This window comes from Scyliorhinus canicula, chromosome 11 (genome assembly GCF_902713615.1).
Source record: "Scyliorhinus canicula chromosome 11, sScyCan1.1, whole genome shotgun sequence".
In the NCBI taxonomy this organism is placed as follows: domain Eukaryota; kingdom Metazoa; phylum Chordata; class Chondrichthyes; order Carcharhiniformes; family Scyliorhinidae; genus Scyliorhinus; species Scyliorhinus canicula.
The window spans coordinates 156,384,439-156,672,796 of NC_052156.1; the positions used below are offsets into that span (position 1 = coordinate 156,384,439).

Here is a 288,358-nt window from a genome sequence, read left to right on the forward strand (position 1 = left end):
ATTTGGTGGATTCAAGTCCCAAAGTCGGCTTGGACACGTAAATTTAGTCAGTGCTGGCATGTGGCAAAGGAGGCCGCTAAACTCTGTGCAGCCCGCTGCCACAAACAGCAATGTCATAATGACCAACTAATCTAGATTTGTGATGTTTGACTGAGGGAAATATTGTTGGTCAAGATGCCAATGAGAACTCCCCTGCTCGGCCCTGAACCAGTGCTGTGGAATCTTTTACGCTCACCTGGAAGAGATGGGGCCTTGTTTTGACGTCTTATCGGAAATACGGTACCTCCAACCATGCAGCATCCTTAGTACTGCACTGGAGGGTACTACCTCGAGTTTCCCTGAAACCAAAAGCCCTTTGACTCACAGGTGAGTGTGGTCCCCACGGAGCCATTTTCTGAAGAGAAGGCTGTTGACCAGCCTTCCTCTCTCTCAGCGCCGTCAGTCAACTCTCTGACTTGTGGAACCTTGGCAGATCCACAATGGCTGCCAGGTTGGCTCGCATGACATCAATTACTCTGCGTAGCAATTCACCCTGTCTCCAATGCTTGCGACAGTTCCTGAGACGCAGTCAGATGCGATTTCCTTCTCTTGTCGTCACAATAAATAGCGGGCGCAGTAAAGTCTAGGTTACGTAGCTGCCTCTGCACATCTGCTGTTAAGTCTACCATACACACGCTGGAGGAGCAGTGGAAGTGATGCGGGAGCTTTTTAAACCACTGTACAAAACGCAATCTGAGGAAATGCATGACATCTAGCTCAGAAAATAAAATTTCTTCCCTATATTAGTCCACATTAGGGGCAGCACGGTAGCATTGTGGATAGCACAATCGCTTCACAGCTCCAGGGTCCCAGGTTCGAGTCCAGCTTGGGTCACTGTCTGTGCGGAGTCTGCACATTCTCCCCGTGTGTGCGTGGGTTTCCTCCGGGTGCTCCGGTTTCCTCCCACAGTCCAAAGATGTGCAGGTTAGGTAGATTGGACATGATAAATTGCCCTTAGAGCCCAAAATTGCCCTTAGTGTTGGGTGGGGTTACTGGGTTATGGGGAGAGGGTGGAGTTGTTGACCTTGGATAGGGTGCTCTTACCAAGAGCCGGTGCAGACTCGATGGGCTGAATGGCCTCCTTCTGCACTGTAAATTCTATGATTAGTCATCACGTAAACCAATCCCAAAATTCGGTAAACATCAGCCCACTCATTGGGGTAGGCAAATTGGTAAAAAAGTTGACTCCATGCCTGACAAGTGCAGATTTTAATCAATAAATTACTCTTTATTGCTGTTTATGCATGATTGTTTAATTACACTTGGTGCCGCGTTCCACAGGTGTACAGGTTGAGGGGCGTTCTGCCCAATTTACACAGGCCGGGCATACCCCAGGTCCCAAAGCTGCTCCGTGGTGAGGTGGCTGGGGTCAGCAAGGATAGCATTTGGGGAAGAGAGGAGGCAACTGAGCCAGTAATCCCGCTCTGAATTATTATTCCATGATGTGTGTGTGTGTGAGAGAGAGTCTCTGCAGATTCCCCTTTATTTAAATAGCCTGACAGTGATCAGGAGGAATGGCCAGCAGAGGGCAGCAAATTCTCTCCTGCCTGGAAACCCAATCCGGACAAGTGGCAGCACCTTCCTGGGAGGAAATGAGGAAACAGGATGGACGGTGAAAGTTGTACAGGTGGAGCTGTAAGTAAGTAATGCACCAGAGGAGGCAGTTATGAATAATGCAACGATCAGCTTTCAGACCAGAAAACATTGTCGATGTAATGAGCCTGTTTTTAATTGAAAGATAATTGTTTGTCACAAAGGGACTTCTGTACTTGTTATCAACAGTTGTGTACACAAATAACAACAGCAGCTAATAAAAGAATTCTTAAATTGCTTTAAACTCGAATATCTACAAAGTAGGTTAAGACTATTTGTTGTTGTTCTTGTCAGGCCAAGTCTGGACCTGGCTCCATATGAGCAGAAAACAAAAGACTTGCATTTTCCGAGTAACTCTGCTGACAGTCTGTATAAGAAATGTTGGGAGCATCAAGTGAGAGGACGATGCCTTCAATTGCTACTTGAACAGGTTAATAAGACCTGGATTTTCAGGGAAGGACTCCCAATAATGCAGCTTGACTCTGCCTGCGACACTGTTGCTTCTGCCCAGCTGCAGAGCCTGATAGAGATTCCTACAGCGCAAAGGTAATGGTCTCGGAACCAGAAGGAAACAGGAAGGCAACGTCAAATTTGCTTGTCTGCTCAAACCTAATGAGGAATGACATCGCCTCCAAATCAGTCTGGCATTTTGCAGATGCTTATTGTTGGTCAGGAGCAGTTTTCTGCTTCTGTGACCTAGACAATTTGCCACGGGAATGGGATGGGATGAACCAAGGGACAATTATTTAGCATGGCCAAACCACCTAACCTGCACATCTTTGGACTGTGGGAGGAAACCGGAGCGCCCGGAGGAAACCCACGCAGACACGGGGAGAACGTGCAGACTCCGCACAGACTCGAGGCTGGAATCGAACCTGGGACCCTGGGAGGCAGCAGTGCTAACCACTGTGCCACCTGATGTGTCACGATGCTCATTTGGAGAGCCCATGCAGCCACTATAGGCCGATCCACCTCCTTCTGTGCTGTAACAATTCTGTGATTCTGGTTTCTCTGTCAAGGGGACCAGGTCACCCTGAAGATGTAGGGGGGGTTAGAGGGCCATTAAGAGGAAATGCGAGGGTCTATGAAAGGGGGGTTGGAGGATTGCAAAGAGGGAGGGGATCTCTGTGAAGGGAGGTAAAGTGTCTCTAAAAGGGAGGACATTTTATTATTTAGTCAGTCAGTCACAAACTAAGAATGTACGGAAATGAACATAGAACATACAGTGCAGAAGGAGGCCATTCAGCCCACCCAAGTCTGCGCCGACCCACTTAAGCCCTCACTTCCACCCTATCCCCGTAACCCAATAACCCTTACTAACCTTTTTTTGGGGCTCCAACGGCAATTTATCATGGCCAATCCACCTAACCTGCACGTCTTTGGATTGTGGGAGGAAACCGGAGCACCCGGAGGAAACCCACGCAGACACGGGGAGAACGTGCAGACTCCACACAGACAGTGACCCAAGCCGGGAATCAAACCTGGGACCCTGGTGCTGTGAAGCCACAGTGCTATCCACTTGTGCTACCGTGCTGGCCAAATGGAAAGGAAAAGATCCTCTGATTTTTGCTATAGAGTTACAGCACAAAAAAAGGCCCTTCAGCCCATAGTGTCTGTACTGGCCATCAAGTACCTATCTATTCTCATCCCATTTTTCAGCACTTGGACCGTAGTCTTGTATGCCATAGTTTTTCAAGTGCTCATGTAACTGCTTCTGAAACGTTGTGAGGATTCCTGCCTTTACCAACCTTTCAGGCAGAGAGTTCCAGATTCCCAACACCCTCTGGGAGAAAAAAGGTTCCCCTCAAATGATAGAGAAGGTATCGGTATAGAAAGCGAATGACTGCGGATGCAGGAATCTGAAACCAAAAGAGAAAATGCAGGAAAATCTCAGCAGATCTGGGGGAGAAAAGAGCTAACGTTTCGAGTCCAGGTGACCCTTTGTCAGAGCTAAAAGACAGAGAAAATGGGAGATATTTATACTGTGGGGTGAGGGAATGAAAGATGAGTCATAGCCACAGAAACCAAGGGAAGAGAGGGCTAATGGCAGTCCCCAGAGAGAATAAAAGGTGTGAAAGGCCAAACAGCAGAGAAACTAAAATCAGAGGGTAAACTGTGACAGATGTAGGGGGGGAAGCAAGGGGGAGAAAAGGTAAGGCGAGGAAAGAAGGACAAGAAAGAAATAAAACATGAAAGACAGTTAAAATGAAATGGAATGAAAACAAAGGGGTCGAGGTGAGGTAGAGCTCATCATCTGAAGTTGTTGAATTCGATGTTGAGGCCGGAAGGCTGTAGCGTGCCTAACCGGAAGATAAGGTGCTGTTCCTCCAGTTTTTGTTGAGCTTCACTGGAACATTACAGCAGGCCAAGGACAGACATGTGGACATGGGAGCAGGGTCCTGTGTTAAAATGGTAAGCAACGGGAATCCTGAATGCACACAGTATCGGTATAGAAAGCTTCTGCTCCTCTTGAATAACACAGCAGAGTGTTTACCAACGGCTCAGAGCGCCATTTTGAAAAGAAGCATTCAGCTTCAATAGTCTGGGTAGGACCTTCAGAGTTCGCATAAGGGAAACTAGGTCTGTTTTTCTTAAGCTAAAGGTTAATATAGAAGCAATTGAGTTAAAGTATCAATGCTTTCCTGGAGATTTTGATGCGAATTACTGCTCACCATTCATAGACACAATTATCCCTTCAATCAATCAAAGTGGGTGAGTCAGGTCATTTGGCCCATCCAAATCAACGATCCTATCACCTTCCTCGTCATTGAAGGGAAGCCAGGTAGACACAAGGGAGAAAAGAACGGAGGTTTATGCTGATGTGGTGAGGTGAAGTGGACAGGGAGGAAGTGTGTGTGGAGCATTGACCAATCGGCTTGAGTTTTTGTGCTGTACAATCACGTGGTTTGGCTATGATGGTGATACCCGGGATTGGCCAGTTCCGCTCTAACACTGGTACCAGCTGGAAAAGGGTAGGACAACAATGGGAGTCCCAGTAAGGGCGCTGCTGCTTTGAGCTCCATCTCTTTCCTCTCTCCCTAGTCAGTGATATCGTTTGTATTATATAGTTTGCATATTATATTACATAGTTTGCATCTCTTTCCTCTCTCCCTAGTCAGTGATATCGTTTGTATTCGCTGGAGTTCAGAAGAATGAGGTGGAATCTCATAGAAACCTATAAGATTCTAACAGGACTAGACAGGGTAGATGCAGGAAGGATGATCCCGACGGTGGATATGTCCAGTCTGAGGACACGGGTAGATAATTTAGGAATACGATGACGGGAAATTTCTTCCTCCAGAATAGTGGTGAGCCTGTAGAATTCGTTACCACAGGACGTAGTTGAGACCAGAACATTGTTTTCAAGAAGCAGTCAGATATAGCAATTGGGACAAAAAGGATCAAAGGGTATGATGGGAAGGCCGGGTCAAGGTATTGAGTTGGATGATCAGCCATGATCATAATGAAGGGCAGAGCAGGCTCGAAGGGCTGAATGGCCTCCCTCCTGCTTCGATTTTCTGTTTCTATTGATGCTCATCTACCTTTTCCATATTGTTTATTATCCTGATTAAAGGGGTCTGTAACCTGATAGCCTTGCTGGCACTTGGGCTTTCTGTCAATTAGTCAGCGTTGGTAAACAGAAATTTCCATCCTGCAAGACTAATACGAGACGAAGTTGCCCCAAACATCATTGCCCCTGTTTAACTGCAACAAAGTTGTGAACAGTACTGATTCTGTGCTCACTAGTTATATGTTGTAACAGGTTAACCTGACAGTGATTATGCAGAACCTCCAAGGAGAGAAATTACAGCACAGAAACAGGCCATTCAGCCCATTCAATCTGTGTTAGAATTTATCGTGCACATGAGCAGTTGCCCCGGCCTCACGTGCCCTGCCTCTTTTCAAATTGCTCATTTCCCCCAGAGGGCTGTTTGGGGAATATCGGGAACTGGGAACAAAATTAAGGAACAGGTCCTCAAGGATTATAATCTCTGGATTGCTACCCGAGCCACGGGCAAGTTGGCACAGGGATGAGAAAATGAGGGAAGTAAACACACGGCTAAAGGAGTGGTGCGGGAAAGAGGGGTTCCATTCCGTGGAGCACTGGCATCATATCAGGACAGGAGGGATGTGTACCGTTAGGATGGTCTCCACCTTAACCGATGTGGGACCAGTATCCGAACGGAGAGAATAAATAAGGTGGTCACAGAGACTTTAAACTAGTATATTGGGGGGAGGGGGGAGGCCTCAGGGGAAGTCAAAGACAAAGTAACAGGGCAGAGAGTAAAGAAATAGTCAAGAACCCAACTTCAGGAACCGCAGCTAATGGCAAAACTGCAAGTATACTGGTTAAACCAGAAGAGAAAAATAATAAACAAGTGGATAAAGCATCAGTGCTGAGGGACAAGGTTAGGGGGGTAAAGCCCAATTAAGAGTTTTATCATAGAATTATCGTAGAATTTACAGTGCAGAAGGAGGCCATTCGGCCCATCGAGTCTGCACCAACTCTTGGAAAGAGCACCCTACCCAAGGTCAACACCTCCACCCTATCCCCATAACCCAGTAACCCCACCCAACACTAAGGGCAATTTTGGACACTAAGGGCAATTTTGGACACTAAGGGCAATTTATCATGGCCAATCCACCTAACCTGCACATCTTTGGACTATGGGAGGAAACCGGAGCACCCGGAGGAAACCCACGCATGCACAGGGAGGATGTGCAGACTCCGCACAGACAGTGCGGGAATTGAACCCGTGCTGCTGGCCTGCCTTGGTCTGCTTTCAAAGCCAGTGATTTAGCCCAGTGTGCTAAACCAGCCCCTTAAAACACTTCTGGCAGCGGTGGGATTCGAACCCACGGCCCCGCAGAGACTGGAGCCTAAAACCAGCGCCTTAGACCGCTCGGCCACAATCGTACACAGACAGAAATTAAGTTAGTGTGTAGCAAAGGCAGAGTAGTATTAATGGGGGATTTGAACGGACACATGGATTGGGAGAGGCAGACAAGCACCTGTCACAAAGGTAGAGAGTTTCTGGAATGTGTCCGAGATAGTTTCCTGCAGCAAATATGTTCCAGTTGCAACAAGGGGACAGGCAAATCAGCTGTGGATGTCCAAGTCACAATGCTGTGTCACTTGGAGATACTCTCTCATTATTGCTGCCCTTGAACGTCTGGGCGGTGGAGGCCATAATGATGCTGCCAGAGCAGCCTTGGGAAGTCAGAAGGAACCACCAACCTACAGCTCACTCTTCCCCGTCTAATTCTTTGCCAAGAACAGAATGTATTCTCTGCAAAGAGGAAGCCTTCCTGCGGGGTTAGGTGTTGGGTGGGGTGTGTGGGGGGGGGGGGGGGGGGGGTGCATAATGAAAACTAATGGATTAGGTACCCCAGCATCAACGCTTCCTGGCAGAAATCAAACATCACTGCTTCCCAACTGATGTGAGGTCGGGACCAGCAAAGAGGTGCATGTTTGCAACTAGGGGATTTTCACGGTAACTTCATTGCAGTGTTATCTAAGCCTACTTGTGACAATAATATAGATCATTATTATAAATAAGTAGGCTTTATACCCATTTTGCAACTGAGTTCAGCATAGCCACAGCTACCAATGGGTTAACTGGCTGTGAAAAGTCTGCTGCAGTGGCACAGGGTGATTAGTGAGGCTGCTGCGTCTTTGATCTGATCAGCTGCTCTAACAGCAGCTTTTTGCACCGGCTGAAGAGGAGGAAAGGAAATGAGCCAGGCAGACCAACTAACATTCAATCATCCGAGAACATTCTCTCTCCAAAGTGCATGGATAATGGAGGCAAGGTCTCAGTGGAAAGCAGAAAGCGCCGTATATTTTAGGACACGAGGTGGCACTGTTCACTTCATGGACAACATGCTGAACATCAAGATCTGCCCTCCAATAATTGTTTGAAGCTTGCTTTCCAAAAACATGTTCATAAAAATATCCGCTGTAAACTAATTTCTCCTTTTATCTGGTCACCGAGCCGCAACATTATCAATCTTCCTTGGAAAGAAACTTGAAATGGATCCTTGTGACACAGATATCACAGGACATGATTCAGAGGGAAAAGCTTTGCAAATTATTGGACGCAATTAAAGGGTGGAATTCTCTCCCCCCCCCCCCCCCCCCCCACGCCGGGTGGGAGAATCGCCGGGATGCCGTGCGAGTCCCGCCACGCCGCCCCAGCACCCGCAAGCGATTCTCTCCCCCCCCCCCCCCCCCCCCCCAAACCAGCGTGGCGAGAATTACAGGTGGCCGCTCGGAGAATCGCCGCTCGCCGTTTGCAAAAGGCAAGCAGCGATTCTCTGGCCTGGATGGGCCGAGCGGCCGCTACAACACGACAGGTTCCCGCCGGTGCTGTCCACACCTGGTCGCTGCCGGCGGGAACGCTAGGGGGGTGTCCTGTGGGGGGGGGGGGGGGGTTGTTCCTGCACCGGGGGGCCTCAGAGGGGGTCTGACCCGCCATCGGGGTCCACTGTTCAGCAGGGCCTCTCTAACGGAGGACCTCCTTTCCTCCGCCGCCCCGCAAGATCCGTCCGCCATCTTCTTGCGGGGCGGCCTCGGGGAGGACGGCAATTGCGCATGCAACTTCATTTACGCGGCGCCTCTTTTTACGCAGCTCCAAGGCCCAGCGCCCGTAAAATACACGACGCCACTCCCGGGGGCAGGAGAATAGGGGGCTGGGTTGGGCTCCGCGCCAGTGGGAAACACTCCAGTTTTTACTCCGGCATCGGGACTTTGTCTCCATTTCGGAGAATCGCGCCCAAAGTGTTTGGCAAGCCAGCCATCGCAGTTAGAAGTTGAAAAGGTGTTGAATGCATTGTCACATGTGGGACTTATCACCAACAGCTTTTCACCGTAACTTCATTGCAATGCAAGCCTACTTGTGACAATCAAGATTATTATTATATTATTGTACAGTTAGTGATCAATGAAAACGGGTTTAAGGTTGGAAAGCACCAGATTAAAACTGGGTTCCGGTTTGGATGAATGCCAATTGGAATTGGATAGAAAGCTGTGCTGCATTCCTTGCTCAAGCAGTTCCCAAGGATAGGGAGGGAGCTACATGCAGCCTACCATAACAGCATTCGCAAAGGGCCTGGCTCAATTGTACAAATGGGTTGAGATGTGGTTACTGGAGCTCTGTGAACTGGAACAGGAAACATGGAACACCCGCACACGGTGCAGAAGTAAGTCAGCGAGAAGGATCTGGATCTCATTCCTCGCCCGAGTATCCAGGCAGCCAGGGTCAGCAATGCTGAGCGCAGTGGAAACCGACCTGCCTCTCGAGACGCCATCAATTTCCAATCCTTCCAGCTTTCTTGATTTGAAACAAAGTTCGAGATCCAACTTGAAACATTTTTGGATTGCCCGAGTTACAGTGTGTCCGCCGGACGTCCTCTTGTCTGTCACTGTTGTAAAGCTTCTGTTTTATACTGGGTGTCGAAGCAAGAATGAAATGGTGCAGTGCTTATTGATGCTCAACGCCCCATGCGCCCCAGACTGGCCCACAGCCCCTTTATAATAATCTTTATTGGTGTCACAAGTGACATTACACGAAGTTACTGTAAAAAGCCCCCAGTCTGGACAGAGGGAGAATTCAGAATGTCCAATTCACCTGACAAGCACCTCTTTCCGGACTTTGTGGGAGCACCCGGTGGAAACCCACACAGACAGAGGGAGAACGTGCAGACTCTGCACAGACAGTGACCCAATCCAGGAATCGAGCCCAGGTCCATGGCGCTGTGAAGCCACAGTGCTAACCACTGTGCTAGCATGCCACCCACCAATTCCTTACGTCTGTGTACCGAAGTGCAAAACCAATTTAAAATTATTGGGCTTGGACGTCTCCAGCTCTTTGGAGCTGAAGGATTTGAAATGCCGTCCATTCACTGAAAATTCAATGACCTTCAGAAACCACCGTCAGGCTGGTCCTGAAAAATACACAAAGTTTACAATTTCTCTAGTATTGTGCAGATTGGATTGCTGCACTTTAAATAATCTGCCACATTTGTCTGCTTGTGCATTTTTGCACTTACGTAATTCCAAACAGTTTGAAGCCAGCAGATGAAGCCAAAAATGGGTTAAAAATAAAGTATAAGGACCTATATCTGAATGCACTTTGCATTTTCAGCAAAAGGATGAATTGTTCGCACAGATAATGATAAATACATACAACCTGATGGGCATTATGAGACATGGTTGAAAAGTGGCCAAGACTAGGACCTGAATGTTTGATGGGGTATTGACATATCGGAACAGGGAACAAGGAAAAGGTGTCAGGGTAGTTGTGTTAATTAAGGGTGGCATCGGTTTAGCCAATGGTTTTAGCCCCCAAAGGGGCTGGTTTAGCTCACTCGGCTAAATCGCTGGCTTTTAAAGCAGACCAAGCAGGCCAGCAGCACGGTTTGATTCCCGTACCAGCCTCCCCGGACAGGCGCCGGAATGTGGCGACTAGGGGCTTTTCACAGTAACTTCATTGAAGCCTACTCGTGACAATAAGCGATTTTCATTTTTCATTTCATTGGTTCAGCACGGAGGAAGATCTTGGCTTGAAAGACGAAGGTGTGGAAGCAGTTTGGATAGAGAAAGGAAATAGTTAAGGTAAGAGGGGTCATTTATCAGCCTCTGAATGTAGTTACACTAAGACAGAGCACACAGGAAGAAATAAATGGGGTGCGAAGAAGGTACCATGATAATCGCGGGTGACTTTAAACAGGTAGATTGGGGAAATCAGGTTGGCAAAGGTAGATTGTCAAACAGGTTCAGAGTATTTTCAGGACAATTTCTTTAGAGCAGTATGTTCTCGAGAGCCAACCAGGGAGCAGGCTATCCTGTACCTGGCAATGTGACAGGAATAATCCATAACCTCATAATAAAGGAGCATCTAGATGACAGTGATCACAACATGATAGAATGTCATAAAAATAAGTGAAATACCCCAGATGCTGGAATCCGAAACGAGAACGGAGGAAGCTGGAAAAACACAGCAGGACTGGCAGCATCAATCAGCAGAGAAACAGTTAACCTTTCAAGTGTGGATTCATCGGAACTGAGAGGGAGAATATTCAAACAAAGGAAACTGGAACAAAAGGTTAGGCCAGGGATGGGTTGAGAGCAGGGTGCTGAGTTAAAACGGCGCACAACAGGAAGGTTGGGGTCATGCTTGCGGACTGAGTGAAGGTGAGGGTCATGCTTGCGGACTGAGTGAAGGTGATCTGCAAAACAGTCACCCAGTCGGCGTTTAATCTCCCCAATGTAGAGGAGTGTGGCAAATGTAGAAATTGTTATATAATAGTTCATATTTGTGGCAGTAAGGTTAAAGATCCTGGTTTAAAACATATACGGCAGTTTGTCTACTAAAGCAGTAATTAAGGTGCTGTAAAAGGTGAGATTATCATTTATTCCAACCACTTGGTTACAGATAGAGCTGATGGAATAGTGTTTATGTTTGGATGGTTAACTAGAGTGTACTAAAAAACCACAATTTGAAGCGAAGACTTATCTTTTGACTTTCATCCTGATAATCTTTACCCCTTTCCACCTGTGTTTGTCTGTCTTGTGTGTAGTAGGCTTGTTGTTATCCAGTTGTATTTACTATATAGTTTCCATTATAAATAAACTAATTTGGTTTCCACCAAAAAAGTTGGTGACTGTAATTATTGGGCAGCCAAGGGCCAGACTTTGGGAATTTCTATAAGAATTATTGATTAATTCATTTGTGTTGCGACTCTGGGACAGGTGGGGCTGGAATTGACTGCACACTTGCCCAGGGCGTCGTAACAAGAGTTGGGGTCTGGTCCAGTATCCTGGGAGCAGCGAATACAATAAAATACAAATTGAAAGAAGGACAGCAAAACACTGCTTAGCCTGAAAGGAGTATTTGGGGCCTTGAATGGTGAGGAGGGAGGAGGTGTTTCGGCTTGTGTGATTGCAAGGGAAGGTGGTGTGGGAAGGGGATGAGGAGTTGGGCACGATGGAGGAGCGGGACACAGGCGCTGTTCCTCAGCGCATCAGGTTAACCTCCCCCAGCAATTCCAACATCTTCTAGTTGCGTTTCGGATTCTCATTTTGATTTTCATCCTTACCGAGACTAGGCCCGCAGGCCAAGCCTGGCAGCTGCTCTCCCAGTCCTGCTTGCCCACCCTCCCCCGCCAGTACTGCACTCACTGAAACATTCCAGCAACGGCACACTGAGGCATAACAGCTGGGAACTACTGTACTCGACTAATACCCGGGATGAGCGGGTTGCATTGTTAGGCTCGTGTCCACTTGAGTTTAGACCAAGTGGTGACTTCATAGAGACCTCCAAGATCCTGAGGGGTATTAACACGGTGGATGGGGAGCGGACGTCCCCTCATCAGAGAATCTAGAAGTAATAAGGAGTCGGCCACTTATGACGGAAATTAGCAGAAACGTTTTGAGGGTCGCGAGTCTCTGGCTCTTTCTTCCTCAAAAGTGGAAGCAGAATGTTTAAATATTTTTAAGGCTGAGCTGGATAGATCCTTGAATAACAAAGGTGATCAGGGTAGGCAGGAATGTGGGGTTGAGGTTACAATTAGATCGGCCACCATCATATTGAATGGTAGGGCAGGCTCAAGAGGTCAATTGTTGCTCCCAATACGCATGATCGTATGTAAAGTCCCCAGGACCCAATGGCTTGCATCCTAAGGTCATAAAAGAAATGGCGGCACAGACAACATTGGTTATAATCTTCCAAATTTCCAGAAAGGTTCCAGCAGATTAGAAAATAGCTAATATAACTTTATTTAGGAGAGGAGGCAGAAAGCAGGAAATTATAGGCCAGCTGGCCTAACGTCTGTCATAGGGAAATTGTGAGAATTCATTATTAAAGAGGCTGTGGCAGAATAATCACCGTTTGATCAGACAGAGCCAACATGGCTTTGTGAAAGAAAAATAGTGTTTTAAACGAGATTTTTTTTTTTTTTTTGCTGAAGTAACAATCAAGGTGGATAAAGGGGGACCTGTAGAGGTGTACTAGGTTTCGAAAAGGCATTTGATAAGGTAGCACATGAAAATTTACTACACAAGAGCACATGGTTAACTTCAGAGGGCAATATATTGGCATGGATATAAAATTGGTTGGTTAACAGGAAGCATAAAGTAGGGATAAGTGGGTCTTTTTTTTTGTACGTAGTGGAGTGCCACAGGAATCAGGGTTGGATCCCCAACTATTTAATGGATATCAATGATTTGCTTGACATGATAGCTACATTTGTTAATGACACCATTTTAGGTAATACAGTACGCTGTCAATAGGTATAAATGCAAGAGTGAGTGGGAAAAAAATCAGCAGATGGAGTTCAACACATCAACTCTCTCACTTTTGCAGAAAGATTGGAAAAGCAGTACACTATTTAACGGGAAAAATTTAAAAACTCTGTTCCAAGAGATCGAGGTGCCCTGGTACACGAATCACAAGTTACTTTGCAGATACGGCAAATGATTAGGAAGACAAATTAAATGTTGCCATTTATTGCAAGAGGAGAGGAATAGAATATAAAAATAGCGAAGTTTTAACACAGCTGTACAAGTCCTCGGTGAGGCCACATCTGGAGTACCATGTGCAGTTTTAGTCTCCTTATTTAAAAAAATAAATCATTAGCAGTTCAGAGAAGGTTTGTATTAAGAAAAATTGAACAGATTAGACCCATACCCATTGGGGTTTAGATAAATGTGAGGTAATCTTATTGAAACATACAAGATCCTGAAGGGACTTGATAGTGTTGATACATGGGAGGATATTTTCTCCCGAGACCAAAACTAGGGGGCACGGCTTAAAAATAAGGGCCTGATTTCTCTGGGCGTTGCGATTTATTGTTCCTGCCAGCAGAATCTCCCTGCCCGCGACGTTTCCCGGCACGTGTGGGGCGGCTTCAATGGGAAATCCCATTGACAAGCGGCATGAGTTGTGAATCTCGCCGCCATGGAATGGTGCGCCGACAAACACGGGGCTGGGGGAACCAGAGGATCCAGCCCCAGAGGTCTCCCTTTTAAGATAGAGCGGAGGACACACTCTCAATCTTCTCTCTCTCTCCCGCCCCCCCGCCAAGGGTAACTAGTGTGTGCAATTTTATCTTCTGCAAAGTAGTGGAAAGTGGACCTTTGAACTTATTTTAAGGCAGAGCTTCACAGATTTTTGTCAGGCAACGGACTCGAGATTTGTGAGGAAGGGGAGCAAAGACAGGAATGTTCAGACCACAACCAAATCAGTTATCTTATTGAATGGAGGCGGTGGGTCAAAAAGGGCCAAATGGCCTACTTTTGCTCTCATGTTAACCTGTCGACACCGATTTGAGTTTATTTTCTGCGTCTGAAAGTAATAAGGTGGAAATTCCACCCATTCTCAACTTAAGGATATCACAATGATTGATGGCTAATTGTTAATCCCAGGAATGCTACGCTATTTAGTACATTTATTACAAGGCCCTTTACAGCAGACAGCAGTTCTTATAAGCAGAGTATGTCAGCAAATATTGTACAGCACGGACTAATCATCATCAGTAGCTGGCACCTCAGATAGAAGATCAAATTAAAAGGCCCCAAAATTATAATAGTTAAGGATTTACCAATTTCCCAGTCAAGCTTTTAATTTAACGGTTTTGACCAAACAAAAGTACAAATCTTTCAGGGTTTTTTTTATTAAGAAACTGAACAAAATACAGTCTTTTTTCCATATGTACATTACATACAACATAATTCTACAGTTGCATTTGTTCACTGAGTCTACACATTCAGTTATTCACAACAAGGTAGTGCATAAATTGTGTACATTTCAGCAAATAAAGATTGGGATCTTCATAGTTTAAAAAAAAATTGGAAAACACACACCATTTTGGTTACCTCACAGGTTAAGTCTGCCCAGTTGAACCTTCTAACTAACCCACAGGTTTGCTTGTAACATATGGTCTGCTACAGAGGTTCATGATGAATCACCGAACGACTGAAGGGGAAAAAACATCTTCACTGGACCCATATTCACAAATAGCCCAAAGTATAACAGGAATCTGTACATGATGTATTGTATTGCATAAAATGTTTATGAATACAGGCCCCTATCAGGATCACAGACACACAAACATGAATAGCTGAAGCACCAAACTGGGTTCAAGACCCAATATTAACAACTGAAAGCCTCTTCAAAACTGCACACACACACTGCAAAATCCTTTGGCCAATCATTTTCCCGCAATGGTATTCTGGTTGACTAGCTGACCATACTTAATCACCATATACCGAGGGATGTATCAGCATGTTTTGTTAACAGGTCTACATTTTGTTACGGTTCTTTGATTGTATGCCGAGTTGGATCATGCACATGCAAAATTATTGCAACTTATCCAAAGCAACAGATTCAAACTGGAAAAGGCCCATATTCTTCAATGATCTTCGGTCATTTCCAGGTGGAAGATGTAGCTGCATTACTCACCAAACCAACACACTTGTATCCTTCATTAGCAATAGTCAGTTAGACCAGGGCAATTCTACACTGATTGAAAGCCTCCTCTGATTGGAATGCTGAGAAATATTAGTGCTCCAGCCTAAAATACCTTCTTTAAATATTTAGTAATGTTTATTTTTTTTGATACCCAATGACTTGTGATACTCTTCCCTATCCTAGCTTGCAACCTGGGTGGAGAGCTGGTAGAAAATGCATAACTGCAATCACCAAGTTTACATCACAAAATGGCTGAAAAATAAGAGCTACAAAAGGCATTTAATCGCCGGTGGCCAACCACTGACTTTGGAAACATCAGTATCTACCGCAGCAATATTTGTTCCCCACCCAACAAGGTCACAAATATATACTCTACAGTGCATTTAACAGTTTGAATAGTGCTGTTTATTGACTGGATTCGCAGGAGGGAAAGGAGACAAAAATTCTACTTTCAGAATGCTTTAAATTGTTGTGGCCATCAACCTTTACTCCGAATTATTACAGGTAGAATTATACAGCGACCGATATTTAATGGTGAACACATCATCACGCAGGGGATATTATCTCTTGTTGAATTCTGCCCTATCCTCAAATTCTAGTCAGCCGTCGGAGTTTTTAATTCTTCAGAAAAGGGCATGTTCAATGAATACAATTTCTCTGCACTTGCCAGCTTGGACAAATTAAGTTCAGCGTGTCTATGCAAATGTCACTTTAAAAGTATTTATATTCAAGCTTACTGGATATCGGTAAACGAGTGCCAGCCCTAGGGTGGAATTTGTAAATTTATATAAAAGTTGCGTGCGTGGTGGAAAATTAAAATTATTTACCAAGTGTGAGCAAAGGCAAAACAAGAAATATATTTGGTTGAACAGGGGATGATATCAGGTATTAGGTAATCCTTTTTAAAGAAGAAAAGAATAATGCAAGTAATCTGCTTGATCAGGCTGGAAGATATACAATAATCACCAAAATACATTTAAAAAGTAACGTATGAATAATCTTGATGTGGGGAAAGAAACTTACTGTATTTAGGACTTGCAACTCAACTACAATTCTCATTGTTTACTCACAAGAGGCATGGGCAAGGTGTTTGCCGTTTAAAAAAAAGATCTTCAGTCAAGGGACAAAAAATTTCAACTCTCCAAATGGTGCATTTTTCTTTTCGCCTGATTACTGAGCTTTTTATATTCCTTGTGCCTTATAGTATATCCGAATTATAGAGTTGTAAAACAAAGACGATGGAAATATTAGTTTCAAGAGGAAAAACTGGTTATGTCGGAATAAAGATCCTTCGTTACAAGGTGTATGCAAGTGATGCAGGGTTTGTACTCAACATTAACCAATGCATTTTGGTTTTCTTTCGTTTCCAATCTACAGCACTTTCAGTTTATTTTATTTAATCTGTACACTTGATTTATCTCTGCCCCCCAAAGAGGGAACTAATTTGGCCAGCAACGGTGTCCTTTGGAAACCCCTCCTTTGGTTCAGAGAAGAGGCTGAACTTTTTAACATTGAACAATGGAACTAATTTAAGTTGTCACATTCTGCTTCCTAAATCATAGCCTTTTTAATATTTTGACAAACTACTGCACTCAGGATGTTAGGAGCACCAGACATTTCCCCATTTCAGACACCAGGAAGTCAGCTACAGGACAGGTCACTTCCCTTAAAGCCCCCTCTGCTCAAACTCCCATGTTCGTTACCTTTAACTTCAGAAATCATTCAACTGCAGCGTGACCCGTTCCCACGTCTGTTAGCCTTGTGGCTATGGACTGTGGTTGGCCAATTTAGGGGCAACTTTGTGTTGTCAAAAAAATAATTCCGACAAAAATTGCTGCGACAATCCCATCAGTCTGGGCTTTGAATTCAGATTCCAGAACTGAAAGTAAAGTGTGCTCACCCACTGACAGTCTTTTAAACTGCAACACCAAAACTGTTCAGGCAACCCTCACTGTACCAATAGTGCCCACTGAACACTCATTTCAGTAAGGTTGCAAAGGAATGCTACTTGGTCTACTCAATGGAATTTGGACGACTGATACAAGTCCGAAGTCTCATATTCCAATTTGTCCTTCGCGGAAATGCTGTTAGAAAGATAATATTAAATTGCTTTTCCCTGCTGAAGCATAGTAGAACATATTTTGGGCTTTGATCAATGTCAACTCCCAATCTGTTTCTAAAATGTAAACAGAAAATTACAATACATCAATGCTTATGGGTTTGAAAACATGCAGAAATGTGGCGTCTTGTCCAAATTGGGTCCGAAAGATATTGTAAACACCAACTTACTTTGAAGGAATAGACCAATATGTAGATTATTTTTATTTTTTATTTTTTTTACAGGATATCCATTCTCTTGCTCCGCCACTGAGTATTCATCCAATTCAGCAACGCATCTGCAATTCATTTAATGCCACTTCCATACTGTTATTTATTTATTTCCAAAAAGGGTCACATAACCACCTTTGTGATTATTAGGGGACACAAAACTAATCCAGTCTGTTCAAATTACACTCCCCGTTCAAATTTGGCTTTTAACTAGAATCTTTTCTTTTGAGGATTCCCTCAAACTAAGAACTACTGTTGGGAATTGAAACCTGAAACCTCTCCTTCCAGACTTTCAACACAGCATGCTTTTCACTGCTCATTTTCTTTTGGTTTTTGTTTTGCTTCACATCCATTCTGCTTCATGCATCTTCATCCTTCTTTTCTCCACTTTAAAAAAAATCAAATGTCCAAATCGGATTTGTTCCAATATGTCAGATGAGCACAACAAAAAAATGAAGACACCCTCCAGATCACCCCTTTCCAAAATCCCAATTCCACCAGCCTCTCATTATAACCTGCTCCCAACCATCCTTCCTGTCCTCTGCCCAACCATATCCTTTACATGCATGGGGTACCCAGATCCTTGAACCTGTTTAACCATTTTAATTAGATCACAGCTGATCTAGCACATCAACGTCACAATACTTAACATGTATCCTCACCAGGTTATTACATCCAAGGTAGATCAGGTCTATAATTAACAAAACGTTTCACTGCATAGGAGATGGACTGATTGTGGAACAGCATGGTGGTGAAATTCAAAGCAGAACCTGGTCACTTTATTTTACAGGCAAAATAGAGCTGCCCCATGTTTAACTTTCTAAATCTAGACTGTTGAAATAAAGCAAATCATTTCACCTTCGTGTTCCCATATCTTAACTTTTCAACGAAGCTCGTTTAAACAACACTAATTCTCCCCTATCCCATCCGAAAATATATTTTTGAGCACGCAAAGCGGGTTCAAAGATATTTGGGAATGGGATCAAAAAGCTCTCAGGAAGCAACATTAGTAATGGGGCCAAGAAAGTTCCACCTTTTACACAGTCAACATTAAGTACAGTCTGAGTTTAAAGCAATCATTTACAGTGTCCCACTACATTCTGAAATATGCCCATTACACAGCTCTGAACCGTCCTTAACTTTCTGGGAGAGATCTTCGAGAGATGCTAATTTAGTGACACAATTCTAGACAATGTTATTCAATGAACCCCAAAATCAAGACCAACCAATTCCAATTAAAGAGTACGTTTCCTCCAGTTATTCTTTGTGGCCCAGTAAGGTGAAGGATAATGTTCCAACAGACCTTAAAACAAATTGAAGACTTGAAAACGCATTTAAAATTAAGTAGAACAGGTATCCTTTGAATAACCAGCTAACTGGATAAAGAAAGCCAACACTTAAATAGCACCTGATCAGGTCATCTCAAAGTGCTTTACAATGAATTACGTTTTGAAGCAGTTATTGTTACACAAACCGTGCTGTACAAATATATAATCTTGTGAGAGTTACAATCGGGTATCTCACCATGTCAAATCACCTGTCCTAGGTATCGGCAAGATCCCAGAACCCAATCTGAAGACATTGGATTTATATACCTTAACAGGTGCAAAACCACTTTCTGCAGATGCAAACATCTGATGGCTTATGAACTCAGCAGAAATTCCAGCTATTATGGTACTGCTTCAATTGTAAATGTCGAGAACAATTGATTATCAAGCTGCAAATCTAGGCAGCAGGTCTCATCTGACAAAGAAAGAAAATTCCAGCCATAAAGTACATGGAGCCAGTAATGGAGTTTTAGAGCAGAATCAAGCCCAAGTAATTTAATACTCCAAAACCTGCCCTATGCATTTGCACTTTCCTTCTAATTATAAAAAATAATTCATTTCGAACTGAATGAGTCAGCCAGGTTTGTTTCACAATCATGGTCAACAATTATTTCTCTTATTTCAGCTGGTTAATTAAAATATGAACTAGATGAAATTGGCCAGTGAGAGTAAACTGTCTAAGGTATTAAAAAGATCTGCAAAGCTGCCTGGTTTAAATGCACTCCAGTTCAACAGGAGTAAGCTCGACACATTAGGAATTACCGTGCCACTGTTTGGGCTGTACGTCAAAGAACTATAATCCAGAACACCAATTAGCATGAAGCACCAGCCATATTAATCATGTGTATCTTCCAATAAATTCTTACGTGAACCTTAGTGCCAAATTCCGGTCAGTTTTCTGTGCTTCACAAGTAGAAGTTAGTGGTAATTCAGAATAATAGCAGTTCAAAAGAAATTGTTGGAAGTCTATAACACAAAAATAGACCCGGGTACACGAGACAGAGTTTTCAGTTTTGACTCAGCAGGTACTTTAATCAATTTTTACCTTTTCAGATATTGAGCACCTGGTTCTGTATTCTAAGCATTTTATTTTACTTCACATAACTGGAGTTCAGAAGGGATAGTTGATGCCCACCCAACCATGCACATGACCAATCATTCCGACTTGGCTGTGAAGCACTTTGTGATGCCCCATGGTTGCAAAAGGCATTTCATAAATGCAAGCTTTTACTATTTTTCTTCTCTTCCAATGAGAAGCCACCATTATGATACAGGATGTTTCAGCTTTTCTTTGGTTAACACCAGTGCTTTTGTTCTCATCATGAATGCTTTCTAGTATTTGCTACGACACTTTCAACACTATCACCAACCCCCACAATGTTATACATACAAAATAACTATGCTAGATCATATTAACAAGAGCATTAGCTGTCAAGGACAAAGGAAACTGCTGAAACACACTTTGAAGTCTACCACTTCTCCAAATATTAAACTGCAGAATATTTGGACTGAACTTTTGTTGGGTCCAATTCTTGACTACAGCACGATCTGTAGTTATAACTTAAAATCATGGAATCTGGTGCACACCAGCTTATAACTTCTGGAGTATCAGCAATGTTTTGAGTCGGAATTGTTGGTGTCTGTTTAAATAGGACAAACTAAATCAAGTGAATATTTTTCTCAAGTCTGTATTTCCAACTGTCCTGTACTCTATTAGCCTTTGGTCAAGGACATCAGGTCAGGTTGGTCATCAATCAAATGTGACCTCAATGCAAAAATATCGGGAACAATACGCTTTGGCCAAGAGTGAAAAATTTTTGCTTCCCTTTGACAGCACAGGTTACAAGGTTGGATTTTACAGAACTTTCCTTTATACAGTTCTTACCAATAATGGACAGGTATGGGGAATGGGAGTACCTGGCATTGTAAAGTCTTAACTGAATACCACTGATTATTTGTACAGCAAATGGTCCATTTTGCAAGATGGTAGGTAGTGGCGACATTGAGCAATATGTTTGGCCAACATAGATTTTGACTTGTCCTGTGAATGCGTTATATACACAGCTGAAAGATGTTCCTTCATTTCAATTCTTCAACACTCCTGACTCTTCTAAACAAAACAAAAGACAATCTCACACCAAGCACCTGTATAGTTATAAGACTGTGGAATTTACCAAAACAAAGCAGATTTAATATCCCTGGGGCCATGTTTCAATAAAGTAGGGCAGCAATGCAAACAAAATCCTGACTCACTAACAGTCTTCCCAGCTATAGAAGAAATCAGAATTTCCACAGTGGTGCAGAGGCATGAATGCAGCAATGGGGAGAAAAATCTTCATTCAACTCTACATTTTTGAATAAAAGATACTCCTTTTTGGACTTGGGAGTATGTTGGTGTCATTCGTGGAAAAACAAATTTAAAATTTTCTGTAGAGGAAAGAAACGGGAAAAAACCTTTGCCTCTAGTAGCCGAGCACAAAAGCAGCATAAATCAGTGAGGTAAAGTAACATAATCACATGCATTTCTAAGACAAGTGAAAGCCTTTTAGTCACTGCTAACTAGTAATGGCTCTTTAAAACCTTTGCCGTGACCATCCTTCACACAAGATCATTATACGAGGAATTGAAATCGAACGGTGCCAATGGATTAAAAATACATAGGTAACAACTGTACAAAGAGGTACAATTTAGAAACTTGCATCAGCAAAGATCTTCCACAATCTCCTCAACAGCAATTACAACAAATCGGTTCCAATTCTTAAAGATGTGAAAGAGTTAAAATAGTTCATCTGAGAAGCTTATTAAAAATTAAAATACTGTAACAAAGTCCCCATTTCCTAGACAGTTTCAAACATGTATTTCCAATCGGCACACTTAATTGTATTTCTCTATCTTTGGCAGCGGAGCTGGATTTTTTTCATATAAAAAAAGCACAACATACTTCAAGGCATCACCTTTACATGTTCCAAGAAATGACATTACAACTGATGACTAAACTTCACAACATGCCCGACATCGTTGAGCGAGGATGATAAAAGAAATGAATGCAAGAAGCAAGAAGTTAGTCTGAGCTTCTTTGTTATTAACGGAAGCCAAGAGCCAACTGCAGAAAGCATCCTAAACCAGACCTTCTGCAGTGTAGAGCAACCATCTCAAGAACGCAGAGAATCAACATATTACACACATCTCATCAATATATCTGATGCTTGAGAAATAAAGTCAGGGACTTTGTAAGATTTAGAGGGAATATCGACCATTTTGTTTCAATTAAAATTTTTTAAATGGGCAATGTGGACGTCGCGCATTCTGAATTGCAGCAGGAAGTGGGGGGGGGGGGGGGAGAGGAGGAGAGAATGTAACAACAGTCTTGCTTTAATAACAAAACTAGCACACTGCACTTTCCAGGTGAATGTACATAAAAGCGGGCTTCGGAAACTGACCATCTGTGCATCACACTCTGGGCTGGCTGCAATAGAAAGGCAAAGTGCTGATAACCACAATTTTGTGAAAGCAATTGTTTTGTTGGAATCATCCTGCCCCAAGTGGAAAAAGACCATGCTGGAACTGTCATACCTTTTAAAACAGCCAGCTCAGCAGCAAACATTTCTGAAAGCTGGAGGTTTTTCTCTTTTTTGGGGGTCATGTGATCAAAAACAAAAGAGGGAAGTGTGAAGATTAAAGTTAGTCCCGTTTAAAATAGGGCTGCAACGGAAGCGCAAGAAGTAAATTAGCAGTAATATGATCGACTGTGAAGTAAAAACACATCCCAATAAAGGCAGCAAATTTACTCTGCCGGCTGAGAATTCCAGTGACAGCCACCCCACAGGGCATTGCTCAACACTGCAGTCACAGTACATTATGCACAGCACTCGAATCAATGTCAAAAGTATAGTTGCAGCTTTTTAAAGCAGTTATTAATATTGCTATAGAGATCAAAGAGAATGGTAACAGCACATAAAACAACACCATGTGATTTCAAGGGTGTGGACTATTAGACTGATAAATGGACAAAGGTGGACTGAAACACTGCTGATGAAATGTCATTGCAGCATTATTCCAGGAAGCAGCCGAGACATTAAGAACGTCTACCGCGTGTTTCTCTCAACACTCCGGTGGCAGGATTATTAAATGTCAAAATAGTTTTAAATATTTACCAATGCAGCAAAGGACGTAACCACACAATGGGGAGCAAACCCATATTCACAAAGCTGTCACCTGCTCCAACCCAGTTCTATAGTCTGCATGAAAACAGCACTGAAATTGGACACGCAAATCAAAACTAGATGAAGGGTGATGATAAAAAAACCATCTTTGCCAGCCAAAAATCATAAGCCGATCTAGCCCGCACAAAACAGGAGATCAGATTTGTGATTCACTTCCTCTTCAGCCAGAATCCATCAATTGCTGTTCAGCTACAGTGTGATGAGGTCAACCAGGTTGCCTTTTGGAGGCGTCATACTATCAGGAAAGAAGTTTACCAGCGTATCAAACAGCAGAGTCCTCTGGGCATACGTCTGGTCAACGTCTGAAAAACCTGTCGAGGAGAGAGACAGATGAACACAAAGTGAGTGCTTTCATTCTGCGACGCTCACAGAGCAAGAGTAATGGCACTGGTGAAATAAAGCATAGGGTGGCACAATGGTTAGCATAGATGCCTCTCAGCACCAGGGACCTGGGTTCAATTCCAGCCCTGGGACTGTGTGTGGAGTTTGCACTCTTTCAAACCCCCCCCCCCCCCCCAAAATGTCTGCGTGGGTTTCCTCTGTGTGCTCCAGTTTCCTCCCACAGTCCGAAAAGTGCAGGTTAGGTGGATTGCCCATGATAAATTGTCATTCAATAGGTTTATGAAGATGGGGCAGGGGTTGGGCCTGGGTAGGATGCTCTTTCAGAAGATCGGTGCAGACTCGACGGACCGAGTGGCCTTCTTCGGCACTGGAGGAATTCTATAATTCCTAAGATGGGGCATTTAACCAGCTTAGATTGAATTTGAGTTATGGGGAAAGCGTGGATCCAAATCGAAACTGCACCATCACACACAACTAAATATCTACCCTGCTTTTAATGGGCCTCATTATTGTCATATCCAGTGTTATTGCTGCCTCCAATTCATCAATTATGGGCTCAAACCAACTGGAGGACATCTATGGGCGTTGAGATGTTATCAGTAGAAAAGGATGCATTCTAAGCTTTAAACACAACACAATGGACTCCATTCCAGCTGAAAGGAAACCATGTCACAAACCCTTTCTACAATAGCTCAAATGAATTCAAAGTTTAACACTGCAGGAGTACAAATGTGCCAAGCATGTTTTGGTCTACTTATTTCCATATTTTAGCTAAATTGATTCAGGCCTCAATCCTGTGCTGAATTGGTCTCCAAGAGACCAGGCAGAGGAGTGATCGATGCCACATTCCCCTCCCTGCCCCTAGTGGGGGGAAAGCTCTCTCTACAGTAAGCCTGCTCAATGAGGCAGCCCATTCCTGCTGCCAACATATTCTGCCTGCCACCTGTATTCAAAAATTATAGTTTTATTATCCGGGAATCTAGTGCAGTTGTTCAAATTCTACAGCCGAGAAACTAAAAGTGCCCCAAGGACGTTCAAGAAACGTGCAGGGCAATAAATAATGAAGACTTGTGCATCCAAGCCCTTGACAACTCTCATACTGGATTTACTTTTGCTTTACGGCGTTAACTGGAATAACATAAAATGTTGGAAACAAGCATGTGCAGAGAGTGGACAGTAGTTGCAGCTTAATGATCTTCCCCCAGAACCCTGGAGCTTATTCACCACACAAAGGCTTTCAGATTATACCATCAGATTTGAACTTGGAAACCATTTGAACAGCTACTTTTCCAGTAGACACAGAATACACAGAATTTCACTGCATAAAGTAGGCCATTTGGCTGAAGAGATGTTTGCTGATGTTTATGTTCCATGTAAGCCTCTTCCCACAATACTTAATATCACCCAAGCACATTCGTCCATCACTCTCTGCCTTATGTACATCTAGCCTCCCCATAAAATAATCTATGTAATTTGTCTCGACCACTCTACGTGGTAACAAAGTTCCAAAATTCCCATCACTCATATCAATATTAGACATGTAAATGTTATACAACCACTTACCTAATGGGATGAAGTCTGAACTCGATTTAAAGAGTGCTTGAGCCAGTAACTGAAACTTAAGAATAAAGAAAGCACATTAGTTACAAATGCAAAGTAAAGTAATTGGTATAAATCGCAGCTGTGGAAAATGCACCACAAACTCTTAATAGACGGCAGGGCAGAGTACTGCGGATGCTGGACAGGCGAAACAAAAACAGAAAACGCTGAAAATACTCAGCGGGACGGGCAGCTTTTGTGGCGATAGAGAGAAACAGAGTTATGGTTTCAGGTGGATGACCTTCAGAACTGGGAAAAGTTAGAGATGTTTAGAGAAAGGGGTAGGTGGGACAAGGGAGAAATGAAGGTCCGATATAAAGGCGGAGGACAGGCGAGATTGAATGACAGAAGAGGCAGTCCTACAGGGCTCAGAACGGCGATGGGGCAAGGAAATAAAAGTCGTGCCGAGGGCAGGCGTGCTTTTTTTCTGAAGCAAAGATAGGAGATAAACGGAAACATGCAAAGAAAAGTGAAAGTCAGATTAGGTTGGTTGAAATAGTTGAGTCCAGAAGACTATAAAGTGTCAGATGGAAAGGTATGGTGCTGTTCCTCTAGCTTAAAACCCCATTACATCTTGAACTATTCCCAGTTCTGATGAAAGGTCATAATCAGATTGTTAACTCTCCACAGATTCTGTCTGATCTGTTGAGTACTTCCTCATTTGATTTCATAATAAATTAAATGGTATTCTATTAGGTTTACCAACTGAAATTCAGCTCCGTAACAATGCCCAGTAACAGCTCAATAACCTGTTTCTTGGGGGGGGCGGGGACATTACAAATGTAACAATGAAGAAAATACACATAGCTAAGGAGTAAATGGAAGGCTGATTCCAGAAATTGTTCTGAAAATAAAAGGTAGTTTTAAGGGATTTCTATTGGTAAACATAGAAATAAGGTATTGTTTTCAGTGGGTTTAATTTAATGTTTTTATGCCTGGAAGAGAAAAATCTATAATTAGATTTGTGCTGGATAAAGGTGTTTGTACGTGTGGGGGTTGGTTTCAATTCCAACGGAGATTCTCTTGCACTTAGATGAAGAATAAATAGAACTAGAAGGGGTTACTTAACAACTAGAGGCCCTTATAAAAGATTTAAAAAAGTTTTAAAGTTTTAGCTGAATTTGTTGGCAGTTGGAGACGGGACCGCAAGGAGTGAACGTTTCTCAACTCTGCCTGAAGAAAAACTGGACAGGACAGGAGCTGCAAAGAGGCAGGCTTACTAAAGTTATAGTCCAGATCGCCAAGGAATTGGACAGGAATAATGTTCAAGGCAACTGGAGTTAATTTAACAGAGATTAATGTACTGTTCAGAAGAATTCAAGAGTAAACAAAGTCTTTGCAGTTAAAAAGGCAATTGCAGATTTAAAGTGGGACAGCAGCCTTCAAAAGGTAAATCAAACATCAGAAGAAATTTTAATACAGTCTGGGAATCGAGAGTTAAAGCAATTGTGAGCTGGCTGCCCAGCAGTCAAGACAAATAAATCCTAAACGGATCAGTGTAAAATCTTGGACTGGAATCACCGTTAAAAGTAGAGTGGAAGTTTTGTTTCAATTATCATTTGGAAAACCTGGTCTAGATTTTTGAATGGAAAACACTAAGAACAAGCATAATTATGAGAGAAAATTTGAAAGCGTGGAGTGGAGCTTGGAAACTCTCACGTAACAATCATCTGGAGGGGGGGGGGGGGGGGAAAGAGATTCTGAGGAGACATCCACAAGCAGTCACTTTGGGTTCAGAGTGCACTTGGAAGGGACTGTGTGGTAATGAGACCATTGTAGATTAAGATGTATTTATATCATCAGTGTTATTCCTAAAATCTGTGTGTAACTGTTTTTGGGGGGGGGGGGGGGGGGGGGAGAAGAGGTGAAGGCATATATCATAATCCAATTTTTTCATGTTTAATAAATGTTTTTTCTTGGTGTTAAAACTAATTAGCAGTCATGTGACTGCCTCCTGATTTTATAAATAAATAAAAGTTCCAGGTATTTGAGCCAGAGTTCCACTCTGTTTTCTTCCTGTCCAGTTATAACATCAACAGCGATCGTAACAAAATGCACACCAACGCAGAACTCCAGCAGTGTCAATTTACATTTGAAAATTCCCAATCTGTACAAGGTAGACGGGCAAAAGAGAGAGCAAAGCTGGACACTTTAAAGGAGTGGAATGGAAAAAAGAAAATCTGTGGTGTGTCATCCCAGATCAGCATTGTACATCTGATGGTTGATTATAGAGTAGCATTGACAGAATCCTGAACCCAAGCTGTTCATCCATCCGCCCCACGCGAAGGGAATGGTGCATGGGGTAGAAGGGTCAATCAGAAAGCAAAACATCACACAGAAATACAGGATAGCGGTAGTCAAATCACTGCACATTTACTGGAAGACTCTGAACCAAGTGTAAATATCAGGGAATTCCAGAGCAAACATCTCCCAGTTTTTAAAAAAATAATTTTTATTCAAGTTTTCTAATAACAATACCAAATTTTTCCCACAAATTAAAACATACATATCGTGCTTCCACACCAAAGCTAGAGCAGAACTCACCCCCCCAAAATAAATAGTAACAAATAGCAAATGGTTATACAAAAAAGAACAGAAAAAGAAAAGAACAGAACGAACCCACCGCTGCAAAATCGAACCTTCCGACCATCCCCAAACCCACCCACCCCTGCCCCCACCCCCCCAGGTTGCTGCAGAGACTGATCTCTCTCTACCCCTTCGCCAGGAAATCGCCACCGCCGAAAACATCTCCCAGTTTATCAGTCATTTAGATGAGGTACAACCTTCAAACATATATTTTGCTACAGTAAATGCAGCCTTTTAAATAGCCATTAATTCCAATAGTAGCCAAAAAGGACAATAAATAGCAAGATATGTCTTAATGTAAGTCTGCAGCTTGAAAGACCATTGGATTGGTAAATGGGGCTAATAGCCCAAGACTTCAATAACTATTTGTAAATACACAGAAACCAGCCTTGCACAGAAAGCACCAACTCTGCACAAAGCTGTCATGCTCAGCAGCAATGCAGGACCCCACACGATGGTCTAATACACTGTAATTGGTTCAGCGGTCAGCCACAATCTGTTTCCTGCTACTGATCTGAAGATTGAGATACAAAGTGGTACACACCCCGCTGAGGCACAGCATACCCTGACTTTTAAACAGGAGATGAAACAACTCTATAATCACCATGGATTATAGAGTGACTGCACAGAGTCATGGCTAAGCAACAGCCTATATTTAAACAGCACCTTTAATATAGTAAAAGATTCCAAAGCACAGGGCTAAATCACTGGCTTTGAAAGCAGACCAAGGCAGGCCAGCAGCATGGTTCAATTCCCGTACCAGCCTCCCCGAACAGGCGCTGGAATGTGGTGACTGGGACTTTTCACAGTAGCTTCATTGCAGTGTTAATGTAAGCCTACTCGTGACAATAAAGATTATTATTATTAGAGGAGAGTTCTCAAACAAAATATGACAAACCATATATGGGGAGGGTTGGGAAGGTGACCAAAGGTTGATCAAAGAAATAAGTTTTAAAAGGACAGGGGAAAGGGAGAGAAGCAGGGGAGTTTGGGGAGTGAGTTCCAGTGCTTAGGGCCTATGCAGCAGAAGACATTGCCATCATTGGTGGAGAGATGAAAATCAGGGATGCCCAGGGGACAGAATTGGAGTTCAAGCAGATTCCAGAGATAGCAAGAGGCAAAGTCATAGATGGATTTGAAAAGGAGGATGCAAATTTTAAACGAGTATTTGTTTAATGAGAAGCAAAAGCAAGTCAGCAAGTACAGGAGTGCTCAATGAACAGGAGTTGGTGCAAATACAGACATGGCCGACAGAGTTTCCAATGATCTCAAATTTACAGAGGGTAGAATGTTGGAGAGGAGCCAGGAAGGCACTGGAATAGTCACATCTGGAGGCAAGAAAGGCATGGGTGAGGGTTTCAGCAGCAGATGAGGTGAGGCAGGGGTAGAGATGATCACGGTCATGCGATGGAAATAAATGATTTAAGTGATTAAATAGTGGTTTGAAGCTCTTCTCGGGATCAAACAGGAATCCAAGACTTCAGAGAGTCTGATTCAGCCAGAGACCTGCCAGGGAATAAAGATTATGATAGGAATTGGAGACCGGTCGCCTCAATATTTTGGAGAAATGTCTGCTCAGCCAATTAGAGATGTCAGACAAGCAGTTTGAACGTTTGGAGATAGTCCATCCTCTTTAATAGGCACGCAGCCACAGCAGCTGTGGTGAAACATTGGATAAAACAGGAGAAAAAGTCAAGCAGAAAAAAAACACAAATGTCACATGTCAAAATGCAAGTCATCAGGACGCCAAAATATAATTGACCACACATGGAATACTGTGTTACCCTATTATAGGAAGGATATTGTTAAACTTGAAAGAGCGCATAAGAGGTTTACGAGGATGCTACCAGGACATGATGGTCTGAATTATAAGGAGAGGCTGGATAGGTTGGGACTCTTTTCTCTGGAGCATAGGAGGCTTGGGGGTGATCTTAGAGAGGTCTATAAAATAATGAGGAGCATAGAAAACGTAGATAGTCGACATCTTTCCCCAAAGATGGAGGAATCTAGAACTAGAGGGCATAGGTTTACGGTGAGAGATACAAAAGAGACCAGAGGGGAATTTCTTCGCACAGAGGGTGGTGAGCATCTGGAACGGGCTGCCAGAGGCAGTTAGACAATTACATGGGCAGTGTGGGTGAAGAGCAATATGGGCCAAATGTGGGCAAGTGGGGCTAGCTTAGTGATAAGAAACTGGGCGGCAGAGACAAGCTGGGCCAAAGGGCCTGTTCCCATGCTGTAAACATTCATCAACTTCGCTTCCAGTTTCTACCCCTCCATCACTTTCACCTGGTCCATCTCAGACACTTCCCTTCCCTTCCTTGATCTTTCTGTCTCCATTTCCGGCAATGGACTATCCACCAATATCCACTACAAGCCTACTGACTCCCACAGCTATCTGGACTACAGCTCTTCGCACCCTACACCCTGTAAGGACTCCATCCCTTTCTCTCAGCTCCTTCGCCTCCGTCGCATTTCTTCCGACGATGCCACTTTCCAAAACGGTGCTTCGAAAATGTGTTCCTTCTTCCTCGACCATGATTTCCCACCTACAGTTGTGGACAGGGCCCTCAACAGTGTCCAGTCCATCTCCCGCGCCACTACCCTCACCCCCTCCACTCCCTCCCAGAACAAGGATAGAGTCCCCCTCGTTCTCACATTTCATCCCACCAGCCTCCGTATGCAAAGCATAATCCTCCGTCATTTTCGCCAACTCCAGCGTGATGCCACCACCAAACACATCTCCCCTTCACTCCCTGTGTCAGCATTCCGCAGAGACCGTTCCCTCCGAGACAATCTAGGCCACTTCTCCACCATACCCAGAACCTCTCCTATCACCCATGGCACCTTCCCATGCAATCGCAGAAGGTGTAACACCTGCCCCTTTACCTCTTCCATGCTTAACATTCCAGGCCCGAAATACTCATTCCAGGTTCAGCAGTGTTTCACTTGCACCTCTTTCAATCTGGTCTACTGCATTCGCTGCTCCCAATGTGGTCTCCTCTATATCGGAGAGACCAAACGCTGACTGGGTGATCGCTTTGCTGAGCATCTTCGGTCTGTGCGCATTCAGGATCCTGACCTTCCTGTTGCTTGCCATTTTAACAAAAGACCCTGCTCCCATGCCCACATGTCTGTCCTTGGCCTGCTGCAATGTTCCAGTGAAGTGCAACGCAAACTGGAGGAACAACACCTCATCTTCCGGTTAGACATGCTACAGCCATCCGGCCTGAACATCGAATTCAACAACTTCAGATGATCAGCCCTACCTCGACCCATTTGTTTTCATTTCATTTTAACGGTCTTTTACCATTTCTTTCTTTCTTAATATACATTTAATTTTTACCCCTCCAAACTTAACCACCTTTCCTGCACCTTTCTCCTCTTTGCTTCCCCCTTCCCCTCCCCCCACACCTACAGTTCATCCTCTGATGTTAGTTTCCCTGCTGTTTGACCGTTCACATATTTTGTCCTCTCTGGGGACTGCCATTAACACTCTTTCCCCTTGGTATCTATGGCCATTAGCACCCAGTTTCCCTGGGTTTCTGTGGCTATGACTCATCTTTCATTCTCACTCCACAGTACAGTAGTCCCCCGTTATACCGCGCTCCGCAATACCGCGGTTCGCGATATATGGCGGGGGGGCTTATGGACCCCAACTGTCAGCTTCCCTCTCCGGATCAAAGTGAGCCTGCCGCTGAAATTGCCACTGCCGGCTGCGCTCTCCCTCCAATCAGCCGGCAGTGTCAATTTCAGCGGCCGGCTCACTTTGATCCGGAGAGGGAAGCTGCTCTCTCACTGAAGCAATCAGCCGGCCGCTGAAATTGACACTGCCCGCTGATTGGAGGGAGAGAGCAGCCGGCCGCTGAAATTGACACTGCCGGCTGATTGGAGGGAGAGAGCAGCCGGCAGTGTCAATTTCAGCGGCCGGCTGATTGTTTCAGTGAGAGAGCAGCTTCCCTCTCCGGATCAAAGTGAGCCGGCCGCTGAAATTGACACTGCCGCAGCTCTCTCCCTCCAATCAGCCGGCAGTGTCAATTTCAGCAGCCGGCTCACTTTGATCCGGAGAGGGAAGCTGCTCTCTCACTGAAACAATCAGCCGGCCGCTGAAATTGACACTGCCGACTGCTCTCTCCCTCCAATCCAACTTTTAAGTTGTTAAAAATGCAGCAGTGCTCGTTTTAATTAGATCCACGATGGGGGTTTTAAATTTATTTAAAAATCTACGCATGCGCTTCCCATTGGGGGTCTGACCTCTCCCCCCGCAGACTCACAATGGGAAGCGCATGCATAGATTTTAAAATAAATTTAAAACCCCCATCGTGGATATCCGCGGCTCGGATGCAACGCGGGTGGCTGTCTTGGACCCCAACACCCGTGTTATAAAGGGGGACTACTGTATAAATATTGCCCACTTTCTCTGTCTGTTAGCTTTGACAAAGAGTCATCGGACTCGAAACGTTAGCTCTTTTCTCTCCCTACAGATGCTGCCAGACTTGCTGAGATTTTCCAGCATTTTCCCTTTCGTGACTTTGCTACACATGTATTTCGGAAGAGTTCTCCAGAACTAATTGAGAAACTCAATTTCCAACAATAAGACTGGTTACATCTGCTCAGATTACAACCATCTTTTCTGTATCCTCAATTCATTACACTCGAAAATTCTAAAGTGAATTTAAATGCACTATTGCATTATAAGCAGCAAATTTGGGTATCGGGCCTATTTTGACCATCACCTTAGAAGCCAACTCAGAACTTAAGTCGCAAGATCCAGGAACATCTTTCATGGCTGGATAAGTAAGCAAAGTTGAGCGCACTTTCAAAAGTAAATCCCAGCTTGATCACAAGGAAAGCCCGTTGGACATTTCAGTCCATCCAGACGGAGAATCCCCACAGTCCTCCCATTCTGGCAACCAAATCTTAAAACAAACCTCTATTACCTCAATCCGAACCATTTGTTGATCACTGCATATGCAGAATTTTTAGATATTGGGCAACACAGGCGGAGAAGGTAGTCAAGAAGACATACGGCATGCTTGCCTTCATTGGCTGGGGCATGGAGTATAAAAATTGGCACGTCATGTTGCAGCTGCATAGAACCTTAATTAGGCAACACTTGGAGTATACTGTTCAATTCTGGTCGCCACACTACCAGAAGGATGTGGAGGTTTTAGAGAGGGTGCAGAAGAGATTTACCAGGATGTTGCCTGGTATGGAGGGCATTAGCTATGAGGAGAGGTTGAATAAACTCGGTTTGTTCTCACTGGAACGAAGGAGGTTGAGGGACGACCTGATAGAGGTCTACAAAATTATATGGGGCATAGACAGAGTGGATAGTCAGAGGCTTTTTCCCAGGGTAGAGGGGTCAATTACTCAGGGGCATAGGTTTAAGGTGCGAGGGGCAAGGTTTTGAGTAGATGTACGAGGCAAGTTTTGTTTTATACACAGAAGGTAGTGGGTGCCTGGAACTCGCTGCCGGAGAAGGTGGTGGAAGCAGGGATGATAGTGACGTTTAAGGGCCATCTTGACAAATACATGAATTGGATGGGAATAGAGGGATACGGGCCTGGAAGTGCAGAAGTTTTTCGTTTAGATGGGCAGTATGGTCAGCGCAGGCTTGGAGGGCCGAAGGGCCTTTTACTGTGCTGTACTTTTCTTTGTTCTTTGTTCTAAAGTTTGTCTTGCAATATTCTGAACCCACATCTCAGGCTTGTAGTACAGTTTGAAATATTTCTGTGATTGACATTTGCGTACCCGTTTCTACCTGGTGTTTGATTTTCTATCGGATTTCTTGATGTGATTCCTAAAATGGTATTTGGGTAGGAGAACCATGGTCAGACAGACATAAATGCCACTGCAGCCAGTCATCATAAGCAGGCTGACCAAAACACCACAACATCCTACCATCAACGTTGCCACTTCCGATAGCTAACTGTCTGCCTGTCATCCTTTTTTTAAAGATAGACTTTGTACATATAGCCCAAAGCAGGTTTCCTTGTTCAACAGGAACTGCTGAGGTACAGGCCATGGGATCTCTGTTGCCTCAACCAAGTGGTCACTCCTCATGCCAGAACCTGGGCAGTGAATGCTAGTTTCACAGCCAAGCCCAGGTATGTCTTCAACCACAAGTTCACATCCATGCATTTTTAACCAGGAATTAATGAATAGCAGCAAGCACTAAGCTCTGGTCGTCATTCTCACCTTCCTAGTCAAAGGGCTTTGAGGTCAGCGCCCTGCCTTCCATCACCCACTCCATTTTCCCTCCGTTTGAGATCAGCTAACAAAATACTCCACAAATTGAATTTTAAGCTTATTTAATCCAGAAATGTCCTGACAACAGTTTTGCGTAAACAGATGAAGCCAAATTCAAGTGCAGCCTCCAGACCTCCATTCTGGTAATTATTAAACGATATCCATAAATTATATCAAACATACAAGTAGTAATATCAAAGTGGACAGAGGAATGATTAGAAAGTTTGCAGTCCTTACCTCTTTAGTTTCTTCTGGGTCCGAGTGATCCACAGTAACATACAAGTCGTTCTGTAAATATTTTAAAGCACTTAAAGGCTCTGCTCGAGCTTTCTCCTCAAATCTAGAGGGAGAGGAGTGAAGGAAAGCAAGTTAACAAATTTACAGGGAAAAAACAAACATTAAGTTACATTACACTATATCTGTGTGACAGGAAGGTCTGCAGTCCTCCAAATCCATGGCACTAAAGTTCAACAGTATAGCATTGGATGGAAATGTGATTCGGAAATTCAGACGTCTGACATTTCCGGGGCGGGGGGCGGGGGGGGGCAAGCTTGTTCGAGGGGAAATCAATTTCACTGCTCTTTCTCGTGGCCAGTTGCAAAGCTGCACGGTCAGGTGTCCAGACATGTGAAAGTTGTTTCTCTGCAGTACAAGGAGACTAGGAAGGAGTAATCAACTAATTCGAGAGCCTTGCGAAAACAAAACACCAAGTTAAATAGAAACTGACCGCTATCCTGTATATAACAATCACTTTTCGCTACATTTCACAGCATTCCAAATAAATCGCATAACAAAGAAAAATTGGATGAGGTTGGATAAAATTAAATATCACACAAGGGAAATGCACCGTTTAACCATTAAGTACATCCTTCAGCTCCGCAAGTTTCCAATATATCTGATTAAGGACTGTAACACACAAAGGTCAGTGAAGCACAACTCAGAATAATGCTATTCATCAGATGAAACTAAGCAACTGAGAACTAGGGATTAGCAAGAAAGCCAACAGCTGAGCTTTTAGCACCCATCCACTGACACAGTTTACACTCAAGCCCCCAGTGGTAGTTAAGTGCTATGCTCTATTACCTCTGTACATTATTGAGAGCTTTGTTCTTGCATACCTGTGTCTCCTGATGAGGTATCTGCAATGTCTCAAGAGGTAGTCCTTGGAAGGGCGGCAAAGCTTCAGTGACCAAAAATCATCCAGTCTCATTTTGGGTGAGCACGACTTGCCAGGATTTCCACCAAACAAGTAGTGAACCTGTTCCCCAAAAATACAGGAGTTCAGTTGTTACATACACAAAAAAAGTAAACATCCGGTCAACATTGCAAAAGCAAACATATTTAAGATCTACATAAATGGTGCAAAATTGCCCAAATCTGATGCACAAATTCATTTGGACCAAATACCTTCTGACTTAGCTTTGGAGCATGTAGCAGATGAGTGGGGTGGGGGAGAAGAAATGGAGGTTGGCAGAGATATCAGTGTAAACTGGGCGATGCTTTGTCTTGAAATACCAAGCTGCTCGCCATATTTTCCCATTCTACCAAATGGGCACGGCAATCATTAAGTGAGGCGATTATTTGATAGTTTGGATACCTGCATACATAGATACATACATAGAAGATAGGAGCAGGAGGAGGCCTTTTGGCCCTTCGAGCCTGCTCCGCCATTCATCACAATCATGGCTGATCATCCAACTCAATAGCCTAATCCTGTTTTCTCCCCATAGCCTTTGATCCCATTCTCCACAAGTGTTCGATCCAGCCGCCTCTTGAATATGTTCAAAGTTTTAGCATCAACTACTTCCTGTGGTAATGAATTCCACAGGCTCACCACTCTCTGTGTGAAGTGTCTCCTTATCTCTGTCCACAATGGTTTACCCTGAATCCTCAGGCTGTGACCACTGGTTCTGGACACAACCATCATTGGTAACATCTTCCCTGCATCTACCCTGTCTAGCATGAGTATTTGGAGGTCACCTTGTGGTGCAGTGGGTAGCATCCCCGACTCTGAACCAGAGGCTCCGGGTTGGAGTCCCACCCCAGGACTTGATGGCCAAGGAAGATGAGTTCATAATGCGGCAAAACAGGTTGCGTGCATCAACCTGCAAATCCTTCCAAACACGTTAATGGTTGATAATGGGAGCAGTCAGCCATGATGATTTAGAGTGGCGCCCTTCAAGTCTCTGTTCTGGGATTACTAGCTATGGAAGTCTGCCATAGTGCATCACTAGGTGTGGGAAGAGAATTGGAATTATTTCCGTGCGTGAACTGCCTTCTAACAATGCAGAATTGAAGTGTGAAAGAAGGAAGGGTCCATTTATTTGGAACTTAGACAGTGTTATCACTAATTATTCCTTCCCACGGTGCACAACAATTAAGAGATTCCTCGAATGTGATTCCTAGAATGTGGCCCCTCAGTCTTGAATGATGCTAAGCCTCCACTGACTTCTGGCTCAAGGGAAAATAACCTTTATATGTAGGATTACAATTCTCATTTCCCAAAACACTGCAGCACAATGAATTCAGAGACAGTGTTATACGTCAATGAAGAGAAAATGATACATTTCACATATGGAATTAATGTGTCACTGTGCTGCGGGATTAGAATTACGGAGTTATTTTAAACTGGAAGGCATGGAAGATTCTCACTGGAATCTCACGATTGCTCGAAGGTGGTGAAGACACACGTGGGGGCAGAAATAATGTAAGTTTATTACAACGTGTATGCAGAAACAAGGTATATCAATAGATGAAAAACAGCATTTAGTTTGGACTGAGCCTTCAAAGTTTTCGCAATCGTAATAAAAAGTATTTCAAGGTTCAGACACGCTTTCAGAGTCCTTTAAATAAATCTTGGTTGAAAGGAACAGGGGGAACTTGAATCCACTGAGTTACACGTCATCACCAGACCACAGAAATAAAAAGTTGGGCTGAATAAAGTAAGGAGATGGCCAACAGCTTGTTAAAGTTGTTCCAGACAGAGAGGCACCTGAACAAAGTTGCAGACAAAGCCAGACTAAATGCATCTTGGAACATTTTGAAAATGGGACTATTTGAGCAACTCACCTCAATTAATGCCTTGGTGAGGTGTATAATCAGACTAGTCCAGCCACTGGCTCTCTGCAACCTGACTGATTTCCAAATCAAAACACCTAGCCTGTGTGAAGATTGATATTCATTTCTGATGGTTCAGTCTGGGTTAACTTGCATTCTTGGCCACCTGACTGGAATCCACAGATAAACAACCATTGTCCTTCCAAGGATCCATAATTTGGTTAAACCTCAAACGTCACCGCAGCTTCAAAACAGACAACTCCGCTGCACATTCCAAGCTGCGGAAACAATAAGGTTTCTCGATAGAACCACTGGCTACAGTCATTCTTGGTTCAGCTAGAAATTCATATGAACAAATACGATGCAGGAACATTTACAACACAATGCAGAATTAAACCAGTGCCTGATATATACAGAATAGGACAGCAGGCAAAAAGCAGGGTACAGGAACTTCCAATCCGCTATGCAGTCTAACACTTTTTAAAATGTTTGATTCAGCTTAGGTCCAAAGGCTGTGCAAAAGATTAATATAAAATAAAACCGTTGCTGCAGTGCTCCCTCTCTCTGGCACGGGAACCACCTCAGATTTCCAAAGTTATAAGCCAGTCATTAAAAAAAAATACTGCCAAACAGAAGCACACAGAGACCCGTTGAGATAATATGGCATGTCAGAATGCCTATACAAGCTGCAGGAACTATGGCTCAGCAGGAAATGGTCAACTTTGTCTTTATTTTATTTCTTCTCGGCCTTTTGGCTAAGATCAAGCTTCAGATCAAGCCCAAGATGAGGCGCAGTGGCTTTTCTGGTCAGCTTGGATCTTGTATGTCTCCCTTGTGGAGACAGTGAATTGGCTTTTATTTGAATTTGAGTTGGCTTTTGGAGCAAGCAAGGGTTTGTCCTGTCCATTGGCTTTGTAACTTTAAGGATGGGATTTTAAAAAAAAAAATGTTTTTAAACTTTGTCATTCTTGGGGAGGCAGTGGTGTGATGGTATTGTTTGTCACGCGACTAGTAATCCAGAGTCCCAGGGTAAAAAGCTCTGGGGTCCGGGTTCAAATCTAAAATTGAATCGAATAAAAATCTGGAATTAAATGTCTAATGATGACCATGAAACTATTGTCGATTGCTGTAAAAATCGATCTGCTTCACTAATGTAATTTAGGGAAGGAAATCTGCCTTTCTAGCCTGGTTTGGCCAATGTGTGACTCTAGGCCCACAGCAATGTGGTTGACTCTTAACTGCCTGTTCAAAGCAAATGCTGGGTCAGACGGCAAAGACCAAATCTCATGAACAAATTTTTTTTTTTAAATATAAGCATCGTCCCGTTCAGAGGGCATGATATTCCAACACTGGTACTTTGCACAAATCTAAGTGACACAAAACAATGAGGTGCAGCATCTCTCGTTTCCTGATTCACGAGGCCTTGGCTGAAGCAACAATTTGTGTGGTGCTGCTAAACAGATTGCTTAGAGTTAAGAGAATTTGAAACCTTGATGAGAATGCAGATGGGCACAGCAACATTAGAGCCGATCTATTTACTGCTCGGTCTTTTAATCACTCAAGGCAACTTACTGCCTACCTTCCCTTCCATTCATTCTCACTCGATCTACCTCCTACAGCAATTCAGATAGGGAGTTAAGAACTCTGCAGAGAATGGCTTCATCAGCAAGCCAACACCATTAGTTATGAAGACAGGCATGCAGCCGCTAATAAAGAGTGGGGCCACGAACCTTCCCAAGAGGGTCACCTGAGGTAGTGCAGCAAGATCACAAATTATTTACTCCGAGGAAGTCACTGATCCACTTCAGTCATTGAGCATTTATAAAGTGACCAACCCTCAAAACATTTAAACTTGTCCCCATGAATTCACCAATGCATCAAGTAGCAATTCACACTTTTTGAAGCAGACATTTTGTTGATTGTAGTCCCACCAATTAGGAGGTTCTCATCAATGCCCTTATAACATCCCAAACTGTTCTTTGGAGTTAAGATACGTACCAAATAACCATTTCGTCTGATTTTGAAACAAAGTGTGGGGACCAGCGGCCGACCCAGAGGGGGAAGGCACATAGAACTCAGAATAATACAGCACAGAAGGCAACCATTTGGTGCGTGGTGACTGTGTCGGTCTTTGGTAGAGCTATCCAATTCATCCTACTCCTTACAAATATTTCCCCTCCTATATGAATCATAACTCACTACATTAAAATGTAATCTCATCTCCTCTCTGGTTCTTTTGCCTATTACCTTATATCCATACCCTTTGGTTGCCGATGCCCTTGCCAGTCAGTAGAGCAGTGTCTCGTTATTTATCTGGCTGCTTCTATGTTAGAGGGTGTTTTCCCCCTCACATGGACAGTTAAAAAATGAGCTCAACAAAATCAGAATAATTCTAGCTTCTAAAACAATATTAAATTTAGCTAACTTTTTTTATTCCAAAAAGAACTGTAATTTATTTACAGTACCATTACATCCATAAATCACACAAACTTCACCCTTATTGTTCTCATATCATCTAAGCCCCCAGAAATGAATCGCAGCCATGAAATTCATCCCCAGCTAATCAAACGGTTAGGTGTTTGCAAGGGCTCAATGACCATTCGCAACACTGCTTAATAGTTCCACTAATTGGAGGTAAAATACAGGTTGCAATTTCAAACTTCTGGGGCAGAAAGTAACATACAATGGATATTCACTGTGGTTACACTGTTGAGAGGATCTGGGATCAGCCAGTTTTGCATAGTTAAACTACGTGGTTCGTGGCACTGCAGTCCCTCCTTCAGGAACTTCAGCAGACAGGTTGTTCTGCCTCTGCAATCACTGAATTATATCAACTTGCTGCACCTACATATTCCATATATAGCTGCAATCCCACAACTCAAACTGGATCAACGCTGCTCCATTGTTAAAATGCTTTTAGTTCTTTTGTGAACAATTACTAATAATTTGATGCTGCTGACTTGTCAATAGACAATTCCTATTTAAATGTATAAATACTGTGTACTCATTTGTGCTCGTTTCCATTGGAACACCCCTGAAATGTTTGAGCAATTACCTTTGAAAGCCATTTGGTTCTGGTTATGTTCCACTTTACAGCAAGTGAATTAGGTTGCATTAACTTGCTGGAGGCATCATAATCTGCTTTAATAGAATGAAGTCCATCCAGTTATCCAGTGGCTCTTGTTGGAGATTATTTTGTGACGGGGTTGCTTCGTTGGCTCTTGTTGGAATGCACATGGTAGAAAAATGCTGCCTCGATGCATTCAATGAAGCAAGCACACTGAACCGCAACAGGTTTATGCCCGTGTTGAAATAGAGGAGGGGATTGCTCGTTTCCCCCAAAGGGGATTGGATTTTCTGGGCTGTTTCAAATTGAAGTTTCTCCTTAGTGGGCTAGCAGTATCAGTTAGTGTGTTGAAAAAGGAATCTTGATGGACAAATTACATATATATGAGCAACTTATCAAATCTTTCACATGCTCCAAAATGCATCCTATACAAAAAAACGCTTTGCAGATGTATTGTGCAGGTTCTGCTATTGGAGTAAAGACAGTAGTCATTTGGCACACAAAGCTCTAAAAACATCAGGTGAATTTATCTCTCGTGATATTAGAGAAAGGGAGAGCTTTGGTCAGGACATCAAAAAGCTCTTCCATAAAGAATCAAATTTGTTGGGCGTAGCGGCTTTTCGCCCCATTTATAAATTGGTTACGATGGCAGGACACAAGTCGGATTGTTCTTGCAAAATGCATCAACTTTCACTCATAGCAGCTCTCAGCCGATCTCCTAACTGTGCACTTGAGGCACACGTTCAGAAGGCAAAAGATGTTGAAGTTGGGAAAGAGAAAAGAAACAAAATATAAGAGTGAATGAGGACTAAATGCAAGATACCTTATGCATATCGTCGTAGACGAGCTGGTGAGCAAATCTCGGACATGGCTCCTCTTCTTGAAGGCTCTTGTTCAGATTATCTTTTTGAGACTGATCATTTTTGTAAACACAGGACCTACGCCACAGAAAAACATGCCATTATAGGAACATAGGAGCAAAGGAACAGGAGTACACCATTGAGTTCCTCTCGCCTGTTATACCATTCAACAAGATCGAACCCCACATACCCATCTTTGCCTCGTGTCCCTTAATCCTTTGGATGACAAAAATCTATCCACCTGTGTTTAAAAGTAATTCTTGCATTTACTGCCATTTGCTATATTTGGACTATGTCACTCAGTCCAAAGTTCCTAACCAGTCGAAACTATCAGTGCACCATTCACTTTAATCAAGCATCATTCTAAAGTCCAAGTACAACACATCAGCCCTCTCTGCACTTTATCAAAAAATTCAATCAAGTTAGTTGAACGTTATTTGCCTTTTGGCAAATCCACACTGGCTTTCCTTAATTAATCCACACGGCCGAATGCTAATTTTGTGCTGATATCTTGAAAACTTTGATCAAATCAGACATTAACCTTCTAAATGACCGGAAATACATTTAAAAGAATGCAGTAGGCATTATTCAGATGGAGATCGTAGCCCCGAATGAAAACAAATAAAAATAAGCCTTGAAAATAGAAAATGTCGGAAACTCTGGCAGCATCTACTGGGTATTGCCAGCACTTTGTTTTAATTTCAGATTTCCAGCATCCTCAGTATTCAGCTTTTCTAAAAGTAAGACTTATTGCTTTCAAGTCAATACTTTGTGTGCAAGGGAGCAATGAAGCGCGTAAGGAAGTACCACAAAACACAGAACACAAAGGCGCACTGACGAGAATTGCTCACCATTGAAGAATTCTCACGACACCTGGGACAAAATTAAGTCACTTGGATAAATGTGGATTAATCAAGGAAAGCCAGCACAGCCTTCTTAAAGGAAAATAGATTTTTACTAACTTGACTGAGTTTTATGATGAGGTAACAAAGGGTTGAGGAGTGCAGTTGTGATGTGCCTGGACTTCCAAACAGGGTTGGCAAGTTTGCTACATAGAAACTGGAAGCCCATGGAATAAGAGACAGTAGCAGCAAGGATACCAAGTTGGCTTGAGTGACAGGAAACAGAGCAGTGATGAATAATTGTTTCTCTAATGGAGGAGGCTCCCAGGCTGTCAGTGCCAGGACCAGCAGGTTTTGATATACTTTAACTTCAAAACATGCAGGTGACAGTCCAAAGATGTGCAGGTTCGGTGGATTGGCCATGCAAAATTGCCCCTTAACGTTCAACGTTTAGGTGGGGTTAGGCAGACTCTATGAGCCGAACAGCCTATGCACTGTAGGGATCCTCTGACAGAAAACATGGAGGCTCTGGAGAAGGATGGTGATGGACATCCAGAGCAGTGCTTCTCAAAGTGTGGTACGCGTACCGGTGCCGGTACACGAGCCATCGTCTGCCGGTACTTGGAGTGTTTCCAGAAAAGAAAGAGACAGTAATCCTGGATTGGCTTGTTTCGCTCACCGGTCCCTGGCACATTGAAAAAAAAACTGCCGGTACGCCACATCAGATAGTTTGAGATGCACTGATCTAGAGGATTTTGGCAGAGTGGTGGTATGAGTAGATGTGTAGGACAGATTAAATTTAATGCAAGCAAGTGTGAATTGATATATTTTGGTGGGGAGAATGAAGAAGAGAGGCAATGACGATAGGTAAAGGGCTGCAGAACAGAGAGAACTGGGCTATTTTTGCCCAAATTGTTGACGGTGGTAGGGCAGATTGACTAAGTGGTTAAAGGCAAAAGGTTTCTGGGCTTTATAAAAAGATATAGAGTACAAAAAAGGTCGTACAACATTGGTTTGGTCTCAACTGGAAAAATGTGTCCAATTCTGGGCATCACACTTTAGAAAGGATATGTAGGCTTTAGAAGGGATGCAGAATAGATTTATGAATAATGGTTCCAGGGATAAGGAGCTTCATTTACACACATAGATTGTAGAAACCGGGGTGTTGGCCTTCTAGGAGGAGGAGAGAAGGTTTGATCAGAGAGAAGGTTTGATCAGAGGCGTGCAAAATCATGAGACATTGAAACAGAGAGTGAGGGAGAAACTGTTCCCATTGGTGGAATGGGCGACAACCAGACAACACCAATTTAGGGCGATTGGCAAAAGAAACAAGGGCAACATGAAACATACCTATGCAGCTAGTGAGGATTTGGAATGCATTCCTCTAGATTGTGGTGGAATCGGATTCAAGTGTAGTTTTTCTATAGGGGAACTGCAAAAGCACCCAAGAGACGAAAGGATTGCAGGGTTTCAGAGAAAGGGCAAGAATGGAACCAGCCACCATCTTATAGAATCATATACAGGGCACAAAATGGACATGTTGGGCTGAATGGCCTCCTTCTGTCTTGCAACCATTCCATGTTATACAACGAGTAATCAGTGTTGAAATAGTTTGGGTTTCTAGAAGAATCCACATTACCAGTAATTGCATAAAATAATTGAACAGAATTTGCTACATCCCTCAAAGGTCAAGGTTAAAATCAGAGCAAAGATTGCTACATCATTTTTAGTCAGAGTTGCCAGCCAAAACTCCAATTCCATCATGAATAAATGGAGCAGGAATATTAAAATATATTTTCTAATTTGCAGTTCAGGTAGGTGGTTGAAGTGCCTATAGCCCAAGGCATGGAGCTCATGTATTCCAACGCATTGCATCAATGATGGACAGAAGCATAAACTTTTATGACACAGGCCATTCAGTCCATCATTTCTGTGCCAGCCCAAAAAGCTATGCAGCCTAATCCCATTTTCCAGCTCTTGGTCCATATTCCATTATGTTATGGCACTTCATTCAAGTACTGACCGAGCCAGTGACATCCACATCCGTAAATTAATTTTTTAAAAATGCCATCAAGGTTTCAGCCTTTACCACCATTTCAGGCATTGAGTTCCAGGTCGGTGTGTTTGGGGTATTTCCAATTTTCTATAGTTGTCACTCTCATTGATACTATCAACGGTAGACATGAAACAGAGACTGGACACTTGCTTGCAAGTAGGTACAATGTGCATACACTATAACTAAAGTTCATGCTTGGCAAGCACTGCTCCCACACAGCGCCAGGGACCCAGGTTCAATTCCGACCTCAGGTGACTGTGTGCGGAGTTTGCACGTTCTCCCCACGTCTGCGTGGGTTTCCTCCGGGTGCTCCAGTTTCCTCCCACAGTCTAAAGATGCGCAGGTTAGGTGGATTGGCCATGCTAAATTGCCCCCAAGTGTCCAAAGGTTGGGTGTGGTTACCAGTATAGGGCAGGAGATTGGGCCTAGGTAGGGTGCTCTTTCGAAAGGTCAGTGCAGGCTTGATGGGCCAAATAGCCACTGTAGGGATTCTATGATTCATTCTTAAACGGTATATTTGTGGAATGAACTGAAAATTAAATAGACTGAAGCTATGTCATAAAACATTGAAACACTTTTAAAAAAGACCAAGATAGATGGTCACGTTATACACAACCTATTCAAGCCTCAGTCGTCAATGTCACTGACTAAGTGGTGCTTTCCATTGTCTTAGTCAGACAAGCACAAGGACATATACGAGAACAATGGAAGGTCAGGCAAGATTTGCGTCAACTACTTCTGGGGAGGTAAGCAAATGAGGATAATAAGGACAGTCGAGCTTCTCATTCAAATCTTAGACGATCAGAAAAGAGGCAGCTGCTCACAGTTATGACTATCTAGGGGAACTGATAAGAAAAAGTTCAAGTACGCAAATGTAATGGTAAATACGGAAACTAAAAATGCAAAGTCGTGCAACTGCAGTTTTGATTTCTTCTTTCCAAATAGCAGACCCAGCACAGACACAAGGGGATGCATCACCTCTTCCTGTGCTGCAGCAGTTGTGCAATTCTATGGTAACATTTATAGGCACTGCAGGGTTTCCATCAATATTAGCATTGTGAACAGCACAATAAAGTGTCCGATTGTTGAAACCACTGGGGAACTCCAAAAATGGAAGAGCTTTGTGATCAGTACTCGGGAAATGTTTTGCTTCAGAACTTACCAGTTATTCCGGGCGATGTCATAAATCCAAAAAGAATTCCGAACATTCTCTTCCCGCTTGTCCTTATCTTTACTGAGGCCCGAGAGGACATGAATCTCATTCAGTTCTGGGTCAATGGTAGCCCGCTGAGTGAAACCTGTCATTGGAACTAAAGAGTGCAATGACTCAGAAAATTACTTATTCAAACCAAATATTTAGACAAGTTGTAAAATGTGTTCAGTGACACCATTTTTGGATGGTCACTAAAACCTATACCCACCTTGCAGTTAACTCAAAGTCTAATAAAATATTAATACATGACAAAAAATTCCCAATGTTCTCCTTTTCAATGGCTTGAATCAAGATGAGCAAAAAAAAGTTATTTTCACATCTCACATGCTAGACAATACTGAGCAGCCCAATCCTCTCCAGTTCTTTGCAAAACAGATGCCCCCATACTGCGCAAAAGGCAAAATCCTATAGTGGACTTAAACTACAGCTCACTTTTTCTCTCGGGCTGTTAAACAATAAAAAAGGGAGGGGGTTATTTCCCCGATCCATCTTTGAAAAAGCAGGTTGCTCCTAGGTATATGTGTATGCGAGAGAATGCATGAGAGAATGATGGCGTATGGGGTGAGGACAGCGTGCTTGAGCGATCATTTTATACCACCCTCCACTAGTCCTGTTAAATACTGTCCATTTCTAATATCTTTCTGGTCTGCGGAAGGGTCTTTCCAAAAGGCCAACTAATTTATTCCCTAGCACCAGATGACGTCTGACGTCATTTAATAAAAAAAGCATTCCTATCCTTATGAACTCCGATGGCCAATGAAAATCATATCAGCTTAAGCATGTTAAAATAGGAAAATAAATGGTTCTGATATAAGTATTCAGTACTCATTAGGCTGTTGAATTGACAAGTAGTTTCCAAATACATTTTCTAAAAGAAAAGTTGGGACTTCTAATGAGGCATTGGTAGTTAAAATGCCTCATTAGAAGTCTAATTATTTTATAATGAAATGAAGAGCAGCTGGGGAAACAGACCCTCTTTTGACACTTCATAATACTTTTCATCAGTGAAGTTTCAAAGCTTCTTACTGAAGTATTGGACAAGCCAACATCTCTATTCTTCAGATCCTGTGTTACTTTGGGACAGCATCAAGGGTTTTCAGTATTGAGGAGGCTTCAGTTAGACTTAAACTTGGTTGAAAAAGTATTTAAAGTCCAATTAAATTTGTTGAAATTATGAAGCAGTGTGCCCAATCAAATCAGAGCAATGATCACAAGGCAAACATGAATCAACAAATAGCCAACCGAAACAAGAATGATTAAATTGCACAGTTCTCTGGTAAAAAGCAGACCTTAAGCAGTGTCCAGTTCGTTGAAAAAGGCATAATGGTAACAACAAACAGCCCTCATACTGAGCTTTAGCACAAGATTGAGTTTTGAATTTTAAAAAGTTGGAGATACTTGTTTTTGTTTTAAAGGAAGCAAAACTCCTGAAATCATGTGTAGCATGGGTGTACAATCTCCATGTACCATGATTGACAGGAAGAGGAAAAGAATCGACTGTTCTCAATGGATGAGCTAAAATGGAGCCAATAGTATTCCTCATCGAGGTGAATATGTGATATAACGTACAATTCAGGAGGACAGTAGAAAAGTCTTCTATTTATCAAGTCTAAATGGTTTAGATATAGGTTGGCACTGTAAAAAGGTTCAGGGATTCCCCAACTATAGGCAGGAGCACTGGAATTTAACCAGCTGAGCTGAACTTTACTAGCACAAAGCAAAGAGTTTACTTCAGTCTGCCCATTCGCTTCACCCATTAGGGTACTGACTCAGGGCATCAATGCATGATGCAGAATGGTAGATGTACTCCTGCATAACCCATTAATGAGCCAGGATTGCTGGCTAGTCATCAATAGTGTCTACTGATGGAACAAGCATGAGGGAGAAAATCATTCAAAGAAGCAAAGGGTTCAAATAATCTTTCACCAGTCTGACTCAGGTACAGGATTACTAAGCACCATGATCAGAACATTTAAAGACATGTGGAAAAAAGTACCAAGGCAGGCCGTTGAAGAAAACAGTGTAAATGTGTTAAGGAAGTAACGAGACAAGATTCTAAGGAATAAAAAATGATTTGAAGATAGTGGAAAAAGTCAGTGGATGGGTTGCATTAAATCAAACCCATGGTATGATTGTTTCTTTAAATACTGTTTTCCTGAATTATTCCAAAGAATCTTTGCAACCACTCCCATCATTCAGGTACTTAACTGGGAATGCCCCGACTGTTTGCTAAGAATAGCTAGCACAGAAACACCAGCTGACAGAAACACAAGTGGGATGCTGCTAAAATAGGGCACAAAATCTAAATGGCCAACTTCTTAAGTCAGTCTTTGATAAGGAGCTGCAGTAGAAAGCTGTTCATTATACTGGGAATTCAACACACAAAAAAAAACTCTACCACCTCATATATGCAAAAGAACACAGGAGAAACAAACAAGATACAAAATTCAGGCTCGGAGTGAGATCAGAGCAAGAACTAATTGCTTCCGGAGCTGCAAAACAACAGCTTCCATATGTTTCCACAATGCTAAGTTTGTTTACCAATCGGATATTATTAAATATCCATCTACCGCTGGAGCTGCTAATGATAAGTTTACAACTGAAAGCAGCATTAACTGTTGGCTTCCTGCTCTTCTAGCTATCACTTCTGGTGTCTTGTTAAAATTGTCTCATGATCTGGTCACACTGCCTTTGGTGGAAACAGATTCAATCGCCACTTTTAAAAGGGAATCAGAGAAACTGACATCAAGAATTGGATGAGTTTCAGTTTTTGTTTCTAGACAAACACTGGCAAAACCAGAACAATCATCTTCAATCTACCAAACATATTCTGTGCCCTTATGGGCCAACCCTTTCCCTACCCTGCTCTCATTCTTTGCAACCTTAGTACTTGGATTAGTACTTGGAACTATGATGTTGCCATTACAGAGACCTGGTTGAGGGAAGAACAGGATTGGCAGCTAAACTTTCCAGGATTTAGATGTTTCAGGCGGGATAGAGGGGGATGCAAAAGGGATGGCGGAGTTGTGCTACTGGTTAGGGAGAATATCACAGCTGTACGACGGGAGGACACCTCAGAGGGCAGTGAGGCTATATGGGTAGAGGTCAGGAATAAGAAGGGTGCAGTCACAATGTTGGGGTTTACTTCAGGCCTCCGAACAGCCAGCGGGAGATAGAGGAGCAGATAGGTAGACAGATTTTGGAAATGAGTAATAACAACAGGGTTATTGTGATGGGAGACTTCAACTTCTCCAATATTGACTGGGACTCACTTCCTGCGAGGGGCCAGGACGGGGCAGAGTTTGTAAGGAGCTTCCAGGAGGACTTCTTAAAACAATATGTAGACAGTCCAACTAGGGAAGGGGCTGTACTGGACCTGGTATTGGGGAATGACCCCGGCCAGGTGGTAGAAGTTTCAGTAGTGGAGCATTTCAGGAACAGTGACCACAATTCAGTAAGTTTCAAAGTGCTGGTGGAGAAGGATAAGAGTGGTCCTAGGGTGAATGTGCTAAATTGGGAGAGGGCTAATTATAACAATATTAGGCGGGAACTGAAGAACCTAGATTGGGGGAGGACGTTTGAGGGTAAAAAACATCTGACATGTGGGAGGCTTTCAAATGTCAGTTGAAAGGAATTCAGGACCGGCATATTCATGGGCGGAAGAAGGATAAATACGGCAAGTTTCGGGAACCTTGGATAATGAGAGATATTGTAGGCCTCGTCAAAAAGAAAAAGAAGGACTTCCGGTGAAAGCGGGCGGGAGGCAGCCACGCGTTGGAGGGCTCCCGTTCAGGAACGGCATTGTCGGGGATTGACACCCGGTCCTAGGGGCAGCGAAGGCGGTGAAGGTCAGGAGAAGATACAGGGAAAGTAAAAAAACGGCTGTGAAAACAGCTGAAAGTTCGTCGGGGAGAAGAAAAGTCACCGCGGGGTCGGTAAAGAAAATGGAGTCTGGAGCACCAGGGGAGGCCGCATTGCTTACAGCTGAAGAAATAACTAAGGTGATGGCTGAGGAATTTAAAAGGCAGTTTACAAAATACATGGAGACAATGAGGAAGGAGATGAGGGAGGTTTTGAGTGTGCTGGTGGAGGAGGCGATTTCCCCGGTGAGGACGGCGTTGGCAAGCGCAGTGGCGGAGGTGCGGAAGCAAGGGGAGGTGCTGAAGGATGTGGAGGAGACATTATTGCAGCACGGTGATCAACTTACCTCGATGGGGAAGGAGACGCGGAAGGTGATAGAGATCAACAAGGTTCTGCGTGGCAAAATGGAAGACCTGGAAAACAGATCCAGGCAACAGAATTTGAGGATTGTGGGGCTGCCCGAAGGAGTTGAAGGGCCGAGGCCGACTGAGTATTTTGCTGCGATGCTGGCGAAACTATTGGGGGAGGGGGAGGATACCTTCCGTTATGAACTGGATCGGGCTCATCGGTCGTGGAGGCCTGTACCAAAGGCGAGCGAGCCGCCAAGGATAGTGACTGTGCCTCCGTAGGTACAGTGTGAAGGAGAAGGTCCTGTGCTGGGCCAAGCAGAAGTGGGTGGTGCAGTGGGCTGGAGCTGGTATACATGTCTACCAGGACCTCACGGTGGAGCTCGCGAGGAGGCGGGCTGCTTTCAACCAGGTGAAGAGGGCACTGTACATTAACAAGGGGCAGTGAGGCATTGTATATCCAGCGAAGCTGAGGGTGACTTACAAGCTCAAGGACTTATTTTGGAACGGCGGAAGCAGCGGAGGAATTTGCGAAGGCAGAAGGACTGTGGCAGAACTGAGAAATTGAGAAATGGCCATGTGCCGATGTAACCTCATGACTGTATGTTCTTCTTTTTTTTGTTTCACAGCGTGTGGGTGTATGGGCTAAAGGAGCCAATGTGGTATATATTTCGGCAAGGGAAGTGATGGGACTTTCACTCGAAGTGAGAGCTCTTTGGGGTGTAGGTGGATATGCGGGGTTTGTGTGCTAAAAGGGGATTTCTGGGCAAGGGGAAAAGGGACCCGGACGGGGGCCTCCACGCTGGCCGGTTTAAGCCGACCAGTGAACGGGAGTCAGGTGGGGGGAGGGGCTGCGGCCATCGGAGCCTGGCAGAACAGGGTCCGAGTGGTCTAGCCGGGGTGGAAAGTTGGGGGGGAAGGAACAGTGGTTGGGGGGAGGAGTTTCACAAGAGGCAGTGGACGGGAGGAGTTGGGGGGGGGGGGGGGGGGGGGGGGGTTTACAACTCTTGGGTATCATGCATGGTACTCTTTCAGAGGTTGGACGGCGTTGTGTGTGTGTGTGTGTGTGTGTGTGTGTGTGTGGGGGGGGGGGGGGGGGTTGGAGTGGACTCTATAATGACCATGGGCAGTCCCGGACTCCTTATTTCTTTTTCTCCATTGATTTTTGTTTCCACCATGGGAGGGTTTGTTTTATTGGATGTATATATCGACAGGTGGGCGGTTGTTTGGGGTGGTGGGAGGATGGGATCATTGTTATTGTTAAGGGGATTGATTTTGTATTTGTTACCGTTTACTGTCTGTGGGTGGGGTGTAAACTTTGAAGGAAAATGTAAAAACGGAGAATAAAAACATTTATTAAAAAAAAGAAAAAGGAGGCATTTGTCCGGGCTAGAAGGCTGGGAACAGACGAAGCCTGTGTGGAATATAAGGAAAGTAGGAAGGAACTTCAGCAAGGAGACAGGAGGGCTAGAAGAAGTCACAAAAAGTCATTGGCAAATAGGGTGAAGGAAAAACCCAAGGTTTTTCCACGTACATAAAAAGCAAGAGGGTAGCCAGGGAAAGGGTTGGCCCACTGAGGGTAGGCAAGGGAATCTGTGTGTGGATCCAGAGGAAATGGGCGAGGTACTAAATGAATACTTGGCATCAGTATTCACCAAAGAGAAGGAATGGGTGGATGTTGAGTCTGGAGAAGGGTATGTAGATAGCCTGGGTCACATTGAGATCCAAAAAAGAGGTGTTGGGCGTCTTGAAAAATATTAAGGTAGATAAGTCCCCAGGGCCGGATGGGATCTACCCCAGAATATTGAAGGAGGCCAGAGAGGAAATTGCTGAGGCCTTGACAGAAATCTTTGGATCCTCACTGTCTTCAGGTGATATCCTGGAGGACTGGAGAATAGCCAATGTTGTTCCTTTGTTTCAGAAGGGTAGCAAGGATAATCCAGGGAACTCAGGCCGGTGAGCCTTACGTCAGTGGTAGGGAAATTACTGGAGAGAATTCTTCGAGACAGGATCGACTCCCATTTGGAAGCAAATAGACGTATTAATGAGAAGCAGCATGGTTTTGTGAAGGGGAGGTCGTATCTCACTAACTTGATAGAGTTTTCCGAAGAGGTCACAAAGATAATTGATGCAGGTAGGGCAGTGGATGTTGTCTATATGGACTTCAGTAAGGCCTTTAACAAGGTCCCTCATGGTAGACTGGTACAAAAGGTGAAGTCACACAGGATCAGGGGTGAGCTGGCAAGGTGGATACAGAACTGGCTAGGTCATAGAAGGCAGACAGTAGCAATGGAAGGGTGCTTTTCTAATTGGAGGGCTGTGATGAGTGGTGTTCTGCAGGGATCAGTGCTGGGACCTTCGCTGTTCGTAGTATATATAAATGATTTGGAGGAAAATGTAACTGGTCTGATTAGTAAGTTTGCAGACGACACAAAGGTTGGTGGAATTGCAGATAGCTATGAGAACCGTCAGAGGATACAGCAGGATTTAGATCGTTTGGAGACTTGGGCGGAGAGATGGCAGATGGAGTTTAATTCGGACAAATGTGAGGTAATGCATTTTGGAAGGTCTAATGCAGGTAGGAATATACAGTGAATGGTAGAACCCTCAAGAATATTGAAAGTCAGAGATTTCTAGGTGTACACTTAAAGGTCACTTAAAGAAGCAACACAGGTGGAGAAGGTAGTCAAGTAGGCATACGACATACTTGCCTTCATTGGCCGGGGCATTGAGTATAAGAATTGGCAAGTCATGTTGCACCTTCTATCGGCCACACTTGGAGTATAGTATTCAATTCTGGTCGCCACACTACCAGAAAGATGTGGAGGCTTTAGAGAGAGTGCAGAAGAGATTTACCCGGATGTTGCCTGGTATGGAGGGCATTAGCTATGAGGAGAGGTTGAATAAACTCGGTTTGTTCTCACTGGAACGACGGAGGTTGAGGGGTGACCTGATAGAGGTCTACAAAATTATGAGGGGCATAGACAGAGTGGATAGTCAGAGGCTTTTTCCTAGGGTAGAGGGGTCAATTACTAGGGGGCATAGGTTTAAGGTGCGAGGGGCAAGGTTTATGATTTAAGTTTTTTTTACACAGAGGGTGGTGGGTGCCTGGAACTCGCTGCCGGAGGTGGTGGTGGAAGCAGGGACGATAGTGACATTTAAGGAGCATCTTGACAAATACATGAATAGGTTGAGAATAGAGGGATACGGACCCAGGAAGTGTGGAAGAATTTAGTTTAGACGGGCAGCATGGTCGGCACAGGCTTTGGAGGGCAGAAGGGCCTGTTCCTGTGCTGCACTTTTCTTTGTTCTAACTTTGTTTTTTTTGACCCGAATGGAATTCCAACTGCATATCCTCTCCATCATAAAGATCACCTACTGTGGTATCAGGGATGACATGTGCGCAACTTCATATTCAACTTTCACACTTCATGCCTCCAGAGTTAGTTATTCCGATGTTCTCCCAGATTGCCTTCAAACCTCCGCACTCCTCTAAACTTCAGTTTGCCCAGAACTCAGCTGCCTGTACAACAGTCAGCATCAATTTCTGCTGGTCATTCACCCAAGTCCGTGCTGACTTACACAGGCTGCCTGCTCCAAAATACTTCCAATATTTAACATTTACATCCTAGTGTTGAAATTCCTCCATTACTCTACCTTAGAACATAGAACATAGAACAGTACAGCACAGAACAGGCCCTTCGGCCCTCGATGTTGTGCCGAACAATGATCACCCCACTTAAACCCACGTAACCCAACAATCCCCCCATTAACCTTACACTACGGGCAATTTAGTTATCTTTTCTCTGCCAGCTCCCTCCAATGTGACATGGCTCCCTCAAATCTGTTGTTCTGACTCTGGCCGCTTGTGCACAGTCAGCTACTGGCAGCTGCTCCTTCATTTACTTAAGCCACTCCTAAACTCCTCCGTCTCCCTCTTCAAATGATCCTCAAATTGACATTTTCAAGCAAGCTTCTGGCCACTTTTGCAAATATCTCATTATTTGGGGAGAACATTTCTTTTTTAAGTTTAAAGGCAACGTAGAAGTGCTTGCTGCTGTAAAACCTTGATACTTTTTTTAAAAATTCAAACTTCGCTCTAAATGCAAATCAAATTGAGTGAACGCCACAACACTTGGCAGATTTAGCAACCCACAAGTACAGGTTGTAATAACCCGGGCTCTCCAGATCACACTGTTCCTTCAGCTTGGTACATAGCTTCTTACACAATGTTTGCAACGCAGTGCATCACCAGTTTGGGATGATGCAAGTGTTTTCTCTCAGAGTGCTAGCTAGCCAATTTAACCGCAGAAGCAAAGTAAATGATTAGATTGATGAGATTAGCTGCTCATACTGGATATGGAGGTTTATGGATTTTCGACCCGGGGTGGAGGGAAATAGGGAAACTGAAGCCAGGCTGATTTATCCATTGAGTTGGACCCAGCTGTAATGAGGAAAAAGGACGAGGAACCATACAAACATGCAAATTCGGAGTAGGGCAGTTGAGCCCTCACGCCTGCTCCGCCATTCAATAAAATCATGGCTAATCTGATTGTAATCACTACACATTCCTGTCCACATCCAATAACCTTTCACCCACTTGCTCATCAGCACTCTATCTACTCTGCCTTAAAGGTACGTAAAGGTACGCAAGGTCTCTTCCTTTTGAGGAAGAGAATTCCAGAGTCCATCAACGCAGCCCCGAGGTCTAGATTCTCCCACAAAAGGAAACATATTTTCCACATCCACCCTGTCAAGGCCTCTCAGGGTCTCGTATGTCTCTTCCCGATAACCTGGGTATTAATCCATTAAACCTTCACTGAGCTGCTACCAATGCAATTACATCCTTTCTTAAATGAGACAATACTACACTGCACAAAAGGCTACTGAATAAGATTAGAGCCCATGATGTTAGGGATAGTACATTAGCATGGACAGAGGATTGGCTAACTGATAGAAGCTAAAGTTGGGATGACAGGGGCATTTTCAGGCTAGCAACCGGGAAGAGCGAAGTGCCACACTGAGCATTGCTAGGGCTACCATTATTTACAAGATATATTAATGACTTGGACGCGGGAAGTGAACGTACTCTTGCCAAGATTGTGGATGACACAAAAATAGCTGGGAAGGAAAGTGGTAAGGATAACACAGACTCTACAGAGGGATATAGACAAGTTAATGAAGTTAGCAAAAACTTGGCAGATGGAACATAATGGAGGAAAACTATGAAGTTATGCATTTTGCTCGGAAGAATAAAGGAACTGAATATTATTTAAATGGAGAAAGACTGAAGGAAGCTGCAATACAGGGTCCCTCCTGCATCCATCACAAAAAGGTTGCATGCAAGTTCAGCAGGTAATAGGGAAGACAGATAGAACGTTGGCCTTCATTTCAAAAAGGATGATGTACAAAATAGGGAAGTCATGCTAAAACTACCAAGGAAGTAGTTAACACCTCGAATACTGTGAACAAGGAAAGATATACTGGCATTGGAGGCAATTCAGAGGAGAGTTTGAGTAGGTTGGGCCTGCGCTCAATGAAGTTCAGAAGAATGAAAGGTGACCTTATTGAGACATCTAGGATTCTCAGGGGGCTTCACACCTGACACTTCTTCAAAGAACTCCAGTAAATTGGCTATTATTATTTTCATTTCACAAAACCAGGTTGATTTTGCCTGATGGCACTTACGTAAATCTAAGCTAAATAACTGCTTGAAACATTTTCTCTACAACAGATGTTAAGGTAACTGACCTATAGTTTCCTGCTTTGTCTCATTTCCCCTTTTTGAACAGAGGAGGTACATTAGCTACTTTCCAATGTAATGGAACCTTCCCCAAATCTAGTGAATTTTGGAAAATGAAAACCAACACATCAATAATCTCACTAGCCACTACATAAAAATTTTTTTTAGAATACTCAATTAATTTTTCCAATTAAGGGGCAATTTGGCATGTTCAATCCACCTACCCTGCACATCTTTGGGTTGTGGGGGTGAAACCCACGCAAACACGGGGAGAATGTGCAAATTCCATATGGGCAGTGACCCAGAGCCAGGATCAAACCTGGGACCTCGGCGCCGTGAGGCCGCAGGGCTAACCACTGTGCCGCCCCCTTTGCCACTACTTTTAAGACCATAGGATAAAATCCATCAGGACCTGGGGACTTGTCAAACTGCAAGTACCACTTCCCTGGTGATTGGAATTTTCTTGAGTTCCTCCCTCCCAATTCCGGACATACTGCCATTTATTTTTTCTTTTTAAATATTTTTATTCTCCATTTTCACATTTTTTTCACAATTTACCCCCCATCAACAAACAGTAAACGGTAACGAATACAATGTCAATCCCCTTATCACCAACAACAATCCCATCCTCCCACCAACCCCCAAACAACGACCCACCTGACAATATAAGCATCAAATAAAACTAAACCCCCAAGGTGGAAAAAAAAAGGAAAACAGAAAAAGGAATCAGGAATCGCCTATGTAACCCCTCCCCCCACCTCACTCGCGTTCACTGGCCGGCTTAAACCAGCCAGCGTGAAGGCCCCGCCCCAGTCTCCTTCCCCCTTGCCCGATCCCAGGAAAACCAAGAAATGCCCTTTAACACAACCCCTGCATACACACCCAAGCCCCAAAGAACCATCATTCGAAATTAAAGTCCCATCTCTTCCCGTGTCCATAGGTCGACTCATTTAGTACATACACGCAGTGAAAATAAAGTTACATGAGGCTACATCGGTACACGACCATTTCTCAATTCTGCCACAGTCCTTCTGCCATCGCAAACTCCTCCACTGCTTCCGCCGTTCCAAACTTTGTATATCACCCTCAACTTAGCTGGATATACTATGCCGCACTGCACCTTGCTGATGTACAGTGCCTCCTTCACCCGGCTGAAGGCAGCCTGCCTCCTCGCCAGCTCCACTGTAAAGTCCTGGTGTATGCGTATACCAGCTCCAACCCACTGCACCACCCGCTTCTGCTTTGCTCAGCGCAAAACTTTCTCCTTCACGCTATACCTATGGAAACAGTTACTACTCTTGGCGGCTCACTCACCTTTGGTATAGGCCTCCACTATCTATCTATGTATCTTTACCTGAACAACATTTAATGAAGGAGCTTCAACTGCTTCACTGGGCAAGGAATTCCATAGATTCACAACCCTAAGCTCAGTCCTAAATCTACTTCCCCTTATTTTGAAGCTATGCCCCGTAGTTCTGCTTTCACCCGCCAGTGGAAACAACTTGCCCGCATCTCTCCTATCTATTCCCATCATAATTTTTATGATTCCACCATTAATCCCAGTCCCGCAGAACAGGGGGATCGGCGCGCTCCAACCCAGATATAACCGACAGCAATGCCTGATGGGGATTGTAGTTTCCAGAGTAGGATCGGTTTCCCAGGTCCTTCCAGGTTTTGGGATGCTGGACAAGGGGTCCGGTACCTATATCAGGCTAAAATCATAACAATAGGTAGCGATAAAAGGAAAATACTGCAGTTGAATCGGAAAAAGGACAGAAAATTATGGAAATACTGAGTAGGTCAGGCAGTATTCGTGGAGGAGAAAAACCTGCTCAGCATTTCCACCATTGTCTGTTTCTATTTCCGATAAATCTGCAGCATTTTGTTTTTTACTGCTCAGCTATCAAATTCGACAATGTTATGCACTGTCCCCATCTCCTTTTAATGACGGCAGTGTTCTGTACTATGGCCGTAAGCTTTCATTTTGACTTCTCCATTTTGGCTGTACAGAAACTATGCAGTTCTAAAAATAATAATTATTGCATTGAATGCTGTGCATATCGTTAGCTCAAGTAGTTCGCTCAGGGTGCCATTAACTTGGATTCATGCGGAAGATGGATTTTCTTTCTTTTTCTTAATAAATTTGAGTACCCAATTCATTTTTTCCAATAAAGGGGCAATTTAGCCTGGCCAATCCACCTAGCCTGCACATCTTTTGGGTTGTGGGGGCAAAACCCACGCAAACACAGGGAGAATGTGCAAATTCCACACGGACAGTGACCCTGAGCCGGGATCGAACCTGGGACCTCGGCGCCGTGAGGCAGTGCTAACCCACTGCGCCACCGTGCTGCCCCAGAAGATGGATTTTTTTTTTTAAAAGACAAGAACACCTGGTCACATGCCAGTGTCATTATCAATCACTTTTTAAAATCTGGAACCAGACGTAGGAAATAGAAGTTTGCTCTCTAGTTGGAACTGAACCAGGCATTTGCCTTACATGGGAACCAGCAATGGACAGGTATGATTTACCAGCTTGCTATCTGAGACAGAGCACAGAACCATCTCCATGTCTGAGGAATGCCTAAAGGGATTATCTGACCATATGCTTAGAACCAGAAAAATACATTCAAAGTGCAGATAGGGAACAGATCCTCCTTGCAGAAGCAAAAAGGAGCCATTTTTTGTGCATTTGAGCAAAGCCAGGTGAAAGTCCGTACAGAAATATATTCTTCACAGTGAACATGGAATATAGGATTGCAGAGTCAACCGAGATGCTTAAAATCAAAACTGAGACTTACCTGGGGACTATGGTTATTATTGGAAATTGCAGAGTTGTGAATTGACACAAAAGCATTGCTGCAGCTAACAAAATAGAAATGCCGGTTTCAAGGGACAAAGGGCCTAAAACCTGCTCTTAAATTTCTGAATGTCAAAAGTAAAGGCCATTGACTGGTACAAGTTTATCATCGCAGAACAAAATATTCCAAAAAAATGTATACTGAAGTTGCAACTAGAAAATCTTCAGGTGCACATTCAACTGTGATGAGTTATGGTTGATGTAGATTTCCCCCAATACAGATGCTGTCAAACTCTGGAGTAAGAGCTTTTGCGAAATATATTGAAAGATTCCACACCTTACTGCCCAAAAATATGGTGGCTTAAATAAATACCACTGCCCGATGTTGAGCTTTTCTTTACAATCTTATTGAGTGGCTGTATAGGGTACAGCCAGCAGCAGCTATGACTAGGAAAACATCTCAAATCTGACTTTGGCTGGAGTCAGGAGCACAAGACAACAGCTGAGGCCCAAATGTGCAAGTCACCTATTTTTCCATGGTTACGTCAACAACCCAGTAAATGAAAGTTAATTGCAGATTTGCATTTGTGCATACAAGGGCCAGTCTCAGGGGTTGAGAACACTACACAGACAGCAATAAGTGATACGTGAATATTTATTACTGGTAATTCATAGATTTGTTTTCTTTTAAATCAGCATGTCAAGAATACTATGCAGCTACACTAGAAAACCGAATGCTTGTACCAAAAAAATGCAATCACCATTTTAAAGGTATGACTAAAAACAAGTGGGCAGCTTTGGCAAAGAATCATCGGACTCGAAACGTTAGCTCTTTTCTCTCCCTACAGATGCTGCCAGACCTGCTGAGATTTTCGAGCATGTTCTCTTTTGGGCAAGATATAATCATGACGTGGCTGAAACTAGAACAGGATAATGTGGGACAAAGCTACCATGAGGGACAGGTATGTTGCAATGCCAGATAAAGCACATTGGTCAGGACTACTGCCCAAAATGTTTTCACGTTTGTTTTCTAATTCTCTTGGATGGCTCGAATTCTGAGCTACCTCTCATGCTTGTAAGGATTCAAAATCAGTTCCACATCAATGGAGTTTGTTCACAGTATACAGCAAGTTGAACTACTCAATTTTCTATGCAGGTTGGAGCAATCAACTCTTGCTGAGCAGTTTTAATAAGCTTAGCTTGGTTTGAATGGAATTCAACTCCAACTTGTAGTGATTTTTCTTGTTCAACTTCTTCAGATTTACAGAAGGAAACTTAACGGAATACTATCCAATTGTGATATTCATCACAACATCTAAACCAAGTGGGGGCAAAGAATATTTGCCCCAAAACTAACACTGGGCTAGATTCAAGGGTGAAAATGAGGTCAAGCAGCCTCTTTATCAATGTACCTCCATTTGGAAATCACTTGCCCAAACAACAATGATTTGTACTTGTAGGAAGAACAGAGACAATATAAAACAAAAAGTAAAATTCTAATGGGAGGCAGGAACAGAGGGACGTTGGTATATATGACCACAAATCATTAAAGGTGGCAGGACAGGTTGAAAGAGCAGTTAATAAAGGATACAGTATCTAGGCTTTATTAATAGGGGCAGGAAGTACAAGAGCAAGCTGGTTACATTCAACTAGTTTGTCCTCAGCCAGTGCATTGCGCCCTGTACTGAGTTCCGTCCTTTAAGACGTGAAGGACTATTTTCCTCAGAGAATAGGCGGCCGAGAGGAGATCTGATAGAGGTAATCAAGTTACGAGTCTGGGGTAGATGAGGAGTACTCGTTAAAGGATCGAGAACAAGCAGACAAGATTTAAAGTAACTGGTAAAAGAACCAAAAGCAACATGAGGAAACAAAATTCACACAGCCAGAGGCAAGGTCTGGTATGCGCTGTCTGAAACTGTTGTGGAGCAGATTCAATCGAGACATTCAAAAGGCAATTAGATTGTTATCTAAAAAGGAAGAATGTTCAGGAATATGGGGAGAAGGTAGGGGAATGAAGGTAGGGGAATGAAACTAAGTGAATTGCTCATTCATAGAGCCAGTGGAGGTAGGATAGACTGAATGGCTTTCCTTGTGCGCTGTAACAATTCTGCAAATTAAGATTTTGAAAAATTTATGAACAGATCTCCAAATACTTTTTTTTAAAAGCGAAAGATGAGCCCGGGGGGGGCGAAATGGGGGCAAAATATAATCAATGGAAAATAGTTTAGGCAGACTTCTGAAGGTAAGCAAGATGACAGCCAGGGGCTAGGTGGCTGAATGAGTTCAAACTGTTCTATGGACTTCAATGGAAAGAAAATCAATCACGCTGAAAAGAAATCAGCTGCCGATTTGCTGTGTCAGTTCCATGCTGCTGGTGTAGTCCAATTTCACTGCCTTAACCTGAGGGACTATGCTCAATCAAGGTTCACAACTGTACTATGCCCGGTAGCCAAAGAGGTGGATGGAGTCTGTCCACACTCAAGTGACACAGAGGTGCTGGCAAGCAGCCAGAGAGAGTTGGCTTTGATATTAAACTGAAAGAAACCACAGCCCACCCAGGTGTTAAATGTTACGAGTTCTCAAGTGTACCAATGATGGAATCAGTGCAATCAAAGCCTAATGTCATTTGGCACATGTGCAAGCTGACGCCATGCTTTCAGAATATTTTGCCAAGGGGCAGCATGTAAAGGTGGTCCTGGGCTGGGGGGGAAAGAAACATTGCGGCACAGGTCACTGGGTCAAAATCCTGGAACTCCCATCCTAACAGCACTGTGGGTGTACCTACACCTCAGGGACTGCAGTGGTTCAAGGCTGTAACTCACCACCACCTTCTGAGGGGCAACTGGGGATGGACAATAAATGCTGGCTCAACCAGCAGCACCACATCCCGTAAATTCATTTTTTAAAAATGCATTTACTTCAGTGTTAAGAGGCAAGATTGGAAGCATGACAGAGCAGTGACATGGAAGGGAGACAGCGGAAGTAGCGCAATAAATTGTACCCCACTGAACTGTTGCCCAACATGCATTGGCTTCCGGGAGTGTTGTATAGTTTCCAGACATACAGAATAAATATAAGAGGGACTTTCAAGCAATTGAAGACAAAAAAATTACACACATGAATTAAAACAGCTTACACAACAGATGCTACCATGCCACCTTGCAATTGCACAGCCTGAAAAGATGCCTTTTGGAACCCTTGCAGCCACATGCTGCGTAGGTGGAATAGAAGTGTCGCTCAGAGCACTGCTCACTCAATTTGCTTCAAAAAACGACTATTTTTTTTTGCAAGTCACTTCGAAATAAAACAAATAACAAATTCCAACATATTTACAACCTGTGTTATCCTTAATGTGTATAACCAGCAAGATTACCTCCCTGATGAGTTCTTAGGGAGAGCTATACCTAACTGTCTAAATGAGAATCACAATTTAGAACACATTATTTGCTGCCGTTCTAATAAAGGTAATATTTCAAAAATCCTTGCTCTAAGTTTTCAATCCCATTTTGCCTGGTTTAACAAGTTCAGGCAAGAATTTCTAAATGCTCAGAGAGGTTGTCGTCGAAATGCCCATGGCAACAAAATACTTTGTACTTATAAACATCAATACAATCGCACAAAATGCTTTTAAAACATACCGGAAATTACTAGGCTTGCAGAATTCATCAGTTGGCAGCATCGCGTCTCTGAGATGGAATCAGGTGGCTATGGGTTCAAATCCCATTCCAGGGCTTGAGCACAAAAATGAGGACCGAAATATCAGTGCAGTGCAGTACCGTACCAAGGAAGTGCTGTATTATTGGAGATGCTGATTTCAGATTAGATGTTAAATGTCTGCCCTCTCAGGTGGATGTAAACATTCCCATGGCACTATTTCAAAAGCACTACATAAACACAATTCTGTCTTTTTTTTCATCTGCACACAGAATGGCTACGGCAGCTGTGTCCGCTTTAATGAGGTCAAACGCTGCTGGCAAAGAATACGAAGGTGGCTGGTAAGGTACTAGCCTGGTGAAGAAACAGGAGTAGTAGCTCAGTAACAACAGACTCCAAGCAACTGAGTAGACAGTCAATTAACGACATGTATCCTCAGGGTGACTGACTAATCCAAAAGTAGCACTGAGAATCTGTCTCATTTTCCTTTTTTAATGTTGGTATCCCACACTGGAGGTCAGTGGTGCAGTTCCAGCTGGCTACTGCAGAGAATAAAAGCTCATGGTGTAGGGGCCTATTGCCATGGATTGCAGATTGTATAGCTAACAGGAAGCAATTAGCATACGTGGTCTTTTTCTGTTTGGCAGGATGCCATGAGTGGGGTGCCCCAGGGATCAATGCTGGTGCCGCAACTTTTTACAATTTATATAAATGACTTGGATGAAGGGGCTGAAGGTATGGTTGCTAAATTTGCTGGCGACACAATGATCGGTAGGGGAGTAAATCGTGAAGAGGAATCAAGGAGGTTGCACAGGGACATAGATAAGTAAAAACTGGAAAATGGAGCTTAATGTGGCGTATGTGAAATCATCCATTTTGGCAGGAAGAGTAAAAGAGTTTATTATCAAAATGGTGAGAGATTGCAGAGCTCGAAGGTGCAGAGGGATCTGGGTGTCCTACTGCATGAATCACAAAAGGCTGGTATATAGGTACTGCAATTAAGCAGGAAAGCTAATAGAATGTTATCATTTATTGAAGGGAACTGATTATAAAAGTAGTGGGGTTATGCTTCAGTTATACAGGGTATTGGTGAGACCACAGCTGGAGTGTTGTCTATAGTATTAGTCTCTATTTAAGCAAAGATGTAAATGTGTTTGAAGCAGTTCAGAGAAGATTTACTCAACTAAAATAGGAATGGACGGATTGTCTTATGAGGAAAGGTTGGCGAGGTTAGGTTTGTGTCCACTGGTCTGGAACAGTAAGAGGCAACTGAATCAAAACCTTTAAGATCCTGAGGGGCATTAACAGGGTGGGTGTGGAAAGGGTGCTTCCTCTTGTCGGAGAATCTAGAACTGTTTAAAAATAAAGTGTCACTCATTTAAGACCGGAGATGAGGAGAATTTTCTTTTGAGGGTTGAGAGTATCTGGAACTCTTTCTCAAAAGGCAGTGGCAGTAGAATCTTTGAATATTTTTAAGGTAGAGCCAGATTGATTCTTGATTGAGATGGGGGTGAAAGGTAATTGGGCTAGGCAGCAATGTGGGATTGAGGCTCCAATCAGATCAGCGCCGGCCCTAGGGTTGCTGGCGCCCCGGGCAAGCTGAACTTCGGCGCCCTTTGGGGGGGGACCCGAGGGGGGTGCGGACCCGAGGGGGGGCGGGCGGACCCGAGGGGGGGCGGGCGGACCCGAGGGGGGGGGGCGGACCCGAGGGGGGGGGGGGGGGGGGGGGGGGGGGCGGACCGGGGTGGGGGGCCGCCCTGGGGGAGGGCGGCCACCGCAGGGGAGGGCAGCCACCGCGCATGTGCTGGTTGGCACCAGCCCAACTGCGCATGCGCGGGACCCGAGTCTCTGGCGCCCCCTAGCACATGGCGCCCCGGGCGACTGCCCGAGTTGCCGGTGCCTTGGGCCGGCCCTGAATCAGATCAGCCTTGAGCTTATTGAATGGCAGAGCAGGCTCAAGGGATCAAGTGGTCTACATCCAGGCATCACTTAGGTTCCAAGGCTAAGAGCAGTGAAAGCAACTAAGCTACTTTAGTGCATATCAACTGCAGGCAAGAGCAAAACTTTGGCTGCAGTTATAAACACAAATCGCCTTGTTCCTGAAGCAGCAAAAAGCCATTTTTCTACGGCTTTCACACAGTGATGCCAGGGTCTTGGCAGCCCCATTTCGGCTTGGTAGAAATCTTCAGCAGTAACAGTAGAACTGGGAGGGAAATGTATTATCAACACAAAACAAGTGCTGTAAATCAAAATCTTCAAGGTTTTTCAGAAAAGGTGACACTGTGGTTCGATCATAAGTATTCAGTGATATCCTGTCTTTAGTGAATGGATACCAATGAATAATAATTTAGTTTGTTTTGTGGATCAAGTAACATTAGGCGACACGGTGGTGCAGTGGTTAGCACTGCTGCCTCCCAGCGCCAAGGAACTGGGTTTGATTCCCACCTTGGATGACTGTGTGGAGTTTGCGCATTCTCCCCATGTCTGCGTGGGTTTCCTCCAGGTGTTCCTGTTTCCTCCACAGTCAAAGATGTGCAGGTTAAGTGGATTGGACAAGCTTATTGGCCCTTTGGGTGAGGTTACAGGGCTGGGGATTGGGCCCATGTAGGGTGGTCTTTCAATGGGTCAGGGCAGACTCGATAGGCCCCTTTGTACTGTAGGGATTCTATGATTTAATATTTTTTGAAGTTGTTAAGGATAGTAACAACATTAATTATGACGTTTATTAAGTCTCTTACAGTAAATAAAGGACCCTATCAACTCTGAAAACAAGGCGGAGCTAATGACTTCCTTTGAATAAAATTAAACATAGAGAACAACAGATTTGCACAAGTGCAAAAAGTGATTATGTGGCCTCATTCACATAACTATGAGAAGTGTTATTAGTGCAAGTTATTAACAGGGAAAATTGCAAATTACAATTTTCTCCGGTGCTCCGGTTTCCTCCCACAGTGCAAAGATGTGCAGGTTAGGTGGATTGGCCATGATAAATTGCCCTTTGTGACCAAAAAGGTTAGGAGGGATTATTGGATTACGGGGATAGGGTAGAAGTGAGGGCTTAAGTGGGTCGGTGCAGAACGTTCGGTGGCTTGAACGGCCTCCTTCTGCACTGCATGTTCTATGTTCTTTATCTTTGCAGTTCTTGATACCCACTCAATGTGTCACTGAGGCACATCTGGTCATACAATCAGGAAGGTTTCAAGTTGAGGTCGACTCCAGGGCTTGATTGTGTAATCTAGAACACTTCACAGCAATGAGGATGTGCAGTACTGTCAAAGATACCATCCTTTGCATAAGACATTTAATCAAGGAATAATTTGCTGGTTTAAGTAGATGCTAAAGACCTCATTGCACAATTAGAAGTGTGACAATTTTTCCCAGTGTTCTGGTCCCAGCTCCACACATTTTCCATTTTGCTACATGGTTGAATTTTGTTAGTGTGTAAAGTGTCACTTATTTCACTTGACAAACTGCCATTGCATTTCAAAGTAATCCATTGAATGCAATGATCTGGGACCTACGGTTGTGATAAGGGGCCTACATAATGTAAAATTCTTTAATTAGCAACTAGGCAATTCTGTTCCAGTTACAACTGGTCCTGAAAAAAGTGCCAACATATCAAACGCCTGCTCTGTGAGCAGTCTTTTAACAATGCTAGAAATCCTGCCTCCTCTAAGTTTGGACTGCCAGTGACTCCTGTCCTGCTCTGAATGTCTGCTGATCATCGAGGAATTTGCAATAAACACAACTCTGCACCGTCCCCATCCAGAGAACAAAAATAAACACACTGCAAAGAAATCCATGCAAGTCGCTCAAGTTTGTCTTGTATGAAACGTTCTTCATTCCTTTCATAAAAATGAGTCCACTTATAAAATTCAAAACAATCCACTAGTGGTGGAAATCTTTTGGACCACAAATCTGATGTAATCTATTCCTCCAATGCGTGCTACACTTACCATTGATCAGACTTCAAATTACTCCTGTATTATTCCCAAAATGTTATTTTCTGAAATAAATCCCTCAAGTACTGTGAGCTTGTAACAGTAGCTGGACCTATTCATCAAAGTGGTTTAATAATTTTGGGGAACTTGGCAGGTCATCTGGGATGTGCATCTTTTGAGTATTGGGTTAGGTGCCTTAAAAGTGTTGCCTGCTCCTCGTGCACACCGCTTCACTAGCGAGACTTTCTGAAGCTAGCCACTCGGAAGACCCAAATCCTAACCAGGTCTTCCCAATTGCTGCCCTCTGGCCGTTTACGCTGGCACCTGAAAGATTGTGGTACACGAGGTCTTTGGGCCTGTCGTACTAGCATACGTTGCAAGCAACATCAAAGCATCTTTTAGCATAGAAGCACTGTTTTGGGCACTTCACAGGGGAGACACTGACGTTGCACTATTGAAAAGTTAGATGTGGGTAAGATTTCAAGGGGCATTTGAAAGTCTGAGAAGAGGCAAAGTGAAAGGCAGGGTGAGGCAAGGTTGATGGCTGAAGGCTCTTTACACAAGGGTTTAGTCAGCATCTGAAAGACTGATGTATTGAAGCCAGCCAGCTTTTAGTGTGGAACAGCTGGACAAGTGTTGTGCATTTCTTTGCAGCATAACAGCCAGATCAGAACATTAGCTCTTTGTCCCATTTTCAAAACTGCAAATGACTCTCATCTCAGTCTGTAAATGAGGAAATGGCTCAGAGTTGTTTATTTACATCGCCAGACAAGAACAGCAAAGATTCGTAGAGAAACATCAGCAGTCTGTGTCATACAATCTTTCCATTCATTTTCTAACAGCAGTCATTGTTTCTTCATGCCACCAGTACTCAAGGGAACCTTACATAATGCAAGGGCAGAACATGACATTTAGGTCAAATACAATCAGAATGTTAAGGGAATTGTTTTGTCCTGTTTTAGTGATAAGCACATCCAAGTGTTTAGTACATCACACTGGTACCAATCCTCCTTTCCCTTTTCACTCTTCTAAATCCAGGTTCCAATGGATGACCCAAGGCAACTATATAGAGCTAGATTTGCTGTTTATCAGAACCGTAATGTTCTGTCCCAAGAGTATTGTGTGCAGCTGTGGTGTCTTTATCAGAGGAAGGATGTTCTTGCTATGGAGGGAGTGCAGCGAATGTTCACCAGGCTAATTCCTGGGATGGCAGGACTATCATATGAGGAGAGACTAAGTCAGTTACGATGATATTTGGCGTTTAGAAGAGTGAGGGGGAATCTCATAGAAATTTATAAAATTCTAACAGGATTAGACAAGGTAGATTCAGAAAGAATGTTCCCGATGGTGGGGGAGTTCAGAACCAGGGGTCATAATTTGAGGATAAGCGATAAGCCTTTTAGGACTGAGGTGAGAAGAAATGTATTCCCACAGAGAGTGGTGGATCTGTGGAATTCACTACCACAGAAAGTAGTTGAAGGAATTAGAGGGAAATGTAGGGGGGAGGGCAGGAGCAGGAGGCGGGTTAGGGTACTGAACTTGATAATGAGCCATGACCATAAGAGTGGTGGAGCAGGCTCGAAGGGCCTATGCCTGCTTCTATCTTCTACGTTTCTATGTTTCTATGTTAAGAGTAAGGTTAAATAGCAAATTAATTTTACAGAAGAGACACCAAACCAAGAATACAGATCTAATTATGTGCAAACTTAAGTACTGACGAGAAAAAAGACATGCTGTCAGTTTTTCATCTTGCATTTATTACGGTACCTCAAGAACTTTACAACAGTAATGGGGGGGGGGGGGGGGGGGGGGAGAGAGAGGAGAGAGAGAGAGAGAGAGAGAGAGAGAGAGAGAGAGAGAGGGGGGGGGGGAGAGACAGAGAGACAGAGAGAGAGAGAGAGAGAGAGAGAGAGAGAGAGAGAGAAACAGTTTATACTACATGTGATGAGTGTGCTAATTGGTTGGCAAGTAGACTCTGATTGGTGGAGGCATTACCACAGAGAATGTAGCATGGAACAGTCAACTGTCCAGCTTAGTTCAAATTTAAATCGGGCAGGTTAAGCCAGGCTGGACAAGGCATTGTGCTGGGGAAAGAACCAGGAAATGATCAGATCCCAAGCTTCTGTTTAGTTTCAAAAAATTCAAAGTGTACACTTGTGCCTTCAATCTGCAAGGGACAGGGCCCTGTGTGCTCCCTGTGGCTCCCAGCATTCATGAGTAAGCTGCACTGTAAGCCTAACTGAATCTTAAGTTGGTTTTCAGTGCAAGTCTCAGCACCATCAGGATTGTTTAATTCCAGAATCACATCGAATACTGGACACGGTTTTGAGTGTTGGAAGCACAGACAGGTTGGGTACAGTCAATACCTTGCCTATTGTGAACAGCCGAAAAGATGTGCTGTTTGATACAATCCAATCATCAGGATGTACAGCGTGGCATCACAAAGGCATTGTAATTCATATCCCAAATTGCTCATTTGTGATAGGCAGCTAGACAGCATCACGATGTTGGTGGAGAATACCCACTCGTGTTGCTACTGTACAGTAACAAGGTGCAATGGCTGTCTCCACCTGTTGCTCAAATTTTGAGACACACCTTACCTTTCTAGGGTACTCAGAGGTAGATGGTGCACTCTTCAGGACCTAAAGTGGCAGCCTTCGGCCCAATTCAGGAGTTTGCGCGATATGCAGCAATCTGTTGTGTACCACCAAGTGACTTTTTGTAAGCAAAAAACACACAAACCGACTAAACTGTTCGACCTTCAGAGCATTACAGTTGCCACAAAAGGACAGCGCAACAGCTGCTCACAGTATTACCCTACTTGCACACGTGCTAGTTCAATCCCTAAAACAAAACCAAGAACTGGAAGAGCACTAAAATTGGGTTTACCACATCAAAAACAAAGGGAGGAGAAAAAATAGCAAGCATATGCATGCGGCGAAGCAATTCCTCAAGAAAAGATTTACACAGGTGGGCAGTGAACATCAGCAGCCGTGTATTTGACCCCTTCCAAGGGCAGCATTCACTGTCCAATCTCACAAATGAAGAATGAGATACTTGGCTGAGGTACAACATAGATGGTCAACACTTCTCAGCCTTAACCTACAATGAGTTACAAAAGGGGAAATGCACAAGGTAGAAGTAGTAGCTTCTTGAAGATGCTGCCTTCAGGTAGATCTAGCACTGCTCACCAATTACCTGGAAAAAAACAAAACCGTTTCTCATCTTCTTGAGATTAGCACCACATTCTATTGGATGCAGAGGGCTAAATGAAAAGAAACACCATGCCCCAGCTCACAAATTTAAACAGGAGTCCGAATATCAAGACAAAGTGGAGCCTGTGTGTTTTGAAAAACATTCAGTTAAATATAAATCAGTCATGGCCAAGGGACCCATGAGTCACATCATTTAGCTTTATTGCTCTTCCCTCTGACCTAAAGTGCCTTCACTCCCACCACAGTCAAGTTACTATTGATGTCAGCAACTCAGAATAAATGCTTCAAGATTAACCACGAGTGACAATGCTTTTTAAAGTCAAGACCAAGAGAAACGAAACATTGTTAAATGACCCAATTATAGTACACTTTCCCCCCTCCGCCCTACATTTTACTGTCCAATGGATCGGCCGCACCTTCCTCAGATTGGAGTGATGCAGTTACATGGTGAAGTGGCAATTTAGTGCTTAAAAAGTGAATAATCAGATAATTCAAGTTAAGAGTGTAGCTACCTGGGGTGGCCACTTCCCGATTCCAAAATGAAGGCCCGCAAAGAATACAGGGAAAATTGGCCAGCCAAAGGAAAACAAGCAGGTGCAAGGTTTCCTGTGTATTAAGACTTGCAGAACCCAGACAGAACCAAAACCAATAGCCATCTACATACTAATGATCAATCCCCAGGAACAATTAGAAACATTGAAGCGATCGGGACCAAGACAGACTCCCCGGCGCCAGCGGGAGCCAGGACACATAGGAACCGCCCAGCGATCAGGGAACAGCTCCAGTATTGGAGAAATCGATAGAACCGATTGGGACATGGTCCAAGTAATTGGGACCAGGTCCGGGGTCCGCCCACAAGGGCGCGAAACCCCTGGGGACTATAGAGTCCCCAAGTTCAGTTCGCTCTCTTGGCAGTTCTCTCTTGGCAGCTCTCAAAGAACTCTTGACAGTGACTCTCAGCGAGAAGAGACCTGCCTAGCAGCTGCACCAACCAAGTAAGTCTCCAGTCAACGCACGCTACGAGATAGGCGCTCCTAGCTACTATTCCATACCAGCTTGAAGCCTGCAGACTCCGAACCGGACAAAGTCCATTGTTACTCTGACCTGGTGGGCTATTCGAAAGCTAAGTATAGGCCTTTAGTTGTAGTGATAGTCTAGTAAGTAGAGTTTTACGCATGAGTAGTGATTGACTGTGTGTATAATAAATGTGTTTTGATTTGAAACTTACTAACTGGTGTATTGAGTTATTGATCAGCACTTGGCTTTGAACCTCGTGGCGGTATCAGAAAGATACCTGGCGACTCTAGAGCAAAGGTTATTAAACAGAGCAATTAAGTAAAAGCAACACCTAGCAACAAGAGGTACGTTGATTGATGGTGCGCGTCTTTTATTTGTTTGCAATAAATGTTGCAACTTGAAGTCCAGCGATAATATCGGCAATTTACGCAGTATAGCTGTATCCCAGCTCATGGCTAATTACAACAACCTAAACGAACACAATTCTCAGTTTATAAATTTTTAGTTCGTGAAATCAAAGTGGCAACACAATTTATTCAGAAATGTGTAGGATTCAGACTCCTGTCTTACCCATACCAGAGTCCTTCTTTGTGCCATCAGATATTATTTCCACGTGATCACTGTCCACGTCATAACTGAAGAAGTCATTCAGATAAGTCTTTGACCTCTGCCCACCAAATACGTAAAGGCACCGATTTTTCTGAAACAGAAAAAAATACTCGTTTTTGCATAACGATCATAGTGGGAAACGCCACATCTCATGTGCACATACCTTTCAAGGAAGGGGGCTAAAAGAAAAAGAAAAAAAAGAGGACCCAGCTGCTTGTCAAAAGCTACAGAAAAACATTACATACTTGTACAAATCTAAAACAGCACATGGTGGAAATGGTTCTGGAATTGATGACAATTCAATCCAAGACATGAGGGGGAACACAACAAAACACAAATGCCCACCCAAGTAGGTATAAATCAAGCCCCACAGCTTCAAACGTACACAAAATGCACTCAATACAAATCACCCACCCTCAGCGTTTCCACAAACGGTAGACACAATCTCAGCAGTACTGCAGAGTTTGACAAACAGAAGTCGCCCCAGTTCGGTTCCTCTTTCATAAAACCAATTTACAAACAAATATTTCAGCACAAAAGACCTCACGATATTGCTATTCAATTACCTCTAAATGTTCGAACATTATACAGAATTATACAGATTTCTCATTAAATGCTGGTTAGAAAGAGACTGCTGTTCAATTCACAGGCAAAACCTTTTTAACTAAAGTGTTTTGAGAAATGCTGCTGGTCTGTTCACAGTCAAATATTTAACAGAGTTTCCCCAGAAACTAATCTGTGCACAGACAGATCTTTAACTGAACTGTTTTGAGAGCACAATTTTTTGTCTGTCCATATCCCAATCCAAAATTAAACAAACTCCAGAAACTGCTTTAGCCCCTGGCTCCTCACATTAGCATCTTACTAAGCTGACACACTGTCTCTAATTATCTACCCTCCAGAGGACCCTCTTTTCTTTTCTGAAAAATATTTTTATTCTCCATTTTCACATTTGTTTCAGAATTTACCCCCCACCAACAGTAAACGGTAACAAATACAATGTAAACCCCCTACCAACAACACCTATCCCATCCTTGCACCCACCCCCAAACAACGACCCACCTGACAATATAAGCATCAAATAAAACTAAACCTGCGGAGGAAAAAAGAAAAAGGAATCAGGAATCGCCCCTGGTCACCGTTGACACATATAGTCCACCTCCGAACCCCTCCCCTAATATTCAATGCCATCCAATCCCCGAAAGAGTACCGTGAATGACACCCATTAATTGTGGACACCCCCCACCCAGACTCCCCCCCCCTCCACTTCCTCTTGTAAACTCCTCCCCCCCAACCCCAGTTCCTTCCCCCAACTTTTCACCCCGGCTAGACTCACCAAAACCTGTTCCATCAGGCTCTGATGGCCGCAGCCCCTCCCACCACCTCACTCCCGTTCACTGGCCGGCTTAAACCAGCCAGCATGGAGGCTCCCGCCCAGGTCTCCTTCCCCCTTGCCCGGTCCCAGGAAAACCAAGAAATCCCCTTTAGCACACAACCCCCGCATACACACCCAAGCCCCAAAGAACCATCATTGCCAATGAAAGTTCCATCTCTTCCCTTGTCCAAATATATACACCGTCGACTCATTTAGTACAGACACCAACACGCAGTGAAAAAATAAAGTGACATGAGGCTAAATTGGTACACGACCCACTCCTCAATTCTGCCACAGTCCTTCTGCCTTCGCAAACTCCTCCGCCACTTCCGCTGTCCCAAAATAAAAGTCTTTGGATTTGTAGGTCACCCTCAACTTAGCTGGATAGAATATGCCGCACTGCACCTTGCTGATGTACAGTTCCTTCTTCACCCGGCTGAAGGCCGCCCGTCTCCTCGCCAGCTCCACCGTAAAGTCCAGTATAAGCGTATACCAGCTCCAGCCCACTGCACCACCACTTCTGCTTTACCCAGCACAGGACCTTCTCCTTCATGCTGTATCTACGGAAACAGTTACTACTCTTGGCAGCTCACCCGCCTTTGGTATAGGCCTCCACGACTGATGAGCTCGATCCATTTCGTATCGAGAGGGATCGTCCCCCTCCCCCAATAGCTCCGCCAACATCGTGGCAAAATACTCCGTCAGCCTCGGGTCTTCCACCCCTTCAGGCAGACCCACGATGCTCAGATCCTGCCGGCTGGATCGGTTTCCACGTCTTCCATTTTGGCTCGCAGACCCTTGTTGGTCTCCATCACCTTCCGCAACTCCTTCCCCATCAAGGGGAGTTGATTACTGTGCTGCGATAATACTTCTTCCACTTCCTTCAGTGTCTCACCTTGCTCGCACATCTCCGTCGCTGCGCCTGATACCGCCGCCCTCACGGGGCAAACGCATCCTCCACCAGCACTTTCAATACCGCCCCCGTCACCGTAAGTCCCCCTCCAGAGGACCCTCTTAACATAAACAAAATTTCATTCGTCCAACTTTAGCAAACAATACCCCTGGCTGGAATGAATTAGGATTTTACTTTTACGATTATTTAATTGCACCAGTCTCCAAAAACCTTTCCAACCAGGATTTCTGAAAACATGACTACAGCAGTCATTCACACACTCACCCGGGCTTTTAACCCTTACTGCACCAAATACATATAATACAACATATATCTGAAATTCCTACATTCATCACAGTGCTGGTTTATCTTGATCTCACATCTGCATTAAGATCTGAAACAATAAATACAAAACATAAAGATTGCGGCGGATGTGAGAAATTTTCATATTTCAAAGTTCGTATTTAGTGTTTTTGCTGTGATTGAAAAGGGAGAGAATCATTGATTTTTGCAGGGGCAATGTCACCTTTTGTAACAAGTGTGGTGGGCTTTTGGATTGCAGATGGCATAGTTAATGGGAGGGACCAGGTTTGTCAGTTGCTTCTGAAATACCAATCTGGACAGACAGGGTTCAGTTTGGTTCCCTCTCCCAAAGACTGTCTCAAGACAAGCAAATAAAACCGGATTGTTAAAATTATTCACTAGTGGTATTTTAATAAATATATATGTATATAATATATATATGGGTTTGCTTAATTGGAAAATATATATCTGTATAGAGCAAGGGTTAGAAAAGAAGTAAAATGTTTTAACGGTTAAATGGAAGCTATTCCTTTGTTGATATCATGTTTAATTCTGTGTTTAAAGTGTGTTTTACCATCAATGTTGTCTGGCCAGTATTATGCGCTTATCACCACATTTTTACAAAGTGAAAAGTTGGGTTCTACTTCAGAATACAAAGATTGAGGTTCTAGTCAAGTCCAAACAATAGACCAATTTTCGTTTTCACATTTTCTCACTGTATGAACATAGAAAAAACATAGAAAAATACAACACAGAGCAGGCCCTTCGGCCCACGATGTTGTGCCAAACCTTTGTCCTAGATTAATCATAGATTATTATAGAATTTGTGCTGCACTTATTACACTTCTCCGGCTGCTTTAAGTTGGCAGTAGGTTGTCTCTTTGAACAGCAAAGTGGTGTTGGTAAGATTAAAATTCTAGTATTTTGACCCAGCAATGAAGGAATGGCTAGCTCTGTAAGTCTAAGTCAGGATGGTGTGTGGACTTGGAGGGAAGCATTATTGCTCTTATCCTTCACGTGCTGGAAGTCACAAAAGGAGAGCTGTTACTGCAGCAACTAAGCAACTTGTCACTGCGCATCCTTCAGATGAACTCTGACGAGTGCCAAGGCAGCGGATGTGGAGTTCAATGGCAACAATTAAGGGCACTGGTGTGTCCTGATGGTGCTCAATGCGCAGACATATTCAGCATTCCCAAGCTAACGATCTACAAATTATCTTCAAGTCACCAGACGAATTTCAATCTGGACCTAGGCAGGCAAGTATTTTACAATGCTCCTGATTTGACTTGAGAGAACAAAGGGATGTGGCAAGTAGTCAGGTGGTGAGCCACTCGTGGCAGAGAACCTCACTACCCTGTCCTTTTAGCCATGGTATTGACATGACTACTTCAATTAAGTTGTTGGTCAATGATTATGTCCAAGATGTCAATATTGGGCATCTTAATTGTAGAGGCACCATTGAAATTCAGGGAGTTGACTGGGACATTAAAGTTTGAAATGGTTACTGTCTGGGACTTGGGTGATGTAAATGTTCCCTGCCATTTTCTTAGGTATTGCTTCAGTATTTAAAAATTTGAGAATGGAGCTGAAAGCCGGACATCGTCAACAAAGAACCATTCCCAAACTGAAGTACAAAGGGAGCACCATTGATGAAGAAACTGTAAAATGGCCGTGTCAGAGACAGTCTCTCCAGGAACTCAAAACACTGATAATCTGGAACTGTGAAGACTGGCACCTGAAATCATCGAATCCTTTTTTAGATCACAGGAAGCACCCTGCAGCATGCTCAGTGCAAATGCAAACCATTTCACTGATACAATACACCTGATTAACAACATCCCATACTCCTCAATTGCATTGCAAGAATAAAACACGAGAGCTTCCAGACACCATGCAAAAGAAAAATGAATGAAACCTCACTGAGCTGGGAAAAGTGTACGGGAAGGGTGGTGAACATATTGGCAGAAATTGCAAGTACAGAAAATCATGCAGCTTGCTTTATTGTATAATATGTTTTTGACATTTTACAATGAAAATAAGTTAGAAACGGTTATCGAATATCCAGGATCTCGGGTTTCTCCGTTTTCGCAGCCTACATTCTGCTCTTCGTAGACACCAAGAGGGGAATAGTCGAAGTAAAGAGTGAAAATGCCAATTACTTTCTGCCGTTTTCACACGATTAATGCATTTGTTCGTGGCATTATGTAATTTTTGTCAAATCCCATGAATTATTCGTAAGAAATAGAATTCATATTAATTTACAATCTGAAGATACTAAAATACTGTAATCCACTCTGACAAATGTACATATTTTTGTTGGTCACTTCAAACGAACAGCAAATCTTCAAACAACATGTTAGTTCATATGGCGGTTGGCCTCTGATCCCTTGTGATAAAATGTCACTGCAAAGCACAGTGTTCAACACAGATGATGCATGTTTACAGTAACAGTCCTGGGGAATTCAATATGTAAAAGTTCCCATAGCATTGCAATCTAACACTTTTTTTCCACAACCTTCCGAGACTGGCAACACCAAGAAGGATGTACCAACATGAAAGTCACAATGAGTTTCCCAAAAACACAAGATAGTCAATCCTGATGTTTGGCTGTGCAGCTGTACAATCTCCATTGTTACCACCCTTGGGGCAAGTTTTAAATTGAATGGAAAAGTACTGTAACGTTGCAGCTGTTATCAAAACCATGCAGAGTTACTTGAGGATTCCTACCTGGACTGTACTTACGGCATTATTGAAATTACAGGATTGTTTTAGATGATTTAGCTGCCTCTGATTGGTGGATTCTTGGTTACTGGAATGGGTGACCTATCTGCCCTTAGATAGACTGTAATAATTCAATCCCTTTTTCAGTGCCAATGTAAGTACAGCTAAGCTGGTCACAGAGTAGGCATCTTGCTCCTGAACATTGCAACTCACGAATCTGTCTGTCTCTCTATTCCAATTTCAGTCTTCCTCTATAATGTAGATAATATATTTGGGAGGAAGTATAGCTTGAGAGTTAAATGCATTAGATGAATGATCAGTGACAGTCAGTCATGTGACAGACACGAGAGACAAAAGGAAAGAGAGAGAGAGAGAGAGAGAGAGAGAGAGAGAGAGAGAGAGAGAGAGAGAGAGAGAGAGAGAGAGAGAGAGAGAGAGAGCGCGAGCGAGAGGGAGTGCGCCCGAGAGAGAGAGAGGGAGTGCGCCCGAGAGAGAGAGAGGGAGTGCGCCCGAGAGAGAGAGAGAGAGAGAGAGAGAGAGAGAGAGAGATGATGGAGATGGCGAGGCAGTGCGCCCGAGAGAGAGATGGAGAGGGAGGCCGCCTGAGAGAGAGGGAGGGAGAGCTCCCGAGAGAGAGGGAGGGTGGGCGCCCGAGAGAGAGTGCGCAGAACGTGCCTGCGCACACTGCCCGCTGTGATGCTCCCACATCTCCCAGCCAAGTATTCGAGCCCAGTGGTGGCAGCCACACTAAGAACCTGGAACCAGTTCAGAGACCATTTTAAACTCTAACATGTCCGACGCTGCCCTTATCTGCAAAAACCATCCCGGCCAAAATGGACTGCATGTACAAAATCCGGAGAAGGGAAGAAGGGGTGCGGAGGGTCAGAGATCTAAGTAGATGGTAGAATAGCAACTTTGGGGAACTAACATGATTTTCTCTGGCAAGGTTGTCTACCTTTACTGCAGATTTAGCATAATTTTTGGTCCACAGTAAAGAATGTGCCAATCCATCTGGTGCCAGTTAACCAATGAACGGATTCTCTCCACAACCTTGTTCCTAAGATCCACTCGGTGCCAGAGAGTCGGGCTTCACCTTTCCAAAATACAAAGCCTGGGGACACAATGACCTGGCAAGCAGGCTGTTTCAACCTGGAGTCTTCTACTTCGAGGCATACCCGAATTGTGGGTCCATGGACCAAAATAATTTTAAAGAAATTATTAAAAAGAAATAAATTGGAAAAATGGAAACAAACAGGAAGGACTCTTGCATGTCCCATTATTTATTAACATGAAGTAAAAAATCTCCATTGCCAAGCCTAAGAGAGGGCATTAAAGTACTTACAGTATGAAAGAGCATGCAGTGTCCAATCCGTGACTGTACATCCTCGGGCCCAGCATTGCAAGAGTCTTCCCGAAGTAGCTTCCAAGTATTAGACAGACAATGGTAAGCAAAAAGTCCACTGAATTGCGGCTCATTGGCTCGAGTGTCATCAACATTTCCATTGCAAGTTAATATCCTTCCGCCAAACGTGTAAATCATGTGTTTTTCAGAATCCATACACATCTAAGAAGAAGAAATATTTTGTTTGCTACCAAATTTATCAGAATAAAAATAAAATTCACTGTACGTTGGTTTTAATTCTGCCCCCATCAAAAGAATGGATTAGTTTAAATCTTATAATAAGTACGGTGTCACAGTGGTGAGCGTGCTGTGTCACAGTGCCTGGGACCCGGGTTCAATTCCCCGCAGGGTCACTGTGGGGAGTTTGCCCTTTCTCCCCGTATCTGCGTGGGTTTCCTCCGGGTGCTCCAGTTTCCTCCCACAGTCCAAATATGTGGAGCTTAGATGAATTGGGCATGCTAAATTGCCCCTCAGTGTCCAGGGATGTGCAAGTTAGGTTATGGAGTTACCGGGTGGACAGGGGAGTGGACATGGGTAGAGTGCTGTTTCAAAAGGGTCGGTGCAGACTCAATGGGCCAAATGGCCTCCTTCTGCACTGTATTCTATAAGAAAAAGAAATAGGTTATCTTAACCCATCACAAGCATGCATGTTTGATCACAGATGAAATGACATTAGTGATCTCCACGAATAATCTCCCTCAGGTCACTTTCAGGTGAAGTAACTGGAGAGAGCCACAATTTAAAAAACCCTTAGAACAGCAGACCTTTCAAATACTTAAGTCAAGCTCAAAACTGACATTCACAATGAAGACAGGTTAATAAGTGCTAGTAAATGGAGTTTCAACATCCCAGTGTATCATACCTGATGATCAAACACCAACTTTGGTCCGCCATCAGTAGCCGTATCTTCGCTTAACAATGTCCATTTATTAGTATCTATGTCATAGCGATAGAAGTCACTCTTCAGAGACTTACTATTCCTCACCGAAGAATCTAAGTAACGACCTAATGTATATATCTGTCTCCGTGTTGTGTCAATACACATCTTGTGGCAAGACCTAGCACTTGGGCCACTCTAGAAAAAAAAATGAAAAGGGATGGCAAGTTAAAGGCAGGGATCCAGGAAATGCTGTATTATTCTAAACAACAGATTGAAAATGCATTCATTGCAAACACTACAAATGCTGTTTAAATAATACAAGTTTGAAGAGTACACAAGCCATCATCTTTAAACATGGCAGCCTCAATATTCTAAACAACAGGTTGAAAATGTATTCATTACAACTACTACAAACAAAATGTTGATTTCTACCTTGGCAGTTAGTTGTTTAATGCTTACCAGTATTCTCGTTTCAACTTTCAAACCATTAGCAACGTTGAACTTTGACAAAAATGATCACAAAGCTGCCAATTCTCTGGCTTTATGCCACAGGATCAGGCAAGTACAAATGGCAACAACTACCTTCACCGTCACGGAAACTCTACTGATCCACATGCCACGCAAGCACCATCCTCCATAAATTGTTGACGCACACGGTATCAAAGTCTGAGCGGATGTGGAATCAAGAAAGGTATGAACCAACTTCAGGTCACATTTTTTTTTAAAATGGGGAACTATTTTAGGATAATCATTTTGTACACATTCCAAAAATGCCAGTCTCAGCACACGATTCTTTGAATTCACTACATTAAGTGTTAGCATAACTTTATTTGGCAGGTAACTGCTTCACATTGTACAGAAAACGCAAGTGGAGAAAAGCCCCGGCTGACTCACTCTCTTCCAATTAATCTGAAAAAACACGGATGAGGGTTTGAGCAGCATGGGGCTGGTAGCAGGACTACACCCACTGGATCTCTGTACAGCTGCCTCCCTGAGGAGAGGGCAAAACCTCACTTTAACACCTCATGTAAAAGGCAGCACCACTGAAAATACACTACGTTCTCTGTACCCCAGTGAATTATCAGTCTCAAAGGGCCCAAGCAACTATATCATGGTCACGATGCTGCAATTCTGACTTAGTTGGCCTGTAGTTTTATCCGTTACTACCTATTTCTTTGCCGTGAGGAAATCAGGAGAAACGATCCGCAAATGGGGCTGCCAATATGAAGCATCTTCATCAACATGCTTACCCTCAGGAAACTAAGGAAAGTTGGCATGTCTACATTGATTCTTACCAACTTTTACAGGTGCACCATATAAAGCATCCTATTTAGCTTCATCATAGCCTGGTATGGCAACTGCTCGGCCCAAGACTGGAAGAAACTAGAGTTGTGAACACAGCCCGGTCCATCACACAAACCCACCTCCCATCGCGACTCTGTCTACACCTCCCGCTGCCTTAGGAAAGCGGGCAGCATAATCAAAGACCCCTCCCACCCGGCTTACTCATCAGGCAGGAGATCAAAAGTCTGAGAACACGCACTAACAGATTCAATAACAGCTTCTTTCCCGCTGTAACCAGACTCCTAAACGATCCTCTTATAGACAGATGGACTGATCTCATCTCTTCACAAACTCTTCACCCGATGCCTGTCTCTATGTATTTACATTGTGTATTTTATATTTGCCCTATTATGTATTTTCTTTTCATGTTTGATTTGATTTGTCACATGTACCGAAGTACAGTGAAGTATTGTTCTGCAGCCGTGGGAACGTACACAGTACGTACATTGTAAACAAAAGAATAAACAGAGAACATTGACAAATGGTACATTGACAAACAGTGATTGGTTACAGTGCGGAACAAGGGGCCAAACAAAGCAAATACATGAGCAGGAGCAGCATAGGGCATCGTGGCTAGTATTCTTACAGGGAACACATCAGCCTGAGGGGGAGTCATTGAGGAATCTTGTAGCTGTGGGGAAGAAGCTGTTCCTATGTCTGGATGTGAAGAAGCTGTTCCTATGTCTGGATGTGCGAGTCTTCAGACTTCTGTACCTTCTACCTGATGGAAGGGTCTGGAAGAAGGCAATACCTGTGTGAGAGGGGTCTCTGATAATGCTGTCTGCCTTCCTGAGGCAGCGGGAGGAGTATACAGAATCAATGTGGGGGTGGCAAGTTTGTGCAATGCGTTGGGGCTGAGTTCACCACACTCCGCAGTTTCTTGCAATCTTGGACCGAGCAGTTGGCACACTAGGCTGTGATGCAGCCGGATAGGATGCTCTCTATCGCACATCTGTAGATGATTGTGAGAGTCGATGCAAACATGTCAAAGCTTCCATAGGAAGTAGAGACGTTGTTGGGCTTTCTTGACTGCTGTGTCAACGTGAGTGGACCAGGGCAGACTGTTGGTGATGGTGACCCCCAGGAACCTAAAGCTATCGACCATCTCCACTTCGGAGCCATTGATGCAGACGGGAGTGCGTATGTGTACGGAATGATCTGCACGCAGAACAATACTTTCCACTGTACCAAGATAGACGTGACAATAAACAAATCCAATCCAAGTGGTGTTTCCAGAATCCATCAAGCCAGAGTACATTTTCAGAGAAATATCAGAGCTTGTGCAAAATATATTTGATATATCTAGACTGATATGTTCCCCTTTCTGCTCTGAAAAACAAGTGCATTGGCAATTCAAACATATTTACTTTTCTTAAAAGGAACAATTAATTCCATTACTTAAGAGGCTAATAATAGCAACTCTTAGGATAGCGCACAAGTCTGCTCAGCATGTGTGGAGATGAGTGTAAATTTATTTTATACAAACATTGAATTTGTGGCAAACATGTCTTTATAATTGAATGAGCCTTCGAGCAACTAGCAGTTAGGAATTATTTCCAAACACCATGCCAGGATTAATTCAACTTTAAAACTGAACACGACAAAGAAAAAAGTGAACTACAGCTTAACCAATCAGAAAAGGATTATTACGCTTATTCTGAACGGAATCGGATAAGAGAATTTTACCCATGCCCATAACTTGTATCTCAATGAAACAAGTGACTTGTCCACAGAGTTTGCATGTGGAATCAGCTTTTGAATTGCAGGAGAAATCCAAGATTTATATCAACAAACAAATGGCAAATAGCAACAATCAAATAGCAACAATGAAAAATGTGCACTATCGCCTAGCACTGGTACCAGTATGTTGCTGGATGTGAAGAGGTTGTTTTCATTAACGTTGCAATGCTTTTGAACAATCCCTCGTCAGGGACAGACTTGTAACTGCATGTACTATATAGACCAATTTGCCACATAGATGTAACATAATTTAAGTGTCTATAACCATACTCCTGGGTTTTTCCCGTCTCAAAATTAATGTCATGGCAATATTATATGCCCACCACTGTACTTGGCTGAAATTTTGCAGCAACACCTAGCTAAAGTTATATCCATTGGTCTTATGTTTTTAAGTAGGGGATCTTGATGCTAAGCAACATACTTACTTTTGGCACTCAGTATTTAACCACACACAGGTCAGGGAATAGCAGACAGCTACAGAGTTGTCCGGTCTAATTTTGATACCAACCTCAAGCGCAGAGCACCAGCATCAGATTTTCCATTCCATGCACCAACCTTCCTTGTGGTACAAGAGACAGTCAGTTTAGTGGTCAATTTTGGAACCTTTCTGCTGTGTAACTGCATGAAATGACTTGCATTTACTCAGTGGCTTTCATCGCCTCAATTCATCCAAAAACACTTCAGTCAATTAAGTACTTCTGGAGTGTAGCCACTGTTGCAAGTTTAAGAAATGCAGCAGTCAATTTGCCCAGAGCACTCCTACAATAAAGTAATGTTGACTGAAGAATCAAAATTAGCCAGGAGCAGGAAGGGGATGGAAACTGCCCAAGCTAATTTTGCAAACTCCAAGAATGAGCAGAGAGATTTGGAGCTAATTTCGGGAACTGATGGGAGAAAGGGGTATCCAATTTGGAAAAAGACCAAGTGCTTCACTTGCATTCAGTCCTCGCAACGTTCTGTGTAAAATAATCATGTAGGCAACACACTGTTAATGTTTTACAGAATCACAAAGACAAAGCTGTACTTGCAAACAAAGAACAAAGTGAAGCATGGTCACTTGTGGTCAGCCTGTTGGTTTGAGTTGTTGCTACGACAAAGTTATAATCACAGGCAGATAGACTGCCATTTGAAGATAATAAGGTGAGCAAAGAAACCAAATCAATGCTGTTTAAGCAATGCTACCAGTGTTGCTTTCCAAACTGTTACAGAAATACACGAAGTGTTTATGAGGGGAAAGAGACAGGGGGGAATGGAAGGAACCATCAAATTATGAACCCAGCAGCTTCACAATTATTTAGGTCAAGTGCAGCCAGTCCTTTATCAAAGCTATAACTACTGCAGATCTAAAAGCTCAAAGTTAAATTTCAGATGGCCACAAACTAAATTAATTGCATTTTGTGTTGTACTCAACACAAGACAACTCTAGATTGGAATAATCCAAACTTGCAGAAAGCATGCAGAGTTGTTTTAGAGAGACCAGAAGCAAAAGGACAGCATGCTCACTATACATCTTGTATTAGGAATTTTACTAATCAGTTGGACAGCTTCTCAATAATGGTGCAGTTATTTCGGGAGCCACTAATATTCTTGTGTGATCGTGGAATGGAAAACCAGATTGGAAATTATGATAAAATAATATTTGTGAAAACAAGTCGACCAATAATTATTGCTCAAAACAAAATCACCAGAGGAGATTATCTGGTAAGAAGCTCATTGCTGGGATTCTGCTGTCTGCAAATGAGCTGCCATGTTTCCTGATACAGTAGTGATGAGGATTCAGAAGTACATTAGAAGAAAGTGTTTTGTGACGTGCTAAGAACATCAACAGTGCTGCATTAATTCAAATTTGCTGATTAACCTTTAATGTACACGTTTAATTATAATTTGTGCAGGAACTATTAATGACTGAGCACAAGCATCGCAACATTTCTGCCAACATTTTAAACATAGAGTGACTGGCAGATTTAGGCCTGATGGTGGTGCCCAAGCATTATAAAACATGAGCAGTTCAAATAAGAATCTGCAGCTGCCCTGATGTGGGGAACTGTGCTGGTCTCTGTGCCATGAAATCAAATAGATCATCTAATCTGAATTTCAACCCTACTTTGCCCAATCAGTTTTTGCTCCCCCTCCACCTCCAATGAGAAAGCATGTCTGTGGGCAAGTGGGTGATGTAAGTACTTGATCACCTTGAGTGTTGGGGGTAAGAGGGTGGAGTGAGAGAAGGAGAAAGCCAACTGGCTCCACTACTGGATTGGGCAACTATTAGTCAGCACATTCAGGACAGTGGAGTGAAAAATATCCAAGTTAGCAATTCCTTAAAAGTTTAACGGCTTCAGTATTTGCCATTGATTGACGTCAAACAACTTAATTGCTTGCGAACGGTGCCAAGAAAATACGAGAAATGAAATGTTCCTTTCTCTATCTTTGTTATGCAACATTATCCAGGATTTCAAATAGGCAAAGCTAATTGCCCTCCCTGAAGTTCCTGATCAAAGGATTCTATAAGCACCAAAAACCTAGCACCACCGGGATAGAAAGAAACCAAGTTTTTGAAATAATTATCCTGCAATACAAAATACAGCACTGAGCTTTCACTCTTCTACTTGAAAGAAGTTATTTTAAAATCCGCTCTGACAGTACTTTAATGGAGCTTTGCAGAAACAGAGGTGCTCAGAATAATCCTTAGGTCCTTGCTTTAAATTCATCAGATTGTGCAGAATTGCCTGAGGCATACAGGAGTGCCAACACGGTTTCTCTATTAGGGTAGCTTTAAAATATATATATATTTTTTTAAATCAGGTCATTCACCAAGGCTGAGCTAAAGCACATTCTCGCTCAAATGCCATCCACTCACCCAAATCTGCTCCAAAAGGTGGACTACGTAACATATTGAATTTATAAATATGTGCTATAAAGCTCCTGAACAATTCTCAAATTTGTGAGCCATTTCCTTTCATAAGCTCTTACATTCAAAAATGTTCTCTTGAGCATATATCATAGAATCTCTACAGTGCAGAATCAGGCCACTCGGCTCATCAAGTCGGCAGCGATCTCCAAAAGTGCACCCCACCAAGCCTAATCCCCAGCCTTATCCCTGTAACCCCATAACCCCACTTAATCTTTGGACACTTGGGGGCAATTTAGCATGGCAAATCCACCTAAACTGCACATCTTTGCACTGTGGGAGGAAACCTACGCAGACACGGACAATGTGCAAACTCCACATAGACAGTCAGCTGAGGTCAGAATTGAACCTGGATCCCCAGTGCTGGGAGGCAGCAGTGCATACCAGGCTACAACCAGATACAATATCTGCTTAATTTTCTAACCTTGAGCAAATTGGGGTCCCATAAATTGCCATGCCCCTGGCCTTAAGGTAGGTAGGGGACAGGGCTTTTGCAAAGAGTTCAGCCAGGAATCCTGCTGAAAATATTAACCACTGACGCCTTTGAGAAATGATGTGGAGATGCCGGCGTTGGACTGGGGTTCACCTGAGGAAGGAGCAGTGCTCTGAAAGCTAGCGTTTGAAACAAACCTGTTGGGCTTTAACCTGGTGTTGTACGCCTTCCAGAAAAAGAATGCAAATGGATCTGAACATTGTGTTCAGCAGTGATGCCCAGCATTATCAAATAGTCTACCAAGTTTTACTGTCTGGGCTCCCATGCATTAAATGGGCAATACTGCATCCCTACCATACTCAACTCGTTTGGGCCAAACTCACATTCAGACATGAAAACAAAAGTTGCTGCAGAACTTGACAAATTTATATATTTGTGAATTAATACAGCTACGCTCCATCATAGAATACCAAATGAATAAGACATGCCCTATCTTGCAGTAATGTTGAGGTCTGTTTGCAGCTATTGCAAAGACAAATTTGCTAATCTTTTCCATCAATCTGCCACTTTCAAAGGCAAATGTAGCGTTTGTGTGATCCAAGGGACAAGTAAAGGAACAAACTTACATTTATGCCTTTCAGAAGCTCAGGACTGCTGCCCACTGTGTTTTGCAGTGAATAAAGTACTTGTTTGTCCAAAATGTATTAACTGTTGAAATGTCCCAGATGACCATAGGCTGCTTTCCCCTCTTGAGGGGAAGCGCTGACTGGTGGTGACTTAACCCGAGGATCACCACACCTCAGGCGAGGGCAGGGTCCAGAAGGCAGGGCCTTCATGAATAACCTCAGCCGGTACGGGAATTGAACACGCGCTGCTGAACCTGCTGTCCTGCCAACTGAGCAAAAGCGGTCCCAAAATGCCAAAGTAATTACTGTAGTAATTTGGTCACAAGGTCCCACACATTGTGAGAATGACCAGACAATCTGGTTTAGTGATACTGGTTGTGGGATAAATATTGGCCAGGATATAAGGGACAACTTCACTCTTCTTCAAAATTATGTCATGAAATCTTTTAAATCTATCCACAAGGGCAAGCAGGGCCTTGGTGCAACATCTCATCTGAAAGATTACCCTTCAGTTTCATTAACTTCAGGACTTTTCTGGCTCCCACACTTGGTACACAGGGGATCCCTCCAGCACATAGGCATTTCAGATCACCGCGTTACACAAGAACACAGTTCTGGCTAGTGTTGGGACTGCCCTTTCTCTTTTAAGGTCTTGGCAAATTTGTGTGCTTAGCATATTATAGGTTCAGTTCCTGTATTTGCAATCTCTCCAGTCATAATTTTTCACATGCATGCTAATTGGTCTTCCTTGACCATTTTCAATTTTCTTTCAATGAATTTCAAATGCCTTATTATGGCAACCTTTGTACAATTACCCACGCATTTCCATTTCTTTCAAACTTTTCAATAGCCTTTTTGCTGAACTTGTGTCCATTGACTCTTCTATCAGGTTTTTCCACATTGTTGATTTTTGTCGGGAGGGTCACGGAGCCATCTGTCACGACGCTCCCGATCGTGCAAAACCGCGCACAACGGCCGCAGCAGCCAGCTGTTAATAACGGCGGCTGCAAGCGGCCTTCAATATGTCGGCAAACATGTTTTTTAAAAATGCGGCCGCACTGCGCATGCTCGCCGATGATCAGGCACGCATGCGCAGTGTGGCCGCATTTGTTTTTTAAAAACGGTTGCAGCTTTTTGTTTTACAAGTTCGGCGGGGGGGGGGGGGTCATTTTATTTTTATTTTTTTCATTTATTTTATTCTTTTTTTTCCCCCAAGTTCAGGCTTCACCTTCATCCAACAGGTTCCATTGGAGGAGCGTGTATGAAGGCCAAAGGGACCCAAAACCTTTTCCTCCATTTTTGTCAGCAGAAAACAAGGTAAGACAAAATGGTGGGTCGCGAAGGTCGGCTGGCGTGGGTCCCAAAGGGTCGCCAGTTGGTAAAAATGGGTCCCCGGGAAAAAAAGTTTGAAAAACACTGCTCTATCAGGTCGTCCGTCAACACCCGTCGTTCCAGTGAGAACATTCAACCTCTCCTCATAGCTAATGCCCTCCATACCAGGCAACATTCTGGTAAATCTCTTCTGCACCCTCTCTAAAGCCTCCACATCCTTCTATTAGTGTGGTGACCAGAATTGAACACTATACTCCAAGTGTGGCCTAACTAAGGTTCCATACAGCTGCAACATGACTTGCCAATTTTTATACTCGATGCCCCGGCCAATGAAGGCAAGCATGCTGTGTGCCTTCTTGACTACCTTCTCCACCTGTGTTGCCCGTTTCAGTGACCTGTGGACCTGTACATCTAGATCTCTCTGACTGTGAATACTCTTGAGGGTTCTACCTTTTACTGTATATTCCCTACCTGTATTAGACCGTCAAAAATGCATCACCTCACATTTGTGATGCATTGATGCAAAACTTTCAAAACTACTCAACAGACTACAGCAATAGAGTGCAGGAAAATCCTTTGTGAAGAATTTCAGATGGTCCACACCAATCTGGTTGGCAAAGTCATTGGTGTATGGCAGGTCAAATACACATTTTACATGGAATTCATTCTTGATACAAACAAAGGATGGCCAATTTACTGGTTGGAAACCACTGATTGAATTTTGAAAAGATTAAAGCCACATTCTGATGACTTCAAAATCACAATCAAAGGTGGCTGCACATTTGCATCACTGCCACTTCTAAATTCCAAAGCTACTGACAGGGAGACACACCATCAGCAAAGCCTCACCAGGACCAATTGCCTTGGAGTATGAATGGGAGCCATTTCCTACCCCATTGCCAAGGTATCCAAACAATTACCTGGATACCCATCTGGGTGGAAATAAACCGTTAAACATAAACACTTGGACAATAAGTCCCTGGTTATGAAAGGAATTTGCCCAGACATATTCTAAGAAAAAATCCAATCCATATCTTGGTCACTGGGTAGCGAGAAAGGGGTTCATGTTTAAGATGTGTTGAAATGCCCGCTTTCTTTGCAGGCCGGAGCACAAGAAAACACGATGAAGAAGCAAGGGCTACCTTCACTCTCTCCATCTAACTTTTGAACCTTGTCTACTTATTTTTACTATCCTCGTGCGGCAGAGTTTTGAAAAAGAACTCAGCAGCTACGGTCTCCAGGAAAAAAGATACATTGCCTGCCTAGATCTTTAACCCCTCGATGCTGATACCAGCAGGACTAGTGAGACTAGCCTGTATCCAATGACAAGAAGCATATAATTTTTTATATTAAATGAATTTGAAAATATCATTAATCTATCCACTGCAATTCTGTCAAAATGACACCAAAGCAGGAGAAAGTCCACGGAGTTTCCTGGTCACTATAACAGCGTTAACAACCTCACTGGAAGGAAATTCAACGGTCACTCCTCTCTTTGGGTTGGAACAATCCTCCATTGAGGGAACGAAGAGTGGATCAGGTTGTTTGGGGAGGAAGCAGGAAGTACTTGAAACTATTAGATTGCTTTGGAGAAGGTAAAATGCAAGATTGATTCTTTGTGAAAACATCAAGGACCCACCAGTGTGCACACTAACTATTGCTTTATTTTTTTTCAATTTGAGATGGAAAGCAAAGAGCAACATGAAATCCATGCACAGCAAAATACATTTTCCAGAAATGTACATTTTCCTGAAATGTACCAAGTATTGGACAATAAAGTAATGTTGGATGCAGAGGCTACTTTGAAGGGAAGAAATAAACAACTCGCCTTACAAATTTCACAGGGGCTTTGTTGCAGGGGCAATCAGAAATGCTAACTTGCTGCTCTATGGCAATAGGGGCTTCATGGCCCATGGGCATTTCCAACTAGACTCACGTGGAGCATGAACGTTGGCAGGGGTCTGTTTCTGTGCTGGAATTAATTTTTAGCCAGACATTTATTTCCATTGCACACAGGTACAGTCTAGCAGATAAATAGTTTTTTGTTTAATCTGAACAAAACACATTTGAACGGAGGAGGAATTACAATACAGGTAGGGTAGGCTGGAAATGTCGCGAATGCCAGAGTTTTCAGAGAGAGCACCATTGCCAACCAGCCCAGGTTGACAACACTGCTGCAACACAATGGACCAAATACAAATTTCAGGTCAGGCCCTATTAATGAATTGTAACAAACAAGGTCACGGGGATACAACCCACCCACCTCACTAAATAATTATCACTGCTCCTGAATTTAGGAACCTCTACATTACACCCCTTTAATTTCCAGTTGAACATTTATTCCAGATAACTGCTACCCAACATTATACTTGCCTCTTTCTCAGTATCTCTTGATATACAAGTCCACTGGTTTTCTTTAACACTGTATGCCCAGAAGTCTGCCAGATCCTGTGTTCCATCCCATCCACCAAATAAATATACTGTTTCTGCAAAGAAGAAAAGTCATTATTGGGAGATTTTTCCACTTACAACATTAGCAACCAGTTTTATTCGGGGGGGGGGGGGGGGGGGGGGTTGGGAAATGAAAATCACTTAGTCACGAGTAGGCTTGAATGAAGTTACTGTGAAAAGCCCCTAGTCGCCACATTCCGGCGCCTGTCCTGGAGTTTATTAACTCCAGGATTTGCGTGTGAATTTTACACTGATAGCATAGCTTGTTCATTACAATATATTATTTTTTTTTTAAATTTAGATTACCCAATTATATTTTCCAATTAAGGGGCAATTTAGCATGGCCAATCCACCTACTCTGCACATCTTTGGGTTGTGGGGGTGAAACCCACGCAGACACGGGGAGAATGTGCAAACTCCACACGGACAGTGACCCAGAGCCGGGATCGAACCTGGGACCTCAGCGCCGTGAGGCGGTTGTGCTAACCACTAGGCCACCGTGCTGCCCTCATTACAATATATTATTTTCTACAGTTGCCTTCCAACACTCAGCCAACAATACTCCTCAGCAGGAGGAGAACAAGAAAACTGGCACGGTTTCTGGTGCAAGGATTCATACTAACAGAAAGGAAATGCAAAGCTAAAAACAATGACTTAAGGATCACTGCAGTGTCTTTGTACTATATTGAAATGGACTTTGCTATACAATCCAAGTCAGTAAAGAAATGTGGCTGGTTTATCTACAGGAACACGGGTGGAGTTCAGAAGTGAAATTGCGGGACTTCCGGTGTGCATCATGAAGTGAGTGAGCACACAGAGGCAGCTCCTGCCTAAGGTTGCAGAAAAGAGCTCTTTTTTGGGCAGCACGGGTTGGAATTTCGATGAAAAGGCGTGGGTGAATGTTCAAGGAGTATTTTCCCCCAGGAATAGGATGTTTCTTGGTTATCAGACCCTCAGAAACAGTGCAAGATTTGTCTGAACAGCAACAAACAAAAGCCTCTGCAAGCATGCTAGCGGGGGAAGGGCCAGCTTATAGGTCTCAAGCTGACCTGAGGGCCTTTATGAAAGCTGAATTCTAGCAGCAGAGGGAAGAACTGTGAAAAGATCTCACCAAGGCCATTGAAGAAGCAGAGACGGACTTCCAGTAGCGGTGATGCGGAGCTAAGCCGCACGTTCAGTGGCTCCCACTATTTGCAGACTTTGGGGCTCTTTTAAGGGCTCATAGGGGTGCTGTTTGGAATTTTCCCCGTGTGGGAACACTCCTTCTCAGATTCTCCACCGGTGGATGGCCTGGACTAGGAGTGGAGCGGTCAGAAAACCGGCTTTGCAGGTGCGGCTAAGCCGACCGCAGCTCCCGCTATTTAAGGACTTTTGGGCCGATTTGAGGGCCCCAAACGGCACTGTCTCGACGAATCCCGGTGGGGGAAGGTGTCTAGAGGAGCATTCCCCATAATTTATGGTGCTCACCTGGGGTGGGGCAAAGGAAAAGGCTGCAGCAGCTCCACAAGAAAAGCGGGGGCAAGAAGGACAAAATGGCGGCCGGCGGAACACCTGAGGACTGGTGGAAGTGGGCGCAGGAGCAGCAAGCTGCTCTTCTGCGCTGTTTTGCGTAGCTGAAGGCTGAGTTGCTGGACTCACTGAATGCGACTACCAACAAGCTGCTTGGAGCTCAGGCGGCCCAGGAGGTGTCTATCCGGGAGTTGCAGCAGCAGGCCGCTGAGCGGGAGGAGGAGGCCGTGGTCCTCGTGGGGAAAGTGGAGTTGCACGAGGCACTTCACAAAAAGTGACAAGACAACTTGGAGGAGCTGGACGTTCGCACGAGGCGAATGAATTTGAGGATCCTGGGCCTGGCGGAGGGGCTGGAGGGGTCGGATCTCCCGTGGTACGTGACCACGATGTTGAGCTCGTTGATGGGAGCGGGGACCTTCCATTTGCCCCTGGAGCTTGAGGGAGCTCTCAGAGTGCTGGCCAGGAGGCCCAAGGCAAATGAACCCCCGCGGGCGGTGCTGGTGCGGTTCCATCGATTTAGTGACCGGGAGTGTGTGCTGCGCTGGGCCAAGAAAGAGAGGAGCAGCAAGTGGGAGAATTCGGTAGTACGAATCTACCAGGACTGGAGTGCGGAGGTGGCAAAGCGGAGGGCCGGGTTCAACCGGACGAAGGCGGTGCTGCATGCCAAGCAGGTCAGATTTGGAATGCTGCAGCCTGCGCGTCTGTGGGTGACATACAAGGACCGGCACCACTACTTCGAGTCCCCGGAGGAGGCGTGGGCCTTTGTACAGGCGGAGAAACTGGACTCGAACTAGGATCTGGGGACACACTATGGCCGTTGCTGTTTTCGCTGTTGCTGTTCTTCAATTTTGACAAATGTTTTTTTTTATGCTGCTTTTCTTTTTGCTCTGTTTCCGGGTGGGTTTGTCTGTTGGGTATGGGTGTGGGGTATGTGGGGAACGTTGGGGGTATGTGCTTTATATGTTCTCTTCTGTACGGGGCCGGGGGTTGGGGTGAAACGGGATTTTGAGGAGCTGCATCGGAAGGGTGGGGTGTGGCAGTGTGAAAGCGCGGGCTTTCCTCTGGTTGTCCACGCTGCGGGGCAGGGGGGGCGGAGCTGGAGGTGGGGGCGTGGCCTCTACTGGTTCTCTTTCCCGCGCTGAAGCGGTGCCAAGGAAGTGTGGCAAGAGGGGGATGACCCCATGCCGGGAGGAGATGGGTTTTGGCAGGAGCTGCCGGGTCAGCAGAAATCAGCTGACTCACGGAAGTACCATGGAGGGTGCGTCGCGGCTAGGAGGGGTCCTAGCCTGGGGGGGTGGGGGGGGATACCGGGTTGCTGCTGGAATGGCCAGGAAGGAGCTGGCGTGGGCCAGGGAGGTAGAGGAGAGGCGTTATCGCCATGGGGAACGGGCCAGGCGGGGCGAGCTGGCCTGGGGCGAGCAGTCGATAAGCTATGGCTAGCCGGCGGGGGAGAGGGGCAGGTTGCTCTCTGATTCGGCTGATTACCTGGAACGTGAGGGGGCTGAATGGGCCAGTTAAGAGAACCAGGGTATTTTCTCATCTGAAGGGGCTGAAGGCGGACGTGGCTATGCTCCAGGAGACCCACTTGAAGGTGGCGGACCAGGTTCGTCTGAGGAAGGGGTGGGTGGGGCAGGTTTTTCACTCAGGATTGGACGCGAAGAACCGGGGGTTGGCGATCCTGGTGGGGAAGAGGGTGGCGTTCGAGGCGGCTGAGGTGGTGTCGGACAAGGAGGGCAGATATATTATGGTGAAGGGTAGGCTGCAGGGAGAGAAGGTGGTGCTGGTTAATGTATATGCCCCGAATTGGGATGATGCCGGCTTCATGAGGCGCTTGTTGGGCCGCATTCCGGACCTGGAGGCAGGGGGCCTGATCATGGGGGGAGACTTTAACACAGTGCTGGATCCCCCACTGGACCGGTCCAGTTCAAGGACGGGTAGGAGACCGGCGGCGGCTAGAGTGCTGAGGGGGTTCATGGACCAGATGGGAGGGGTGGATCCCTGGAGGTTTGGGAGGCCGAGAGCGCGGGAGTATTCCTTTTTCTCCCATGTCCATAGGGTCTATTCCCGAATAGATTTTTTCATCCTGAGCAGGGGATTGATCCCGAAGGTGCAGGATGCAGAGTATTCGGCCATAGCGATCTCAGTCCATGCTCCGCACTGGGTTGATCTGGAGATGGGGGAGGCGCGGAACCAGCGCCCGCTCTGGCGCCTGGATGTGGGGCTGCTGGCTGATGAGGTGGTGTGTAGGAGGGTCCGGGGAAGTATTGAGGGGTATCTTGATACCAATGATACGGGGGAGGTCCGGGTGGGGATGGTCTGGGAGGCTCTGAAAGCAGTGATCCGGGGAGAGCTGATCGCCATCCGGGCCCATAGGGAAAGGAGGGAGAGGAAGGAGAGGGAGAGACTGGTGGGAGAGCTCCTGGATGTGGACAGGAGATACGCGGAGGCACCGGAGGAGGGGTTGCTGGGGGAACGGCACAGTTTGCAGGCCAAATTTGACTGGTTGACCACCAGAAAGGCGGAGACACAGTGGAGGAGGTCGCAGGGCACGGTATATGAGTATGGGGAGAAGGCGAGCAGGATGTTGGCGCATCAGCTCCGCAGGCGAGATGCGGCTAGGGAAATTGGTGGAGTGACGGATAGGGGTGGGAATGTAGTGCAGAAGGGGACAGAAGTAAATGGGGTCTTTAGGGACTTCTACGAGGAACTGTACCGGTCAGAACCTCCGATGGGGAGAGGGGGGATGGAGAGCTTCATGAACAGGCTACGGTTCCCAAGGGTTCAAGAGGAGCTGGTAGAGGGGCTGGGGGCGCCGATAGAGTTGGAGGAGCTCGTCAGGGGGATTGGACAAATGCAGTCAGGTAAGGTGCCGGGGCCGGACGGGTTCCCGGTGGAATTTTATAAAAAGTATGCGGATCTGGTGGGCCCCTGTTGGTGCGAGCTTTCAATGAGGCATGGGAGGGGGGGGCTTTGCCCCCGACGATATCGCGGGCACTGATCTCTCTGATCCTAAAGCGGGATAAGGACCCCTTGCAGTGTGGATCATACAGGCCTATCTCGCTCCTCAATGTTGACGCTAAGTTGCTGGCGAAGATCCTGGCCACCAGGATAGAGGACTGTGTGCCAGGGGTGATACATGAGGATCAGACAGGATTTGTCAAGGGACAGCAGCTCAACACGAATGTGCGGAGACTGCTAAATGTTATTATGATGCCGGCAGTGGAGGGGGAGGCGGAGATAGTGATGGCGCTGGATGCGGAGAAAGCGTTTGATAGAGTTGAGTGGAGGTACCTGTGGGAGGTGCTGGAGCGGTTCGGATTCGGGGAGGGATTCATCAAATGGGTGAGGCTGTTCTACATGGCTCCGATGGCAAGTGTAGTTACAAATGGAAGGAGATCGGAGTACGTTAGGCTCTACCGTGGGACCAGGCAGGGGTGCCCCCTGTCCCCCTTGCTCTTTGCACTGGCGATTGAACCTTTGGCTATGGCGTTGAGGGAGTCAGGGAGATGGAGGGGTCTGGTGCGGGGTGGGGAGGAACATCATGTATCGCTGTGGACGACCTGCTGTTGTATGTGGCGGATCCAGAAGGGGGAATGCCGGGGGTGATGGAGCTGTTAGCGGAATTTGGGGGCTTCTCGGGCTATAAGTTAAATTTAGGCAAGAGTGAGGTATTTGTAGTACACCCGGGTGATCAGGAGGAGGGAATTGGGAGACTCCCATTTAAGAGGGCAGTGAAGAGTTTCAGATACCTGGGGGTGCAGGTGGCCAGGAGTTGGGGGACTGTCCATAAGCTTAATTTTACCAGGCTGGTGGAGCAGATGGAAGAGGAATTTAAAAGGTGGGACATGGTGCCGCTATCGTTGGCGGGTAGAGTGCAGTCCGTCAAAATGACGGTTCTCCCGAGGTTCTTGTTCCTTTTTCAGTGTTTGCCCATCTTTATCCCTAGGGCCTTTTTTAGAAGGGTTACGAGCAGCATCATGAGCTTTGTTTGGGCGCATGGGACCCCGAGGGTGAAGAGGGTCTTCTTGGAGCGGGGTAGAGATGGGGGAGGGGCTGGCGTTACCCAATCTCTCGGGGTATTATTGGGCGGCCAATGTGTCGATGGTGCGCAAGTGGGTAATGGAGGGGGAGGGGGCAGCATGGAAACGATGGAGAGGGCGTCCTGTGGAGATACAAGCTTGGGGGCCCTGGTAACGGCGCCGTGGCCGCTCCCTCCTACGAGGTATACCACGGGTCCGGTGGTGGCGGCTACCCTCAAGATTTGGGGGCAGTGGAGGCGACATAGGGGAGAAGTGGGGGGCTCGATGGAGGCTCCGTTAAGGGGGAACCATAGGTTCGTCCCCGGGAACATTGATGGGGGATTTCAGGGTTGGTACAGAGCGGGCATCAGACAGCTGAGGGACCTGTTTATTGATGGGAGGTTTGCGAGCCTTGGGGAGTTGGAGGAGAAATTTGTGCTCCCCCCCGGGGAACATGTTCAGGTATCTGCAGGTAAAGGCATTTGCTAGGCGGCAGGTGGAGGGATTCCCTTCGCTTCCCGCGAGGGGGGTGAGCGACAGGGTGCTTTCGGGGGTCTGGGTCGGAGAGGGGAAGATATCTGATATCTACAAGGTTATGCAGGAGGCGGAGGAGGCGTCAGTAGAGGAGCTGAAAGCTAAGTGGGAGGGGGAACTGGGGGAACAGATCGAAGACGGGACATGGGCTGATGCCCTGGAGAGGGTTAATTCTTCCTCCTCGTGTGCGCGGCTTAGCCTCATCCAATTCAAGGTGCTGCACCGGGCCCACGTGACTGGGACAAGGATGAGTAGGTTCTTTGGGGGTGAAGACAGGTGTGTCAGGTGCTCGGGGAGTCCAGCGAACCATGCCCATATGTTCTGGGCATGCCCGGCGCTGGAGGAGTTCTGGAAGGGGGTGGCGAGGACAGTGTCGAGGGTGGTGGGATCCAGGGTCAAGCCAGGATGGGGACTCGCGATTTTTGGGGTTGGGGTGGAGCCAGGAGTGCAGTAGGCGAAAGAGGCCGGTGTGTTGGCCTTTGCATCCCTAGTAGTCCGGCAAAGGATCTTGCTACAATGGAAGGATGCGAGGCCCCCAAGCGTGGAGACCTGGATCAATGACATGGCGGGTTTCATTAAGCTAGAGAAGGTCAAATTCACCCTGAGAGGGTCGGTACAAGGGTTCTTTAGGCGGTGGCAACCTTTTCTCGACTTTCTGGCTCAACGATAGGGTACGGGGACAGTAGCAGCAGCAAACCCGGGGGGGGGGGGGGGGGGGGGGGGGGGGGGGGGGGGGCCAAGGTGGGGGGGGGGGGGCGGGGGGGGGAGACACACGATGACTATGTTTGTTTATTTAATTTAAATTTATTTTGAAGTTCTTTTGTTGTTCATTGGGGTTGGGGGGGTGGGGGGATGTGATACATGCGTCGATATGGTCTGGGGGTGGTACGGTTATTATGGGTTATTTTGTTGCCTTTCATTGTTTGTCGTTATGTTTTATATTTTCTGTAAAAAATTCCAATAAAAATTATATTTAAAAAAAAAAAGAAGTGAAATTGCAATTCTTCCCCATCAGTTCCATAGTTGGCGGGAGGGGTTGTGATGAATGTAGGCAATTTCTATATCGATTTCCTTATTTCTGCTTTCTTTTATTCTTGCCCCAACATTTTTGATCCGTGGCCATGTGTCTTTGAGGCAACCTGTTTCGTTAATTCACCAGAAGGAAGCAGAGACCTGTGCTAAATTCAAGGAGAGGCAATCCGGAAGGCTGTGCTGTTTTAGACAGGTGATTGCAGACTGGCCAATGTCAGTGATAACTCAGTTTGATTGATTTGGCTGTGCTCTGCCCGGTAACAGGTGGTGGTTAGATATTATCCCACTGAAATATTGTCAGAGTCACGAGGTTCCATTTTGGTTTCACTTTCGATTCCACAGCCTGGATGAAGGGATCTAACTAACTCTCTCCAAAAACATCCAACCAATTCTCCATTAGGCTACTATTAAGGCTGACATTCTCTCCAGCAAGTTTGGGTCTCATTCCCTTGAGACCGAAGTCCTGAGGTCAAACCACGAGCTGAAAGCAAGGTTTGATGTGAAATAAGTGCGTCTATGGAAAGATATAGGCCTGAAGGTGAACCTCGAGCTGAAGGCCCAGTGCAATAAGAAATAAACCTTCTCTCCAGAGAAGGTGCTGCCTGTAAGTACTGTATTTTCTAACCTGCCGTGACCCTGAATGAATGACTCTGCAAGGAAGACCATTACCAGCTGTAAACCAGGGATTATGATCAACCAGCGTGCTGTGAGGAAAGCGTGCTTAAAGAACCACCGTTTGAAACATAGACTCTTATCTTTTGACCTTCATCGTTATTATTTTTACTTTTCCACTCCTGTGTTTGCTCGTCTTGTGTGAGTGGAGGCTGGGACAGCTAAATGGGTTAGTTAGGTATTAGCTTATTGTTACCCAGTTGTATTTACTGGATATTTCATGATGGTTCTTGTTAGAAATAAACAATAATCATGTTTAAACTTACAAACCTGTTGACTGTAAATATTGGGCAGCCAAGGGCCAAAGACATTGTGTATTTTTACAAGATTTATTGGCTAGTTCACTTAATCTGGGACGCGTGTGGCTGGAATTGACTGCATACTTGTCCAGGGTGTTGCACCACTGTTGCAGTAGCGTTATTAAAAGAACCCCTAAAGCAGACTGATTAAGGGGTTAACAGCTGGGCAGGCTGTGCTGTCACTCATGGGAGCTGCTGGGTCTGTTTTTCAGTTTCATTTCAGCCCTGCCCAGTATCAGTTTTTAGTTTCATTCTGGAGCTCTGCTCTGGGTTCTGAGAAAAGGGAGTTGTGTTTCTCAGATTGACATCTGAAATCGGCTTTCCAAAGTCTTTGTGAATAACTCTGTAAGCCACCAAGTGTTAACTTCATTGAAAAGCGATATTTGACCTGTTTGTGGACTTTGCTTAATTGAAATTTTAGAAGTAGATGGGAAAGTAAGCTCAAAGATCTTTCTTTAATTTTGTTCCAAGAACTGTTTAACTGTTAATTGAAAAGCTGTTTTTTTACCTTGGATGTCAGTGGGGTTAAATCCCGTGTTAATACCAAAAAAAAATCATTATATGTCAGTGGAATCACTGCTAGGGGTGAAGTATGCTTTTCTCACAATTTACAAATGGAAAAATTGTTGGTGTCTTGCCCAGTTTCCTGATATAAATTGGGGTCTGGTCCGGTACCATAACAGGAATGGCCAGTGGATTTCCCACCAAGCAGAAGCAACAAAAGCAATGGCACTTGTTATAAATAATTAGTTTATGGCTCTCAGCAATATTTAGAGGTAATTTTTAGCTCTGGGAAGATCAAGCTTTATGAGAAGTGCAACTAAAGCAGCTTGAGGACCATTACTCTTAAAAGGTTGCAACCATGTTGACTAACGGAGAAAGACAAGATCATAAAACAGCAGGAGACCTTACTTAGCTGGAGAATTGGAGGCTGAGTGTTTACACTGCTTATAAAGAAATGCAGCCCAGAGAATGGTTTTGCTTTGGGAATTAAAGCTACAATTCATTTTAAAGCATTCTTAAGTCCTGGAAGACAACATTGCCATGGAGATTGGGCTGTTGCACCACTGTTGCAGTAGTGTTATTAAAAGAACCCATGGTTTCAATTTATCTTTGTGTTTTCTGAGGGAGTGACTGTTCTGCAGTAATGAACAAGGCCATGCTGTTATTAGTAGGCTCCAAGCAGTAAACATGCTGGCTCTGTGTAGTTAGCCTTCAGAAAGTCCAGGAGCCATTTGATAGCTCTTTGTGCAGTTACAGCTCAGGAGAGGTTGCAGGAGCTGAGAAGATGGCTAACAGTCATTGGCTAAGAAAAAGCCGCGAGAGCCATTTGAAGTTTGGAGTAGCTGGGGAGATTGGAGCTTGGTGAAGCAAAGGGTAATGCAGGCCCAGCCCAGCGAACTAAAGAGTTGAAATTGTGCAGTTAAGAGACTGGGGTGCAGGCTTGGTAATCCAAGAGAACAAAGTCTCGGGTGATGAGACGGCAACCCTGGGAGGCGGGCAGTCATTGAGGTAGTCAAGTTGGAGTGGAAGCTGTGAGGAACTTGAAGTGTGAACGGTCTGGCGGTCCCTCATGAGGGAGAGTTTCAATGAGATTGGCTGACTCAGTGTTTACTAACATCTGGGTGGTTGCTGAGAAATCTGTGGAATCTATCATGGTCACATTTGCTATTCACGTTAGTGTCATGTTTTTGTCCACAGCTTGCCTGTTAATTCAAGTGTACCTCAAATTAACCCCGAATGCTAGAATGCAAGTTGAAATATTTAATATTGTAAATTGTTTCATCTTTTTGACCTAGTAAAGTTGATTTTTGTTTGTTCAAAACTAATGGAATCTTGTGTCTTTATTCTGAGCAAGTGCCTTAAATCTCAAACTTTGTCTACTTTAAACAAAACTTTATTGGTCCCTAATCGGATCGGTCCCAAAAACACGGCACTCTGGTCTAGGATCATAACACAGCTAAAACAAAGTATTTATGGCTACAGAATCTCCTCCATGAAAATATTGAATTTCTTCAAAAATGTTATTAAAATAAAAAAAGTGATGTCTGCCCAAAATGGTGGAGGATTCATGTAAATTGAAGCTCTGTTCCTTGGGAGATACAAATTACCAGTTTAGGATGAATATCTGGATAGAAACTAACCAGCTGAAAGAGAAATAACTCATTCAAATATGAAGACATTTACAATGCATCTATAAATAACTGCACCATAACATGAAACGCCGCACATGGGGATTACCATAGAGCTGTAAAACAGGAGAAGGAGGCCACTTGGCTCATCGGCTCTGCTCCACCATTCAACGAAATTATGACTGATCTGATGTGACAATCCTCAACCTTGCCATATCTCAATAACCCTGGATTCCCTTACTGATTACAAATCTGTCTACCTCAGCCATGAACATAGTTAACCACCCAACCTCTGCAGCTCTCTGCGGTAAAGAATTCCACAGATTCACTTCCCTCAGAGAAGAAATTCCTCCTCATCTCTGCTTAAATGGGTGACCCCCTTCCTCTGAAATTATGCCCTCTGGTCCTAGACTCTCCCACAAGAGGAAACACCGTCTCAGTATCTACCCTGTCAAGCCCCCTGAGAATTCTATATGTCTCAATAAAGTCACCTCTCATTCTTCTAAACTCCAATGAGTACGGGCCCAACCTACTCCGTGCCCAGGATCAAACAATTGAACCTTCTCTGGATGGCTCCACGCTAGTATATTCTTTCCTTAGGTAAGGGGACCACACAGTATTCCAAGAATTAAAACAAGATTAGCATTGTACAACATTGGGATCTATAAACATAATAGGTCTCGTGCTCCTTGACTTCAGTTCTGCATGTCTGTGAGCTATTTCAGAAAGGAGAGGGGAACAAAAAGCTTGATGATGTTTTTCATGAAGAATAGCTGAAGCCCATTTATTTGATCCTTTTCACGTGATGATTTTTCTTTTCCCCAGTAAGCAAACTAAAAGGGAGGGGGGAGAAACAGAAACACTTGGCTATCATTGTATTTTTAAATAAGGTTATGATAGTTCATTAACTCCAATTACCCTTCAATAATAGACTCACTGTGTTTCAATTTAGAGAGTCTTCTATGTTCATAAATTCTCACAGCTCACAGAAACCATAACATCACAACAGCCTTATTGAACACAAATCTGGCACAATCCTCACTTCCTAGCAGAACTGAGCCAAACAAAGGTCAGCAGACCACACTCCTCCTCTTCCGCTTCCCCCCCCACACCGTCCAGACTGAATATCAAATCAGTTTGGGATCACCTGCAACTGTTTCTTGTAAAACTCTATTATTCTGTCCATTCATTTCCTGACAGTACTGTGAACCAAGCAGTTGCAGCCTTTTTTTTAATCCCTCGAATATCCATTTTCTCCCCTTCCTGTGGCGATAACAGAGTCATCCTTGAATACTTCATGGACATCAGCAGCAACCTTGTGCTATATGACGTATGTCAGTGGAACTGACTGATGCAATTTGCAGAAATATCCTTTCATGCTTCCAGAGTTCTACAACACTCAAATAATTTTTTTACTGAAACCATGAAATCAGTATCAGTCAGTCCCACTGAGACATCATGTTCTATATTACTCTTGGCGTCCCCTTAAAGCCAATTTGAAAATCTTATCTCATTTCAGTCACAAGAGTCATGATGTTTTACAGCACAGAGGGATTCTTGGGCCCATCGTATCTGTGCCCGCCATCAAGCACCTATCTATTCTAATCCCAATTCTCAGCACTTGTCTGCAGCCTTGTATACTGCGGCATTTCAAGTGCTCATCTAAATGCTTCTTGAATGTCGAGTGTTCCCGTCTCTACCAAAATTTCAGGCAGCGAGTTCCAGATTCCCACTGCCATCTAGGTGAAAACATTTTTCCTCAAATCCCCTCACCTTAAATCTATGCCCCGAGTTATTGATCCCTATATTAAAGGGAAAATTTGCTGCCCCCCTATCTACCCCCCTCAATTTTGTACCCCTCAATCAGGTTCGCCCTCAGCCTTCTCTGCCCCAAGGAAATCAACCCCAGTCTAACCAGCCCCTCTTCATAGCAGAAATGCTCCAGTCCAGGCAACATCCTGGTGAATCACCTCTGCATACTCTCTAATGCAATCACGTCCTTCCTATAGGGTGATGACCAGAACTGCACACAGTACTCTCGCTGTGACCTAATGAATGCTTTCTACAGCTCCATCATAACCTCCCTGCGCTTTGCTATTCTATGCCTTGGTTAATAAAGGCACATATCACATATGCCTTCTTAACCACCTTATCTACCTGTCCTGCTGCCCTCAAGAGATCTATATCCCAAGGTCCTTCAGGTATTCTGTACTTCATAGCATCCGACCATTCATTGTGTATTCCCTTGCCTTTTTTTAGTCCTCCCAAAGTGCACCACATCACACATTGCACTGTTAAATTCTATTTGCCACTATCCGGCCCATCAGACCAGACCGTCTATGCCGTCCAGTAACCCAAGGCTTTCTTCCTCACTATTTACCACACCACCATCAAGACCATTAACGTGCACTAAAAGCAGCAAGCAACCCAACACCGATCCCTGCGGTACACCACTGGATACAGGCTTCCAGTCACAAAAATAACCTTCAACCATTACCTTCAGCCTCCTGTCACTAAGCTAATTTTCGTCCCTTGTTTCTCCCCAGTTCTGCAATCTGCTGCAACTTTGATTGCGTTAGGCTAAATGTGAATTTCACCCTCCCTTTGACCAATCATCAATCGTGCAGCCTTATCCATGCTCTCTGGAACTTCCTTCTTAAATCACTTCACTTTAATTTAATAGAAGGCTGAACAAAAGCAGAGGCAGAATGGAAATCTAACTTGTGCAAACCTCCATAGTGAATGTGGACAGTAAAAGAGGACATCACCGGAGCAATAGGTCAGAAGGTGAAATAAAATTGAGGGAGAAATAGGGAATAGGGCCAGTATGGCTGAGGAAGAGCAGACAGGGAGATGTTGCTTAAAACAGCGGGACTGGTGGCCTTAAGTACAAATGTTTTAATGCAAGAAGTATAACAGGTAAGGCAGATGAATTTAGAGCTTAGATTAATACTTGGGACTATGATGTTGTTGCCATTACAGAGACCTGGTTGAGGGAAGGACAGGATTGGCAGCTAAACATTCCAGGATTTAGATGTTTCAGGCGGGATAGAGGGGTATGTAAAAAGGGTGGAGGATTTGCGCTACTGGTTAGGGAGAATATCACAGCTGTACTGCGGGAGGACACCTCAGAGGGCAGCGAGGCTATGTGGGTAGACATCAGGAATAAGAAGGGTGCAGTCACAATGTTGGGGGTTTACTACAGCCACCCAACAGCCAGCGGGAGATAGAGGAGCAGATAGGGAGACAGATTTTGGAAATGAATAATAACAACAGGGTTGTTGTGATGGGAGACTTCAACTTCCCCAATATTGACTGGGACTCACTTAGTGCTAGGGGCTTGGATGGGGCAGAGTTTGTAAGGAGCATCCAGGAGGGCTTCTTAAAACAATATGTAGATAGTCCAACTAGGGAAAGGGCTATACTGGTCCTGGTATTGGGGAATGACCCCGGCCAGGTGGTAGAAGTTTCAGTAGGGGAGCATTTCGGGAACAGTGATCACAATTCAGTAAGTGTTAAAGTGCTGGTGGACAACGATAAGAGTGGACCTAGGGTGAATGTGCTAAATAAGGCTAATGATAACAATATTAGGCGGGAACTGAAGAACCTAGATTGGGGATGGATGTTTAAGGGTAAATCAACATCGGACATGTGGGAGGCTTTCAAATGTCAGTTGAAAGGAATTCAGGACTGGCATATTCCTGTGCGGAAGAAGGATAAATACGGCAAATTTAGGGAACCTTGGATAATGAGAGATATTGTAGGCCTTGTCAAAAAGAAAAAGGAGGCATTTGTCAGTGCAAGAAGGCTGCAAACAGACGAGGCCTGTGTGGAATAGAAGGAAAGTAGGAAGGAACTTAAGCAAGGAGTCAGGAGGGCAGAAAGGGGACGCGAAAAGTCATTGGCAAATAGGGTGAAGGAAAACCCCAAGGCTTTTTACACATACATAAAAAACAAGAGGGTAGCCAGGGAAAGGGTGGGCCCACTGAAGGACAGGCGAGGGAATCTATGTGTGGAGCCAGAGGAAATGGGCGAGGTATTAAATGAATACTTTGCATCAGTATTCACCAAAGAGAAGGAATTGGTGGATGTTGAGTCTGGAGAAAGGTGTGTATATAGCCTGGGTCACATTGAGTCCAAAAAGACGAGGTGTTGGGCGTCTTGAAAAATATTACGGTTGGTAAGTCCCCAGGGCCTGATGGGATCTACCCTAGAATACTGAAGGAGGCTAGAAAGGAAATTACTGAGGCCTTGAGAGAAATCTTTGGATCATCACTGTCTTCAGGTGATGTCCCAGAGGATTGGAGAATAGCCAATGTTGTTCCTTTGTTTAAGAAGAGGAGCAAGGATAATCCAGGAAACTACAGGCCGGTGAGCCTACGTCAACGGTAGGGAAATTACTGGAGAGAGTTCTTCGAGACAGGATCTACTCCCATTTGGAAGCAAATGGACGTATTAGCAATAGGCAGCACGGTTTTGTGAAGGGGAGGTCATGTCTCACTAACTTGACAGTTTTTCAAGGAGATCACAAAGATGATTGATGCAGGTAGGGCAGTGGATGTTGTCTATATGGACTTCAGTAAGGCCTTTGACAAGGTCCCTCATGGTAGACTGGTACAAAAGGTGAAGTCACGCGGGATCAGGGGCGAGTGGCAAGATGGATACAGAACTGGCTAGGTCATAGAAAGCAGAGTGTAGCAATGGAAGGATCCTTTTATGATTGGAGGGCTGTAACGAGTGATGTTCCGCAGGGATCAGTGCTGGGACCTTTGCTGTTCGTAGTACACATAAATTTGGAGGAAAATGTAACTGGTCTGATTAATAAGTTTGCAGACGACAAAGGTTGGTGGAATTGCGGATAGCGATGAGGACTGTCAGAAGATACAGCAGGATTTAAATAGTTTGGAGACTTGGGCGACAGGTGGACGTCGACAAAATTATGAGGGGCATAGACAGAGTGGATAGTCAGAGGCTTTTTCCCAGGGTAGAGGGGTCAATTACTAGGGGCCATAGGTTTAAGGTGCGAGAGGCAAGGTTTAGAGGAGATGTGCGAGGCAAGTTTTTTTTTTTTTACACAGAGGGTAATGGGTGCCTGGAACTCGCTGCCGGAGGAGGTGGTAGAAGCAGGGATGATAGTGACGTTTAAGGGACATTTTGACAAATACATGAATCGAATGGGAATAGAGGGATATGGACCCTGGAAATGCAAAAGATTTTAGTTTAGGCGGGCAGCATGATCGGCACAGGCTTGGAGGGCCGAAGGGCCTGTTCCTGTGCTGTACTTTTCTGTGTTCTTTTTTTTTTAAATTTAAATATTTTTATTCTCCTTTTTCATCCTTTTTCACAATTTTTCTCCTGAATTTACACCCAACATCAATAACCAACAACAAATATCTCAAACCCCATAACAGTAACAACGATCCCATCCTCCCACCATGCCCAGACATCAGCCCCCATGTTAACATCAACAAATGACAAAGAAAAAAAAGGAATCAGAGATTACCCATAGCCATCTTCAACATACACAGCCCCCCTCCCCCAAACTAATGTTCAATGTTATCCATAATAAATATGACTTGTAGATGTCATATTTATAGGGTGACTTGTAGAACCCCTCCGAGCTTCCCCTCAGTTCAAACTTAACCTTCTCAAGGGTCAAGTATTCCAACAGGTCCCCTCGCCACGCCAGGGCACAGGGTGGAGAGGCCGCTCTCCATCAGCAGGATCCGCCTTCGGGCGATCAACGAGGCGAAGGCTATGATATCTGCCTCCGCACCCGTTTCCAACCCTGGCTGATCCGACACCCCGAATATGGCCTCCCGGGGACCCGGGTCCAGCTTCACATGCACCACCATGGAAATTACCCTAAACACCTCCTTCCAGTGCTCCCCAAGCTTTGGACAGGACCAGAACATATGAACGTCATTAGCGCCCCCCCCCCCCCCGGCAACGTTCACACACATCTTCTACCCTTTCAAAGAATCGGCTCTTCCTTGCCCTCATGAGGTGCGCCCTGTACACCACCTTCAGCTGTATCAGCCCCAACCTCGCACACGAGGTGGATGCATTCACTCTCCGGGACACCACACACCAGACCCCCTCCTCTATAACCTCTCCCAATCCTTCCTCCCACTTTGCTTTGATCACCTCCAGTGGTGCCTTATCCTTTTCCAACATAGCTCCGTATACTGCTGACACTGTCCCCTTCTCCAGTCCACTTGCCACCAGCACCTCCTCCAACAACGTGGAGGCCGGTTCCTCCGGGAAGCTCTGAATCTCCTTCCTGGCAAAGTCCCGAACCTGCATATACCTAACCACTTCTCCCTGCTCCGGCCCATACTTCGCTTCCAGCCCCCTCAATCCTGCAAATCGACCCCGAAGAAACAAATCTTTTAGAGTCTTAATTCCCTTCTCTTCCCATTTCTGAAAGCTTCCGTCCCACCTCCCTGGCTCAAATCTGTGGTTCTCCCGGATCGGCATTTCCCTCGACCCTGCCCCCAACCTGAAGTGTTGGCGAAACTGCCTCCAGATTTTCAATGAAGCTATTACTACCGGACTCCCTGAGTATTTCCCCGGAGCTATCGGGAGCAGCACTGTTGCTAATGCCTTCAGTCCCGACCCCCTGCACGAACTCTCCTCCATTCTGACCCACTGGGAATCAACCCCTCTGACCCAGGTCTGCACTGTAGCCACCTGGGTTGGCCACTTCCCGACTTTAAAATGGAGATTCGCTAAGAATGCAGGGAAATTCAGCCAAGGACAGAGAAACAAGCAGGTGCAAAGTTTCCTGTATATTAGGACTTGCCGAACCCAGACAGACTCAAAACCAAAAACCATCTGCATAGTAATGAGCGATCCCCAGGAACAATTGGTAACATTAAGAGTAATCAAGACCAAACCAGACTCCTCGGCGCCAGCGTGAGCCAAGACAAAGGAAGGCCAACGGACACTTAGGAACCGTCCAGCGATCAGGGAACAGCTCCAGTATTGGAGAAATCGATCCAAGTGATCAGAACTCAGTCCAATCACTTGGAACCAGGTACGGGGTCCGCCCAAAAGGGCACGAAGCCCCTGGGGACTATAAAGTGGAGTCCCCAAGTTCAATTTGTTCTTCTTAGCAGCTCTCAAAGAACTCTTGACCGTGACTCTCAACTCGGAGAGGCTTGCCTAGCAGCTGCACCAACCAAGTAAGTGTCCAGTCAACGCACACTACGAGATAGGCGCTTCTAACCATTAGTCCATACCAGCTGGAAGCCTGTAGACTCAGGATCGAACGAGAGGCCAATTGTTCCCCTGACCTAGTGGGTCCCTTTTCCAAAGCTAAGTATTGGCCTATTAGTGTTAGAAATAGTCTAGTGAGTAGTATTTTATGCATGAGTAGCGATTGACTGTATATATAATAAATGTGATTTGATTTGAACTTTACTAACTGGTGTATTGAGTTATTGATCAGCACTTGAACTTGAACCTCGTGGTGGTATCAGAAAGATACCTGGCGACTCTAGAGCAAGGTGATTAAACAGAGCAAATTAAGTGTAAAGCACATTTAGCAACAGCACCGTCTCCACATTCGCCGCCCAGTAGTAGTACATCAGGTTCGGGAGACCTAAACCTCCTGCCTGCCTTCCCCTCTGTAGCAGCACCTTCCTCACTTTGGCCACCTTCCCTCCCCATATAAACGAGGTAATCCTCCCTTCAATCTCCCTGAAAAAATACTTTGGCAGGAAAATCGGTAGGCATTGAAAAATAAACAGAAATCACGGCAACACATTCATTTTAACCGCCTGCACCCGACCCACCAGTGACAGAGGGAGACCACCCCACCTCGCCAGGTCGGCTTTTACTCTCCCTACCAAACTAGTGATGTTGTATCTGCAAAGCCTTCCCACTCCCGGGCAACCTGCACCGCCAAATACCTAAAGTGAGTTTTTCTTTGCTCTTTATCACAAATGAGTAACTCAACAGCTTGAATTGAGGGACAATCATCTTCTTGCAGTCCCCTTGCCTAACCCAAAGACTTAATTCTAGAATGGTATTAAGTGTTCATTTTTTTTAACACTTTCTGAAACAGACTAAACCAGTAGCAAAATATACTGACTGTCCAGCAAGAATCAATCCATAGAAAGTAACTATCTAAATATCAGATGCAGTTGCAATTCAACTTCTTATTCAGAGCAAATAGATCACTTTCTTGCCAGGTACAATAGCAGTTTTTCAGAAGTTAATTTTTGGAATATAATTTCCACTGAATAAATAAATGCACACAACCATATGCAACAGTGAATGAAGGCGCCTCAGGAGAAAAAACAAATAGAAAGGTGATGCATAAAATTTGACTGATCAGAGAGGTTTTGAATAAACTGCAGAAGTTGAAGTCATGGTGAGATAGAAATCATAGAATCCCTCCAGCTCAGAATCCATAGAATCCCTACAGTTCAAAGGGAGGCTATTCAGCCCATCGAAATGACTATACCTTGGTGGAAGCAGAGGTACTAACATTAGCAAAAAGTACAAGTCGCTCTGATAATGGGAAGTGTAACAAGACGCAGGAAATTATTTTTCGCTGAAACTGGAGACAATGAAATCACTTTAAGAGGGAAATAAGATGGTCCTTAGGACTGTTACAAGTCTTTGTGAAACAATAATGGTGCATTTGAAGAGTAGAAGTGAATCTCTAAAGATAACTGTTGTCATTTTGCGTGCTTTTCAAATGTAAAAGCTAAAATCCACTGCAGGAAGAAATTAAGTGAATTCTGCCAGGAGCACAAAGACAAATCTTTTTGAAGATGAAATGAGACAATTCATTAATTTGATCAATAATAATGAGCTCCATGTTTTGAGGTCACCAGTTTATTTGTACAGACTTCTACATGGTTTTCAGGCAACCTTTCCAAATGTGGAAACCATTCTGAAAATATTTTTAACAATACCTGACATAGATGTACACGGTGAACTTACTTTTTCTGTATTGAAGAGTGAAAAATTATCTGCAAAGTAAGCGGAGTCAGAAAGATTTGACAAGTTTAGCAATACTGACGATTGATAGTGTCTTTACAAGATTTTACCTACGATGGTGCAATTGACGATTGTGAAAAGTATAGGAAAAAAAGCTATCTAGTTTTCCATGCCAACAAGAGATGAAGCAAGAATATTTTTAAGCTCTGTCCATCTTCCATGTTCTCTTGATTAAATTGTTTTTCAAAAGGGACCAGTGCTGGTCTGATAATGGATGTAACTGGTTATACGTTTCTAACCTTCAGCAAGTCTCTTCATAAAAAAGAACAGAATCCTGCAGACGCAGAGCCACTGACATTGGGCTTGGACTCACTGGACACTCCACTCTCAAAATAGCAATAATGTCTTTGATTTTGTGAGGAAGGAAGTAAGTGCATTTTAAAAATTGAATGAGACTCTGAAATATACTGATTGGTAGCATGTGCGTCATGTTGATTGGAATATTTGCTCCTGTACTAGATTGCCTCATTCTGCCCTACACTAGCCTGCGCTGCAGTCATGTCATCGGCTGATTTTTCTATGTTATTGCTCTTCAGCAAGTTCCAATTTGATCGCCTCAAGACACACATCGCAATATTGACCATCCTTTACAGTCATTCTGGCAAGAGGCAAGCTTGGCTTTCAATTCAGCAATTATCAATACAGGTGGGTTTTTACAAGTCGGAAAGCATTAAAGGCTTGCACCTTTGCATTCAGAGGAAAGAGGGTGGGTGGGTGTGCCGTCATGGGGGGGGATCACTGAGGGGGCCCATAAATTAAGACGAGCACGAGACCCCACAAAATGGCAAGTCTGCCGCTGTTTTAGGTCACACAAGGCACGAATATTGTACCTGCATCATTGTGTGAAGAATAAGATTGTAGCAGTAAAACATTTTGAGAACAGTTACATTATTTTCTGTGCCAACACTTTGGTCATTGTGCACTGATCGTTGTGCACTGATCCCTGTTCTGCTATTAATATATTTTGCTATATGACCATTATGTCATTATTAGCACCTTCCTTAATCTTTAACACTATCATTTCCATTTCCTTTGTCTTGTGACCAGGTCAATCTTCTTCAAATCTATCCTGAGCTCCCACCTATCCCGGACCACCTTCTTTGCTCCACTCCTTCTCCTACAGAATAAAGTCATCATGTTTTATACCTCCCTCCAAAGGTACTGACAGACCTGCTGGGTTTTTCCAGCATTTTCTTTTCTTATTACCACAGTCAGTCATTATCTTGCTCTATAAACAACTTAAATCCAGATAGCCAATAATATCTGCTGAAGTCAGGCTTTTAAAAGCCTCGGTTACGGCATATATTTGTTGCAGTGATATTAAAGAACCGAGATTAAGGTATCTGGACTGTGCCTGCTAAAGCTGTAATCAAGAAGCAGTAAAAGCTGAGATCACAATTTATTCTAACCATTTACTTGTTTACCTATAGAGGGTTAATGGAATTGTATTTTGATTGCTAGAGATTACCAGAGAGCAGATAATTTATGGGGGGCTGGTGTTCAGTCCTAGCTAAGCAGGTTCTGGAACTTAGTGGTATAGATGATGTAATTCACCGGAGGAGCCAGATCTGTCTGTAGTTTTGCAGTTTGCCATAGGATTTGAGTATGAAAAGGCAGAAGGATTTTAAGTTGAACAGCAGTTTTGCCAAATGCTGCTAGGTTGAGCAGAAGTGTATAAATCTGCTCTTGAAAAGGACCTCTTTGCAAAGGACAACACAATTAAGTAATGTGTTTGTTAACTTTACTCATAAGTGGCATTTGAACTATATTGGATTGCTTAATTTGAGTTAGGCACAGGTATAGACAGTAGGTTTAAGTTTTTCCTTGTGTTTAATAACTGTTTAACTGATAAACTGGGTTTCTTGCCCGGTATTCTAAAAAATGTTTGGGTCTGGTCCGGTATCCTCAGAGTCACTCTGTATCTTTATGCCTCATGAACATTACTGGTAGGTTTCAGTTTAAATATAAACAACTTAAATTAACATGAACCATTAAGTTTCAGGAGCCATTATGAGTCAAGACTAATTAAAGATTTGCACAAAGAATGACAATAAAGAGATCAATGCAGATTGAAAAGATCAAATTCCTTTGTTAATGGACAGGACAAACTGGGTTTTGGAAGAATTCCATCAGGCATCTTATTCGTCCCAAAACTACAAGCACATTATGAGCCCCATAAATTAGAGACTTGCTCAGTATTGCCTGTACAGCAGCTGGCTAGAAGATTACATTCCTCAGTGTACAATTCAGAGAATCCAATCCTGGCTGCATAATGCATTGCAATCAGCAAGCATTCTTTTACAAATTGCATAAGAAAAATACGCACATTAGTTAGCACTTTCGATGCCTTTCATTTTTGAACTAAAACTGTTCATTCCAATGGCAGCCCTTGCAGACTATGCAATCACTCCCCCTTGCTGCAAGTGACGTTTGTAAGGCACTGTTGCTATTGGCACAGTCAAGCTCTTTCTCGGCCTTTCCAGTGATCTTGTCATTACTCTAAATGACCAGTAGGACCAGTTTTGAAACAAACCTAATTTATCTTCCCCGATTGAAACTATTATACATCATTTCAGTTTCGATAACCACTGCATTCCATTAGTACATTCAGATCAGAAAAATGCCAGCTATTTTGATTATTCATGACCTAAACTCGGCAATTTTAGAGGAAAAGGTCAGAACAACTATCACGGTGGTTCGCACGGGTTGCTTCACAGCTCCAGGGTCCCAGGTTTGATTCCCGGCTTGGGTCACTGTCTGTGTGGAGTCTGCACGTTCACCCTGTGTCAACGTAGGTTTCCTCCGGATGCTCCGGTTTCCTCCCACAAATCCCGAAAGATGTGCTATTAGGTAATTTGGACATTCTGAATTCTCCCTCCGTGTACCCGAACAGGCGCCAGAATGTGGCAACTAGGGGCTTTTCACAGTAACTTCATGCCAGTGTTAATGTAAGCCTACTTGTGACAATAAAGATTATTATTTTGGACTGTTGAAGAACCTTCTACTTTTCACTTGTGTATGTCTTCACTTCTCAAGTCAGCCATTCACCTTGGCAGCCAATTCATACGTTGACGTATCGTGGTACAGGCAAAATTATCAGCATCTCAAAAGAGACAACACAGTGAACGGCACAAAGCATTTTTATACAATACACGGATTACATGCCACCTCCCCATTCCACCCCCTCCATGCCAAAAGTCCTTCAAGCTAAAATTATGTCCTGCTGTCATACATAACCTACAATTACAGGTACAAAATTGCTTTTCATTCTGAAAAGCGTTCACATAGCAATTTCCAGTACAGATAATAGCTTAATCTTCGGTGTTGACATGGATTAGCTCTTGTATGGAACAAACAACAGGATGTTATTAGCCCCTTGACAACACTTTCACAGATTGAAGAGTTTATGAAAGTGGTTAATTTCTGGTCCGGTCTTTTGTTTATCAACTGCACACACTATTTTTGTTTCACTGCTTAGAAATCAAGTTATTTTAACTCTACCCGCCTGGTTCAATATATTAACTTCCTTACCTGTTTGAACGTCAATTACCATCTGATGACCTCCTCTCATTCCAGGTCTGTTGTCGTCTCCATCACCTGGATGAAAATGTAAAATTCTTTGAACTTGTCTGAAGTAGCATCAGGATCACAGTGTCAGCATCGGAACGCAAAGCAAACTTGAACAAAACATCAGTGGGTGCAAATCAAGGCATTTTCAGCAAACAAATTTGGATCAATCAAGCAAAGGCACTCTTGCCAAAGCAGGCACCTGGAGGCAGGGTTCACTTGGCTGAAAACAGTCAATACATTGCTGCACCACTTTAAAAACAAAACTGAATATTTTTGAAACTCAATGTACTTATTATTGAATAATAATAACGGGCAGCACGGTAGCACAGTGTGTAGCACTGTTGTTTCACAGCTCCAGTGTCCCAGGTTCGATCTCCGCACTGTCTGTGCGGAGTCTGCACATTCTCCCTGTGTCTGCGTGGGTTTCCTCCGGGTTTCCTCCCACAAGTCCCGAAAGACGTGCTTGTTAGGTGAATTAGATATTCTGAATTCTCCCTGTGTACCTGAACAGGCGCCGGAATGTGGCAACTAGGGGCTTTTCACAGTAACTTCAATGCAGTGTTGATGTATGCCTACTTGTGACATAAAAGATTATAAAAGCTCCAAATGTCAAGGAGGATTTCCCCCCCCCCCCCCCCCCCCCCCCCCCCCACAAATCTACACTGTACAGCCTTTGCAAATATGGGTTTTTTAAACCTCTCATGTATGAAAATGAAAACTGAAATGAAAATCGCTTATTGTCACGAGTAGGCTTCAATGAAGTTACTGTGAAAAGCCCCTAGTCGCCACATTCCGACGCCTGTCCGGGGAGGCTGGCACGGGAATCGAACCGTGCTGCTGGCCTGCTTGGTCTGCCTTAAAAGCCAGCGATTTAGCCGAGTGAGCTAAACCAGCCCCTTAAAATACTCTCATGGATGGATTGCTGCCCAGTAATTTTAATGTCGAGGTCTAAATAAGTTTTCAGGAAGTCACCCGAGCAAACAAGGAGCAGGCGTGTTTGGTTAAGTGGTTTTAGGTTTCCTCCTTCCTGTTTGAATTTAAAACCATGAATCCATTTCAAATTACGACTGGTTCCTTTAGAGGCTAAGAACTGCTTTTCTCTTGTTTTTAAAAACTGCCTCTGCTGACCAGGAAGGCTCTTTTGCATTGCACATTTTACACTACTTTTGAAAATCTTCCATTCAAAACCAAACCACAAAATCCAAGTTGACTCAATCACTAAGTTTGCCACCCACGTGTGAGGCTCCATCTCGAAACTATTACCAAGAAGAATTCATCTGTTCATTAATTACGGAGTGAAGCACATAAGTTTTCATTTCATATAATGGTGTTTGAGAGTAGTTGTATCCGGGGGGGGGTGTTTTAAAAAACCAAAGACATGACTCCCTACATCAATGAATGCTAAAGATTTAATGGTGCTATTTAAAGGACGTCAATGTTCTTCCTGCTGCCAATGGCATAAAAAAGCTGCACTGGGCAGTCATTCTCTCACTCTGAGATCCCACTGTACAAGATAGCTTACTGCCTTTGTTTACACAGACGGTCACTGCACTTCAAAGATGCTCATCATGCCCCAATTGCTTCAAGAGATTTGTGGAAAATTTGACTAGGCATATGAATTGAAAATGCATAGTTCTAGCTTCATCCACTTAACTTGCAGACAAACATCTGCTGAACAGCCCAGTTCAAATCAAATTCGTACAATTTTTGTTAAATGCGACTTGTTCAAATTATTGAGGGGAAAACGTAATTTTTTCAAACTGAATTCATCATGCCAAAACAATTCATTAAATCCAATACATTTCTGCAGCATTCCTTACCTTTGCTGCTTTGAGGAATGATCTGAGTCCACCTGGGCTTGTATTCTTGTTGACTGATATACTGATTAAACAAACCATCTGAAATGGAAACACATTTTTGGATGTTACTCCACAGGCAGAAAACAAGTACTGCTTTCTTGGTTTCATATTTTTAACATCCTATTTGCACTCCTCTCTCCTTCATTTACACTGGCACATCAATTGCCTGGTCAAAACAGCAACATTATTTTTAAGAGAAACACGTGGGTGTCACTAAATTAATTTCACAAATGGCATATGTGGAATGCAACATTTAATTTGGGATTACAGATCACATGTCCATAAAAACACATCCTTCCCTATTGTGTAAAGCTCATTTGTCATGAGAAAAATATAAAAACCACATCAGCAACAAAAAACAAGTTAAATGGTCGAAAGCAGAAATGGCAGGAGAATTTAGGTTTAGAAATTGTTTGATAAAACACCCCAGTTTAGTAGGCCTTAGACGAGTCCAACTCGAGTAGGTGAAAAGAAAACTATGTTTATTGCGAGGCAATTATATTTACCATATACATCAGATCCCAGCTGGGTCTGCTCTGTTGGTTCCTACCTGGCCGACTTTATATAGAAGTCAATCATGAATGTCCTTGGGTTCCACGCCCCCTCAGCAGGGGAGCTCGTACTCGGGGGAGACTCGGGGGAGACTCGGGGGAGACTCGGGGGAGACTCGGGGGAGACTCGGGGGAGACTCGGGGGAGACTCGGGGGAGACGGATTGCTCCAACCTCTTGCGTCTCGTGCACGTTATAACAAACACCGACTAGGTTTAGTACGAAATGACTAAAATTGAGAACTCAAGCATCCAATTGAGGCAGCTGACTTATTTAGTCAGTTAGCAGAAACACTTTCAATTTTAAAAAGCAGCTTTTAAAAATACAAGTTTTGGGTGAAACCTGGACTCTAAGGCTTCCCGATCTTAATGCATCAAAACTGAAACTTGCAAACTGTCATGGCAACTCTATAGGTTAGCAGCAAAAAGAACACATTTTGCCTCTAAGAGAAGTAAATATGAGGCTGATCTTCAACAGCAAATGTTTCCCATCCCTATGCCTAGCCCTAACCTATCATCAATTGTAAAACCTGCTTTTGTTAGCTCTTCCAAATTCTGGTTCAAGGGAGAGGCATATTGATATTCCCAGTGGACCAGTAATCCAGAGCCACGGGTAAAGCTCTGCAGACCAATGTTGCATTCCACAGCAGAAAATGAAATCGGAATTCAATAAAAATCTGGAATTAAAGATCCAATGATGACCATCAAACCATTGCCGATTGTCACCCCCACAACCTAAAGATGTGCAGGCTAGGTGGATTGGCCATGCTAAATTGCCCCTTAATTGGAAAAATGAATCGGTTACTCTAAAAAAAATTTTTTTTTTTTTTTTTTTTTTTAAATCATCACTCAATCATCAGTGAAGTGAGGGACAGGGTGGTCAACAATGCTATCAAGTGGCACTTGTTCAGCAATTACCTGCTCACGGGCACTTAATTTGGGATTCGTCAAGGTCACTCAGCTCCTGACCTAATTAGTACCTTAGTTCAAACAAGGGCAAAAGAGTTGAACTCCAGAGACGAGGTGATTTGACCAAGTGCAGCATCAAGGAGCCTGAGCAAAACTGGAGTCAACAAGAATCATGGGGCAAAAGTCTGAGTTGGAGTCATACCTAGCAGAAAGGAAGATGGTCGTGGCTGTTGGAGGTCAGTCATCTGGATATCACTGCAAGAATTCCTCAGGGTAGTGTCCTAGGCTCAACCATCTTCAACTGCTTCATCAGTGACCTTCTTTCCATCATTAGGTCAGAAGTGGGGATGTTAGCTGATGTTTGCACAATGTTCAGCACATACCAAACACTTCAGATATTGAAGCAGTCCATGTCCAAATGCAGCAAGACCTGGACATTGACCAGAAACTTAACTGAGCTAGCCAATAAATACTGTGACTACAAGAGCAGGTCAAAGGCTAGAAATCTTGTGCTGAGTAACACATCTCCTAACTCCCCAAAGCCTGTCCACCATTACAAGGCACAAGGAGTGAGTTGGATACTCAAGTTTTGTTGGAGAACCTCGTCCAGGCAACTTCAGAAGCTTGACACCATCCAGGACCAAACAGCCCATTTTATAGACATCCCATCCAGACATTCACTCCCTGTACCTTCAATACACAGTGGCAGCAATGCACACTACCTGCAAGATGCACTGCAGACCACCTGCAAGATGCACTGCAGTAACCCATGAAGGCTCCTTCGACAGCAAACCAACAAAGCAACCACCTAGAAAGACAAGGACAACTGAAACCTGGGAATGCCACCGCCTGCAAGATCTCCTCCAAACCACTCCCAATTCTGATTTGGAAATAAATCGCTGTTCCTTCACTGGGTCAAGATATGGAACATTCTTCCTAACACGGCAGCATAGTGGTTAGCACAGTTGCTTCACAGCTCCAGGGTTGCAGGTTTGATTCCCGGCTTGGGTCGCTGTCTGTGTGGAGTCTGCTCGTTCTCCCCGTGTGTGCATGAGTTTGCTCCGGGTGCTCCGGTTTCCTCCCACAGTCCAAAGATGTGCGGGTTAGGTGGACTGGCCATGCTAAATTGCCCTTTGTGTCCAAAAAGGTTAATTGGGGTTCCTGGGTTAAGGGGATGGGGTGGAGGAAGTGTGTGCTTGAGTGGGGTGCTCTTTCCAAGGTCTGGTGCAGACTCGATGGGCTGAATGGCCTCCTTCTGCACTGTAAATTCAATTCTACGAGTCTAACAGCACTGTGGGAGTACCTAAACCACATGGACTGCAGTGATTGAAGAAGGCAGCTCACCACCAACTTTTCAGACAATTAGGGATAGGCTAACCCTAACCCTTGCCAGCGAACCCCATATCACACAAATCAATAATAAAAAAGATTTTAAAATAGGTTCTCAAAGATATACCGTTTATGTAAAATTGCCCCATTAATACTACATGAATGAAAACCAATATCAATGATTTTCAGAGTCACAATGTATTTAAACTCAGTTTAGGAGAGCCCTGCAAGCAGACAACACCATACTAGAATGGGATAACTTGGGCCACAGACCAAGGTGCAAAATAAAATTATTCATTTTGATCAAGTTAAATAACTTTGTCCATTAAGAAGCATTCCTGCAATATTTTTTAATAACTTCCATTATTCTTTGTTAAATCTTTTACAGCTATGCAACCAAATCATTCATGTCAGCGTATTAATATTTCCAAGTAAACTGGTTTTCAATCTGCACATTTTTGTTCGAAAACTTCAGCTCAACATAAAAGAGAACAGATGGAAACCTTTTCCTAATCATTATTTTTCTGAACAAATCATTTCTGTAGACAAATTGGGGTAAAAGTCAAACACTGAAGATGCATATCCATGTTAACTTTGTGTAATCCTGTTAATTTTTTTCTAAGTGTCCTGCTATCGCATAGAACATCGAACATAGAACAGTACAGCATTTTCCCTGCTACTGCTGATATGCTAACCAGTTTGTAATTTCCTATTTTCACCCATCCTCCTTTTATTAAATAGCAGGGTTACATTTACCATCTTCCAATCTGCTGGGACTGTTTCAGAATCTACAGCATTTTGGAAAACGTCACCCAATGGATCCACTATTTTCATGGCCACCTCCTTTAGTATCCTGGGGTGTAGATTATCAGGCCCTGAGGATTAATCGACTTTGAGTCCCATTAATTTCACCAGCACTTTTTTTTTTAAGAATACTAATTTCTTTCAATTTCTCCTCCTCACTAGATCTTTGGGTTCCTTAGCCCTTCTGGGAAGTTGTGCATCTTCCTCTGTGAAGATAGAATTAAAGTAGTTGTTTAATTGCTCTGCCATTTCCTCATTCTCTATACTATAAATTTGGACTGAAAGGGATCTACATTTGCAGTAATCTTATTTTTTGCAGAAGGTTTCAATTAGTCCAATTCACCGGGTTTTGATTCAGAGAAGGAAATCTGAAGGAAAGCCAATTAGACACACTTCATGTTCAAAAGTATATACAGCCATTCATTAAGCCACCCACGCTTGCCTCCTATTATACAAATAGAATTCCATGTAAAAATCTGTAACTTTGTAATGTCCATCATGCATTTTATGTGAAACAGGCAACACTGCTTTAAGCACAAACTAAGTTGTCTGTGGGCATAGATCATTCTTATCCACACTACACATCAGAATGAAGTACAAGATCTGTTATGGAAAACATTGCACTGGATTGATGGTTTTATTTGCTTTGGTTGGACGGAAAAGCATCAAGACAATGGGCACACTCACCAGTGACAGCTTTTTCAATCAGTCCTTCACAAGCATCAAAGTCACCTTTAAGAACCAGCTTGTCGTGCAGTTCAGTTAGCATTGGATGCTCCAATGCAATCTTTGTTTTCTTCTGCAGTGACTCAAAGGCCTCAGTGTAGTTGTGCTGGCGAAAGTGTTTCAGGCATAACCTAATTGCTTCTTGTTCACGGTACTACTGGAACATAAGGAAACAGTGAAAAAAACATTTTTATACTATGAAGTTTTGGTCTCCACACTTGCTCCACAATCACACGAACAGACTAAATAAAAGCAGAAGTAGGCCACTCAGCCCGTTGAGCTAGCTCTGCCATTTAATAAGATATTGGCCGATCGGCTCGTGTTGCTAATTCCACATTCCTATCAAACCCCGATAACTTTTGATACCCTTGCCAAACAAAAATCTACCCACCTCCACCTTAAAAATGACCCAGCCTCTACCGTCTTGAGGCAGAGAATTCCAAAAGTTGCACGACTGTCAGAGGAATGAAGTTCTCATCTGTCCTAAAACAGAGCTCCTAGTTCTGGACTCGCCCACAAGAGGAAGCATCTTTGCAGCATTCACCTTGTCAATACCATTAAGTATCTTTTATACTGCAAACAAAGAACTCTTCTAAACTCCAGTGGAAACAAGCTCAGTTTATCTCACCTTTCCTCATAAAACTTATTCCAGGTATCAATCTATTTTAAACCACCTCCAATGCATTTACATCCTGCTTTAAATAAGGAGGCCAAAACTGCACACAGTCCTTAAGATGCAATGTTCAACACCCATGAACATCAATTTGCTTCACTAAATTGAGAATCAGTTTGCCTTTTAGAACCCGGAGGGGGCACGTGCAGGGCAAGCAGCATCCAGCTCATGAAACATAGCACTTGATTGTCACAGTACTTAATCATACCATTATATGGCTAGATATTGGAGACGGATAAACTCAATCGTAAGTACACTGAGTTCTGCTTGCAGAATTGACCAAAGACAAAGAATCCAAGTGAACATCTTGAAGACATGAAATTTTTAGTAACTACATGAATGCAAAATAAAGGTGTTTTATCAAGAAATCTTAGTTACAGTTGACAAATAAAATTCAAAAAGGTTCTGATAAATATCCAACAGTAATGCAACAGAATAATGTGACTCAATGCCTTCTTTCTGCTGTGATGTGGAGATGCCGGTGATGGACTGGGGTGGGCACAGTAAGAAGTTTTACTACACCAGGTTAAAGTCCAACAGGTATGTTTGGAATCACTAGCTTTCGGAGCGCAGCTCCATCATCAGCTGAGTCTTTCTGCTGGCAACTTAATGACAAGAACCACATGCCCAAATCAGAGATTTGAAAATATACGCATAATTATAGTGGCTGCCAGCAGAGGGCGGCATGTGCCCGACAGCGAGGGTCACGCTGACACACGGATCGCACCGCGGTGCGAATGTGCAGCAGGTAGGCAGGCTTTTAGTCGGTGAGAGCTCAACTCTGCCCAGCCTCTTGGCATCACCTGAGCCTGAAGGAAACAGGTTTTTTAAAAAAAATAATTTAATATCTAATTTAAGGATGGACAACTGCAGCATACAGATTCAAGGCCCTGGGGTCGGAGAATAAATTTAGTTTTTTTAAACTTGTGTCACAGAAGATTGAAGATGACGACTTGTTAAGCCATAAACAGAAGTTGTAATGCACCGCGCTCATGTGTTACTATTCTAAACAGGCAAAGTGCTCCAATATTATATAGCTATTGATTTAGCTTTATATTGCAGTACTGTTAGGTTTTAGTCTTTGCATGTTAGAGGAATTTAGGTTTCAAATTGTAATATCTTCAAAACGATTTCAAGTGTATAACAATTCTAACTTGGTGTCACTGAACTTCACAAGTGACTCTTGCAACACTTGCGGATTAATATGAAGTGTCCAGCTGCTGACTAGAAGTGTCCTTCTATAATGGATCCCAAGTTTCAGAGAGCTGTTATCAATGTTCGGAGTGCATGGACTCAACCAAACATTTATAGGTAGAAAGTTTCACATGTACATCAGAAGAGAAATTGTAATCAGATACCTCAACGGGGTGATGCACTGATCTTTGGTCCAACAGAAAAAGCTGGTTGGTAAGGAAGTCAGCGAGTGAACTGAAGCTACAAATAAGGTGCAAGTTTCAATTAGTTTCTCCATATCAGGAGTTCTTACCTTTTGATGTAACTATGCACCAGTCACTTAGGGTAAGCATGCACATACAGCAGGCGGTAAATGGTATATTGTATATCAAGAGGATTAATGTGCAGGAGCAGAAATGTCTTGCTGTAGGACCTGGCTGAGGCCACACCTGGAATAGTGTGCGCAGTTTTGGTCTCCTTATCGGAGGGGGATGGATGTTCTTGCTATAGAGGGAGTGCAGCGAAGGTTTACCAGACTGAATGTAGATTCTAACAGGACTGGACAAAGTAGATGTAGGAAGGATGTTCCTATTGGTGGGTGTGTCCAGAACCAGGAGTCTCAGTCTGAAGATACGAGGTAGACCATTTGGGACGGAGATGAGGAGAAATGTCTTCACCCAGAGAGTGGTCAGCCTGTGGAATTCATTACCAGGAAGTAGTTGAGGCCAAAACATGTGTGGTAATCAGGAGGGGGTTTCCTTGCTCATGTTTGATCTGATGCCATGAGACTTCAAGGGTCCAGAGTCGATATTAAGGACTCCAAGGGCAACACCTTCCCAACTGTATAATGTGTCCTGTGGTAGGACAGGACGCAGCCAAGAATGGAGATGGTTGTGTCTGAGGCAGTGTCTCTCGGGTATGATTGTGAGCATGACTGTCAGGTGGTTGCTTGACTAGCCTGTGAGACAACTCTCCCAATTTTGGCACGAGCCCCCAGAGGCTAATAAAGGGGACTGTGCAGGGCCAACAGGGCTGGGTTTACCATTGTCATTGCTAATGCCTAGGTCAAGGCTAGGTGATCTGTCCAGTTTCATTCCTTTTTGTACGTGTCATACCGGTTGGATACAACAGAATGGCTTGCTAGACCATTTCAGAGTCATCCACATTGCTGTGGGTCTGGAGTCACATGCAGGCCAGACCAGATGAAGATGACAGGCAGTCTTTCATCTCTAAAGGGCATTAGTGAAGCAGATGGCATTTTATGATAATGGACAATGGTTGCATGCTTCAATTCAAGATTTTAATTGAATTCAACTTCATCATCTGCCATGGTAGCAATGTTAAAGTCCATGGGATTACAGGGTAGTCACAGTACGGGTAAACATTTGGCTAAGGGACAGAAAGCAGAGAGGTTGTGGATGGTTCTTTTCCAGCCTGGTGAGAGGTGGACATAGAATTCCCAGAAATGGCAGGTATATTGTTTGTCCCCCACTCTGGTTGTTTTGATTTCCATCAGTGACTAAGACGTAGCTTTACAGAATATAATTACAAAGTGTGTAGAAGACGTGAAGCTTGGAAACGTATGATGATAGCAACAGACAGAAAAACAGAAAATGGGAGAAATGGGTGGACAAGTTGCACATGAAACTCCACATTAAACTGTGGAACAAGGAGGCAATATAAACAAAATGGCATAATTTTAAAGGGGAGTGCAGGGGCAGAGACTTGGTGGTTGGGGGGATGGATACAAGGTTGATTGATAAGGCTGCTTTAAAAAATGGGTTTCTTGTTTCATTTATGGAGAAAGAGCAGATGAAAAACAAGATAAATATACCAACTATTTCTAAACCACTGGTTCAGCCTGAAGCGGAGTATCATGGTAAATTCTGGATACAACATTTTAGATGTTAAGATCTTGGAGAAGGTGCAGAAGAGATTTCCCAGAATGATAACAGGAATGACGAGATAAACCGAGCAGGTAACGGTTAAAGGGTGGGCGGCACGGTAGCACAGTGGGTAGCACTGCTGCCTATGGCACTGAGGACCCGGGTTCAATCCCGGCACCAGGTCACTGTCCGTGTGGAGTTTGCACATTCTCCCCACATCACCCTCACAATCCAAAGATGTGCAGGGAAGGGGGATTGGCCACACAAAACTGCCTCTTAATTGGAAAAAATATAATTGGGTACTAAATTTATTTATTTTAAAAAGAGAAACGATTAAAGGAAGATTTTATAGAGGTATTCAATATCATAAAGGTTTTGATAGAGTAAAGAAACTCTTTCCAGTGACAAACAGGTCAGTAACCAGATGACGCTCAAAAAAAAGTGAGTTGTTGAGATGTGGACACGGCCTGAAAGAGTGGTACAAGAAGGTTCAATCGTAATATTTACAAGAGAATTGAATACTTGAAGCAAGAGATTTTACAGGGCTCAGGGAGAACAGGCAGTGGAAATAGTTTTATAGCTCCATCAAAACAGTCAGTACAGGACATCTTGGTTCAATGGCCGCCTTCTGTGCTTATCGTTCTATGATTCCAAGTGCAGTCATTCAACCCGAGATTCCAAATTTACTGGATGCTTTGAACAAGTGTGACTGGATAAATATTCATTGGTAAATGCAGGAATAAGAGAGAGGTGCGACAGCTATAATTAAACAGGTTTTGTAATTACGGTAGGTGAACAAATAATTGGCCTCAGCTGCTGTGAACCTTTTGGAGTAAATTCAACTCCCACTCAAACAAGGCCTTTAAAATGACTACGGAAAAAAAAGTCAGCACTCTGCAAACAATTAGAATGCGTCCCCTGCTCTCAAATACTGTTGAATGTTCTCGACTGAAAAGCACTGGATGCTAGGCTCAGCTTACATCAACATTTTCTGTACGCATAACATTTTAGCAGTTAGAGTCTAAAATCCTGGGAACAGACTGCAAAATCCAGTGAGCAAAGGGAAATGGTTACTTCTATGCTGCTCACCTGATATATCAGTTACTGATCACTAAGATATAGGAGGAAGCGGAAATTTTCAGCACAATGATGGTGCATTTCAGAGGTTCATAAAGTGACCATTTAACATTTTCCAGTAAAGGAGAAATGCTGAATCACGGAGAAAATGCCTGACAGGGAGGGGCGGAGGCGGAGAGAGAGCGAGAGCGAGAGCGAGAGCGAGAGCGAGAGCGAGAGCGAGAGCGAGAGCGAGAGCGAGAGCGAGAGCGAGAGCGAGAGAGCGAGAGAGAGAGAGAGAGAGAGAGAGAGAGAGAGAGAGAGAGAGAGAGAGAGAGAGAGAGCGAGAGAGAGAGCGAGAGAGAGAGAGAGCGAGAGAGTCCGGCAGCACGGTAGCATTGTGGATAGCACAATCGCTTCACAGCTCCAGGGTCCCAGGTTCGATTCCGGCTTGGGTCACTTGTCTGTGTGGCGTCTGCACATCCTCCCCGTGTCTGCGTGGGTTTCCTCCGGGTGCTCCGGTTTCCTCCCACAGTCCAAAGATGTGCAAGTTAGGTGGATTGGACATGATAAATTGCCCTTAGTGTTCAAAATTTTCCTTAGTGTTGGGTGGGGTTACTGGTTTATGGGGTTATGGGGATAGGGTGCAAGTGTTAACCTTGGGTAGGGTGCTCTTTCCAGGAGCCGGTGCAGACTTGACGGGCCGAATGGCCTCCTGCTGCACTGTAAATTCTATGATCTATGATCCCAAATCTCATCTGCAGGCCTCCCGAGCTTGGTGGATGTGAGTGAATGAGTGGGATGAGCGCGGGGCGCGAGGGAGCGCGGGGCGCGAGGGAGCGCGGGGCGCGAGGGAGCGCGGGGCGCGAGGGAGCGCGGGGGAGCGCGGGGCGTGAGGGAGCGCGGGGCGTGAGGGGGAGAGACTGCGAGAATGTGCGCCGCTCATTCCCAATCTCAGGATTTTCACTCGCCCTTACACCCACTCAGTCGGTGAGGGTGATTGAGCGAGCAATCTGAGCCAAACACACACACTCCAAGGGTCATCTTGATTCAAGGCTCATTTTTCTTATCAATTTTTTGCTTTGACATTAGTTTTCTTTGCTCAGCAAATTATGAAGAGGAGAAAAATTGAAATGTGGCCCCTCAATCAAAAAACGGTGGACAAGCCTGATGTAAAGGAACACAAGTGGGATAAAGCTGATAAATCTATTGTGTTCAGTTCAATCTAGGTGATAAATGGGTATTCTCAACCATTTTAAAGGTTTCTATGCAGTTCAATAAATGAAACAATAGTTAAAATTAAATTTTGGAACTAGTTACTTCCTTGATTGAAGTGATACTGAGTACCAAACATTGCTGCTGCAGAAACTATTACATAATAGATTATAAAACACAACCCTTCACATGTTTAATACAAGTTATCACGGTAAACTCAATTTCCTCATGATTTGGAATACCTCTATCAAACCTCCTCTCAAACCTCTCTCTCCAAAGAAAGCAGTCCCAACTTCTCCAATCTTTCTACACAAGTTCCTTGTTACTGAAAGCATGCTCATGAATAATTCTGCACTCTCTCTCCTGCTGTCACATCCTCCCCAAGTAATGCCCAGAACTGAACACAAGGCCAAACTAGTGTTTTATACAGTTTAAATGTAACTGCCTTCCTTCTGTAGTCTATGCATCTATTTATAAAGCCCAAGATGATTATATGCTTTATTAATCGTGCTCCCAACCTGTCTTGTCACCTTCAATAATTAGTGCACATATATCCCCGGTGCCTCTACTCCTGCACCCACTTTTAGAATTGTACCCTTTGTTTTATCTTGTTTCTCTGCTTTCTTCTCACGAAATTGAATCACTTCATACTTTCTGCATTAAATTTCATTTGCTGCATGTCCGCCAACCAGCATCGCCTTTTGAAGTTCTACAGTTTCCTCATGGTGCTTTGGTTTTGCAACTTAAGAGCTAAATTAGTTTAAAAACATTTAGTAAAACCCATTTAGTTTATCAGATCAAAAAATAAATTGTAATTAAGGAATTCAATTAAAAGATCAGTTTAGAACAGCCTAGAGCAGGTTACGTGGTCACGGATGGGTGAAGCTTAGAACAGCTCTCTGGTTTCACTTTACCTTGGCGTCTCCCGAGGGAGGTTTTTAGTTGCAGTTTTAACCTCGCGTTGTTTGCAGCTCATCAAAAGAAGTTTGTCAAAATATTTAAGTTAGACAGGCCTGCACTATAAGCAGGGTAAAACGCTAACTTCAACATTGACCACATGGAAGGTGCAAGAGACTTAATCTCAGTTTGGATCTTTGTGAGGAATAGAAACTGGATGTTTGCCTAATTTGAAGTTAGTGGGACAATCTACTGTAGGTCTCAGGGTCTTATTGCAAAAAGAAGTAACCAGATTAGCTGTGTTGTTTACTTTGCAATATGCCCCCACAGTTAAGAGGCAGCAAATTAAAAATTGACCACTGATACTAGCTAGAGGAGAGGAACATTTTTCAGAGAACTGTGGTATACCTATGACTGAGCGACCTTACAGAAATAAGAAAGCTTCACAGCAAGGAAGGCGGCGATTGCACTGAAGAAGGTACAGAGGAAATTCACCAGCATGTTTACTGGGATGGAGCATCTGAGCTATAGAGAGATTGGGTAGGCTTGGATTGCCTTCTTTAAAGCTGAGAAGGCTGAGGGGGATATGATTGAGGTGCATGGGATTAGGATTGGTTTTGAACACTGTAAATAGGAAGCAGCTGCTCCCCTTAGCTGAGGGGGTCAATCACAGGGGGCATAGTTTTAGGGTGACGGGCAGGAGATTCCAAGGGGGATTGAGGATGGTGAGAATACATCCAATTAGGATGGCAATACTTCATTTGAGAGCCAGCTCCTCTCAAATCAGCAGTGCCACATAACTTCCGAGGGGCGAGTATTTAGATTTCACTGACAATCATCTTATTACAATTACATTGCATCAAACCGTGTGTGCTCTCAGCTAAGGTGGTCCGCGATATTAAGCTTAGCTCTTGCTCCATCCATACAACACCTGCAGCATAAAAAAGTGAGGCTTTAAATTCAGCATCGGTATAAAAGTGAAAATAGGTCACATAAAATACAATACAGTACCTACCTTGCTGTACCAGTTAAGGCACGGTTGTACAATGTCTGGTTCATCTATTCCATGTAGTTCAACATACCAGATGCTGAAGTTAAAACTAGGACCCCAGGACATTAATGGAACTATAAGGAGAAGGATGGAAAAAAGTTGAGACTGTTTTTGGATATGCCTAAAATATTTTCATATAATCTCAAAAGTAGCAAAGTACATCATTTGTCATTTAATGACTACCCAATGTTTTCTATATAGATTTAATGTCATCAAGATATATTTGGCTGTTAAATTTGTCTTTTTAAGAAATGTTTGTCTTATCACATGGCTTCAGTGATGTCATTGTGTGGGTGGAACTGGGCTGTGGCTCTGGGAGTTGGTTTTACTTTCGCTTTGCGTTTGAACTGGTTTTGTTCTGCACAGGTTGAAAGGAGGTTTTTTTCTCTATCTGCATTTTAAAAGTTGTTTCCAGGCTGCTTGATAACTTGAAAAGAAATAACTTGTTTTCGGGAAGAAATTCAAACCTGCTGTTTTGGAAAGGCAACAGGAGCATCCATACCAGGTGCTATGGTTCCCCAAGGGCCACCCCTTTGAAAAGGGGTGTGTGGTTGATTTGGAACAGCTAAAGAGGGAATTTATTAAGGGTACATAGAGTACTGTAGCATGTTGGCAGTTGATAAAAATGCTTACTGTGTATTTAGAAAAATTATAACTAAATCTGTAGAATAAACTTTGTTTTTTGATTAAAAGTGTTTACGGCTTCTGTTGAATAACACCGGAAAGGGACCTTGTGCTCATCATAACCAAAATCAATAAACAGTTGTAGGTCAGGTGAACTCCATGATATACTTTGGAGTTTGCGTAACCCTAGCCCAGAACAAATTGAAATGGTAATAAACATGGGATTAAAGAGGTAGAGTGTACAGAGGGTAAACAAACCAGTTTATTCATGACTGCAAAGCTTCCTATAGAACAAAGAGAAAGGATTAAAGATCGGTCATTACAGAATGAAATGGCAGCACATCCTTCACTTGCATACTAAAAGTGGGACTAAAGAATGTTTCCCACTATCTCCAGATGGGCAATGTACAGACTAGCATTCCTGCGGAGCTTTGCATAAATCAGTATTTTGCTTTCACCGAATGTGCATCGCATCAAGCTTTAAAGTAGTTTAGGTTATGGTCCAAGACCTGTTCTCTTCAAATAATAGCATTGCACCGAATTAACGCTTTATTCTAACTCTGCAATATATTACTTGTAGCACATGCTCTTCAAGGATAAGACAGCTAATTAATTGAAACCATTTGTCAAGCGCAGGATTTTATGATCATTAATGACCAACCAAGATTATCTCTATACAGGTAAAAGTAAGTAAACTCGCAATTGTCCTAGATGACCACAGGCTGTTTTCCCCTTAGAGGGAGAGTGTTGACTGGTGGTGATTTGACCTCAGACGAGGAGCACGGTTGAGAAGACTTGCTCAGCTACCTCCACCAGTACAGGAATTAAACCTGCATCTTTGGCCTTGCTCTGTATCATGAACCAGATGTCCAGCCAACTGAGCTGAACCATATATGTGTCTATAAATGGCCGTAATAAATATGCATAACTAGATTATCTTACCCATTGAGGATTGATAACAGTTCAACTTTTTAAATTTACAGTTTCAATTTACAATGAACAACAGCAATTGCGTGTGGTATTATCATACATGAAGACAATGCAAGAGTTAATGAAATGTATACAGACAGCCACTAGAGGGAGCTAGTCCTACAAGTATTTAAGGGATGATGCTAAGCCTTTCGGCACAGAAGGTTGGAGAAGGTGGTAGCAGAAGGAGTGAGGAGTTAGCTGGAGACAGACTAAATGAAGATAGTGAGAGAGAGCAGATAATAGTTTAAACTGGCAGTGAGTTTAGATGTAGACGAGAGTAGTTTGTGTGCCATTTATCAACTGTATGTTTCTGTGAGATAAGTGTTGCATCCAGTTAGTAGTGCTAAATAAATTAGTTTTGTTTGTCAACAAAGCTTCTTGTTCTTTGATCAACACTACGCATTAAAGCAATCCGGGTAATGTAAAGCAGAGAACAACACATTACAAAGTTATAAAATGTTGATGCTTGGTCCCTTTACAAAATGCATTTTAGGAACCAATTCCAATAATCCATTTAAGTCTTGGCAATAACAAAGCAAACTGACTCCCAATAGCATGGAGTTTAAAAAAAACAGTAATATCAGGCAGCAGAGAAGAGGCACTTCACAAGAGTGAGAACTACAGGTTCATGCCCCCAAGGCGGTCAGACAATCAAATCTACCAATTACAATGCTGTGCTCCAAAAGGGAAAATTTTATTCCAGTCCAATACTTCAAATTTAACAAAAACATCCTGTTTTGAATTCCTCTCTTGAAAAGAATATCCCTCCTCCTGATTTTTGTTTTTTCAACCTCTTTACACTGGGTTGAGCACTGAAGTGTTATTACTGCAAACTTGGCTTGCTACTTGTGAAAAGGGAACAACATAACGTTCCAAAAAGGGAGAAAGAGGCAGCATGGAGGCGACCCTTGAACTAAGGGGAACAACTGCTCCCTATCCACCCTGTCCATGCCCCTCATAATCTTGTACACCTCGATCAGTTCGTCCCTCAATCTTCTCTGCTCCAGTGAAAACATCCCAAGCCTATCCAGGGTCCCAGGTTCGATTCCCCGCTGGGTCACTGTCTGTGTGGAGTCTGCACGTTCTCCCAGTGTCTGCATGGGTTTCCTCCCACAGTCCAAAGACGTGCAGGTTAGGTGAATTGGCCATGATAAATTGCCCTTTGTGACCATAAAAGGTTAGGTGGGGTTATTGGGTTACGGGGATAGGGTGGAAGTGAGGGTTTAACTGGTTCGGTGCAGACTCGATGGGCCAAATGGCCTCCTTCTGCACTGTAAGTTCTATGCCAATCCAATTTTGCTCCATTAATGTTCCATCCCAGGCAATATCCTGGTGAATCACCTCTGCACCCCCTCCAGTGCAATCACATCCTTCATATAATGTGGTAAACAGAATAGCATACAGTTCTCCAGCTGTGGCATCACCAAAGTTCTATACAACTCCAACATGACCTCCCTGCATTTATCTTTTTCACCACCCTATTAACCTGCCATTCTGCAGAGATCTATGGACAAGCACGCCACAGTCCCCTTGTAGTTTCAGGTCATTCAGTGAACACTAGGGAGAAATAAAACAAGCAACAGCATACAACGCATCAAGAAGCAGTGGCGTATCTAATGTGAATGGCTGCAACTCTTACTGAAAGTGAACTGGAAGGGGTCCAAAGTTAAAAGGCAGGGGAAGATGCACAAAATGGAAAAACGTGAACTACTTTGAAGCATAGACGCAATAATTTAGCCACACACTAAACAAGGTATTTTTAAATTAGAGACATATTTATAGTTTTGATGGCACTAGAGATGACTATTTAGCCCATCTTCCCAAAAAAGTGTGCAATCTATCAAGGTGCAGTCTTACTGCATCTACAAACTGAAACAGGACTTTTGCAGACACGTAGAAAAACTATAAATGGAATAAGTAGCTAAATTTTAGTTTGAAGTCTTCATTTTTTGAGTTCCAAGTCTCTATTCCTCGCCAGTTATTTTCATTTTCACCTTTTCCCTTGCACATATGTATCTGCCAGAAGCAGCCAGAGACTTTTCCTTCATGCCAATCCTCACAAAGTAATCTGTGTATTCAAATAATTCATTACTAGAGGAAATTATCCAAAAGGCTTCATTTTGTGATCACTGTATTGATGTGATCCTTCAGCCAATTTAGTATCAAGTTAGAAATGTAAATACGGAGTGAAATTGAATTATTTTGCCTCACGTTTCAATGTCACACAAAGCCAGGGCCAACTTGACGCAAACCACCAATACTGAGTAATCATCGCATTCTGAATTTTGATGGGCAGCTATTCAAACTTTAATACATTAATGTAGTTGAATAACTGGATGATAAACGGGGAGTTAAATTGCAAATGCATATAAAATTATACATTTGGTGGTACATTTTCTACAAATACCAGATAATAAATAGGAGTACTTGTATTATCGAAACATTGCCCAAAGTATGACAGATTGAATCCTAGTTGTGATTGCAAATGAGAAAATTAGCAATCAATTTAAATTTTAAGGGTTCTGTTCGGTCTAGATTAAATTCCACATCACATTTATACTGTAGTTGTAACAATCAGACGGAACTACTCGGTTGCCCCACTGTGCTACGCCCTCAATGTTATTCATAAAGTACAATCCACAGACTTATGGAGTATACCCTGCAATAACATCTCATTTCAAACATTTGCTAATATGGAATACGAAGAAATTACTCTTCGCTCTCGAAAGGAGAAGGTTCCGAGATGACCTGTTCTTCAAAAATTCGGTAGGGGTTCGAGACGTTCATCATCTAGACGTTCATCATAGAGAAGTTGGAGGTGAAAATGGCAACACCAGCAGTAGGAAACTTCAGCCAATCTTTTTTCCACCGAAGTTCACAGAACAGCAGTCCAAACTCCAATTGGATATTTATTTCCTGGTCTCGGTGTCACTTTTATTCGACTTGAAATTAAAACCTTGGCAATATTTTCCAAGTGAATGGGAAATAAAACCAACACGGTGGAAAATCCAGCAGCAAAATCGCTCCAAGCTTGTTTTTTGCTGTAGCTCAATTTCACCCTCAAGATAATTCCACTCGCAGGGGGAGTCTAAGACTAGAAGCCATGAGTATAAGCTGGTCACTCATAAATCAAGTAAAGAACTCTGAAGGAACGGATTTATTCAGAGTCCTGAGAATGTGGAAGTTGTTAACACATGGAATAACTGAAATGATGTGCACAGATCCATTTAAGGGGAAGCTGGATATGTGCAGGAAGAGGAAAAGGACTAGAAGGATATGTTAGTACAGCAAAATGAAAAAAGATGGGAGGAAATTAGTGTCGAGCGTAACACCAGCATAGAATTGATGGACTAAACGGCCTATTTCTGTGCTGTAAATACTATGAAAGCATGAATGTAACGGATGGACTGCCATCCATGCAGCACACTGGAGGATTTCAAGTTAGTTCCAAACGCCAAAAAAGCTTCAATTATTACTTCAGCTGTGAATGAACAAAAGAAAAATCGTTGCAACAGGCAGAGATATCATATTGTCAATGACAATGTTCCATACTATCCCTAGCCAGCTCAGTTGAAGATTGCATTTGAAAAAAAATGAATTTCTCAATCCATTGAGGGGCAGAGCAGAGGCACTGTACAATGTCCCAGGAACTGGATGGTCAAACAACACAAAAATTTATTTGCCTATGAAAAGAACAGAATGCCAATTAGTCCCAACTCTATCATATTTCGGGAACCAGTGAGCAGATGGTGCAATTATGTCATACAGAAGAATGTTAACCAGAAAACTTTATGGAATGTATTTGCTCATTCCTAATCTAGATAAAACTGCACTTTAAAAGCTTATTTAAAAAAAAAAGTTTTCATGAAACAAAAAAGTTTGAAACTGTTTGAGAGATCTCCAGTGATTCAGCTGGTGTATACCAAGCTGTATGGCTCTGAGGTATTGTGAGGAAATGTAGAAATGGTTATATAGTATATTTCATATTTGTGACAGCAGTCTTTTTTTTTTTAAAACCTCAATTTTAAATACCTATAGGCACTGTGTACACTAAAGCTGTCATTAAAGAGCCATTAAAAGGGAAAGTAATCGTCCATTTGATGTTCATTTGGAGAACCAGCAGATACGGTGGGTTGAATGGCCTCCTTCTGCACCGTAACATTTTGTTGGTTCTGTAAAGTATATGTCCAGTTGCCTTTTGCAAATTACCATGGAATATGATACTATGGGCTGAATTCTTCCACCCCACCCGCTGCAAGAACGCCACGGGTGGGACGCGGACCACGCAAAGTTCCATTGACATTGGTTGTGAATTTCCGGCCGGACGGCGCAGCCAGAAAATCCCGCCCTGTGTCGTTATTGCAGTGCAGCCCAAATCTTAACACTGGCAGAATGCTCGTCGTTATTTTGTCTCTAGTTCTTTTAGTGATAATTTTAAAATCTATGATCCTGCATTATAACAACCCACTTGAGAGAAGGTGGAAGTTCTCCCTACTAGCTTTGTCAAAAGCCCTCAATTTTGAATGGATCTTCCCCAAATCGTTTTTGCTGCCCAAGAGAGGGCAGCACCGTGGCTAGCACTGCTGCCTCGCAGCTCCAGGATGTTTAATTGGAATTTGTGGCAGGTACAGATAGCACTTTCAAGTTTTTCCTTTTATTGAAAAAACTGTTTGATAACTGTAATGCTATTTCTTTGATGTTAATGTGGTTAATTCTGTGTTTAAATTAAAGTTTGTTTAAACATAAAAGATACCTATTGTTCAGAGTCATCACTCTTTGGGTGAAGAATCCTGTCCACAGTTTTATAAATTGAAAAAATAGTTTTGGGTGCTCATCCGGTATTCTAACAGAAGTTGGGGTCTGGTTTGGTATCCTTCCACTCGCTTTGACAAAGTCATCCAGACTCAAAACGTTAGCTTCCCACAGGTACCATCAGACCTGCTGCGATTGTCCACTATTTTCCGTTTTTGTTTAAGATTCCAGCAAACACAGTAATTTGCTTTTACCTTTGTGTTTAAATAGTTACTCTGGAGTTAGACGTGATTTTTTTCTCTCCCCCCCCCCCCCCCCCCCCCCCCCCCCTCTAACTCTTTCAGGGTAACTATCAGGGTAAAACTGGCAGAACCATCTGAAGATAGCGATTCTAACACATTCTCCCTTTCTTCCATTCTGACAAAGTGTCTAATAACTCGAAACGTTAACTCTGTTTCTCTCCTCACAGACGCTGGCAGACCTACTCAGTTTTTCCAGTGTCCTCAGTTCTCGTCAAATTTGTCAGCCATTTTTCAAATTCTGAAATTGTGCTTCCAATTCCAGTGCCCAAAATGTTTATAAAACTGATAAACAACAGTGCTTCCAACAATGATTCTTGTGGAACACCACTCCTCCCGCTTTTGATGGTCTGGATAATTACTTTCACCTCAAGGCTCAGCTTTGCTTTGTATACAGCTCGCTATCCATTCTGCCACTTGTTCCATCTCCATGTGTGCTGACTTTAGTCATGACCCGACAGTTTTGAAGTCCAAATATATTACATCTAATACAACCTGAATCTAGCATTTCTGTCACTTCAATAAGGCTGATCAAGCATGACCTTCTCTTTAGAAATCTGTGCTGACTCCTCATATTTTCAATTCCTATGTTTGTTAATAAATCCGTTTTGAGTAGGAATTTCATCATCTTTCCTACCACTTGGTTCACTGAATTCCCTCGATGACTTCTCACTCTCAGAAACCATATTATTTGCCATTCAATCTTCCAGCACGATTCCCTTACTTATTTTTTCACTGGATATAACTTCTGCTATTTTTATATAACTTCTTGTGGTATGCATCGATGCAATCCATCTAGGCCAAGCTTTTTATCCCTTTATTCAATATCACAAAGCCAACATTCAAGTTGAAAAACCATCCCCAGAATTCTATATTCCACCCCCCCCCCCCACACCAAGGAAAGTGAATAAAAAACATATTCAAGGAAACAATTACAACAATCTTTCCATATAATAATATTCTTTATTAGTGTCACAAGTAAGCTTACATTAACACTGCAAGAAGTTACTGTGACACAGATCCCGTGATCCACTCAATAAATGGTGCGCTCACTACAGGGCATGCCAGCATCCTTGATGAATAGGTTGTTAGTCCATTGAGTGTCCTGCGCATTACAGCAAGAATTTGAGTCACAGAAGAATCCCTCATAAATAAACAAGTCATGAGGTACGTCTTTTTTTTTAAAAATCTCTCTACAATTGCCTAAAGTAGGTCTCTGAGAAAACGAGCAGCATTCACATTCTTTGCTAATTGCTCAAATGCCACCTTCAATAGAAAATTATTGAAATTAGCAATTTGTTCCATTAAAATGGAACTCCTTTGTAAACATTTGCTCATGGCATATTTCCTACGTCACCACCCTACAGATGTTCATACACCTGCCCTACTCAACTGCTTGTACAGCTGATTGAATTAATTTGTTTAATCAGTAAGAGACCTTACCTATTTTAATGGAATGACAGGGGAACATCTGATCGTCAATTTTGTGCTTCAAGGTGAAAGTCTCCTTGTTGTAATCATTCTTTAAGCCGCTGTGAATAAAAAAAACAAGTTTAGATATCAAGGGATTAACCACCACCATTTGAAAACAAAACAGCACTGGCAATATAAATGGAAAATGCTGCAAACAAACTATGTCCCCTGAAAAGCAGTTCATTTTGTGTCAGGATCTTTTGAGATAACCCCAGAGGGGGGTGGGTGGAAATGACCACAGATCACAAAGCAGTTTCAGCATTTTGTTGCACCATAGGACAGACCCAGCAAACCAATTAGTCATCATCTCTTCACATCCACTGAATTCATTTCCTCAGCTGGAAGCCATCTTCTTCCAACACAGCACCACCCCCAACCTTGCCCAGTCCCTCCACACCCTTATCTGTGAGTCATTGCCAATTTCAAATTCGCCTGCCATAGCAACTTTTGTATCTTTGACCTCTACCCTCTGTACACATCCCACCCACACAAAGTATTCTCCACTGCTGGTGCTTCTTCCTCAAGAAACCCGGCCGCTTCCAATCCACCACAATACCCTTCCTGCTACTCGACCTTTTGTCACCTTAAACAATCTCCCATTTAATTCCTCTGCATCCCTCCAGCATAGGGTTACCATGGAAATCCATACAGCACAGTGCAGCACAGAAACAGACCATCCGGACGACTGTGCCTGTGTTAGTCCTTTGAAAACAAGTTACTGAATTAGCCTCGTCTCTTCTTCCCCGCCCTCGTCTCCCCAGAGACTCTTTAAAAGCCCAGTAAGCGTCTCTTACTTAAGTATCAGATTTCCTTTCAAAATGCGCTATTGAATGTGCTTCCTCCATCCAGAAGAAGTGCATTCCAGCATATCTTCACTGCATGACAAAAAAGCAAATTTTTATCTGGCTCTTTCCAATTATCTTAAATCTGTGCCCTTGGTTAATGTCCTTTCTACCAGTGGAACCAGTTTATCCCATATCTATCAAAACCTCCCATGGCTTTGAATGCCTCAGTGGCCAATACTACATTCCAGTTCTATTTGGGTTTAGATCTATTGTCATGTGTACAGAGGTACAGTGAAAACTATTGTTCTGCCAACAGTCCAGACAGATCATTTCTTACATGAAAAACATAGGACATAGACGATAAATACACAAGTAAATACATAGACCGGGTGAAGTATATGGAGTGTAGTGCTACTCAGTAGAAAAGCTGCATGGAGAGGTCAGTTCAGTCCATAAGAGGGTCATTCAAGAGTCTGGTAACAGTGGGGAAGAAGCTGGTTTCGAATCTATTAGTGAGTGTTCTCAGACTTCTGTATCTCTTGCCCGATGGAAGAGGTTGGAAGAGTGAATAACCCGGGTGGGAGGGGTCTTTGATTATGCTGCCCACTTTCCCAAGGCAGCAGGAGGTGTAGTCAGAGTCAGTGGATGGGAGGTGGGTTTGTGTGATGGGCTGGGCTGTGTTCACGACTCTAGTTTCTTATGGCCTTGGGCCAGGCAGTTGCCATACCAGGCTGTGATGCAGCCAGATTGGATGCTTTCTTTGGTGCATCTGTAAAAGTTGTGAAGGGTCCATGTGGACATGCCGAATTCCCTTAGTTTCCTGAGAAATTATAGGCGCTATTATGCTTTTTTGGATGTAGTTTCAATATGGATGGGCCAGGGAAAATGGTGATTTGCACACCTGGGAATTTGAAGCTGTCAACCATCTCCACTTCGAAACCATTGATGCAGGCAGGGGTGCGTATGATACTTCGCTTCCTGAAGTCAATGACAAGCTCTAGTTTTGCTGACTTTGAGGGAGAGATTGTTGTCATTCCACCATGCCACTAGGTTCTCTATCTCCTTTCTGTACTCTGACTCATCGTTGTTCGAGATCTGGTCCACTTGGGTTGTGTCATCAGCAAACTTGCAGATGGAGTTGGAGCCAGATTTTGCCACACTAGTCATGCATGTATATGGAGTATAATAAGGGTCTTGCAGGGCCCCCGTATTGAGAATTATCGTGGACGGAATCTTGTTGTTTATCCTTACGGATTTTGAACTCCTTATTGATTCTCTTTTATTTAAACTTCTTCTACTTCTACTTTGCATGCTTTATTTGCAATTTCATCCTCAACTTAAATATTTTTAATTTATTGGCTTTGGTCCTCAATCTAAACAAAACAGCAGTGGTCAATATACAAACACTGCACACATCAAACCATTTTATATGTACACTAATCAATTGGCATTATAGAGGAGAGGCTTCAGCTTACTGGAAGCATTCTCACCCGAGTCAAAAGACGCAGGGCTCAAATCCTGCTCCAGGCAATCCAGGCGAAAGGAGACCAGAGTCTTATCAAGATATTTAATTAGTACGGGAATGAGGAGTTATGGGATAAGGTGGGGAAGTAGAGTTGAGGATTATATAGATCATTCACGATCTCATGGAAAGGCAGAGCAGACTCAATGGGCCGAGTGGCCTACTTCTGCTCCCAACTCTAATGGTCCAGTTTCAGCTTTAAATTCTGGGAAAATATCCGGTTGAACAATCACGTCCAGTGGGTGTAGGAGACCTTGTTCATCTTGCAGGTTGTGAAAGTCCATAAACCAGTCGAATAAGACATAAGCGCCCTACCATTTTAAGATGGTTATGGCCTGGAGAGAGAATTCTCGCTGTGGCCCATCAATGAATTAGTCTGTGAATATATTAATTATGCCACACTGTCCTTCAAAAGTAAGTGCAGGTGGACATAAAAAACAAACTGAAATATCTAAATACTCCCATCATATCCCTTATGCAGTAATTTGCATATTATCTGTGTATTATCAAGTACTTCAAAGTGCAACTACTTAGACGAGCAAATGTACACAACGTCTCACAAAATAGTGGGGAAAAAGACAATAATTGACTTTGGCTGACGGCTGTGATGTGCTGTTTCTGGGCCAGGGTGAGCCGCAGGGCTATGAGCAGTTCGCTCACACCGCAGGGGGGTTTGTTGTGATGTCTGACCAACTCACTTTTTACTGCAAAGTAGACCCCAACCCCATAGAGATGCCGTTATTCTGCTGGTTTGCCTTTCCAGAAGAAGGTAAATCTGCACCTTGTTTTTGAAGCTGGCCATCTCCTGCCAGTCGTGTCTCGCTCAGGACAGCGATGTCAATGCTGTGAGGACGGAGTTCCTGGGCTATGTGGGCGATATGACGTTCAGGTCTGATAATGTTAGGATTGTCCATGAAGGTCCTGACATTTCAGGTCCCAAAATTCATTTGGGTGGGTGGACGATGCTGTACGTGGATTCCTTTTAACGTAGGGTGCTCATTGGATACCAACCATCACGGTCCCAGCAGAGCGAGGTCCTGGACCAGTGGCAGGGAAATCTGAGATGACTGGTGAGCAGGCTTCACTGTAGGACGGGGAGTAACACAAACATGATGCTCCGCTCAACTGCCTGGCAGTGACGTCATAATTAAAGCGTGATGAAAGACATGCTGGTTAGGTGAATTGGACATTCTGAATTCTCTGTGTACCTGAACAGGTGCCAGTGTGGTGACTAGGGGCTTTCCACAGTAACTTCATTGCAGTGTTAATATAAGCCTACTTGTGATACTAATAAAGATTATTATTTTCACTCCTCCCTCATGCCTTGCAATCTCGCCCCCTGCCTGCGCTGCTCCTCTCGCACCTTCTTGAGCTGCTCGTATCCACGGACCAATCAACTGCTTCCTTTGGCCCCACACCACTTTCTGACGTAATCTCAGGAGCTCCGCCTCGGAATTCAGTGAGGGTGAAATAATACAACTAGTTACCAGAAAGTGATTCTGGTTAGGTAGTGAAGGTACTCAGGTGTCTTGTCAATTTATAAAAGATATCAGAAATCCTCAATTGAATCATTTGTTTATCAAACATCTACAGAGTGACTGATTTCCAAACCTCTCGAGTAACCTTCTGACAGCTAAACATGGAAGAAAACAACAGTAAAAGCAATTATCATAACACCACTGTTATCACTTGCCTCGACAGCAGTTCAGTCATGTTCTCTTCACTCATTCCCCCATAAACTTTGAACTTCTTCAGGTTGCAGACATGGGTTTTTTCATACTTGCCGAAGGTAATGCTCTGAACTATTGCAGGTCTCTCAAGTTTCAGAATCAAGTACTGGAGGAAAAGAATCAAACAATTCATAGGGAGGCTAAGAATATCTTTTGAGCGAACTTGTGCGATCATATTCAAAGATAAGCGATAACTGGAAATATAAACTAAAGAACAACACTGGCATAACAAAAACGCTCATTTAAAAATTAGACAGACAATGTTCGGCAAAAGAATCAGTATAGCTTAAAAATTGACACGCCACTTCTTTAAAGCAGAATGGATATCCTTAAAATGGTGACCAAAACCATTATCAATGCTTTCTGTTGGGTAAAAATATTTTGTATTTCAGAAAATACATGGCAAAGTTCCAGGGCAAAACTTCTATGGGGAAAGTATACAGGATCAATGGCATTATAGTTATGAAAATGAAATGAAAATCGCTTATTGTCACCAGTAGGCTTCAATTAAGTTACCGTGAAAAGCCCCTAGTCGCCATATTCCGGCGCCTGTTCGGGGAGGCTGGTACGGGATGGTTAAAGTTAGATGGAATAAGAACTGGCCTGGGAATAGGGAAGTTATAAAAGCACAGGGTATTAAGTTTGTGTTAAGTTGACTTTTAGATTAGTCCGTTTGACCCTAATCTTTTGAATGTTAAGTAAATGGTCAAGAGCAGTAGAGAGTGGTTAGCACTGTTGCTTCACAGCGCCAGGGACCCAAGTTCAATTCCCGCTTAGGTCACTGTGCTGAGTCTGCCCGTTCTCCCAGTGTCTGCGTGGGTTTCCTCCAGTGGCTCCGGTTTCCTCCCATATGTCCCGAAAGACGCACTTGTTAGGTGAATTGGACATTCTGAATTCTCCTTCTGTGTACCCGAACAGGCGCCGGAGTGTGGCGACTAGGGGGATTTTCATTGCGGTGTTAATGCAAGCCTACTTGTGACAACAATAAAGATCATTACAGTACTATGTTTAATGTAGGTAATCCAATCTGGTGTCAGAAATATCAAACATAATAGATGGGTACATAAAGCTAATGAAGATTTGGATGTGCCTATTAATTTTAACTTAATAACTTAACTGTGTTCTGGGATGCAATGCTATTTTCAAATCTCGATACATGTGGATACTAGCTCTGCTAGGGAAGGGGCGGCACATGATCTGGCTGCACTTGGGCATTCCTAAATTTGGTTAGCAGTTAGATTTTGTCCCACCGGGAGAGAGAGAAAACGCAGAGGCCTCTGGTCTTGTCAAGAAACATGGCATTCGGCACAACAGGAGGAGGATACATAGTGTTTAGCTTAAATGTGCGAAGGAAACTGGGGTTCAAGTTAATGGTGGCTTTGAGGTCAGACGAAAGCACGAGGATGCTGACACATTGATGTCTACATTTCGAGAAACAAATGTCTGCATTTTGTAGTTTTGTCTTGGACTGCTATCAACAATTGGAATAATTCCACTTGCTAATTTTCGTTGCGAAATGCAGTTTTTCTTTTTAAAACAGAAAGGAAATAACAAATTAGAGCAAAGGAAAGTATTCGGTTTCCATGTCTCCCATTAAAAAATCTCAGAGTCTATTTTAAAATGTACTTATAAACTTGAACTTCAGTGTTTTTGACTTTGTCCAGCTAATTGCAACTGACCCCTTGGGGTCAACTGTGCAGAATCAACGGTCTACATCAAAGTCCAGGTTATTGTGAGAGGATGGAAAGGGAGGGAGGTACAATGTAACACAACAATTGTATTATGGAACACAGCAATTTATTTGCCGCATCCAAGTTTTATGCAAGACTTTATTCCCGACATGGGAAATTTCAGTTACTGAAAGAAAATTAACAGCATCAGAAAGTTTGCCAGAAAATCGAGTGATTTAATTAGTTTACCACTGCCTTTTCAAGATGGTTCTTTTTCACCTGAATTTTTACTTGTCTCTGTAAGCCTATATGATTGCCCTTTGCAGTTTTTGAATGATTGTTGCATTTTGAGCCAAATCATTAAAGGATGACATATACTTCACATTACAGACAAAATTGCATCAGTTTAAATACTTGCTAGATACTTCACATAATTCCTGATTTTACTCAAACTACCATACTAGAAGATTTCATACAGAAAATGGCCAGAATTGCTTATGGCAGACCCAGGCAGTTTGTTTGGCATGCTGCTTGCACTGGGAGTAGGATAAGCTGTGAATAAAAATAAGCTGTGCTGTCGTTCTATCAGATCTAGCGTAGGTTATCTGGCCACAGTGTACGCATTGGGAAGGCACACGGTGACTGCACACGAGTTCCATTAGAATTGTAACAGGTTTTGGATTGGTTATCTGCTCATGGGATCTGTGTGGCAGGTGAATGGTTACCTGTCACATTCTGTACACCAGAAGTGGGACAGTCTGCGAATGCATGGTATTTCCACTGCTCTCATGTCAGGTCTGCAGTACTGTGCACACAGAGAAGGGTAGGCAATGAATGGAAGGGAAGGGGCAATTCACACTGATACAAGATGACCTCCGGCTTTCAAAGCATAGGCATTAAATGGATAAGCATTGATATATCTATGCCCACATCTCTTTTTTTGTTCATTCATAGGATGTGGGCATCGCCAGCTGGGTCAGAATTTATTGCCCATCCCAGAGGGCAATTAAAAGTCAACCACATTGCTGTGGATCTGGAGTCACATGTAGGCCTGACCAGGTATGGATGACAGATTTCCTAAAGGACATTCCCGAATGGACCGCCACTTCCAACTCCTGTGGGAGGAACACTAGATACGAGGGCAGCACGGTAGCACAATGTTCAGCACAGTTTCTTCACAGCTCCAGGGTCCCAGGTTCAATTCCCAGCTTGGGTCACTGTCTGTCCGGAGTCTGCACGTTCTCCCCGTTTGCGCGAGTTTCCTCCGGGTGCTCCCGTTTCCTCCCACAGTCCAAACATGTGCAGGTTAGGTGGATTGGCCGTGATAAATTGCCCTTAGTGTCCAAAAAGGTTCAGCGAGGTTACGGGGATAGGGTGGAGGTGGGGGCTTCAGTGGGGTGCTCTTTCCAAAGGCCGCTGCACACTCGATGGGCCGAATGGCCTCCTGCGTAAATTCTATGATTCTATGAAATGTACAAGGCTCAGAGACCTGACAGATGATCATTCATCTGTCCCCAAATATCTGAAGCGGAGTCTAAACATAGTGATGCACAAATCAAATCTTCACTGCACTATGAACGAGTAATGCTTTTAGAATCTTTTTTGGCCTACCTATACTTCATTTCATTTGACTGCAAATTTAAATAAAATCCAGTTCCCAATATAAAATAGGTAACGCTGCTAACTGTTAAGTAACGTTCTATACATCGCAAGCAGTGCAAAGATTTGGAAATAACCACGTATAAAATATTGATGTACACAACAGTATGTGGTACTCTTTAAAAACTGCCGCTGGAACATGGTATCTCCTGCATTATAGATCACAAGCAGGCAAGAGCACGACACTGTTAGAAATTAAGCTGATTGAATTTCACATTTTGTTCCACAGTGCTGAAAATCCTTTGCAGCTTTAAAGTTATGCAAATTTCTTCAACATACTGCAGAGTTTTTCATAAATTTCCAGATAAATATATTATGGAGAACACAGTACTTTTGATTCTCAGGGGAGTCCATATCAAAGCAGTACAGCTGCATCACGCTCTTTTGGTTTGGAAATTTCAGTTCTATTTTACATTCAACGTCAATTAATATTTATATATCTTTTAATATGTATGGATAATTTGCTTCCATTCCATGATATGGGCATACAACATACACAAAGCATCAAGCCAGGTACAACCACAAATTCCCCCAAAATCAAAAAGCAATCAAATGCAAATGTGTGAATGGAACTTGAATGAGAGTTAGGGCACTAGCAACAGAACTTTGCATAAGTTCATCTATCTGGAGGGAAGAGCATTGGACTAATGGGAGTCTGTGAGGTGGAAGTAAATGGTCTTTGGAGATGGAGGAAAGAAATGCTTTAGACACTCAGTTCAGGAACAAATTAGAAGACAAGGATGTGAACAAGCTCGTTTCGCCTGAAACAATGACTGGGGATGTGGATTACTTCTGTAAAATACAAGAAACTGCTCAATCAACTCCATATATATCTGCATACGTACGTCATGGTAGAAATACACAAATGCTTATTCCATAGAATAGGAAACACAGTCTGACAAAAGATAACGTGTCAGCAAAAAAATACTTTTCCGATACCATTTGAAACTATTAAAGTCATTAATAATAAGAGATTCTTCGATTTGCTGTTAGGAGCACTCAGATAGAACTGTCAGAATTAGAATTGGTATCGAATGGACCTGCATTTGCAGGGAATTGACATACCCTACCTCAACTAATTGCTAAACATTTGTGTGTACGTTTTACATTAAGAGTCAAAAAGAGTGGCAATGGAGGGGTAGAGGTGTACGGAAGGAAATTTTGTCAGGAAGGCCAGGAAAGCAGGAGGACCCACCACTAACAGTGAGATGAAATTAGGGAATGCATGATATTCTGCAGTTTCTTTGCAATCATCCCAGTTTATGGAGCATAACATTTTTATCTAATAATGTTCCCATGATATAAATGGGGCAGATTTAGGTGCTTGCAATGTAATTATTTTAACTTCATGCAACTAAAAGGAGAGGCGGTGGTGTAGTGGCATTTTCACTGGTCTAGTAATCCAGAGACCCAGGGTAATGCTCTGGGATCCTGGGTTCGAATCCCACCATGGCAGATGGCTAAATTTGAATTCAATAGAAATCTAATGATGACCATGAAACCATTGCCAATCGCAGTAAAAACCCATCTGGTTCACTAATGTCCTTCAGGGATGGAAATCTGTCGTCCATACTCGGTCTGGGGTACATGGGCAGCATTGCTGCCTCACAGTTCCAGGGATCCTCGGGTGACTGTGGTGTTACTGGGATGGCGTGGAGGCGTGCTCTTTCCAAGGGCCGGTGCAAACTAAATGAGCCGAATGGCCTCCTTCTGCGCTGTAAATTCTATGATTTTATGCGATTCCAGACCTACACAGCGATGCAACTGACTCTTAATTGCCCACTGAAATAGCCTAACAAGCCACTCAATTCAAGGACAATTAGGGATGGGGGAAAAATGCTGGCCCAGCCAACGATGCCCACATCCCAAGAACAAATTTTTAAAAACTATCTTCAAATTGCCATCGGACAAGCTTGTGCAGTAAGGGGTAGGAAGGTATTCACAAAGTTAGTCTCACAGTAACAATAGTCCAGGGGTTTAGGACTAGGCTCAAAACCACAGCCACACAAAAATGTACTGCATTGGATTATGAAAATCCTGAAGTGCGGGCTGCAACCACTAAAGACTAGCTACAGGATTGTGCAGTATGAAAAGAAAGCAATGTGTCCCTCACCTCAATTAAAACACAGAATACACATTTGTGATGCATCTGCGAAGTAATGTGCAACAGCTTTAAAGGATTAATGCAAGAGGAATTATACAACAGTAGTCGAACAAGGAGAGTGAAAAGCAAAGAACACAAATGTACTGTCTTTCACCTGAGGGGGATAGTTGCTTTCAGAGGACCACCTTGAAGACTGGTCATGAGGTTTATCCACCAAAATATTCCTGAAAAAAAGCAAAACACCTTGGTTAGTTCCTCATAGTCAATCTCCTTTCCCTCAAGCGGTGCAACTCCCTTCAGTCTTGTCTGACAGCGTGAACAGGATTCTCCAAATCCTTAATAATTTCTTGACCTATATCATGTCGTGCTTAACTAAATCACAGGATAATTTGTTCTCATGGAGGTTGAATAAAATGTTCAAAATTCACAACACCATACATACAAACTGGAAGTAAAAGAAAAATGCTGGAAACACAGATTGTGGCGTGAGTAAAGATAATTAACATCAGATTCCTGGCCTTGCAGCTAGCTCAATACTATTATAGGTTGAAACAAATAAATTCAATTAAACAAACTAAGGGACGAATAAAAAGAGCAACACACACACATGCGCGCGATGGTTAATGGTTGCGATCCACAACATTGATTCTCACTTGCCTCCTACATCTGTCCAGTGTGCAGGAAAGCCAAAATCATGCACATTTACAAATGCTCTCACCACGGCAGAACTCAGGAAGCCGACATTTGCTTCAAAAAGATATCAATTAATCTGTTTGTCAGATTGTCGGATTAGAGGAAACTTCAATTTATTTTTGATCGGGGGTGGGCGCCCTGGTCCTTCATGTTATAATCGAGTGCAATGGTCATTTGTACGATACATGCACATGTAGTCATGTTGTAAATTCTAAACCTTCATATTTTTGTGCTAAAACAAATTCCATCAGTGCAGTCCCATACAAACTCCTAATTTTAGGTGAGGGTTAGGACAGCAACATAATACAGCCATCAATTTTGGGCATTTCCATGCAGGCATTAATATAATGGCGCAAACCAAGAAATAAATAACCTACAATTCAGGAGCTGTTGCACAAGAATGCAAACAAACTCCCACTATGCAATTGGAGCAAAAACTGTGGGAGATAATAAATTGCAAAATCCCATAGTTGTTCTATTTGTATACGGCACAGGCTATGCAAAATACATCCCTGTGACAATTTTCCCCTTTTTAATGTTGATCAGAACACGGTTAATTAGACATTAATGACTCTAGATCACGGTGCAGAATGTACTTAAGTTGTGCAAAAGCAATGTTCATTTTGAAACGGGGCTCCAAGTCAACAATGGAGAATGGAATAGGAAACGTAGATCGCAATGAAAGAGGTGTGCGCATATGTTCAGTTTTTCAATAGCCAAATGGGCACGGCAATCCAAATAACACGATTATACTTACTATGGACTAGTTATGAAAGTTAGTTATGGCTTCACAGCAAAAATTCAGGTAGAAAAGCAAACAAGTTCCAAATAAAATCTGCTAAAGCATATGCACGTTTTACCATTATTTTGATAGAAGTATGGAGACTGAACAACTAATTATTTAGCCACAACTAAATCAAAATTGGTTTGACCTGTATGCTAGCAGATAATATCTTTCTATCACAATGACAGCACAGTGTGGCAAGAGAAAAGATAGGATAGAAAGGTCACTGAGATGACAATGTAACAGGATACTGACCAGGATACTAACCAGGACACGAGACCCCTATCATTGTGTATGTTCAATCTGTTCAATGACTTAAAGGTCATAAGACACTAAATGAAGTTAAACCCACCAAGAATTAGACAATGAATATTTGTTTTTAAAATTGGCGTAAAAGACGATACAAAACACAGCAGGAACTTTGGCAAGCTTTAGGCCTGGATAGGCATCACTCATGCTTCCTGATAAGTTGATGTCACACAAGTTTATGGACATACGGCTGCTCTGCATATTGTCATAGGTTGAAAAACTTTATTTATTTATAGAATTAGAGCATCATTAGCAAGGCCAGCAATTATCACCCATCCCCAATTGCTCTTGGAGGTGGAGGTGATGAATCGCCTCTTGGACTGCTGCAGTCCACCCAACGTGCTATCAGGGAGAGAATTGCAGGATAATGACCCAACAAAAGTAAAGGAAGAGTGATATAGTTCCAAGTCAGGATGGTGTGGGGCATGGGAGATGAATGTGCATGTGGTATTCTCATGCATCCCATACAACTGTACAGGGTGTTGGAGACGCCACATAGTACTGTGTCCGATTTTGCTGTCCTTACTTAAAAGGTTATCATTGCACCGGAAGCAGTTCAGAAAAGGTTCACTCATCTGACTCATGGGATGGAGGAGTTATCTCATGAGGAATGCATCGACAGGTTGGGTATGTATCCACTGGAGTCAAGAAAAATGAGAAGTGATCTTATTGAAACATAAAAGACCCTGGATGGACTTGAAAGGGTGGATGCTGAGAGGATGTTTCCCCAAATGAGAGAGTTTAGAACCAGGAGACAGAGTTTAAAAATAAGGTGTCTCCCATTTAAGATGTCTAGGACGAGAATTTTGTCTCTCGGAGCATCGTTACTCTTTAATTTCACTTCCCCAGAGTGGAGGAGGGAGGGTTATTGAATATTTTTACGGCTGAGTAAGAAAACTCTTGATTTATAACGAAAGCAAAGGGTGTGGGAGTAAGGAGGACAGTAGAGTTGAGTCCACAATCAGATCAGCCATGGCTTTATCGAATGGTGGATCAAGTTCAAAACTAATTGGTCCACTGATAGCTCACATGTCTGATGCCCTTCTTTGGTGGTAGAGATCACGGATTTGGAAGGTGCTGTCGAAGGAGGCGGAACAAGTTCCTGCAGTACATCTTGGAGATGATATACACTGCTGCCACAGAGTCGGTAATAGAGGGAGTGAATGTTTAAGGTGGTGGATTAGGTGCTCAAGCAGGTTACTTTATCCTGGATGGTACAAAGCTTCTTGAATGTTGTTGACGCTGCACTTACTCAGGCAAATGGAGAGTATTCAGTCACATTCCTGACTCGTGCCTCGTCACAGACAAGCTCTGGGGAGTCAGATGAGCTTACTTACTCACTGTAGAATTCCCAACCCGAGCTGCTCTCGCAGCCACAGCAATATAGGGCTGATCCAGTTATAAGAATTTATAATAATCTTTATTGTCACAAGTAGGCTTACATTAACACTGCAATGAACTTACTGTGAAAAGCTCCTAATCGCCACATTCCGGCGCCTTTTCAGATACACAGAAATAATTCAGAATGTCCAAATTACATAACAGCATGTCTTTCAGGACTTGTGGGAGGAAACCGGAGCACCCGGAAGAAACCCACGCAGACACGGAGAACGTGCAGACTCCACACGGACAGTGACCCAAGCCGGGAATCAAACCCAGGCGCTGTGAAGCAACAGTGCGAACCACTGTGCTGCTGAGTTTCTGGTCAATGGTAACTCCCAAGATATTGATGGCGCGAGATTTAGCTATGGCAATGCCATTGAAAGTCTTGGGGAGCTGGTTAGAATTTCACTTGTGGGAGACAGTCATTAGCACAAGTGTTGCCACTTACTAGCCCAAGCATGAATATTTTCCAAATCTAATGGTACGAAACACAGATCAGCAAGCATCCTGACTTCTGGAGGCAAAGTATTTAAAGGAGGATAGCTGGGACTAAAACACTACCCGGAGGAGCTTCTACAGCGATTTGCTGCGGCTGAGATGGTTGGCATCCAACAACCACAGCCTTTACGCTCAGTATGACTCCAACCAATTTCCATCAGCTTGAATTTTGCAAGGATTGCTGAAGCCATAGTCAGTCAACCAAGCTTTTGCTGGACAATATTAAGTGTGTTTAACGGTCAGAAATGTTGTCTCTAACGTCACAAATCTGTTTTTGAGAAGCGTTATTTGACAGTAAAACAATGCCTAATCACCCCAATTAAAATTAAAATTACACAAGATAATAATGATCAACATTTCAAACATTTGACCCTTAAATTACATTTAGAGCAGGATGGAGGTGTGGTTTTTAGTCACTGTGCTGCAGCACTAACCATTAAATCCTCATGTCCACAATCTTCATTGTTGGATCACGATTCATTCAATGGGATTTAGGATTAAAACTTTTATTGTATTGGTTATGAACTACACCAATACGAAAGATGCCATGCAGACCTCCAATCGGGATTTCAGAATTTCATCTGGGACAGTAGAACACTGCAGCTCACGTTGTGCAATGATTTGAGGATACATTTCATAAAAATCATTGGCAACTGAGCCGCTCTGCAAATGTTATTTGAAAAAGATAATCAGCACGAATAATTTAAGTTTAATTCAGGTGACATAACTGCAAGATCCAGGCAAAAAACTGCTAAAGATCCTGAAGTATGCACAAGGCACAGGTCACATTTTGGGCGTCATTGACCATGCTATTTCCTTTTAGCATACAGAACATACAGGTAACTGAAAATGAAAAGCAGACGAGGAGGAGAAAAAAAATCACCAATAAAAATCAGCAAACTGCTCTTGAACGGGATAGGACAGCATACTAGCCATGCATTCTCAAAGACTAGCTGCAATATCAGCTGTTCATTCCAGCAGATGACCTCGTCGGCGGGAGCTATATTCCACCAGACGTCAAGTCTCCCATTTCCAATGGGACAAGCTGCTGCCAAGAGAATCAGCTGATGTCAGAATAGCTGATCTTGCAGCTAATCTACAAGGAACTCGGTTGCCCACAGATTCAGGGTCAGGTTCCTTCCAGCAGCAACATCAAGTCATGAATAGATTTCAAGTTGTTTCGGCACTAAGTTGTGCAGTGGCAAAACATTCACTGCATATTACTCGGATATAACACAACACGACTGCTCATATTTTCAGCCTATAGTGGCATAAATACTTCAATCTACACTTGGAGCATTTACTATACAAGCCTGACATCAATACTGCAAGTTATCGGATTTTATTCAGTGCATCAGGAATGAACTTACAATTTCACGTATGAATTAAACAGTATGGCTTCATAAAATATAAACTGCTCATTAAAAATTGAATCATTTTTAAGTATAAATATTATTCTCAAGAGCAAAAATTATTCTATTTTCAGTCATATTCCCAGTTAATGGGATCTTAAAAAAAGTACTGAACAGCAACCTAGTTATTTCAAAAAACAACTGATTAAGCTTCAATCCCTAGTTTCTCTGTGATTTTCGGTGCTAAATGGTGAAGTGGACCTGGAGAAACCCAACTCATCCACATCAGCTTCTTGACTTTACTACCAATGTTCGAAATCCAGGGACTCTTTGCACTGGTAGCATTTTTCTTTCAGCACCAATTAGTAAAGGGAAAAATCATGGGGTGGACCAAGTCATTCCCTTATGCCAGTGGATCTCAACGTGGGGTCCAGAGACTACTGAGAGTCCAAGAGGGGCCTCCATGTGGTCAGCAAGCTGGTCCAAATTGCAAATCACTGCATGCAAGACCATAGCAAAGGCCTACGAGTTAACAGACTAGAGCCCTCAACCCCACCATTCAAGTGACCTCGGCACAACATCGAGGGCCGAAGGGCCTGTTCTGTGCTGTACTGTTCTATGTTCTATACCGAATGACTCCTGCATGTGTGGCACAAGTCATTAGAAGCAACAAGAGTTTTATAAGCAAAATTTGTGTCACTGTTACAATTGTGGGGGCGGACTAGAGAGAAACAACCTGAACATGGAACCCAACATGAAACTTTCCAGCTTCGAACCAGGCATCACTTTGGTGGTCTACAAAAACACCGCCATTCTTCTGATTAATCAAGATTCCGTTTTTTTATGAAAGTGGGTGGGGAAGGGCTGGTACTGAGAGTTTGGCTCAAGTTAGAATCAGAGCTTGATGGGAAATGGAATGAGAGTTTGGTCAAATTAAAAATCAGAGCTTGATGGGAAATGGAATGTGCAAAATGTGTACGTGCATTGTGAAATGAATAGCTTCTGTGAGAAAGCGTTACCACGGCCTTGGCTGTCTGGAAAGCCTGTGAACCATCCGTGGGAGACTAACTGTTTGTGAGAACTACACTCCTCAGGACTGTCGATAAAAACTTGCTATACTATGAAACATGTGAACTAACTATTATTAATGATGGGAAGAAATAATTACATGAAGGAGGGGTGTAATGAGCTAATTGTATGACTAATGATTGAAAGGCTTGAGGGGTTTTGTAAGAATATATAGTCAACTGTAACTTAGAAAAATTTGCTTTTTCACTTGCTGTAACTCAGTTACACTTGTGCTACAGCCCCGCGGTAAATAAACGGCTCTTTGAAGTTATCTGGTGTTCGACTGCTGATTACCTCCGGACTGCAAAATTTAGTATTATCAGTACAGTGGCCCATGAGGTATTTGGCCTAAGGGATCCACGAGCTAAATGTTCAAGCACCACTGCCTTAAGCTAATCCAATTTATCCCATACACTTGCTCAATATCCCTCAATCTCTTTTCTGCTCCGAAAAACATTAAATTGTCTCTTGGACCTATTTAGCACACCCACTTCAACAGTTTGCCTGGCTATGCCAGGGCAATTGCTATTAAGTAAAAGATCCCGCCTGGCCTCTCTTGCTTGTTTCAAGTTCAATATATAGATATATTTCAGCTAAATATTTCCATTTCATCAAATAGGTTAAAATTAGATCAATTGGTGGATAGCCATTGCAAGAAAATTGAAGTCCTTCCAAGAGAGATGAAGCAAAATTCTTAATTGCTCCTGGCAGAAGAATAGCAACAACTATGGAACAGAAATCAAACAGTTCAACACAAAAAGCTGCAGTGCTACTCCAGTGTGGATATTTGATGTCCAAGGTACTTTAAACAAAGAAATAACTAAAATTTCAGGTGCCAAAAAAATAATATGGACACATAGTTGGAAAGCTTAGCAGATTGGATCCAACTGGGTTGAGAAACTTTTTCCACTCAGGATCAGCCACAATCTTACTGAAAAGGCAGGGCAGGCTGCAGGGGCTATATGGGTTACCCCTGCTCCAATTTCTTATTAAATGGAGAAAGCGAAAACCAAATTCAGTAGAAAGCACAATGGCTGTTGTATAGCTTGGCCCAATAAAAACATTATGCCAAGAAACAGAGGCCTAAATGTGTATGTGGAATGTAATACTAGTCAGTTATTTGAGGCATGTATTAAACTTTTCAGCAAGAAACAAGCGACAGAGCAACCCGGGGGCAGGCAATCAGCAGCACCTCAAGGAGAGGAGGTCAAGCCAGGCAGTCAGTACCTGATATCATAAGAAAAACGCAAGTTCATTGGTTGGTTGGAGATAAACTACTGTTAATGAGGGTCACCAAGTAGCTGAGAATTAGAAAAAAAAATCATTATTTCTAAAAGATGGGGCAAGTTACATTTAAGAAAGAAACACAAGCAATAGGGAAATAAAGTAGTCAAGGCCAGGTAAAATAAAGTTGCAAAAGTAAAATTAAGTTAACGTAAGGGAAGTAAAGTGAAGCCATGGCAGGGCAGCTCAGCCATGTGGAATTAGTGTCTTGTATAACATGGAAGTCATGGACGTTCATGTTCTGGAAGACCACATGTACAGGAAGTGTCACTAGCCACAGAACCCTGAACTCTGGGTTTCGGAGCTCACCGGTGGGTGGAGTGACTCTGGCACATACATGAGACTGAGAGCTCCATGGATCGCATGTCCAAAGAAGTGGTCACGCAGCAGCTTCGGAGCCTGAAGGCAGAGGGAATGGGTGGCTGCCAGGCAGTCTAAGAAAACTAGGCAGTAATCCCGAGATACTGCTCCTAATTGGTTTTCCACTTTGGATAGCAATGAGGGTGTTAATTCCTGAGTTTAGTCAGAGCCACATTTATGGCACCACGGGTACAGCCGAACAGGTCCTGAAGTGTGGTGACTCGGGGATTTTCACAGTAACTTTATTGCAGTGTTAATGTAAGCCTACTTGTGACACTAATAAAGATGTACAGAAGGGGAGAAACAAGGGAAGAGCAGTAGTGACAGAGGATTCATTCATTCGGGAAACAGGCAAGGCGTTTGTGACCATAGACATGACTTTAGGATGGTATGGTGCCTCCCGGGTTTCAGGGTCAAAGATGTCACAGAGTGGCTGCAGAACATTCTTCTGGGGGAGAATTATCAGCCAGAGGACATTTTCCACGTTGGCACCAATGACTTGGGTAGGAAAAGGGGCGACGTCCTGAAAGCATACATCAGGGAGCTGGGAAGGAGATTGTAAAACAGGATCTCGAAAGCAGTTATCTCAGGATCACTCCCAGTCCCACATGCAAGTACAGAAATGGGAGAATTGAGCAATTAAACATACGGCTGGAAAGCTGGTATAGGAGGAAGGATATGAGTTTGGAGGTATTGGGACCAGTTTGGGAAAGGTGGGTCCTGTACAAGCTGGACGGTCTACACCTGAACAGGGCTGGGATAAATACCCTCGCAAGGAAATTTGCTGGTGACGTTGGGGAGGGGATTTAAACTCGATTGGCAGTGGGGTGGCAGGGATTTGGGAACCAGAGGGAAAATTCAGAGCAGGCAAAGGGATATCGAAAATTGGTGAGTGACTCTGAAAAGACAGAAGCAGTACAGGTTTAAAAAAAAGTGTCCAGCACAGTAATTTAGCAGTGTTAAAAAGCATATATATTCCTTTTTCAGTGTTTGTCCATCTTTATCCTCCTTTTTCAGTGTTTGCCCATCTTTATCCCTAGGGCCTTTTTTAAAAGGGTTACGAGCAGCATCATGAGCTTTGTTTGGGCGCATGGGACCCCGAGGGTGAAGAGGGTCTTCTTGGAGCGGGGTAGAGATGGGGGGGGGGGGCTGGCGTTACCCAATCTCTCAGGGTATTATTGGGCGGCCAATGTGTCGATGGTGCGCAAGTGGGTAATGGAGGGGGAGGGGGCAGCATGGAAACGGATGGAGAGGGCATCCTGTGGAGATACAAGCCTGGGGGCCCTGGTAACGGCGCCGTGGCCGCTCCCTCCTACGAGGTATACCACGAGTCCGGTGGTGGCGGCTACCCTCAAGATTTGGGGGCAGTGGAGGCGACATAGGGGAGAAGTGGGGGGCTCGATGGAGGCTCCGTTAAGGGGGAACCATAGGTTCGTCCCCGGGAACATTGATGGGGGATTTCAGGGTTGGTACAGAGCGGGCATCAGACAGCTGAGGGACCTGTTTATTGATGGGAGGTTTGAGACCCTGGGGGAGTTGGAGGAGAAATTTGGGCTCCCCCGGGGACCATGTTCAGGTATCTGCAGGTAAAGGCATTTGCTAGGCGGCAGGTGGAGGGATTCCCTTCGCTTCCCGCGAGGGGGGTGAGCGACAGGGTGCTTTCGGGGGTCTGGGTCGGAGAGGGGAAGATATCTGATATCTATAAGGTTATGCAGGAGGCGGAGGAGGCGTCAGTAGAGGAGCTGAAAGCTAAGTGGGAGGGGGAACTGGGGGAACAGATCGAAGACGGGACATGGGCTGATGCCCTGGAGAGGGTTAATTCTTCCTCCTCGTGTGCGCGGCTTAGCCTCATCCAATTCAAGGTGCTGCACCAGGCCCACATGACTGGGACGAGGATGAGTAGGTTCGTTGGGGGTGAAGACAGGTGTGTCAGGTGCTTGGGGAGTCCAGCGAACCATGCCCATATGTTCTGGGCATGCCCGGCGCTGGAGGAGTTCTGGAAGGGGGTGGCGAGGACAGTGTCGAGGATGGTGGGATCCAGGATCAAGCCAGGATGGGGACTCGCGATTTTTGGGGTCGGTGTGGAGCCTGGAGTGCAGGAGGCGAAAGAGGCCGGTGTGCTGGCCTTTGCGTCCCTAGTAGCCCGGCGAAAGATCTTGCTACAATGGAAGGATGCGAGGCCCCCAAGCGTGGAGACCTGGATCAATGACATGGCGGGTTTCATTAAGCTAGAGAAGGTCAAATTCGCCCTGAGAGGGTCGGTACAAGGGTTCTTTAGGCGGTGGCAACCTTCTCTCGACTTTCTGGCTCAACGATAGGGTACTGGGACAGTAGCAGCAGCAACCGGGGGGGGGGGGGGGGGGGGGGGGGGGGGGGGGGGGGGGGGGGGGGGGGGGGGGGGACGGACGGACGCTGACTATGTTTGTTTATTTAATTTAAATTTATTTGAAGTTCTTTTGTTGTTCATTGGGGTTGGGGGGGTGGGGGATGGGATACATGCGTCGATACGGTCTGGGGGTGATACAGTTATTATGGGTTATTTTGTTGCATTTCATTGTTTGTCGTTATGTTTTATATTTTCTGTAAAAAATTCCAATAAAAATTATATTTAAAAAAAGCATATATATAAATGTAAGGAGCATAGGAAATAAATATGATGAGCTGAAGGCACAGATAGATGCAATCATCGCGCTCATAGAATCTTGGCAGGAGGGTGGTTGGTGATGGTGCAAAAAAATGGCAGCTCAACATCCCTGGATATAAAAGAGATTTTTTTTAAAAGGTGGGGGTGTAGCGTTATTGGTTAAAGAATCAGTTACAGCTACGAGAAGGGATGATATACTAAATGAAGCATCAAATGAGGCCATATGGGTCGAGTTCAGAAATTAAAAAGGGGCAGCCACACTGCTGGGAGTGTACCATAGACCCCAAATAGTAGAGGGGAGTTAAAAAAGCAAATATATAGACAGATTTCTGAGTGCAAAAATATTGGGCCGTAATCGGGGACTTCAATTACCCTAATATCCACTGGGATACGAACAGTCTGAAGGGCACAAAATTCTTGAACTGCATTCAAGAGAGCTTTTTAGCTGGCATGTAACAGGCCCAATGAGAAGGGGTGCAATTCTAGATTTCATCTTCAGAAATTAAAGTTGGGCAAGTGGATGAAGCAACGGTGGGGGGCTATTTTGGAGAAAGTGACCATAATATAGTTTTAGCATCATTTTAGAAAAGGAGAGAATACAATATCAACAGAAAAACAGCAACAAAGATAGAACAGTTCAAAATTGGGAGAAGACACATTTTACAAAGCTGAGAGATGTATTGGCAAGAAAGAACTGGATGCAGCAATTCAAAGGAAAAATTGTGTAAAATCAGTGAGAGACATTCAACAGTGAAATTCTACAGGCACAGTGCAGACATATCCCCACAAAGTAATAAACGGGCGGTACTGCCAAATGTAGATCCCACTTCTTACCCAGATGCATGCTGGCCAAGATAATGCAGAAAAAGAAAAAGAAAGCTTATGGCAGTCACAAAATACATAATACTGTAGAAAGCCTAGGAGCATAGAAAATACAACGGTGAAGTAAAAACAGAAATTAGGAAAGCAAAGAGAGATATATGAAAAAATAGGATACAAAAAGATATTGGTAGATAAAATCAAAAGAAAATCCCAAGATGTTTTACCAATACATCAACAGCAAGGGAATAAATAAGGAACAGACAATATATGGTAACTTGTGGGTTGATTAAGACATGGGCAGGGTCCTCAATGAGTGCTTTGTCTCTGTCTGCACTAAGGAGTAGGATGATGCAGACATTCCATTTAAAGAAATTAGGCATATTAGATACAATATGCACTGCACAATAGGAAGCATTGGAGGGACTGGCATCCTTGGAAGTGGATAAGCCACCAGGGCCAGATGGATTGTATCCCAGGCCATTGAAGGAAGCCAAGTAGGATATAGAAGATACTCGGGAGGATTGCTTTCCAATCCTCACTAGATGCAGACACGGCCTGCAAAAGTTCTGCCATTATTTAAGGGTGCGAGGGATAGGCCAGAAAACAATAGGCCCATCAGTTTGACTTCAGCGGTGAGGGACAGGATATATTGTCACTTAAGAGGACACAGATTAATCCAGGATAGCCAGTATGATTTTATTAGGGGACAATTGTGCCTTGCTAACAATTATTTTGAGAAAGTAACAAGAAGCACTGATGAGAGTAATGCAGTGGATGTTGCCTACATGGATTTCAGTTAGGCATTTTACAAGGTCCCACATGGTAGATTGGTCAGAAAAGTGAGATCTTATGGGATACAACGGAAGATAGCAGGTGGGATCCAAAATTAGCTCAGTGACTGGAAACAAAGGGTCATGGTTGATGGATGTTGTTGCGAATGAAAAACAGTTTCCAGTGGTATTCCACAGGGCTCAATGTTGTAGCCCTTGCTGTTTGTTGTTTACTTTAATGATCTAGGCTTACATGTGGGTGGCATAATTAGTAAATTTGCAAATTACACAAAGGTTGGCCATGTGGTTGATAGTGAAGAGGATAGCTGTCAACTCCAGAATAATATCAATGGTTTTGTTGAGTGGACAGAGAAATGGCAAATGAAATTTAATCTGGGAAAAGTGTGAGGTAATGCATTTGGGGAGGGCAAGGGAATATGCAATAAAAAGATGACTTAGAGGGGTTGAGGAAGTGTATGATCACAGGTCCTTGAAGGTGGTAGGATAGGTGGACACGGTGGTCAAGAAAGAACATGGAATACTTTCCTTTATTGGATGAGGTATTGAATACAAAAGCAGGGATGTAATGCTGGAACTGTATAAAATGCTGGTTAGGCCACAATGGGAATTGTGTTCAGTTCTGCTTACCACATTACAGGAAGGACATAAACGGATCTGGAGAGAATGCAAAGGAGATTTACAAGAATGTCGCCAGAGCTGGAAAATTGTAGCTATGCAGGAGATTGGATAAGCTAATGTTCTTTCCCTTAGAATAGAGGGTGGACCTAATTGAGGTGTACATAATTATGAGGGGCCTAGATAGTGTAGACAGGAAAAATTTGTTTCCGCTAGCCGAGAGATCAATTCCCAGGGGGCATCGATTGAAGATGATTGGGAGACGGATTTATTTATTTTTTTAAAAATTTTTATTTCAAATAACAGTTACACGGGAAGACACTACTAACTAATGCGACAGTACTGGCAAGTCTTCAGGTGGGAGACCGGCAAATCTCACTTAGCTGTGCGACCCTGAGAAACATTCCAGTCAAGTCTTTACGTCATATGTCATCACAGATCAGCAGGTGGACAGGTATACTACTACTGATTGCCCTTTATCTATGTTTAGTTAAATCCTCAATAAGTTTGTTAAACTGGTTTCCCCTTTTGAAAAATCCACATTGACTTGTTCTAATCATTCTACACTTTAAGTGTGTTGAGATATTAGATTCCAACTTTATCCCAATGACTAAGGGGCAGACTGACTGGCCTGCAGTTCCCCATTTTCTCTCTCTTCCTCTTGTTTTCAATAGTCGCGTTAACATTTGCCAATTCTTTGGGACCACTCTAGAATCCAGGAAATGTTTGAAAATCATAACCAGTGCATCCACCATCTCTGCAGCTGCCGCTGTTGGAACTCTATACGTAGCCATCATGTCCCAGGGATTTATCAGATTTTAACCCCTCAATTTTCTCCACTATTTTTCCTCTGCTGAAATGATGTTCTTGGCTTTTATTGGCCCCTAGGTTACTCTATTTCTTCCATCTACTGTGGAAGAAAGACACAAAATATTTGTTTAATGTCTCTGCTATTTCCTCTTTCCCAAATAATTATCACTTCTCCTGTCTCTGGCTCCAAGGGATGACGTTTACTTAACCACTCTCCTTTTCATATGAGTGTATAAAGAGCCAACATGTTTCTAACAAGCTGTTTTTGGATTTCTGGTTAGTTTACTCTCATTCTATTTTTTGCTGGTTTCTAAAACACTCTTTACAGGCTTACTATTATTCTTTATAACTTAAATCTTTTATTTTAAGCTTATACTTTTTTTGCAAGCCATGATGGTGGATCTTCCTTGCTGAGAGTTTTGATTTGAAATGGAATGTATTGTTGAACAATTTGAATTACGTCCTTAAATGTTTCCTGTTTATAGTTATACCATTACTTTACCATATACTATTAGTTTTCAAGCAAAATTACAAAACATGGTGAATTGAAAGAATGCACCTGAATGATTGATTACAAACTGAAATGGAGTTCAAGAGAAAAAAGGTGCTGTGGGGTCCCAGGTTCGATTCCAGCTTGGGTCACTGTCCGTGCAGAGTCTGCACGTTCTCCGGGTGCTCCAGTTTCCTCCCACAAGTCCCGAAAGACGTGTTGTTAGATAATTTGGACATTCTGAATTCTCCCAGTGAACTCGAACAGGCGCTGGAGTGGGGCGACTAGGGGATTTTCACAGCAACTTATGCCTACTTGTGACAATAAAGATAATTTTTTAATAATTGAAAAAAAAACTGAGCAACATCTCAAATTACTGTAATTTTGTTTTTAAATAAGGTGCTAATCAAAATAGAATTTGAAAACCAATATCTTGCCTCCACAAGTTAGTTGCTATTTATCCTGCTAGCGTAAACGTTCTTCCAAAATATTCATAAGTCATGGGCAGCACAGTAGCATAGTGGTTAGCGTAGTTGCTTCACAGCTCCAGGGTCCCAGGTTCGATTCCCGGCTTGGGTCACTGTCTGTGCGGAGTCTGTACATTCTCCCCATGTGTGCGTGGGTTTCCTCCCACAATCCAAAGATATGCAGGTTAGGTGGATTGGCCATTCGAAATTGTCCTTAAGTGTCCAAAAAAGGGTTAGGTTGGGTTATGGAGATAAAGGGTGATAGGGTGGAGGCGTGGGGCTTAAGCAGGATGCTCTTTCCAAGGGATGGTGCAGACTCGATGGGCTGAATGGCCTTCTCCTGCATTATAAATTCTATGATTCTATGATACGAGTCTCTTGCCTTTGCAGTTGGTAGGTTGTTCAAGTTATCAACTCTACCTCCCTTCCACAACTATCAAAACCTTTAATCAATAAACACTCCTCTTAAAATTACTAATTTTCACTCTCCATAAACTTAATTGTCTGAAATTCGCCACTACTTGTCCATCACCCAACCATGGGCTGGTTTAGCTCAGTGGGCTACACAGGTGGTTTGTGATGCAGAACAAGGCCAGCAGCAGGAGTTCAATTCCTGCACCAGCTGAGAATTCTGAATTCTCCGTGTACCCGAACAGGCGCTGGAATGTGGCAACTAGGGGCTTTTCATAGTAAATACATTGCAATGTTTATTAAGCTGACTTATGACAATAAAAGGCTATTTATTTATTTTATGATAGCCTACATAATCACTTTTCCCCCAAACTATCAAACATAAAACCCCCACTTTTAACAAACTTCTCCATGACCTGACCAACTTCCAATTGCCTTACATTATCTTCATATTAACCAGAGCTCTTTGACTCTCAAACCTTTCTTTAGACCATTGTCAGAGTAATCAGACACCTTGGCTCAATTAATATAAAAGCAAGTTACTGCGGATGGTGGAATGTAAAAAAGAAACAAAATACTTGACAATCTCAGGTCTGACAGCATCCGTGGAGAAAAACGGGAGCTGACGTTTGGAGTCTGGATGATTCTGTCAATTTTAAGTTGGATGACTCATGGTCCCAAATTGGACCATTACATTTCTGCTGGGTTTTAACTTCTCGCACTGCCTTTAAAGGTTTTGTCAAATCCAACTTCTGAACCAAACTTTTAGGCAAGTGATATTTTACACTAACCCCTTTCTTCTGCGATGAAGCAGCTTGGGATATCTCTCCAAATAATACTTAAATACAAATTTGCAATAGCAACCAGAAGCTTAAATAGCTCAGAATTTAAGCTCCACTTGCCTTTGTGATTTTGGCAATGTAACTGCCTCTCCTCACATGCCTGCTCAGATAAGTCATTATCTGCCTTCAGTTTTAGCACATGTGTATGTAGCTGTGCGTGAAGGCCACACTGTCCTCTGGGGAGAACAGTAAACACAAGTGCAGGCCATGAGCAAAAAGGTCAAGTCTATTTCACAGACTACCCTGAAATCATTACAAGCCAAAAGAACCAACCCATCCCCAGTGTTAGAAATTACCTCCCTTACTTCTCCTTCAATTAAATGTTCATTGGATATATGTGAAGGAACGTCGAATGGTGGGAAACAGGATTTGCCTCAAATTTCCACGCATGAACTATATGAACTGATTTGAAAGAGATTGACTGCAAATTGCCGATCAACAGATTGACTTCCTGAAATTGTTCAACAGAAGTCAAATCTAATTTTAAATTGCAGCATTGGCAAATCAGTGCTTTCACGAAAGTTCTCTTGAATGAGCTTTCTTTAATGAGATGCTTCAGTTAAAAAAGTCCACGGGTTGAGCTTTATCTTTGGCCAATAAAGCAAAGTGTAAAAAAAAATTGAATATATATATCCAAGGTTGAGAATACAAATTTAGAAGAATAAACTTCACTGATAATCCTACCCCTCCTTTCATCCATGAATTTAATTGGCTGCTGGTTGCTTTAAGTCTTCTCCCACTCCCACCCAGGACTTCTTCCTTGTCATGATGTTTTCACTTTGTCTTCAGCGCCCAGTAAACTTTCCAACATGCTGCTGCCTTCTTCATATTTAACTTTCGGCTCAAAAGCCATGCCCAGCCAAACTCTCAAGTCCACTCTTAATTTGGACACCAGCATGGTTGTTGCGTTTCAGTGACACTACATCAATAATAATCAAAGTTCAAACAACTTCATTAAAATCCTTGTTTACATTTAAAAATGACCTCAAATTTCAGTTTGGTCAGAACAACCTGACCTGCACGTGACTCCCTCCTTATCCATCGTGTTTAGATAGTGGCCACTGCAAACTCAATATTATTTTACATTTTGATTTGGTTTCGTTGTGCAGGAAAGTGGAACCCGAGTATTTACATTGAACGGGTGGATTGTTCTATTTATTCACCATGAATAACTCAAAAGTTATTCATGGTGAAAAAGCGCATTATGTTCTGAACCAGTCAAGATACCTGTAGCTCCACTGAAGGTCTGTCATTATCCAACACTAAAGATGCATTAGTGATGCCCACTTTTCTAATTAGAGAACAATTAAATAAAGTACCTACCCTTTAAAGTCGCAAAGTATTTTTTCTTATCTCTTTTTTGGTTCATAGGGAGAACCGTTAATGGTGAGAAAGGGGTTCTTAATTTCTCAGACACTCCCAGGTAAATACAGCTAAATAAAAGGAGAGTAATGCTCCATTCAGGCCCCACCACAGAATGGTATTCCCTATTGTGGCTATGTGACATCCGGTGGCCATCTTTCCACACCAGCCATCTTCTGTCCTATTGGAATCAGACTGCCAATCTGCATTTATATAGACCCCGTGATGGACAAAATCAAGACCTTGCTTAACAAGGGATAGTTAAAATTCTCATCCTGTTTGCAAATCATTCCATGGGCTTGCTTCTAACCCTGCAATGTCCTCCGGCCCCACAATCCTCCAAAATGTCACCCACTCAAGCCAGTTTTTGCTCTTCCATTGATGACCATGCCTTCAAGCACCCAGACCCAAAGCTCTGTATTTCCCTCCTTTTGCTTGCCCATCCCTCTACTCACTTTCCTTCTTTGACACTGCTTCACACCCAACTCTTTGGCCAGGCTTTTGGTTATCTGTCCAAATCGCCTTAGGTGACTCTGTGTCATATTTTATTATGCACTTGTGAAGTGCCTTGGAATGCTTGATGTTTCTCTTGCACTTGTAATAAGGTGTTAATGTAGTAAAATGGTTCAAACAGCTACACAGGGGAGTTATCAGACAAGACAGAATGCAAAATTGGACACAAACCACATGAGGAAACAATTGGAGGAAGATGTCCAAACACTTGGCCAAAGTGTTAGATTTTAAAGGAGAGACTGGGATGAAGCGGTTGTCCCATGATCAGAAGCGGAATATGTTGTGTACATATTCTCTGGAGTTTAGAAGAATAAGAGGCAATCACTGAAATGTACAAGATTTTGAAGGGGCTTGGTAGGGTTGATGCTGAGAGATTGTTTCCATTGGTTGGGAAATCTAAAACACGGAGGCACACTCTCAGGATAAGGGACCAATCATTTAGGACTGAGATGAGGAGAAATTTCTTCATTCAGAGGGTTGTGAATCTTTTTTAATTTTCTACCATAGAAGGCTGTGGATTGTTGAATATATTTACGGTTGGGAGAATTGAGGGATATGGGGAAAAGGCAGGAAAGTGGAGTTGAAACCCAAGGCCAGCATGCTTGTACTGAATGGCAATGCAACTTCAACAGGCCATTGGTCTCCTTCTGCTCCTATTTCTTCTGTGTTCCTTCAGTGGGCAGCACGGTAGCACAAGTGGCTAGCACTGGGGCTTCACAGCACCAGGGTCCTAGGTTCAATTCCCCACTGGGTCACTGTCTGTGCAGAGTTTGCACGTTCTCCCCGTGTCTGCGGGGTTTCCTCCGGGTGCTCTGGTTTCCTCCCACAGTCCAAAGACATGCAGGTTAGGTGGATTGGCCATGCTAAATTGCCCTTAGTGCCCAAAAAAAGGTTAGGACAGTTATTGGGTTACGGGGATAGGGTGGAAGTGCTCGCTCAAGTGGGTCGGTGCAGACTCGGTGGGCCAAATGGCCTCCTTCTGCACTGTATGTTCTGTGTTCTATGTTCCTGTTAATGGAGGACAAAAAACAAAAGAGGGAAGAGACTTGGACAGGGAATTCCAGGGCTAAGGGCCTTAACAGCTGAAAGCACAATCACCAACAAGAGCGATGAAAATCAGAGAGTGTCAAAAAGCCAGAATTGGATGAACACAAATGCCAGAGGGTTGTGAGCTGGACGAGATGAGCGATAGGGAATGGAGGGATGAGAGACCAAGGGTGATCTTCTATCTGGTTGGATTTGAATCAGGTCCCAGTGGTCAAGGTCTAAATTACTGCATCGCCCAGTTACCAAGCATATTATTTTTAAATAATATATCAACAAATGCAATGAGGTTAAACACAAAGCTATTGATATTGCTTTCACGCATGCCCCATCTAGGTAATCCATTCTAATTTAATAATCACTGATAGCTATCTAGCTTAAACAAACACCAGATTCAGAGCCCAAACTAAACGTTGTCGAAAAGTACCATGGATCAATGAAAAAACTCCGGCTTTTAAGAAACCATAAAATTGTCAACATACAAGTTATATAAAAGGACATGAGTATGTCTCGGGACTGTTTAAACACACACTATAGAGCAGGGGTGGGCAAACTTTTCCGTGCAAGGGCCACATGCAGAAATTCACAATTTTAAAGGGCCGCATAGTATATTAAGTAAAATTAATATTTAAAATAGCCGAAATAAAAGGAATTTAAAGAAAAAAAACAATTAATTTTTATTAATTAATATTTTAAAGTAGAAACTTCACATGAAACACATGTTGTGCCGAGCAATGATCACCCTACTCAAGTCAACGTATCCACCCTATACCAGTAACCCAACAGCCCCTCCCCCCCAATTAACTTTTTTTATGACTTGATCTTGGTGGGCCCCATAAAGACCTTTGGCGGGCCGCATGCAGCCCGCGGGCCGTAGTTTGCCCACCACTGCTATAGAGTATCAGCAGCCAGATGTCACTTTCTAAATGTAAAGGATCATGAACTTCAAACATAACAGAAGTACGTGCGCAAGAATAATCAAGTTACCTCGGCTTCCAGTACCAGAATGCCAGGATTTGGGATGGTTGGACTGCGGTACCTCATTTACAAGCTAAAGTTTGCACACCCTTGGCCAAGGCCAACTCAAGAAATCAGCCCTTGTAATTAATTGGGTGAGCTATTTTTCTATCCCCAAAATGCAGCCAAATACCATTATTTAGCTTCTTCCAATCTCGCAAGCTTCCAAGCCTTCCTCCACTCTGGCCTTGCATGCATACCTGATCTTAATCACTCAACCAGTGCTAGCTGGGCCTTAAGCCGTTTAGGCCCTTGCTCTGCAATTCCCTTTCAAACTTGACTCAGCCTGCCTATTTTATTTGCTCCTTGAAGACTCTCCTTAAAGCTCTTTAAGCTTTTGACCATCTATCCTAATCACATGGCTATGTCAAATTGTGTTTAATAACGCTCCTGTGGGCGGAGGAGGCGTCAGTAGAGGAGCTGAAAGCTAAGTGGGAGGGGGAACTGGGGGAACAGATCGAAGACGGGACATGGGCTGATGCCCTGGAGAGGGTTAATTCTTCCTCCTCGTGTGCGCGGCTTAGCCTCATCCAATTCAAGGTGCTGCACCAGGCCCACATGACTGGGACGAGGATGAGTAGGTTCTTTGGGGGTGAATACAGGTGTGTCAGGTGCTCGGGGAACCAGCGAACCATGCCCATATGTTCTGGGCATGCCCGGCACTGGAAGAGTTCTGGAAGGGGGTGGCGAGGACGGTGTCGAGGGTGGTGGGATCCAGGGTCAAGCCAGGATGGGGACTCGCGATTTTTGGGGTTGGGGTGGAGCCGGGAGTGCAGGAGGCGAAAGAGGCCGGTGTGCTGGCCTTTGCGTCCCTAGTAGCCCGGCGAAGGATCTTGCTACAATGGAAGGATGCGAGGCCCCCAAGCGTGGAGACCTGGATCAATGACATGGCGGGTTTCATTAAGCTAGAGAAGATCAAATTCGCCCTGAGAGGGTCGGTACAAGTGTTCTTTAGGCGGTGGCAACCTTTTCTCGACTTTCTGGCTCAACAATAGGGTACGGGGACAGTAGCAGCAGCAACCCGGGGGGGTGGGGGGGAAGGGGGAGGGAAAAGGTGTGGGGGTGGGGGCGGACAATGACTATGTTTGTTTATTTAATTTAAATTTATTTTTAAGTTCTTCTGTTGTTCATTGGGGTTGGGGGGGTGGGGGATGGGATACATGCGTCGATACGGTCTGGGGGTGATACAGTTATTAGGGGTTATTTTGTTGCATTTCATTGTTTGTCGTTACGTTTTATATTTTCTGTAAAAAATTCCAATAAAAATTATATTTTAAAAAAAATAACGCTCCTGTGAAGTGTTATAAATTAATGACACTATCCAAATGCAAGATGTTTTACCTACTTTAGCCAGTGCATAGTCTCTGCAGTACTTACGCAGGGATATAATGTGCTATTGCTGAATAGCATGACCACGCAGCTAACCACCTTTGTGCTGACCTGACGTGCATCTACAGCTGAATCAGTATGATTAACCCCAGGGTCTTGCTTTGACCCCCACCTTGTGCTCAGACCCATAATTTCAAAGGGCTCAAAGGAACAAAGTCTTCAGTCACAGCTTATTCTAAATAGCAAGTTTAGTTTGTCAGGCTTACATTTGCTGTCTATCCATACTGAAAAACTATGGAAAAGCACACACAACTAAATCCTAAACATTCACTTCAAAGACAGTTATTTCCAACACTTGTGTCCATCAAGTGTACTTAATTTTTCTTCGCTCTTTAAGACTTCCAGCAGCATGGTATAGCCATTACAAGAATCAGTACCATAGCATTTCAAAGCATTGAGGTCATATTCTGAATTGTAATTATAGCTAAGTGATCAAACAGCTCTTTTTTTTACATGCACAATGGAAATTGCTTATTTGTTCCAGTATTCTTATTTTGATTGAACTCTTTGAGGAGGTAACTAAATGTGTAGATGAAGGTAGAGCAGTTGATGTCGTATACATGGATTTTAGTAAGGAGTTTGATAAGGTTCCCCATGGTCGGCTCATAAAGAAAGTGAGGAACAGAAAGATCTTGGGGTTCATGTCCACAGATCTCTGAAGGTTGCCACTCAAGTGGATAGAGCTGTGAAGAAGACTTATAGTGTGTTAGCGTTTATTAACAGGGGGCTTGAGTTTATGAACCGCGGGGTTATGCTGCAACTATACATGACCCTGGTGAGACCACATTTGGAATATTGTGTGCAGTTCTGGTCACCGTATTATAGGAAGGATGTGGAGGCATTGGAAAGGGTGCAAAGGAGATTTACCAGGATGCTGCCTGGTTTGCAGGATAGGTCTTATGAGGAAAGGTTGAGGGAGCTAGGGCTCTTCTCTTTGGAGCGGAGGAGGATGAGAGACACTTAATAGAGGTTTATAAGATGATGAGGGGGATGGATAGAGTGGACGTTCAGAAACTATTTCCTCGGGTGGCTGTAGCTGTTACAAGGGGGCATAGCTATAACTAAAAGATTCAGGGTGGGAGATATAGGAGGGATGTCCGAGGTAGGTTCTTTACTCAGAGAGTAGTTAGAGTGTGGAATGGACTGCCGGCTGTGATAGTGGAGTCGGACACTTTAGGAACTTTCAAGCGGTTATTGGATAGGCACAAGGAGCACACCAGAATGACAGGGAGTGGGATAGCTTGATCTTGGTTTCGAACAATGCTCGGCACAACATCGAGGGCTGAAGGGCCTGTTACATAGAACATAGAACATAGAACATAGAACAGTACAGCACAGAACAGGCCCTTCGGCCCTCGATGTTGTGCCGAACAATGACCACCCTACTTAAACCCACGTAACCCGTATACCCATAACCCAACAATCCCCCCATTAACTTTACACTACGGGCAATTTAGCATGGCCAATCCACCTAACCCGCACATCTTTGGACTGTGGGAGGAAACCGGAGCACCCGGAGGAAACCCACGCACACACGGGGAGGATGTGCAGACTCCACACAGACAGTGACCCAGCCGGGAATCGAACCTGGGACCCTGGAGCTGTGAAGCATTGATGCTAACCACCATGCTACCGTGAGGCCCCTGTTCTGTGCTGTACTGTTCTATGTTCTATGTCAAGCCTTTCCCACATTTTAAAACAAACAAAATTGTGGTTCAAAAATGCAATTTTCATTTAAACACATCACTCATTGCAGGACTGAGCACATCAAGATGATTTTCTGTGGTTTTATTTCATTTTGTTCTTCCATTAAATACCATCAACATCACACCTACACCTAATAGTATCACAGCATGCTGTAAAAAAATAATCAAACTCACTCCTTGCACAGTTCCAGAAAGGCCAAACCTCTTTGTATTGTGCAGCCAAATTTTAAAAACTGCTATATTTTCACAAGATGACAATACTTAGGCAATTGTGTGGACAATTTCAATCTGGTCAAATTATTAAAGTGTTCAATCAGCAATTTCACAATGTCACACATTTAAAATTGAATATCAGAACTACACAGCGGTAGCGCATAATGAGCAACATTGATCTTGGTTAACTAATGACTTCAATATAAATTAAAGGAAGGGCAAGTATTCAGTTATGCATCCCATGGCAGACAGACAAGTGGGGGATCGGTCAGGCACTGAGGTTTCATCTAAAGTCACCAAACACTGGAGAAATAGCAGTAGACCAAAATAGTTCATGTTCCAAAAAAAGACACAACAGTCAAGGCAACCACAAACATAGGAAACATAGGAACAGGAGCAGGCCATTCAGCCCCTCCAGCCTGTCCCATCATTCAATGAGATTATGACTGATCTGGATCTAACTCCACATACCGACCTTTGGCCCATATCCCTCAGTGTCTTTGCTCCGCAAAAATAAAAACCCAGAGAAAATGGCAATGTAATAGACAGAGTTCAGTTTAGATTTAGAGCAGGAAGATTCTGCCTCACTAACTTTTATAGACAGCCCAAGTGGATTGTGAAACACCCTACAACATGGTGTACCTGGATTTTCAAAATTACCTGACAAAATTCCAAACAAAACTTTTAAGATAACCCTGGGGGTGAATTAATAAAGAAAACACGATTTCCGTGGCAAGTCATATCGAAGGCCGAAAAATGATCAAGTGGATCACGACTGTTTTGAATTTATGCAAGGAACTTTGATTCAGATACTCATGCAAAGTGGTCAAATTTACATACGAACATACATACAAACATATTAACAAGAACAAAGAGAAGTAGGCCACTCGGTCTTTTGAGCTTACTCCATCACTCAATAAGGGGTGGCAAGGTGGCATAGTGGTTAGCACTGCTGCCTCACACCACCAGGGACCCGGGTTCAATTCCAGACTTGGGTAACTCTTGTGGAGTTTGCACTTTCTCCCCATGTCTGTGTGGAGTTTGCACATTCTGCCTGTGTCTGCATGCGTTTCCTCCGTTGGGGGGGGGGCTTAGGTGGGGGGTGTTCTTTCAGAGAATTGGTGCAGATCAAGGTCATGGCTGATCTGACTGTAACCTCCCACCTACCCTCGGTAGCTTTTCACCCCCTTGTTTATCATGAATCTATCTAGTTCAGACCGGAGCACCCAGAGGAAACCCATGCAGACATAAGGAGAATGTGCAGACTCCGCAGTGACCCAAGCCATGAATCGAGCCTGGGACCCTGGCGCTGTGAAGCAATAGTGCTAATACTTCTTTAAAACATTGAAAGACTCGGTTTCACCTGCCTTTTGAGAAAGAGAGTCATGACCTTCGGGAAAAATTCACCTCATCAGACTTAAATGAGCTACACTTTTCAAACAAATAGTGACCCTCTAGTTCTAGATTCTCCCACTAGAGGAAGCATCTCTCCACATTCACCTTGTCTAGTCCCTCAGAATCTCTCATGTTTCAATCAAGTTGCCTCTCGTTCTTCTAAACTCCAATGGACACAAGCCAAGCCCATCAAATCTTACCTCATAAGATAACCTGCCTGTCCCTGGTATTAGTCGAGTAAACCTCTGAACAGACTCTAAAGCTCTTAAATGCTTCAATAATAATAATAATAATAATCTTTATTGTCACAAGTAGGCTTACATTACCATGGCAATGAAGTTATTGTGCAAAGCCCCTAGTCGCCACATTGCCGCGCCTGTTCGGGTACACAGAGGGAGAATTCAGAATGCCCAAATTACCTACCAGCACATCTTTCGGGACTTGTGGGAGGAAACCGGAGCACCCAGAGGAAACCCATGCAGACATAAGGAGAATGTGCAGACTCCGCAGTGACCCAAGCCAGGAATCAAGCCAGGAATCAAGCCTGGGACCCTGGCGCTGTGAAGCAATAGTGCTAATACTTCTGCATCACAGTGCTCCGCAATCTCTCACCATTTAGATCAGATTTTTGTTTTCTTCTTCCATCCAAAATGGACAATTCTACATTTGGTCCACATTGTACGCCATTTGTCAGATCTTTGCCCATTCACTTAACCCTTCTAGCCTCCTTACATCTGCACAATTTACTTTTCCAACTACTTTTGTATTATCAGCAAATTTAGCAACAATACCTTTGATCCCTTCACCCAAGTTATTTATATAAATGGTAAAATTTGAGACCCCAGCACTAATCCCTGTGGCACACTCATTCCATCCAGCCAACCAGAAAAAGACCCATTTATGGCTATCTTCGATTTCCAGTTAGCTCTTCGGCATTCTATCCATCCCAATAGTTACCCTCTTAACCATAAATTTTTATTTTCCACAATAACCTTTGATGTGGCATCTTATCAAATGGCTTCTGGAAATCCAAGTACAGTACATCCACCAGTTCTCCTTCATCTCTTTCAAAGAACTCGAATAAATTGGTTAAACCTGAATTCCCCTTCATAAACCCATGTTGACTCTGCCAAGTGCCTTGAATTTTTCTAAAAGTAACATCTTTAATAATAGCTTCGAACATCTTCCCAACGAAAAGTGTTAGGCTAACTGGCCTGTAGTTTCCTGCTTTGTCTTCCTCCCTTTTTGAATAAGGAACTTCACATTTGCTATTTTTGAATCTGGTAGAATCCCCGAATCTAGGGGATTTGCTTTTAACACCAAAAAATCAGAACAGTTCAGAAATTAGAGATTGAGGTTTGTTAAAAATATTGTTGGTACATAGGAGAGAGATAAATCCCAATTATTTAATTTGAATTGCAGGGCAAACCAAGAGACATTCCAGCGAGAAGATAAAATTAGGACTAATGTCAGAACTGTTTCCTTCAGTAGTCAACCTATGGCACAGAGTACAGAAGAGAAGCAAAATCTTTCCAAAAATCTGGAAATCCTCACCAATAATTGGGTGCTGAAATGGAGGGAACTGTCACAGCTCGCTGAATGGATGAACTAAGATAAGGCCTTGGGGGCTTCCCCAACTAAAACCACGTTGCAATTTTGTAATGTATGGCTAACAACCCTAGGTACAAGCACTAGCCTATTATGCAAGCTGCCATTAATAAGTGGGATGGAGGAGTCAGACACCCCAACCTCAAAATACCAACGTAAAATTAGCTGTTCAGACAAAATTATGAAGAGTTTACATACTAGACTTTGAGCACTTAACATGGTAGTGTAGCAGGTTAGGATAAGTCCTTCCACCTCACCAGTTCAAAACTAGCACATGGAGCTTGAGCTACAAGAACCTCAGTCTTCCTCATCATCTGCACACAAATGCCTAAAAACAAATCCGAACACTTTCCTGTTTCAGCCATTACAACTAAAAGGTTCATCCAATCCAGTTTAACATTTACTTTTACAAACTCAAGCTAATAATTTCTAGGTCAATACCAATCATTTCAACTGGAGGAAACGGATAAAAATTCTTGAACGTCAAGTAATTACTAGCTACGTGCACTTTGTTTCATATTTTTGTTTATGTAGAGAAGAGAAAAGGCCCTCCCACAGACAATTCCATTAAACTAGATTAACTTAAGACAGAAACACGAACTATTTTGAAACACTTATATAGCACTCACCTATTAAAGCTAAAGAATGTGCAGTAGGGAACGAGGAAACAGTCCCGAATTGTGCACTTGCAGCTGATAACTTATCCACTCTTCAGATTTATTTGCATTAGGTCAAGTTCTCATCTGTCTAGCATTGTCAGTTTGAAGCACAGAATTGAAGGAGTTAACCATTACTACATATAACCTCTGAGAAAATAGAGAACTTGGCAAGGCAAAAGTCTTCCTTTTGGGTCAAAGGATGAACTGCCTTGCGGAGAAAATCTGCTACACTACCACGTTAAGTGCGGGGAAAATGTTTTACTCCTATGATGTGTGGAGATGCTTTCAAAATGTTAAAGGCACCGTTTTCACCATCAGCCCTTTTATCGCGTAATCGGTCTTCTCTTATGTTCTTTTCTCCCATCCCCCAGGATTCCTTTCTCTGCAATAGCTTAAAACATGTTACATGACATTTTCCAGTTCTGATGAGAAGGCCAAAGCGTTAGCTCGGTTACTTTCTCCACAGATGCCGCCTGATCCAGTATTTCTAGCATTTTATGTTTATATTTCAGATTTGTAGTATCGGCAGATTTTATTTTGACAGCATCAGTACAGGGTCTGTTGAGGAAACAAGTAATTCGGAGGCAGCACAGTGACTCAGTGGTTAGTACTGCTGCCTCACGGCACTGAGGCTCACAGGTTCGATCCTGGCCCCGAGTCACTGTCCATGTGGTGTTTGCACATTATCCCCGTGTCTAGGTAGGTCTCACCCCCACAACACAAAGATGTGGTTAGGTGCATTGGTCACACAAAACTGCCCCGTTAAAAAAAAGAAACAAGTAGTTGGAGGAGTTACTTACTGCATTGTCAACCTTCTACTTACAAATTAACCATGAAAGTCTTCAACTCCGCTTCACACCCAGACATCTGTGTCAGTTGACAGGATTTCTCTCATCTCTTGTGGAAGGATATCAGAAACCAATACTATTCAAATCTTCATAATTTGACTGATGATGCAGCACTGACACTAAACCAAGATATTGACAAAAGTTCCGCATTCAATAGATATCTTCCACTTTAGAACTTCTAATTTTTTTCTGCTTCATCAGCACTCTCGATAATCTGGCTCCAGACACTTTATTTAGGCCTGCTGACCAACTATGTCATCCAGCCTTATAGTGTCAACAGGTGGAACTTCCAGTTGAATCATTAGCCCGATTTTTCAAGTTTCATGCCAAATGCAGAGTGTAAATGTTAGGCTGACTTTTCAAACCGTACTGGGGAAAATCTGCATTATTGATGTTGCTATCTTTCAGGTGACATATTAAACAGGGCCCCTGTCTGCCTCTTCAGTTCATTAGAAAACTGCACATGGTATCGCCTGAAGGGTAGCAAGGATTTCTCAGAGTATCTCTCCTTGATTATTTATATTTAATGTTTGCAATACCTTGCTATGCACAATTGTAGCTTCAAAAAGCAATTGTTGGTGACAAGGAGTTTGAAGACATCCTAAATAAGTGATGTAGAAGTTCTTTCTCATTGCACCAGCTTTGAAATCAAGATAGCACTGTAATCTCCCACACCAAATTCTTTTCCAGAATCTTACCGATTCTTTTTGATATCCTTCATGTGGATTATTCATCACCTGCAGTCCCTTCCCTTCCTCCAACAAACCTCAGGTTTTGAAAACCTGATCTTGCCGTGATGCTTTTGTCACATCTTTTACTCTGAATCCTGGGTGGTATTCTGTAATCTCGGTATATTATTTTATCAGAAAATCAAGATAATATGCATTTATGCAAATTGCGATTCCTGCAACACTAAAGATTGGGATTTTGCTCACTGAATTTATAATAATTTTTGTTAGTAACACAAGTAGGCTTACATTAACACTGCAATGAAGTTACTGTGAAAATCCCCTAGTCGCCACACTCCGGCACCTGTTTGGGTACACTGAGGGAGAATTCAGAATGCCCAATTCACCTAACAAGCACGTCTTTTGGGACTTGTGGGAGGAAACCAGAGCACCAAGAAGAAACCCACGCAGACACAGGGAGAATGTGCAGGCTCCACACAGACAGTGGCCCAAGACAGGAATCGAACCCGGGTCCCTGGTGCTGTGAAGCAACAACGCTAACTACTGTGCTACCTTGCCGCTCATTTTCCATACTGTTGAATGGCAATTAGTTCCATATAAGAAATCAATGTTGGACATGACACTGAATACGTTTGCCACCAGTTTTGCAGATTACTGTGGACATAGTTCGGAAATATTATTTTGATGTGAGCAAAGGGGCACCCACCAAGTGGCGACTTTGGTATAAATTAAATACTAAATCACTTCATTCCACAGCATCACTCGGGAAAATGTTTCTACAACATTTAATTAAACCCAGGGAAAGACAAATAACTGGAAATGTTTACTTTCTTTTTACATTTAATTTTTTTCCCCAATTAAGGGGCAATTTAGCGTGGCCAATCCACCTATCCTACACACCTTTGGGTTGTGGGGATGAGGCCCAAGCAGACACGGGGATAATGTGCAAACTCCACACGGACAGTGCCCCTGGGCTGGGATCGAACCTGGGTCCTCAGCAGTGAGGCAGCAGTGCTAACTGCAGCGCCACTATGCCGTTTACCTTCAACATTACACATTTATGTAACTACCTGCCTATTTCTGTGACAGTGTGACAGTGTGACAACAAAAATCTCAAGGTATGAGTTGAATTAACACTGAAGTCATGTCTCTCAACCTACACAATAGTCATCAACAGAGGTATGTCAGATAATGCTGCATGCAAAATGTCTACCACTTTAATTGTGACTGTTCTGCAAATGTACTGGACGTGAACCACTTGAGGGCATTTTTGACATGAATACAGTTCTATATAAATGCAAGCTTTTATTCTTCAAAATTATTTAATGGCAAGTGTGGAATGATTCCAACAAGGCAATAGGCACAAGTACATAATTTATTGCTTCCCATAACACAAATTTCAAATCCAATTACAATCCAAACATAAAATGATAGTTAAAAAAGGCAGAGAAAAATGCTGGAACCATGCAACATCTCTGTGAACCTAGAATTGTTGATAGCATCTTATAAAAAGAAAGTTCTTTAATAGCGATATTATACTCTCTTTTCCCCCCCTCTTAAATATTTGTGTAAATGTAATAATCACGTAATAATCTGCAGGAATCGAACCCAAGTCCCTGGTGCTCCATTCAAGCCCCACCTTTGTGAATGTTTTAACTTCTGCATGAAACATGTTGAAGATGTCTCAGATGGCAGCATTCTCACCCGAGTCAGAAGATTGTAGATTCAAGCCCCACTCCAAGGGCTCATGCAGCAGCCCAGGTTTGTGTGATGCAGTACAGTTGCACGGTTGTGCTGCACTGTTAGAGATGTCACCTTTCAGATGACCAAGGCCCAGCTGCTACCTAACCAACATGAGATATTTCTCAGTGCTATTTCAAAGAGGAGAGTTTTCCCATTGTATTGTCCAATATTCATCTCAAATCAACTTTACAAAAATCAGATTATTTGGTCATTACCATTGAAACATAAAATAGGAGGACATTTGGCCCTTCGAGTCTGCTGTGCCATTCGTTATCATCATCGCTGATCATCCGACTCAATGGCCTGATTCCACTTTCCCTCCATATTCTTTGATCCCCTTCATCCCAAGTGCTATATCTAACTGCTTCTTGAAACCATACAATGTTTTGGCCTCAACTACTTCCTGTGGTAACAAATTCCACAGGTTCACGACTCTCGGTGAATACATTTCTCCTCATCTCGGTCCTACATGGTCTACCCCATATCATCAGGCTGTAACCCCTGATTCTGGACATCATCCACCGTCGGGAACATTATTTTGCATCTATCCTGTCTAATCCTGTTAGAATTTTATAGGTTATGAGATCCCTCTCATTCCTTTGAACTCCAGTGAATATAATCCTAATCGATTCAACCTCTCCTCATAAGTCAGTCCCGCCATCTCAGGGGTCAGTCTGGTAAACCTTTGCTGCACTTCCTCTAGAGCAAGAACACCCTTGCTCAGATAAGATGACCAAAACTGCACACACTATTCCAGGTGTGGCCTTACCAAGGCCCTGCATAATTGCAGCAAGGCATCCTGCTCCTATACTCAAATCCTCTTGCAATGAAGGCCAAGAAGCCATTTGCCTTCTTTACTGCCTGCTGCATGGTTACCTTCAGTGACAGGTGTACGAGGACACCCAGGTCTCATTTATGGCCATTCAGATAATAGACTGCCTTCACGCTTTTGCTACCAAAGTGGATAACCTCACATTTATCCTAATTATACTGCATCTGCCATTTGTTTCACATTGACAGATTGCTGCATCCTCCTCACAACTCATCCTCTCTCCCAACTTTGTCATCTGCAAATCTGAAGATATTACATTTTGTTCCCTCATCTAAATCATTAATATATATATTGTGAATAGCTGGGGTCCTAGCACCGATCCCTTCAGCATCCCACTAGTCAGCTCAGAATAAAAACAATTTCCACAAAAAAAAAGTGAACCCAGGTGCCTTTGGGTTCGAGGAGACCTTGCTTCCACTCTAGTTTGATGGATGTGATTGATAAGTCCAATGAGCAACCTGCAGCTTCCGGATGTGGAAGAGGCAGGAAGAATTGGGGACATGTACAAGTGGCTGGGGGAGCAGGGAGCCAAGTGGGTGGTACAGATCAAGGAGAAATGGGATGCGGAGTTGGGAGGGGAGATCAATTGGGAAGTACGGAGTGAGGCACTGCGTAGGGTAAATGGAACCTCCTCTTGTGTAAGGATGTGCCTCATGCAATTTAAGATGGTGCAGAGGGTGTAAACAATTGGGGTGGTTCTGGTCATGAGTGTTCGAGGTTTTAGCCAGAGTAATGGAGGAGGAGGAGGATTCGGACCCTTTGGTGGTGATATTTGGGGTTTCAGAGAAGCAGGAGTTCATGGAGAGGTGGAAGGCCGATGTCGTGGCCTTCGCCTTTCTGATTGAACGGCGCCGAATTTTGCTGGAGGGGCGGTCGGCATCGCCACCAAGGGTAGTGGCTTGATTGCGTGATCGGTACGACTTCCTGCGATTGTGGAAGATAAAGTTTGAGTTGAGGTGCTCGTCAGGGGTGTCTGAGGAAAGGTGGGAGGTGTTTGTGACCCTGTTTGAGGGACTGTTCATCATGGGGAATGGGAGTGAAAAGGGGGCAGTCAAATGAGGAAAACAATTGGACAGACTGTATAGCTGATTGCGGGGAAGTTTGTTTCCTGGGGTGTATATTTGCTGTGACCTGTTTTCATACATGTTTGTAATAAAATACATTTTTTTTTAAATGAGCAACCTGCAGACCTGGACACATTTGGGGTAAATAATCATACAACCCAGTGCAGGAGGCGGCCATATGGCCCATTTAGGCTGCACCAACCCTCTGAAAGAGCACTCTACCCAAGGTTAGGCCCCACTCTATCCCTGTAACCCCACCTAACCTTTTTGGATACGAAGGGACAATTTAGCATGGCCAATCCACCCAATCTGCACATTTTGGACTGTAGGAGGAAACCGGAGCACCCGGAGGAAACCCACGCAGACACGGGAGAAAGTGCAAACTCTACAGAGTCACCCAACGCTGGAATTGAACCCAGGTCCCTGGCGCTGTGAGGCAGCAGTGCTAACCACTGTGCTACTGTACCACCCCATAGTACTTAACAGCACTGGGCAGATGGGATGTTTGGAGGTTTGCACCCTCACTCCAACCTCTGCACACTCCCAATAAAGTAACTTGATGTGTTCACAGTCCAGAGTCTCCCATGAGTCAGAGGGATATCTGACCTCTTTAAGGACATCCATAAAGCGTTCCTGCTGTCCTCCAGGGATTCGCCTAACGAGACAGAGTTCAGAGTAGAATCACAGAATTCCTGCAGTGTAGGAGGCCATTTAGCCCATCGAGTCTGTACTGGTCCTCCAGAAGAGCACCCTACTTAGGCCCACTCCTCTATCTGCATAACCTAACCTGTACATCACTGGACATGAAGGAGCAATTTAGCATGCCCAATCCACCTAACCTACATATCTTTCAATCATGGGAGCAAACCAGGGCACCCAGAGGAAACCCACGCAGATACAGGGACAAAGTGCAGACTCCACACAGACACTGACCCGAGACGGGAATTGAACCAAGGTCACTGGCGCTGTGAGGTAACAATACTAATCACTGTGCCACCACCATGCCAAAGTAGTGTAAACTGGAGTCAGGCATATGCCCAGCAGAACTGGTTTTGAGTGATTAGCATCTTGATACTGGGCAAGTAGACTTGGGAGAGGACACTGCTGTTGATTTGCAAGACCCAGGTAAAAAGGATACCGTTACAACCAACACTCGTAAAATAGTGAAAAGTTGCTATGTGGCACAGCGACATTGAAGCCTTCAATTGAGTGTTCAACAGTCAACAAAGTATTCAACTTGGTGATCAGAGTGCTTTCCAAAAATAACACTCACCAATAAGCCATTGGAGAAACATACAAGTTTTACAACAATCACACCAACGGAGAACAGAGAGCCAATTCAAGTTCAACTTTTATTCATATTAAAGAAATGTCAATCATTGCCCACATATTAAAAATCTGTACCCACCAGTAATGCGCTGGCTTTATTTATTTTAAGAAGCTGTGTATCCAGCATACCCAAATATTTGAAGTGGCTTGCACTATTTGCAGGCACTTGGCACATTGCAAAGACCATATGTCAATAATCGCATCAATTCCCACAGAAAAACTGTTTTGCAACATCCTTCGAATGGGATACAAGTACACATCGAGTTGACTGAAGTAGCTACAATTGGCCTCAAGCAAAAACTTGCTTCTGATTAATTTTACCGACCGTACCAACAGCAATTTTCAAATTGCTCGAGTTCTGCAACAACTAGGGAGGGCAAACCCCCTTGTTCTGCTGAGGAGACAAGTAACCCACAAGTTCCCAACTAACTGAAGAAACACCGACTACACTTGGACTTTCAGTGTGCAGATGCATGAAACCTGCTGGTTAGCGGGACTGAAGAGATTTATTTGTAAAAGAAATGCCTGTTGCTTTGCATCGGGTATCGTTACAGAAGCACGGGTGTGAGACTGGGGAAGAGGGAAACTGGGCAGAAATGTCCAGCTCCATTCATCTCTATGGCTGACAGAATGGGGGGGGGGGGGGGGGGGAATAAAAGCTTTTTGTTGAGGGGGATACAGGCTGGTAATCACACCACAAACAACCAGCCCTCCCCCATCGCAGGCTGCACAATTCAACTCCACCTTCAAACAAATTCAATTACAAACTGAAGCCGTCGTGAGCTGCAATCACGGAATTTGAAAACATGTAGAAACCGATTTCCACCCCACCCCACCAACTCCCCTGCAGCCCGGGACGGGCTCGGAGCCCCGGCGGAGGCGCTAGGCGAGCCCGAGGCCTCACCGGCCCAGCCCGGGCCCCGCTGGAGGTGACAAAGGAGCGATCGCCAGCGGGGGAGGGGAGGGGGGTGCGCCTGGGAACCGGCCGAGACGTGCCTCAAACAACGCCGAGTACTTACTCGGGGACGTAGATGGAGGAGTAGCTGGACCATTTGTGGACGCAGTAAGTCAGCGCCCGGCTCTCCGCAAACCCAGCCGCCATCTTACAGCAGCAGCGGCGGCGGCCCCGGCTCGGCGGCACGTGACCCCGGGGAGGGGCGGGGCCAGGGAGGGGGTGGGCCAGGGGGAAGGGTTGGGGCCAGGGGGAAGGGTTGGGGCCGGGGAGGGGGTGGAGCTGGGGGAGTGGCCGGGGAGGGGGTGGAGGGGGTGAAGGGGGGGGGGGGGGGGGGGGGGCTAGGGAGGGGGTAGGGGAGGGGCTGGGCTGGGGAGTGGCGTTCTTACTACTCATTCACAAACAGCGTAAAGGTTCTCAGCTTCAGTCAATTCATATACCCAATCTCACCCAGATCCATATACACAATCTCACCCAGATCCATATACCAATCTCACCCATATCCATATACCCAATCTCACCCAGATCCATATACCCAATCTCACCCATATCCATATACCCAATCTCACCCAGATCCATATACCCAATCTCACCCAGATCCATATACCCAATCTCACCCATATCCATATACCCAATCTCACCCAGATCCATATACCCAATCTCACCCAGATCCATATACCCAATCTCACCCATACCCATATACCCAATCTCACCCATATCCATATACCCAATCTCACCCATACCCATATACCCAATCTCACCCAGATCCATATACCCAATCTCACCCAGATCCATATACCCAATCTCACCCATATCCATATACCCAATCTCACCCAGATCCATATACCCAATCTCACCATACCCATATACCCAATCTCACCCATACCCATATACCCAATCTCACCCAGATCCATATACCCAATCTCACCCATACCCATATACCCAATCTCACCCATATCCATATACCCAATCTCACCCATATCCATATACCCAATCTCACCCATATCCATATACCCAATCTCACCCATACCCATATACCCAATCTCACCCAGATCCATATACCCAATCTCACCCATACCCATATACCCAATCTCACCCATACCCATATACCCAATCTCACCCAGATCCATATACCCAATCTCACCCATACCCATATACCCAATCTCACCCAGATCCATATTCCCAATCTCACCCATACCCATATACCCAATCTCACGCAGATCCATATACCCAATCTCACCCATACCCATATACCCAATCTCACCCAGATCCATATACCCAATCTCACCCAGATCCATATACCCAATCTCACCCATATCCATATACCCAATCTCACCCATATCCATATACCCAATCTCACCCAGATCCATATACCCAATCTCACCCATACCCATATACCCAATCTTACCCAGATCCATATACCCAATCTCACCCATACCCATATACCCAATCTCACCCATACCCATATACCCAATCTCACCCATATCCATATACCCAATCTCACCCATATCCATATACCCAATCTCACCCAGATCCATATACCCAATCTCACCCATACCCATATACCCAATCTCACCCAGATCCATATACCCAATCTCACCCATTTCCATATACCCAATCTCACCCATATCCATATACCCAATCTCACCCAGATCCATATACCCAATCTCACCCAGATCCATATACCCAATCTCACCATACCCATATACCCAATCTCACCCAGATCCATATACCCAATCTCACCCAGATCCATATACCCAATCTCACCCATATTCATAGACCTAATCTCACCCATATCCATTTACCCAATCTCACCCACATACAGGTACTGAGTTTCAGACAATACATATATCCAATAACACCCACACACAGGCCCTCTGCTTCAGGCAATACATATAAGCCAATCTCACCCAGATACAAACACCGAACTTCAGTGGTGGACTAGCCAGGGTGTCAACTTGCCCGATGGCAAGTGAGCCCTTGATGAAGTGGGGCCCCTATATCAAATAAAAATGCAATAAAGAAACAAACACAGACAACTGTTTTAGTAATAAAAAGGAATAAGAAGAAAAAGAAAACAGGACACAAATAAGCAGTGCATGAAAAGGAACGCAGCAGGGGAGGTAGTGGAAGGTTGTGGAATAGGGGGGCCCGGGTAGGGCATAATTAAGGAAATTCAATGTTTTCAGCAAGAGTTTGTGAATTTAAAGATAAAGTTACAATTTGTGATTTGAGATGGTCGGCAACTTCAAAGGATATCAAGCAGTAGTCTTGGTTCAGCCGGGATATCGGTCCGGGGCCCAGAGAGCCAAGAAGGGGCCCGTGAATCTCCGAAGGGCCCTTAAAAATTATAATTAATTAGATAAATAAATCGCCAACTTCTTTCCTGAGATTTGTATTCTAACTTAATAAAATATAATTGTTTTTAAAAAGAGCAATACCAAATAAAAATGCAATAAAGAAACAAACAAATAATCACTCAGTGTAAAGCAGTGTTAAACGGATGTGAAAAGGAGTGGAGGGGAGGGGGGGGGGGGGGGGGGGGGGGGGCTGGTTCACCCGGGTCGGACATAGTTGGAAAACCACGTTTTCAGCAAGAGTGTGTGAATTTAAAGATAAAGTTACAGTTCGTGATTTGAGATGGTCGGCAACTTGAAAGGATACCAAGCAGTACATAGGGTTGTGAGGTCACCGAAAAGGAGAAGCGGTACCTTTGACCGTAAATCATGAGGTCAAAGATATTGAAGTGATAAGCCATGATCGGTAAACTCAAAGGGTTGCGACTTGTAACACTACACTAGTATCAAACTGGACATGTTAACTTTGGTCGTGGGACCATTCTTAATGTCTTACTATAGTCGGACCAAACTTCAAAGTTTCAACAGTTGTCTCAGTTGCTTGCTGGTGTGAACACTGGACAGTATTGTCTCCACTTCTGAAGCTGCATAGGACACAGTAGTATTGACTAATGAACATAGCCTATTGAAGTGTAAGTAAGTTATTTTATATTTTTTATCAAGTAGGGGTTTATCTGGCGTTCCTTCAAGTTATTCTTGCAATCATCAATATTAATTTTTCCCAATGTGGGCTATTTTTAATTAAGTTTATATTTCAGGAATATTACCCCTACCAGCATGGAAAAGAAAAAGCATAAATCTGGGTCACTAAAACGCAAAGAACAAAAAGAAGCAGAAAGGAAGGAATCAGCCAAGCGATGCAGGCCTATTACAGAGTTTATAATACCACAAGCACAATCCACATCAATATCCAGTTCTGCAACAAATAATCAAGAAGCAAGAAACAATGCTTATGATGATGATGCAATGACATGCGAGTTACAAGAACAGAGAAGAGCTACTTTGAATGTAGAGACAAATACAAGTGCATCCATTACTAATCAACCCAGGCCCAATATTTCTTCTGGCTTCCTTGTTCCAGTATCTGTACTGCCTGTAGTTGCAACATCTGAACACATAGCTTCAACTAGTGACAGGGAATCAGATATTCCTTCAAGCATAAATGACTTGGTTTCTGAAGCACATCCTGTACATGAACCTACACAAGAAAATGAAAGATCAATTACTGGAATCTTCCAGTATCCATCACGAGCAAATCTAAAACAGTTTTTTGCTGAACATCCACTTCAGCCACTTGATGATCTGCCATTTGATGCTCGTTTGTATGAGAGGAAAATTATGAATGACTCAGTCCCAAGAAAATGGCTAACATATAACAAAGAAAATAGATGCTTATATTGTTCATACTGCTTAGCCTTTGAGTTTCCCAACACTTGTAATCCATCACCCTTTGTACGTGGCTTTAGTGACTACAGGCATATTAGCCAGAGCTTGACTTTACATGAATCGACAACAACACATGTCAGAAACGCTCAGTAATATATCAGTGTGGTTAATGATGGCACCTTAGATAAATTTTTTTGCAGCATCACTAATTCAAAGGAAAGAAGAAGTATTGAAGCAGAGAAGTATTGTCATGAGGATTATAGACATCATAAAGATGTTAGGCAAGCAAGCACTTCCTTTTCGAGGTCACAGAAATGAATCGGCCTACACGCTAGATAATGAGGTTCTGAATCATGACAATTTTTTAGCTACAGTGCAGTTGATGGCAAAATATGACCCCATTATGGAAGCTCACGTTTCTGCAGTGCAAAACAAGTCTAAACAAAGAATCAAACAATTAGACTTGTTACATACCTGAGTAAAACAACTATAAACATGTTAATTAAAATTATGAAGAATATGATACAAGAAAGAATTAGTCATGAAGTTTCTCAAGCAAAATATTATTCTATTCAGGTTGATTCAACACAAGATAATTCATCCATCGATCAGTTTAGCATTATTATTCGCTATGTGCTTAAAGGTATTATCTGTGAGCGACTACTTTCAGTTGTGCCAAGTAATGATGGTACAGGACAACGACTTTTTGATCTATTGATTGAAACATTACAGCATCTTAAAATTGACCCCCAAAAATGTTTATCTGATAGCACAGATGGCGCTGCAAGCTACCATGGCCAGTATAATGGTTTACAAAGTAAAATTGCTGATGTGGCTGATCAACATGTTCATATATGGTGCTATGCCCATGTCTTGAATTTGGTGATAACTGAAACAACAAAATGTTGTGTGCCTGCAGTTTCTTTTTTCAATTTGCTCCAGAATATAGCAACTTTTGTGAAAGCATCATACAAGAGAATGGCTGTATGGATAGAAGTTGTTGGAAAACATCTAGGACAAGAAAAAATGGTGAGACCAGATGGTCAGAAAAATCCAATGCAGCAACAACTATATTTGGACGTTTTGATGGTGCCGCTGCCAGTACTTTCGTAAATCTATTGACATGCTTATCAATGATACAAGATTCAGAAAAGTTTGATGCAAAAACAAAACATGAAGCAAATGTTTTACTTCAAAGTCTTCTAAAGTTTGAAACCATATTGACAGCATTTACTTACTTGTATATATTTGAAACTACAACCCCGTTATCAAGTTATCTACAGACAAGTGGTTTAGATATGTTTACTGCATGGAGTTTGGTAGATTCAGCTACAACAAAGTTGAAGGAACAGACAAGAACATTTGATAACGTTCACAGCAAGGCTTTGGAATTTGTAAATAAATGTAATGACAGGATTTCACAGATGAATATGGATGAAAATCAAACATTGGAAATTGATGCATTGGAAACAGCATTGCCAGTTAAGAGGCAGAGGAAGAAGAAAAGAATGGCAGATGAGCTTATTGATGATGAAAGAAATTCCTCAGATTCTCTAGCTGATTTTCGAGTAAATGTGTTTAACTTAATAATGGATTGCATTGTCCAGTCACTAGAATCACACTTTGTACAACACAAACAGTTGTATAAAGATTTGATCTGCTTGGACCCAGCAAAGTTTAACACTATTGCAGAGAAGGGCCTTGACGATGAAGCATTGGAAGGTATTATTAAGCTGTTTCCACAAATCAGCAAAGATCAAGTAATATTGGAATTGTTTTCTTTTGCTTCAAACTTTGATGTATTAAAGCTATTGCTTAATGATGGTGAGAATATGGATTCCAGTTGCAACAATTGTAAAATTTGCAGCACTTGCCCATCGTGTGTACTAAAAATCCTGGCATCCAACAGACTTCATGACAAGGCATATGATAACCTTTATGAACTTTATAAAGTCCTCTGCGCACTATCAGTTACTCAAGTCCAATGTGAGAGGACATTTTCAAAGCTAAAGATCATGAAAAATGAAAAAAATGAAAATCGCTTATTGTCACGAGTAGGCTTCAATGAAGTTACTGTGAAAAGCCCCTAGTCGCCACATTCCGGCGCCTGTTCAGGGAGGCTGGTACGGGAATTGAACTGTGCTGCTGGCCTGCCTTGGTCTGCTTTAAAAGCCAGTGATTTAGCCCAGTGTGCTAAACCAGCCCCATAAAGACAAGGTTAAGAAATTCGCTGTCTGAGGAGAATTTGGAATCATACATGTTGCTATCCATTGAAAAGGAATTGTTAGATGAATTGGATGCAGAAGCAACTATTGGCAGATTCGCACAATCCTCTAGTGAACACAAACGATTGCTCTTAATATAGTGGACTGCATGCAATGCTCTATTGTGCTTTTGAACGATCTGTTAATGTGTAAATTGTGCAGTAAACTATTTAAAAATATCAACCAATTACTTACATTTTTAAAAAAAATTCAATTATAACATTCTGTATTTACATTTGGTATCTACTGCCAGTAATATGTACAGTACATGTACACTGTAATTACTAAGAAATACACATTTTTTTCTACAAAAATTTTAATTGTACCCTTTTTTCCATATGTATTTTTTGAAAATGTTATTTATTCGTTATGAAAATTAAATGATAGCATTGTAGTTGTGGGTGGGCCTCCTTTGTCTCCTGGCAACCAATATTTTTAGACCCAGTTCGCCACTGCCCAACTTCAGCCAATGTATATACCAAACCCCACACAGATAAATCTACTCAAATTCAGACATATATTTTATGTATGACTAACCATGCATACACCCAACCTCAGCCAATACATATACCCAACCTCAGCTAGACATATATACCCAACATTTGCCAGGTCCATATATCCAACCTCGCCTACGCATATACCCAACCATAATCAGATACATATACCTAACCTCAAAATCCAAACAGGTACATATATCCAACCTATCCGATATCCATGGGGGGGGTGTTTGCTGGAGCTGTTGGAGAGGGTTTAAACTAATGTGGCAGGGGGATGGGAACCAATGCAAGAAGTCGGAAGATAGTAAAAAAGGGACTGAAACAAAGGACAGTAAGGGGGAAAGTGTAAGGCAGAGAAGCCATAGTCAAAAATCAAAAAGGGCAACAGTACAAGGTACAGTGACTGAGGGGAACACAGTGAATAGGCCCAGTAATACTGAAAGGAATAAAACGGGAAGTAAAAACATAAATGGTAAGCGACATGGCAGGTTGTTACATGAAGATGTGGGTTCAACAACAAGGAAAATTAGGAGAAAAGTTAAGAGGAAATATAACTTAGGAGAGGTTACTGATCGAGGTGTTCAGATTCAAAACAGAGATATAAAAGCCAACATAAGTGTACTTTACCTGGATGCTCGTAGTATTCGGAATAAGGTAAATGCGTCGTTGGCGCAAATCATCGTGAATGACTATGATTTAGTGGCCATTACTGAAACATGGTTAAAGGATGGTCATGACTGGGAGTTAAATATCCGAGGGTATCAAACTATTCGGAAGGACAGAGTGGATGGGAAAGGAAGTGGTGTTATTTCAGGATGACATCCGGGCAATAGTAAGGGTTGACATCGGTGCTAAAGAGGATAAGGTTGAATCTATTTGGGTGGAAATCAGGGATAGTAAGGTGAAAAAGTCACTGATAGGAGTAGTCTATAGGCCCCCAAATAGTAACATTATGGTGGGGCAGGCAGTAAACAAAGAAATAACTGATGCATGTAGAAATGGTAGAGCAGTTATCATGGGGGATTTTAATCTACATGTCGATTGGTTTAACCAGGTCGGTCAAGGCAGCCGTGAGGAAGAGTTTATAGAATATATCCATGATAGATTCCTAGAACAGGATGTAATGGAACCTACGAGGGAACAAGCGGTCCTAGATCTGGTCCTGTGTAATGAGTCAGGAAGACAGGATTGATCAATGATCTCATAGTTAGGGATCCTCTCGGAAGGAACGATCACAATATGGTGGAATTTAAAATACAGATGGAGGATGAGAAGGTAAAATCAAATACTAGTGTTTTGTGCTTAAACAAAGGAGATTACAAGGGGATGAGAGAAGTCTAGCTAAGGTAGACTGGGAGCAAAGACTTTATGGTGAAACAGTTGAGGAACAGTGGAGAACCTACCAAGTGATTTTTCACAGTGCTCAGCAAAGGTTTATACCAACAAAAAGGAAGGATGGTAGAAAGAGGAAAAATCGACCATGGATATCTAAGGAAATAAGGGAGAGTATCAAATTGAAGGAAAAAGCATACACAGTGGCAAAGATTAGTGGGAGACTAGAGGACTGGGAAATCTTTAGGGGCAACAGAAAGCTACTAAAAAAGCTATAAAGAAGAGTAAGGTAGATTATGAGAGTAAACTTGCTCAAAATATAAAAACAGATAGTAAAAGTTTCTACAAATATATAAAACAAAAAAGAGTGGCTAAGGTAAATATTGGTCCTTTAGAGGATGAGAAGGAAGATTTAATAATGGGAGATGAGGAAATGGCTGAGGAACTGAACAGGTTTTTTGGGTCGTTCTTCACAGTGGAAGACACAAATGACATGCCAGTGACTGATAGAAATTAGGCTATGACAGGTGAGGCCCTTGAGATGATTGTTGTCACTAAGGAGGTAGTGATGGGCAAGCTAAAGGGGCTAAAGGTAGACAAGACCCTGGCCCCGATGGAATGCATCCCAGAGTGCTAAAAGAGACGGCTAGTGAAATTGCAAATGCACTAGTGATCATTTTCCAAAATTCACTAGACTCTGGGGTGGTCCTGGCGGATTGGAAATTAGGAAACGTGACACCACTGTTTAAAAATGGAGGGAGGCAGAAAGCAGGTAATTATAGGCCAGTGAGCTTAACTTCGGTACTAGGGATGATGCTGGAATCTATCATCAAGGAAGAAATAGCGAGGCATCTGGATGGAAATTGTCCCATTGGGCAGACGCAGCATGGGTTCATAAAGGGCAGGTCGTGCCTAACTAATTTAGTGGAATTTTTTGAGGACATTACCAGTGCAGTAGATAATGGGGAGCCAATGGATGTGGTATATCTGGATATCCAGAAATAGATAGATAGAGAAATACAGCACAGAACGCAGTCACGGGGAGGATGTGCAGACTCCACACAGACAGTGACCCAAGTCGAAATCGAACTTGGGACCCTGGAGCTGTGAAGCAATTGTGCTATCCACAATGCTACCGTGCTGCCCTTAAGAAGTTAACCTACACTCCATTATTCTACCCTAATCCATGTACCTATCCAATAGCCGCTTGAAGGTCCCTAACGTTTCCGACTCAACTACTTCCACAGGCAGTGCATTCCATTCCCCCACTACTCTCTGGGTAAAGAACCTACCTCTGACATCCCCTCTATATCTTCCACCATTTATCTTAAATTTATGTCCCCTTGTAATGGTGTGTTCCACCCGGGGAAAAAGTCTCTGACTGTCTACTCTATCTATTCCCCTAATCGTCTTATAAACCTCAATCAAGTCGCCCCTCATCCTTCTCCGTTCTAATGAGAAAAGGCCTAGCACCCTCAACCTTTCCTCGTATGACCTACTCTCCATCCCAGGCAACATCCTGGTAAATCTTCTTTGCACCTTTTCCAAAGCTTCCACATCCTTCCTAAAATGAGGCGACCAGAACTGCACACAGTACTCCAAATGTGGCCTGACCAAGGTTTTGTACAGCTGCATCATCACCTCACGGCTCTTAAATTCAATCCCTCTGCTAATGAACGCTAGCACACCATAGGCCTTCTTCACAGCTCTATCCACTTGAGTGGCAACTTTCAAAGATCTATGAACATAGACCCCAAGATCTCTCTGCTCCTCCACATTGCCAAGAACCCTACCGTTAACCCTGTATTCCGCATTCATATTTGTCCTTCCAAAATGGACAACCTCACACTTGTCAGGGTTAAACTCCATCTGCCACTTCTCAGCCCCACTCTGCATTCTATCTATGTCTCTTTGAAGCCGACAACAGCCCTCCTCCCTATCCACAACTCCACCAATCTTCGTATCATCTGCAAATTTACTGACCCACCCTTCAACTCCCTCATCCAAGTCGTTAACGAAAATCACAAACAGCAGAGGACCCAGAACTGATCCCTGCGGTACGCCACTGATAACTGGGCTCCAGGCTGAATATTTGCCATCCACCACCACTCTCTGTCTTCTATCGGTTAGCCAGTTTGTTATCCAACTGGCCAAATTTCCCACTATCCCATGCCTCCTTACTTTCTGCACAAGCCTACAATGGGGAACCTTATCAAATGCCTTACTAAAATCCATGTACACTACATCCACTGCTTTACCTTCATCCACATGCTTGGTCACCTCCTCAAAGAAGTCAACAAGACTTGTAAGGCAAGACCTACCCCTCACAAATCCGTGCTGACTATCCCTAATCAAGCAGTGCCTTTCCAGATGCTCAGAAATCCTATCCCTCAGCACCCTTTCCATTACTTTGCCTACCACCGAAGTAAGACTAACTGGCCTGTAATTCCCAGGGTTATCCCTATTCCCTTGTTTGAACAGGGGCACGACATTCGCCACTCTCCAATCCTCTGGTACCACCCCTGTTGACAGCGAGGACAAAAAGATCATTGCCAACGGCTCTGCAATTTCATTTCTTGCTTCCCATAGAATCCTTGGATATATCCCGTCAGGCCCGGGGGACTTGTCTATCCTCAAGTTTTTCAAAACACGCAACACATCTTCCTTCCTGACAAGTATCTCCTCGAGCTTATCAGTCTGTTTCACACTGTCCTCTCCAACAATATGGCCCCTCTCGTTTGTAAATACTGAAGAAAAATACTTGTTCAAGACTTCTCCTATCTCTTCAGACTCAATACACAATCTCCCGCTACTGTCCTTGATCGGACCTACCCTCGCTCTAGTCATTCTCATATTTCTCACATATGTGTAAAAGGCCTTGGGGTTTTCCTTGATCCTACCTGCCAAAGATTTTTCATGCCCTCTCTTAGCTCTCCTAATCCCTTTCTTCAGTTCCCTCCTGGCTATCTTGTATCCCTCCAGCGCCCTGTCTGAACCTTGTTTCTTCAGCCTTACATAAGTCTCCTTCTTCCTCATAACAAGACATTCAACCTCTCTTGTCAACCATGGTTCCCTCACTCGACCATCTCCTTCCCTGCCTGACAGGGACATACATATCAAAGATACGTACCTGTTCCTTGAACAAGTTCCACATTTCACTTGTGTCCTTCCCTGACAGCCTATGTTCCCAAATTCTACACTTCAATTCTTGTCTGACAGCATTGTATTTACCCTTCCCCCAATTATAAACCTTGCCCTGTTGCACGCACCTATCCCTCTCCATAACTAAAGTGAAAGTCACAGAATTGTGGTCACTACATCCAAAATGCTCCCCCACTAACAAATCTATCACCTGCCCTGGTTCATTACCAAGTACTAAATCTAATATGGCCTCCCCTCTAGTTGAGGGGAGCCACAGAAAGGTGCCACACAAAAGGTTGTTGCATCAGATAGAGATGCATGGCATTAAGGGTAAAGTAGTAGCATGGATAGAGGATTGGTTAATTAATAGAAAGCAAAGAGTGGAGATTAATGGGTGTTTCTCTGGTTGGCAATCAGTGGCTAGTGGGGTCCCTCAGGGATCAGTGTTGGGCCCACAATTGTTCACAATTTACATCGATGATTTGGAGTTGGGGACCAAGTCAATGTGTCCAAGTTTGCAGACGACGCTAACATGAGTGGTAAAGCAAAAAGTCCAGAGGATACCTGAAGTCTGCAGAGGGATTTGGTGACTGGGCTAGGGTCTGGCAGATGGAATACAATGTTGACAAATGTGAGGTTATCCATTTTGGTAGGAATAACAGCAAAAGGATATTTAAATGATAAAATATTAAAACATACTGCTGTGCAGAGAGACTTGGGTGTGCTAGTGCATGAGTCACAAAAAGTTGGTTTACAGGTGCATCAGGTGATTAAGAAAGCGAATGGAATTTTGTCCTTCATTGCTAGAGGGATGGAGTTTAAGACTAGGGAGGTTATGCTGCAATTGTATAAGGTGTTAGTGAGGCCACACCTGGAGTATTGTGTTCAGTTTTGGTCTCCTTACCTGAGAAAGGACGTACTGGCACTGGAGGGTGTGCAGAGGAGATTCACTAGGTTAATCCCAGAGCTGAAGGGGTTGGATTATGAGGAGAGGTTGAGTAGACTGGAACTGTACTCGTTGGAATTTAGAAGGATGAGGGAGGATCTTATAGAAACATAAAATTATGAAAAGAATAGATAGGATAGATGCGGGCAGGTTGTTTCCACTGGTGGGTGAAAGTAGAACTAGGGGACATAGCCTCAAAATAAGGGGAATTAGATTTAGGACTGAATTTAGGAGGAACTTCTTCACCCAAAGGGTTGTGAATCTATGGAATTCCTTGCCCAGTGAAGCAGTTGAGGCTCCTTCATTAAATGTTTTAAGACAAAGATAGATAGTTTTTTGAAGTATAAAGGGATTAAGGGTTATGGTGTTCGGGCCGGAAAGTGGAGCTGGGTCCACAAAAGATCAGCCATGATCTCATTGAATGGCGGAACAGGCTCGAGGGGCCAGATGGCCTACTCCTGCTCCTAGTTCTTATATTATGTTCTGACGTTCTATACAGGATATCAGCTGTAAGGCACTCCCAGTGCTGCCGTATGCAACGCTCACTGCCCCATAGAATTCCGACAGTGCAGAAGGAGCAATTAGGCTCATTTAAATATGTGAGCGCCGGATTCTCCCAAGGCCCGGCCTGGGGGACCCCACCATGAGCCGTTTAATACTGGTCCACACGGCCGTGGGCCAGGTGTCCCAGCACCTGGGGGGGTGTCTTCTAGGCCTTCGGGGACCCACAAGTAGTCGAGCTCTGGACAGGGTGATACCCTGGCACTCCTGCTGCCACCCCAGGCACCTTGGCACTACCAGCCTGGCACCCTGGCGGTGATAGCATAGCACTGTGAGGGTGCATGTATGGCACTGATAGGCTGGCAAGGGCACTTCCAGGGTATCAGGCCAGCAATGCCAAGGTGCCTGGGTGCCAGATTGCCCGTGCTGTGGATCGGGCCTGGGGGGGTGTCCTCCACTTATAAGGGGGGAGGTGAAGGAGTGCTTGGTAAGCCCCTAACAGATAAGTTGGGGCTTTGAGCGAGTCTGGAGACCTCAAGTGTGTGTGTGGGGGGACCGAGTAATTGGGAGGAGGGGCGGGAACCGAGTGGTTGGGGCTAGCATTTAAAAATGGTGCCCTGATCTCTTCCTGCGCTGACGAGATGAGCTCGTCAGTGCAGGATATGAAGTTAAGTGTGGCCTCTGCCTTGTTAAATCGCACCTGTAGAGTTGTACCAGCCTCCCCGAACAGGCGCCGGAATGTGGCGACTAGGGGCTTTTCACAGTAACTTCATTGAAGCCTACTCGTGACAATAAGCAATTTTCATTTCATTTCATTTTCATAGAGACTGGAACATTCTGAAGCTCTCAGGACTAGGGGCTGAAGGATGATAATAAAAATCTCTTATTGTCACAAGTAGGCTTCAATGAAGTTACTGTGAAAAGCCCCTAGTCGCCACATTCCAGCGCTTGCTCAGGGAGGCCGGTACAGAAATTGAACCCGCGCTGCTGGCCTTGTTCTGCATTACAAGCCAGCGATTTTGCCCACTGTGCTAAACCAGGGTGCACAGTCGCTTGGGAAACCACCACAAAGGCTCACTGGGGAAAGACCACTGGGTAATGCCCTGCTGTCATAATATACCAAGGGAGAGGAAACCCTGTGAAACCCCTCGCGCTGCACACATGAAATGCAATTTAAAGTCTAATAGTACATTCTGCAAAAGGTAAGTGTAATGAGGTACTGCATGTATTGTATTGTAAAGAAATGCTCGGTATTGCACTTTACATAATGTCAAACTTGAACTGTTATGTAATGTGCTTTCAGAAATATTATGGACACCAAATATTTTTGGGTGTTTAAAAACTAAACTCGGAGAACTCAAGTAGTTATCCACAATGTCAGACCTGGCGCAGAGCCCAGATTCATTCACATAACCTCACTAGATACATGTTACATACAATTACTCAGTGCTAACTGCAGATTTGCATATTACGGCAAGCAGAACCCATAAAAGCATCCCGTAAATGCAATTTTCCACTGCAGAATCGTGTTGCGCTATATTTTAAAATAAGTGATTACATTTTTCTGCCTTCAGCACTTGGCTCAGCCATTCGCTGGTGGAGTTTCTAAAACTGTTAACTGTGACGCCTGAGTTAATTCCTCACTCACTTCCTCGATTAAACAGTAACCAAACACCCCGAGCTGAATCAGTGTCCGTTTTCGAGGAGCGGCCCATTGGTCAGCTAAAGGAATGATAAAAAAAAGATGAGAGGCTCATTTTTCAAATTCCATTTTTAAAATAAAGAGGCCCAGGGTATGTGAAAATGGATTCTGTGGGACTTGTACATCGTGACAGGCAGCGGCCTTAACAGAGTATACAATGCATTAATACATAATCCAACATAAGTCCTCCAAAAATAATAAGAATCTTTTTCTCTAATACTGCATGTTAAATGTGTGTGCGTGTGTGTATTGCTGTCCAATTAAGGATGGCAGATGGGCTTTCAAAGCTGGACGTGTGTGTGTGTGTGTGTAATATATTTGAAAAATATTGAGTAAATATTACCCCCTCTAAAATATATAACATTTACAACGTCATGTTTATTTTACCAAGTGGAATCAAGAAAAGAAAACAATCAATCATCTACTACGTTTCAATGAATTTGGTTTGACGACAGCTCATTCACTGAAGTTCACTTTACAAGAACAAATTCACAAAGTGCACGATCTACCGATCGCATTGCGCCCAAGAGGCAGTGCGTCCAGAAGGTGCCGGGAGATCCCACTTCCGGGATCTATCCAGCTCGCCATGCCTCCCGAGGTCTAACGCAATATCGCGAGACGTCGCGATCTGAATCCCGTCCGTTGTGGGCTGGATCACTGTTTTGCAAATCAGCATATTACGGTGTGACAGCTGGCTCACTCTAATCTGCTCTCCCATGGTCAACCTGAGATGTTGAGATCCAACGGCGTCGCCTCAGAGAACTGGGGCGAGCGCCGTTCAGGACTGGTCTCCACAAACGGGGACCAGACGGAACAGTACTCATGGGGGTCTCCAGGGGATTGGAGGCCCCCTGGTGCTTGCCCTCTGGGCAGGTTGGCACCCTGGCACTGCTGGTGCCATCCAGGCACTTTAGCACTGCCAGCCCGGCACCCTGGCACTGTAACCTGTGCTTTTTCCCCATGATGGGGATTGAGCCCGGAGGTGCCTTGCCAGGGAGGGGGGGGGGGGTGCAAGGACCTCCTTGTAGGTGATTTGGGGCTTTGAGGGGGTTCGGGGGTCATGTTAAGGGGTCAAGAGATCAGGATGCCATTTTTGAATGGAGTCCCGATCGCTTCCTGTACTGAGAAGGTCTGTGCAGGAACTCAGTGCAGGGAACGGGCCTAAGTTCGGCCTTGTCGGGGGGTTCCCTGCTTAGGCCCCAAGTGTAATCCGAGTCCTGATAGATAGCCTGGTGTTTCTCAGTGCTGCAAGCGCCGGGGAACACCCGGCTAAAAGTGCCCGTTATGGAACTTTGTTCCCATTCGGTTAGATTGCGCCCAAAATATTCGGAATAAGTAGCCAATCCACCAGCATCTGTAAAGAATCAAACAGGATTTGTCCTTTACAAATCTGTACTTGTTCTTATTTATTTGTCCATGTTCAACCAAGTGGCTGCTAATTTTCTTCCAGATGTTGTTTCCCAATGTCTTTACTTTACCCATATTGCTCCCGCTCAGGAAAGCACTGCCTATTGGTTGGGATGTAACAGTAGTTCAAACTTGACAACGACACTTGAAAACATTTACACATACATTTCAAATTGGCAAAAAAGTTAAGCGGAAACTGCTTCAACTTAAATTCTCACAGTCAAAATTGAGTAAGCCGCTCAGTAATACAAACTGGAACAGCTGAACATCTGCCAAGAATCGTTACAATTAGTCGCTGAGATGCACAACCGATGAAGCAGCGATAAAAAATGTTTAATTCTGAATTTAAATGCAAGTGTAAGTTAAAGGAGCAAAGTCAATGGTGTTGAAATCTAAGGGGTGCAAACAAATGTCAAAACCAAACCCTGCCTGTTTCCCATCCCACAGGTTCGACTGAAACCTCCCCTCCCCCCCCCCCCCCCCCCGCCCCCCCAATTCTCTCTAGTTAGACCCCTAAGACCGAGGACCACGTTTGTTACTCCTCAACACATTGACTCTAAAGTATGAATTTTCCCCCTGATGTCTTGTTGGCCTGAACGGGAACAGAAGTCAAGGTGCAGTTTGACTGGATCAAATGCTGTTCAATCACAACTTACTCTGACTTGTATTCTAATGTTCGGACAGAGGGTTCAACATTCCATTGGCTTTAATAAATAGACCCCATTGTATTAAAATATCCCGAGCAATGAACACGGTAGCACAGTGGTTAGCACTATTGTGTCACAGCGCCAGGATCCCAGGTTCGATTCCCGGCTTGGGTCACTGACTGTGTGGAGTCTGCATGTTCTCCATGTCTGTGTGGGTTTCCTCCGGGTGCTCAGGTTTTCTCCTACAAGTCCCGAGAGACGTGTTTGTTCGGTGAATAGGGCATTCTGAATTCTCCCACAGTGTACCCGAACAGGCGCCGGAATGTGGCGATTAGGGGCTTTTTACAGTAACTTCATTGCAGTGTTGCTGTAAGCCTACTTGTGACACTAATAAAGATTATTATTATAACATAGAATAGTTACAGCACAGAAGGAGGCCATTTGCCTGTCGTGTCTGTGCTGACTAACTGAAGGAGCAATTCACCCAGTGCTACCTGCCTTTCACTGGCCTTGTGCACTTCCAGGAGTTTCTATGTAGATTTTGAAGCACACAATACTTTTTTTCCTTCTAGCTATCTCTCATGTAACAATATATTTTAACCGTCAGCAAATGGAAAACATGGTCAAAATGGATAATGGCTTCACCAAATATTTATTAAAGTTCAACTCCTCAAAACTCAACAGGGTTGTGTTTTTTGTTTGAAATACTGGCGAACAATATGTAGAATGTGGAGAAATAGAAGCCAGCAGTTGGATGGGTGTGCTCTTTCCTTCTTGCATCAGGTGGCGCAGTACAGCCAGATTTCTCTCTTTGCAAAACTGATCTCCCAGATGGTGCTTGCTTTACAAATCTTGGATATGAATGAACTTTTCCTTCGCCACCCATTCCAGGTCATTAAATCACTTTCTTAGTAAACGGTGCTAATGACTTTGTTGGTGCAAGGCTATTCCATGCCTGTTTGCACCTCCACTCATGTTCAATGTTGGCTTTTGATTTGCACGCTATGTTCTCACGAATTCTGTGACTACGTATTGAACCTTGTTCCTGAACGTATGGGTTTTACCCAATGTAAATAAACCCTGACTCGTCATTAAATTTTAATTTGCTTATTTTGCGCTCTTTCATTTGCGTACTTGCATCTAATATTCCATTGGCGGGTACAACTGAATGACCGCGGACATTAATAAGTGTCTTAAGCACTCTGCTGCTTGAAGAGCCTTACCAACGCTTAGTTCCAAGATTTAATTTGTTGCACTTGAAGCACATTTCTGAGAAACATGAGGAGGTGTGTGTTGCTCGTTATGCTCTCTCCTAAATTGCTCTGTTTTAATTACGTTTGCTCAAGAGTCGCCAGGTATCTTTTCGATACCGCCACAAGGTTCAATACCGAATACTGATCAAAGACTCGATACACCAGTTAGTAAGTTTGAAATCGATGCACATTTATTTACACACACAGTCAATTATACTCATGCAAAAACTCTTCTCACTAAACTACAACTACTACTAAAAGCCTATACTTAGCTTCGGGTGTCCACTCAGTCTGAGGAACAATGGCCGTTGTCCGGTTCAGAGGCTGCTGGCATCGAACTTGTATAGAATAGTAGCTAGGAGCGCCTATCTCGTAGCGTGCGTTGAATTTAGACTTACTTGGCTAGTGCTTGGCGAGTCTCTCGTCGCTGAAAGCCAAGGCCAAGATGAAGGTGAAGAAGAAGAGAACGATCTGTCTTGGGGGCTGCTCTTTATACCACAAAGGGGCTTCGTGCCCTTTTGGGCGGTCCTTGAGCTTGGCCCCAATTAATTGGACCATGTCCTAATCGTTTGTATTGGTTCTTTCCAATAAAGGGGTCGTTGCTTGATCACTGGGCGGGTCCTAGGTGACCGTTGGCCTGCCTTTGTTTTAGTCTCCACTGGCGCCGGGGAGTCTGTCCTGGTACCGATTGCTTAAATGTTTCTCTTTTGTCCCCGGAGATAGCTCATTACTATGCTAATGGCTTGTAGTGTCGGTTTTGTCTGGGAGCTGCAAACTCCAATCCACAGGCAAACCTTGCACCTGCTTGTTTCCTCAGCACTGTCCAATGTTCCCTTTACTCTTTGCAAGTGTCCATTTTGAAATCGGGACGTGACCACCCCAGGTGGCTACAGTGTGACACAAATGGAAGTCTTTCTTTTCAATCTTATGGTCAAAGGAGGAAGGAGGAGGTGGGCGGCATTGCATACATCGCGAGATTGAACTGCCTCGTTGCATCACCAAGTCGGGTGCAGCAAGGCTGGTAAATCGCACCCATTGTTTGTGGGATCACTTTGGTCTATTGCATGCTGCTTTTGTTGTCTGGCGTGTAAGTAGTCCCGTGTTGTAGCATCACCAGGTTGACGTCTCATTTTACGTATGCCTGGTATGTGAGTCCTTCTTGTTTAGTTCCTTTGTTTCCAGGTTTTGTTTTTTTGGAAAGGAGTAGTCAGCCTGATTAGCATCAAGTGGGTCTCAGGTACCAGGATTGGAGGGAGTCAGATCAATTGGTTGGCTGGCAACCAGGGGCAGAGGCCCAGCAGTTCGGGCTCATGATTCTTGCTCTTAAAAGCCGGCCCGGATTGGGACCGGCATGGTTGGTAGTCCCGGCTGAGACGTACGTGCTGTGTTCCGCTTTGCAGTCTTTACTTTTGTTTACCAAATAAAGCTTGTTTGTGTCATCTTCTCGGGACTCCTGAAGATATAATAAGGTATACGAGGGTTTGGGCGGCCTTAGACCTCCATTGTATTGTTCTACTATTATTTTAATCAGGACATGGGGAGTCCACACTGAGTGAAATAAAGAATTTTGATTTATTTACAATTTCAGTATATACACTTCCCGGTATATCCCTACTAGGTCTCTTGCTGGTTGGCGTCTTACTGGCGAGGATGCTGGTACTCCACGAGAACCACGAGCAGGATAATCATTCCCACTCCACAAGTCCCGTGCGGGATATTACTGCAGTGGTTTGCTGTTGCCTTCTGCTGATCAGGACACTCTCCCACTCTTTACCACCATCAGGTGCAGTGGAAAGATTCACACATCGATACTCAGTTTGTTTGGTCACATTATGCATGCACCTTCCATGTCCTGAAGTAGGACTTGAACCTGAGTCTCTGGCCCAGAAATAGGGACGCTACCGCTGCACCACAAAGCCTTCCCATCCCCTGGCTAATTAAAAACAAAGATTATTCAGGGTTCCACTTCTTATCTGGCCAGTGTTCATCGGTTACCCATTGTACAAAATTCACCAGTACGGACAGGGCATGGGGTTAACTCTTAACACCCAGCAGCGTGAAATGCTCTGCCAACATTCACCATCCAGGCTTATTTCAATTCAATGAGTTGGTGAGGAGGCTGCCAACATTCAGGGAGTAACTGCGGCCATCATCTTCAGGCAGATAAGGTAGAAAACTAAATAAAAGCAGAAATAGATCAGGCCTCAAGGGAAACAGCAACAGTTGAAAATGTTGACTGAGCCTTATGTTTCCCTGTCTGCTTATTGTAGTTTGAGAGACACATGCATGCAGTCTCCATGGATACGTTCTTTAGATGCATTTAATAAGCAATTGATCCAACTCCATCAAACTTCAGTCACTCTCAAATATTTTACCTCTGTCATGTTTATTCGGGCACTCCCGAAAACCAGCGCGCCGCGGCACAATGTGGACAATCGAAACCGGGAGACCCCATTCCTGGGATCTACCCGGCTCACGACACCTTGCAAGATCTAACGTGATCTCACGAGACGTTGCAATGTAAATCCCGCCCATTGTGCACAGGTCACTTTTAGGCAAATCTGAATATTAAAGCGAAACATCTAGTCTGACTTTAATATGCAGTTTCCCGAGGTATCTGAAGGGTTGGGATCTATCCCATTGGCCTTGGAGACCTTGCGTGAGCGTCCGTCAGTCCTGGTCTCCACAAATGGGGACCAGATGGAACAGCACTCGTGGAAGTCTCCCAGTGGACCAGAGGCCCCCAGTTATATGCCCTTTGGGCAGGGTGGCACTCTGGCACTGCTGCTGCCACATGGGCACCATGGCAGTGCCAGCCTGGCACATTGGCAGTACCACCTTGGTGACAGCCTGGCAGTGCCAAGGTGCCCAGATGGCATTGCCAGCTGGTGGGGGCAGTGCAAGTGTGAGAATTTGTGACCCTGGCCAGTGTGCTGATTTCCTGGTCACAATCCGCACATGGGACATTTTTCCAAACGTGGGATGGGTGTCATTGCCTACCCCGCCCGCAAACAGCAGGTTGCCAATTAAGGTGATTAAATGGCTTATTCGGGCCAATTGTCAGAGGCTGATTGGAATTTTCCAATTGCTGGAATTGTCAGGGGCTGGGCCAGATGCTTGGAGGTGGCCTGGGGCCAATGGTCCAGGGAGGCTTTGAGGCTCTCCTTCCTGCCCGGTTATTGCTGTTGCTGCAGCCTGCTGAAGCTAATTTCATTTAAAAATAATAATAATATAATAATAATCTTTTTTTATTGTCAAGTGTTGAAAGTTGGAGAATGTGTGCCTCAAGATGAAGGAGCCCTCCTGCCTCTCTCTCTCTCTCTCTCTCTCGCCTAAATGTCAAGCCTTTGCTCCTCCCCCCATACTGGGTAGGCTTCCTATTTGCCTTCCATCTTCAACAGCAACTGGCCAATTCGGGGGAAATCCGAATTGGCCAATTTGGGGAAAATCGCTGCCTGCTGACTGTTTCTCACACAGTGGGAGCCCCCGTTTAACCTCAATATCTGGGTCGCGACTCGAAATGCAGAATCCTGTCCACGATTTCTGATTTAGTTCAGGAAGGACTGACACATTGCCTGCCTACAACTGCCCAGTGGCTTTGCTGACTGGCTTCAATTACAGAGAAATGGCAGGGATCCTTCCCAAGATTTTCCATCCATTAATTTTAATGGACGGAAAATGTGCAGGCAGTATGCCTGACATTTGCCAGCAAGCACGGCCAGCGAGTGAGACTTCCTGCCAGTTGTATGCATTAGTAAAATCGACCGTCAAGTGCCTCTGTCCATTAGACCACCAAAATTCTTAATATTGCGTGACAGATTCAATCTGCCTCCAGCCTTGCTGTGGAAAAGAAGGTTATGTTTTTACCAGAACCATTAATTTTCAGAAGAATTCTGCTTGCAGCTCTGAAGGTGTCAAAGACGACATTCCTGCGATCAGCGGCACCACCCACAGCTGCAGACTGGCTGGCAGACCTGACGGAATTTCTCCACCTGGAGAAGATCAAATACACCATCCGAGGATCGGAGGAAGGCTTCCTCAAAACGTGGGGGCAATTTGTCAGCCTGTTCCAAGATCTGTTTGAAGCCAACAGTAACTAGAAGGGAAAAATAAGATGATGTGGAGATGCCGGCGTTGGACTGGGGTGAGCACGGTAAGAAGTCTGACAACACAAGGTTAAAGTCCAACAGGTTTGTTTCAAATCACTAGCTTTTGGGGCTCTGCAGTGGACCTCCTCTGGCACATTTCTAAAGTCTTCATCCATGAGCCTGGGGTCAGTGAGCTCCAACAGGTGACTGGTCCACATTCAAACATCAAAGCTAAACTTCATACTCACCTGGAACCTACCACACACACACACACTCAAATACACACTGAGCAGACATTCAGATATGTACCCAAGAAAATGAAGACCAAAGAATCCTCCCCACAATCAGAATTCACAGTTTTCCCAGAAGTAGGATTGGATTGGCACAAAGAGAATTAACAAAAATGTGCGCATGATTCAATATTTGTTCTCATTATTACTCTTGTCGCAAACAAGGACAATTAATCTTTCAGTGAGTAAAAAGCAGAGACATGAATCACTGCGTTTAATTAATGCATCATTAGGGGATTCGTGTTTACATTTTGTAATATGCTGTCATAAAAACCTAATTACAGCTCACCATCCATCTGAGCACTGTTGCCTTTTTAGGGACTGACATTATGTAGAACCTGGTATGTAAACAAACACCTGCCACTGGCTGTTAAGCTTCCTGCTAAATATATTTCCTGGTTATCACCGTCACAGGATTCGCAAGACTTTGCAAAGTTTGTGTCCATCTGCGAGGGCGAGGTGAACAACTGGGCAAAGGTGTGGTGTTCTTAGCTGCACGCTTTTAAGGAAGTAGCAGGTGAAAGGCTCTTATTTTTAACTTTAGTCAAGAGTGTTTATTGGTGATCTCCCATTTTCCCAACGCCCCTTAGTCTGGCCACAAGAGGGAGCAAGGCATAGCAGTTGAAATTAACTTCACCTCTGTCATGTTGCTGGGGTTTGCAAATCCTGGCAACTCGTCAAGCCTCAGCATTTAAAGCCATCGCCCCAAAATATCTGCATTTCAAAAAGAACCTCAGTTGCCACTGATGTTTCAGCTACTTCCTTCCAGCCAGTGCCACAGTCAAATATAATTTCAAACACTGCTTGCAAACCTATCCGGTCATTATAACTGTGAGGATGAACCAGCTTATATTTTAATTGGACTAGACTAAAGATTGGGAGGAAATGGACTTGCACCTGCAGGATCTGCCTGCAGAGACTTTCTGGTCAGACTCGGACCTGAGGCTTTGATAAATGGAGGGGTTGTTGGTCAGAAACGTTCAAGGCAGAGGCCTGCTGTGCACAGGAGGTGCTGAACATTGTACTGGAGGTGTTAAGCAAAGGCGCGATAGGAACACGTGTTGAACCTGTCATAATATACACCAGTATATCATGGCACAGACACACACACTGATTGACACACGGCAAGACCAATCAACACACACAACACAGCAGCCAATCTCCAGTTAGAGCACACTCACTATAAAGACAGAGGGCGTCAGTTTTCCCACTCATTTGGGATGCAGCCTCTCAGAAGGACAGAGCTCACAGCTTACAACACAGATCCTCACCATGTGCTGAGTGCATAGACTGGTTAGGATGGGCATAGGTCTTTAGTTTAATCTAACATAGTGTCAACCCACAGTAAAAGTATGTTCAACAGTGTCTAGCTTAATAAAATAGTGTTGTACTATTACAAGTGTTGGTAGCCAGTATGTGTTACTGCTGAGGTAAACGCAGTCTCCACGGATCCAGAGTACCCAACACATCAGAACCCATGTGTACAACCGACCAGCGCCCTCAGATACCAGTCAGTATTTCAGCCACCTACCGGCTTGTTCACGTTCAGGTAAACAATAGCCGTGTTATTCACGGGGGGGGGGGGGGATGTAAGTTGAGAGAGACGAGCCGCGTCAGTCAGAGGCAGTGTCTGGAGGATTTTGGAACTGAAGATTGGAGCCCAGGAGAAAGGCGAGTTAAACTTGAGAAATGACAGCTACTGATCTGAACTGGAGTTCCATTTCAACGTATATAAGACGGTTTGGATCAGTACCAGTAGTTTCCCTAGTTTTACTGTTTTCTTTCCTTCTGGGAATGAAAGGCTGTAAGAATCAATCTGATTGGATGGAGGGCAGGACATGAGGGCAGCATGGTAGCACAATGGTTAGCACAGTTGCTTCACAGCTCCAGGGTCCCAGGTTCGATTCCCGGCTTGGGTCACTGTCTGCACGTTCTCCCCGTGTGCGCGTGGGTTTCCTCCGGGTGCTCCGGTTTCCTCCCACAGATATGCAGGTTAGGTGGATTGGCCATGCTAAATTGCCCTTCATGCCCAAAAATGTTAAGTGGGGGTTACTGGGTTATGGGGAAAGGGTAGATACATGGGCTTGAGTAGGGTGCTCTTTGTAAGGGCCGGTGCAGACTCGATGGGCCGAATGGCCTCCTTCTGCACTGTAAATTCTATGAGCCTGTCAGAACCAATCTGCTGCTGTTTGTTACACCAGCGTTTTTCCAACTTTTCTTCCCAGGACCCACTTTTACCAACCAGCCGAACTTCGCAACCCACTCTGGCTGACCTTCCCGACCAATACCGGCCAAACTGCACGATCCACGCCGACTGGCCAACCTCCGTGACTCATGCCAGCTGACCTTTGCAACACACCATTATTGCTTACCTTTAATGCGACAGATGAGCCTGCTGGGTCCTCACGATCACACTTTCTTCGTCATTCAACGTTACATTTCTGCTAAAGACTTCAGTGGATGATTTAAGTTCTCGCTGCATTCTTTGAAAAAAAAATCAAGAGATTTGTCATCGAACTCGCCATGCTTAGTCTTCACACGCCTTTGAAGGTTTGAGGGTTTTAAACTTTCCTTTGACAGTACTTCCCTGCATTTAACACACATGGGCTTTGTATCCTGATTTGCACTGGCACAATTAATGAAGCCATACCTCAAGGAATCATCTTTAATACTGCTTTGCTCCTGTTTTCAGCTTCTAATTAATGGGCTGTTCACCAAAGATCCTGGAGCTCACACCAGCACTGCTTTGTCCTGCTGTGGACTCTCCTGTGCAGTTCTCTCCAATAGATTTAGTTATGAGATCCTGATCTGTTTGTGTCTCTGGCCCTTCCTTCCCTATTATGAAACGATCCAGTTTAAATTCTTCCGTTGTTTGATGGCAGGCAGCTACAAAATGGAGGAATTTCTCTTCAGTGACTTCATGCCCAGAGCACATGACGACAGTATACGGGACATGTGATCTGCTCTCTGCCACCACTTCTGGCGGGAAGACTTCATCAATTTAAAAAACAATCTTCTCCTGGGACATTGCGCTGACATCCGGAGGAGACGGTCTGCCCCATTGGGCTCCGGGCCTGCACACTGCTACATCCGGCTGAGGGGGCACGCATGCGCGGGACGGCCGGCATTCCTGAAAGCCAGTCACAGCCGGCATTCCTGAAAGCCAGTCACAGCCGTTGGGCACTTTTTCCCGCGCTCGGCAACGCTGCGACCCTCCCAATACCCACCCACCACCCATCTGCGGGAAGCGACCCTGAATTTGAAAGTGACTGGGTTACACACATACATCAGGCAGAAGAGGCTTTAAGATGAGTTGATGGTTTATGAGAGACTTTGTTACAAGGGTATCATTTCACCTTGTCACGCTCCCCCCCCCCCCCCCTCTCAAACGGCACAGCTCGTCGAGCTGAAACATGTCACCTGCTTCACTCGCAACAGATACTCCCTGAGCGGCTGCAGATTTCCAGCTTTGTCTCTTTTTATTTTAGTTACAAATAATCAAAAAAGTGAGGAAATGCTGCTTTTGAAAATCTTGCCTTGACCAAACATTTTGGCACATATTTAACTGGAATGTCAAGGTTTGTTTTCTTCTGGATTAGGTGCAGCCAAGTATTTGGGATAAGGAAGATGTTTCCCGATGTACATGCATAAACTGGTTTTATTTAAGCTATTCTGTCATTGCACTGTAGAATTGACAAAATTTGGCAATAAAATAGGAAGCAGAGTTGGCCAGGAAATCAGGGAAAACTCCCCTGCTTTTCTTGCAAATATTGCCATGGGATCTTTGCCGTCTAACTGTGTTCGTCTGCCCACACCTCCCTGTAAAAGATCTCATGGCACCAATTTAAACAAAAGCAAGGGAGCTCTCTCTGACACCTTGGCCAACTCTGCTCCCTATTTCTTTTTCAAATCTTGGTCATTCCATTTCTTAAGTAAAGAAAGCTGCACTGACAGCTTTACATTGAGGATCTTACAACAAAACATATTGCTTTTGAAAGTTGTTTGCAGTTTGTTTGCACAGGGGCAGAGGAAGTTCCTCGGTCCCTCCTTTGTTCGCTGATCAGCATTGGATCCCCATCCGACCATGCCTCAAATTTCAAATTCTCATCCTCGTTTCCACATCACTTCGTGGCTTCACCCCTCATTACCCGCAAACAGCCTGGCACCCCTCCAAGGTCTCCGCGCTCCTCCAATCCTGGCCTCTTGCACTTCCCTGATTTTCATTGTTCCACCATTGGCGACTGTGCCTCCAGCTACCTAAATTCCAAGTTCTGGAATGTCCGCCCTAAACCTCTCCGTTGCTCTCTCGCTCCACTTTATTAGATGCTCCTTAAATCCTACGGGGGCGATTCTCCGCACTCACGACGGTGCGGAGAATAGCGGGGGTCGTAAATTTTTACGGGCACACTAGTCTGACGCCCTCCCGCTATTCCCCCCCCCCCCCCACGCCCGCCTCCCGACACGAATCGCTGCCCGCCGTTTTTTTACGGCGAGCAGCGACTCTCAGCTGGCCGCTGGGCCAAAGTCCAAGCCCTTTACGACCGTTTTTAGGAACGTCAAACACACCTGGTCTGACCGTTCGTAAAAACGGCCGTAAAGTTCGAATCTTGGGAACCATGGCACCGATTGGCACGGCAGTACCACGGCCGTGCCAAGGGTGCCATGGGCCCGCGATCGGTGGGCACCGATCGCGGGCAGCGGGTACTTACCCCGCGCACTCTTTGTCCTTCTGCCGCCCCGCTGTATCCATTCGCGGGGCGGCTGAGGGGCATCCCGGCCCGCGCATGCGCGGGTTTCGCGCAAATGCGCGATGACGTCATCCGCGCATGCGCGGGTTGAAGTCCTCCAATCCGCGCATGCGCGGCTGACGTCATGTGACGCATCAGCCGTTGCAAACTCTGGCAAGCGAGCTTAACGAAATTCGTTAAGCCCGCGATGCCGGAGTTCACGGCCGCGGCATGCTAGCCCTGACCGGGGACCAGAATCGGTTCCTGGTCGGGGGGGCGGAGGCTGGCGTCAAACCCGCCCGTTTTTGACGCCAGCCTCACGATTTCTCCCGGTTTGGGAGAATCTCGCCCTACATCTTTGACCAAACTTTAGTCACCTGAACTAATGCCTCCTTATATGTGTCAGTATCAGACTTTGTTTGATAATGAGAACATAAGAACTAGGAGCAGGAGTAGGCCATATGGCCCCTCGAGCCTGCTCCACCATTCAATGAGATCATGGCTGATCTTTTGTGGACTCAGCAGGGCCGGCTCAAGGCACCGGCAACTCGGGCAGTCGCCCGGGGCGCCATGTGCTAGGGGGCGCCAGAGACTCGGGTCCCGTGCATGCGCAGTTGGGCCGGTGCCAACCAGCGCATGCGCGGTGGCCGCCCTCCCCCAGGGCGGCCCCCCCTCGGTCCTCCACCCTCTCGGTCCGCTCCCCCCTCGGTCCGCCCCCCCCGCCCCTCCCTCGGTCCGCCCCCCCGCCCCTCCCTCGGTCCGCCCCCCCCGCCCCTCCCTCGGTCCACCCCCCCCGCCCCTCCCTCGGTCCGCCCCCCCCGCGGTCCGCCCCCCCCTCGGTCCGCCCCCCCCGCCCCCCCCATCGGTCCGCCCCCTTGGCCCCGCCCCCCTTGGCCCCGCCCCCATAGGGCGTCGAAGTTCAGCTTGCCCGGGGCGCCAGCAACCCTAGGGCCGGCGCTGGGACTCAGCTCCACTTTCCGGCCCGAACACCTTAATCCCTTTATTCTTCAAAAAACTATCAATCCTTATCTTAAAAACATTTAATGAATAAACCTCAACTGTTTCACTGGGCAAGGAATTCCATAGATTCACAATCCTTTGGGTGAAGAAGTTCCTCCTAAACTCAGTCTTAAATCTACTTCCCCTTATTTTGAGGCTATGCCCCCTAGTTCTGCTTCCACCCGCCAGTGGAAACAACCTGCCCGCATCTATCCTATCTATTCCCTTCATAATTTTAAATGTTTCAGTAAGATCCCACCTCATCCTTCTAAATTCCAACGAGTACAGTCCCAGTCTACTCAACCTCTCCTCGCAATCCAACCCCTTCAGCTCTAGGATTAACCTCGTGAATCTCCTCTGCACACCCTCCAGTGTCAGGTAAGGAGACCATAACTGAACACAATACTCCAGGCGTGGCCTCACTAACACCTTATACAATTGCAGCATAATCTCCCTAGTCTTAAGCCCCATCCCTCTAGCAATGAAGGACAAAATTCCATTTGCTTTCTTAATCACCTGTTGCACCTGTAAACCAACTTTTTGCGACTCATGCACGAGCACACCCAGGTCTCTCTGCACAGCAGCATGTTTTAATATTTTATCATTTAAATAATAATCCCTTTTGCTGTTATTCCTACCAAAATGGATAACCTCACATTTGTCAACATTGTATTCCATCTGCCAGAGCCTAGCCCATTCACTTAACCTATCCAAATCCCGCTGCAGACTTCCAGTATCCTCTGCACTTTTTGCTTTACCACTCATCTTAGTGTTGTCTGAAAACTTAATGTACATGTGAATTGCGTTGGGATGGTTTATTGCATCAAATGCAAGTTGTTGCTTCCGTTGTAATAACGGGAGAAGAGGTCTTGTGGCCCAGTGGTAGGGTTCCTGCCACTGAACCTGAAGCTCTGGGTTCAAGTCTCACTTCAGGGCTGATGGCTATTAAAGGTGCATTTTTAACGTGGCCAAGCGATCATCAGCCTGCGTATATCCTTCCAATGATGGCAGCTTTAAGATTGGGGGTGTTTCATGGTCAGGAGGCTGAAAGGATTGTCAACCCCCAGTGGGAAGGACTAGAGCTAGGGGAAGCCACTTAAAAATAAGGGGTCTCCCTTTTGATATGCGAAGAATTCTTTTTCTCTCAGGGAGTCTTTGGAACTCTTCACTGGAGGGTGATGAAGGAAGGATTGTTGTATATTTTTAAGGCAGATTCTTGACTCGCAAGGGAGTCAAAGGTTATCCGGAGTCGGCAGAATGTGGAGTTGAGGCCACAATCAGATCAGCCATGATCTTATTGAATGGGGGAGCAGACGCGAGCAGAAAAATGACCTCCTCCTTCTCCGTATGTTCATGTGTTCATATATATGTGTGTCAGCCACACTGTGTCAGGCAGCACGGTAGCATTGTGGATAGCACAACCGCTTCACAGCTCCAGGGTCCCAGGTTCGATTCCGGCTTGGGTCACTGTCTGTGCGGAGTCTGCACATCCTCCCCGTGTGTGCGTGGGTTTCCTCCGGGTGCTCCGGTTTCCTCCCACAGTCCAAAGATGTGCAGGTTAGGTGGATAGGCCCTGGATAAATTGCCCTTAGTGTCCAAAATTGCCCTTAGTGTTGGGTGGGATTACTGGGTTATGGGGATAGGGTGGCGGTGTTGACTTTGGGTAGGGTGCTCTTTCCAAGAGCCGGTGCAGACTCGATGGGCCGAATGGCCTCCTTCTGCACTGTAAAAAAATTCTATGAGAAATAACTGTAGGCCACTGCAATTATTTGCCAAGCATAATCATGGACCAATCCAATGGCAATTTGGGGTGTAGTACCTGGAGGAGGACCAATGGGAATACTGATATCATCTGTACTAGACTAGTCAGCATTCATAAGGAAAGATGAGAGATTCCATTAATAATGGTTAAAAGTAAAAAGAGTTTGCAAAGCCGAGGTTGTGAGCAAGCAGTCGGGTGAAACTGTGATCATAACTTTCACTTGTTCCTTATGCACCACATCGTCATGTTCTTGGTTCTAGCTGCATTGTATAATCAGGTTTATCTCACCATAAAGTATCAGCTGTGGTGCAGTGAGCGACACTCCTGCATCTGAGAGTTAGAAGGTTGGAGGTTCAAGTTCTTTCCAGAAGTTTGAGTGCACAATACATGCTAACGTTTTGGTGCGGTATAGAGGGAAAACTGCACTATTGGACTGTTGGAGTTGCTGTCTTTTGGATGAGCCAAGACACTGGTCGGGATTTTTCTTGTCCACCCCCCCCCCCCCCAATCCATGTCCCACCCCCACGCGGTGTGTTTGCCAGTGGCGGAGGTGTCTCGTCATTGTCCACTGGTGAGATCTTCCGCTCCTGCGGAAGTCAATGGCCATTTGCATTTCTTGCTGGCCGCACAACCATGTTACCTACAGGCACTGCGGAGAGGCGGGGGGGAAGGAACAAGCGACTGGGGGACCGGAGAATCCCACCCTACATTTCAAAATGTTTTAATTGGCTGCAAAACGCTTTGGGACATCCTGAGGTTGTACAAGGTGTTAAATAAATAAATAAATGCAAGTCTTACATTCTTTCGAAATTGGTGATAATAACAAGGTTGCAGACATGCCACAATTTGATCAGTGGTCTTCAACCCTTTCATTTTAAGTTTACATCGTAAAGTTGCATTTAACCCTCTATGTCATGGGATTGGATGATTATTGATCATCCGTCAAAGAGACTTAAAACAAGAAAATGCTGCAAATACTCACCAAGTCAGTCAGCATCTGTGAACAGAGAAAAACAAGAATTCATGTTTCAGGTCAGTGACTCCTCATTGGAAATGCTATTCCTCTCCACAGCTGCTGCCTGAATTGGTGACTGCGTCCTCAAAATGCTTTAACAAAAAAGTATTCAAAGTTTTAAAAATAAAACTCATTATTTTTCCAATGCTCCAATGATTTTTCTCCATGGCTGCTTGCAGCATTATCCAGGAGATTAAACTTTAATTGCTGAAGATCTCAGAACCATGAGGGAGGATTGACAATCCTAGCGTCTATACAGGAGGGAGGAGGAAAGTGTAAATCCCCAGGGAAAGGATTATCAAATGGGTGCAGAGTATTAGGGGGTGAGTTTGAGCAGCAGGGAGCATCAGAGGCTGAATATATGGAGGCAGGAAATAGCAACGGGTGCAGCTATGTGGCAGGAGTCAGTGTGAGAGTGACTGCAGGGGAAGATCGTCACAGCAGGAGGCTGTGTGGGAGGCTCCATTAAAAGCAAGTCTTCAGCATGAAAGCAGCAGAGGGTGAAGGCAAAGGGAAGCAGAGAAAGTCTTTGAGAGAGAGAGAGAGAGCATGTGGCTCTGCACATTGCTCATTCTCCCCTGCGTTGTGGCTGTTTCTGGACTGGCACTGGGGAGGCACCAGTCTGACGGTCCCCATAAGAAAGGAAGTAGAGGAGAGGATTGTGAAAAATATAGGATACATGTTTACAACTGTGAATTTTTGTTGTAATTTGCTGCAGACAAATTATGCTGTTTAAATACAAATCTGGACAATGTGTTGGTGTCATTTTCTATTAATCCAGTGCATCGGTTTAAATCCAATGTTTCTGTCTCCCATGTTTCCATGTTTAAACACAATGTCAACAGCAAAATAGTTGAAAATTGCAACACAAGATCTTCATTTCCCTCGAGAAGAGTTTAAAAAAGACAACTGTAAACATGCATATGCTAAAAGTTCTCAGATCATACATTTCCTTTTGTTCTGAACCTGGGTTTAGCGAATCCCTACTCTGTAATACTCAATGACATTTATTAACCTCAACATGGACCGCCAGGCATATTCCCAGTGTCATGATATGCAGACATGCAACCAATGAACACTCAGAATAGGACACAACCATTGGGCAGTCAGGACACTCAGAGGTGGCATCACCACAAGGGGGCATGACATAAACACTATAAAAGGGATGAGGCACTCACACCCTGCCTCTTTCCACAGACAGACATCTCGAGAGTTAGACAGGGTTGATCAGCGGCATCACTCCCCAGCACGTGGCTTAGAGCAAGCTGGTACAGTTAGACTGAGTTACTACAGTTAGATTAGCAGAGAGTCAAACTCATTTGAGAACTGTGTTAATAGTTCAATAAACACGTTGAACTGCATCGTTATACTGCATCAAGTAGCAGCCTGTGTTATCCGAAGCAGAACACAACACCCAAGAGGAGCTAGGCGGAAGCCAGCCGAACATGACTAACCCCAGCCACCTCCCATTTCCTATAAAACCATTGCAATTTAACCTTTCACCTTGACGGCCACATGCTCCGCGCTTCTTGTTCCCATTTCCTCCACTCTACTGCTGATCTCCGCTGTACAGCTGCCAGCAGCAACCCACTGGCTCACCCAAGGCACAACCCCAGCTGGGGGACTCATTTCACCTGCTGTACCGCTTCAAATCAGGAAGAGTAGCAGTGGGCAAAAGAACTGAAAGGCTAGAGGGTTGGGGGTTTTGGAGGGGGGACAGTGGAGAGAGAAATAGGCCCAGATCTTTAACACCACTCACCTGGATTCGCCTCGAGCCACATGAAATAATGGAGGTCAGACTACCCAGCCACATGTGAGTGACTCTGATGTATTTAGGCAAATTCTCTCTTTCGAGCCCCAGCTATTGATAAGCTTTAGGTGAGAAGCAGAATGATGGAAGAAGTGAAGCTGGTACTGAGCTCTATTTCCTTCCCTCTTGGTGTACAAATTCACCTTTGACAATATCTCGCTGGCCACCTGCTCAATATCCAGTTCTATTTAAATCAGTGGAACTCAGTATCGAGTGGAGTGTCTGACAAAGGACCAAGGCAATATCCCTTGATTATACATTGCTGCAAAAGGTAAATTTCTATCCCTTACCTCTTCTTCCCAGCCAAATGTAACGCCTTTAAGAAAAAACTATTTAGGCCCTTCTGCCCCTCTCTGCTTTCTCCTCCAACTTTGCTGATTTTTTTTTTCCATTGCTGGAATGTTAAGCCCCAAGTGCCAGCAGGCTGCTTACCTTGAGGGGATTGCAGTTAAACCCTCTCCTCTCCTCCCCCGATAGCCACACATTTTCATTATTCACCAGGAAGCTGCGTAATGACCAGGGGCTGATATCTACCCTGCTTCTTCTTCTCCACCCTGCCCAGTGTCACTGGGGCCTTTATGCTGCACCTGTGTGGGATATATGAGCTCAATGGGGACTGGTCTTTGAAGCTCGGGCCTTCTGTTTTGCGTTTCTCCGTGCAACACCATAGGCTGAATTTATACCCACTACCGGGGCTGCTCCTTCCCCCCAAAAAGAAGATAAGAGCTCCACAGCTAAACGTTATGCTCAATACTTCCCCAAAGAGGCCTCGACGGCTGGAGTGGGCTCCCGTTCATATTAAAAATCCAAACTCTGCAAAACATTCCCAAAACTCACCGACAGCCAAAAGGCTCCCTTCAAAAGATTCAGGGTTCTCGTGCGAAAACGAGTGGGGAGGTAGAAGTTGGTAGTACAGCACGATGGAATCATTCAAAGGGAACACTCAGGGAATCTTTCATTTGGCCAGCCTGCTCCAGCCGACAGTAGAAATGTAATTGGACCATTGTTAAATACTGTGGCTACACGAGCAGGTCAGAGGCTGGGAGTCCTGTGGCGACTAACTCAGCATCTGACCCCCTCAAAGCCTGTTCATCATCTACCAAGTCAGGGGTGTGATGGGGGAATAGTCTCCACTTGTCTGGTTGAGCACTGCTCCAACACCACCCAAGAAGCTCAACACCATCCAGGACAGAGCAGCCCCGTTTGGTTGACATCCCATCCACCATCTTAAGCATTCACTCCATCCGCCACAAATGAAGCACAGTGGCAGCAGTGTGCGCCATTGACAAACTGCATTGAGGCAACTCACCAAGGCTCCTTCGGCAGGACCTTCCAAACCCACGCCGTCTACCAGCTAGTAGGACAATGGCAGCTGCTTCAAGGGGCACCACCACCAGCGTGCTCCCCTCCAAGCCACGCACCTTCCCGACTTTGAACTGTATCTCCGTTGGTTCACTGTCGCTGGGTCAAAATCCTGGAACTCCACCCATAACAGCATTGGTAGAGCATCGTCATCACACGGCCAGCAGCAGAAGATACCACCCACTCAAGAGCAATTAGGGATGGGCAATAAATGCTGTCCGTGCCAGTGATGCTCACATCCAAGAACAAATTAGAAAGAGGACCAACCGGAGAATCCCTCTCCCAATGTCCCACATGAAGCATTGACCTTATTCTAACAATAGCCGGCATCTAGACAGCACCTTTAACATCAATTTTATTTTAAATCTCAAGGTGTGGCAACCAGCTGGGAAAATCTGATGGCAGAATTCCAATTTACCCAGCACTTTTAAAAGGTCATGATGTTTTTGAAAACTGCATTATACCCAGCAGCAGAACCAGCAGCAGTAGATTCTGCTGTCTAATTTAACACAACTTTCAATTATGCAGATTGAAGATCTTGACAATTTAGAACTGAGCTGCTTGACCTTTGCAAATGTGTCTCACATCTGTCCCCTCGCCTGCAAGCTATGGCAAATGGAAATAATAAAGCAGTCAGGGTTATTTGTGCCAGAGATCCATCTTGGAGAAGGAAGCCAGCAAATGCCATAAAAATCATATGGGTTAGCCCTGCTGCCTCATGGCGCCGAGGTCCCAGGTTCGATCCCGGCTCTGGGTCACTGTCCGTGTGGAGTTTGCACATTCTCCCCGTGTTTGCTTGGGTTTCGCCCCCACAACCCAAAGATGTGCAGGGTAGGTGGATTGGCCACGCTAAATTGCCCCTTAATTGGAAAAAATCAATTGGACATGCTAAATTAAAAAACAAAAATCATATTAGGGTCCAGAAAGTACAACCAGTGAATGGGAGAAAAACATTCAAAGTTGGGGTTACTGTGATTATGAAATTGTCCAAGGTGAGGCTGACTAGAAAATTTTCATGGAAATCTCAAAATGGAAGAGGCTCATTGACCTCCGTGGGCAGCAAGGTTAGTTAGTATTGTTGCTTCACAGCGCCAGGGTCCCGAAATCGATTCCCGCTTGGGTCACTGTCTGTGCGGAGTCTGCACGTTCTCCCCGTGTCTGCGTGGGTTTCCTCCCACAAATCCCGAAAGATGTGCTGTTAGGTGAATTGGACATTCTGAATTCTCTCTGTGTGTACCCGAACAGGCGCCGGAATGTGGCGACTAGGGGGTTTTCACAGTAATTTCATTGGAGTGTCAATGTAAGCCTACTTGTGCCAATAATAAACATTATTATTATTATTATTATTATTATTAATAATAAAGATTATTATTAATTCTTCGTTCAGCCGTCAGTCCTCCAGGTTGGTGGTGTTTTCAATGACGCTTCCAAAACCCGCTACCTCCAAACTCATCTGAAGGACTGCAGCTGCATAATAATGTCAACAACTCCAACTTCCCCTCCAGGTCGCATGCCATTTTGACGTGGACATACATATCACTGCCCCTTTATTGTCACTGGCTCAAAATCCTGGGGAACCCTGCTCAACCTTCGCCACATGGTGTGCAGCAGTTCAAGTAGAAAGCTCCTCACCTCCTACTCAAGGCCAGTGAGGGATGAGTGGCTGGCGATGACCAAATCCTGAGAATGCCTGGAAGTCAGCTTTGAGAGATAGACCGCATTAGAATGCAAAACCTGATGCATTTGAAATGAAAGTCAAGCATGGACTAAATGAATGATTGCAATGTAATATCTCTTTTTAAAAAATAAATTTAGAGTCCCCAATTTTTTCTAATTAAGGGGCAATTTAGCGTGGCCAATCCACCGAACTGGCACATCTTCGGGTTGTGGGGGTGAGACCCACACAGACACGGGAGAATATACAAACTCCACACGGACAGTGACCCAGGGCCGGGATCGAACCTGGGTCTTCAGCGCCGTAGGCAGCAGTGCTAACCATTGTGCCACCGTGCCGGCACAGTGTAATAACTCAACGTGAATTTTTAATTCAAATATTAATTTGTGTAAAATTTATTTCTTACCTACCTAGATTTCTCTTTCATAAACCTAAAGAGATGCCGGTGATTTAAGCCCAAAGTGCAGCAATATCCACAGAGGTGCCAGTGATCCACTCAAATAAAACATATGTTTAACATGCGACATCCTGGAGTGACTTAACGACTGGAATTGAAGACTCCAGCAGAGAAACCGCAATTGAAATGAAATGAAAATCGCTTATCGTCACAAGTAGGCTTCAACTGAAGTTACCGTGAAATGCCCCTCGTCGCCACATTCCGGCGCCTATTCGAGGAGGCTAGTATGGGAATTGAACCGTGCTGCTGGCCTGCCCTGGTCTGCTTTCAAAGCCAGCGATATAGCTATGTGCTAAACAGCACATAAGATTGAGGCCAAGACATCTGTGCATAAAGAACTAGATGTGGTAACCACTGGGAGGAATCTGCACTTCCACAATAGGAGTCAGTGGACACGTCTAAATGCCGGACTATGGAATGACTTCAAACAGAAGAGAGGCTCTCTCAGTCTTTGTGGTCAGGGTTGTTTTAACCAGCACGCTCAACAGACTTACTCAGGCTTGCAGGAAGCTGGGAACTCCCGAGCTTAATGTGTCAGAAGGAAAATTGTACACTGCTTTCCAGATTGGGCTTTATTGCCCATTTGGGCAGGATGGTACAAACTGACTGTCGGCAAGTGGCCAAAAAAGGTGACATCGCTAATTAGTCTGTTTAAGAATTTCACCAATCTGTTAGGTATCAGAGTAACTCTGTTGGCTGGTGTAATATGACCTGCTACGCAATGATGTCATCGGAGCATTTCGCTGGCTTTTTTGGAATTCACCATTGTGTTGGAGCAGCATCTTGTAAAAAAACCGCTTGCACTATGTTGTACAAACTCGACATGTGCCACCTCTGATTCTTCGGGCGCGATCCTCCGGCCACACTGCACTGGAAAAACAGCTCGCCGCGGCTCGCAGCTCCTTGCGAGATTCAACACAATCTCCCGAGATGTTGCAAGGGCAATCCCGCCTACAATGGGCGGGATCACTTTTTAGCAAATCTGCATATTAGAGCGAGGCTGGAAGGCTTATTCTAACGTGCAGATTCCTGAGGTAGCTGAGGCTTTGGGATTCAACCCCTTCACCTCGGGGACCTAGGGCAAGTGCCGTTTGGTACTGGACCGCACAAACAGGAACCAAGGGGATTGGTGGCCCCCAGCTGCATGCTCTTTGGGTAGGGTGGTGCCCTGGCACTGCTGGTGCCAGCCTGGCACTGCCAAGGTGCCCAGGTTGGGACTGCCAAGGGTGGTTGGGCTGGCGTTGCCCTGTCTGGGTGATGGGGGAGGGGGGGGCACCGGAGCCTGCCACGTTGTGGTCTGGGAAGGAGGTCTGGTTCACTTTTTGGGGCATCAGAGATCAGGACGCCATTTCTTGCTACAATGGGGCGTTCCAGCGAGTGTGCAGCCTCGGCCGCGTGTTCCCCGTTTAGGCCCCTTATTCAAAGCGAGTCGCGTTGAATAGCCATGTGTTTCCCAGCACTGCGAGTGGCGGGAAACAAGTGGCTAAACGCTCTCGCTCGGAGACTTTGTTCCCTTTTGAGTCGATTGCGCCCTTTCTCTTTGCAGCTGCAACAAAGAATATAAAGCAAGCAGACCTTCCATCAGGTGTAGAAACAGAAAGCACTGGAAATACTCAGCAGGTCTGGCAGCATCTGGCAGTGGAGAGAGGAACAGGGTCAACCATTCCAGCTGATGACCTTTCATCATAAGTGGGAGAAGTTACAGGACAAGTGAGGGGTACAATCGGATTTAAGCAAATCAAGAAGGGGAGAGTTGAAAGAGAGCGAACGGGAAGGTCTGCACTGCGGTCGAGGGCTGGGGAGAGCTGAATTAATCATAGCGCAAAGACAGATTGAGTGGCAATGGAATCAGTAAAGAAACAAAAAGTGTGCCCAGCGGAGGTGTGAATGACAAAGTCATGAATATCTGCTCTTCAAAAGCAATGAAAAGAGAAAAACAAGAGATACATTTCAAAACCAGTGGAGAAAAATTAACCAAAAGGGGATGCCATGAATAATAATGATACAAAGGCAGCAGTCACTCAAAGGGATTGTGCAAATACTGTGTTTATTTAATTAGAACAAGCACATGTGAACATATATAATAATAATCGCTTATTGTCACAGGTAGGCTTCAATGAAGTTACTGTGAAAAGCCCCTCGTTGCCGTATTCCGACGCCTGTTCAGGGAGGCCGGTACTGGAATTGAACCCGCGCTGCTGGCATTGTTCTGCATTACAAATCAGCTGTTTAGCCCACTGTGCTAAACCAGCCCCTCCAAATATATATTTGGAGTCAAAGCTCGACGATATCAGCAGCAAGTCTGTGTTCTGCTCCAGACCGAAGTGAAACCGATCACATCACACATTTCTGTTAAAGTGATGGAGGCAGCATGGTGGCACAGTGGTTAGCACTGCTGCCTCACAGCTCCAGCGACCCGGGTTCAATTCTGGGTGACTGTCTGTGTGGAGTTTGTACTTTCTCCCCTTGTCTGCGCGGGTTTCCTCCGGGTGCTCCGGTTTCCTCTCACAGTCCAAAATGTGCAGGTTAGGTGGATTGCCCATGCTAAATTGCCCCTAGTGTCCAAAAACTTTAGGTGGGGTTATTGGGTTACGGGATAGGGTGGAGGTGTGCGCCTAAGTAAGGCCCTCTTTCAAAGGGCCAGTGCAGACTTGATTGGCCGAATGGCCTCCTTCTGCACTGTAAATTCTATTATTCTATGATTCAACACTGCCATCCCGTAAAGGCACATTACAATAGACGGCGGAAACGACAATGTTGAACTGTTGAACTCTAATGTTGAGTCTAGAAAGATGAGGTGCTGCTCCCCAGGCTTATCCTGAGCTTCTTTGGAACATTGCTGGAGATGGTAGACAGCAAGGTCACAGAATCACAGAATACTGCAGTGCAGAAGAGGCCCTTCGGTCCATTGAATCTGCACCGAGGCTTGAAAGGCCCTGGCCCGCCTTCCTAATCCCATTCTGAATTCTCCCTCTGTGTACCCAAACAGGCTCTGGAATGTGGCGACTAGGGGCCTTTCACAGTAACTTCATTTCAGTATTAATGTAAGCCTTCTTGTGACAATAAAGATTATTATTAGCGCCTTGCCAGCAAACCCATTCTACAAGGCGATTGTATTGCCTTTGAAGAAGCTGATTTGAAAATAATTACTGTCCAACTATACATTTTCCATTCTTTTCTGTTGCAAATATATTGGAAGGTCAGATTCTCTCCACTGTGACTCTCTTTCTCCGTGAATGTGGTGTTCCTGGTTTGAGATGTTGAGATGACGGCAGAATCAGCTTTTTTGTGTTGTTCTCTGATGTTCTGGGTGATTACACAGAAGCAACCTCTGCTGTGACAGTGGCCATGACTGTGAGGCAGAACAATAGTCCATTGTTTTTTCCCTTGCTGATGTTTGGTGCTTGCTGTGTGAGCAGTATGAATGAAGATTTTCAGTGTGTGGATTTGCACGGTGCCACAACGGTACAATGTCCAACTGCAATATGGAGATACCACTCGAGACGTAACATCGGAATTTTCATTCAAAATTTCCCGGGATTGTAGCTCTCATTGTAGTGGTTTTAAAATGTGTGCGTTGAATGAGTGGCTTGTTATCTGTTTAAAACAAACATACGAGAGGAATTGCTGGAAGAAAACTAAAATATAAACTTCATGTATATAAAACTACTTTTTTTTTGGAGGGTAACAAAGGATTATTGATGTTTGAAGATAAGGGTGTGAATTATCATAGAATTTACAGGGCAGAAGGAGGCCATTCGGCCCATCGAGTCTGCACCGGCTCTTGGAAAGAGCACCCTACCCAAGGTCCACACCTCCACCCTATCCCCATAACCCAGTAACCCCCACCCAACACTAAGGGCAATTTTGGACACTAAGGGCAATTTATCATGGCCAATCCACCTAACCTGCACATCTTTGGACTGTGAGAGGAAACCGAAGCACCCGGAGGAAACCCAGGGAGGAAACCCAGGGCACAGACAGTGACCCAAGCCGGAATCGAACCTGGGCCCCTGGAGCTGTGAAGCAATTGTGCTATCCACAATGCCACCGTGCTGCCCTAATTCTGGTTGGATGTTTCCCTGGTTGTTTGATCATTTGATTTCTGATGATATGACACTTGCCTGCTGTGTGCAGATGCTGTTACATTGACTGTATGAAGGTGGAACTCCCCATGTTTGAGTGGCTTGACTTACAGTGTTCGCACCATTAGATGTCACAAGGATACTGCTCATGAACTGGTAAAGGAAATGCACAGGCAGGGATGGCAAGTGTGAAATCTACAAGGCTCGGGATACATTGTGGGGAAAATTTGACTTCGGATGAGACCATGGAGTGGGCAGTATCCCTTGCTGTCCCTTGGGAGAGATTGTAATGAGTGGTTAAATCGGGCGGCTGTGACTATATCGGTCTGAAATCATATCATTTTCAACCCAGTAACGCTGAGAAACAGTCACTTCAGTATTTACTACTGCGATCCAAAGAAAACCCTTGAGATGAGACATCAAACCAAGGTCCCATCTACCCACACTATGGGAATAAAATATCCCAATGCACTTTTTTGAAGCACAGTTGGGGTGTCCTCCCTGGTCTTCTGGCTGCTGTTTGTCCATCAGCCATCTCTGAAGCAGACCATCTACTCATTTTTGCTATTTATGGAACTTGCAGTGCACAAATTGGCTGCCATGTTTCTTCCATTAGAGCAGGGACTACACTATGGAGAGAGGTGGTGGCATAGTGGCATTGTCCACGAATAATCCAGTGACCCAGGTGGGAACCAGAGCTCGAATCCCACCAATTTATTGAATTCAGTTAAATCGGGAACTAAAATTCTAATGATGACCAAGAAACCATTGTGAATTGTAATGAAACCCCCTCTGGTTCACTAATGTCCTTTTAGATCAGTGTTTTTCAAACTGTTTTGCCCGGGACCCATTTTTACCAACCAGCCATCCTTCGAGACCTATGCCGGCTGACCTTCGTGACATAAGCCAGCCAGCCTTCACGACCCACCATTTTCTTTTACTTTTAATGCGAGAGGTGAGCCTGGGTTTATATTCTGTAGTCTAGAGTAGCGAAGAATGAGAAATTACCTCATTGAAACAGGCATTATTCTCTCAAGACTCGACAGAACAGATACAGAATGTAAGTTTTCCTCAGATGGGGTTATAGTCTGCAAATTACAATGCCACGATTTTTGACATACATGGGGAGGAATTACTTAACTCAAAGTATTGTGAATCTTTTTAATCTCTAAAATTCACTATCAAAGAGAGTTCTGCAGGATCCACCATTGAGCATCTTCCAGACAGATGCAAGAAGACGGAATTGAATTTAAAAAAGTCTTCTCCTGGGTCAGCGCGCTGACATCAGGAGGAGGTGATATTTCTCTCTGGGTTTGGGGCATGCCACTGATGAGTGGGCACACATGGAAGCGCGGCCACATTTTTTTTATCCGGCCGCGGCCGCTATTTTTAAAACCGCTCGCAGCCGGCATTTTAAAAAGCTGGCTTCTGCAGCCATTGCACCTGAATTCACGCAATTGGGAACGTCGCGATGGATGGCTCCACGACCCTTTCGACACCCGCCCGCAACCCACCCGCGGGTCGCGACCCCCATTTTGTTAAATGCCTGCTCTAGACTAATTTACACCATGGGCGGAATTCTCCGACCCCCCGCAGGGTCGGGGAATCTCCCGGCGTAAATCCTGCCCCCACCGTGGCCGTAATTCTCCGCCACCTGGGAATCGGTGGGGGCGGGAATCACGCCCGACGATCGGCGTGCCCCCTGCGGTGATTCTCCAGCCCACGATGGGCCGAAGTCCCGCCGCTGACAGGCCTCTCCCACTGACGGGAATTGGAGCACCTCTGTTAGTGCCGGTGGGATTGGCGGCGCGAGCGGGCCCCCGGGGTCCTGGGGGGGAGCGGAGCGATCAGACCCCGGGGGGTGCCCCCACGATGGACTGGCCCGCGATTGGGGCCCACCGATCGGCAGGCGGGCCAGTGCCGTGGGGGCACTCTTTCTCTTCTGCCGCCGCCACGGCCTCCACCAAGGCGGAGGCGGAAGAGACCCCCCTACCGCGCATGCCCCGGTGGTAATGTCAGCGGCCGCTGACGCACCGGCGCATGCGCGAACCGGCGAAGGCCTTTCGGCCAGCCCCGACGCCGGGCGGCGGACGTCAAAGGCCGTTGGCGCCGGTTTTGTTGCCAGTCGGCGTGGCGCCAACCACTCCGGTGCGGGCCTAGCCCCTAAAGGTGCGGAGAATTCCGGCCCATAACCTGATAATCGCTGGGCTGAATTCTCCATCCCACCGCGCCACATTTCTGCCCCGACCCGCCGGCAGGATTTTCCGTTATGCTGGCCAATGGGGTTTCCCATTGTGGGGCAGCCCCACGCTGTCAGGGAAACTCCAAGCATTGGGAAAACGGAGAATCCTGCCGGCGGAGAATCCTGCCCTCTCTGTTTCCCCTTGGTTTTCTGCTGATCTCTACACCTTTAAATAATAACAGAAATGTACACTGAACCCGAGTACATTGTTTAAGATTGGTGTTGATTCATTACTCGAAGAAGAGAGTATTTATGAAGTTTCTCAGTCATTTCAGGAAGTATTAATCATTAAGCGTATCGATAAACTTGAAATTATTCAATCCCTTTCTCACTCATTTTTTTGTCTATTTCACCTACATCCACCAAACACTTCACCAAAAGTGTGACTTTTCTTTGCCCGTCGTTTACTTCTCTCTCTCTCTCTCTCTCTCTCGAGCAATCCCGGCAAATCTTTGCAAAAAAATAAAAACCCAAAAAAGGCCATCTCATTTCCTTTTAATTAATATTTAACTTTCCCAGCTGTGGTTTTCATTGCGCAAATAAATAAAAAAAGCTTTGGCAACTGAAACGTTCATTCTGAAATTAAATACCCACCCACCCCTTTCCTGCCTGCTCTTGGATTTTAAGTATTTTTTGAAGCATTGTAAACTTTGTTTTGAAAATCATGAAGTGAAAAGCTCTTTAAAAAACAGTTGAAAAAGTTACGTTTGAGAAATGCACCTGGGAGAAAAATATTAATTCAATTTAATTACAGTTTTTCTTTAAATGTGCAAACATCTTGACTGACATCTTTTATGTTTCAATTTAATAACAAGGTTTGTACAGCCAGATTTTGTCTAAGGAGACATTTGATAATTCTTTGATGATTTAAACTCATTGCCCTCAAAGTTTTTCTCCCTTATTCATTTGCAATTGAAAACCTTTATTTCCATTTTCCCACCACCTTTTGCATTACCTTGAGCTAAAAGGAGCTCCTGTCTTTAAATAACATACACTAATTAATTTATAACGAAAGCATTGCTCACAGCAATGCCAGAGAGATCAATCCTCAACTGTAGGAGACGGCCAGGAGAATTTGGGATGACTGAGTACAACATAGAGCCATTACAGCAAGAGGCCGTTTGGCCCATTAAGTCACTGCCGCTTCGGCAGATCAATCCAGTTCGCCCAATACCCCAATCTATCCCTATCGTCCTCTAATTTTTCTCAAGTGCTAATAAAATTTCCTTTTGAAATAATTTTTCTACAATTAAAATGTTTTTTTTTCAAATTTGGATTACCCAATTAATTTTTTCCAATTAAGGGGCAATTTTAGCGTGGCCAATCCACCTACCCTGCACATCTTTTGGGTTGTGGGGGCGAAACTGACCCAAACACAGGGAGCATGTGCAAACTCGACACGGACAGTGACCCAGAGCTGGGATCGAACCTGGGACCTCAGCGCTGTGAGGCTGCAGGGCTAACCCTTCTGAAATCATTAATCGTCTCCTTGTCGACTACCCTCGTAGGTGGACCAGGCCTTGCCCACTTGCTGCACCAAAAGTTTCTTCCTCACCCCCCCCCCCCACACCTTGGGAGGTCTCCCAAGCCATGAGAGACCCCTGGGTGGTCAGGGATAGGGCAGGGTGGCACCCTGGCACACCCTCTTGGCACTGCCGGCCTGGCACCCTGGTAGTGCCAGCCTGGCACTGCTAGGCTGGGTGGGGAACTGCCAGGGTGTCAGGCTGGGTGTCCTGGGGTGCTCACCGAATTTGGGGGGTGGTGGTGAAGAGTCGAGACGACGGGGAGGGGGGAGCTGAAAGGGCGGATGGGTGATGATCGGGGCAGCCAGACAAAATTGGCTCGTCAACAGGAAATGGCTCGAGTGCGTCCTCAGCAGAGAGAAACTTCCCAAGGACAAACAAAACGGCAAAGTGGCATTGAATAGCGGGGTGATTCCTGGTGCTGCAGCCACTGTGAAACACCTGCTAAATGCGCCCAAAGCGGACATAGATTTTTTTCTGTTGAATCGTGCCCAGTGTCCATTAAAATGCATCTCCAGGTTTTACAAGTACTACAGATAATGATGATACTTTTAAAATGGATTTTCTCATCGACAAAGGCTGAGATGTGAAATGGAAAGTCGCAGGCCTTGAGAATTTTCAATATATTGTTCGCACTAGTCCAGGGGTGGGCAAACTTTTCCGTGCAAGGGCCACATTCAGAAATTCACAATTCACAAAGGGCCGCATAGTATATTAAGTAAAATAATTACTTCACCCGGTTATGATTCTGGGCGCCTCATATAGAACATAGAATAGTACAGCACAGAACAGGCCCTTCAGCCCTCGACGTTGTGCCGAGCAATGATCACCCTACTCAAGTCAACGTATCCACCCTATACCAGTAAGTAACCCAACAGCCCCCCCATTAACTTTAAAAAAAAAAAAAAAAATTTTTTTAAAAAAAAATTTTTTTTTTTTTAATGACTTGGTGGGCCGCAGAAATACCTTTGGCGGGCCGCATGCGGCCCGCGGGCCGTAGCTTGCCCACCCCTGCACTAGTCTATCTCCCATGGCTTGTATAATCTCAGATACTGACTTCTGTGAAAAGGGATCACTCAGACACTTTTGGACGACTCATCGGACTCATTGCACTCTCGCTCTCGCAAAACGAGGCTAGTGATTGGCGGAAGAGGCCGAAAATGAGAACCACGCCAGGTGGCGAACAGTTTGTGATGCAACCGGCCGCTCCCATAGGCAAAATTGAGATCTTGCCATAGCGCGGCGAGAAACCAATTATCACCACTTAAGCGTTATTTCTGTACAATTAACGGGAGCGACCTCATATCCAACGGCCTCCTGTCATTCATCGGCCTCGCCAACAAGTGGTCATGCTGGAACCGAAGGAGGGAGGATGGAAGGGGACAGGGGAGACGCTGGGGGGGCACCAGGATGCCAACCCCTGGATCATGTGCACCGATTCCCAGGGGCAACCCGAGTTCCTGCCCGTCTGCTCCACCGACCACCCTAACCCCCACAGACTGCCAAAGCCTCTGGCCGTGCGGCTGAAGGCTATTGCTAATTGAGAATTAGCGATGGTGGTTAAGTGAGCACTTCACATGACCCAAGTGCATTCTTGCGGCTGGGCATGTCCCGCAGAACCTCAGCAAGGTCGGCCTGGTACTGCGTCACATCCTCCAGCGAGTCGGACATTCTGCTGAGACCTTCGGCCATGGACGTCACCGTCTGCGCGCGTCTCATACCTTCACTCATGATGCCAATGTCGTGCATCAGGCTCTCCACTTCTGTCGCCAACCTTCCAGTGTTGACCTCTCCGCCGGGAAGCTCGTGGCCGTTCCCACTCGCTTACTGATGGAACCATCAATTCATCAGACACGTGTTTCCAAAGTGAACCTAGGCTTTAATTGACTTACTTCAGAGCCAGCCTGTTACCTGTTGATGAACTCGAAGTGACCCAGGCTGACTCTGGACACGGATACTTATACAGCTGCACTAGGGGAGGAGTCGTGAGCGGAACCAAAGGTGGAGCCCAGTACAAGTTCCTCAGTGCTCCCAGCGCTACTCCCCCTAGTGGTAGGATGGTGCTACTGCGCTTACAATAACAGTGTGAATTATTATATACATTCATATATTACATTCACCACGCTTAACACACTTAGAAATCTTTTGGGAGAATCGCACCGAATATTTCTCCGCAGAGGAATTTGGGATATTTGGTCACAGGGAATAATTAAGTCAGAAACCATTGCATATTTTCAGGGAAAAGCTGTTAATTATTTGAAGCAGTGAAATAGAAGGAGATAAGGCAGAAAGCCAGTTGGTGAAGGATAGAACTGGATTCAATCTTCACATGCTTATCTATTTATTCACACAGTTACATATTACAGACATACACTTTCTCACCCAACTACCACAGTTTTAGTCCACATCTATTGTTAGGGATTCCAATGAATCACCAGTTAATACCTACCACCTGTATACGGTTAAACACAACTAATGTATAATTAACGCAGGATAGCGGGATTTCTGTCAAGTGGATCAGGAAAGTCCAGTGCAAGGGCTGTATGTGGCGCAGTGGTTAGCACTGGGACTGCTGCTCTGAGGACCCGGTTTTGAATCCCGGCTCTGGATCACTGTCCGTGTGGAGTTTGCACATTCTCCCCGTGTCTGCATGGGTTTCAATCCCACAACCCAAAGATGTGCAGGTTAGGTGGATTGGCCACGCAAAATTGCCCAAAAAAAGCAAAAAAAACACTGTCCATGTGGAGTTTACACATTCTTCCCGTGTTTTTTTTTATAAATTTAGATTACCCAATTATTTTTTCTAATTAAGGGGCAATTTAGCATGGCCAATCCACCTACTCTGCACATTTTTGGGTTGTGGGGGCGAAACCCACGCAGACACGGGGAGAATGTGCAAACTCCACACAGACAGTGACCCAGAGCCGGGATCGAACCTGGGACCTCAGCGCCGTGAGGCGGTTGTGCTAACCACTAGGCCACCGTGCTGCCCTATTCTTCCCGTGTTTGCATGGGTCTCGCCCCCACAACCCAAAGATGTGCAGGGTAGGTGGATTGACCACGCTAAATTGCCCCTTAATTGGAAAAAAATTAATTGGGTACTTTAAATTTTAAAAAAAAGAAAGTCCAGTGCAGACATGATGGGCCAAGTGGCCTCCTTCAGCCCTGTAAACTTTGATTGTTCTCTGTGAAGTGCCTTGGCACATAATGGAGGGATGTGACAAGGCGGTGTATCAATTTCAGTCTGTCTTTGTCTCATTTTCCTGCAAATCTTTAGAAGGAACTGGTCCGAGTACTTCCCTCAGCCAGTACTTTTTCTCAGGTCGGATCAAAAAATAAATTTCAAAAGGATTGGTGTCTTGTTTCCTACTCCTGATTTTAATCCGCCAGGAATCAAAACCGACATCTCTATTCAGGGAATTCAACAATATTCAGAAAAAGAGAAAACAGATCTCACAAATGCAATGCGGTATATTTTAGAAGATAGTGTCACTTTGCAACCGCATTGATCATGTAAGACCATAAAATGGAACAAATAACCTTTCATTCAAAGGAGCAATGTTGTTACCTGAATAAATTTAACAAGCCGCTTTGATAGTTCAACAAAACAAAATAAAACCTTGCCACGGTGGTAAATCTACTTGTGATATAATTACTCTTGGTTTGTAGCTCCCTGTTAATGTTAATAACTGGTAGCAGCATCAAGAACTAACGAGATAAGTAATGAATACCTAAGATAATGGGGAAAAATCCAGTTCTCCGATCCAATGTGTGCTTGTAAACACTGCTGATCTTTACTCAAGTCAAAGTCAAATTTCTTGAAGTTCTGTAATTCCTCTGACATGAGCTGGATAATAAATACCAACTTGGCGGATTCTTGCAGCTAATTCACAGAGGCCAGTCACGTGAGCGACTGACAAAGTAATGTTTCTCAAAGGCTAGAATAAAAATCTTGAAATTATCCCTGCTGATTGTGATGTTTCTGTGGAGTCTCTCAAGATGGTTAAAAGCCGTGGTGCTGACAAAAGAACATCAAGCTATGCATTTCAAACAAATCTCGTTTATTTACACTACTTTAAATGATTTGTGCACCTATGTAATAGCTAAGAAAATAACAGTTTTAAATATATGCTATAGAATCTAGAATATCTCTCGAATGCAACTAACACTTTGTCCAAACCTTTCACTCACACCTTCTCCCAGAATCCTCGGAGTCACAGTATATTTATGACTATTCAATGGTGACATCTAGTGTTGAGATACATGAACATCATCTTTTTAACCCTTTACACTCCCTACATTATATACATATATCATTACAGTGGTGAAGAGAGCTATGAACTTCCTCCCAAAAGCAACAGCTTAATTTATTTGCAGGAGGCATACGTGACCTAAAATCGGGGTCTGTGACCCACTATGACCCTTCAAAGCCCCCCTTGGTGATGTACGATGACTCGTCTTACTGCCTTGGGGTGTTGTTTTGCCACTGCATGGATGACGGACTGGAGAGGCCGATGGCATATTCTACGCAAACTCTGGCCATGGCAGAACACAACTACACCCAAATTGAGAAAGAAGGGCTTGTGGTGGCCACGCTTGGATGGCGAGATTGAACAACTGACCAAGCAATGTACTCCATGCCAGAAGCACCCTGCCGACCACACTATTACACCCATGGGAATGGCTGGGTCGCCTTGGGTACACCTACATGCAGATTTGTCAGATCTTCCCAAGGCTCCATTTTCCCGCTCGTGGTAGACACCCATTCTAAGTGGCTGGATGTCCATCAGATGTCGCCCACCATGTCAGAGGCCCCAATTGAGATGCTGTAGCTTTTGTTGAGCACCCAGGGCATTCTGGAGGTATTGGTTAGGGACAATGGTACTCAGTTCACCAGTGAAGAGTTTGCCCACTTCATGAAAATTAATGGAGTGAAGCACATCCAAACGGCCCCATGCCACGCTTTCTGAAACGGTCTAGCAGAGCGAGTGGTGCAGACCTTCAAGAAGGGCTTGAGGAAACAGGCCACAGGGACGGTCAAAACAAGACTGGCGCACTTCATATTTAGTTACCGGAGCACACCATGGCACCGGCTGAACAGTTGATGGGCTTGAGTCTGAGGACCCGCCTCAGCCCGACGTTCCCTGATATTGGCAGGAGAGTGCAATGCAGTGAGGACACGCAGGAATAACGCCGAGGCAGGCAGATGCTGGTCAGAAGCTTCCTGCCGGGAGACGAGGTCCATGTCCAAACATTCTGTGACAGAGCCCGTTGGTTTCCAGCGATTGTGGCACTTGGATGAGCTCTTGAAACACCATCACATGTCCCAAGGATATGGGACAAGTGCTGGTAAGTGGGATTAGCATGAGATTAGAGGTAGTTATTGTTGGTGCAGACTCGATGGGCTGAATGGCCATTACTGTGCTCCATGACTCTCTGTCTCTCTGTCCCTTTTGGGCGGAATTCGCTGATAATGGGGCCATCTCCCCACACCAGCGGGAAAACGAGCGCGAATCAGTCTGGACTTTTTTCTAGGAAGTCCAGAGTGATTCTCTGTTTTGAAGGGGGCTTGCATGGCCCTGGAGTACTCCACGCAGCTCCGGCTTCCAGATACAGGGCCCTGCACTTCCGGCCACGGGTCCGCGCAACATGGCGGAGCCACACAGCGGGCCAGCCCTCACGATATAGGCCCTTCCTCCCCAGATCGCGCACGCCCGCTGATCGGTGGCCCCCGATCGTGAGCCTGGCCGTCCTGGAGGCCCCCCTGCCCCCACCCCGGTGACGGATCCCCCCCCGCCGCCCCCCACCATTCCGAGTGCACGGTGGTGGAACGATGAGTGAACCACGCCGGCGGGAACTCGGCCAGTTGTCGACGGAGAATCACCGTGGGGGCCTCTTTCAATGGCCCTCGGCCTGCGCTGTGCTGACCACACACGCGCGACTGCCGGTGATTCTCCGGTCCGCGGAGAATCGCGTGACGGCGTCGGACCTGATAATGGGTCTGGCGCCCCATTCTCCGCCCTCGCCCTGAGCGCGATTTCAGCGCGGTGGCTCGGAGAATCCTGCCCCTTGTGTCCTCTTCACAACCTACTCTCCTACCTACCGTTGTGTCGTCAGCAAATTTACCAATCGCACATCAGGTCCTGTGAATAATAAGATTGATCCATACACAAAATGTTAACAATGAAAGTAATTGCATTTATATAACACCTTAAACATAGACAAACTTTCCAAGGCACTTCACAGATTAGCAACTCCTTTGTTTTGAAACCTCGTTGGAACCCAAGGCTGACATCTGGAGAGCGGTGTCAAGGTTTGAAAGAGGGTGAGGAGAGAATGGGATAAATCAGGAACTGATCGCTATGTGCCACCAGTCGTAGGTTCGAAGCACTAGTCGTTTGCCTGAGAAAGGCAAGGAGTTAAGTGTAAGACAGAGGGTGTGGATAGGGGAAGTGGATTGAATAAAATGAAATTGTTTGGCAAGCACTCCAGGACATTAAGCACACTCGTAAGATTAAACAACATTTCTCGTAAGTACAGGTGGAGTTATCTGGAGCAATCTTAAAATGGCAAGGCTCAAAAGAATCTGCTCGGAGAGGTTAACACAGGAACAGAATGTTGAGGAAAAGTGAGAAGAGCTGTCCTGGATATCAAAATAGCAGATTGAAGTGAGCTTGACACCTCGAGATCCTGGCCAGATGGAGGTTAATGGAGAGTGCAGGGAAAACACTTAAGTGGGTTGACATCATTCCCGATATGCCTATTACTGTGGTGACAATGGCAGGGCAGAAGCTGAGCACTCCGTGTAGCTCACCCCGTGTAGCTCAACTTTCCTCCACCATCAACAAACCTCTCAAGTCGCGAATGCATTGAAATGCTCAGATTTGTTTGGACGTGCGCCACTGCAATAATATTCAAAAAGCTCATTGCCATCCAAGGCAAAGTGTTTTGCTTGATCATTGCACTTAATATCTACTCCAGTCACGACTGGCACACTGCGTCAATGGTGCATTTTATCTGTAACAAATTACTTCTTTGTGACCTCCGCCACTGAGAAGGACAAATGCAGCCACGTTAAGGAACATCATCACATCAGGTTCCACTCCTAGATCACACGCCATCCTCATGTGAATATCTATTACTGTTCACTCATCATCACTGAACCAACCTCTTGGAATTTCCCACCTTTTTTTAAATTTAAAGTGCCCAATTCGTTTTTTTCCCCAATTAAGGAGCAATTTAGCCTGGCCGATCTACCTCCCCCTGCGTATCTTTTGGGGCTGTGGGGGTGAGACCCACGCAGACACGGGGAGAATGTTCAAACTCCACACGGACAGTGACCCTGGGCCGGGATCGAACCTGGGCCCTCAGCTTCATGAGGCAGCAGTGCTAACCGTGCTGCCTTAGAATTTCCTACCCAACACGGGGCCTCACGGTAGCATGGTGGTTAGCATCAATGCTTCACAGCTTCAGGGTTCCAGGTTCGATTCCCGGCTGGGTCACTGTCTGTGTGGAGTCTGCACGTCCTTCCCGTGTGTGCGTGGGTTTCCTCCGGGTGCTCCGGTTTCCTCCCACAGTCCAAAGATGTGCGGGTTAGGTGGATTGGTCATGCTAAATTGCCCGTAGTGTAAGTTTAATGGGGGGATTGTTGGGTTACGGGTATACGGGTTACGTGGGTTTAAGTAGGGTGATCATTGCTCGGCACAACATCGAGGGCCGAAGGGCCTGTTCTGTGCTGTACTGTTCTATGTTCTATGTTCTAACCCCACTGTGGAAAAGAAGTAGACCATTTTCACCTCAATGGAATGAAGTTGCTTTGGGTAGTAAGTGGCCAGTTTCTGGCTCAATAATTCAACAAATATCTGATTCTATGATCTAGATTTTCATCCATCTGACTGTCAAAATGGTGGATGGGACTTGATTCTGAGCTGTCTGCCTCCAATTCCAACGTCCCAAATTGTCGGTGACATGGGTAAGCATACAGATGGTGAACACACATCCTGAACTCTTGGCCTGGCTCGGTCAGTTGTGGAGGTAGGCATCTCCTGGAAGGCCCCCCCCCCCCCCCCCCCCCCCCCCAAACCGTGCAATTTTTGTGCAGTCGGTCCAGCGTTTTCATGACTTATAGAATTTGAGGAATTAATTCAAAAGGCCTTACCCAGGCCCCAATGCCACCTTGATGGTCTCGCCATGCCAATGCATGTCCCCATCCACCCCCAATGGCCTCTCATAATCTCCATGCCAACACTTGCCCCCACCCATCCCAAAAGACTGCTCATGGCCTCCATGCCAATTCATGGTATACCCATGCCCATGCACCCAGTATACACTCTGTGCAGAACACTATAGTAACAATGGCATTAATGGAACTACTTTTTTTTTTAAAAACTGCTGTAGCTACAAGCCTATTAAAGTATCAAGCAATCAGACTTTTATAACATCAAGAACAAAAGACTTGACACATTTTATCTTGTGCAAATAAACAATGAGCCATTGACAAAACAGATCACAGAAAAATAGCTTGTCACAATATCATAAGGCTGTCAGTTAGGCAAGGTTTTCCCTTATCCCCCAGCTGTGTCAACAAATCAAATATGTTTATGAGAGTCTGGGCTCTCAGTCATGCCTCATTAAGCAAACGGCCCATGTTTCCATTCCATCCTCCTTTTCAGACGTACTTCCGTCAATTTTCTGACATTTCATTACATCATCCATTCCATAAGCTTCGATTTCTTTTACATCTAACAGACTCTTTCATATCTTACAGACGCAAAAACAGCTTCTTCCCCACTGTTACCAGACTCCTAAACGGCCCTCTAATGGACTGACCTTATTAACACTACACCCCTGTATGCTTCACCCGATGCTGGTGTTATGTAGTTACATGGTGTACCTTGTGTTGCCCTATTATGTATTTTCTTTTATTTCCTTTCCTTTTCATGTACTTAATGATCTGTTGAGCTTCTCACAGAAAAATACTTTTCACTGTACCTCGGTACAAGTGACAATAAACAAAATCCAAATCCTGGCTGATCATTTATTTAATTTCTATTTCTCTGCATAACAATCAGTTCACTTTTAAGTCACTAATTGTACATTCGCTGCTTTGTGTGATTTAAGAAATATAATAGAATGCAGTGAAACACCAATCTTTTCCTTTCAATGAAACTAAGTTTCAGATCGTTCAAAACAGATTTGCATTTATATAGCATCGTTCATAACCTGCAAAGTACTGCAGAGTAAATGATTTATATTTGAAGTGTAAGTACTGTTCCGGAATAAATGCCGGAAATCAATTGGCATACTTTATATTTTGCCAGTTACAGTGTACAGGAATATTGGTCTGTTTAAACATTGAGAATAGGTGCAGTCTATGTAAGTTAAGTGCCCATGGTTTGACTTTATCTGGAAATAGCCGACATGTTGGTCTAAATCTGAAAGCAAAATACTCCAGGCAGGATTCTCTGGTCCCTGGCGCCAGTTGTCATCGTCATGGCCAAGATGGGAAAACTTGGAGAGCCGCTAGAAGTCAACTGATCTTTGGCCTCTCTCCAAATTTTCCTGTCCCACCGGCAATGATGTCTGCCACTGGCAGAGCCGGAATATCCCAGTCCATGGAAGCAGGATTTTCCGCCCCCACCTCGCGGCGTATTTTCCAGGCGGGCAGAGGTGGGGTGCCATTGGCAGGATCCTCAGACGTCTGTGGCATTTTATGTGGGGCGCCCGTCACGTCGGTGGGAAGGGTTGAAAGATCCCGCCCTTAGAGGTCTGAAATAGAAATGCTGGAAACACTCGACAGGTCAGATGGCGAGGTAAGCTGGGTTAACCTTCCAGGTGTTTCCAGGATTATCAGAATTTGACCAATTTTTGGATGGCAGCTGTTGGTGGCGGTTCTGCTTCGCCCATTGGCACCACATCTGGATCCTTCTTTTCTTTCTTTACCTTTTTAAGATTTATTCTTTTAATGAGATGTGGACGTCGGTGGCTGGGCCACCCTAATTGCCCTTGAACTGAGTGGCTTGCCAGGCCATTCCGGAGGTCAGTTCAGAGTCAACCGCATTGCTGTGGGTCTGGAGTCACATGCAGGCCAGAGCAGGTAAGGATGGCAAAGGAAATGGACATCAGCAAACGAGATGGATTTTTACAGCAATTAATGATATGCGTCACGCTCACAATCACTGAGGCATGCTTTCAATTCCAGATTTTTATTAGTTGAATTTAAAAGGAGCAGCACGGTGGCGCAGTGGGTTAGCACTGCTGCCTCAGGCCGCCGAGGACCCGGGTTCGATCCCGGCTCTGGGTCACTGTCTGTGTGGAGTTTGCACATTCTCCCCGTGTTGGTGTGGGTTTCACCCCCACAACCCAAAGATGTGCAGGCTAGGTGGATTGGCCACGCTAAATTGCCCCTTAATAAGAAAAAATTAATTGGGCACTCTAAAATTATATTTTTAAAAAATTGAATTTAAATTCCACGAGCTACCTGCGGTGAGATTTGAATCCATGTCCCCAGAGCATTGGCCTGAGTGTCTGCATTACTAGTCCAGTGGCATCACCACTGCGTCACCAAATCCCCTCATTCTTCCCCATTATCACACTCTTTGGCTTGCACTAACATAACTTTCGTCATTTAATCTCTCCTCCTGACTTCCATCGTATCACAGAGCTCCCTCCCCATTTTAATCATTTCCCTGCCTCCAGCTGGAAACCTTTTCTGTCTTTAACATTTTCCTGCTCTGATATAAGGGGCGGGATTCTGTGATCCTGAGGCTAAGTGTTGGCGCCGTCGGAAACGCCTCAGGATCAGAAATTCTGGCCCCTACAGGGGGCCAGCACGGCACTGGAGCGACCCACGCTGCTCCTGCTGATCCCGGCGTCAACTGGACGCCACGGAATCCGCCCATGCGCAGTGGCACCGGCGCTAACGCGCACATATGCAGCGGCTTCCTTCAACGTGCCGGCCCTGACGCAACATGGCGCAGGGCTACAGGGGCCGGCACAGAAGATAGAAAGCTCCCAGCTAGAGAGGCTGGCCTGCCGATCGGTGGGCCCCGATCGCGGGCCAGGCAGCATCGGAGGCTCCCCCCGGGGTTGGAGCTCCCCTCCCCACACCACAGGCCGCACCCGGACCCTTCCACCCCGAGGTCCTGCCGGCTGAGAGCAGGTGTACACGGCACCAGTGGTACTCGGGTTTTTCACGACGGCTGAGAATCGGTGGGTTGGGGGGTGCTGCGTAGAGCGGTCCCCGAGAGGCACCACACCAACCACACTAGCGCCAATGCCGCAGATTCTCAGTTCTGCGGAGAATCGCGTGCCGGCGTCGGAGCGGCGTGATGCGATTCACGCCGGTCGTGGGGATTCTCTGGCCCAGCCCCGGTCTGAGAGAATCCCGCCCAAGGTCACCGACCTGAAACAGTAACTTTGTTTCTCTTGTGAGGGCCACGAAGAATTCAGCACGAGTTGAAGGATAGAAAGAAATAACATTTATTTACAATAACATATATATAAACAACAGCAGCAACAACTCCCTTGCTGTTCACTCCTCTCTAGCTGGTTCCAAACTGGCCAGCTCTATTTATGCACAGAGTCTGCTAATGATTTCTCCGCCACCTCATTGGGGCAGCTCATACTCCCAAAGGATTGTGGGATTGCCATTAGTCCCCAGCCAATGGCAAGTGTCATGATATGCAGACATGCAACCAATGAACACTCAGAAGAGGACACAACCAATAGGCAGTCAGGACACTCAGAGGTGGCATCACCACAAGGAGACATGACATAAACACTATAAAAGGGATGAGGCCCTCACACCCTGCCTCTTTCCACAGACATCTAGAGAGTTAGACAGGGTTGATCAGCAGCATCACACCCTAGCACGTGGCTTAGAGCAAGCTGGTACAGTTAGACTGAGTTACTACAGTTAGATTAGCAGAGAGTCGAACTCATTTGAGAATTGTGTTAATAGTTCAATAAACACGTTGAACTCATTTCAGAGTCTGGAGCATCCTTTAGTTAAGACTGCATCAAGTGGCAGCCTGTGTTATCCAAAGCAGCAGAACACAACAGTAAGCAGGCAGGTTATAACATCCCTTCCCCCAAAGTCCAAGGAATCCACCGAATACCCTGGCGAAGGAGGGCATCGGACTCGTTTTGCCGCAGGCCGGACACCATTTGCATGAGGCGCTGGATCGGGTGGCGTGTAACGAGACAGAGAACGGCACTTCTGTGATGAATGGCGTAACAGTTGTACATCCACGGCCCGTGGACCCTATAATTCCCCCTCTGAGGCGTCCTGTGTCTCCATCTCGGAGTCGGAGTCCACGGCCCCTGTCATCTCAACATCTCTATCTCCACGCGGTTCTGCAACGAACTGCGCAGGCTTTGAGTGCGGCACCAGAGGAAGATTGTGAGGAATACTCGCCACTGTGCCTGGTCTCTGTGGCTGTAGAAATTAGCTCTGGGGGCTGGGGAATCTTTGGAAGAAATGGTCTTCTGGACCGAACGTGGTCTACATGCTTGTGCTGGAGACGACCCCGGGCTTGCACTTAATAAGAGATAGGGCCCCTTTTATTTTCCCTAAACTGGGCTGGAATACCATCCTAGTAACTCTGTCAACCCTCCAGAACCTGTTTGGAGGATGTGCTGTCACTGCAGCCGCAAATGGCACAACCAGTCCTGACCCAATAGGCTGGAACCATGGCCGTGCACCACGATAAGTGGGAAACGCCCCTCCTGGTGTCCGTAAGCAACAGGGGTCATTGTAGTTCCTGCAATGTCCAATGGTTCCCCCGTGTAGGTGGCCTGTGTGTCGGTTAATGTAAGGGTCTGTATACCATGCTTGATGCGGTAGAATGTCCTCTGGGTGATCACGGAGACCGCTGCGCCAGTGTCCAACTCCATCTCAAGTGGGTGACCATTGACCTGTACTGTCACCTTAATGGGGGCCACACGGGGAGCTGCCACACAATGCAGCTGCAGGCAGTCATCCTCCGTCTCCACGTCCTCGGGAATAGTCGCCGCAGGTTCATCCAAATGAAAGGTACGGCCCCTGGGCTGGCCCCAGCTTCTGTCAGAATGACGGCACCTCTGGCGAACCCAGGACCGGCGTCCGCGACGGGGTCGGCGCCTACAAGTCTGACACGACATGGACATGGCTCCTCATCAATTGGTTCTGGAGAAGCCTCCCTTCGGGAAGGAACGTCCGGCAGCCACTAGCGTCGATCCGGACGCCGCTCCGCCCAAGGTGCCAAGGTACCGCAGGGGTGCGGGGAAACACTTTTGGACGGAAGGGGTTGCACCCCAAGGCGTGCCCCTCCATTCCCTGTAGCTTCTGCACTCCCCGTTCTGTGCTCTCGATTTTGCTATTTAAATGGCCTGTTGAAAAGTCAATGTTGGCTCAGCTAACAACTTTCCCTGGGTGGCCGCATTGTTAATACCGCAAACCAAACGGTTGCGTTACATTTCTGACAAGGTCTCACCATAGTCACTGTACTCCGCAATCCTGCTTAGCCTGGATAGAAAGTCAGCAAGGAATTCTCCTGGGGTCCTCTCAACGGGATTAAACAGGTAACGCTGGACTAGCGTGGACGGGGTTGGGTTAAAATGTTGCCCCACGAAGTTCACAAGTTCATCAAACGCCTTGGTGTCCGGCGCAGCTGGGTACGTAAGGCTTCTAATCACCACAAACGTATGCGGGCTGCAGGCGGTGAGCAAAATGGTGCTCGTTTTGGTGATGTTTGCCCAGAAATAGTAACGCATCTGTTTTGCGTACTGGTTCCAACTTCTCAGCGCAGCATCAAAAACATCCAAACGTCCATACAGAGGCATGGTGTAACAGAAAAACAACTTCCAACCTGCATCCAACAAAAATCCAGGGAGGTGGCTTCAGCAGCGTAGACAGCTATCCACTTTAACCCTCGTCGCCAGTTTTGTGAGGGCCACGAAGAATCCAGCACGAGTTAAAGGATAGAAATAAATGACATTTATTTACAATAACATATATATAGTAGCAACTCCCTTGCTGCTCACTCCTCTCTAGCTGGTTCCAAACTGGCCAGCTCTATTTCTGCACGGAGTCTACTTATGATTTCTCTGCCCCACTCATTGGGGAAGTTCATGCTCCCTAAGGATTGTGGGATTGCCATTAATCCCCAGCCAGTGGTAAGCAGGCAGGTTATAACAGTTTCTCCCTGCACAAATGCTACCTGACCTGCTGAGTGTTTCCAGTATTTTCTGTTTTTATTTTGCACCAAATCAGCCTAACCACTGATCTGTGGATTTGCCCAGCCCACAATTTCATCACAACAATTCGAAACTCACTACGTCTGGGCTGCCAACCCACTGCTGTAACCGCAACATAGCTATAAACAATTTAGAATGTGATCGGGGACAAGAAAGCCTGGTTTTCAAAATTCTCTTCGATTCATGGAATCTTACCGCACAGAAAGAGATCTTTCGGTTCATCGTGTCTGTAGTAGCTCTTTGAAAGAGCTCTCCAATTTGAGTCACTTCATAGCTCTTTCCCTATTGCCCTACACATTGTCTCTTCAAAATTTAATCCAATTGTCATTTGAAAGTGTTTATCGGATCTGCTTCCACTCCCCCTTCTGGCAGTCAGTTTCAATTTATAATGAAATACTCTTGGTTAGAGTTTAATCATCTTTTTCGCACCAGAAAAAGAATGAACATTTACATCTGTGCATTTTAACGCGTCAGAATAGCAATGATTGATGGGCCCTCCTCTGTGAATGGTGAACCATTGATCGAAAGAGAAAGTATGGATCCAATCTTTCTATTAGCAAGGATGAGAGACAAGGGCAGCAGATTCGTGGGAATACCACCATCCAGTTCCACTCGAAGCTACACGCCATCCTGACTTGGAACTGGATCGCTGTTCTTTCACTGACGCTGGGCCAAAATCCTGGAACTCCCATCCTACACCACAGCCGGAATTCTTCAGCCGTTGGGATTCTCTGTTTCTGCCGGCAGCGCACCCCCACCAGCGGGTTTTCCCGGCAGCGTGAGGTGGCCTCAATGGGAAATCCCCTTGGCAAGAGGCAGTCCGAAGATGTGCAGGTTTGGTGGGCTGGCCACGCTAAATTGCCCCGTAGTGTGCAGGGATGTGCAACTTAGGTTATGGGGTTACGGGGATAGGGGGAGTGGGCATATGTAGAGTGCTCATTTGAAGGGTTGGTGGAGACTCGATAGGCCTCCTTCTGCGCTGTAGGGATTCTATGGTTCAATGGTTCACTGGAGTAGCAAACGGCGCTGCCGAGAGACATGTCCCTGGGTGACCAGGAATCCAGCCCCACATGGTCTATCCAGCGACCTCCATACCCCGGAGAAGAATAAATGTAACAAAAGAGGCTTATGCTGTAATATATATTGACAACAGACACCCTTCCGCTCAGCTCCCGAATATCACGGAATTATCTGCAATCACATCCATAAATTGATGTTATTTCGTGCCACGGCTCCTTTCTATTCTAAAAATGCAGCTTTGCGGGAAGGAGGAAAAACGTTATAAAACACAGAACGGCAAGTGGCAGAAACCACCTGTCAAAAGGACCACAAAATTCCACGAATTGGCCCAAATGCCTTCCTCTGCCAACCAGAACAACCCTGTGAATAACAGCACGTGCATTGGAAGATGGAAAGCCAACGTTTGCTGTATCTGCAAGCAATAAGGCTGTGCACAGAAGCCACTCGCATCGCGGTGAGTCTGAGCAATGGTAATTTTTCAAAGTCCCTGCTGTAAAACTCTCCAGAAGCTCAATGAATGAGAGATGAGAATCAAAGCCCAGCAGTGCTGTGGGTGTTCCTGCGCAACAGGGACCACTGAGGTTCAAGAAGGCAACTCTCCACCACCTCACCAAGGGCCGTTAGAGATGGGCAAGAAATGCCGGCCTCGTCAGTGATGCCCATTTCCCATGCAAGAATATTTAAATAACCTCACTCTTTTTGTGTATTCATGTTTGTTCCTAGTTGGAACAAGGCACTTTAGAAGTCCGATCACCAAACGTATTGATCAGCTGTTTGCAGGGACAACCGGGCAGCAAATCCCAACAGCCTGTTGAGTAAACACCTTTCCAATAAAGCTCCCTTTGCTTGTACCTTTGTGGTCTGCAAACCTGTCCTGTAAAAATGTCACACACTCCTGTTATATTCATGGTATCTGGGTTTCGCAGGCCCTAATTGCCCTTGAACTGAATGGCCTGTTCTATAATTTCAGAGGTCATTGATTGTAAGAATCAACCACATTTCTGTGGATCGAGTGTCACATGTAGGCCAGACCAGGTAGGAACGGCAGGACAAGAATGAAACAGATGGGTTTTTGCAAGAATTAGCAACGGTGCAGAAGGAGGCCATTCGGCCCATCGAGTCTGCACCGGCCCTTGGAAAAAGCACCCTACCTAAGCCCATACCTCGACCCTATCCCCACACCTCCACCCTATCCCCGTCACCCCACCTAACCTTTTTTGGCCAAGAAGGGCAATTTACCATGGCCATTCCATCTAACCTGCACATCTTTGAACTGTGGGAGGAAACCGGAGCACCCGGAGGAAACCCACGCAAACATGGGGAGAATGTGCAGACTCCGCACAGTGACCCAAGTTGGGAATCGAACCTGGGACCCTGGAGCTGTGAAGCAACTGTGCCAACCACTGGGCTACCGGGCTGCATTTTAATTCCAGATTTTTGTTGAATTCAAATTTCACCATGGTGGGATTTGAACCCAGGTCCCCAGAGCATTTCCCGGGGTCTCAGGATTATCAGTCCAGTGACAATACTACTGCACTACTGCCTCCCCATGTTGGAGGACCATGTGTGCAAGTACAGGATGAGGATATGATAAAGCTTGTCTGTGGTAACTTGCATGGTCAGAAACCCAGCTCGCACTCACTCACTGTAAGGGGTCCGCAGTAATGATAGCCAAATTGTGCGAGGTGCTAAAGAATGTCCGGTGCCTGTGAGCCGTATTCCAGTGAAGGTCCCAATGCTTTCAGGAGGGGGCTGGAGGCTTGGCCAGATCTTTGGGTGCTGTAGGTTATGGTGGAAAGAAAAATAAATGTTCGACGCACCAAAACAAATTCTCGGTAGATCAAAAAGTAAAATGCAAGGAAGTTGGCAGGAAGCAACAAACTGTCACGAGTAAATGGGGGGGGGGGGGGGGGGGGAGACAATAAAAGCCTTTCAAGTTCATGCATTACAATGACAACTACACTTTAAGAGTACTTCACTGATGTTAAAGCACCTTGCCAAATCCTGGAACTCTGAAAGGTGCTATATAAATGCAGGTCTTTCTGTTCCTTTGTGGTTATTTTACACAAATTGTCTCTACGATGAAGAAGCCGTTGGTCAGAAAAGAAATTGGCTGTGCAGAGCCCCGAGTGCTGTGTGCTCTGCTGCGTATTCCCAGCGTTTTCTGTTTTTATTATCGATTTCCAGCATCCGCAGTATTTTGCTTCAACGTTATTATATAATTGTTTTAAAATGCAATGCAAAGACAGATAGCTGGATAGGTGTAAACTAACATGAGCGGGATTATAATGAATGTTAGCGAGAATATGTATTGGCTATTGTAACACCCTTACAATACTCTCTCTGTTTTACACTGTATAAAGGGATTATTCATTAGTTCCTAATTATAGATCAATTACAAATTAATTAAGCATGTGGATTGCGACATTAAACTGTATTGAATCTGAAACATACACTTTTCCAAGCAGAGGGCGGGATTTCCTGATCTTGCGGTCCCACCTCCGATGCGCCCAGGGGTGCATTCAACGGGAAACCCCGTTGACAACAGCGGGACCGCAAGATGCTGCCGCCGGCCACTGCAGACCACGCTGCGGAGCGGGAGGAAATTACCGGCCATTGGGGGGGATTCTCTGGTTCGCCAGCGCGTGTTTATCGGCATCGCGCCATTTGCTGGCGGCGGCATTCTGTACTCCCACTGCTTGTCCATGGCCTTTCCCATTGAAGCTACCCTACGGCTCCGGGAAACCCACGTACGGGGGTGTGCTGCCAGCGGGAACAGAGAACCCCAACGGCCGGAGAATTCCGGCTCTTGTTCGGATCCCTTGTTCCCAATTATTAATGAGACGAGAATTTCTTCCCCTCTTTTTTCCTGGTTTTCTAAGGACACTTGATGGACATGAATTCAGTCGAGACGCTGAGTAGTAGTGAACCGATGCTTTAATAGACTAAAAGTGTGCCAACCTGTAGCTCCTCCCGCACTGCAGGACTGCCCCAGATCGACGGGATATATACCTCCTCAGAGGGGCGGAGCCAACAGCAGCACCAATAACAACATTCCAACAGTACAACAACCAATAACAGAACAGCAATAACAGTCAGTATATACAACAGTGGAGATAATGATAGTAATAGAACAGTAGAACAATAGTGACCATATATACAACAGCCTTGCGTAGCCATACGTGGTTCACCACAACACTCTCAGTCAGGGTGCGGTACGCTGTACAGGCACCGGCGTTATTTGGCACTCTTGTGTGGAACATGCATCTGTGGCCTATAATTGTTTGCTAATACCATTATTTTTCCCAACTTCCCCTTCCTGGTTAATCTACCACCTGAATCAGGAAGTAGGCATCTTGAAAAAACCTCTCCCCTCCCAATACACCAATAACAGTAAAACTTGCATTTGCATAGCACCTTTAATGTAGAAGAATATTCCAGGGTACTTCAAGTGACACAATCAGACAAAAATGGATGCCATGACAAAGAAGGAGATAGTAGGAGGGGGTGACCTAACGCTTTGGCCAAAGAGAGATCACGAAGGCAGGCAGGGAGGTGGAGATATGAAGAAATTAAGGGAGGGCTGGCAGACAACACAGTGGTTAGCACTGCTGCCTCACAGCGCCAGGAATCCAGGTTCGATTCCGGCCTCGGGTGACTGTATGTGTGGAGTTTGCACTTTCTCCCTGTGTCTGCATGGGTTTCCTCCGGGTGCTCCGGTCTACACCCATAGTCCAAAGATGTTCAAGTGGACTGGCCACCCTAATTTAAACAAATATCCCATTGAGATAGGTAACAGAAGCAAGGTATTTGGAAGAGGATGATGTATTTTCACCGATCAAAGAAAAATCATGTGGATTTGATATGGATTGGTAGCAAAAATAGATTATAATTTGAATGGGTGTAAATTGAGAGAGGTGGGTACTCAGCGAGACCTTGGTGTCCTCGTGCATCAGACACCGAAGCTAAGTGTGCAGGTACAGCAGGTAGTAAAGAAGGCAAAGAGTGTGTTAGCTTTCATAGTGCGAGGATTTGAGTATAGGAATAGAGATGTTTTACTAAATTGTACAGGGCATTGGTGAGGCCACACCTGGAGTATTGTGTTCAGTTTTGGTGTCCTTATGTGAGGAAGGATGTTCTTGCTATGGAGGGAGTGCAGCGAAAGATTACCGGGCTGATTCCTGGGATGGCAGGACTGTCATATGAGGAGAGACTAAAACGACTAGGATTATATTCATTGGAGTTTAGAAGAGTGAGAGGGAATCTCATAGAAACTGATAAAATTCTAACTGGATTAGAGAGGGTAGATTCATAAAGAATGCTCCCGATGGTGGGGGAGCGCAGAACTAGGGGGTCATAGTTTGAGAATAAGGGGTAAACCTTTAAGGACTGAGGTTCGGAGACATTTCTTCATCCAGAGAGCGATGAATCTGTAGATTTCACTCCCATGGAAAGTAGTGTGATCATTGCTCGGCACAACATCGAGGGCCGAAGGGCCTGTTCTGTGCTGTACTGTTCTAAAAAAAAACGTTGTGTAATTTCAAGAAGGAATTAGATATAGCTCTTAGGGGTAAAGGAATCAAGGGATATGGGGGGGGGGAAGGCGGGATCAGAGTATTGAACTTGATGATCAGCCATGATCGTAATGAATGGCGGAGCTGGCTCGAAGGGCCGAATGGCTTCCATTTTTTATATATGTTTCTGTGAAGCGTTAACTCTGATTCTCTCTCCACAGATGCTGTCAGGCTTGCTGGGGTTTTCCAGCATTTTATGTTTTTATTTCAGATTTCCAGTATCTGCAGTATTTTGTTTTTGTTACATCCCCCCCCCCCCCCCCTCCCCCCGCAACCACCCCCCACGTCCCCCGGCCCCCGGGGGAGGAAGCCTGCCATTGGCCAGTCCAGATGGGCCACATGGCCTATTCCTGCCCCTATGTCTTCAGACCTTCTGTGCCACTGGAATTAGACAAGCTGCTTTTGCGCCCTTTGTCGAAACCTTTTTTTCAAATCTACCCAGTTTGGGAGAAGACGGTTCTGTTTTTTCCACACAAGGCTCCACTTGCCCATTCTGCTTCACCTCACCCTACATCTATTGCTTTCTCCCTCATGTAATTCTCTGGGTCCCCCCCCCCCCCCCCCCCCCCAACCCTGTTAAAGGCATCAGATACACAGGAGAATAATCTGATAAATATGTTAAGCGTTTGTTCTAAAAGACCACACTGAGCCGCTTCCTGATTGTTCAGGCATCCCATTCGAAATTTACTGATTAACTAAAGAAATGGCTGGATTCCTCTTCGCATTTGTGAGTGGTTCACATAGGTCTGTGGATGAGCAGATATTTTTTGAACACCTCAATCGGCCCCCTAATCTGCATGGACAAATCTACCCCTAAATCTGGGAATCAACATGAAGTTGGCAAGAACAATTGATGAAGAAATGTCGAAATGTTATACTGCAACAATAAATTTGCAGTTACACAATGCCTTTTACGCAGTAAAACATTCCGCGGCACTTCATAGGAGCATTGTCAAACAAAATCTGATGGTAGGTCACATGTATGAGATAAAGTTCTTGTGAGGTTGGAGCTGTGGCACACTGCTAGGCATTGTCCAATAAGCATTACTTTGCATCAACGCCTCGGACCTTGAGCAGATCTGAAACATGAATTAACTGTGTAAAGGTCCTACCTGTTTATTCCCATAGTTCTCCTTTCTTTATATTTTGCTGTTATCAATTTTTCTCCATAGATGAGTAATGGGCATGTATGTTTAGGTCAAGCAGCGGAATTCAGAAGTTACAAGAGAGAACACTCAGCTCGTCTCTGCTGCTTTAACCAGAAGTTCCAGATGTGTCAGCACCAGAGAGAGAGATGGGGTGGAGCTCGGTTTGATTAATTGGCTGGTGAATGGACCAAAAGGTCGTGCTCTGCCTGGCAATGGGTGGTGATTGGATCCCATCCCAGTGGAATGCTTTTTAGAGTCCTCAGGAGTTTTAGTTTTAATCCAGGCAGAGACAAGGTCCTGCTACTCTCTCTCTTCCATGTTACCCTCCAGAAAGCCTATGAGTGCTGCTTTCCTGAAACCTCAGAAGCCTGGATGAATCTATCTACAGGAAAACCGATACCGTCTGCAATCAAAGATCAGAATCTGTTTTTTTCTCATACTAGACAAGTTGTGAGTGCTGTAGTCCTGAAAAGTAGATAACCTGAATGAATGAATCTACAGAGAGGATAATTACAGGATGCAAACAGAGACTTTAACCTGCAGATTACTGTGAAGTGAGGCGTGCTAAAAACCATCATCTTAAACAAAGACTATTTTCCTTTTGCTTACGATTTTTACCCCTTCTCACCCCTCTGTGTTTGCCTGTCTTGTGTGTGTGTGTGTACAGAGGGTGGGTGAAAAGTTAAAGTGGGGAGTTCGGAATTGGTTAACAGTTAACCAGTTGCATTTGGTATGTATTTCATTCTAGTTCTTGTTATAAATAAACAGTAATTGTGTTTACGTTTACAAACCTGGTGACTGTAATTGTCGAGCAGCCAAGGGCCGAAGATTTTGGGTAATTCTCAAAGAATTACTGGTTAATTCAATTGTGTTGTGACTCCGGGACAGGTGGAGCTGGAATTGACCGCACACTGACCCAGGGTGTTGTAACAACTGCTAAGTGTTGAATGTTTATTATATTGATTCAGCACATTTGGAACTGGTTACTGTAGTCTAAGGGTCTGAGACATACAAGGTCAATGTGGTACTGGGTACGGGGCAAACAGAGATGGAAGAAGGCCGAGGGTCAATGTGGTATTGGACACAGACATGTTAAGATTAAGGCATGGAGAGAGGTCCTTACCTATACCCTTTATTGCACGTAGTTACAAATAGCGAACAAAGACTTGCAGTTAACACACAGAAGGTGACAAAGCCTTCCTTAACAGACATGTATAACAGACAAGGGGCAGCAGGGTAGCATGGTGGTTAGCATAAATGCTTCACAGCTCCAGGGTCCCAGGTTCGATTCCCGGCTGGGTCACTGTCTGTGTGGAGTCTGCATGTCCTCCCCCTGTGTGCGTGGGTTTCCTCCGGGTGCTCCGGTTTCCTCCCACAGTCCAAAGATGTGCGGGGTTAGGTGGACTGGCCATGCTAAATTGCCCGTAGTGTCCTAATAAAAAGTAAGGTTAAGGGGGGGGGGTTGTTGGGTTACGGGTATAGGGTGGATACGTGGGTTTGAGTAGGGTGATCATGGCTCGGCACAACATTGAGGGCCGTAGGGCCTGTTCTGTGCTGTACTGTTCTATGAATCTATAATTCTGTAACCAGCACCATCACAACAGTTACATGCATTGCTTTTTCTAACAATATCTAATGTCTGTTATTCTGAAATATCCACCTTTGTCTCGATGTATAATTTTGATGCAAAGTGCTTCCTCCTCAGGAAATGCGCTGCTGTTGGCCAGTGAGCTCACAAGGCATCACACCATCCACCACCATGCACGGACATCCAGAACACATGAACACACAATACCACATCCTCCGCATATATACACAATCATAGCTCAGCCCAAATCCACTCCTCATGTTGTTCAAAACGTTTAAACTCAGGGGCTTAGTTTCACAGCATCTATCCCGAGTGAGCACATCGCAACACCAAAATGCAAAAGGGTGGGTACATTCACTTTGCTGGGCTATCTCGGTTAGGTTTCTATTAGTTTCTGATCACATATAATTGCCCATTGGCGTCATATAATAATGGGGAGTTTCATCTGTAATGACCATCAGAGTGCTTATCTTGGTGAAATCACTCGGTTCAAAGTGGGGAAATATTCAAGTATCAGTTACATAGATGAGTTGGAGAAGCTGGGGTTGTTCGCCTTTGCAAAGAGGAGATTGAGAGGAGATTTAATAGATCATAGAATTTACAGTGCAGAAGGAGGCCAATCGGCCCATCAAGTCTGCACCAGCTCTTGAAAAGAGCAGCCTACTTAAGCCCACGCCTCCACTCTATCCCCGTAACCCAGTAGCCCCACCTAATCTTTTTGGACACTAAGGTCAATTTGGCATGGCAAATCCACCTAATCTGAAGAGAAAAAAATGACAGGGTTATGGAGAAAACCAGCCTCCCCGAACAGGCGCTGGAATGTGGCGACTAGGGGCTTTTCACAGTAACTTCATTGAAGCCTACTCGTGACAATAAGCGATTTTCATTTCATTTTTCAAAAGGTGGGTTTGGGGCATTGTGAGTTGCTCTTGCAGAGGGCATGTTGATCAATAGGTCTCCTTCTGTGCTTAACCATTTGATGGTTTTACAATACTGCCCTCACACACTCACACCCGGCTGTACACCCACTCTCATCAGCACTCACACACTCGCTCATTCCCAATCTCTCACTCAGAGATACACATTGATTTATCCACTCGCATTAAGACCCTCACTTACATACAAAGAACAAAGAACAATACAGCACAGGAACAGGCCCTCCGACCTTCCAAGCTTGCACCGATCACGTGTCCTATCTAGACCAAACGCCTGTATCCTTCCATACCCCATCTGTTCATATGCCTATCCAGATAAGTCCTGAAGGTCGCTAACGTATCTGCCTCAACCACCTCACTTGGCAGCGTATTCCAGGCCACCATCACCCTCTATGTAAAAAACTTTCCCTGCACATCTCCACTGAACCTATCCCCCCTCACCTTGAACTTGTGCCCCCTTGTAATTGTCATTTCCGCCCTGGGAAAAAGCCTCCAACTGTTTACCCTATCTATACCCCTCATAATTTTATAAACTTCTATTAGGTTGCCCCTCCGCCCACGTCTCTCTAGGGAGACCAATCCCAGTTTATTCAATCTCTCCTCAAAGCTAATAGCCTCCATACCAGGCAACATCCTGGTAAACCTTTTCTGTACTCTCTCCAAAGCCTCCACGTCTTTCTGGTAGTGTGGGGACCAGAATTGGACACAGTATTCCGAATGTGGCCTAACCAACGTTCTACATAACTGTAACATAATTTTCGAGCTTTTACACTCGATACCCCGTCCTATGAAGGCAAGCATGCCATATGCTTTCTTTACCACCATTTTCACCTGTGCTGCCACTTTTAAGGATCTGTGGACCTGCACGCCCAGATCCCTCTCTGTGTCTCTATGTGCCTGATGGTTCTGCCATTTGTTTAGAGCTCCCACCTGAATTGGATCTATCAAAATGCATCACCTCGCATTTGCCTGGGTTAAATTCCATCTGCCATTTCTCTGCCCAAGTTTGAAGCCTATCTATATCCTGTTGTGTACTCTGACAACCCTCATCACTATCCTCAACTCCTGCAACCTTAGTAACATCCACAAACCTACTAAACAGACCCGCTACATTTTCTTCCAAGTCATTTATATATATTACAAAGAGCAGAGGTCCCAATACTGATCCCTCAAGAGTCAGGCCCTCAGGAGAAAGGGGGAAATTAAGATGTTAAAAACTGAAGAGACCTCTTCTTATTTCACTCTCCTTGCTATGCTGCCACTCTCACTGCCCATTGTCCCTCAACACATGGGTACAACTAGCGTTCATTTCCTCTTTCCTCTTTTTCTCTTTATATTGGCACCAAATTCTAATGAACAGCTGTGTTGTGTACTCAATGGACTGTGAGGCAAACAAATAGCCTGAACTATGGGACAGATATAGATTTCATTTAGATGGTTCTGTTTGAAATGCAAATAAATGGCACAAAAATGAACTGAAGTACACTTGTTTCGGATGAGCTTTTCAACGAACCTGCACATTCTGTTGCTATGTGGGGGACTTAGTCCCAATCTCTTAATGTACCCTGATTCTGCCCCCAAAAAGAAAAGATTATTCTGTCGCTCGTGCTAAAGTAAGGAAATGATTCTTTGATACAATAGTGCAGCATTTAACAAATTTATGGAGAGCGTGGAAATTTGAAAGAAAATAAGAAATTGACCATCGGTTGAATAATTGTTCAACTTAAAATGGACTGGAATTCAGTGGTGCCATGAATTGGACTTGCAAAATATGGGGCGATTGACCTACATAGAACATAGAACTACGTGTGTCAATCTCCAAACCCTCCCTGTTTCCAATCTCAGCCCAGCTGCCTCATGGAGCCAACAATCGTCAGTGGGGCGCTGCTGCTAGTTGATGCCTTTGTTTAGTTAGGCTAGCAGAAACCTGCGGCCTCTGCCACACTTGTGACAATGTGACATTGACTTTACTCTCCATTTGCAACACATGGGGAAGGGCGGTGTGATACTGCACCCTCAAGAAGGAATGATAGCAATCAGAAGTTAAACATCGCCCTTGAAACAATTGATTATATCTTAGACTCAGGTGCCTCTCCAGAAGAACAATTGGCATCAATGTCGCTGAAGTAAAATCACCCAAGTTCTCACGAACAGCTAACACTGGGATAATTCTGGCCCAGCATGAGTGAGTCCGCACCTTTAACGAGGAAGAGAAGCAGACTGTGTGGAGAACTTGGAAGAAATCCTGTAGGGCATAAACAAGGTATACGGCATGAATTTTCTAAAATATGTTTTTTTATTGGATGTTAATTTTTTTTTTACAATTAACGTCACAAAAAACTTTTTCAATGCAAAACAGTTACAGTACAGAACAAGAATTATTTTAAATACAAGAATGAACAAGACAGGAAGGCTTTAGAATAACAGGTTTTATGAATGAGCGCTTCCAGTAATCAGAAAGTTCCAGTTCGGTGAAGAAAAATGATAAGGCCGTTTAAATAACATTGGATAACATCGCAGGCCACACGCCTTCATGTATAACGAGAATAAGACTTACAGTATGGCTCATGGGAAGCCCAAGGAGTACATCAAGGTGGAGCCTATAAATACGAGACAGGGGTTCCACACTTTATGGAATGCATCAGATTTAGAACGGATCACAGGTGTCAAGACTTCCACAGGGATATTTTCCATGATAAATTAATGCTAATTTAGAATAGAAAGATACTTGTCACTGACCCAGGAGCAGAGGATATTTTTACAAGATGTAGAGGTTAGGATGTTTATCGCCTCTTTTTTTCATTAAGGTCAGTAATTCTCTCATTTGGAAGAGCCAGAATTAGGAACAAATGATTAAGCTCTAAGGCCCTGTCAAATATCCTCTCAAGCTCCCTATCGACACCAGGCCAATAGGATTGAATCTTAACATAGGTCCATACACAATGTACATAATCACCCTGGACTACCAGGCACTTTAGGCACATCCGGGATACAGCACGATCAAACTTGTATCTCAGACCAGGGGGATATGCAAAGTACCTTAAACTGAGTTTCCTTCTTTCTATAGCATAATCCCATATTTAATAAAGTCACAGGGGCCCACACCGAGCAAAATAAAGCAACAGAGTTTTATTAAAACACGATATTTGCACTGCTCAGGAGATCCCTTCCGGGTTCCTGTTTTGATCAGTGCTATATTGGCCAATCTTATATACAGAGGTTAATAGAGATCCCCCAGCCTTAGCAGGGGAGTTCGTACTTTGCATGGACCACGGAAGATAATTATTCCGACCCGGTAGACCGCATGCGGCTGTTACACTATATACTATCCCCAAGTCTCTCCATCAATATCAATTGCCAAGACTTTTTCCCAAGACTGCTAGGTACCCAATGTATTGACACAAGGGGCGAAATTCTCCGACCCTCACGCAGGGTCAGAGAATCGCCCGGGGCCGCCGAAAATCACGCCCCCGCCGTGGCAGAAATTCTCCGTCACTTGGGAATTCGCGGGGGCGGGAGTCACCCCACGCTGAGAGGCCTCTCCCGCCGCCGAGGTTTGAACCACCTCTGGTGGCGGCGGGATCGGCGGCGCGAGTGGGCCCCCGGGGTCCTGGGGGGGGCGCGGGGTGATCGGACCCTGGTGGGTGCCCCCTCGGTAGCCAGGCCCACGATCGGGGCCCACCGATCGGCGGGCGGGCCAGTGCCGTGGGGGCACCCTTTTTCTTCTGCCACTGCCACTGCCTCCACCATGGCGGAGGTGGAAGAGAATCCCCCAGCGCGCATGCGCCGGTGGTGACGTCAGCGGCAGTCACCACCGGCACATGCGCGAACCGGCAAAGGCCTTTCGGCCAGCCCCGGCGCCAAGCGCCGGGTGTCAAATGCCACTGGTGCCAGTTTTGGCGCCAGTCGGCGTGGTGCCAACCACTCCGGCGCGGGTTTGAATTCCGCACCTTTGGGGAGGCCCAACGCCGGAGTGGTTGGTGCCACTCCCCTATGCCGGGACCCCCCGCCCCGCCGGGTACGGGAGAATCCCGCCCACGATCTAGTACACAAGAACTTGCTAATCGCATGTTTATGCTCCGCAGAAATCAGGATTTCTTTTCTATTGGGGTTTTGGGTTGTACTCTACGTTCTGGACCCTAGCTACTTGAGACCTTTGAAGTGTCTTCTGGGTGGCACGGTAGCACGGTGGTTAGCGCGGTTGCTTCACAGCACCAGGGTCCCAGATTCGATTCCTGGCTTGGGGTCACTGTCTGTGCGGAGTCTGCATGTTCTTCCCCTGTCAGTGTGGGTTTCCTCCGTATGTTCCGGTTTCCTCCCACAAGTCCCGTAAAACGTGCTGTTAGGTGAATTGGACATTCTAAATTCCCCCTCTGTGTACCCGAACGGGTGTTGGAGTGTGGCGACTAGGAGCTTTTCACAGTAACTTCATTGCAGTGTTAACGCAAGCCAGATTGTGACAGCAAAGATCATTATTTTTCTTTTTCTTTAATAGATGGTACTTCCTGTAAAGTTACTTCAGTGTCCATTTCCATTGGCTGGTTTAGCACAGGGCTAAATCCCTGGCTTTGAAAGCAGACCAAGGCAGACCAGCAGCACGGTTCGATTCCCGTACCAGCTTCCCCGAACAGGCGCTGGAATATGGCAACTAGGGGCTTTTCACAGTAACTTCATTTGAAGCCTACTTGTGACATTAAGCGATTTTCATTTCATTTCATAGCGTTGAAGATTCTTCGGAAGCAGAATCTGAATTAGTCTCGTTGTTTAGCCTCTGCTCAGAAGTATCACTGCTTAAATTTTCAGGTGGAAATACTTCTGGAGAAGTTTCAGCGTTTTCACTTTTATCATGAGAATGTCGCTTTAAGAAATGGTTAGCTGCTCATGTTACTGCAGTGATGTCAGAGTGTGGGTGGAGCTGAGCTCTGGTTCTGCTTTTTAGTTTCACTTTGAGAAAAAGCTTGGGTGTGTCTGGGTTTTCCAGTGAGCTGCAGCTGAAGTTAAACAAAGAGCAGTCCTGTTGATCTCTGCCATCCAAAGACTATCTCTGGATCAGTTGGTGAATTCAGAATTATAAATATTCTCAATAGTGAATGTGAACCTAATGTGCTCCTGTTTAAAGGTTTGTTAAGTCTTTTGGATGTTAAAAGGACAGCTTAAAGCATTACTTAGTGTTGTATTCTTTGGGGGTTATCTTTGAATTAATGGTTGCTAAGATATTCACTGTTTGTTTTAAAAAGGTTAACTTGAGTTCATAGAATAAACATTGTTTTGTTTTTTAAAATATTGGTCCATTTCTGCTGTACCATTCCTGTAGAGTGAGCCGTGTGCTCCCCATACCACAATCTATTAAAAGTTGTGGGTCAGGTGAACTCCATGATACACTTTGGGGTTCTCTAAACCCTGACCCATAACACTTTGTACAGCTAGTACAAAAAAAGTTGCAACCATTGCTACAGTGATGGGGCCGGCACCTCCACCTCAGCATGAAATCACCAAACTCTTTCACCATCCATCTGTACGGTGTGTGATATTGGACTTGTTTTTGCTCGGACCACAGCACGTATCCATTTCTCATTGTAGTGCAATTTCTTGCTAACACTCTCTCTCCCTGAATGAATACTCACTTTTAAAGAGTTCCCTTCGAGCAATCTGTGCTTGTTGCTGTCGTTTGACAATCTCTGAATACCAGGTGGTATCAAAAGGTCAAAATTTGTCCTCAGCTTCTTTTTGAAAAGCAGCAATGTGAGTGAAGTGTGCCACTGTGGGCAAGGTGTTTTGGTGTATCGAAGAATTATCTACTCGTCTTGACAATGTACCGTGATCCTTTGATGCCTTGATTGAGTGTTTAAGTGACTGTACAAATCGCTCAGCCTATCCATATATTGCAGGGTGGTACGGAGCTGACGTTATGCACTATATACCATTTCCTTTTAGGTAGCCTTTGACTTTCTTCCAAGTGAACTGAGTTCCATTATTTCTTACAACCTGCTCTGGTCTACCAAATCTTGCAAATATTTCACCCGCCTTCTCAATAGTTTGTTCCGTCACATGTCACCCTCCACCCAGCGTAGTCTAGATGTCTTGGGTGGAGCAGGACGGATGACAGGGTGCTTTGGTACAGAGGAAGTTGGTCTTTTGCCTCGGGTGGGGTAGGTTAGTTAACGTAAGTGAAGTGGGAGAAGAGCCGTGGGGGGGGGGGGGGGGGCAGGGGACAGTGGGGGTGGAGGGGTGGGTGGTGCAGTGGGATTTTGGGCTATACTGATCTTCTTTGTTTGTGGCTTGGGTGGGGGGGGTGGTGGATCTGGGGAGGTGGGACTCTTTGTTTTTGGGGGTTGGGGGAGGTGTGAGTTGTTGACGTTGATGGGGTTGTTGTGGAGCAGTTGGCTTGGGGGGGGTGGCAGCCATCTTGAGGGGGACCTGGGACGTGAGCGGGACATGGACCTGGAGGAGTCCATTTAAACGTGGATATAGCTGATCAGGGTGATGGGGGGTTGGGAGGGGTGGGGAGGGGGGTTGGGGTGGGGGGGGGGGGGAGAGAAGAGGGCTTGGAGCCCTCTAACCAGACTGGTCTCATGGGACATAACGGGCGCGATTCTCCCAAACAGGGAGAAATCGTAAGGCTGGCGTCAAAAACGGGCGGGTTTGACGCCAGCCTCCCCTCCCCCCTCCCGACCGGGAACCGATTCTGGTCCCCGGTCGGGGCTAGCATGCCGCGGCCGTGAACTCCGGCATCGCGGGCTTAACGAATTTCGTTAAGCCCGCTTGCCAGAGTTTGCGACGGCTGACGCGTCACATGACGTCAGCCGCGCATGCGCGGATTGGAAGACTCCAACCCGCGTAGGCGCGGATGACGTCATCGCGCATTTGCGCAAAACCCGCGCATGCGCGGGCCGGGATGCCCCTCAGCCGCCCCGCGAATGGATACAGCGGGGTGGCGGAAGGACAAAGAGTGCGCGGGAATCGGACCCGCTGCCCGCGATCGGTGCCCACCGATCGCGGGCCCATGGCACACTTGGCACGGCCGTGGTACTGCCGTGCCAATCGGTGCCATGGTTGCCAAGATCCGAACTTTACGGCCGTTTTTACGAACGGCCAGACCAGGTGTGTTTGCCGTTCGTAAAAACGGCCGTAAAGGGCTTGGACTTCGGCCCATCGGCCAGCTGAGAATCGCTGCTCGCCGTAAAAAAACGGCGGCAGCGATTCGTGTCGGGAGTCGGGCGTGGGGGGGGGGGGGGAGAATAGCGGGAGGGCGTCAGACTAGCGTGGCCGTAAAAATTTACGACCCCCGCTATTCTCCGCACCGTCGTGAGTGCGGAGAATTGCGCCCCTGAACGGGCCGATGAACAGGTCCAGGAGATAGATCATTTCTGATTTAAAAACAAGTCAGAGAGATATGGAAAACAGGTGGGGAGGTGGATTTGAGACCAGAAAGAGATCAGCCATGATCTGATTGAAGGCTAAAAGGGCTGAATTGCCTATTTCTCTTCCTAACTCCTATGTTCCTACGTCCTGTGTTTTCACCCAGTTAAGAGTTTGAAGACAGATGAGGTGTTTATGTAAGAGACGCGTCCGAGGGTTGCGGATCAGATGCCATTGAGGAAAGCTTGGGTGGGATGCGTTCCTTAAAATGTAACACACAGGTAATGTAATGTAGAGAGGAACAGAATTAATGTTTCAATTCAAATAAACCTGCTGGTGCAATGTCGACTTTGTTAACTTTGTTCCTCTCGCCAAAAAGTGCAACAACAACCTGCATTTATCTAGCTCCTTTAATGTACCGCTTCACAGGGAGCATTATCAAACACAGTTAGGCACTGAGCCAGCTATTAGGGGGAATGACAAAAAGTTCAGTCAAAGTGGTAGGTCTTAAGGGGGAATCTTCAACACAATGAAATGAAATGAAAATCGCTTATTGTCACTTAAAAGTGGAAGGCGAGGTCGAGCACCTCAGGAAGGGAATTCACACCTCGGCAGCTGACGGCACAGCTGCCAATGGCGGGGCGCTGAAGGCGGTGGAATTGAGGAACTCAGATACCGCGGAGGGTCTAAGGGCTGAAGGAGGTTCCAGACAAAGGGAGGGGCAGAGCCATGGAGCTGAAAATAAGGTGGAGAATTTGAAAACCTGAGGTGCTGCTCAATGTAGGTCAGCAATGATTTTTAAAAATAAATTTAGAGTACCCAATTATTTTTCCAATTAAGGGGCAATTTAGCGTGGCCAATCTACCTACCCTGCACATCTTTGGGTTGTGGGGGTGAAACCCACGCAGACACGGGGAGAATGTGCAAACTCCACACGGACAGTGACCCAGGGCCGGGATTCGAACCCGGGTCCTCAGCGCCATAGGCAGCAATGCTAACCACTGTGCCACCGTGCTGCCCCAGGTCAGCCATGATGATAAGCTGGGACAAAGCTGTTCTGTTAATAAAACAGAAGAGCAGCAGAAACATGAATTGGCTCAAGTTCATGGAGGGTGGAATGTGTTGGATTAGTCAAGTCTAGAGGTAACAAAGGTACGGATGAGGCCTCCAGCAGCCGATGAGCTGGAAGGAAAGTGGAGTGTTCTCCACAGTTTTCTGTTCCCACTTCAGAGATCTGGCACCCGCAGCACTTTTGCTTCAGCTGTCAAAGCACAAACAGTGTTTGCATCTGAGTGAAAGCCTCATTCAATTGTACACTTCAGCCCATGAGCTGACCCTGCCTCACTGAGTCACTGGTGATCATCATGAGGAGTCATCGACAAATGCTGGGAAGGCAGTGATGTCAGCTTGCTCCATCACCAACAGCCAGTAACTTCAATGACCCAATATCATGTGGAAAACTGATTTTCGTTTAGAATGGGGTTAGTCGAGCATATTTTTATGGGATGTGTCTCCTCCATCTCTTCCCAGTGACGGGATGCATAAGGGCCGTGTTTCTAGTGGCCTCCAAGAAATAATAATTTTTTTTGAATAAACATTTTATTGAGGTATTTTTTGGTATTATAACAACAGCACAATAAACAATATACATGAAACTATAAACATAGTGCAAAAGCCGTCTCTCTCCCTTACGGGTCCCATCTTTATTAACCCCCTACTCTAAGCGAAACCCCCCCCTTCTGCTGACGATTAATTTTCCGCAAAGAAGTCGACGAAGGGTTGCCGTCTCCGGGTGAACCCTAACAGTGACCATCTCAAGGCGAACTTGATTTTCTCCAAACAGAGAAAGCTAACCATGTCCGATAGCCAGGTCTCCGACTTCGGGGGCTTTGAGTCCCTCCAAGCTAATAGTATCCGTCTCCGGGCTACCAGGGAAGCAAAGGCCAGAATGTCTGCCTCTTCCTCCTGGATTCCCGGGTCTTCTGACACCCCGAAAATCGCCAGCCCCCCCCCCCCCCCCCCAACACACACACACACCGCACATTTTGCACACCTGTCTTCCACCCCAAAGGATCTGCTGATCCGGGCCGCTGTCATGTGAGCCCGATGAATGATCTTAAATTGAATCAGGCTGAGCCTGGCACATGTTGCGGACGCGTTGACTCTACTCAATCCGTTCTCCCATTGACGCTATCTCTCCTCCCAGCTCCTCCTCCCAATTGCGCTTCAGCTCCTCGGTCTGCGTCTCCTCCAACCCCATAAGTTCCTTGTAAATGTCTGAGAAGCTCCCTTCTCCTACCCACCCTCTGGAAACTACCCTGTCCTGAATCCCCCTTAGCAGTAAGAGCGGGAAGGTTGACACCTGTTTAAGTCGGAAGTCCCGCACCTGCGGGTACCTGAATTTGTTTCCCCTCGCCAACCCAAATTTCTCCTCCAGCGCCCTCATACTCAGAAAGCTCCCCTCTATAAACATATCCCCCTTCCTCTCAATCCCTGCTCCACGCCGTATCTGGAACCCCCAATCCATACTTCCCGGGGCAAACCGGTGATTGTTACAGATTGGGGACCAGACTGATGCTCCCTCTGCTCCCACATGTCTCCTCAATTGCCCCCAGACTCTCAGGGCCGCCACCACCACGGGGCTGGTGGAGAATCGTGCCGGCAGGAACGGCACAGGCGCAGTTACCAACGCCCCCAGACTGGTGCACTGGCATGAAGCCGCCTCCATACGCCCTCATGCCAACCCCTCCCCTACCACCCACTTCCTGATCATGGCTATATTCGCTGCCCAGTAATAGTTAGTAAAATTTGGCAGTGCCAGCCCGCCCTCTCCCCGACTCCGCTCAAGCATTACCTTCCTTACCCGCGGGGTCTTGCCCGCCCAGACAAAGCCAGAGATCACTTTGTTGACCCGTTTTAAAAAAAACGCAGAATAAAGATGGGGAGACATTGAAACACGAACACGAATAGTAAAGAAATAATTATTTTTACCATTGACCTTCACTCCCTCCTCCTTTGAAGATGCTGACTCATCTTAGTGCAGGGACTCAGAACGTCAGCTGACTGCCAGTACCTTGCCCACAAGATCACTCATGATACATCCGTCTTAATGGTAAATGTTGCTAACCTGTTCGACTGTGGCTACAAACACTTGCATTTATATGGCACCTTTCATGATGTCAGGACATCACAAAACGATTCAACAATGAAGTACTTTGGAAGTGCAGTCACTGTTGTAATGTCGGAAAAATGTGGGATCCTTCCCATTCGCCCTTAGTTCAAAGACTCAGCTGACAGTGCAGCACACCCTCAGTTTCCTAACTATTGTGGTCAAGCTACTCCAGAAGCCTGAGTCACAAAATCATAGGGCGCGATCTACCGGCCACGCTGTACCCGGGAAGCAGCGCGCCTTGGGCGGTACATGACCGGAGACCCCGCTCCTGGGATCTACCCAGCTCTCCACACCTCGCGAGATCTAGCGCGAACTCACGTGATTTCGCGATGTGAAGCCCGCCCATTGTGGGCGGGATCGCCTTTTGGCAAATCTGCATATTAGAGCGCGACAGCTAGTCTCACTCTACTATGCAGTTCCCTGAGGTAACCGAGTCTATCCCCCTCTGTCTTAGAGACCTCAGGTGAGCGCTGTTCAGTCCTGTGCTCCACAAATGGGGACCAGACAGAACGGCACTGGTGCTTGCCTGCTGGTCAGGGTGGCACCCTGGCACTGCTGGTGCCAGCTGGGAACGGCCAGCCTGGCACTGCCAAGGTGCCCAGGTGAGACTGTCAGCTGGCAGGGAGGGTGCCAGGCTGGCACTGCCAAGGTGCCCAGTGAGACTGTCAGCTGGCAGGGAGGGTGCCAGGCTGGCACTGCCAAGGTGCCCAGGTGAGACTGTCAGCTGGCAGGGAGGGTGCCAGGCTGGCACTGCCAAGGTGCCCAGTGAGACTGTCAGCTGGCAGGGAGGGTGCCAGGCTGGCACTGCCAAGGTGCCCAGGTGAGACTGTCAGCTGGCAGGGAGGGTGCCAGGCTGGCACTGCAAAGCTGGCAGTTTTCACGCAACAGTGATCGGGCTGGGAGGTGCACTGCGTGGGTGTGGAAGGGCAGGGACTCCCTTATAGTGAGTTGGGGCTTCGGGGAGTTTTCGGGGGTCGCATCGGGACCTTGAGATATCGGGGCGCCATCAGGAGAGCTCCTCGGGCCTGAAAGCGGGGAAAGACGTGCGTTCCCCGCGGAGGCCCCGTATCTATCCGGATGGACGTTAGATAGCGGGGTGTTTCTCGGCACTGCGAGCGCTGGGAAACACACGGCTAAACCCGCTCGCTTTGGGACTCTGTTCCTATTGGTTCAATCGGGCCCATAGAATGGTTAGAATACAGAAGGAGGCTGTTCGGCCCGTCGCGTTCATGACAGCTCTCTGTGAGAGCAACAGAATAAATCCTCCTCTCCAGCTCTTTCCCCGTCGCCCTGGAAATATTTTATCTTCAGGTGCTTATCCAATCCCCTTTTGAATGCCCTGATTAAATTAGTCTCCCCCCTCCCCCCCCACCCTCCAGGAGGCAGTGCATTCTCCATCCTAACTACTTGCTGTGTCACAAAGACTTTCCTCATGTTGCCGTTGACTCTTCACCTTAAATTGGTTCTAGTCCCCCCCCCTGCCAACGGGAACATCTCTCCCGATTTACTCTGTCAAGATTTTGAAATCTTCCATCAAAACTCCTCCTAACCTTCTCTCTGCGAAGGAAAACAGACCCGTCTTCTCCAAACTATCCGTAGAACTGCAGTGTCTTGTTGTTGGAATCAGTCAGGTAAATCTTTTCAGCACCCTTTTTAAAGCCTTCACACCTTTCTTAAAGAGTGGTGGCTGGAACTGGACACAATATTGCAGTTAAGACTGGAACCGTGCTTCATCAAGGCTTGTCACAACCTCCTTGCTTTTGTACATTGCTCCCTCTGTCCCTATTCTCTTCATAGACCCTATATATAAAGCCCAGGATCCTGTTCTCTTTTCAACCACTTTCTCAACCGGCCCAGGCACAGTTGACAATTTGTCAAAGAAGAAGCACCACCAACTGAACCATAGCTGACACCATTACATTACCGCTAATCGCAACTTCACGTCTGCACTTCATAGAATCACAGAATCAAAGGAATGTTACGGCGCAGAAGGAGGACATTCAGCTCTCCAGATGGGCATTCTGGCTTTTCCCTGGACCCCTGCACCTTGTTTGGATTCAAATAATCATCTAATGCCTCCTTGAATGCCTCGATTGAACCTGCCTCCGTCACACTTTCAGGCCGTGCATTCCAGATACCAACCACTCGCTGTGTGATAAAGCTTTTTCTCGCATCACATTTGCTTCTTTTGCAAATCACTTTAAATCTGTGCCCTCTCGTTCTTGATCCTTTTATGAAGGGGTTTCTTCCTGTCTACTCTGTCCAGCCGCCTCATGAGCTGTGTAAATACTGTCCACAGTATTCCAGCTGAGGTCTAACTAGTGTCTTGTCTGAGTTCAGCAGACCTCCTTACTCTTGTACTTTGTCCCTATTCCCCTCATAGATTGCATAGCACCAGGAGTGGAACCTCTGAGCTATGAACCTCTTCCCTCTCCTTAGCCCCAGGTGCATGGGTCAAATTCCACACTCCTACTGTTGAGTCCAAAGATGTGCAGGCGAGGTGAATTGGCCATGCTAATATTGCCAGAATTAGGTGGGGCCGCGGGGAACGCAGCAGGGGATGGGGCCTAGGTTCTCTATTGGAGCAGAGGCCAGTGGTGACTCGATGGGCCGAATGGCCTCCTTCTGCACTGTACAGATTCCATGATTTCTATGATCTCAGGTCAGCTAATTTGCTAAAAATTGGATCTTCCTGTTCAGTGTTGCCACGTGTTGCAACAGGTGACACATTAAGTTGTTAAGACATAGGGGTTGGGCTGGCAGCACTTAATTCCTTTCCAGGGAACAAGTATCTATAACCACATTTTTGCTCGCTTTCTCTTAACCACCACGTCAAAAATGAAAGAGATTTTATCGACACTGATGTACTTTTGAATCTGACAAAGCTTTACTGCACAACATGCTACTTACAACAGGCCATTTGATGGTAAGATTAAGTCAGCTAACAATAGCAGGCATTCTACGATGATTGACCCCATGCGTGGACACGCAACATCTGCAATATCTGAATGTGGTTGCACATGCTGTACATGTCGCTGTAAATATTTGACCCCTTGATCTTCTGGGGTTTCACAGAACATTTTCTCTGATGTGTTTACAAGAGCTAAGAATCTGTTTTTGATGTAAGGATCCTGCAACCTGCACATGCCTTCCTGACTGACACTAAGCGGCTTTTACCTATCTTTTGATGATCAAGGTTGAACTCTCTTGTTAAATGAAATTGGTTTGAAGTTTACGAAGTGAACTGTACACACTTTACAAAGATAGCATTGGCAGGTCTACCAAGTTATAATACCTCCCAATATCCTAGTATGTAGAAATTGCAATCCATGAGCTAGGCTAATCACGCCTGGGACATCAAAAGGTCACTTCTGGACTCCTGAAATAGGGAAAGAAAGAATGTGCCCAAGCTCCTGGTGGCATCTGTTCGGAAATGCAGGAGAGTGGACATTTGTCGAGACTTATGTCCATATATCCAACTCTGTAACTCCTGGCTGCTCACTCTGACAGTGTGCATCCTTTGTGTCCCATTTCATCCTGAGCTGAACCTCAAATTACAGCAAGACCGCTTATTTAAGGGCCATCTCACCACAATTGCTGCCCTTATCCTTCTCTTTGTCATCCAGCTTCAATTATGCCAATTCTCATCTATCTGACCTCCTGAGATCTCCCCGAGGCAGACTGCAATTCATTTAAAGTTTTGCATCTTATTTATGTCCATGTGCTTGTTACAAGAGGGAGATATTAGGAAATTGGGTCCAGAAATCAGATTGAAGATGTAGCAGGCAAATTAGGGGTGAAACAGACTCAGGGAAATGATTGCTAGAATGGAGTCAGAGGGATACATCCACACCTTGCCTGAGCTACATTGTCCCATTTGGATTTAAACTTGTCAGTGGAAATACACAGGGTGCCCTTGTTCAGCAAGAGTGAGACATTCAAGATCCATTGTCCTTCGGGACACTCCCGTCTGACCAGCCACAGCCCATTATGGAGTTTGATGACCTTTTTGTCCATCGATGGGAGGTTAGTTGCATATCAATATCATGGCTCTGTTCTTTTGCCAATATAACACTGATGGGTTCACATCTGGACACCCCAAGAGAGAACCATTGTTTGAGGGGTTGGGCAGATCTTAGAGAGAGAGAGAAAGAATCCTGTTTTGAGTAGGTGAGGAGAAGGGTTTGAAAATCCACCGAAAGAGGTCATGAAAAACTGTCCCAGAGACAGACTTTCATAAAGGGTTCTAAAGGAACTTGTCTAACAGCAGAAAATTGCTTTGTAAATACAAGTATCGTTTTTGCCCGCCGATGTAAGTGGAATGAGAGCTGTATGTTAATTTGAAGTGATGTTTACTGACAGCTCGTGTTTTAAGGTTAAGAAACTACCTGTAACCTGTTATTCTAAGGGTTCAAGTTTAAAAGTTTAAATATTTTGTTTTTCTTTTGTTTTAATAAAATTTGTTTATAAATAACTTAGCCTTATTTCTTATGATATCACTCCTGGAATGAATCGATCTTTCCGCACTATCTTAAAACTTAAAAATGTTATGGTTCTGGTCCGGTTTCTTAGCCGCTGTTGAAAGATGACCAGGCATCTGTAACAGTGCTTTAGGCAGTCTTTGGAGTTCGGACACAATTTGTTCCTGAAAACTATGTTTTAAGTCAAAATGTCATAAGTATGAAACAATGTTCCTTTAAGAGCAATGTTATGTATTGGGGATTAGTTTCTCAACCATCAAGATAACCAGATTTTGTACTCAATCAATTATTTTTTTTAAAAAAACAATAAATTAATGCAATAAAATATACATTTTCTGAAAAGGTTTGGAAACACAAAAAATTGGCCAAGTCAAAATGTGTTGGAATAGCAACCGAGTATCTTGAGTCAGGGAGATGGGTGGCACAGAATGTTGATGCGCATGTCTGAATGCTTTAACTTATTCACTAGCACGGCGTTGGAAAGTCAAAACCAACATTGTAAATTCAAAACAGGGTGTCAATTTATAAATGTTGTGAGTGCCAATCGTCACGAACGGCATGTTTAGCGGGGTCTCGCCTGCTGCAACCCCGAGAAACATCCCGCTGCCCGTTTTTTGTTAACCGTGGGGAGTTTCTCCCTGCCGGGGCCTCACTTGGTGGATTTCCTGTTGGCTAGCGTCAACTTTCGAGCAGGAAAAGCTCCTGGCAGATTGGGGCGGCAATATGTCTGGCACCCCAATCTCCCCCCCCCCCCCCCCCCCCCCGCTTTCTGGACTCCCCCACACTCCCCCCAACCTTGGGGAAACCCCCGGGAACCCCCATTCACACCTCTACCTGGCAAGCCTCCCCCCCCCCAGGCCTGACCCCTGGCAGTGCCAACCTGGCATCGTGGTGCTTCTGGCTGGCATGCCACCCAGGTGTCCTGGCGGTGCCAGGGTGGTGGTGCCCAGGTACGATGGGGCATGCCAGGGTGCCACCCTGCCCTGTCCCGAACAGCGGGGGCTCCAATAATAATAATCTTTATTGTCACAAGTAGGCTTACATTAACACTGCAATGAAGTTACTGTGAAAAACCCCCACTCGCCACATTCCTGTTCGGGGAGGCTGAGGGAGAATTCACAATGTCCAATTCACCTAACAGGCATGGTGTATGGTATATAGTGTGTTGGCTTTCATTAACAGGGGAAGTGAGTTTAAGAGCCGCAAAGTTTTGCTGCAGCTTTATAAAACCCTGGTTAGACCGCACTTGGAATATTGTGTCCAGCTCTGGTCACCTCATTATAGGAAGGATGTGGTTGCTTTGGAGAGGGTGCAGAGGAGATTTACCAGTATGCTGTCTGGACTGGAGGACATGTCTTATGAAGAAAGGTTGAGGGAGCTCAGGCCTTTCTCACTGGAGCGAAGAAAGAAGAGTGGTGACTTGATAAAGGTGTGCAAGGTGATGAGAGGCATGGATAGAGTGGATGGCCAGAGACTTTTCCCCAGGGCGGAAATGGCTGTGATGAGGGGACATAATTTTAAGGTGATTGGAGGAAGGTATAGGGGAGATGTCAGAGATAGTTTCTTTACACAGGGAGTGGTGGGTGTGTGGAATGTACTGCCAGCGGAGGAGGGGTAGTCAGAGTCATTAGGGACATTTAAGCAAATCTTGGACAGGCACGTGGACAGCAGTAAATTGAAGGGGTGTAGGTTAGGTTGATCTTAGATTAGGATAAATGGTCGGCACAACATTGTGGGTCGAAGGGCCTGTACTGTGCTGTACTGTTCTTTGTTCTATAACTTAAATATCATAAAATCATTGACTGCCTGTCCTGTACTATCATCGCTACCCTCATTAATCTTCATTGGTCATTTAATTCAAAATGCTTGTCCTTCTCGACATCTAATCCGTGCTCTCCGTGTCTGCATCTTCCCACCCTTTTCCAGCCCTAATACATTGCTGAATCTGCTTTGTATCTTCTCTTTCACATGCAGCTGCAAAGCATCTCAGCTGAGTATTTCCAAAGCTCGTCTGCAATACACCAAAGAACAAAGAACAAAGAAAATTTACAGCACAGGAACAGGCCCTTTGGCCCTCCCGGCCTGCACCGATCCAGATCCTTTATCTAAACCTGTCTCCTATTTTCCCTCTGTTCCCGCCCGTTCATATACCTGTCTAGATGCCTCTTAAATGATGCTATCGTGCCCGCCTCTACCACCTCCGCTGGTAAAGCGTTCCAGGCACCCACCACCCTCTGCGTAAAAAACTTTCCACGCACATCTCCCTTAATCTTTCCCCCTCTCACCTTGAAATCGTGACCCCTTGTAACTGACACCCCCACTCTTGGAAAAAGCTTGTCGCTGTCCACCCTGTCCATACCTAACTTCATAATTGCTGCTGAACACGGCCACACGGGCTGAAAAGTAAATTTTACATTTATGGAATGTCAAATTTTTTTGTTATGATAAAATATTTCTTCATTATGATGGAAAAGTCCACATTTTCAAAATAGCTTTTTAAAAGTTTGTTCATATTGATATTTTAATGCGCATCTAAATTCAATCATTATGATTTATTTAGTGTTCTGAACTTATAAACTAAAAGTGAAAAATAGAGTTCTTTTAACTTCCTAGTTTGCTGTCTGTGAAAATCCCTCACTGTGATTTGCTGTTTACTCTGCTTGCTTTACATCACTGCTGTTGCACGTCTGGAGATCCCTTTGCCCAGGTGGCAGATTTCAATGGCTGTTAGGAAAGTGCCACAAAGATCGCTGGATCTTTGTGGGCGACTTCCTTTGAGATCAGTTGTGAGCGCTCACGCTTCATCGCTGACCACACTGACCGCATCATCTAGCTCACTGGGAGGTATCTTCCATTCTCCTCCCATGAAATATTTTCTGGCAGCAGAGGCAGCTTGCCATTGGCCAACAGCATGATCTTCTGGACCGGCCAATATCTATGGGGGTTTGCATGCCAAGCATCCTCCGCCGCTGGGGGGATGTACAGGAGGTCACCATCGGTGGGACAGGAAGATCTCGCCGGTGGGAAGGGCAGAAAATTTCGGCCATTGTCTTCAGCACAGTGGTTAACACAGTTGCTTTGCAGCTCCAGGGTCCCAGGTTCGATTCCCGGCTTGGGTCACTGTCTGTGCAGAGTCTGCACATTCTCCCCATGTCTGCGTGGATTTCCTCTGGGTGCTCTGGTTTCCTTCCACAGTCACAGATGTGCAGGTTAGGTGGATTTACTAAGCTAAATTGACCCTAGTGTCCAAAAAATGTTAGGTGAGGTTACAGGGATAGGGTGGAGGTGTGGGCTTAGAGGGCCGGTGCAGACTCGATGCATTCCTTCTGCAATGTAAATTCTATGATTCGTGACATAGCACTCCGTCGCCCCAGAGCTGAATTTCCAACTCCATATCCTCTCTAATACAAATATCATGGCCCAGAGTTTAGAGAACACCAACACAAATACTCCCCCACAAGATACAGTACTCAAAAGGGAACCTTTAGTAACTTTCCTAACAACATCCATAAGCCAAACACTCCTTTTTCCTACAAAAACAGTAGGTTTGCATTCCTTACAGAAACAGTTATTACTTTGAAATTATCAAGTGATCTGGAGACATTCTTTAGCATGCACAGAGAGAGACCAAAATACACCTTCTTGGTTTGAAAGCAGCTCCCCAATTGAAAATCGAAAGTAAACCTCAGAGCCAAAAACAGCTTCCAGCTCAAAACGGAAGTAAAACTCAGAGCCAGAGCCCAACTCCACCCACACAATGACACCACTGCAGCCACTTCAGAAGACAAACATTTCTTAAAGTGACATTCCCATGACACAAAGACCGCCTACTTCCATATCCACAACATTGCCAGTTCATGGCCATGCTATCTTCTCCATGTCCTTTTCACTTCCCCAACTGGATATGGCCAGTAAATATGTATGACTGAGGTTTGCTTTGGGATTAATGCGAGGCAGTGTGATGAAAGAGATTCCAGTGTTCTTTGATGGGCGCCGGGGGATATTTTATGTTTATCTGAGAGAACATGCAAAACCTTGGTTTAGCGTATGATCTGAAAGACATCAATGTTCCAGTCAATGGACTGCTGTTGGCAGTGTCATCACTGTCACTCTGTAAGCAAAAATAGTAGCCAGTTTATGTGTAAGTGAGGGAGCCCAAGCAGAAAATAAATACACAATTAGGTATTTTGGATGTTTTATTGTCTTGTTTGAAAGGCGATTATTGACCAAATCATTCAGAGAATTCTCAGCTCTGCTTTGAATAGTGCCCTGGAATCTTTTACATTCATTTGATTCAACAGAATATAGGGTTTAACATGTAATATAAAAGATTGTGTCTTCAACAATGCAACTTTTCCCCAGCACCTGATGGAAATGTTTGCTTGAGTCTGTGGTGGGGCCTGAACCGCTGACTCAATGAAAAGGAAAAATGGTTGCTTTACACTGGTGACATTAAACCAGAGGAACATTATCAAGTCTCAAGATGGTAGTTGAAACATCACAGACTTGAAGGATTCTCTCTCTATGTTCACTGAAGACAATGGAGGTTAGAATTTTTTTTCTTTTCCAGTCAAAATTGTGCTTCAGCTCCTGCAGTGAAGATTATAATTCTGCAGGTAAAATTAACTAGCCCACCTCTCTGCCTGTGATGAATTTTCTGTGCAGGGTTCTTCTTTATCCTGGGCAAGATGATCACCCTCTGTCATTCTTGTCTAGATAGCCTTCTCTGGGCTGTTCTTAGAAGGCAGCACGGTAGCATTGTGGATAGCACAATCGCTTCACAGCTCCAGGGTCCCAGGTTCGATTCCGGCTTGGGTCACTGTCTGTGCGGAGTCTGCACATCCTCCCCGTGTGTGCATAGGTTTCCTCCGGGTGCTCCGGTTTCCTCCCACAGTCCAAAGATGTGCAGGTTAGGTGGATTGGCCATGATAAATTGCCCTTAGTGTCCAAAATTGCCCTTAGTGTTGGGTGGGGTTCCTGGGTTATGGGGATAGGGTGGAGGTGTTAACCTTGGGTAGGGTGCAGACTCGATGGGCCGAATGGCCTCCTTCTGCACTGTAAATTCTATGTAAAAAAAAGAATAAGATATTTGCTATCTTAAGCCAGTTTCTGTCATGTGACCATCAAATCAATAGTCCCATGATCCACAGAAATTATTTGATGGCATAAGCCATTGTCAGACAGTGGGCAATGAATTGTGGCAATTTGCACCTTCTTCTGATAAAGTAATTTCCTTCATACCTATATTTGTGAGGTTTCAAGTTTGCCCACACCAAGTCTGGGGTGATTTTTACTTGTCAGTTGCTGTAAACATCCAGTCAATCTGAGCTGTAATTCCACAAGTGATTTGTTACATCCTGGTATTTATTAATGGAAGGTTCCCCAAAAGGTTCTTTACATTTTACTGATTTTCCAGAGACAAGCCCAGACATGACTTAGTCCCTGTGTGTACAGAAACCAGAAAAAGATTATGTGACCTGCTGAAGTCCATTTTGTCAAGATAATTGTCCACATTATATGCTCTTTTTAAAATGTAAAAATGTTCATCACCTTCACCCCGTTCACAAGTATATAACATTTGTTTTAAAATAATTTTTATTGGAATTTCTTACAGAAAATATAAAAATATAACAAGTATAGCAACAAGCAGTAATATGCAACTAACAGCCCCATAACACCACAATTCCCCCCATACCGTAACATCACATGTATCACACTCCCCCCAACCCCCCCCAAGAGAACTTAACCATAAATTAAAATGAAATAAATCAAATTTAAATAAAAGAAGCCAACATAATCAACGTTCCCCCCCCCCCCCCCCCCCCCCCCCCGGGTTGCTGCTGCTACTGTCCCAGTACCCTATCGTTGAGCCAGAAAGTCGAGGAAAGGTTGCCACCGTTTAAAGAACCCTTGCACCGATCCTCTCAGGGCGAATTTAACCTTCTCAAGCTTAATGAAGCCCGCCATGTCATTGATCCAGGTCTCCACGCTTGGGGGCCTCGCGTCCTTCCACTGTAGCAAAATCCTTCGCCGGGCTACTAGGGACGCAAAGGCCAGCACACCGGCCTCTTTCGCCTCCTGCACTCCCGGCTCTACCCCAACCCCAAAGATCGCGAGTCCCCATCCTGGCTTGACCCTGGATCCCACCACCCTTGACACCGTCCTCGCCACCCCCTTCCAGAACTCCTCCAATGCCGGGCATGCCCAGAACATATGGGCATGGTTCGCTGGACTCCCCGAGCACCTGACACACCTATCTTCACCCCCAAAGAACCTACTCATCCTCGTCCCAGTCATGTGGGCCACAAGTATATAACATGAGTGTTACAATGTGCATTCATAGTTAGTTAAAATCGAACTGAAATATCCTAGAGAATAAATAGATTAGAAATGGAAAATAAAAAGAGTTTTCAATATTCAGATATAAGGACAAGACAGGTGTATTTGTTTCCTTAGAACCAATGCTCCCCTCCAATTCTACAGCTTAATTCAGCTAAATGTGCAACTTAGGCATTTGCAGTGTAGTAATAATAATATAATAATCTTTATTGTCACAAGTAGGCTTACACGAACACTGCAATGAAGTTACTGTGAAAAGCCGCTCGTGCCACATTCTGGCGCCTGTTTGGGTTCAGAGGGAGAATTCAGAATATCCAATTCACCTAACAGCACGTCTTTCGGGTCTTGTGGGAGGAAACCAGAGGAAACCCACGCAGACACAGGAAGAACATGCAGACTCCATACAGACAGTGACCCAAGCCGGGAATCGAACCTGGGATCCTGGGGCTGTGAAGCAACAGTGTGAACCACTGTGCTACCGAACAACACAATATGGTTCATGGACAATCCCACTGCCCTCTTTCTAAATGGAAGCTCAATTTGCCACATCTGATTGAAGCAAAGCAAAATGACCTCTCATTGAAGAAAGACCAGCAGTTGGAGAAGAAGATGAAGGGATGGGCTCAAAATCTAGCACTCCAGGGAGAAGCCAAATGTTGGTGACAATTGTGATAAAAGATAATAATGCCCGCCATATGCACCCAAACACACTGCGCTAAAAAATGAGTCAATGGTGGTTACAGAAACAGATAGGCAGACAGTCACAGGGGAAGAAGGTTGAAAATAAGGAACAAAGCTGTGTTAACCGAACAAAAAGGGGCAGCCATGTCGCGAACTAAACGATTAACAAATTAAATCAATTTATTATTGTTGTACACAGCACTGTCTACATCGCAATTCACTTTTGGCATATTTATCTATACTGCCCTGATATCGTCAGCATGGAGCTCAACAATGGGATTCACTTTGGTAAATTTGGTAGTGAATGTTACAGTTAGTATTACTGCCAAACTTAATGATACATTTCATTCTGCAAGATTCATGTGAAATACACATGGGAGATTATTCTCCATTTTCTGATGGTCTTTGTCCATCAAATACTAGCCATGTAAGAGTGTGTTTGGTTGTTAATCATTGCTGAACACATTACTTCATTTTGAAGAAAAAGAGGAGCCTTAAGATAAATGCTATCATCCCCAAATCTCAGCAACAAGTTTTACTCATGTGAAGATGATGTAACCCAGTCTCCACCCTGAATTACTGACACTGTGGCCGCCCCATTGGGAGAGTGAGATCAGAATACTTAGTCTCTAATATGTAGGACCAAATGATGTAATTGTTTGTCGATTTGTCAGATTTTGCCCTGTGCTCGAGGTAATTCATTTGGCTAAATAAGAACAAAGAACAAAGAAAAGTACAGCACATCAAAGCTAGAGGAGTACTGGAAGGAGGTTTTTAGGGTAATTTCCAAGGTAGTGCACGTGAAACTGGACCCGGGCCCCCGGGAGGCCATATTCGGGGTGTCAGACCAGCCAGGGTTGGAAACGAGTGGGGAGGCAGATATCGTAGCTTTCGCCTCCTTGATCACCCGAAGGCGGATCCTGCTGGGATGGAGAGCAGCCTCTCCACCCTGTGCCCTGACGTGGATGGGGGAACCTGTTGGAATACTTGATTCCTTGAGAAGGTTAAGTTTGAACTGAGGGTAAGGATGGAGGGGTTCTACAAGTCATGGGCATTATTCATTATGCCCTTTCAAGAACTGGATAACATTGAACATTAATTGGGGGGGGGGGATGGATGGGAGGGTTGGGGTGAGGGGGGCTGTGTGTATTAAGGGTGACTATGGGTAATCCCTGTTTCCTTTTTTTCATTTGTTTCTGTAAACATGCGGGCTGATGTTTGGGGGTTGGTGGGAGGATGGGATCGTTGTTATTTTTATGGGGATTGACATATTTGTTGCTGATTATTGTTTATTGCTGGTGGGTGTAAATTCGGGAGAAAATGTGAAAAAGGAGAATAAAAATATTTTTAAAAAATACAAGTACAGCACAGGAACAGGCCCTTCAGCCCTCCAAGCCTGTGCCGATCCTGATGCTCTAACTAAAAAAAAGAATCTTCTGTCCTTGCTCGGTCCGTATCCCTCTATTTCCTCCTTATTCATGTATCCATCCAGATGCCTCCTAAATGTTGCTAATGTGCCTGCTTCCACCACATCCTCTGGCAGTGTGTTCCAGGTACCCACCACTCTCTGCATGAAAAACCTAACCCGCACATCTTCCTTAAACCTTCCCCCTCTCACCTTGAACCTGTGCCCCCTTGTAATTGACACTTCCACCCTTGGGAAAAGCCTCTGACTATCCACCCTGCCTATGCCTCACATAATTTTGTGGACCTCTATCTGGTCTCCCCTCAGCCTCTGTCATTCCAGTGAAAACATTCCTAGTTTATTCAACCTCTCCTCATGGGCAACAGCCTCAAGACCAGGCAACATCCTGGTGAACCTTCTTTGCACACTCGCCAAAGCTGCCACATCCTTCTGATAATGTGGTTAACAGAATTTCACGCAATATTCCAAATGCGGCCTACCCAAGCTTTTACATAGCTGCAACATGATTCCCAACTCCTGTACTCAATGCCCCAGCTGATGAAGGCATGCATGCCATATGCCTTCTTAATCACCTTGGTCACCTGCATTGCCAGTTTTAGGGAAGCGTGGACCTGCACACCCAGATCCCTCTGTATGTTAATGTTCCTAAGGGCATGAGTGTTATCAAGAATCTGTTCTGTTGAAGGGATAAAGACAGACTTTGCCAGCAATGTTCACATCCAAGGAAACATGTAAAGGGTGACTGTATTGGGCTCCAGACTGGGGTCTTGGTGTCGCCTGAGGCTCTCGTGCTCAGGGAAGAGAGGCAGTGGGATCACTGGGGTGGATAAAGGATCTTTATTTGCAGGGCTGACGACACCTCTGCTACTCTCCCGAGTTCCAAAATGGAAAGAAAAATATTTCAGACTCTTTTGGGGCTGGTCCTTTTCCATAGGGTTAACAGAGAAAACCGCAATGGCCTCGCCACTCAGGCCAGAGTTAAGATTGCAGTCGAGTCCTGATGACATTGCTGAGAACTGGCCAGGGGACTTAAAGAAGGATCCTTCCAGCTTTGGGCCAATGTTTCTGCCACCTGCTCGTGGGAGCAAGTTTGAATTGTGGCAGCGGAATCCTGGCAATTCCAGGCCAATATGGACAATTCAGGATATTTCCCCATGGCCCATTCCTCTCCTGCTCCTTGGCCGCTTCCATGGGGTAGATAGGGTTAGATTTACCCCTCTAGACCAAGGTTCCCTAAACTGGGTCTGCAGAACCTGGGGTTCCATTGGAAACATCGAGGGCTTCCAGGGCCAGGGTGATGAATACATTTTTAAAAAGCTATGAAGCTGCTTATCCAATCAGAGACTGATTTCTCCATGCATAGCTGCTGATAGGCTCTGAGAGCCTCTGATTAGACAAGCTGAAAACAGCAGGAAAGTGGGTCCTCAGAGGTCCAGGCTGGAGAAAGAGTGAGGAAGAGAGCAAAGTAGGCATCGGCCATTAGACTGGAAGGGAAGCAGCCATGGGGCGGGAGGGGAAGCAGCCATGGGGCGGGAGGGGGAGCAGCCATGGGGAGGGAGGGAAATGGACATGGGGAGGGAGGGGAAGCAGCCATGGGGCAGGAGGGGAAGCAGCCATGGGGCGGGAGGGGAAGCAGCCATGGGGAGGGAGGGGAAGCAGCCATGGGGAGGGAGGGGAAGCAGCCATGGGGCGGGAGGGGAAGCAGCCATGGGGCGGGAGGGGAAGCAGCCATGGGGATGGAGGGAAATGGACATGGGGATGGAGGGGAAGTGATCAGTGGCCATGGAGTGGGGGGGGGGGTGAAGTAGCTACAGGGTGGGGAGGAAGTGGCGACAGGGAAGGGAGGAAGTAACCATAGGGTGAGAGGGGAAGCAGCCATGGGGTGGGGGGAGTGGTGATAGGGTGAGAGGGGAAGCGGCCAAGGAGCAGGAGGGGAAGTGGCCATGAGGAAGGAGGGGTAGAGGCCATGGGGAAGGAGGGGTAGTGGCCACGGGGAAGGAGGGGTACTGGCCACGGGGAAGGAGGGGTAGTGGCCACGGGGAAGGAGGGGTAGTGGCCATGGGGAAGGAGGGGTAGTGGCCATGGGGAAGGAGGGGTAGTGGCCATGGGGAAGGAGGGGTAGTGGCCATGGGGATGGCGGGGTAGTGGTCAAGGGGAAGGAGGGGTAGTGGCCATAGGGAAGGAGGGGTAGTGGCCATGGGGAAGGAGGGGTATGGCCATGGGGAACGAGGGGTAGTGGCCACGGGGAAGGAGGGGTAGTGGCCATGGGGAAGGAGGGGTAGTGGTCAAGGGGAAGGAGGGGTAGTGGCCATAGGGAAGGAGGGGTAGTGGCCATGGGGAAGGAGGGGTAGTGGCCATGGGGCGGGAGGGGAAGCAGCCATGGGGCGGGAGGGGGAGCAGCCATGGGGAGGGAGGGGAAGCAGCCATGGGGCGGGAGGGAAACGGACATGGGGATGGAGGGGAAGCAGCCATGGGGCGGGAGGGGAAGCAGCCATGGGGCGGGAGGGGAAGCAGCCATGGGGCGGGAGGGGGAGCAGCCATGGGGAGGGAGGGGAAGCAGCCATGGGGCGGGAGGGGAAGCAGCCATGGGGCGGGAGGGGAAGCAGCCATGGGGCGGGAGGGGAAGCAGCCATGGGGATGGAGGGAAATGGACATGGACATGGGGATGGAGGGGAAGTGATCAGTGGCCATGGAGTGGGGGGGGGGTGAAGTAGCTACAGGGTGGGGAGGAAGTGGCGACAGGGAAGGGAGGAAGTAACCATAGGGTGAGAGGGGAAGCAGCCATGGGGTGGGGGGAGTGGTGATAGGGTGAGAGGGGAAGCGGCCAAGGAGCAGGAGGGGAAGTGGCCATGAGGAAGGAGGGGTAGAGGCCATGGGGAAGGAGGGGTAGTGGCCACGGGGAAGGAGGGGTACTGGCCACGGGGAAGGAGGGGTAGTGGCCACGGGGAAGGAGGGGTAGTGGCCATGGGGAAGGAGGGGTAGTGGCCATGGGGAAGGAGGGGTAGTGGCCATGGGGAAGGAGGGGTAGTGGCCATGGGGATGGCGGGGTAGTGGTCAAGGGGAAGGAGGGGTAGTGGCCATAGGGAAGGAGGGGTAGTGGCCATGGGGAAGGAGGGGTATGGCCATGGGGAAGGAGGGGTAGTGGCCACGGGGAAGGAGGGGTAGTGGCCATGGGGAAGGAGGGGTAGTGGCCATGGGGAAGGAGGGGTAGTGGCCACGGGGAAGGAGGGGTAGTGGCCATGGGGAAGGAGGGGTAGTGGTCAAGGGGAAGGAGGGGTAGTGGCCATAGGGAAGGAGGGGTAGTGGCCATGGGGAAGGAGGGGTAGTGGCCATGGGGAGGGAGGGGTAGTGACCATGGGGAAGGAGGGGTAGTGGCCATGGGGATGGAGGGGTAGTGGCCATGGGGAAGGAGGGGTAGTGGCCATGGGGAAGGAGGGGTAGTGACCATGGGGAAGGAGGGGTAGTGGCCATGGGGAAGGAGGGGTAGTGGCCATGGGGAAGGAGGGGTATGGCCATGGGGAAGGAGGGGTAGTGGCCATGGGGAAGGAGGGGTAGTGGCCATGGGGAAGGAGGGGTAGTGGCCATGGGGAATGAGGGGTAGTGGCCACGGGGAAGGAGGGGTAGTGGCCATGGGGAAGGAGGGGTAGTGACCATGGGGAATGAGGGGTAGTGGCCATGGGGAAGGAGGGGTAGTGGCCATGGGGAAGGAGGGGTAGTGACCATGGGGAAGGAGGGGTAGTGACCATGGGGAATGAGGGGTAGTGGCCATGGGGAAGGAGGGGTAGTGGCCATGGGGAAGGAGGGGTAGTGGCCATGGGGAAGGAGGGGTAGTGGCCATGGGGAAGGAGGGGTAGTGACCATGGGGAAGGAGGGGTAGTGGCCATGGGGAAGGAGGGGTAGTGGCCATGGGGAAGGAGGGGTAGTGGCCATGGGGAAGGAGGGGTAGTGGCCATGGGGAAGGAGGGGTATGGCCATGGGGAAGGAGGGGTAGTGGCCATGGGGAAGGAGGGGTAGTGGCCATGGGGAAGGAGGGGTAGTGGCCATGGGGAAGGAGGGGTAGTGGCCATGGGGATGGAGGGGTAGTGGCCATGGGGAAGGAGGGGTAGTGGCCATGGGGAAGGAGGGGTAGTGGCCATGGGGAAGGAGGGGTAGTGGCCATGGGGAAGGAGGGGTAGTGGTCAAGGGGAAGGAGGGGTAGTGGCCATAGGGAAGGAGGGGTAGTGGCCATGGGGAAGGAGGGGTAGTGCCCATGGGGAGGGAGGGGTAGTGACCATGGGGAAGGAGGGGTAGTGGCCATGGGGATGGAGGGGTAGTGGCCATGGGGAAGGAGGGGTAGTGGCCATGGGGAAGGAGGGGTAGTGGCCATGGGGAAGGAGGGGTAGTGACCATGGGGAAGGAGGGGTAGTGGCCATGGGGAAGGAGGGGTAGTGGCCATGGGGAAGGAGGGGTAGTGGCCATGGGGAAGGAGGGGTAGTGGCCATGGGGAATGAGGGGTAGTGGCCATGGGGAAGGAGGGGTAGTGGCCATGGGGAAGGAGGGGTAGTGACCATGGGGAAGGAGGGGTAGTGACCATGGGGAATGAGGGGTAGTGGCCATGGGGAAGGAGGGGTAGTGGCCATGGGGAAGGAGGGGTAGTGGCCATGGGGAAGGAGGGGTAGTGGCCATGGGGAAGGAGGGGTAGTGACCATGGGGAAGGAGGGGTAGTGGCCATGGGGAAGGAGGGGAAGTGGCCATGGGGAAGGAGGGGTAGTGGCCATGGGGAAGGAGGGGTAGTGGCCATGGGGAAGGAGGGGAAATGGCCATGGGGAAGGAGGGGTAGTGGCCATGGGGAAGGAGGGGTAGTGGCCATGGGGAAGGAGGGGTAGTGACCATGGGGAAGGAGGGGTAGTGACCATGGGGAAGGAGGGGTAGTGGCCATGGGAATGGGGGGGAGGTCCATGGAGGGGGAGAGAGGTGAATGTGTGTGTGAGTAAGTGAGAGTGCGTGGAATAGAGAGAGACAGTTGTGTGTGTGTGTGTGTGTGTGTGTGAGAAAGAGAGGTGAGTGTGAAAGACAGAGTGAATTGAGAGTGTGCGTGTGTGAGAAAGAGATGGGTGTGTGAGAGAGCGAGAGAATTGAGAGTGTGAGCGGATCTACCCAGCTCGCAAAGCCTCATGAAATCCAATACAATTTCACCAGACGTTGCGATGTAAATCCCGCCCATTGTGGGCTGGATCACTTTTTGGCAAATCTGCATATTAGAGCGAGACAGTTCGTTTCACTTTAATGTGCAGGTTCCTGAGGTACCTGAGGCTTTGGGATTGATCTCCTTCACCTTGGAGACTCTGGGTGAGTGCATGTTTCTCAGGTGTTGCGAGGTCAAAGGGTTCTGTGGTCGGAAAAAATTTGGAAACTCTGGATCCAGTAATCAAACTTATGTTCTACACACACACACGCACAAATGTTTGTTTACTGGCTACACAATGTCTAACTGTTTTTCTTTGTCACACACTAAATTCTGCTTGCACCGCTACTAGTTGTAACTTTAGCAATCCGCAAAATGAGGCAATGAATCTCCTGTCTTTTTGCATTTGACAATTGTACTGAAGCACTCTCCATATGTCGATTGTGAAGCTTATCAACTCGACTACAAGTTGCTCAATCAGATTTATGCTTCAGAAGTTCCTTCACCTGCCCAGTGAATCCCACAGAGAGGGGCGATATTAATCTCATCAGCCTATTCTGAATTTGAAATAAGTAGCCAGTGGCAAAAGGACAATGCCCGAACCAGGCCTTATCGAACAGTTGTGTTGATTAATGTACCTGTTATAGCGTGTTTGTAAATGATAAGGCCTACCCTCTCCTTTAAAGGGGGAATGCCGTGTGTGGAGTGTAACCTTTACTGGTTGATTGATATCATTTCATGAGAGGGGTTTTGTAAAGTCATTATATACAATGTGTGCGGTTCCAGTGGAGTATATAAGTAGCAGTGCCTGACATACAGTTGCTTTTATCATCTCTTGCATGGCAGCAAATGGGTCTTGTGGGAATTAATTGCAGCTGGAATCATTGTGACCTATTTTTGAACTGTCAGCATAGTGTAGATTGTTACGAAAATTTGATGTTAAGGAATGGGGGAAGATTGAAGAGGGATTGGGGGTATGTAGCCAGGTATTTGAAAGGAACTGGAGGCAGGAAAATAGCATTGAGAGAGGAAATTGCTGTTGAAAACCCTGATGCTGTTTTAACACAAAGTTCCTAAAATAGCAATGAAACTTCCAAGATCTGCCCTGCAACAGTAGCACGTTGGCCACTGGGGAAAAGTCCACATTGAGAGAAACCATGCTGCAAAGTAAAACATTTGCATCATTTTTACATTGTAATCTTCATTTTATTGAACAAAGTCTAACAATGCATGTTTGCGTGACTGAAACGATCCATGAGATGATATCCATACTGTCACCTCACTCAAAGGTGTCACTGTGTGTTATTCAGCCATTACTTCATTAAATGGTCGAGCAGGAATAAGGGACTAAATGGTCTATTGCTGATCCTTCTTCTTGAGCCCTCTGCCCGAAGGTCCAACACATGGCGCCATGACCTCCAGCATGGGTAGGGTAAGGAGGCAGGTCCCAAATCAACCCCCATACTGCTGGCACCAATCTGATACCCATCCAGCCGAACCAGCCAATCCCCAAAGGCGGCCAACTTGCTGTGGCAACATACACTTTTACATGCAGGTTGTAGCCTGGAGCTATGGGGTGTGATGGCAAAGGCTCTAATTTCTTTCCATCACATGGCTGACCAGTAATCTCTCCTGCTCACTGGCAGGCGTTGGAAAGATTTACAAATTGATACTCAACCTGTTTAGCCGTGTTATGAACACGTCTTCCTCGGTCATCAAGTCCTGGACTGGGACTCGAACCTGGAGCTATTGGCTCAGAGTGAAGGACGCTACCCGCTGTGCGAAGAGACCTTCTCGACTGATCATACATTTAAACAATTATGGAACTGGACAGAGAGCGGGACAGGAATTAGGATCACAGCTCTTATAACATTGTGGTATTGCCAGTAATCCAGAGATGCAGGGTAATAGCTCGGTTACCTGGGGTTCAAATCCCATCGTGGCAGATGGCGAAATTTGAATTCAATTCAATAAAAATCATGAAACCACTGGCGGCTGTCATAAAAACCCATCACTAATGTCCTTTAGGGAAGGAAATCTGCCATCCGTACCTAGTCTGGCCTTCATGTGACTCCAGACCCACATTAACATGGCTAACTCTTAAATGCCCTTTGACATGGCCTAGTAAGGCACTCAGTCCAAGGGCAGTCAGGGATGGGCAACAAATGCTGGCCCAACCAGTGATGCACACAGCCCATGAATTAATTTTTAAAAGCTAGACTTTTGTCTGCATTATTCTTGATGAAAATTGTAACACGAGAAGCATATCTTCAATTTATTTTAAGACACGAGAATCATAAACAAGCACACGGACCTGTTAGGTCACTGGCCTGTTTCTGTGCTGTAAATGCAGCAGTCTGTAATAATATTTTCGATGGGCAGCTAAAGTGGAGAAAAAAAACAAGCTTGCAGTTTGAAAGCCAAACTTGGGTTGATAGTTGACGAGTTTTTGAAAGTTCCAAACAATCCATTGTAAAACAGCTCTTCATAGGTCCAAATCCAGGCAACTTGTTAACTGCATCTGATTGTGCATATAGATGGCAAAGGGTACGATTTAAAACGACTCTGAACTTTGAAGTGGGGAATCAGCAAATTGGAAGCAAGGTGGAACAAATTATAGAATTTACAGTGCAAAAGGAGGCCATTTGGCCCATCGAGTCTGCACTGGCCCTTGGGAAGAGCACCCTACTCAAGCCCACACCTCCACCCTATCCCCGTAACCCACCTAACCTTGGACACTAAGGGCAATTTAGTGGGGGAAACCAGAGCACCCGGAGGAAACCCGGGTGGACATGGGGAGAACGTGCAAACTCCACACGCAGTCACCCAAGCCGGGATCGAACCAGGGTCCCTGGTGCTGTGAAGCGACAGTGCTAACCACTGTGCTACCTGCCCATACTTCTGTTATTTCTGTAAATGGCTATGGATGAAAATCTCGACAGAAAAGTCCAAAAGACTGATTTTACATGTTAACAGATTCCATTTTAATCAGTTATTTTAAATGAAAAAGACTATTCAAAATAACTTTCGGAGCTTCTGACATTTAATGCGATCTAATGAATATTTTAGCTTTCGTAGATACTGATTAATACCTTTGGATATTTGCTGTACTGTGGGAGGATGTTTTTAGTAATGCCAGGCTAAAAATGACTATGTCGACTTCAGTTGCAAACATAATCACAGACAAGTATAATAACAAGGTGTGCCGCTGCCACTCATAACACTCTGCGGAGTGTCTTCTTAAAACAAAACAAGAAAAAGTTTGGATTTCAGACATTTAGGTTTTCACCTAAACAGTCGAAGCTAAGCACAACGATGCTGAAAGCATTGACCAGTGGATCCTACATTTTGTGTTGAGACATCAAAGACATTTTGAAATTATGAATCACACAGCAGTAGTCGTAAGGGAACATTCCGGAATAGGTGTAGACCATTCAGCCAATCAAGCCTCTTCCACCATTCGGTTAAATAATGGCTGGTCTTTATGCAAACGCCATTTATTTCCCTTTACCTCCTGTCGCTTGACAACAATCTCAGTCTTGAACATTTCAACTGGCTCAAAACTCATGGCCTTTTGAGGGAGAATGGTTCCAATTTCCACCAGTATTTGTGTGAGAAACTGCTCCTAGTTTCACACCGAATCGCTTATTATCAATGAAGGCTTCAATGAAGTTACTGTGAAAAGCCCCTAGTCACCACATTCCAGCGCCTGTTCGGGGAGGCCGGTACGGGAATGACTTTACCACCAATTTTAAGGTTTAAATGCTTCGCTGGCATTTTAAATTGAAGTTTAGCTTACAGCACAAGGAAAATAGTCTCTCTGATGCTGCAACTTCAGTGTTCGCTATATATATTCTAAAAATTATTCTTTATTGGGATGTGGGCATCACGGGCAAGGATGACACTTGTTGCCAATCCCTAATTGGCCTTGAACTGAGTGGCTTGCTCGGCTGTGGGTCTGGAGTCACGTGAAAGCTAGGCAAGGCAAGGATAGCAGGTTTTCTTCCCTGTAAGTCGTCAGTAAACTCGAAAGGTCTTGATGCCAATCGATGATAGTTGTCATGGCCAACATCACTGAGACTAGCTTTCAATTCCAGGTTGAGCAATTGAATTGAAATTCCACCCAGCTGCGTTGTGGATTTGAACCTGTGTTCCCAGACCTAGGTCTCTGAATTACTAGTCTTCCCCAATACACCTGTTTGAGGAAATCCGACCCCAGTTCATCTTCATAGAATTTACAGTGCAGAAGGAGGCCACTCTGCCCATCGAGTCTGCACCGGCCCTTTGAAAGAGCACCTTACCCAAGCCCACACCTCCACCCCATCCCCACCACTCGACCCAACACTAAGGGCAATTTTGGTCACTAAGGGCTATTTAGCATGACCAATCCACCTAACCTGCGCATCTTTGGATTGTGGGAGGAAACCGGAGCACCCGGAGGAAACCCACGCACACACGGGGAGAACGTGCAGACTCCGCACAGACAGTGAACCAAGCCGGGAATCGAACCTGGGACCCTGGAGCTGTGAAGCAATTGTGCTAACCACCATGCTACTGTGCTGCCCTCTATCCAGAAAGACTGCATAGTTCTAGCACCGCAGTATCTGCTCCTTAACACAGGATTTTTGCTTCCACTACCCTTTTTCAAAAGGCCATTGCATGCTTTGAGGAATACTTTGTATGAAGAGGAACTCCACAATATCAGGTCTAAATTTGCTTTGTACGATTCTGATCTCTGTTGTCCCGCTGTCTTGGAGCTAATTTGATGTAATGTTCTGGATTTCTGATAATCGTTGTAGTGCCAAATCTCTATTGTTGTTCATGGTGAGTAAAAAGACACAAAATGTTTTGCAATCGCAACACTAGTAAAGTACGATGGGGGAAGTGTAATCAGGAAAGTGTTACAAGGAAGAAGTGTGATACTTTCGGAAAGTGTGTCCTCCACAAAAGATACTTACGGTAAAACAACAGCGACTTCTATTTATACAATAGTGCCTTGAACATGACAACATGTCCTAAGCTGCTTTCACATGAATATTATAAAGTAATACTGAACTCCCAGGTATTAGGGCAGACTGCCAAAAACTTTGTCAAACGGGGCAGCTGAATCCAGGGCTATCAATTGGGGAGCAACCCGGGCGAAAGTCTGAAGGAATTTGGAAAGAGATGAGAATTTTAAAATTGAGGGGGAAATTCCACAATGTGCAAAAATTATGCATCTGCAAATACTCCCTGACTGCAAAGCCTTGACTTCTATTGACTCATCCTTGTCACACTCTTTCGTCAACTTTTCCATTATAAATTCCAATGTCTGTATTTAGGAGGGGAACTGCCTCGATAACTGCTGTGATAATTGGACCCTGCAGCCAATGTGTAGCACCTCCGTTTTACATCTCCCAGTTCCTCTCTGCTTCCCAAATCGCTGCAGATTTTGCTATTTAGCTTTCGATAAAGTACTATGTAAAAAAAAAAGAATATGCGCAGGATGTTTGTGTGTTTTCGCCCCTACCCCCACTTCTCCCTGTGTGCAACATGACAACTCAACCAGTGTTACAGATGTGAAAAAAAAACATCTCTAAAAGGGTCACACATATAGTGTCTCTCCTCCCCCTGCACTGTCATGCTCGATCTCTTGAGATGCTGGCATGTCTAAGAAATGACTGGAATATCTGTGTGCTGTTCAGTCTTATCAGAACAGCCAGCAACTTAAAAGGCACATTGATGCACATGTGATACTTCTCCATGGACAACAAAGTCAGTTGACGCATTATTGGCGTTCTTTTTTATGACTCATTGGTATTTAATGCCGCTTTGTTTTGATCTGTGTATTATCTGACACCATGTGGTATTTAAATAACATCCGGTCCATATATATATATATATATATGTGTGTGTTTATTTTATGTATTTACTTCTGGAGGGGCTTTTAAGAGCATTATAAATTATTTTCAACCGATGACTAACTGCCAACAAACAAACCTGTTGTTTATTCCCGCTGTTGCGATGGCATAATTGTTGTTTCTGATTTGAGCGCCGCGGGAGGTCCCATTCCACTCTGTCTGAACTAACTTGGCAGGCTAGAAGTTAACAGGAGCACTTGCAACAGAACGGGCGCTGTCACTGACATGGCAGGGAGTAAAATGCACAACCGTCCCCCCTTTAAGGAGAATGCTGCACGCTTTAAGCAGCAACACTTTATATAAAAAGGGCGGCCGGCCCTTTAAATTAAAAAAAAAACACACACAAACTTCCTCCGCGGTGACATGCACGGCGCAGGGATTATGGAAGGGAATTGTTGTGGGTGGCTCTGCTTGTCGGAATTAAAATGCAACGTAGGGACGGTGGAAAAAGGATGGGTCTGCAAAGCTGTTAACACGGGGTTCCTGCCCCCCCACCACCACGCTGCAAAAACAAGTTTGCACCCAGGCCCTCAGCATGTCACATGATAATGGACATGATATAATCGAGTTACGAAACAACACACGCACAGCAGTGGGATAGAAACACGTTGAAGCGACGCAATGCACTTCAAACAAGCAGATGAAGAGCTTGAAAGTCCCAGTTCCATTCCCACTGGGTGCCTCCTCCCCGTTTGTTTTCACCTCTGCCGATTGTGCGAGAGATGGATGTTCCCCAATCTCCTCCACTCCACCTGACGTTCTATCTATAAAAGAACAACTTCACCAAATAAGGCTTGCGAAGAACGTATTTCCTTTTGAAGAATTCCAAATCTGCGTGTGTTGGGGGGCAGCGAGAGCCCGAAGGACAAGTTGGGAGAGGAAAGGAAAACGATCTCCCCGAACTTGACACCTCGAAAACGTAAGCGTGTTTTTCTTTAGCAACCAAATGAAATGGCCACAAAATGTATCGGATCGGGGGGGGTAAGAATGTTGCAATTTTTGAAATGCCGCGAATTCTGGTACAAATAAAGGACAGTCTGATGTTAATTAATGACAACTTTATTTCCTTACCCCACACCCCCTTGTAAAGATGTTAGTTTATTTCCTCCCCTGGCGGTAGGGAGAATATTTAAACGTCTATATCATTCTGCGTGTTGTTGTGGTGGTGTTGCCGAAGCTGGTTGCTTGCCACATGGGCTGCTTTGCTTATGTGCGTGTGTGTGTTTTTTTAGATCTCATGTCCGCATTCCAGCTAATGTTGCGCAGATAAAATTCAGACTGGGGGTAAACATGGGTGCTGACGCTGTGTTTACATGGTCCAACTTCAAAAGGCAGGCAGGCAGCCCAGCCCCCCCTCGCCAGCTCTCCACAATGTTAATATCACTCCTGTTTGTTTCAACCCTGCCTGCTGTCCATTACCCGCAATGCAAGAAGTTACTGACTAACTCACTTGGTGTTAAATGTATATTCCTCCCTCTGACATCCAGAAAACAGGATGTAAACAGAAATTAGAAAGACGTCACCATGGTCAGGCAAGGTACATTGAGCAGCACCTGTCGCGCGCCCGGCGGGGACGCGCCTGTGACGATGTTTAAATTGTTCATTGCAAAGGCAACCCCCCCCACCACCCATTGCAAAACTTCACCAGTATATATGTTTGCATTCTGTCGAGAGAGAGGGTGCAACATGCATTACTCTCTCTCTACATTATATATTTGTGTGTGTGTGCAATGAATGGGGGAAGGGGGGGAATCGGCGGGGGCGCGCTTGCGAATGATGCGCAACTTCCAGCCCGTGGGGCGTGCACGCGTGTTTTAAGTGCACGCGCATGGGAGGATGCTGCGTCTGCGAGAGATTTAAAAGAGGATTTCTCCTCCTCCCCCACCCCCCCCCCCCCCCGGGAGTTTGCAGGCGAGGAGGGGGCTGTTGCAGCTACACACCAGAGGAGGAGGAGGAGGGGGGTATTTCTCAGCTGCTGGCTGCCACACTGGGGTTGAAAGGCGATGCCCTCTCCTCCCCCCCCCCCCCCCCCGGGCACAGGAGCAGCAACTTTCCCTGGCGGTCCCCACTTCTCACTGAGGTGCTTCCAGCTCCCTGTGACGCAGCAACGCATTTATTGCTTTTGGATCACCCTATTGCATTTTCCTATTTGTTTTTCCCTCCTCCTCCTCTCCTTTTGAAGTCCGTTCAAGGCAAACCCCGAGGGAGGGGGGAGGATGGATACAGGTGAACAGGATTGCCACCCAGAGAACAGGTTAGACCATTTGTGTTTGTTTCTGAAAGAAGCTGGAACCAGCATTTCCTGACAGTGCAGCAGCAGTGGTGTGTGCTCCATGTTGCAATGATGTTATAAAACTTTGTTTAACGCTGTAATGTAGCAACTGTTTTCAGAATGCAGCTTTTGGAAGAGGCTCTTGTGTTTTATTCAGGCGCGTTTCAAAGCTATTGGACGTCCTGAATGCAAGTTTGTTGGGAATAAAAACCCCCTTACTTGCAAAATACTTGCTCATGGCATTTGTTTACAACCGGACTCGTTCCCGAGGGGAAGGGGGCGCGTCCATCACTGCTTTTAATTTAAAAATAAATTCCGGTCTCTTCGCCAGCTATTCGACTGCAGTGGGCTTCCATTTGTTAAACGGGGCGAATGCATTGATTATTGCTGAAGAACTGTCCCCTTGCCCGAGTTTTCTGGGCAGGGTGGAGATCCCCCCCCCCCCCCCCCCCTGTTTCCCGTTAGGATCCGATGTATTCTCGACTCTGCTGATGAGCGCATCATGACACAGGGAATGACACCAGGACTTGGGCGGCACCTGGGAATTTCCAGAGCTGCCACCTCCCAACTGTCCAGCTTCTTCTGGGCAATAACCAGCCTCGAGTCAGTGACAGCGGGAAGAGGCCGGAATGGGGGGCCAGTTAACAGCACAGCATTAAACACACTCACTCGTCTCGCAAATGCTTTGTTGCTAGGATAGGGAGGGGGGAATACTGTCTGTGGGAGGGGGTCTGTGGGGGGGGGGGATTGTCACTGTTGGGGGGTGGAGGAGGTGGATTGTCACTGTTGGGGGGTGGGGGACTGTGGTGGGGGGGGGGCTAGACGAGGTGGATTGTCACTATGGGGGGGCTAGAGGAGGGGGATTGTCACTTTGGGGGGGGCTAGAGGAGGGGGATTGTCACTTTGGGGGGGTTAGAGGAGGGGGATTGTCACTATGGGGGGGGTAGAGGAGGGGGATTGTCACTATGGGGGGAGAGGAGGGGGATTGTCACTATGGGGGGGGGGTTAGAGGAGGGGGATTGTCACGGGGGGGTTGGAGGAGGGGGATTGTCACTGGGGGGGGATTGTCACTATGGGGGGTAGAGGAGGGGGGTTGTCACTATGGGGGGAGTAGAGGAGGGGGATTGTCACTATGGGGGGGTTAGAGGGGGGGGGTTAGAGGAGGGGGATTGTCACTATGGGGGGTGTTAGAGGAGGGGGATTGTCACTGGGGGGGATTGTCACTATGGGGGGGGTAGAGGAGGGGGATTGTCACTATGGGGGGGTTAGAGGAGGGGGATTGTCACTATGGGGGGGATAGAGGAGGGGGATTGTCACTGTTGGGGGTAGAGGAGGGGGATTGTCACTGTTGGGGGGTAGAGGAGGTGGATTGTCACTGTTGGGGGGTAGAGGAGGTGGATTGTCACTGTTGGGGGGGGGGTAGAGGAGGTGGATTGTCACTTGGGGGGTAGAGGAGGGGGATTGTCACTGTTGGGGGGGGGTAGAGGAGGGGGATTGTCACTGTTGGGGGGGGGTAGAGGAGGGAGATTGTCACTGTGTTGGGGGGTAGAGGAGGGGGATTGTCACTGTTGGGGGGGGGGGGGTAGAGGAGGGGGATTGTCACTGTTGGGGGGGGGGGGTAGAGGAGGGGGATTGTCACTCGGAAATGTGTCAGTGACAGTTTCTAGTCTATCCTACCATAGAGCATCAATTCCTGCCGTTATTTACATTGGTTGGCCGGCTGCACGGGCTACAGATCAGAGTGGGAATTTCATGGGTCCTGGTTACGTTTTATCTTGAAAAAAAAGAGGAGCGTATTTAAATATATTTGCATCTGATATCTACGTGTCTCGGTACGTCTGCGGAGACGAATTGTGTGCGTTCGGTTGCACCTAAATTGCAAGTAAGAGTGGCCATGGTGTTTGTGGCCGAGCTGGCTGCCCAGGAGACCCAGACTGAAGAGGCTGGGAGCCCAGGAGACCCAGACTGAAGAGGCTGGGAGCCCAGAGAGACCCAGACTGAAGAGGCTGGGAGCGGCGCTAGCCGGGGATTTACAGTGTTCCGCAGCCACACACCATCCCAATTCTCAACTGCGTAGCTAGGTGTTGGGAGGAACACAGGGAGTTAATGGCACGGTTTTAATGTCGGTGGGTGCCTATCCCACAAAGATACGGAATTCTACTGATGCAGTCTCTCAATTTAAAAAAAAATGCTTTTACTAACTAACTATTAACCCTGCTAGCAATCTTAAATTCCTGTGCAGTTTAAATTACTGCTTCTGCAGCCAGCTCTATTAGCAGCAGTAAATATTAATAAGTTTTTTTTTAGATTTGTTAATTTATATTAAGGTCCTTTTTAAAAAAAAAAACTGGAAATTATTTATTAGATATTTCTCTGGATGCAATTTTTTTTGGCTCGAAGAATTTTGACTGAAAATATTATCTTTCTAACTTATTAAAATTAGAAAGGCTGGTTGCCCATAATTGGATGTTTTTTTTTACCTTGTTGATCGTTTGGTTTCTGTCCCATCTGACTTAGTGCTGCTTTCTGTTCTGTTTTGTGCTGCGTCACATCATTGCTGAACATTTTTTTTGTTGCATGTGAAAATGTGGGGGGGGGGGGGTGAACGGTGAGACTTGGAATCTGTCATGAAACAGGAGGAATAATCAGTAGATCTGTCTGCCCCCCCCAAGAGAGGGAAAGCAGATAACTTTCTGCGTCAGAACTAGATCCTAATGCTAACCCCGTGCCTTTCCTTTCTTTCAGACATTTGATTGAGCTGCGGGAAATTTCTAACCCCCCCCCCCCCTTGATTTTTATTTGCTGTACGTGGGTTCTGCATTCTTGTGTGTCATTCTGCTTTTAATGTGGCAAAAGCAAAGTTAGGAGTTGCATGACCAGAGATGAGATGAAAGAGGTTTCTGTGGCGGCTGTTCCTACGTGGCTGAAGGTATCGTAAGGAAGTGGGTAACATGACAGAAGGCTGGAGTTACAAGAAGTGTGCTGGAACGTTCGTTGAAGATGATTGCAGGGGGGTGAATCCATAAAAAGACTTGCGAATGATAAGAAAAACTCGTTGCTAAATGTGAACAGGACTCGAGCTGGTAGCTGAAGGCAAAATTAAGAGACAGCGCTTTTATTTTATTGAGAGCGTTAATTGACTTGGAAAGTCTCCCAGCTCTCCTCCCACACACCAGTGTCCCAGATATCCCCTATTTACCTGTCCTCAAATACCTACCACTGCTTCTCTTTACATTAACAATTGACATTACACAACCGTAACTGTGTACTTGACAAGGTTATTAACAATGGAGGACCAGTTTTAAGGTGAGGTTGGGAATGTTGGGGACATGGAATGGAGTGTAGGCCAATATTGGAAGCACAGTCGGTAAAGGGGAAACCTTGGGGCAGTGAACAGGAAGAAATATTGGCAGGGGTTGTGTTTGGAAGTGATAACGATATGGGGTTGTGTTCCAGCAGAATTGTTAGGTTAGGATGGAGGTAGGTCATTCCTGTGCTGTAACTTTCTTTGTTCTTTGTTCAGCAGAAGCGGGAATGTGCACTGCCTGGCATTTGGGTTGGTAACTCTACCCACTGCACTTTGTCTGATTAACCCTTAGGAATAGCAATGTGAGGTCTCAGTGTGGTGACTTTACTGGGAGCTGAACAGGAGAGGATTGGTCTCGCCAGGAGTTGGATGTTTCTGTCAGAAAGCACCTTGGCAATCGTGGACTTCAATGTGATGATGGGGAGCTTGAAGGGAGTGCCTTCTGTACAAGTATGAAAGCTGATCCCATGCTACTGACAGCTTATTTAATTGATGAGCTTCATGTAGAGGACCAGAAGGTCCTTAAGATACCTGGGATGACTTCATCGGAGAGAAGAAACTGTTTAAAGGAAACGTGCACTTTAACTTGACAAAGGTGATTTCAAAGGAGCGTAATCAGACGCATTTGACACGGAGCCACATGAGAGATTTGGGCAGGTGACTTGATTGAAGGGATGGGTTTTGAGCTGCATCTCGGAGGGGCACAGCGAGCTGGAGGATGTTGGGATGGAATCCTGAGGCTTTAAGACCAAGTCAGCTGATGGTGAAATGATTGCCCATTGAATGCTGGGAAGGTCAGGTCAAGCCTGGTGAGGAAGGTTAATGTGATATGGTCCTTGACCAGAAGGATTTTGATGGTTTAGACCAGGGTAGGGAAAATGAAGTAGAGGGGCCTGTAAAGTGACGACGATATGTTGAAAGACTTAAAGTAACTATGAACATTGTGTTAATTGGTGAGGACACGATTGGTGAGGACATTTGTTTTCCATGGAGAGGTGATGGCAGTATTCTTGGGCAGGAAACCAGTAATTATATCAGGTAGAAGAATAGAGTGCAGCTAGCTAAGATTGATAACTTTTGATTTGACCCTAGTTGATGCTGATGGGGCACGGAAACCATGGACTACCTAGAAGGAAGTGCAGTTTTCCCACAACTTAATGCCATGATGGAGACAGTGGCATAGTGGTAATGTCACTGGGCTAACCCGGAGGCCTGGGTGATGCTTCGGGGACATGGGTTCAAAAACCATGACAGCTGGTGGAATTTAAATTCAACTAATAAACCTGGAATACGAAGCTAGCCTGCATAATGGCGACCATGGCAACTATCATCACTTGTCGTTTTAAAAAAAAAAGTTCACTAATGACCTTTGGGGAAGGAAATCTGCCACCCTACTTGGCCTACATGTGACTCCACGCCTACAGCAATGTGGCTGACTCTTAACAACCCTCTTAGTGTTCAAGGGCCAACAACAAATGCTGGCATTGCCAGTGATGCCCACTTACTGTAAAGAATACAGGACAAAAATGCTCCAGCTTTGATTTCATGGTTAGCTATTTTTCAATTCCAGCCTCGGGTGACTGTCTTGTGTGGAGTTTGCATGTTCTCCCCGTGTCTGTGTGGGTTTCCTCCGGGTGCTCCGGTTTCCTCTCACAGTCCAAAGATGTGCGGGTTAGGTGGATTGGCCATGCTAAATTGCCCCTTTAGTGTCCGAAGGTTAGGTGTGGTTGCGAGAATAGGGTGGGGAAGTGGAACCAGTTGGGGTGCTCTTTCTGAGGGTCGGTGCCAACTCGATGGGCCGAATGGCCTCCTTCTGCACTGTAGGGATTCTAATGATTTTATTTTTCATGGTTTGGGATGATGACCGATAATGCAGATTCCTATTATTAAAAATGGGCTCATTCCTAGTAACTGAAAGGTGTGTGGGATTTTCACAACGTTCATTTGCATTTGGGATCTGAGTGAATGCTGCTCCGGTCTATGGAGTGAAAAGCATTATCTTGCTGGTAAGAATGCAAGTTTGAATGTCTGGCAGACGTGTCGCAGTTCCGAGTTCACTTCCCTCTTCTTTCAGTCTCACAACACAGATCTGCCCATTGTTTGCACAGTTTAGCAGTTTTAGTCACAGGTCAAACTAGTTGGCGGCACGGAATATGCAATAGGATGGCTCAGAGTAGAATGAGCTACATTGCTGGTGGTGACGGCGAGTCTAAATCTGTGTTGGATTTAGCTATGTGTCATCAAGGGTTTCTTGGTGGCGTTGGCTGGCATCGTCAGTGAATAATTAATCCATTCTCTTGTCTGGGCATTGCTTGTTTCCGTAAGCAAACAAATTCAGCTGTGTGCTCGCCTCCCCCCCCCCCCCCCCCCAATTTGCTGCCGCTGCCAGCTTAAAGGGAACAAATATGTCCTTGGTTCGCTTCCGAAATCTTAAAATTCTGGCTGTTTGATTTTATTTTCTTTCTCTTTTATAACCCAACGTGATGAGGTTATTTGGCACAGTTCTGGCTCTCAGCTCTTCACTGCTTCCTTGCTCCTGGCATCAAGTCGTGAGTTGCCACCTGCCCTGCTCTTCCCAAACTGCATTGCTTACACTGACCACAATGTTTTGGCTGGATCTGGAATGGGGCTTGCTTAGGCTGAACAGGGAGGCGAGGGAGTCAGTGCTCAGCAACCTTGAGCAGCCATGAAGTATCGATTGCTTCTTTTGTGCTGTGCAGAAATTGGCATGTATAATCAATGAATCAATCAAAGCAACCTTGGTGATCAACCGATACTACGTTGTGGCACTGGGTCTGAAGGGGAAAAGTTGGATCATCCCACGTTCTCCCCGTGTCTGCTGTTAAGTAATGGGTTAAGAGACATTGCAATTATTTGTCTAATTTATGTTGAGTGTTCAATGATTGTCTCATTTATGTTAAGTGTTCAATGATTGACATTGATATCTAAAGGGGCTTCAGGTGGACGCTAGAGCTGGTGATGATCTGTAGAGTTCTGTGCAGAGTGAGTTAGAACTATTAAAGGTGTGTTGGTGAAAAAGGAGCTGAACTCTTGCCTCTTCATACCACAGCATCTAGTACATGTTACATCTGCCTGGGTTTCATCTGGGTGCTCCGGTTTCCTCCTACAGTCTAAAGACGTGCAGGTTAGGTGGATCGGCCATGCTAAATTGTCCTTAGTGTCCAAAAAGGTTAGGAGGGGTTATTGGGTTACGGGGATAGGGTGGAAGTGAGGGCTTAATGTGGGTCGGTGCAGACTCGATGGGCTGCATGGCCTCCTTCTGCACTGTATGTTCTATTGGTTTTACATTCAATCTGTCTGTGTCTCAATTTTTACTATTGTTTATTGCGCAATTCTCATTATATTGTGCAGACCCGTTAGATCTGCCTAACTACGGTGTTCCTCTTTCTTGTACCTTGCCTTCTTACACTTTTCTGTGAGTAATTCCCAGGTGCAACTGGTTTTCATGGTGTCTTTGGATCCTATCAAATGCTTAAGTCTTTTCAATGTTGGCAATGTAGTAACTTTGTGACTCAGCTGGTGCGTGGATTGCCCCGAATGTGGCTGAGCTCAAGAACATGGCAGGTTGGATTCCTGGGCTCTGCTAAATGATTTGACTTCAGCCACTGGGTCAGGAAGTGTTGAAAGCACCAGCTCTTGCTCCAGATCCCTGCTCAGTCATTTCTATGTAGTCTATGTATTATATGTGTTTCTGCATGTTGCTTTTTGGGTCCAGGCAAGACTTGGCTTGCCTATGTTCTTCTGTCCTTTCCCCGGGGTTGCGATGGGGGTGGGGGATAGTTTATCCCTCAACTTGACCCCATGTACCTGGGGGTAGCCTGCCAATTGGTGGATATCTGACCCAGCATGAGCCAACCCTTGGCGATGGCGTGTGTGTATGGGGTTGATGCAAGGAAGAAAAAAAAAATCAGACTTTCATGTTGAAGAAGGCCATGGGCAAGGGTAGTTTTGCAGCCATGGTGGCTGAGAGAACTCTGAAGGACACTGCACCAATTAACTTGTTTTTTTGCTTGTTCATAAATACTATTCCTGTCACAAGGCAAGAAAACAAGTGTATGGCAGCTGGTGTTTTTATTTTGACAAGCAAGTGGCTAGTGAACCTCACTGGCAATTTGGCACATGAAATGTAGTCCTTTTTTAATGCTGTATATTTACTAAAGCTGCTTCCAGTTTTGCTGCTGAGTCTAGTCAATCTTGATTGAACGAAGAATATGTGTCAGGACTGGAATCCAATAAGGAGACTGGCCTGAAAATTCTCAAGTAACAATTAAGTTGTATTTGATGGATTGTCTGATGGAAAGACATACTCTCCTGTAGTTTATTGACCTCTAT

The 288,358-nt window shown here is 45.0% G+C and overlaps 1 protein-coding gene across 5 annotated transcripts; it reads right to left on the reverse strand.

The window, feature by feature from the left end:
* Nucleotides 1–14,287: 14,287 nt before the first annotated feature.
* On the reverse strand, nt 14,288–177,117 carry mkln1 (muskelin 1, intracellular mediator containing kelch motifs). 5 transcript variants are annotated; one of them, XM_038811817.1, is made up of 18 exons: nt 177,001–177,117; nt 143,102–143,171; nt 137,478–137,620; nt 133,448–133,536; nt 125,322–125,431; nt 117,368–117,560; nt 113,051–113,128; nt 111,192–111,257; nt 88,371–88,483; nt 77,597–77,809; nt 76,675–76,896; nt 70,009–70,132; nt 44,807–44,954; nt 40,710–40,824; nt 34,881–35,020; nt 34,000–34,102; nt 24,889–24,943; nt 14,288–23,294 (listed from the first exon to the last, which is right to left on the reverse strand). In XM_038811817.1, exons 1-18 carry the CDS (start codon nt 177,081–177,083, stop codon nt 23,173–23,175), a joined length of 2,187 nt encoding a protein of 728 aa, XP_038667745.1. In that variant the 5' UTR covers nt 177,084–177,117; the 3' UTR covers nt 14,288–23,172. The 5 variants fall into 5 exon arrangements, with proteins under 5 accessions (XP_038667745.1, XP_038667744.1, XP_038667747.1 ...); XM_038811816.1 differs by having other exon boundaries at nt 70,003–70,132; XM_038811819.1 differs by lacking the exons at nt 137,478–137,620; nt 143,102–143,171; nt 177,001–177,117 and adding an exon at nt 136,566–136,855 and having other exon boundaries at nt 70,003–70,132.
* Nucleotides 177,118–288,358: the final 111,241 nt, after the last annotated feature.

Coding starts and splice junctions, on each gene's coding strand:
- mkln1 (XM_038811816.1), bottom strand. CDS start 177,083: ATGGCGGCTGGGTTTGCGGAGAGCCGGGCGCTGACTTACTGCGTCCAC. Junction 88,484..111,191: donor GGTAATTGACGTTCAAACAG/GTAAGGAAGTTA, acceptor TCTTCTTTGCAG/AAACAGTATATTTATTTGGT. Junction 24,944..33,999: donor ACCCAGAAGAAACTAAAGAG/GTAAGGACTGCA, acceptor TTTATTCTTAAG/TTTCAGTTACTGGCTCAAGC.